Source organism: Callionymus lyra, chromosome 10, assembly GCF_982586985.1.
Source record: "Callionymus lyra chromosome 10, fCalLyr1.hap1.1, whole genome shotgun sequence".
In the NCBI taxonomy this organism is placed as follows: domain Eukaryota; kingdom Metazoa; phylum Chordata; class Actinopteri; order Syngnathiformes; family Callionymidae; genus Callionymus; species Callionymus lyra.
The window spans coordinates 22,407,175-22,650,967 of record NC_141827.1 but is presented as its reverse complement, the minus strand read 5'-3'; the positions used below and the strand labels follow the sequence as shown (position 1 = coordinate 22,650,967).

Genomic DNA, 243,793 nt, shown 5'->3' with positions numbered 1-243,793 from the left:
AATTGTGGGTGAACTAACCCTTTAACACAGAGTAAACAAAATGATTAATAATTGCAACATTTTCACCAAATGAAAGGTAACGAGTTGCTTATTACCCCTAACTAAATTGCTAATTAATCAAGTTGGCTTCAGAGAGTCCCAGCATGCATTGCAGGAATAATTAAAAATGAATAATAAACCCAATACATCACCGTGCCGAACGCCCCAAATGTCCTTTCTTTTTTCATATATTTTTCAGTTACACTGACGTCTTTTCGTGTTTTATTTTTCATTAAACCAAAGTAGTTATTATAATAATTAATTAATAATAACCAATAACTTTTATTATAAAAAGATACAAGGACTTTTCAAGTAGTGATTCCAATGATACCCGCACTCCCCTTCCTCTCTCCCTCACTATAATCTCTCCCTTACTCATCCCTCTCTCCCTCTCCCTCTCCCTCTCTCTCTCTCTCTCTCTTCATCTGCAGGTCCCCTCCATCACCACGAGGGGCTTTAACCACCGCTCAGTGCTCTGCTGGTCTCAGGCTGCTCTCTCCGCGCGCGCTCGCTCCAAGAGGCTCCAGACGCGCAGCGCGGATACAGACGGAGCGCGCAGAGGATCCGCGCCGCACTCCGCTCACCGCTACACGGGATCATACTCGTCTAAACCCTGGAGGGGAAAAAAAGCTGGTACCAGAACCGCGTGTGTTTGTCTCCATCCGACGGTTCAGAAAGGTAAGACTTTGCGTTTTTTTCCCATTTCGGAAAGTTCGGTGTGTGTGTGTGTATGGACTCTTTTTGGATTTGAAGCGCACCAGTAGAAAAGACATCCAGAGACCACACTGATCCTCACTTCTTGATGCTTCTTTTTTGTCCTGCTACAACTGACATGATGTCACAATTTCTAAAGCGTCAACTTGTATTTATTGGTACTGACGCGCGCAACGAAAAAAACGTTATTTCAAGTAGATCCACGAGTGGTCCGGTCGATCCATCCATAAAAAAGGACAACATGTGTAGTAGGAGTTTGTGTTCTCGTCATGTGCTGGAGCAAACATGCTGCAGACTTTTGAGGGACGATTGGAGGAGCGTAAAAAAAATGTACCGTAAATGCACACTGTGATTTGGAGATGCTGCAGCCACTTGATGCACCGGAATATAACCTGCTCTGTGTTCTGAACTTCGTGTGATAGAAAATGAATTGCACTGATACAGATATCCTGAACTATGCATATTTGAGAAGTTTATCTTTTGTAAAAAAAACAACTAATATAATCAAAAATGTAAACATAAACAAATCTGTATGTTTAATTCAAAAATCAAGGATTAATCTGAACATATGTTCACTGACGTCATTCCAGTAAACCGACCAAAAAAAAAAAAATGAAAGCATGTCCCTGTTCGGTAGAGAGTGTGCAACATATCAAAGAATATGATATGTGACCGCAGGGTTACAGAGCACTTAACACTCGGATATTACTGGCTGACCTTGGCAGTGGTTAGAAACACTCGGGGGTGTCTGCAATCTTGACCATGTCGCTCTTAACATGCACTCTTGACTGTATATACGTGTTCGTGTGTTGTTGGATCCGACTCAGTTTGCCAATTATCCAAGTTAATTGGCGTGTGGAAAAAAAACAAGTCAACGGTCTCTGAGGTCCGATCAGCCAATCAATGACTTTAATTTTCCAATTAGACCCTGTTTTTTCTGTAGGAATCTGTCAACTCTCCCACCTCAGAGCGAGAGTGAAGACCTTACGTTGACCCTGTGTTTCTGAAATTGATTTTCACACGCAATACGGGAGGTAGAAAAAAAATCGCAATATTAGAGTTCAGCTATATGGACGTGTTGCTGAGCAGATTTGTCACACGTATTACACAATACATTTTTTTTTTTTTTTTTGGATCTGCCTACTGCTCCTGATCAAGATTTCTACTGGAAGAAGTCCCAGTTCTCTCAGAGGCAAACAAAAAATCCTTTTGAACAGTTGCCATTATATCAAAGGATGAAAAAAAAAAAGACAAGCAGTCGTTACTTCATTGTGCAATGTGGGTCTCTAATTAATATTTGTGTTTGTCAATATTGTGATACAGTGGATGACTTTTTTTTCTTAACATGTGCCAACTTTTTGCTTGGATAACGGGACAAAGAATAATAAATTGTGGTGGGAATTGTTGCACGTCAAGTGTGAGTGATGCAAATTATTAAGTTTTCTCGTTTTGTGGAGATTTTGTGTTGCATATAATAATAATAATTTCAAAGAGAGAGAGAGAGTGAATGTGTTGTTTGCAGCAGTGTCATGCATTGAGAAACTGCTTCATCACGTGTGATTCTTTCTATCACTTATAAAGTTTGGTTCGTCTGAATTGACTTCCAAAGAGATGGGGATGAAAGCGTATTTAGTTGGGAGGAACCCAAGAGTAGAAAGAGAGAAGCTAGTTGGGAGGAGGCCACGAGGCGTACCAAGAACACACTGAATGCTGCTGTATTCTCCCAGAAGAGCTGGATGAATTTATTGGTGAAAACAAAAGTCTTTGCCTCTTTTCACCAGCTGCTGCTCCTGTGTCTTAGCATTACAAAAGCGAGAATAAAATGAAAAAAAATAAATGGGTGTAAAAGAGAATTTACTGCTGGTTAGTTTCATGGTATTTGGCATTAATGACTGGAATGAAAGCAACAGATCACAATATTTTTTTTAGCATAACTAAGTATCTCGTTTAGGTATGAAGTCGATTTGGTTAATCTTTCCTAGAAAAAAGGCACTTCTTGTTAAAAAAACAGGGACATTTTGACTTTGCCTGGACAGTAGGTGGCACTGTGATACATTATATAATTAATATAATATGATAATATAATATATATTATAATATAATATAATTAATTAATTATTATTTTATTATTTTAAACTGTATTTCTGGCTATTATGTTTCTGTCAGCGACTATTATCACATTGAAATAATTCCCAGTGTTATTGTTATTTGTTTGTTTTTTCACTCAAAAAGCAGTAAAATACGTTTGCACTTCGAGGTGAAATGTTTTGTTAATTTTAAACATTAATTAATAATAGAAAAAAAAGGATACCTTCCAGCACTTCTCTCCAAAACAAGGGGTCTTAAATCCGTCAAAAGTACTCAAACTGGTGATAGATATATAGAAAGGCGTCTCTTAAGAAATGAAAGTGAGCCTGACAGCCAACTGCCCATTACAGACATGTATCCGCCTCATGTGCTGCGGTCCTCATCTATCCAGCTGGTGGTCCAACTAGCGTGTACATTACGAGGGCCATGTAGCAGTAACTCAGATGGCAGACTGGGCTGATTGTGATTTATGTACCAAAAGTGAATGCATTACTGCTTGCAGAGTCTGTGCCAGAGTCCAGGCAGGCGTTTTCACACGTTTGTTATACACACACACGCTACCGCTAGCAGACATAAATCAAATCGTATTACATCGGCTAAGGCTCATTTTTTTGGGGGGGGGGGGGAAGTGGGGACTAAGGGGGTGGTATCCAACCGCCAACCTTTACCCGGCTTAACATTGAACACTGACATGAGGTGATTTACATTATATGGACTGAACCGGCTCAAATACACAGAAATGATCCGATATTGGAGCCTCACACATTCGCGGCAGCTACTGAAGAATCGTTTGTATGGAGCAGTCTTGCATTGTTATTACCAAGCCAGACCATAATGCATGGTAGAAGGAAAGATGGTTTAAATAAACAAGGAGAGAGAGATGAGGGGATGGGTGGCGAGATAGACCGCAGACAATCTCAGTCAAGATGACTGATATGGAGGGAAGACTGGGGATCTTCCTGCTTCTTCGAGAAGGGACAGGATCAGCCTGTTAATTGATCTGGACATGTGGCGGCTTAGTTCATACTTGGGCGGCTTAGTAGACTCTTCAACGGCGGCAAATTATTCCAGTCACACTCCTGGCTGCTCACACACCTGCTGTCGTGATGCTGGTCAGGGACGCCGGAGCCTTTAGTCCCTTCATTAGCCCCTTCAGGCGTCGACTGCATCAACCGAATGAACTCCAAAGCCGTGTGATGGAATCGTGCGGTAGTCGGACCATTCAGGCCCGTGGACACACTCCCGTGTATGATTTGCACCTGGTTTCAAGTTGTGGTTCCGAGGCAGCACTTTGATCCTACAATTCGTGAGGACCGGGGCTTTTTCAGGGGGAAACTCAAAAAAGTATTTGATGCCTCTCCTTGTGATGAAATGGACTTTTTTATTACACGGACATGTGCTATTGTAGTAAGTGTTGCAGTTGCTATGAAACTGTATTACTCCTGTTACACCATTCATCTGGTTCCTATGTACGCACTCCCCTTTACAAATGCTGCGGAACTTGTATATGGATCCCAAACCATGGTATATTACTCATGTCCAAGGCAATTCAGATGCTGTTTTATCTGAAGAAAACCGCTTGAAAAAAGTACTACAAAGGAGCCTGTATTCAGACGGAGGTATTGGTGCATATGATGATCCCATACATGAGGGTATGGCAGATGAACCTTTATACCTTAAGGAAGAGGACCAGTTTATTATCTTCATTATATTAATGGACAGACCTTCAGATGAAAATCAATTAAAAATTAATTGTATATATTTTGTGTTTCACTTATTTTCACTAGATTACTTAAACAAGTCCATAGACGGTACTAACATCAACAAATACTAAAATATTTGATACTCCATACGATTTTCAATACCAAAAGGATACTCTAAATAAATACAGTAGTATTGACAAGAAAAAGATGGAACCACCAAGTGTCAGGTATGTGGTAGTTGAAAAAAATCATTCCACAATAAAAAAAAAAAATCACATCAAAGTACTAGTTTGATTAATAAAAACAAATGAACTTATGTGTAATCCATACATATGTACTCTTAAATTAAATATAATATCTAGATGCAACTCGAACTTGCAATACTTTTTTTGAGTTTTGATATTTTTGACAACCCATACCAACACAAAACAGATGTCAGACAGTAATTATCAATAGAAAATAAATAGTATGAATTATATTTTCTTTCTGTGCGACCCTGTTACAAATGTCTCACGGAACAGTACTTGTCCCAGAACTGGGGTTTGAGGACCCCTGCCCTCAAGCACATGCCTGACCTGCCTCAGGCTTGTCCTGGTTAAAGTGCAAATATGTTCCAGACCTGGACAAGGGCAGAAATATATGTATAATTTTAAGTTGGTGTACAATTAGTGGATTGTATCACAGAAGTAGTTGCAGTAGAGCAGTTTAGATGAAAAAAAAAAAGAAAAAAACTTTTCAAACATTTCATTACAGCTACCTTAGCATAAATTATTTCGTATTTAACCAAAGCTAAACTACTGGTAAAACACATTTACAACATGTTCAAAAATACGTTTTTTCTGTTAGTAAGCTTGGTTCATCTTCTTGCTCATTTTCCATTGAATTATGTGAATCATTTCTATATAGCTACTGCAACCTGCTGACCCTTTAAGCCAAGTTGTCCACTATGATGTCAACATATTTTTTTTTTTAAAGGTTATGAATTGTTGGAACAAACCATTTTTAATTAACAAAATATTCCTGATGTTTTCTATAACTGTAGTAGGTACTGGTATTTTAATTCCTACTTATATAATCTCCACATATATTACGTTTTTTTTGTTAGAGAAAAAACTATAGTTTTATACAACCAAAAAATTAAAAAGATTAATTTTGATTGGTGTACTTTAAACAACAAGAAGAAAACTCATTTAAACTGTTTTAAACTGTCAGTAAATGGATCATTTAATTGATTTTATTTTTATTTTTTTGCTGGGAGAATTTATTCAATGTCGACCGGAACCTGCAATCCTCAGATGATCTGAGCTTTCAGTCTATGACACAGTAGAGGATAGAAGCGAGCATAAAGAGACAGCGCGTCCCCTGGATTGTCATGGTTCACAAATCCTGCTGTAACCTCGACGACTTGGGCCGTTAAATTCTGGTGGCTTGTCGCACCACTCCAGATTTTGGGAGGGATTATCGATGTAGAATGAATCTTCTTTTTTTCCATGTAGAAAAGATTTAAATGAACATGGCTGGATTTAAAGAAAGGAAGCTATTATCTTTTCTTTTTTTTTCATTGTTTATCTCATCTTGAAATAATGCATTCGACTCAATAAGATGGAAAAGCTTTGGGGTCATTTTAACAAGTAAACAATCTTCACTCAATAAAAAGTTAATTATATTCTCTCCTCAGCTTTGCCAGAAAATATGAGTTTCTACTCCAGACGACGGAAGGAGACATTTTTTTTCAGTCCGTGTCTCGTCCCCGATTATCTACAGGCGGAGTGAGGTGACATTTCCCAGAGTGATGATGCTCATTGACAAAGAGCGTCCCTGAAATGAGAGTTATGATGGGCTGTCAGTTTCAAAGACACACAGACACAATCAGGGAAACATTCTGGATCAAGGAAAAAGCGGGTGAAATCAAAGACAACACAATAATGTATCAATAAGAGGCATGTTGATGAGTCGAGTGATCACAAAACCACAGTTTAACCCATTGCGCCTGATCTCTTTTTCAGCCACAGGCGTATCCGTTTTACCCTAATAATTCGGCGAAATGTGACTTTAAAAATTAGCAAATGAATGCCTGGACATTAAAGGATAAAATCTCCTGTGATTTCCATTTCAGATTCCTCACTCCAGTCGACATAACCACCAAAGCTCCATGACCGACTCGATTATTGCGGTTTTCAGCATTTTAACGAAAAAACTATCATGAACGGCCTTAATTCTCTTTTGATCATGCATAAAAGTATGTGAATTCATACAACAGTTAATAGAAGTCATAAATTGTAGTAATGGATAATAGATGACTTTTTACTGAGTTTATGAATCAATCGAAACGTAAAAAAAAAAAAAAAATCAAATCATAATTACCATAGCATTGACTTTTTCACCCTTTTAGCAAAACTATTCAGCCAAATTTGAAGTGAAAAAAAAAAGAGTCAACTAGCAATATGAGCGAGGTCTGAAGAGAGAGAGGCGGAGGAAGAGAAAAGTATGCAAGAGAAGCCTGCAATAGCTGTACTTGGAAGCCAACTGTCTGTTGCTAGGCTGCATTAGCTGGCACTCAATGGGAAAGCTTTGAGGGTAATTTTGAAAAACACACACATTTTGTTTATTTGTTTATCCATCCATTATCTTATCCGCTTATCCCTGCTCCGCGAACCAGGTCGCTGGAGTCTGCCCCAACATAGACTGTATACACAGCAGACTCTTGACTAGATGCCCGAGCTACAGATCCACTTGCTGAGATAGAGATTCGCTTGCATGCAGATTCAAATCGTGAGTTAAGGATTTCTTTAGAGCTACAACAACTACTGAAGTGACTATTTTCTCAACATATTTTCTTGATGGCCATTGTGTACTATGGATTTATTCAGAATATTACATTTGATTATCAGGTTTGATGTTGATCCAGAGAATTAAGGCTGCAGCTATTGAATAATGTATGAGTTGAGTATCAATGAATTATCTCAACCCAATAGTTTTAGATAGGTTAAAAACAACTACAAATACACCAAGGAAATGATGACATTTTAATTTATAACGAATGGCCAATCAATTTCCTTTTGGGGAAATCGGTTTTAATTCACGATACAAAATATAAAACACAGAATTAAAAATAACTAGATGTTTTCAAGTATTTATTGCCTTCAAATGAATTAAGTTTTATTATTGTCTTATCACTTTTACACACTTGTTGCAAAGGGATTTTTAAGCAATATAAATAAAAGTGTTCCAGGAAAAAAAAAAACAACCTTTGATAAGTTAAAGTTGGCAAGAGTGATTTAGGATTAATTAAATGATTACTTGAGGAAGAAATCAGGCAAGTTTGAATTTTTTTTCATTCTTTATTTGAACTTATAGAGCATTTGATTCATCTTGAACAGTATTATGAAAATATTGTTCAACTAACTTCATTAGAGTGTTTTATACACTTTGTTTAAACATGATTTCTCAAATAAAGTCCCACCCCCTGGGCAAACACTTTACAGATTTTATTCATAAATTCTTCTCTTTGGTAAATGACCTGTTGGTCAAGGCGGTCGGTTTGGGTGACATTGATCAAAAACGGCTCCATTTATTTTGATGTAAATGGTGGATAATATATAAGAATAATCCCTTAAAAAATGAATGTAACACGATAAACGACTACTTCAATCAGCGACTAAATAATATTTTAATAAATGAAATAGTTTGTGTTTATTTTTAAATAAAAGGACTGTGTGAACGTCACAACGTTCGCATGCAAGCTCATTTGCCTGAATAAAGTACAAGACACAAAGGCAATACAATTACTGACGGAGTGTGTGCTCATGATTAATAATGTACAGTGGATTCCTCACGTGCTCTGTGGTTTTATTACCACAGTGCAGAGAGAAAAAAATCCCAAATAGACGGGTGTTTGTAAAGATAGCTGGCAGAAAACATAAAAGCAAGGAATAGTAGGTTTAATGCATTCATTGAGTAGTTTGCATTAACGGTTCTGCTGCGTTGCCGTTTTTGTTTGGCATCATTCAGCCTCACTAATTACGAAAGCTTTTTAAAAATATAGAACACTATAGCTTGGCAACATTTTTAGGAAATGAAGAGAAAAGGGATGGGAGTTGTATCCATTGATTACATGCCAACTAGCAGAGGTCGTGGCACAATGGGGCTAATTCTAATTTATATTATATGGCTGTTGTCAGGTCATTACGGATGCAGATGGCCATCTATGCTTGCTCAAGGAGTTCTCAAGGAGCTGTTAAAACCAACTTGCAGGCGTGAACCAAGGACCTTCCCGCTTAAGCGTCTATAACTATTATTATCACTATGTATCTGTGCCTGGACGACCTTCTCGGAGAGTTTGTGAGTAACATATGACTCCCAAATTAATGTTTACGTGTGGTTTAGAGAAAGTGTTTTCCAACGAAGTACTGAGAATTAATTTTATGTAACTAGGAAGATGAAAAGGGAAACTGACCTTTTGTGAACAAATGCACATACGTTTCTTTGACATTGCAGTTACACCTTGAACTCTCTTTTGGCACCAGTAAATACGGCCTGTGTTCAAACTTAATAGGCAAGGGTGTTTATCTCAAAGGGGTGTTGAACCAAAAACATTCAAACAAATTATATCAGGCAATGATTTATCCTTGGTTTAACATTTGTAACTGATGAAAAACAATTGATGGTCAATTCCCCCATGCTGTTTTATAGTGATTCAAAGCCTCCACTTCAAGCAAAAGGGTCTAATAGTATCCCTAAGGTAGATCTTGACTGCTATAGACTCAAATGGTTGGTGATCCTAATCCTGGCCCTTCCAAATAAATTGGTTGCTCAGTTTTATTTATAAACTTTCGAGGAATCTTTCATAATTTCTGCGTGAAGTTAGTTTGCGTTCCCTTAGCCTCTGTATGAGTAACGTTTAACTTTCACAGTCATATCATGCCAATTCCCCTGGGTGTTTGTGTGAGAGATCTTCTGCTTACATAGTAAACTGTGATGGAAATCTGAGGACTGTTGGACTGCTCTTTTTGGCTGGTATTGGGCTCCTGCCCCTATTCGAGGAGCTAGCTAGACAATGATTTAATAAAACTAATCCTGATACTGAATACTGATAATTATACTGATGATACTGATACTAATGATACTGATGATACTGATACTGATAATACTGAGACTGATGATACTGAAACTGATGATACTGATGATAATGATACTGAAACTGATGATACTGATGATACTGATACTGATTATACTGAAACTGAGGACACTGATGATAATGATACTTATGATACTGACACTGATGATAATAATGATACTTATGATACTGACACTGATGATACTGATAATACTGAACCTGATTATACTGATGGCACTGATGATTCTGATGATACTGATGATTATGATACTTATGATACTAATGATACTGACGATACTGATACTGATGATGATGATACTGATGATATTAATACTGATAATATTGATACTGATGATTCCATTACTGATTATTCCGATTCCTAATTGTTGCGAAACCATTACAAAGGATTCCCATATTAAGGATTTCCCTTCACAAAACAAAGTACAAGACTACAAGAAGTAAACATTACAGTAAATATATTGTAAATTAGATTAAATGAATTCTTGTAAATTCCAATGAAGTGGCTAAACAATATGACATAAATATCTTTATTTATTATTGTTTTCAAATTACAGTATATGCAATGGCAGAGACCTATAATTGAGTCATTTGTGTAGAAAAAAAACGTTTCTGTAGACATATGAGGGAAATGGATGGGTAAAATTGTTTTAAATGAATTAATTTGTGTTAAATGATAAGATTCTCACCGAGGATACATCAACCCTATGTTTCTCTTTCACGCCTTCACATGACTTCCAGTGCTTCAGTCAACAGATGGCACCTCCGAGAAGCAGCGGAAAACACGAACGAAAACACGTCCTGTGGCTCCACTTTTGTGTCTGATAAGCTGCAGGTGAGAGGAGGCAGACAGCTACTTTGTCTCCCGTCTGAAAAAGGAGAACAGCAGGTGCGAGGTAAATGACAGCTTAAGAAAAACATCAGAATGGATATCATCACCCCTTCGGCAAAATTAAACCGTTTAATAACCGCGTAAGAGGGAACACAGTCAGTTCAACTCTTGTTTTTGTGTTAAGCTGAAGGTAATTGCTGCAGCACCAGCCATGTTTATTATTAAACTATGTATATGTAGTTGTCATGGCGAGATGGGAGTTTGAATGAGGTAAATGACACTTTTTTTTTGGCATATGCATACATTATATAAGTACTTTTAAGCTTTGCAGTCCACCATCTCACAAACATTGACACTACAAAGGGATCAAAATTTTAAAGTTGTTATGCCTTTGCTGAATTATGTATTGGGTACACACTCTTGGGGATGGATACATTTTTACTAATGGTGTTAGCGTTTGCTGGTAAAAATGTGTTTACAGAGCCACATGGACGGAAAAAACAGGCGCAACACATGAAGAAGATCGCAAGGAGACACGCTGCACATTTAATGTAGCCCCCTGCTGGAGGCTTCATAAGACTCAAAGCCCTCAAGAAAACTTTTATGGATTGCGTAAAGTTAAGAAATGCTGCAAGTAGTGGCCATGCTGGGCTTTTTTTTGCAGATTTTTTGAAAAACGTTTGACGATTGTTTTTCACCAGCGCACACCAGTCTCTGCAACAAGTTCGTTTGTTTGGCAAGTGCCCTCCAAAAAAATGGACCAGGTGTTGGTTTGCTTTTTTGTTTCTTTTATACTTTTGATTCGTCAACAATTTTGAATAGCATCTATTCATCAAAACTTGCATATTGTTTCCCCATTGCAATTGCACAAGCAATACAGATGTTTTCTGACTGTTAAAGATCATGCTTTTGCTCAAAACACGATACTATTAGAACACAAATCTATGAAATGTTTAAGAAAAACTTGCCCACATAGCATGGCTACATAAAGTTAGTCCAAGATCTACATACGTCATGCCAGAAATGAAGAAAAAAAAAAAGAGGACTCCTCAAAGTTGCCCAACAAAAGATACAAAAACAAACATGTTTCTAGCTCCCTCTAAATAAGGAACAGAAGGTTTGAACAGAACAAAAACTTTTCTCACTGTCAGAAAGCAGTTTAGTGGTCATGTGGCCCTGGTCACACATTATGTTAGCGTGTTACCTCAATAGCTATTACTGCACGAAATTGAACCAACCATCACAGAAAAATGTAGTCAAAGTGGTATATAGTACTGCTTTAATAAAGGTAAATACTCATTATGGAACACAAAAGCCTTTAATAACAGGGATCAAGCAAATTGCAATTTTATATTATGCTTGGAGCCCAAACAAATAAAGTAGAATTAAATAATCTGTATAAAAATTGTAACAAATCATTTAAGCAAGATGTCTCTTGTTGATAAAAACACATAATGTCATTCAAATTTAGTTGGGATAAAGTGGTTTCATGTATTCATGCTTTCAATTTAGAAAATTCCAGGATCGCATCGTCCCTCACATCACAGCAGCCTTTAGTCGAGCTAAAAATCTATCATTGGTTTAATACTATTAGGTCCGACCAATAGCAAGCTAAGATTGAACCTGATTCAATTAAATTAAAATAAATGGGGTTTTGAGGAAGGATTTCATGAAATCTGGCGCCACAACAATACACTGGTTCGTCACAGTTATGTAGAGGAAAATAAAAAATCTCAGCAAAATCAACTCCATGACAAGCAGTTCTATTGCAAATCCAAACAGCTTTTCTTGAGGACAGCCATTCCGTCTGATTCGTATAATGAGTCGGCATTTCCTGGAAATCAGTTTCCTTATCAGCATTCTGGATGGTTCGTCTCTAATATTGTGTGTTCCGTTTAGATCAATGCTTGGGAACGTGCGTGGGTGGCTGTCTGTTGTTGATAATTTATTTCTCTCATCTCGCTGCAGAGCTTTGATTGCATGTTTCTACTCTGACATGATGTGGACAAACTGACAGTTGATTCTGAGCCTAATCTTTTTTTGACCCACACTTTGGAGAGTGTTTTCTTCTTCTGAAATTTAAGGGGTAGGAAAAGGAAAAAAATGATTAAATAAATCTATACAATGTTCATTTTTCTTTCTTTCCAGCCACATTTATTCGCAAATTATGACACTTCTATTATCCAATATTCAAGAACAAGTGTGGCTTCAGCCTTCTGGTAAAATCTATTTCCTTAGATGAACATCTTATTTAAATTCCTTCTGTCTCACCATGTTATTTAAATGTGGACTGTATTCCCCATCCTTTTGCCATCGCTGTCCTTTTCCTCTCACCAATCATCTCTTTTTTAATTTCATATTTTCTGACTGCGTTAAGCTATACTTCGGAAGAGCTCATTCAAGTGATCCTCGTCATCATGTTTTCTGCGTTGGGTTCACATACTTAACATGAGTGCTTACTGGTTTAAGAGAGATTGGATGGAAAAAAATGTTCACTGCAGTTTTTTCCCTGCACATCTGGCTGCTCAAATGAATTTACCAGGCAACACTGCATGACTCCCTGCATGTAACACCTGTATTCATGATGATCCTTTTTTTTTTTCCCTCCTCAAAGCCAGTCATTTCCAGTCATTCATCAGCACTCTGCTCTGCATTGACCATCATTTATCTGCTTAATGGCCGCTGAGGTGCAATGTTGAATCATTAGCTCTGAATTTACTGACGACATATTAAACGTAATCTGATTGTCCATTTTGAGCGCCGGAGGGAAATGACTTCTAGATTTCAGCAGTGTCTTTGTCAAAATTCATCTTTCTTGCTGGAGTTTAGTTAAAGCATAAACTATAAATGCAGAAATCCAAACAGAGCTTTTATAGGCCTACTATTGGGACGTGTTAAGAAGGATTGAGCCCAGGGATTTTGTGGACATTAGATTAAATTGTTTAGTTATTATTGCAGTAGAGGTTTTGATATGAATTATTGATAATTCCATTTTTTTTTTCTATAAATACCCCAGCACATCCAGAAATATTCAACATAGTGAACAGATAATTTATGTTTTTACTCCACACTAGGGCTCAATGATATTGGGAAAAACCTCTATCAGATACTGAAACATTAATTTCATGGAGTAACATTAACAAAAACAATTAAATAATTGATCAAACATTAGGTTTAAGGGTTAATATAAAATTCATGTATCTGACACATCCAACTTATTTTATTTACCGAACGATCTGAAGCTTTTCTGAGTTCATAATGTTCATAATATAGCAGTAGCATCTTCCAGACTGAGCAGATAAAACCTATTCAAGCAAGGTTTAAATCAAGATAAGAAATGACTATATCCTAAGTGACATCTACATCTACTGTAGTCGACTTTCCCGACACATTCCTGTGTCACCCCTTTTGCCGTGCAGCTTTTAAAGATCATGATCTTGAATCTTGTGGAGCTTTAGCCAGTAAGCAAATTATCTAGATCAGGTCAACTGTCTGCAAGCATGGTTTCCGGAAGGTCCCCATCCAGTGCGCTTGAATGACTCTGCTAACTTTGCTGTTGACAGAGCTTTAAAACTCAGATGACTTGCGCTTTTTTTCATGAAGATTTATAGCAGTTTGATGTGAGATAACTTTGAGCAGCTGCTCAGTGTGTGTGTTGCACCGAATGTAATCGATCTCTGGTGCTCGTGTCTGTCAGGTTGGTGTTGGGAACGAAGACCACAAGCAGGATTGTAGATATTAGGAAGTAAGGCTATGACATTTAAACGATATAGATATAGATTATGTTACCTCTGTCAAGAAGGTTTTTGTTATGATCCGTCTCTTTGCCAAAAGGTTCCTTGTCTCATAGGGATCTACGCACTTTTTGAAGGTTTCTCAGTATTTGTGCTGCAGATCCTTAGCAATTTATATGGATAAATCAAATATAACTCGATAAATTTGACCGTGGAAAAAAACAACATAAAAATTGGTGTAAAAAAAAAAAGTTTGGTGTTTTTTGTTGCCTTTCTGGTGCTTCCTTAATTGAATTTTTGACTTTGAATTGATCAAAACGTAGTATTACATCTCATAGTATGTGATGCCTTTTGATTCTTTGATTAAAAATGAAATGTATAGTCAATCATCTAAATTTAAATGCAAGGCATACAATAATAATATAGACACAATTTATTTCAGACTTTTTCATAGTAAGATAGACAAGTTATCCAACACCACAAAGCTCACAGAATATCAACTAAAAACTCCATTAAAAACTGACAACGTCCTTTAAAAAAAGAAACTTTCGGATTCGACTACGGTAACATTCTGTTTTTATTTTTATTTTTTTTCATGCTGCCTCATGTGAGCAGAACTGACTCTTCAACACTGATTGTGTGTTGCTGAAGAGAATCTAATCAAACTATGTTATATAAGTTATGAAATCTGTTCGATGAGGCCGTACAATTCTTTGTGGCTATGAACTCTATTCCAAGCGGTTAAATCCAAAATCCGTGCTCATCCTTGGGGTTAAGCAACACAAAGGAGTCGGATTGCTGCTCCATTGTTCCCGTATTAAATCATTGTTTGTTTCAGAAATATTTCTAGATTTTGCCATGCAGATGAAATCACTATATTTCAGACACTGTTCATTCATGTTTCTGTCAAAGTCTCACACGTTCGGAAGTTTCAGATGTTGCTGCTTCTCTGTAGGAAGTGTAATTAATTCTCTGACTGAAGTCTCATCGCGGAGTCACCACATCTGTTTTTAATGGTGCACAGCTGCATACATATGTATCAGTAATCCGGGACACGCTGGGATTTGTTCCGATAATACATATCTTTCCAAAGATTAAACTGCTGTGCCACATGCACGGATGTGTGTGCACGGCCAAGTTTGCTGCTGTTCTGGGCCCGTTCTGATTCTCTCCCCCTCTCTTTGTTTCTGCAGCATAATGAGCTTTGTAAGATAATACCCAGGAGACCTAACAATACTACTGAGCTCGGGGATTGAGACGCTGTCCCAGTTCACATCATGGCTTTGAAATTGAGTCTTAGTTTTGATCGGGGGACCAGTGGAAAAAAAAAAACCTGAATGACATGAATGGCCGTCATGCTTGTCTTCACTTTATCATAAATTCTCCTGATTAACTTTTCTCTGAGCTGCTTTCTCTGAATATCAGGACTTTATATTGGCGGCAGTCAATGTCAGAGATCATTCCTTTGTATTCTCAGCACATATTCGTGACCGAATTCAGGTCATTGAACTATTTGGATTCATATCTTTGAGTCTGAATTTTAAAAATCGACCAGCAGTATTTATTCATTAAAGTTCAACTAATGTGAAAACCAAACTCTCCTGGATCACGCACATGTTTCAAATGTTTAAGTCTTCCTCTACAAGATGCAGTAAGTTCCACATCATGACCATGTTTTGAATTTAGTACTTTTTAAAGTAAGTAAGTAATGGTTATTTCTGCGCCTTTCTAGACCTGGGTCACAAAGTTAAACAATCAAATACAATACTCAGTGAAAACGATATACTATGAAAGGACAGACACATAAGACAAACACGTAAAGTTCTCTTTCGTCTGAAATCTCAGCGAACAAGAGGTTACGAGATTGGAGTCTATTATGACGTAATAATGGTCTTCACTCCTCCTCCAGCCAGGTGTAATCACGCCCCACTTTGTTTATACAAGTCCCTTGGAGTTGGAGACTTCTGGGATTGATGACATGCAGTGACAAACCTTAATGCCTAATCAATTACAGCAGGGTGGGTGAGGTTTGGGTAAACAAGATTTGATCTCCAGAAAAAAAGGGTTTTCAGCGGGCAGGGCTTATTCAAATTTTCCAATGTAAATATCTCGATTAAATATTTTCTTTGTACAAACAAACACATACTGAGGAGTACAGTAGAGTTTCAAGGCCTGAAAACCAAATGTGTTCGAGGTATCGCTTGTGTTATCTCGGGGTCAAGGTGAACCGAAGCCCAAAACTAAATGTTTTTGAGGAATCCCTTGTGTTGTCTCTGGGTCAAGGTGACCCGAACGCCTGAAACCAAATGTATTTTGCAGTATCCCTTGTGTTGTCTCTGGGTCAAGGTGACCCGAATGCCCAATAACAAATGTGTTTTGCAGTATCCCTTGTGTTGTCTCTGGGTCAACGTGACCCATTGGCCGAAAAGAAACCAATCTGTTTGAAGTTCAACTAGAGTCAGTGACAACACAATTTAAATCAACACGTTAGTTTCTCTTAAAAATTGTTGAAGCCATTTGCTCAAAAGTAGTTTTTACATATACAATTCATGTAGAAGGCCGACTTGAAATAGAAAGAATAATAACTGAATCCCTCAAACGGCTTTCAAGAAAATTAAGCCGTTTTACAGAAGAGGGAAACCTAAAAATATACAAGACGTTTTTGTAGTTGTATAAGTTACAACACAAATAACTAAGACAGAACTTTAGTGCGTTATAAAGAGGTATGGAGTTAAATATCTTGTTGTTCCAAAGTTACATGTATCCAGAAGGTCACCTGCCAAATTTGTCAAATAACTTCAATTGAATGTCAATAATGGAACAAAAGAGGGAATTTTGTTGGTTTCAGAATAAAGTCTTTGTAAGGTGTTTTGTAGAAGGAAACACATACATGATCTTGTGGTCCTTCTAACAGAGGCGTTCAGAAGCAAAACCAAAATTCTAAGATAACCATGTTTACAGAGACCAAAAACCAGAGAATAAATCATTCTTTAATTAAATCAAGTTCAAAACAAAAAAATAAGATTACAAAAATCAATCTGTATTCAGGATAAACTGCAGAATTAAGTCTGAAAGTAAATAACAATGGAAGGTTATGATCTGCTCTGCTCTGCTGACCTTCAGCCTAGTGTTGAATAGGAAATCAGGTCCTGGTGTGTCACATCAAAGCTTCACGCCGTCATTTACTTTTGCTTGGAAACACAAAGTGAGGCAAAAAAAGGAAATATTGATGTGAAAATAAAATGGTATTGAAAGTCCATGTAACTAACATAAAAATGTTAAACTTTAATTATTGACAATAATATATATATATATTTTTTTAATTTAAAAACAAATAACTGTGGTGCCTTCAAGGACGCCTCGCAAATTCAGCATTTCTTTTTGCAAGTCATTAGCATTTTAAAGACACTTTAATTTATTATAAATGAATTGATAGTGATATATTAAATTACACTCTTAATCGTAAGTCAAGTATATGTAAATTTCTCCAGACAGTCGAGCCAAAAAAGAATAATACTCTGGTACATTATCATCTGCAAACTGAACTACATTCATCCTAAAAATTGCTTCACAAAAAGGCAGTTGAGGAAAATGACTTTTGGTGTATAATTTAGCGAATTAATTGTCTGATGTCGGTACATGCTGCTTCCTTCTTTAGTGCTCAGTGAAAGCACAGCTTTCATTTCATCTCTGCTTTTTTTATTATCAGAGTTCTCTAAACTAATTTGCCTGGTGAATGTAGTCACATTACAAGAATTCATGCCGCTTAATGCTTCTCTGCTGAAGCCGACAAGCAAGTAATGTTATTATTTATTTTTCTTCTCACAAGAAGAACGTAGGAAAGTATTTTCAATTAGTAGTGTAATTTCGTGAAACTCTGAAAACAAATGTCCTTCACAAAGGTGTACATCACACGCAGTCATGAAGGTGTTATTGAAGCAACAACTCTAGTTAATCTGGTTCAATATTAATTTGGATTACTATGACTATATAATTGAATTTATATTCAAGAAAAACGGCGAAACGGAGAAAACTGGAAATTGGTCAAAGGTTATTTAAAGTACTTCATAGAAAATAAATTAAAGTATATGATGGAATAAATAAGTATCACTCTTATCTTTTTTTAAGGTAATGTATAAGTCCCGTCACAAATGGGAGTGAGATCTTTTGGCGAATTGGAGCAGCAAGACTGATGGGTTTTCTGTGATGTGATAAATGAGAAGGGAGCCTAAAGGCAAAACTCCTTTTGCAGATCAATTTCCATTTCTACTCTCATCACTGGCCTTGATGTTGGTTGCATAACCAAATCATTTTAAATCATGATGCCTCGTATAAAGAAGCCAGACATTTACTGGACGCTACATTAAGTGGTTCGCACGCCTTTTAATGAAAACCTGATTTTTTATTCTGTGAGATTACTAAGAAATGTCGATCTGGAAGTAGCCCTAGTACTAGAAACAGTACCAAGACTAGAAAACATAAGTAAGTGAGTAAGTAATGGTTATTTCTAAAGCGACTTTCTAGACCAGAGTCACAAAGTGCTTTAACAATCAAAAACAATGCACATAAAAATCTGACCAGAATTTTAAAATCTATCCTGAAAAAAACTGGCAGCAAGTGAAGAGTTTTAAGGATCGGATAAATGTGAGTTCTTCTACTAGAGCAGGTCAGAATTCTCGCTACAGGCGTATTAACTGCAGGCAAGACAACTCTTTCTTGTATAGACAAACACAGGAGTCCCAGAAATCAGGGAAAGCCTGCACAAATAAGAATGTCTTAAGATGTTTCTTGAAGGAGTCAGTAGATCCATCAAACACAGAGGGAGAGGATGATCGTTCCAAAGCTTAGGAGCAACAGCCTGGAAGGATTTCTCTCCTCTGGTCCTGAAGCGTGTTCAGGAACCATCAGCAGATTCTGATCCACAGACATCAGAGCCCGAGCTGGGGTGTAAGGCTGGATCCGATCACTGATGTAAGGAGGAGTCTGACCATGAATAGATCTGAAAGAAAGAACCAGAATTTTAAAATTGATCCTGAAAGAAACTGGCAGTTCTTCTACTAGAGCAGGTCAAAATTTTTGCAGAGTTTTGTATTAACTGCAAGCAAGGCAGACTCTCATTGTTTCGACCCAAAAATAAACTGTTAAAATAGTACAAACGAGAAGACACAAATGCATGGATTATAAACTCCAGATCATGTTGTGACATCATTTTCATAAATTTAGAGAATTTTCTCAGTTGAAAGAAAACAGTTTCTGGTCAGTTAAGAGACCTCCCTGGCTTCAAGAAATACATACAGAGGAGGTCGTTCACCTTGGAACAGAGACAACACAAGGGATACCGGGTCACCTTGAAGTATTACACCTTTGAGAGATGAGAATAATTATTGGGATGGACAGTGTTGCACACACATACATAACAATGTGACATTTAAGTAAACAATTTCTTGCACTTCCAATATTAAATCTGTTTAATGAAGATCTCGTGCTATATTAATCACAGTGTGATAATAATGCTTTCATGTGGTATGCAATTAAAAGCAGTCCTAATCTTGACTGATAGTTAATGACAAAGTATGCAGCCATTGATTCTGAAGTGGATCGCAGAAGTAAACTATAGGTAGAAATAAAAATGGTCTGAAATCCTGAACTTGTAAAAAGGTTTGATTATATACAGTATATTTATTTCTATAGTAACAATATAGTTATAGTCATGCCGATCCGGACAAGGCCTTCCAAACAAATAAATATTTACCAAGAGTTAGTTTGTCCACTCCACCATACAATTACATAAACACAATATTTGCTCACACATTCCAAACATTCTAAATAAGAATGCATTTTGCACATGGTGTGGTTTATATTTTCATTTACATTTCCACTTCTCCAGACATTGCATACAAAAGCCCTACATTCTTCTTTCAATCCAGCAAAAGTACAGACTTAGAAACCATTGTGTGCAGCCTTGATTACTGGCTTCTTACATTGCTTCAGTCTGAGCAACAGAACATCTTTCCATTTTCTTTCTTGTTTGTTAATTGTTTCCCAATGGACAAAATCTGGTTTGAAAAAGCGAGTACAAAATGCATGAGTACAAAACACCGCAGTTCAGCCAGTGACCACTTGAGGCTGGTTAATGAAATAAACATACTGAACCGTAATCATTTTAAAGATGGCTCTTAAAGATAAAGTTCAACCAAAATTCTAATTTAAAGTATAGTTTTATACTCCTCACCTTTATGTCGACTAAGAGTTATTTTGATGTTTGAAATCGTCTTTTTCGAACAAAGATGAGTAAGCGCGGCGGTCTCATACATTAAAAAGTAACAGATGACTTGGTCGACATAAGGGTGAGTATAAAATGAGAGAAATTTGAATTTTACTGTAAAAGTAATTGACTTTAAAAAAGTGGATCAGTAACAGATGGGTGACACCATACCTGCGTCCCTATATGATATTCTCTATGGTTGTCTCACTACAGTTGAAGACATCTATTTGTTTTTGGTTAATTAGGACATTATCAGAGTTTGTTGAGCCATTTTTTATCTTGCACTCTATCTTACAGATTTTTTAACTAGTCTAATGATTAATAAAATATATTTGCTTCATGCTTGTATTTTTTATATTAGTGTACTGCGAAACAAACAAATGAACTCAAATATTTTCAAAAAAATTGGCAGCTATTAAGTAAATAAATAACAAAAGCATTCAAATGAAAATTTTAAATGGATGGACAGCCAGGAATGTCTATATAAAACTACCGGTGCTGGGAATTGGACTCCAGACAGCAGCGTGAATTCGCTTCACCCGTAATTGCCTTGCTATGGGAGACATTGCATTCAGCTTGACGCTGGAATAGATGGCATCATTCTTTTCAGTGAGGGATGTTGCTGTTTTACGGATCTATCAAGCAAGCAAGACGGGCTGTTTGAGTGTAACTCCACAGTACCTGTGTTTATTTATTGCCCGAGCTTGATGTGTCTGGAAGGTCTGTAATATAACTGATAAACAGGACAATTATGCCGCGAGCTGCTTGGCTTGTATTGATAAGAACATTCTGCAAGAAAAAAAATAGAGTCGCCTCGCCGTCATTTCTTGTAACTGATTGCGTTTTAGTATTCATGACTATATTACCGTGGATAATTTCACGGTGCCAAATAACGCATCCATTTGTTTGAAACCGTCCAGTGAGAAATACATCACATTTATACGTCAAGCCACTTATCTGATGCTACAGCTATTGCCCGCCAGTGATTAAGGATCTATTCCAGAGACAAGCGGCTTCATTTGTAGCTAATAAAGCAAATATATTAGTCATAAATGTTGTTGTTTTTCACCTTTGATCTTTACTGTTATGGAGCAACAATTGTTTTTATATAAAAATCTGTTGTGTCAATTTTCATTTTCTTCGTAAATGTGTTATTTTTCTGTTGATTTAGCTTAAAACTGCATAAAATGAATGCCTACAGAAACTAAAGAAACATTTTAAGTGTGTCTTAAATTAATCTTGGACCTCTTTTGTATCATCAGTATGTGTCTGTTTGTACAAGACTCTCTTTTCATTTTAATATTTACATTCTAAAATGATACTAAGCCCTGCCAACTGAATTCACTTGGTTTATCTTGTTTAAAATAACCACGCCCACTCTGCTGTGATTGATCAAGCGTCTAGGTTTGTCACCACGTGTCATCAGTCCCGGAAGTCTCCACCTCCAAGGGACTCGTTGTATAAACAAAGTGATGAGTGATTACAGCTGGCGGTAGGAGGAACAAAGCCATTATAACATCATAATGGACTCCGCTCTCGTACGCCGAGATGTTATAGTAAGTAATAACTTAAAAATATCATCATGAAGAGGGACTTACTGCTTCTTCAAGAGGAAGACTTGGATGGACATCTAGCTTGTAAAATAGTTTCTGTTCTCCAGCTGTAAGAATCATTATTCAGCTAACCAGTGTTTGCTTTATACTTAAACTAAGGCAGGACTTAAAATCACACGCAACCTTTAGCAACTCTAGAACAACTTAGTGAACAGCAAAGATATAGATTTTGGCACCAATTGTTTTATGATGCCTTTTTTTTTTACATATTTATCAGATCCTTCAAGATTTACTTGGCTTTAACTACACCACGTACATCTAATCTTCCATTCTGTTTCCCATTATTAACATTTCCTGAAAAATGTTTCCATGAATAGCTTTTAAACAATTTATGTTAATAGACGGATCATTGATCCAAAATAAAAATGACTTTGAAGCTGTTTGACATATAAAGGAAACATTAAAGGCTTGTAGACAAATCATAAAGTTAAATCAGCATTAAAACTTTTTCAAAAAATCTGAAAATATTCAATATCTAATGATAAGTACTGTGGTTAAAACTCAGAATCAGTAATCCTGTCCTTTAAATAGAGGCTTACCTTTCAGATCAGTGTAGTGACGCCATCCTACCCATCTAATGGAGTTCAATGCTTCATGCATGCAGCGACACACAAACTATTGAGATACATAAAAGTAATTGAAAGAGCTCTAATCAACACTTTTTAATCCCAATCTGCAATCGCTTTACAGCCTGATGGCGTTACCTCTCAAGATAAACGTATGTCACAGCTGCTCAAATGAATCAACAGGGAGAATAAACGATAGTTGGCAGAAAAATAGTTCCGCAATTGTCTATCACATCTTCACTGTTTACATGAAGTACTGGCAGCAAATCAGATTTGTGTCCCACAGGAAAAGCTGCCATGAGCAGTTCTTACATGTTTGCAAGAGTGAAAACGACATATAGTAAGAATATATTCTTTGTATCGCCGAAGGCTCACATTTTAAAACGGTCATGAAATAACTGATCCACTTATCCATTAATAAACATCACTTTCATATATTTTTGACACTTTAATTTTCATTTGGAGGACTCGTTCATGATGAGATTGTGATCTTATCTAAAAAAGAAAATACACTGTTAATTTCAACACTGTGTAATGATTTCTGATGGCTGCTGGGTTCCGAATGGCATCAGCTGCCTTTCCTCGCTGACACCGGTTACACATTTGTCTGAGTGGCTCCCTGAGTTCAATACACTCCAGTTAGAAACATGATTATTTTTGGTCTATTACCCAGCATGTGATTACCCCACACTGTTGTGATGTTGTCTCCAGTTGAATTATTTCCAACATTGTAGGTCCTAAAATGCTGCTTTGAAGATGTTCTTTGACGGAAAAGTCTGGAGCTACAAGTGTGTTTGAATACATCAAAGACTGAGTGGATATCTACTGATGTTTTCACGATTATATTTTGAGTTTAAATAATAAAAACGAAAAGGAGGCATAGAGGGTAAGAACTTTTCTTTTCTCTGCCCCACTTCAATCTCTTAGAACACAATGTTAGATCAGCTGATAACTTGAGCAAAGTTGTAAGATAGAAATACCAAAATTCTTGGTCGCAATCTCATGTAGTCAAAGCTTTAACATTTTTCCAACATGTTTTAAGTGTCATTTAAAGTCTAGATCAATATCACCATGTTCATTGAGCACTTGTTTATCACAGGCCATCCTGTATTACATAAATGTTCTGCAATATTAATTTTTACTTTCAAAGTTTTCGCAAAAAAAAAGAAAAAATTACACCTAACATATCTCTGCCTACTCAATGCAGTATTTGCGAGTCTATCTGATTTGTGTTAAGTTGACTTTTTCTGAATGTCTTCAATATTTTAAAGAGGTGAAGAATGTGTGTTGCTGTTTAAAATGATTAAGTCTCACAATCTTAAACGTGGGTATTGAGAACTCATGTCATAAATGAATATAGTCGTCTAATGGTTCACATTTTGGGATGGATTCGAGTCCCACTTAGTAAATACATTGCTGTGCATGAACACAATAATGAGCATTACTTTGAGGTGATGTGTTAATAAATACAATTCATCTTAATTTTCCTCTGGTTTAGCAAAAAACAATGACCTTGAGAGAAGTTTGGGCATGGGTGCCAAGTAAATGGAATTGCGAGCTGATATATTGTGTTTTTATTCCACTTTGAGTATGTGGTACTTTCCTGTTATCCTTCACCTTTGTCCTCTCAAAATCTTTGTAGTTGTAAAGAGTTTTGGTGTTTCAAAGCGTTGGCCTCCAGTCTGTTGATACTCTGGTGAAAAGAGACATTTGCACTTGGAAACCATGTTTCTCAAGAGTATGTTCATGAATTATAAATGCTATTATAAACCCAGTGGTGGGTTGGACTCGTTGAACAAAGACCTGAAGAATTTAATTGCTTCTCTAGTCAAATTCCATGTATTTGTATCGGCGTTTAAATACTTATGTGGCATTGTTTAATTTCTTTAATTATTTTTTGGACATCTTTAGTCTTATTTAGAAATTAGTTCTGTTGTGTAACGTTTACATCATCCTCACATGTTCCTTTCTCCCATGTTAGTATGGAGATGTCTCCAGGAACCAGACCAATAGAGGCCTGAAATTGGATCAATAAAGTCACTCCATCAATTTAGAATGGACAGGAAGTCAATGGAAAACTGTAGCCAGTTAGGATTTGTGTTGAGACCAGTTTGTAGATGTTCTGCTTTTTTAATTGAATATAGTAATACTAGCTTGAAGTACATCACTGTAGATTATTATAACTTTAAATGTGAGTTGAGTGCTGAAGCATTTATGCAACTGTACATTCTTAAAGCCCCCCTCCAACATGCCTAATCCCTAAAGCCAGATTATAGAGATTTATGCCTTTGACACTATGAAGACTGATGTAATTTATCTTGTTTTTATATTTATTTCCAAACTGCTATTTAATTACATATATTCAATAAAGCAATATTTGTTTGATACCAACCTTAATATCAAAGCATATTATTTTGTGTTGGATCTCAATTCATTGAACACATAAAGATTTTACGTAACAAAAATACAAAAGTGTAAAAAAAAAAAAAAAACTCTCAAAAATATATATATAAAGTAAGAATAATGTGTAAAATGGTGGCCAAAAGGCAGCACATAAGGCAGATGCAAAACAAAGTGACTAAATCCTAAAATAAAATGAATAGAAAGAATGAATAAATAAATCCTTAATTTATTGAAACATTTGACAAGTGCTAAAAAAGCATACATCTGTAGTACCACTTGTACATGGAACAAGCAATGTTTTTTGTTCAATATATTTTTCATAGCATATGCACAGTAGGCACCAGTAGTGTAGGTAAATAAAAGGGGTGAGAGAAAATATAAAAAAAACAATTCAGTTGAAATTACAAATATTGATATGGTTTAATGCACATCATATGATTATATATTTGTTTAAAATCTATTCAGCCAACTGCTGTCTGACAGAAGTTTCTGCCAAGATCGATTGTACCACATGATTGACAAGTAAGTACATTGTCAACCTTAGTGTTTCTAGCACTGGAGACAAAGACAGAAGCACTCAGCGTCCTTATGGCATTCATGTTTGTCTGGAGATCGAATAATGTCGTGACGAGACTCCAGGTTTGGCTCTGTGACCTTTCTTTTATAATGCATCAAAATTGGGTTCGACTGATGGGCTGTTTTACTAAGAAACATATAAACTGCCAAATCTTTTTTTTTTAATCCCCACAACAACAGCTGGCAAAGCCATCTCATCTAATTGGAAGTTGGTGTTCTGCACACTGAACACTGCACTAAGGGGAAAAGGAAAAAAAAGGGGTTTTGTTGCTTTGTTTGTTGGGGCCATTTTTTCTCATAAAAAGAGCTTGAGGTGGCATATTGTGAAACGAGGACGACTGATGACAGAGGAGATGACAAAAGGCTGTCCAGCAAATGCCATGAGTGATTTAGCCATGGCGGGTTAGCGGGGAAAGTTTGGAAAGCACACGGGTGAACATCCTGAACCATGATGGAATTGAAGGTTCATCTTTTTTTTACGAATGTTGGGTCACTCTCGCAGAGCTGGTAATGTCAACTTCCTGTTAGGTTTGGACTTAACCGGGGACCCAACTTAATTTTCAGTTAAAGGTGTTGAACCTATTACACCGCGTCTATTTCCATTCACTTTATCTTCCAGTAAAGCTTTGCAGCAAAGCAAACTCCACAAATCATTTAGTTATTTTCTCTTTCCTATTTAAACAATTGTGTTATCTTATAACCTAAAACATCATACTTGCTGAGCTTAGTATCAACATTTCTTACTGGAGTTTGAAAAAAAAAAAGACAAAAAGACAAAAGGGCAAAAGTATAAAAACACTTGTATTTCATAGAGGTGAGATCTGATGAGACGCTAGGGACACTTAAATCATCGAACGGACACAAACAGAAAATCATGATGGGAATAAAAAAGAACAAACCACTATCTATGGTTCAAGGGAAAAAGCCTCTTTAATAAAAACTCAAAGATATAAAATAGGATGGAGCACTTACACCTTAAACTATTCATCACTGAATATGTTTCATAGTACAGTTTAGTGTTGACGGGAAGTTTTTCAATGCAAAGTGTGGACACTTAGAGGAAAAAGGTTGCGCAAGAAATGCCTAAGAAGGAATCACTGGGTGAAGTCCACCAGGTTAATGGTTTTGGGGGAAAAAGGACATGAGAAGAATATACGTGATGGTAAGATGATAAGGCAGGTCGTGGTGAAGGCTGATGGGAAATACCAAAAAATGTAATCTACTTCAATTTATTTTAACATAGACACTCAAAGTCTTATAGAATTTAACCTCAAATCCCCGAATATACAGTAGATTGTCCAAGAAACACAATTAATTGCAAGTACATTCATAAGGGCTGGGAAATGATTCCAATTTTTAATCACGATTGGTTACATTATTTCCCTTATTAATCACAAATCACATTGTATATGCCAAATACTATAATGAAATCAATAGGAGTGTACATTAGGATTGTTTAAAAATAACAGTATGGCAATATATTAAAAAAAAAAAAAAAATCATGATACTGTATCGATGTCCAACAGCACTGTGTTGTAAAAAGAAAAGTTTTAAAAAATATCTATAATATAAATAATTTTTTTTCATACCATAGATCTTTTAAATAAAATTATTCGATTTAATTTTTTTGTTGTGATTTGTATTTAAACTTAACATAAAAATATTCAATGTGTTTGTTCATTTTTGTGTTGCAATTCAAACTCAGCCGCTAGATGGCGGCGGTAATTACGTTTTCAAAACGACAATGGAATCCTGCAAGATCCCGACGGTGACTGAGGACGAGAGGGTAGTTGACGGAGTCAACTAAAATGTGGTCTGTAAATACTACACTAGAGCACTCGGACAATACTTCAAATATACTGTTGTTCCTACAGTATCACAATATATCGTATCGTATTGTTGTCCCTGTATGGTTATATATATATATATATATATACAGTATATTAACATGTTGCTTTTATGAATGACAGTTTTTTGTTGTATACATTGTTTAGTTCACTTGGATATATTTTTATTTTCATCTTTTGTCCACCTTGGCCTGGTCTACTGAGTCAGTAGTCTAGGTTCAAATTCTCAGGCATTTTCGTCAAGTGGTTTGGAAGTCCTTAAGACATTAAGATCAGGTGGATAGACTGGGTCAAGTCCAGAGAGTACTCTTGACCTTCAGTGCAAAACCAGGAAATCTCTTGAGACCAACAGGTGGGAGGGAAAGCTACATGAGATCTTGTGTCTATATAATTATGACCTGTCTAGCAAGGGGACAAGTATCCAGCAAATGCGTCATGAATGGAGATATTTTTCTTTCACTTTGAATAGATGCTTTGTACAAGAAGAACATTTTAATAGTGACGACGAACAGTGACTCTCAACAGAAATACAAATATCCCCTTTGTCTCTTTCTTATGAGCAATAACCTCACATTTCATCATGAATCATTCTCCTGAAATATAAACTGCAGAGCCATTGCATATTTGTTCTCTGTAAATGTAGGGAAGAGGATAAAGAAATGATTCCACACAGAAGTTAACAAGGTTTGAACTCCCGAATTCTCAGGTGCCTTGTAAGGTAAGGTAAGGTAAAACTTTATTGATCTACATGTGTGCATGTAGACAACATTTTGACAAAAATGTGGTCAATATAACCAACATAAGACCCGTGGGCTTTTAGGACGAATCCTCAGGACCGTCCAGAGGACCGAAAACAAATGTGTTTGTAGGGTCAAGGTGACCCGGAGGACTGAAAACAAATGTGTTTGTAGGGTCAAGGTGACCCGGAGGATCAAAAATAAATGTGTTTGTAGGGTCAAGGTGACCCGGAGGATCAAAAACAAATGTGTTTGTAGGGTCAAGGTGACCCGGAGGAATGAAAACAAATGTGTTTGTAGGGTCAAGGTGACCCGCAGGACTAAAAACAAATGTGTTTGTAGGATCAAGGCGACCCGGAGGACTGAAAACAAATGTGTTTGTAGGGTCAAGGTGACCCGCAGGACTAAAAACAAATGTGTTTGTAGGGTCAAGGTGACCCGGAGGATCAAAAACAAATGTGTTTGTAGGGTCAAGGTGACCCGCAGGACTGAAAACAAATGTGTTTGTAGGGTCAATGTGACCCGCAGGACTGAAAACAAATGTGTTTGTAGGGTCAAGGTGACCCGGAGGACTGAAAACAAATGTGTTTAAAACTGAATGTACATTTCTGCCTAGAACTCCAAAAAAGACACTACAAACTACACTGAAAACAATTCCAACCCTTAGTCCACATAAGAGTAGAACATTTCCAGTTGAAAAAGGGCCAGTTATTCTGTATTAAAATTGATATTCCGCCTCTAAGCCAATTAATAATCAAGGTTTTGTAACTCTTAAACAATGAGACGCCACCTTTGCGTGTTTAGTAAGATTGTCTAGTTTTTCACTTTCATAATAAAAACTCAGTGAAAAATCATCTGTGAATATCTATAGGATAATAAGCTTCTATTTTCTAATGTCCCTGTGAGGCGTGTGCTGGCAGTGCAAACCCTCATGAATCGGCGCTTGTTAATGGGACATTGACTATTCCTGTCACAGCAGGAGGTAGAGATGGAGGGGGCAGCTGGGAGTCCCAGGGGGGGAGCAGACCCAAGGCGGATCCATTATTCATGATTCACCATGGGCTTGTAGTGAACACTGACACTCGACCTGCCTAAATCAAACAAGCCGGTGAGTTTAATGCCCCTTGGGAAATACAAGGTCCAGGTTAAGGTGGGAGGAGAGGGTGGGGTTGATGGTGAGGGTCAGATCAGAGAGCTAAAGAGGGAGCAGGGACAACAAAATTAGTAAATGGCCTTTAATGTCAACTACACAGCTGTCTTTGACTCTTTTCTTTGCTTTTTATTCTACCTTATCAAGCAGGTGATTGTTTCTTGGTTTAATTTTGACCAATTAAAAAATAACAGATGAACCTAAACACCTATGTAAAATTGTGATAATTCTATTTTAGTATTTTGTTTTACCTTTTTTACATGTAGTTCTTTATTTGTTTTGAGTGAAGCGCAAATCAGATTTTAGTCTTGAAATAATATTGGATATATTTCTAAATTCACAATTTTTTGTTTTGGAGAGTTTGTCTGCAGTCCCTTGTCATCTCATGCACGGCAGTGTGATACACTCTGGCTCTAAGCCAGAAGGTGACTAATCGTATTGAACCACTGTGCTAAATACCCCACACTGAATTTCTCTTTTTGTGTAGTGCTGCTTCGATAAATTAAGAAACACAAACGAAAAAGAAAATGCTTCTCAATTTCAATCTTCATGACTAGAAAATTAACATAACAATAAAAAAAGGCATTATTTTTGTTGTTTTGCTCATGTATAATTGTTTAGTCACAGTAAATGCAACATGGCTTTGTTGGATCGTTCTAGTTTGACAAGTGATTTGTGGGATATCAATATGATCTTAAATCTTCAACTCTCTAAATGGTCTACCTGCACTGGTAGATGTATTTAGTCTTGATATGTGCCATTTAAAACCAAGTTATCAACAAGTCAATCCCAATTGTATGCATATGTGGGTCTTTGCAAGTGTATCTCAAAGATTTCCCGGTCAAAATCACACTAAAAAGGAAACCAGCTATGATGAAAACTTTAAAAGAACAGGTGGTGGAACACGAGAGATATAGATGAAAATAATACATTTAAAAAAGTAGATTTTAAGAGGTATACAGAATCCTGAAATGAAATCAATTCAGGAAATACAATTCATTCATATGTTCTACCCATCATACAGGTACATATCACCTGACCAGGAAAATAGTTCAAGATATTCCAGCCTAAAACAATAAAGTTTAGAAGTAAAATGAGGAACTAGAAAAGCACTCAGAGAGCAAATACCTCTACCTTGGCCAACGTAATATTAAGAGTTAAGTCTTAAATATAATATTATTGTCCAACATTTACTTTATCTGTAAAATATGGTGCATTTATTAACTTTTGATAAACCATATGTATAGAAATGAGATCAGTCAGGCAGCAGTTGACAGTAGTGAGTAAAAAAAAAAAAAAAAAAAAAGAATTTTGTTCATCCACCAAAGAAAGTCCATGGTTGATATAATACTTTTTTTTAATTATTTTGCTGTCAAACTAAATGCTTAAAATAAAAAAATAAAACATTTCTGCTGATTTACACAGTTTAACATCAGGATGTAAAAACAAATGTGAACTAATTCCTCTCGACTACTAAATTCTTGTCTTATCAGTTTTAGTGGTATCATGATGAAGTTGTTTCGCTTAAGCTTCTCATTATCAAACATTTCTGGAAAGCATGTCACAAATGATAAATGCCTAATTTTAGAGGCAGTGAGTGATGCAACGGTTTAATTTGTTCCATCGTTTCAAATGTGGAAATGTTACGCTGTGCACTTTGTCAAGGATTCTTTTTTGGGAGGATTGCCAGGGACACTCAACGTTTCATCACATCTGCAATGTCACTTCATTGAGCCTGTCACTACATTAGCTTTGTTGCATCTAATAAATATGCTTTATTGAACAAGCAGCTGTTTGCTGAATTTCAACAAGGCATGGCTGGAAAATCGCTTCCACTTGAGGTGATAATAGACCCTCATTGTCTTTGCTGATAGGCAAGTTGAAAACAGAATAATAGATTGTTATTGATACTGCGGTTTCTGAAATTGCTGTATCAAAATATCGGTAATTATAGGAAGTGAGGTTTGTTGGATATGCAGAAAAATTGCGACACAACTCATCTTTGCTTTAGCCAAGAACCAGACTAGCATAGAGCTTTCCAATTTGTTTCCTGTTGGCAAAGATGGCATCAGAAGTCCGTAGCGAATCACTGTAGAAAATCTCAAGTGACAGCCAACTATCCCAGACGGATGCAGGTTGTGGGGGCAAATAAAGAACAAAAAGTGGTGATGCAATCCAAATTGCTAAACTTTTTTTTTCCAGGAAGACTGGCCTCAACCGATTGGTCCTCCATGAACAAAAAAAAACTAAAACATTTACGTTTATATCAAATTCCCAAACACCTGCATCAGTAGATGTTGTGTAATGGTGCTTGATACTTAAGAAACCACTCAACATTTGTTCCAACTCTACATTGATTATAAATCAAATAGACATCGAAAACTCAGTGACCAACCATCTCCAGAAAGACCATGTTAATATCACAGATGAGGGAACCAATTAATGGCCGTAATTCTGACTTAGAAAATGTCCTTAAACACTTAAGTTTAATTTGGAATATATACATTTAAGTAGTCATACATATCGCCCAGTTAATCGCTTAACTAGGCCTGTATGTTACGGATTTATTTTAGTTTTTTTATTACACCAAAAGCATGTTTAATGACTGACAATTAGTTAATAACAAAACAAATTAACGTTACAGGAAATTGAAGGTAAAACTTTCTACGTTGCAAATTAGTATTGAGACTACATTACTCCAGACCACATCCCTATTGTGTAAATATTTTTCAATAAACCTTTAGCAGTACTGAGCATCTTACAGTCTAGAACAGCCAAAATGATACTAACATGCTTGGGGTAATTTCCCAATACAAAAGAAAATTAAAGTGTTCTTGACTCTGAGTCTCATTTATTCATGTTTCTCCCTAAACTACTAAATGAATAATTCATTCTAAAGACTGTATTCGGCTCATTCAAATCAACTGAAATATCTTTGCACGTATTCATCAGGAACATTTGAAATTCTAGGTGATAACGAAAGAAAAGAAGAAGGCTTCAGCAGTGAGGTAATGGTGCGTTTGATGATCTTGCAAAATTTTTTTGGCGAGCTACATTTGAAAAGTCCAACTTCCTTTCTACAGACCCTTAAAACCTCATCTCCAAATCGATTATTATATTATTAGTATAAAAGTTGTCTTTGTTCTGACCAAATGTCCTCCAGCAGTTATCATAGAGCCTGCATTGACTCTTACAATTATTAATTATTATTCTAAAATAATATGTAAAGTACCCAGTACAACAATTATGAAATATACAACAGAATATCAAACATGTTTTTCATGGTTAATACAGGTTAGAGAACAGTTTAAAGTTTAGATTCTAATTCATGGGTTATAAAAAGACTTTTCCGGTCTGGCCTTGAATAATTCCTTAATGTTGCGCTAAAGGGGTTAAATAATATTGCTTTATATTTTGTACTTGTCAATGAAATGCATCTTGGAATGATGTTATTGATCCCTGTCTTGAAGACCATTTAATGTATGCATAAGTATGTCTTAAATAGATGTTGGAACTCTATTGTATCATTGTATCTCTATTGTGTCTGATTGTACAAAACTCTCTTTTCATTTTTAAATATATACATTAGAAAATGATCTTAGGCCCACCCATTGGGATTTGTCGTGAACATCAAGGTTTTTCACCGCGCGTCATCAATCCTGGAAGTCGCCACCTCCAAGAGATTTGTTGTATAAACATAGCGGGGCGTGATTACAGCTGGCTGAAGGAATGGTGCCCATTATTAGGTCATAATGGACTTCACTCCCGACAAACTATTCTGTTCACAAAAAAATGGTCACTTATAGAATTCATTCTCAAAGTAAGATGATTCATTCCAGATTACAGATGTAGGTTAATAATGTAATCCAAACTAGCACCAATAATTGTCATGAACCGAGTTTTATTCGGAGAAAGACTCAAATCTGAAAAGGAACTAATTTACTGATAAGAACAACAGCATAGCTCGGTGCCTCCCTGTAGTCGCTCATGTTCTCTTCCCTGCTTCTTCCCATTCCTGTACAAGTGGAAGATTAAAGCATTTGACAAGCCACTGAGCAAGAAAGGACATTAATAGCTACTCAAAGCAGAGAGCTATCATGGGAACCCTTGTTGTGAGCAAATTGCGCATCCCTGGGCCCGCAAGGCAGACATATCAGCGCACATCTACAGACTGTCTACTGAACACTCCCTTGGCCAAGTCTGTGAAAAGAGACAAATGTAAGCAGGGAATATATAGAGAAGGAAGACGAGGGGCATCGTCTCCCTGCACAGTTCAGAAACAGCTGGACCAGAAAGACTTCATCACCATGATGATCTTGTTCACGGTAATACATCTATAATGATGGAGATATCGTTCCGTTTCTGTGCAACAACAGTTGTCACTTGTGTTTATGATGTTGCTCTGTGTGTTTGGCTTGAGTCAAACTCGAACTCCCGAGTGGTTAATTTGCAAAAAAACAGGAGATACCTCTTCATGTTTGATGTTATCTCACTTCTGACAAATGAAGAGAGGAAACCGGTGCAGTGTTTACACTTGTCTTGATGCATGTTGTTTTTTATGAATTTTTATTTTTCACCCTCATCACTTTGTCCGCTGGCATTTACAAGGCATGGCGACGAAAATAACAGAAGGTTAGAAAAAAAATTGGATTTAGTTCCAGGCAGTGGAAAAAAATAATGATAATAACATTACATGCAAAAAACGAAACCAAAGACGAATCTGTGTAAAAAAAAAAAAACATCCTTTGCATTCAAATCATTAATGTGCAATTGATTCGACATGGAAAAAAGTCTCTTGACCTTCTTTTTAATTAATTAAAAAACAAAAGTTACATGGAGGGAAGTTTTAACTTGAGAGTAAATACCGAAAAGAGAGAAGACTTATTGTGGTAGCAGCAGTTCAAGTGTAAAGGAACCTCCTGAGACAACAGGCACTTTTAAGTACCAATGGGTAAAAGAAGCCTCATTAAGCGCCCGATATTTTTGGGAATTCAGTAGGTTGCGCCCTTATTTTGAAAAATAATTTCAATACAAATCAAAGCAATCTGAAACAGAGTGGCTTCGATTTAACTATGACATAAGGATACAACTTCATGAAGCTTCATAGACCCATAGCTAGAATTAAGGTATTCCACATAAATATTCAGATGTATGAATCTGTGCATACAGATTAATCCAAGTGCTTTTCCTCTGTACATCCAAATAAACGTGGAATTTCCTCCATTTCCTAATATGAAAATCATATCATAGAAAACAAATTGAAATGAACCAATAACTATGATTCCTTTCTGTGCTTTCAGAAAAACAACAACAACAAAAACGAACTTGGGTGAAGAAGGAGTTATTTAAGAAAAAAAATGTTTGATTCTCTCTGTAATTCAACTTGAGATGAAGTTTAACAATAATTACTGCAGTAACTTAAAGCGCTGTGTAGTTATAATTATGACTTGATCTGAAGGAACATATTGGGCGCCAACTGAAAGTGGAAAAAAAAAACTGTATCAGATTCTTTTTTGTTTATGAGTACTTGTCATCTATCGAATTAAACTTTTCATCAAATCAGTGACGCATTCTGAGTTGAAAAACTCCTAACATAAATTAACATAAGAACCACCGTTGTCAAAATGGAACATCAAATCTCTATTCATTATGCAAAAAAATTAGTCATATTTCCATGACTGAATGAACACATTGGATGATAAAAAAGGAAGCCGGTTGTGACACGGTGTGACTGGGAACACAGCAGAAGCCTGAAGGCACTTTCAGATTAGTTCTGTTTCTCATGAAAAAGAAGTTGTTGTGTCACTCATCTGCATTTCAAGGCAATTATCTTCCTTTAGCGTCTCACGGGGTCATGACCTCTTGAAACTTAACTTTTGTTTTGCTATGTGGTCCCTTCAAGGCTGTTTCGTTAAAAAAAAAAAAAAAATGTAAATGGCATATTGTCGCAAACTTGGCTTTTATCTTGACGACATACTGGCATTTTCTTAATTATAAGAATTGTAATAAAAATGTTTTCTCTGAACCATAACTGAACTCTTGATTGATTTGTCTTCAATTACAACTATAGGTTGTGTTGAATTGTTTATAATAAAATTGTAATATATATTGATTTAAGCCAACAGCAAATTACATTTATGTATGACTCCAATATTAGGGTTCAATTAAACTTGTGTTTTTCTAATTCTATTTTTGTTTTTTCACAATGATTATACACTCACGTGCCAATTAAATACACCATTATACTATCTTAAAGTAATTATTTTATACTTCTGACTTACCACATGATAGTGAAAAAAAAGAGGAAATATTACGAAAAGGGAAACTCTTTTAAACTTTTAAAAATAAAAGTAAAAAAAACAAAAAACTTATATATAGACGTTACAAAGTCTAAAAAACGTGTTGAGGTGTTGATGTCATATGCGCTTGTTGTTTAGAACCAAATTAAGATTGTTGAATCAGATTATGCTTTAGGTTTAGTAATGAAACCATAAGAAAGTTAAGATCTTTACACACTTAACTTTGAGTTCAAACAAACGTGATAAGAAGTGACAGGTGTTTATTCAGCATGATTTAATAAATCCGAGGATGTTGTGCAAAATATTCCCAATTGACTGAAACTGCTTCATTTTTCACATGTTCCCCTCAGTAATACACGAAAAATAATTTTCTGTGTATTGATCAGTCAGTGAGGCGTTAGGCAGTAAGATAATTGTCTCCTGGTGCATCAATACCGAGTGACGCTGTAATATCTTATAAATTTAATGTGGTGCATTGGATTTTGGAGTCGTTAGCAGCCGGCTCGGGCACATGTGGTGGACAAAACCGCAGCTGCAATAATTCACATTTTGACACCCTGAGTTAGTTTATTGTTCTGCAGCTGCTAAAGTGATTGTACCTTCCATTGATTCATAATGTCTGCCATAGTTTCAAAACAATAAAACAAATAAATACATCATGAAGTTTCTACTCTGCTGACCCTGAGCTAATGACTAGATACGAGTATCAAGTGGCATAAACTTGTGATGGTTGCTCTGTTTCATTCATTAAAATAAGTTATTGAAGGTAGACACTTTTTTTAATTACAAAGTTCATTTGTCAATTCGATTATTTCTTTGTATATGTTATTTGTCGTGGAGAGCTCATGAATACAGAAGATAATTCCATAGATTATATTTTCCCCACTGTCTCTATAAGTCTTCATAACTTTATAATACATTTTCTTGTATTATGTTGTTTTATATTTGTTTATTTTTCCAACCATATGGTATATTGTTTATATGGGTTTGCGAAATGCTAATTATATGTCTACAATGCCATTGTAAAAATAATATATAGAGACTATTACATTTTAAATCTTAGGAATAAATAAATAATAATAATAATAATAATGATAATAATGAAGAAGTGCCTCTGTCCAAGGTGCTGATCATGAAGTTGCCGTTTCAATTGCATTTTTTCCCCTCCTTTCTGTCCATTCCAACATTCATCCACCTGATTTTTCTGTGATATAAATCCTGCTGAATTAATGAACACTTCCTTGTACTGTTTATTCATGCAGAGGATTTTTTCCCAAGTATAAGCTTTTACTTAATAATGAGATCCCACTTCTGGTAAATAATAGGTCTCTGGAAATAATATGTTGAGCCTCATTGCAATCTTAAAAATAAATGGTGCACTTTTAAAAATCTCCTCTTACCGACGTCGAGGAGGGAAGAAGTCTCTTCAACGGAGTTAAAGTTTGGTCATTTTTCTTTGGAAGATAATTATGTTCATAATTACTAAAGATACTGAGAATTCTATTTTTAAACTTTAACTTTATAATTAAACAACTAATTAATCATTTTCCATAGTCCTACTCTTAATCCTTGTTTGCTGCATCCTACAATAATAGTTTTCATTTTTCTTTTCACCTTTATCTCTATTATTCCACCAGTGTATGTCAGTAAAGAGAAAAGTAGCGAGCCATTTATTCAAAACAGCCACAAAACACTATTAGAATGAATCAAAAACATGTCTTTCTTTTTTATTTTTTTGTGCTACATTCTATCAGCACTGCAGTACATAAATACTGACATTTACCATTAATAACAAATTACAGATGGGCTCATCTATAAACCAACAAAATAAACAACAACAACAATGTATTCATTTAGAAAGTAGCTAAATATAATATGCCATCAGTCCTGTAAGGAATTAAGGAAAAAACTAAATTAAATTAATTAACAAAAAATAAATAAATAATTAAAAAAAAAAAAAAAATCTCTTTTTTATCCTATTTCATATTAGTATCTTCACAGCTTTAACTTATGTGGTTGAGCTAATGGTTTATTATGAGGAAGCATTCAGGTTACACTTATATTATTTTTAAATGGTTTATTATGTTATAAGAATCATCCTGCATATTCTACATATTTACTTTAATAATAGTATTCATAAGAAAATGTATCGATTGATTGATTTTATTTTTAAAGCAAAAGTAAGTATCTTTAAAAATACTGTATTTGGCACCATCTAGAGAAAAGCATTTGCATCCATCTGAAAATGGACCCTGTAAAAAAGATATATTGCTACATGAAGCTTTTGAGTCCCATCAATTCTGTAAAACATAAATCATTTTTACATGTCGAGTCGTATATATTTTTCCTCCTGTGGGTTTTTCCTTGAGTGACATGCATGTCATCGTAAATGTTGAAATAATTGAACACAACAAGACTGTGGTTTATAAATACAACAATGTCTTATCATTTAAGAATGAAATAGTTAAGGGAACATTGGGTACGTTTAAGAAAAAAGAACACAAGGAAAGATGAATGATGATACTTGACGCACAGTGGTTCACACACCTATGTGTTCTTGCACCAGAGTGCTGACAGGTGAGAACGGCTGACAGCGATGTTTAAGGGGGCGCACACTACATAAGCAGGTCACCTCTCCAGGGACGTGACAATCCTTTATTGTTGAAGTATGGAAATGGAAAAAAAAAACAATGAATGTTAATAACCTTTTGATATTTGACATGGATGTTTTTTCAAATTGCCCTAGATGCTGATGCTTGATCCTAGATGGAAGTGGCTTCCAATCATCCACTTTCAAAGTTTCAAACCCGTGTATCATTTAGTTTAACAGTGTGATTGTTTTGCCATCTTTATTTTTTTTTTATTTCAGTTGACATCTATGATAAAAAATAGAAATTATATCTTGACCTGGTCACTATTCTGTTCACCTTTCCAACACACAGCCAAAATGAAAATGACATGATTATATAAAACATTATTATATATTAGTGGAATGAGGCGGACCCAAATGAGGAGTGGACTCACCAATCAACAGGGAATAACGGATAACGGTTTTAGTACAGGTTAATTTAGATACATTTATTTTATTATTTTGTATTCATTTACAACAAGAGTCCCATGAATAATGGTTCAGAATTGTCAGGGTTCATATCACAGTCCAACTTAAAGCGCACCACGAACCGGGCGGAGAACAAACTAAAGAAGAGTGACACATGCTAATAAAACACAGCAAAAAGCAGGCACTGGCACTAGGTGAACGAATAACAACAAAAATAAGAAATCCAGAAAGTTGAACGAGAGGGGAATACAAGCATGACATGTATGGTCGATTATAATCTGGCGCCTGCTGCTGGGAAGGGCGTGGCTTTATACTCTTCAGCTGATGGAGTAATTACTGAAGAGCTGCAGCTGTTGCTGCAACAGGAAGTGTGTCACAGTTAAATCACAAGACATGACAAGATCCTGTGCATGTAAAACTCTTCCAAAACCCCTTCAGTGAGTCTTGTCTGTACCCCTGATATTTCAGAGGTTTCCATATATGTCTATATATATATTTATACATCCTCAACTGAATCGGTTCAAGAGGAAAGGCAGCACAATGAAGGGAGAAGATTATCGTAAAAAAGTCGATATAGAAATTAATCTGAAAATGGTTAAAGTACAATTGTTTAGTATCTTGAACCTTTATCCACTGTTTTCATTCATTTGCTATCCTTCTTCCTAGCCAGTGATTTAAAAAAAAAAAAATTTCAAAGAGGCACATTCAAATATTAATTTGAAAATACCTAGTTGACTGTTGAGAATTGTCAGAGTCAATAATGACCTGAATCAAAGAAATGCATTTTTTAAAAGTCATGTTTTGACCGGTTTGTAATTACCACAAAACCATGGAATGTCAACAAGCACTTTTTCCCTCAGTGCAAGGTCATAGCTATTGATATCATCTCTTAAATTAAACTCGAATTTGCCTCTTCTGTGTTGCCTGTCATTATATTGGATGTTATAGTTGTATCGGCCATTATAATTAACAAGAAACTAAAAAGAAAAATGGTTTCTTCGTGCAATTATGTATTATTCGTATTATTCTGCATCATCTATCCATAGACATAACATATTGCACACAAGACAATATGTTTCTTTACTAAGTTGAGGAGCCACCTATCAAGCAAAGTTGCCTTTGTTACGCATTTGTTGTTTTGTCTTTGAACTGTAAAAATCGATGAGATGTTGTCTGTTGATTCCGTCAATACTTAACCCTGAACCCAGGCGACACCACTTCCATTGAATAGGAGTTGTGGTCAGGAACTAATGGTGCTGGTGGACAAGTGACACTCTCATTAAGTGGGAAAATTGAGCCGAGTGGCCAGTTAGTTAGAGGACAGTACACAAGGTCAGAGCCTCTGGGTGTCAAGAACAAAGTGGTTGTGGGGGAAAAAAGGGAAGCAGTCTGACAGAAGAAAAAAATACTTGCCTCTCTGAAGAAGAAGTTGGATTTAAATCACTTCTTCTTTTGGACACTAGATATTTATATTCAAGTGTTTGTGTTCCTACTATGCCGGTGCTGAGACAGCTTCTCTTTCTTCCCAAAACCATGACGCGTTCCGGCTGGATGGGAAATCAATAATGTCAATAGGATGAGCATTAGTACGGCCAAGTGGCTTTAACTGCCCTATTGTCATTCAGCCATTTCCACAAAGTAGTTTGTGGCCAATTCTCTGTACAGTCTTGAGTTTTCTGAGGCGTAGAAGGCGGCCGTAGACAAAAGGAGAAAGAGAGAAAGAGAGGGAGAAAAAGCAGGGGCAGGATATTCTCTCTGACAATAAAACCGCCATCACATTTCTGACATGGACTGAGGTAGACTTGGTGTTTGACGTTGTCGTTCAAAGAGGCTTTTAAGATGTGATTTATTTTCCAGACCATCAGCCCCAAAATTGAACCACAATTGTTGTCTCATCAACAGTGAACCACCCCAGTAGTCACATCCTTCACCGCAGAGTTCCGTCTCTCTGCTTTTAGAAGAGTCTGATTTAATCACTTGTTATAGTATAGTAGGTGAGGATAAATGGCAATGACGATAAAGACGAAAATGGTGTAATAAAAAGTACAACAAGAAAAAGAATATCACAACTATTTACATTACATCAAAATTATATTTAGTCTAGTTTATATAATCTCACCTCATCACTTTTAATACCAGAAACCTTTTTTTTTTCTTATTTCTTCATATTTTAATTACTTTTTGATCAACAAAAAAATGGTAAAATACCTATTTTGTTAATTAAATGGGTAATCCTTTTATTTTCGGTGTGAAAATTGTTTAATTCATGTGATCTTTCAAACCCTTTTCTTATTCTTTGTTCTTCAGACAAAAACCTCAATTATTTCTTTTATTGTTAATCACTGGGGTTTATTTTCTGGTATGACGCTCAGGGTTAATCTCTTTTGAAACCTCTGGCAAAGTCCTGTCAGCCGTTTGCAGGAATTGTCTTCTTATTTATTTTTTTCTTTGAGTTCAAAATAAATTATATCCATCTGGGAGAAAACACTTAATGCCATTGAGCCGTTATGCTGTCAAATTTGACTGTAATTTACAGTGATGGTTGTGTCCCCAAATGCCACTCTCATCGTAAAAGCATCACATAACGGTGTCATTTAGTCTCATATTTGACTAAAAGCATCACGTAGATCATGTTGGTTTGCAATGGCAGCTCTACGGACAGAAGCCCGCCCTGCCTGAGAGGTTAAAGTAAATGTTAATATGCATTTTAATGTGACTGTATTTACAGCTACAGCAACATTTAATTTATTTTCACTCTATAAGTTGCAATGAAAGTGTAAATCAATTTTGTTTTTCCAAAGCTAACAATGACGATTTATGAGAAAAAATGGTTCCATATTTTAATGTTTGGAGTTGAGCTGTCAATTCATTGGCAGGAAAAATCCAAACCAGGATGCATCTGATTTTTCACCCTACCAAGAGCAGCACACCCGACTCTGCTTGCATAACAACAGACCAGACAAAACGTAAGCCCCTAAACTATCCCTGTGGGGTTCCGAGACGAGCCTCATCTGGTGTTTTTGTCAGGATTAATATAAGGCGGATAACTTGGTGTGTCAAGAGAGACTGCAGGAAGAAACACTTGAAAGTGGTTAGGGGGTCATTTGTAAGGAGAATTAAATCCCTGTGGAGCCAGGAAAATAGAAGAGGATGATCCGAATTCCCTTGGACTTACTAGCATCTATAACGTATTTTCAAAATGGGACCAGAGAAAAAGACACTTGGCCTGAATGTGGCAGACTCACAGTTCGCTGTCTTTGAGATCACTTGGTTGCATGAATAGCTATAGAGTTTCAATGCCACTCCAAATTCGCATAATTTATTTGGGGGATATTGATAAAAAATTGATAAAATATGCTTTATAATAACTGCTTTCTAGTAAAATTTAAGAAACTACAACTTTTGTGAACTAAATAAAATGAATTGACTAGAGTTTGACACTTGGGGTTTACGATGAAGCATATTGGAGACTGAGGGAACATTTACGTTCATTAACTATGGCTGCTGTTGTATGACTATTTGCATGATTCATTTTGGACTGAGTGTATTTAAACATTTTAAGTATTTGTCAGTGATTTAAGAAAATATCCATACATTTTGTCCAAAAACTTTGCGATATCACTTCTAATTTTAAAGGTAGTGTCGCTTTAGGGGTCTATCATTTGGATACACCACCAGATAGCACTCTCAGTTTGAAAGTGATACATTAATTCAGTCATTTAGTAGATCTGAGTTGAAGATTTTAAAGCAGAGAGTGCCATCTAGTGGCCTTTCAAAATGAAGACATTGTATAATGATACAATGCTGTTTCATGAAGCCTCATTTACATCACTAGTTACAAGATAAAAAAACAAGCTTTAAATCTAAATTAAATCCAATTTTTTGCTTTCTAATGTCTGTAAGTAACCTGAGCTTTGTGTGAGAATGTTCTTTACGTCGTGTTGCGGTTGTTCAGTGATCCAGGATTAAACGTTCTCTTGCATTGTTTTGCTGTGGAGTCAGGTATATTAGTCTCATAATGGAAATGTTTTAAACATGGCTGAGGGAGTATATTAACTTTTAATTATCCTTTCCAATGTTCCGGTGAGATAAATACTCTTTCATATTTTTTAAAGCTTGAGATGTGAGACTCGCCGATACATTATTATTTAAGTGAAAGTCATTTTAGTGGAGCTGCTGATGCACAAATCTCCTGAGGTAGTTGGGGAAAATGGTTCAAGGTCTACAGACGTTAGAGAACAAGCAGACAAAAGCAAGGATTAATTGAGGATAAGCGAGACATTTGCTTGTGTCTTGTTCTTTTATTATTCCCTCGTTGATCCACGAGTCATTTTCTTAATTGAAGTGGTGATTTTCAGAATTCCTACTTTGTACTCCTGCCATGCTCTATAATCACATCACTTGCCTCACAATCCCACGAGAAATCCGTTTCTGTAGCTTTTAGACCCAGTGCCCAAACTTTATTTTAGAGGGATAGAAGCGCGAAGGACACAGACAAAGAGAGATAAATATAGTCAAACACTCAATTACAACTGAAAAATTATTTTGACATCATACAAAAAGAAGGAACAGGGAGAAGGTTATGGACATGGCCGACACACACAGGTGGCCGGTGTTTTCGAGGACAGAGAGACAAATATTTTTTACCCAGTTCATTTTATTAGCTTTTAAACTATTTAAAATGTAAGATGAAAACAACTGAGAAACTTTTGACAAAACTAAACGCCAAACTTTTTGACTTCTGACTTTACCTGATCTATTTCCAATTTGACACATTTTTTTCAACTTGTCTCAACCGCACAGCAAGAGTGACTTCCCTGGCGTTTCTATCAGCTAGAAGCATATTTAGCTCGACGCTTTATCGCCGGCTCCTGCTCCGACATTCGACTTCAGGTTTAAATAAGCAGTTTTGCTTCCAGTCGGTGGCGTTAACTGTATTACAGACCAATTTAACAGGTCTTCACTTCACTGTGACTCCACAAACAGATACGAATAACCCGCAGCCGCCAACAGAAACCTTCCCCTTCTCTTGATTGTGTTATCTTAAAGACAGATTCTATCTCTACCTCTGGATTCTGCGGGTTGACTCATGGTTTATTCCTCTGCTCTGCACCGGCGCGCCATGTGCCGACCCGGGAACGGCTAAGGAAATTGTTCTTTCTCTTACCATCTCTCAGACTGTGCTGTTCTTTGCTTGTAAATAATGCTTTTTCATTGCTCCATAGTGTGCTGGGAGACTTTTATGAAAATCATTGGCATGTTTGAAGTTAAACTTGAATCTCTCGCCTCTTTGCTAGTGGCCCCTCCTCTTTCTTCATTCTGTTTGATATGCAGGGAATGAGTTACTCTCTCGCTTTCTCTTTTGGTGTGTTTCAAATGCTTAGCTCTCTTGGTTCTTGATAGTAATCCTCTGCAGTTAATAACCTTTGATGTCTCTTTGAGACGATTGCTTGATGAGAGAGACGGAGGAAAAGGTTGCTAATTGGTGACTCCGCTGTTTGTTTTGCTTTCCAGTGACTGTTTGAAGAGATACGTTTATGAGAGCGACAATGTTTAAAAGACCCTAAGGAGTCTTAAGAAGCAGTTTTGTTGGCTTAATTTCACCAGAATCTTGTTTGCTCCGACTCCAAACCTATGTTTTTTGGGTTTAAAGCATAGTTTCACACGGACAAGAAATATTTTTGTTTATAACACATGCTTATGCAATAATACAAATATGCTTTACTGCAAACTTGAGATGAAACGCCAACACACACAGTTTCTTCCTCTGCTTAGCCGGATTTAGGAAGCAAAAGTTTTCTTTCTTCCTGGCTACTTCTTCCATGTTTTACCAGGGGACTAGGTGGTGTTCCCAGGCCAGCTAAGACACATATACTGTCCAGTGTTTTCTGGCTCTTTCTTGTGATCTCCAAGCGATGGGTCATGATGAAGTTTAAGAGGCAGTGTCCTATTTCATACAGCTCAGTTTGTGGAGCCTTCCGTGTAAAAGTGATGTGAGGTTCTATAGAAAAATAATTCAGAGATTATACAGAAGAGATTAACATCTCCAAGGATACTGTGTCATGAAGCGTCAACAACCCATCACTAGTGACAGGACATGCCTTGAACTCCTCTACTCCACGACCCTTCCAGATGGACCTTTCTCTAAGGGAGAGCCCAGAGACCCTGTGGCTACAACTCTTTAAAAAAATGAATGTAAAAGTTTGTGAGAGATTATTGTGAGTATATTTGTTTATAAGGTTCTGTATTGTGAACTGAATCAGAGGCTCCATTTTGTTAGATTAACATATATATACTGAATGCTTGAATGAAAACGACAAAGTCTTACTCTTAGGTCAACTATGAATAAAGAAATGTGTCTTGAAATGCAACTTTGTTGATTTGAGTGTCTTTCAAATAGGTTTTGGACCTCTATTGTACTCAAGATATATATATATATATATATACTGTATATATATTTATTACCCTGAATTACTCCTGTTGCTACACGGATAATCACTGACATCAATGAGTGGACTTTTAATGTTTTGTATCCATTTTTGTTTAAATAAATACCTAATGTTTCCGTATAGTTTTACTCTGGACCATCTGCACTTAGCAGCTGTTCGATCCAACCGGCTGAAGGACGCTTCTGCTTTCAAATGAGAGCGCAAGTAAGTGAGGCAACAAAAAAATACATACTGCTGCTTAATAGCTTTCTAGACACATGAGTCTGCAAGCCTTTTTTTAAAAAAACGGATTCAAACAATCTACATTTGGAAGTAGACGGTCGCACACGCAGAACTGACAGACACACAGTCACTGAGTCATATCTCACTTTGTTTTTAGCCATAGGGAAGTCCTTTATCCACATAACTAGATTAACTCACACTGAGCTCCGATCAGCTTAATTTGGATTCAGCCCACTTTCCCCTCCCTGTTCTGCCTCTCAGTACATCTGCATGTTTGTCTGGCTGCCGAGCTAAACAGCTGAAATGCTTCCCTTCATGTTTCCTTCACTTTATTTAGCTCTTTTTTTTTCCACACAGGCGCAGGAATCACCACGGGCGAAAAAGTTATGCTTCCACTCATTTATAGCTCCCCTCTGCTTCACTCCCTCAATCTTTTCAGAGCTCATTTCAGCTCATGGTTGCTTTGTTTAAGCTTGAGCAAGCCAAAAATCGCTATTCTTTTTCTGAACTTGTTTTCAAGCGGGGAACAGTGCGAGTCATTCTTCTGATTTTGCATTCTCGCGGGCTTCTAAATATAATTGTTTTCCTGAACTCAAACCATCGTGAATAGATATCATACTTGATTCAATAGTTTAAAATCTAAATTGAAATGAAAATCCTTCATCAATGCTCTTTAAAAAATGAGGCGTCTAATCATTTCTGCCCCTGACTAATTGAGTTTAGATTGATCTCTAAACCGTGCGAACTGAAGAATTGGATTTTAATTATATTGATGCAACACTTGCTTAATGTGTGATGTGATTTAGCTCTTTAGTCTTACAGCTAAAGTTGTCTGACTCTAAGTTGGGAAGTTATAATTAACGCATGTGTTGACATCTTTATTAAAGTTGAGTGCTAGAAAAACATTGGCCTTGCATTCCACTGCGAAAGAGCTTTTTTCACACAATTAAATTAATTAAAACAAACTTCTATGGTTTAGGAATAAATAAAAACCTAATCAAACAGCATATTCTGTCAGGTATACCGGGATCTTCAAGTTACTGGGGCTGCTCGTGTTAGCAGCGAAGCATACAAGTGAATAACATCACCACTACTTCAACCTTGTTCCATTTCTGGACAATCCTGATCATTACATTGTAATAAGTAAATCGGTAAAAGTAAATTTTTTAAAACCCCTTGCAAAGCTAACAAAGCAAACAAAGAAGGCAAAAAATGACCCCTGAAATACAAAAATGCATACAGAAAAAGAACATTAATCGGCCCCAATGCAGAAATACATCAAGAAAAATAATGGAATAATAGAAAAACATAAATAGAATATTTCTATTTCTATTCTAAAAGAATAGAAAAAAATCAGGGATAATTGGAGGATTTTCTCCCTGCTCCTACGAAAAGGCCTTCAGAGATCATTAACAAAGGCAGCATGTCCTGGTCTTATAGGCCAGGGGTCCCCAGCCTTTTTTGACCCATAGACCGGTTACATTTAAGGATTATATAGCTGCAAAAAACATACAAAAGATTTAAAAAAAATGTCACCATAATGCTGAATCAGCAACAGCTCTGGACCGGTTACAACAAAATGTTTGTAAGTTTGATTCTATGCCGATGATGGTATTTTGTATGTTTGTGTTTTCCAACTTTTTAGAGACTTTGTGCCAATATGTGAGTTTGTTATTAAAACTATCGAAGTTATCTGAAATGGAACGTTTTGTTTCTAAATATTTTGCTATGGATGGTGGTTGCATGTACAATAATGGTAGCATGACAAGTAACAACCATCCCTTCATGGAATTGTCCATCCATAAGGACAAACTTCTTAAATGAAGAACTGGATTTGTGTGTCATCTTCGTATTGAAATAAATAACGTATCCATGTAATAACAAGTAGTTGTCATGCACAGACTGTTGTGGGACTTCAGTAGAAAGGGGATACATGTTCTGCTTTGAAGGTCTGAAGCTATACAGCAGTAGCATGAATTGTATCTATTGAGATGACAGTTGACAAATGGCTCTCACCTGTGTTCTGGACATTGAAAAACAAAAATAAATAAATCAAAAGGCTTGTATTTTGAGCAGTCTGATGGATTAAAGTTGATTTTTATCTTATTCTCTGCATATTTCATTGCCACGACTTAATATCCCCTACTTATTACCTCAAACCTGTTGCCTTGGTGATACACAAGCCAGGTAGTCATACATTTGGAGACCATGGAGACAAGGATGAGCCTCTTTTTTTTTTCCAGAGATCCTCGAGTTACCTTACATGACCATCATTTCCTCCTCTAGTGTGGGGAAAAGGGAGTGAGAATGAAGTCTGAACAAATGCAGTGAAATGATGGAGGAGGAGAAAGAAGTAGACTGGGATAAGGAGACATGAAAAAAGGGGAATTATGTGAAGGACCAGAGGGAATGAGGTGACAACGCAGACAGTCACTCTGAGATGGAGTGAGGCACGGACAAAAAAAGAGGGAGTGGAAATAATAAGAGGTGGATGTGAAAGGAGGGATAAGTGAGCATTGGCGCACAGGAAGGGGTGGGGGCAGAAAAACGAAAGCTTGAGTGGAGCCGAGGAGGCGCCGGGCCGGGGGGATTGCTCCACGTTTATCCTTCTCTGCAGCAGGCTTCTGAAACACTACCTCAGGAAAAGACTTTCAAGCAGGCGGGCTGCTGTTGAGCGCTGATCTGTTAATACCCACAGATACACGAGGCTTCTCCACTATTCCCGCTGAAGCTGTTTATGTCTGTGTGTGTTTTTGTGTCTCGGGATCATATCGTATCTCTGCAGATGATTTCTCATCCCCACCGGGAGCCCGTTGCAAGTCACCTGAAGACATGAAGTTACCCGATTGATTTAGAGATAAGATGGGACTGTTACAGGACTGTAAGAGAGGAGGCACCTCCAGCCACGGCTCAGAGGAAGGACAGTAACTGGCCCGAGTTGTATATAAATAGGCTTCTGTCTGATGGGATAGGGCGCAAAGCTCCCTCTGAGGAACGTTTTTAAAAATAATACACAGATTGGGAGGTGGAGAGGCTTCATGGGATTTGTGCTGGGTGCTTCACGGAGGGTCTCCTGGGGTCCCGACTGTGTTGTTCACCAAGTACAGCTGTGCTTAACAAGCATTTTTTGTTTTGTTTTAGAGTCTTTCCTGCTGCAGCAATAGAACTCATAAATCATTGTTTCAAAATATATCTGGAAGAGTTTCAAGCTATAGTTGCAGTAGTTTTGTACGAATAACTAACAATCATGAAGTTGATTTAATTGATGAAGTTTCACTCATTTCTATCCCTATTGTGATTCCTAGCCACATTTTTTTTAATTTTCTATTTTTAGTATTTATTTTAATGCCAATATCTCTTATAATTTAAATCAGATCTTAAAACACATTTATTTAAATTTGTTTATGGCACCTAATGTATATTTATGTTTTAAATGTGTTTTTATGCTTGCTGTTTGGGTTTTATGTTAGGTGACGTTTATTTCCAAGAGAGGCGCCTAGAAATAAAATGTATTATTGTTATTATTATTATTATTCTTATCATTTTTATTATTATTATTATTATCATTGTTATTATTATAACATTATTATATTATTATTATTACTGCCGGTGGCAGTAAAGTTCCAGAACTCCCCTACACAACACAATTGAAAAAGCAAGGATGTTGTGCATCGGATCTCTATCTTGACAAGTGACAAATATAAATAATAATTTCCACAATCTCAGATTCTCTTTTTTCTACAAAGAGTTTGGCTGCACTTCACTTTTTTATGTTTTCCTGTGTGTGCTCTTGCTTCGCCCCCTCTCCTGTCTGCAAACCCACAATCAATTCCAACCATAGTCTTGAATGATTTATCCTCCAAACACGAAGAGGTGTGAAGAGTCAATACTTATCCGTTTGGTTGAATTCACGGTTGTTTCTGTGCGGTCTGACATTTTATCTCTCCAAATATATTTTCCAGACTGTGATCATATTTTGTCATAAACTTCTCGTCCTAAAGATGATTTGGTGTTTTGCTCATTATGTCGCGGTGGAAACGAGCGTTAAAGTTTATATGCAGATCGACTTGGAAATATTCATCTGACAAAGCTCATATAAGAATGCAGGCTGTTGATTTAACAGTAGCTGTAACACATCATATTTATTGGACGTTGGTTTGAATCTGTGACTCAGGAGGAGTAATGTGTGTCTCTTCTGTTAAGTATGTTGCATCAATTTGGTCTCCCATGTGTTTTCTTGCTGCTTCCTTTCACACATCAGGTTGTGGGAATCCAAGTGTTTCAAGGGCAAGTTAGACAACAATGGTTTGATCTCTTAAATAACAAAGTGCTGTAGCTTTTCTTCATCTAACTAAACATCGTTGACAACTTTAGTTCCACCTTTTACAGACTCCTAGGCAGTAGTCAGCCCTTGCACGAGGAGGTATCATGATACAGTGTCTTCATTTTGAAAGGCCACTAGGTGGCACTCTCTCCTTATAATTTTTGGCTCTGATCTAATGTTTCAATGAAACCTGGCATTATCTTTGAACTAAGATTGACATCTAGTGGCCTTTCAAAATGACGACACTCGTATCATGATACCTCATTAACTGTTTCATGAAGCTTCATCAACCCACCACTAGTAACAAAAGTTCTATGCGTCATCAAATTGCTTAAATATTCCACACAAAAAAACATGAAAAGTTAATATTGTTAAGATCGTATCTCATATTGCTACTAAACCAGTACTTTTGAGTGGGTGCTGGGGCATAAATCCTACTTAAAGAATGAACCCAAAATTGGTTAAAAAAATGTTTTGATAAAAGTGATTATTAAAAAGGTTGACACAGACCTTCCTGACAGAGCAACAATATATTCCAATGCTACGTTAATACGAAACGGAAAAATGAAATGGAATTCGGGTCAAGCAAATCCCCCTCGCTTCATCCCTGCTTCCACAAAGAAGATCAATGAACGACCTCTCCCATAGCTTGTAATTAAATCTTGTTAAATTGACAAACAATTAAAGCCTGGAAGTTTTCACGCTCATTAGACACATTTCCATTCGTTTTATTAATGATCCTGCTCTAGCCCGAGTGTGTCACTTTCAGAACATGCACGGTCCAGTAGGTGTCCGACGACTGTTGGTCGTGTTTTATCGACCTAGGCTGCTCCAACACTTCATCAAAATCACTGGCATTCTGAGGCAGGCTATTTGAAAGATGAGTTAAATCAGGCACGTGATATCATCTACAGTAGCCTTTAATGATACCAGGAGGAAGAGGCGCTAACGGGTCACTGCTCTCGTGTACATGCTGTTTGTGTGCTCCTCGGAAACTACAGACTCATTAGCCGGAACAACAAGAAACACTGATATGAAAGTTGAACAAATACAAACGCATCATTAAACCCTGCACAAAGAAGGCATGTGTTTGTTTAGAGACGCACTCGAGTACACACTGTACATGTTGTTTGTTGTTTTTACAAGTGAATACATATGTTTAGAAGTTATCCCTTTATAAAGTCCTCCCCTCTCTGAAATCTCTGCGAACTAGATGTTATGAGAGCGGCGTCCATTATATTGTAATAATGGCTTCACTCGTCCTCCAGCCAGCGGCAATCACGCTCCGCTTTGTTTATACAACAAGGTGGAGACTTCCCTGGATTAATGATGAAGAATTGATTTCCGGAAAAACTGTATTTTCAATGGGCGGGGCTTAAGCATGTTTTATAAACTAAATGAGAGTTTTGTACAAACAAACACGTACGTATGAATAAAACAGAGGTCCAAGATCAATTTAATACACACCTTAATCAACACATTAGTGTTTGATTTGTCACGGGTGGAACTCGGCAGGAGACCCAGAAGCGGAAGTGGACAAATATTCCCGGAGCAAATGTTCAAGCAAAAAGTCTTTTAATCTTCCAGGCGGTCGGAAGGGACCGAAACAAAAAACAAATCAGGAACTCGGGACGAAGGCAGGACGCGGCTGGAGATCGGGATCTCAGATCCGGAACTAAAACAAAAGAGGAAAAAGACTCACGTGAGCAAAACAAGGCGCTGACAACGTCAGGGGTCTTCAGGAAAATGTACATAGGTAACACGAGCAAGGAGAATCTACGAATGCCAACCTAGTCTGGAAACTCAATTCTCTGGCGAGTTCTTCAGGTCCGCGACGCTCCTTTTCTGTGGGAAGAACCCGCCATTCAATCACCCCCAGCCGCGCACCTGCCAGCGTCTGTCAAGACACAAAATAAACACGAACCAAAACAGGAAACAGACTACAAAATAAAACAGGAAAGCACCAAAACATGACAGTACCCCCCCCCTCTAGGTAGCGCCTCCAGGCGTTCTACCCGGTCTTTCCGGGTGCTCCCGGTAAAAGTCTCGGAGGAGGGAGAGGTCCAGGATGAGTGAGCGGGAGATCCAGGAGCGCTCCTCTGGACCGTAGCCCTCCCAGTCCACTAGGTACTGGAAGCCCCGACCTCTGCGGCGAACCTCCAGGATCTTGTGGACCTTGTACGCAGGGTGATTGTCAATGATGAGCGGAGGAGGTGGAGGCTCGGCTGGCGCACTGAGAGGACTGGTTGAGACGGGCTTCAGGAGAGAGACGTGGAAGGTGGGATGGACCTTAAGCGACGGAGGGAGCTTGAGGCGCATGGCCGTGGGATTTATGATCCTCTCGATCTCGAACGGACCTACGAACCTGGGGGCCAGCTTACGGGATTCCACTGGAAGGGGGAGGTCCCGGGTGGAGAGCCAGACCTTCTGGCCAGGTGAGTAAACGGGGGCTGGCACACGGTGCTTGTCAGCGAGGCGTTGATTTCTAGTAGCGGTGCGTGATAAGGCCGCCCTGGTCTGGTGCCAGACAGATCGACAACGTCGTAGGTGGGCTCGAACTGAGGGAACCGCTGCCTCCCTCTCCTGAGAGGGGAAGAGAGGTGGTTGATACCCATACGCTGCCATGAATGGTGACCTCCCAGTGGCAGATGAAGTTAGGGAGTTGTGCGAATACTCCACCCAGGGGATGTGCTGACAACAGGAGGCCGGGTGACGAGCCGACACGCAGCGTAGAGCTGATTCCAGGTCCTGGTTGGCCCGTTCCGTCTGGCCGTTGCTCTGCGGATGGTACCCCGACAAAAGGCTAGCCTTAGCCCCCAGGGATCTACAGAACGCTCTCCATACCTGCGAGGAGAACTGGGGTCCCCGATCCGATACAATGTCTACCGGGATACCATGGAGTCGAAAAATATGTAGGACCAGCAGGTCCGCGGTCTCCAAGGCTGACGGTAACTTTATCAGGGGGATAAAGTGAACCATCTTGGAAAAGCGGTCCACTACTGTCAGGATAACTGTCCTACCCATGGAAGGAGGGAGACCGGTGACGAAATCCACAGATATGTGCGACCAGGGACGACTCGGCACAGGTAAGGGTCGAAGAAGTCCAGCGGGGGGGCGACGAGAGGACTTTCCGCGAGCACACGTGGTACATGCGGCCACGAACTCCAGGACGTCGCGTGCCATCTCCGGCCACCAGAACCTCTGCCTGAGAAAAGAGAGTGTCCTAGAAACGCCCGGGTGACAAGCTACCTTGTGGGTGTGCCCCCACTGAAGAACCTGGGCACGAGCTGGCTGCGGAACAAACAGTCTATCAGGCGGTCCAGAGCTAGGTCCTGGGTCACTCTCCTGAGCCTCCTGAACAACCCTCTCTATATCCCAGCTGGCCGCCCTGATAAAACACCGCTTTGGAAGGATGGTCTCCTCTGCCAGACCCTCCTGGGAAGGAGCAAACTGACGGGATAAGGCATCAGGCTTAATGTTCTTACCTCCCGGGCGGTACGTCAGGGAAAAGTCGAAACGACCCAAAAACAGGGCCCAACGGGCCTGGCGGGAGTTCAGGCGCCTGGCCTCCTGTAGATAGAGCAGGTTCCGATGATCCGTTAACACTAGAAAGGGTACCTCTGAGCCCTCCAGCCAATGCCTCCACTCCTGAAGAGCCGCCACCACCGCCAGGAGCTCCCGGTTGCCAATGTCATAATTCTGCTCCGCTGGGGACAGCTTCCTGGAATAGAAGGCACAGGGATGCACCCTATTGTCCCTGGCGCACCTCTGGGAAAGCACTGCCCCTATGCCGGTGTCCGAAGCGTCCACCTCCACGATGAACTGACGGGCTGGGTCGGGGTGTCGTAGGATAGGCGCGGAGGAGAACAGCGAGCGCAGCCGGTTGAAGGAGTCGTCCGCCTTGGAGGACCAGGTGAAAGCACTCTTGGTGGAGGTAAGCTGGGTTAATGGAGCGGCAACCTGGCTATAACCCCGGATGAACCTGCGATAAAAATTAGCGAAACCCAAGAATCGCTGCAATTCCTTTCGGCTAACAGGCACCGGCCATTGAGCAACTGCCTCCACCTTCATGGGATCAGGCCGCAACTGACCCTGTCCTAGAATAAAACCCAAAAAACTCACTGTGGGGACTCCGAACTCGCACTTCTCTGCCTTGACAAACAGTCTGTTCTCTAGTAATCGTTGGAGTACGCGGCGGACGTGGGTGACATGTTCCTCAGGAGAACTGGAAAAGATCAGAATGTCGTCGAGATAAACGTACACAAAATCACTCAAAAGGTCCCCTAAGACCTCATTGATAAGTCTCTGGAAAACCGCTGGCGCATTGGTCAGGCCAAACGGCATGACCAGGTACTCGAAGTGGCCTAAGGGGGTCTTAAAAGCCGTCTTCCACTCATCTCCCTCTCTAACACGAACCAAGTGATAAGCACTTCTAAGGTCCAGTTTGGTGAATATCATGGCCTTGTTCAGAGGGTCAAACGACGGGTCTATGAGTGGGAGGGGATACCGATTCTTAACGGTTATGCTGTTTAGTCCCCGGTAGTCCATACAAGGTCTCAGGGACTTGTCCTTCTTGCTCACAAAAAAGAACCCTGCACCAAGAGGCGAAGAAGAGGGGCGAATTAAACCGGCGGTCAGTGACTCCCCGATATAAGTGTCGAGGGCCTGGCGCTCCGGGCGAGAAACCTTATACAGTCTACTACAGGGAAGAGGAGAACCAGGAAGTAGGTCAATGGCGCAGTCATAGGGACGGTGCGGTGGTAGGGATAGCGCCCTCTCCTTGCTAAAGACCTCACCCAAACTGTGATACTCCGGAGGAACGGAGGAAAGGTCAGGAGGGGAAGAGATGGGAAGTGGAGGACGAGAGGAAATAGGTGCAGAACGGAGACACTGTGAATGACAATGCGGGCTCCAACCAAGTACCGTGGAGTTCACCCAATCAAAGTGAGGGTTATGGATACGAAGCCAGGGGAGCCTGAGAACAATAGGAGAAGAGGGAGAAGAAATCAGAAGAAAACAAATTAACTCAGAGTGGTTACCCGAAATCGTGAGGGAAAGGGGAGTAGTCTGGTGAGTCACGTCGAGTAGTGGTCGGCCATCTATGGCACAAACCGGGCGGGGAACGTCTAGCTTAACCAGGGGAAGGTTGAGGGAAAGGGCGAAGTCTCGGTCAATGAAATTGTCGTCAGCGCCAGAGTCGATTAGTACAGTCTCGGCTGTCGAAGTCAAGTCAACCGTCAAAAGACCAGGTAGGGTGATCCGGTGAGTCGGGTCATGCGATGAGCGAGTGTGTCCCACCCGAGCACTAACCTTAGGTCGACTAGGGCAGACAAGTAGTCGATGGCCAGGCTCGCCGCAGTATAGACAAAGTCCCTTCGTGAGCCTGTGGGAGCGCTGTTCTGGAGACAAACGTGTCCGACCCAGCTGCATCGGCTCCTCGGGTGGCGGCGTCGGAGTCTCAGGAGTCAACAGAAGAGTAGGCTGGTCGAAAGGAGGAAAAGAGGAAGAGAAAACGTCCCTGCCACGTTCCCTGCGGTGCTCCCTCAACCTATTATCAATTCTGATGGCTAGGCTGATAAGAGCCTCCAACCCCTCTGGTTCTTCCCGTGTGGAGAGTTGATCCCTGACTGCGCTTCCTAACCCCTGGGTAAACGCGGTGATCAGTGCGGGTTCATTCCAACCACTCTCAGCAGCTAAGATACGGAAATCTACCGAGTAATGCCCCACAGACTCCTCGCCCTGTCGTAACCTGAGTAGTCTTCGAGAGGACACCGCGGGAGAGCGATGTGGTAGGTCAAAAACCCGGCGCATCTCGTCAGAGAAACAATCAAAATTTGCTAAAGCCGGAGAGTTAGACTCCCACAGGGAAGTGGCCCAGTCCGCTGCTCTACCCCGGAGGAGGTTTATTAGATAAGCGATCTGAGCGCGACCCGCAGAAAACGAGGAGGGCTGCTGGCTAAAAACTAACTGAACTTGTAGCAAAAAACGTGAACAACCACCCACTTCTCCACTATAATATCCCGGCGTGGGTATAGTGGGTTCGCGTAGAACCGGCAGTCCTTCAGTGGGAGCAGGTGAAACAGTCGGAGCGCGCACAGAGGCTGCGGTGGCTGCAACAGGTGCGGGAGGGGCCAAGCGAAGAGTGAGCTCACCCACAGCAGCTGACAGCTGGACGAGCGCTGCGTGACTGTCCCGCGTCACCTCCTCCAGAGAACATAGTCTGGTTCCTTGGGAACCGAGGGCTCGGCGGAGCTCCTTCACTTCCGCTGGGTCCATTTGGTGGCCAGAGAATTCTGTCACGGGTGGAACTCGGCAGGAGACCCAGAAGCGGAAGTGGACAAATATTCCCGGAGCAAATGTTCAAGCAAAAAGTCTTTTAATCTTCCAGGCGGTCGGAAGGGACCGAAACAAAAAACAAATCAGGAACTCGGGACGAAGGCAGGACGCGGCTGGAGATCGGGATCTCAGATCCGGAACTAAAACAAAAGAGGAAAAAGACTCACGTGAGCAAAACAAGGCGCTGACAACGTCAGGGGTCTTCAGGAAAATGTACATAGGTAACACGAGCAAGGAGAATCTACGAATGCCAACCTAGTCTGGAAACTCAATTCTCTGGCGAGTTCTTCAGGTCCGCGACGCTCCTTTTCTGTGGGAAGAACCCGCCATTCAATCACCCCCAGCCGCGCACCTGCCAGCGTCTGTCAAGACACAAAATAAACACGAACCAAAACAGGAAACAGACTACAAAATAAAACAGGAAAGCACCAAAACATGACATGATTTAAATATAAAAAAAATCACCCTCCAGAAGGTCTGGGTATCGATCAAAAATCGTCAATACCTGTACTGATACCTTTACTTCGATACAATACTTTTTCCAATACCAATACCATATAATCAATTTTAACAAAAAGGAAAAAAATGACGTTAGACATATTAAAAATCTAGAGTTAAAATGTTCTGCTTTGCTGTTCAGTTTTTCTATAGAAAACTCATCGAGACAAAATATGTTTCAGTAGTTGGTAACACTTCCATCTTTACCGCAAAAGAACCAAAGTTTGATACCCAGCCCTTCCCTTCACTGTGACAACAGAAGAACATGAGTCGTCTCTTTGTCGACAGATTATTTTGAATTTGAGGTTTGGTAGCATCGTGCATATAGGTTATTTGCATGCATTGTCTGTCAATCACATGTGAGCTCAGCCATTAAGTGTGAATATGAATTTAGGGAAAAAAAGATTAGTTGCAGTTACCAGGCTTCAATCAAGCCTTCTTCATGAAACCAGCAGGAGGATTTAACGCTTTTCAGATTAAGCATCAAGGTCATCGTGGCAACCTATAACATGTATACATGTAGCTTCTGAAACATTTCCCATCCACATATATGTTCACTTTTTAATCCATCTTGATTATTTTTCTAAATTGAACCTAGGGTTGTGGACCTTCAACTTTGAACCAGTACAGATACCTGATTACAGGGAATTGGTATTAGTAAGTAAGTAAGTAAAGGTTACTTGTAAAGCGCCTTTCTAGACCAGGGTCACAAAGCGTTTTAAAATTAAAAAACAATACACAGTTAAAATATATACTTCAAAAGGCCAAGACATACCAGGCAAGACAAATACAGGAGTTCCAGAAAATCAGAGAAAAGCCTGCACAATTAAAAATGTCTTAAGATGTTTCTTGAAGGAGTCAGTAGATCCATCAAACAGCCACTTCATCATGCCTTTAAGCATTTAATGATATAGTTGTGTCATAACATCATTGTGTTTAAATCAAGTACTGAAAACAGGAACCGTTTAAAATGTACGTTATTCGGTACACAGCAGAGTGGGACTCTGTCGGTACAATACATGTATGGAAATTCTGAACCCTTTCCTAGTTGCACCTGTTTTTCTTGTAGCTATGGACTGGTGTAGCTTCCGATAGATGGTGCTCTCCATTCTAGCATCTATATATTGGCACATCCTCTTCATAAGAATACGTTTGCTGGATCACTTCCAACTTCCTGTGTGTGTGTAGTTTGTGTAATTTACCCACGCTTGCGTGGGTTTGACCTGGGTACTCCCACGGTCCAAAAACAAACAGAGGTTGATTGAAAAAGTCTACTATTGAGTGTTATGTTTGACCGGGATTAACCGGCCAAATCTCTGCTCTAATCCGCCTCTGTAATCTGGATACATACTGTAGTTACAGAGTTTCCAGATGACTTTATGGAGAATCATCGCCAGGGAACAATCTACTTGATGAGACTCAGGTTTGACAGTAATTAACGGCGCTAAAGAGTCTGCAGCGATGGCAGAGGCCCCCTGTAACTTAAAGTGGAGGTGAGAGAGGAGAGCTGGTGGGAGAAGAGGCTGTTAAGAGACGCCGGGCAGGTAATTAAATGAAGATTTGAGGCTATTGAATTATCTCTTGGGTAAACACCTCCCTCTCTTTTTATACACACTTGCTTGCACCTTAGATGACATTTAATGATGTTTTTTTTTTTTTTTATATCCGCCATGTTTCTCTTCAGACAATCTTTTTGTTTTTCTTCTATCATCCCTCCGTCGATTCCTCTACATTTGATTTTTAAATACAAGGCTGGTCAAGACAGAGTAATGTTGAAAATGCATTTTTTGTTTTATTTTTTTTATTTTAGGAGTCTGCACAGTCACCCAGCCGGAAAGGGAGAGAGGGGAGAGAGTGATGTGTGTGGTCAGGTGAAGACAACCTGAAGGCCCGGAGAGCCATCATTTGAACAGAGAGGCAGCCAGGTCACACGGCGAGGAGACGAGGAGACGAGGAGACGGTGAGTCTTTTTTTTTTTTATTTGCATAAATCGTGAGCTGCAAGGTCCAGACAGCTCCTTGTTTAATCTTGTTTTAAAACGTGTGAAGACCTCACTTAGCTGACTGACACGTCGACTATAATGTCTTTCTGTTATCCGTTTTAAAGCACCGGCCTTTAAAAAACCCATCTTAAGACAAGTTCAACTGTGTCATGTCATGGTTAAGATTATTTCATAAAATGTGATCAGTTACATATTTAGCAGTTGTTAAGGTTTTACCATATCAATTATTTGATACAGTTATTTTAAGATAACTATGCAGGTGAAGTGGTAAATACGACATCTAATAAAAAATATTTTAGCTATTAATTATTATCAATAGTGTATTATTGTCTACAAAACATTGATTTCCTCTTGGTCAAAACCTCTTTTACTTTGGGCAAATGAGTGGGATAACATAAATGATGGAAGTTATGATGAGCTATGCAAACAGAGTTTTCACTTTGGGTCTTTCCATATATTATTTTGGAGAATTTTCAACAAAATGCCTCTGTGTTTGGCTGTTATTTGTTAATAGAGACCATTCAAACCCTCAAAAGAGGAAATGGCAGAAGGAGTAATGTATGGATCATACTGTAACCTGCCAAGAACCTAACACATTTCTGATCTCTATCATAGAGTGTTCGGATTATTTATCCTTTTACTGGATTACACTAGGATGAAAACATCAGGGTATACTTAAATAAGTATGAAGTATTAAAGATGTTAAGAATCCTTCTCATTTCCCTGATATAATTCATATCATTCTATATGAAATGCTGCCTAATCTCAATAGCTGTGTTGTCATTTGCGTTGATTTGTGCTGGAGACACTTTCAGTTACCTCCGCTATACTCTCCGCTTTGATAATCACCCAGAGGTTTCGGTAAAACCTTCAGTGTTCACTTGAGCTACACCCCTCCACTGTTGCCAAAAATATTTTTGAACTGGCCTTGATTATCCTACCTACAAAAACTGCCTGGTCATCTGATATGTACCCGCTACCTTTTCCTTTATTTCTTAATCTGTGTAATCCAGTTTCAGATCTTTGCCTTCAGGATAAGAACAACTATTTTATTGTGATCTTGAGAGTAATGCTTTGATCAGAAAAAAAGAGGAATGAAAAAATCTGTTTAACCTTATGCTTTATGTTCTGCTGTTTGGGATAAAACGCTCATCAATAATAGCCCTTACATCACAGTGTTAAAAGTACAGTAGGTCTTCAAAGATCAGAGTATCCAGAGAGGAACAAAAGGAAGATTTTACATACTGATTGTATCTTGTGCCTCCACCCCACAAGACGTTTGGCAGTTCAAAGTCTCAGACTTCAGAGCGAAGTGTGTGACTGGTAGCAAGCCAGAATAACTCACTACAGGATCCTCGGCACTCATTGACATCAGAAGTACACAAACACACTCTGACGGAGACACGCCCAGATAACAATAACTTTGAACAGTGAAAGCCACACTGACCTTTGCGACTCAGTGTGTTGTGAGGCAGATGGAAGTCGGTGGAAGATTGCACCATGTGGTTGGGAATTATGTTTTTCTGTGGAGTTTTACCCTTTTTTATCCATCATTCGACCGTTCTATTTAATATACTGAATTTCTAGCCCAAAAATAAACATATAAAAGAGATATTGCCTTGAACATTTTGGGAGATGGATATTTTCACTTTTTTATATACCGTCTTTCACATAATGTATACGAAAGAGCCTAAACTGTGAAAACCTGTCAGCATACTCCAGGATCCTGGTGTGTTCTCAGGATATTCACTGCTCCTTGTTCTTCTAATGTTTAACGTCTGACAGCCAAAGGCAGAGTGAGTTTGTACCCACTGAAGTCGAACACAATCTAAAGGAGGGCTAGATAGATGTTTATCTTTTCATCTGCCCATCCGTCCATCTGTCTATGCGTCGATTACTCCAGTGAACCCACTAATCCACATATTTGTCTGTTCGTCTCTGCATATATCTGTAGATCAACCTATCCGACAGTCTGTCATGTCTCATATATATATATATATATATATATATATATATATATATATATATAAATCTAGCCACCCATATACCAGTAAATCTATCCATCCGTCAGTATATCAGATAGACGATAATTTGAGTGAATGTGTCCATCTATCCTTCCATATCTGTCAGTATATCAATAAACACATCCATCCTTATGTCCATCTATACATCCAATCATATATCAGTATTCTGTCCATGTATGGGTAAATCTATTCATCCGTTCAACATCTGCCAGTCCAATTGACAATGTATCTCATACCTCACCAAGACAGTACAAACATTTTTATCTAACTAAATGACATATATATTTTTGAGAAGTGAAACTTCATTGAACTTGTAAAGAAAAAAATTGTAACTGTGGAACAGCGATAGTCAGCTGTTTACCTTGATACATTTCGGGAGTGATCGCTGTTGACAAAATCCAACTGTCATCGTTCAGTCCCATTTCCATTCAGCGACTTTCATGAGACTTCAAGTCTTGTACTCCAGATGTTTTGCGACGGGAGATTTGGATTAACATCAAATAAAAATATGTTTTTGAAGTCTGAGTTGAAGGATTTACCAAATCTCAAATTCCCGAAGTTCAATTTGGTGACATGTGTCGGAGCTTTAAACCCTGATTTACACCACACTGTACGCTGAGCTCCTGTTAGTGGGTTGAATTATCTGTAATCATGTGTGAGTGTTTGAGTTCATTTGCTCGGGCACACCATATGTCTGTATGTCTGCTAATCTTAGAGATTGGAAGACATCATCGCAAGGAAAGGGTGGTGGGGGGATCAAACAATCTAGAATCTGGTAATTGTACGCTTGCTGAATGAGGAATTGGGTTTATAGGGGATTCAAAAGGAGCATTTTCCATCACCTTATGGGATGGAAAAGGAAGAGGATTGGATCTGGAGGCGGCCAGCTGTTTCATGAGGAAATCCATCTGCAGCAAAACTTACCAAGTGGGCAGTCAGCCTGACTTGCTAGTCAAAGAATTGGTTCTTTAACTGGATTTAATTTAAAATAAAAATAAAAACTTTTACAAAAGAAATCTAAAAGTTGAAATTAACTTTTAATCATTATATCATTAAAGTGACAAAGTTGATTCATGAGTACGTTATATGCAAAATGTTGAACCTATAATGGACAGAATTTCATTTCAGTTTAATAACTTACTTTTCAGACTGTATTATTAAATCGCCATAACTCTTCGATTCTTGATATTAAAAACTGCTATAGTTTGTCATGACTTTCCAGAAAAAACTTTGTAAAAGCCTCTTAAAAAATGAGTGGTTTAAAGGCCTCAATGCCCTGCTGATGTTTGATATTTTACACACCACAGCTACAGAAATTAGAAACATCTACCACTTGCAACCTTTATTCTAATTTCAAGGCTATATATTAACAAATCATACATTATGCATTTCCAGAACATAGATGACTTTCACTCACAGTATTGTGCAGACCCTGGGCAGAGTTACAGTACTTTTGGACGCTTTACAAAGTATTTTAAATTAAGTATGTGATTACACGGCACTTTTGAGTCCATGTAAGCGTCTTGATGTGAGATATCAGAGTCGCAGTAAATTCCGTCCGACAGCAGGTTGTTACAGAGCATTAACAAACCTCATCAGGAACTGACATTTATGTTTGATGTCTGCCAGAGGTTAATTAGAACAATGTGTAACAGCTTGAAAATCATTCAGCTCCTGCAGTTTTGGTTTATTAGAGATGCTTTAGCACCATGGCGTGTTTAGTCTGGCTGAAGTGATTCAATGCCGAGCAGCACTGTGGTTGTAGGTTTGATTACAGCCGTCTTTGGATGAGCCTGAGTCATTGGGCGTGCATGGGTGCTCTGGGAACTTTCTCCCCAAATCCAAGAGCATACAGAGATAATTAAGTCTATTTCTCATTTTAATATGTTTAATGTCTTCCCGTCCTACACATTTCCTTGTTTGTTTTTATCATGTAACATTCAACTGCATCTAATGTTTTTTTTTTTTAGATTAAAGTGTATGAAATAGTAAATTTCACCTAATTATGGCTTCATATTGCATGCCTTTGTGTCGTCTCGTCTGGACTATTGCAACAGTTTGTTTTTATGTCTTAACAAGAAAGAGTTGTCTCGCCTGCAGTTGATACAGAGCTCTGCAGCCAGAATTCTGAGCTGCTCTAGTAGAAGAACTCACATTTCTCCGATCCTTAAAACTCTTCACTGGCTGCCAGTTTCTTTCAGGATCAACTTCAAAATTCTGGTTCTTACTTTCTATCTATTCATGGTGAGGCTCCTCATGACATCAGTGATCTGATCCAGACTTACACCCCAGCTCAAGCTCTGAGATCTGTGGATCAGAATCTACTGATGGTTCCTCGCACACGGTTCAGGACTAGAGGAGAGAAGTCCTTCCAGGCTGTTGCTCCTAAGCTTTGGAACAATCTTCCTCTCCCTCTGTGTTTGATGGATCTACTGACTCCTTCAAGAAACATCTTAAGACATTTGTATTTGTTTGTTTTCCTTGATTTTCTCCTGTGTGGTTCTCTGTGTTGTCTTGATCTTTTAAGTATACATTTTGAGTTTTGATTTGATTGTTTAAGTGCTGTGTGACCCTTGTCTTGAAAAGCTTTCTACAAATATAATTTACTTACTTACTTACTAACTTCTGCTGCTATAGAGTAGCTAAACTACAAAGTATGCATTCACAGTTTCGGTCAAACATCCTTCACTTTACATTATGAAAACCTAATTTTAACAGCTTCTTTATCCATAATATGTTATGGGATGTAAGGTTTAGCCTATCTCAATATTAGATAAGATAAAATGAATGATTTAAGTGACGTTATCATCTGTCTGTGATTAAACAAATGGAATAGGTGTCTTTTTAAGGGCCAGTTTAAGAAGATGTGAAGAGGTGGTTTGTAAAACTGTGATAAGTGCATCAATCATGGTATTAACATTTCACTAAATACTGGTTGCATTTCTTAACAGATAGGTAGCTACACATTTTTCGTGGGACTTTGCAGACATGTTATAAATGACTTAAATATGATTTCAATGTATTTCTTTGATTCTTTTTTTCAACCAGACAGTCTGGCTGTCATTGCGAAATGTAGTCTTATTGTGTTTTGATGCAGTGTGGTTAAATTAAAAAAAGAAAATACAAGCCGCTAATCCTATCTTAAAAAAAAAAGACAATAAAAAAAACATTGACTGGCGCGGGAATTCTCTCAGAAATCTTGTTATCTACCTCTAGAGGCTGTGCGATTCTCTGGCAGATGGAACAGGTGATGGGCACCAGTGGAATTCATTCTGTTCATTACTTTTGGCAACTGTATCTGTGTTTCACAGAGATTGAGGCAAACTGCAGTTTAATCATCGAGCTCCGTGCTCGCTACAGCAGGTGGCTTGCAGTCAGGCGCGAAGCGTGTCATAACGATTCTTCTCGTGGTTATTGATCTTTTATCCTTGTCGAGTGTTTTGTTTAGCACTTGACAGTGGTACTCGGGGCAACGCTGGAATCACACTTGAATGATGGAGATGTCGGTCTGATTATCTTAGGCCAGTTTAATGGTTGAGCACAACTACAAAGAAATAACATTTATTTCATGAGCTTTGTAAGCAACACAAACAAGTATTTAATGCCTCCAGCAAGAAGGTTATGTGACTGCCTGTGTTCAATCTGCATAAAAATACTTTAATGATAAGAACAAATTCCATAATACAGATTTTAAAGAAACATTCATAATGAGAAAACATTGCAAAAAATACAAAAGATAGGCCCAAGTATCAACGATTCTTAAAGAAATTTGAACCTTGCTAAACTTTTACAATAATAAATAGAAAAGAAAAGAATAATGGAATTATTAAAAAAAACAATGTGTATCTTCTTTGTAGCCTTTTCAAAATATTTCAGAAATGTTTGAACTATTAAAGCAAAACAAATATTTTAGAAAAGACACAAGATGGGTTTGCTTATTTATAAGACAGGTTTTCTTTAAAAAACAAGAATTATTAGAATCTACGTCAAATTGATTATAATTTTTATTTTTATCCTGACACCTAGCCAATATTGATGAGATCAAAATAAGTATAATAGATGATCTGTTTCTATCAATTAAACTTGGGATTTCCTAGTTGATTGATGGAACTGTATCAAATCTTATTTTAAGACTAGTGCTCACTTATCTCAGGGGAAACAGTCTTGACTACACGTCTAACTAATATGATCATCATCCTCGGTCACACCTATCATTATATGGCATTGTCAACCATATTCATGAATCTCAAGTTATTTTTTTTAAATTAGTATTTTCATTCTTACATTCCAATTCTTTTCTCTCCATTTGTCCAAACTATTTAATTCTTTGCTCAACTCTAACTACTTTGATGATTGACCCAGATTCACATTCTCAGTCTATTGACCATTTATTTTAATCAATAATTCAGTTTGTATTCTTACATAAAAGAGTCAGCTGAAGTTCATTCAGTGGACCAGATGTTACTTCTGTAGACGCCTACACAAGGGTAAAGCTAAGACTTCAGTACTGAATTGACAAATTCTTGAACCCAACAGTTTGCGCTTCTACTGTATTCTATATTATTGAATATTTCTAATAAACTCCCTCAACTCAAGCTCCCTGTGTACAGTCCCTTTTTTTGTAACTTCCTATTTCGCCTTCGGATCATTGAAACAAAAGGAAAACCAATAACCAAGACACCGGAACCCACCATCAATATCCCTTCCTCAGATGTGTACTGAGCTGTGGGAATTTTCAGGAAGCAAAGGGATTTTTAATGAACAGAATGTTTATTGATCTGTGGAATAAACACTTAAGTATGTGTTGACAGACATCTGATTGAGGAAGTGAGTCTTAGGGTCTTAGGTCTTACACCGGGAAGACAGAGATCTGATTGAGTCTGGTGCCAGAGAGCTAAAGGAAGAGGCATCGACAATTACTCACCATCTGGAGAGTTTTTTTTGTACTTTCTTTCTTCTCCCCTGTCACCCTCACTTACTATTTTTCTTCCTTTTGGTAACCGCCACTTAAGTCGATCTGTCCATCTAAATTAGCAGTGCATAGCCTCATTTCTTCGTCTGTGATCTTCTGTCAGCACGGTCTGACAAATCTCTGCTCCCTCGAAGTAAAGCAGTGAGGAAGTGGAGTTTTTTTTCAACTCTGACACATATCGACTGTGGTGCATTATGTATTGTAGCAGCCATGTTGTTGTGTTTGGTGCAACCAAGCGTGTCTTTGATTTGTGGTTGTCAGTCATCATAAGCCATCCGACAACTTCATGGCTTGGCTCAGTCGATTTTAGTACTCGCTCGCACTCTCACTTTCACCACTGCAGACGCTGATTGTGAACCCATGAAATCAATGGCTAATGCTGAATAGTGTTTCCTAAATATTGACCTGTAAAGTAAATCTATTGATCAACTTTTAGTTATGAATGTGCTTTTTTTCTTGCCGTCCTTTTTTTTCTGACGGAGAATTAAACATTAAACACAAAATAGGTGAGTCCATGTGCAGAGAATTGCTATTGAAATGATAATCTAACACTCAAATGACTCCCCTCAGAAGTTGTTTATTCAAAACCCCAGGGAATCTACAAACTCATGTGACCTCACTCTGAGTTATGCTCTCATCCAATCACGGAACTCAACAGGGAACTAGACATACTGGTCCACTCATTCCACATTGCATTTTACTAGTCAAAACCTTTTTTGACTAAATAATTTTTTTGGAAATAAAAAATAAAAATGATCTAAAATGAGCCTCCCATCTGTATTCATAAGTACGTTACTAGTAGAAATAACCAGGGGTCTCCTGTACGGGTTTTACGCACAAAAAACGTGCTTAGCCACCTTTTACGTCAAAGTATAATGTATAAATACTGAAAAGAGCGGTAAAAAGTACATAATTCCTCGCAAGGTCTGCATGTTGGGTACCCTCGAATCAGCTGCTCAGATGCATGTCAGCCTCACTATTCACGTTGAGATGTTCACAACAGAGTTAACGATTAATACTGATCACAAATTAGCACATAGTAGTTGTAGTTACACTAGTGGATATTAAAATATTCACAAACTTATTAATATGTTCTTATTCACCAACAATTGATGATCTATATTTATTAAGACAACAGCGATCATTTTATAATGAATGTTTTAATCTGCTATTTTACGCTTTTCAAAAAAAAATAGAAAGGAATTAGGAGCTTGATTTTATTATATGGCAAAGAAATTGATTCGGGTCTGATGCTTCAAGTCAGTAAAAGATTTTTGTGAAACATTTGTTTGGTCCATGTCAGAAATGTTTAAATGAACGAATATAAACCGGTTTAAATTCATGTTTTCATTTGCTAGTTCTGAACTCAGGGAGAAAAATAACGGACTCTGGCTTATTTAAATATGATTTGCATATGTAAAAGAAGGGTCTGAAAGGGACGAACAAGTCTGCGACTAATTCTACGTTGATTGGGATGTACGAAGGAAAAGTGCCTAAATGTCTGTCGCGCACAGATTCATACAGCTTTTAAAATAAACTGAACTGAACTGAATATTTTTGTGCTGCGCCATCATCTGGATTTCAGTTTCCGTACATATTAAGTAGAAGATCTAAGAACTTCTTAGTACACGAGGTCCCTGGTTTTTCACTGCTGGACATTGTACATTATACTTTATAAATGTATCAAATGCCCACAAATTGACGCCTTCTCTCTATATAGCACTACTATGTTGACTTTACATGTGAATCTTTCCACCAAATTTGGTGTGAAGGGACCAGCAGTAAACGTATCTAAATGTAATTTATAACTTTCTTATTTTTGATTGTGAACATTTTAATATAACTGTATTTGAAACCTCTTATATCCCCAAACAAAAATTATTTCAGGAACGTATTTGCCAGTAAAAAAAACTATTAAATTTTCCTCATCCAAGACTGGCTGTCAAAACTCGTTCTGGGAAATCTACGTGATTCGTGAACGCATGCGCAATGACATACTTCAAATATCCATGTATTTACGGCAACCATTTGCCCATGTTTGTTGCATCCAAAATAGACAACTTTATTTATATAGCTGATGACATCGCGTCTATTCAATCTTGAAGCCTCGATTTTTTTATTTTTTTTTATTTAAGAGGAAAGAGATTCATCGTTTATACATCATCAAGTGGTTAAAATCAAGATGACTATTAAGACGTTCCAGGAAACAATCTTTTGTTGGCTAGCATGTTGGCTTAAGTTTGGAGGAAAACATGTTTGTATCGATGATTATAATAAATACATTTGGCCTCCAAACGGTGGTTCTTCTTGGAAGCTCCCAGTTTATCAGAAGGTAAATAATTGTGTCATGCTTTAACTAACTGTACAACATAGAAGACAAATTGCCCTGATGTTTAGAGTTATATATAAAGATGTTTTGATACTCAAAGAGACACAACATTCTCAAATAGTTTTAGAAGGCAAAACACATGTATACAAATGGATTGATGGTCATTTTCTAGATTGTGCACTGACACTTTTATGCAGTACTTCTTTTTTTTTTCCGAATCGGTTTGCCATAAAAACATGGTGAATCAAAATAGGCCATTGCACACTGGCATTGACAAAAGCTAAATCAGCAATAAGCATCAACGATAGTATCACAACTTTGAGGAGTGTACTTTGAGTATTTTCATTTATGCTGTATGTCTACATGCATATTTGACAATAAGGGATCTTGACTTGACTTGACTTGATTTGACTGGTGAGATCTTGTTGAATAGTCCAAATGTTAATTTGAATTTTGATTAGGTGAGTGGGAAGGATACAATGGGATCAAAAGTCCGAGAACCGGACTCTGGACACCTAACTTATCCAATCTGAATCTGAGAACAATGCATCGCAATGACGATCTTTGAGAGCTGCAGGCATCAGAAATACGTGTAAAGAATATAAAATAACTTCAGTAATGTTATAATGTCAAATTTTCAAGACCAATGTTGAGAAACCTATTCAAGTGTCAGGAATTGTAGTTGTTAAATCAGCCAATTTCTCTCAAAAAGACACAAAAATACTCTCTTTAACTTATTAATATGCTTTGTTACCTCGTATCTATACTCTCACCATTGGAGCATACATATTTCTCAGTGAAACACAGGTAAGAAATGCACTCCTAAATATGTATCGGAGGAGTAATTTAGATCAGCAGTGCATATAATGAGTCAGAAGTTACAAGCCCCACTGTGTTATGAACCTTAATCAACAGGCACAACACGCTTCTGAAAATAAACCGTGGCGTTTAACCTCTTAGGCACACAACACAGACACCCCTCGGGGGGTTGTTCTGATGCCTCACCATGAAAATATAAGCTCAGCGTGACATAGACTCCCATTAGAAGAGGCTTATTTATCTCCACACCTTCTAAGGAATCAAGGCTGGAGTCCCTCAAGTCATCAACCTGGCAACAATTACCATAGCCAGTGAGTAGCGTTTATATCTCCTGCACTGTCATCAGAAGCTATTACTCAACCTGATGTGAGGTGTAGGTGGGGAACGTGTACTTGAAATGGATTTCTCTGAAAGGATGAGTTTCATCTGGAAACTCAACATTTCAGATGTTAAAGGCTGTCGTATCTGAGGAGGGAGGATAATATCTGTGAATTGCAGTGTGGTTGATTAACCGCAACCGTATTTTTGCTCAATATCTTTATGTCTCCTATAGATTACATTCTGTAAATCCAGAGGTTATCATGAAAACCGAAGATTGTGCATTCATTAAAAAAATACAAACACTTAATTCTGCTCCTCCGTCACAATCCAACAGTAAGATTTACAAAATACAGATTAATTTGTCCCTACAGAAAACCTCTACCTCTTCCCTCTTGTCAACACAACAGAACACGCACGGCCCGCTGCTCTAATTCTTCCCCTGAGCCATATGTTTCGGAACAATAACGGCTCTATTAATGACTGCACTACAACTAGCTTACTTTTGTACAGCAATTCTTTCTGTACTTCCCCCTGAGCATGTTCCAAATACTAACATAATTCATCTCTATTGGTTATTGTTTTAAATATATGGTCAAGGATCCTCTTAATCATTCCCACTGACGTAGTCGTTGGTTCATGACAGTAAAAGATCAATGATATAAGTATATGATATAGTTTTTGGGAGGTGGCCAGTTGGCTGCTCTATTAAAGAGGAGAGGAGAATGCTGGACACTTAAACAAAAGGTCAAGGAACCCATTGGATAACGTTTTGTTTTACACTAATTAAGATACAGTATACATTTGCAGATGAGGTTATGTTTTGGTACATTTCTTTCTCTGTCTCCCTTTCAATATTTTTATAGGATATATTTTCATAAAATGTTTTTTCGACAAGGCTGATGTTTGGATTTACCATCTGGGTCCACAAATAATTTGAAGAATGCAACTCTTAAACCCACTGCAACTCTAATTCTTATTCCATAAAACAACTTCAATTTGGCTTTTTTAAAGTTATAGTTTTGATATAGTTTATTTGACATTTTTGAAGGAATGGGCGAGGGTTTCCGACATGCTGCATCTAACTATCTCATTGGTGACCAACAGACTATCAAAAATGACTTTAAAATGTAGGAAAATTATATTGGGTGAAAAGGAGCAATGGATTTATGTTTTTGCTGAATGATTTTTCTAATTTAGCTGTTCCACTCATTTTCTACTCACCCTCTTGTTCGATTAAAGATAGAGATTATTTTCAGAATCTGTTCCATTTTAGAGTTATTGACAAAAAAATGTATGTCCATTATAATGTAGCAACTGGAGCTCAGTTGTCTTCATCCTCATCTTTGTCCAAAAAGACACATTTAAAAACATCCAAATACCTCCTTAATGCTCGTAACGTCCCTCTTGTATAGAAACCTTGATATTAGAAATTGCTCAGAAGAAAAATTAGTTTTAAGCTTTTTTTTGTAGTGGAAGATCAGTGTTAATCTTGCGCATGCACACTGACACTTGCATTGTGTTTCAACAAGGATAAACTTGGAGCGACGAACAAACTTAAAATTTTGACTTTTGTTTAATTATTCTCGATATAAATCCTAATATTGAGGCTTCAATACAAGTTGGACATTGCCGACAAGCAGTATGAAGGTATTAGGATGTATTTTTGAGTGAAAATGAAGACTAAGACACCTGATCTCCAGTCGCTACAATAAAATTGACTTAAATTATTTTGTCTATACTCGAAAAAGGAGTGGATTACTCTGAACATTGTATGAGAAATATATTCTTGCAAATGCCATGATGTTGACCAAGCTTTTCTTCCCAAATGCAAAGGTCTCTCCTGAGGTTTACAGTCTGTGCTGCAGGTTTTCGGGCAGTACAACATCCCTCCGCTCTGTTGTTTGACTAGCCATAATGCCCCACTGCTGCTTGGAGAGCTATTACTGCCATAGGAACCCAACAGGGTGTCATTATACGGCGAGCAGCTGCAGATATTTGTTTCCCCCCTGTTAGCGCAACCTCACAGCTGCACGCTAGATGTTGTGTATGTGCATGTGATGTATAAGTGCGACAGTTGCTTCACAAATGTGTGTATGTTTGTTTTTTTCATTTACATTTGCGACATGGATCAAACCTGTGTGTGTTTTCTTTAGCCCTCCCGGGTTCATGCCCTCCTCCGTGCTCTGTGATGAATGGTTGCTTCTGAGGTGCATGTGTGGCCTCAAAATGGAACGGCTGGCTGGCCGCTGCAGGAGTCGTACATCTCGTGTTAAGACGCAGTCAGCTGTAGATGTATTGGTATTATTTTTTTCCTGTTCCTCCCTGCTGTTCTGGTGCTTATGTGGACGCAACATTTTCTTTTGTAATTTCCCCCAAATCCTGCTGCAAACTACTCACCGAGATCTGGTGTTTATTATTGATGATTCCTTTGTTCAAAGACTTCCTGATGTGATCCATTAAGTAGTTTTTCTTTTTGTTTTTTTTTGACGTGTCTCAGTTTAAAATCGATGTTGAGACAGTGAAAGGAAACAGACGGAGCAGTATTTCATCAAGGACATTTCACACAATACTCAAGATGGATGTCTCTTAAATAGATCTTGGACCTCTATTTTACTCATCAGTATGTGTTTGTTTGTACTAAACTTTATTTTCAAAGAAATACTTACATTAGAAAATGTGCTTAAGCCCCGCCCACTGAAGCCACACTGGAAACAGACGTTATAGGCGTGCAAAGTGGAGATATTTGGATGTTTTTTTTAGTTTCTTTTTAGATGAAGACGAAGACAACTGAGCTCCAGTCGCTAGAGTAAAATGAACTTACATTTTTTTCTATAACTCTAAAAAGAACAGATTACTCTTAACTGTTAGTTGACATGAGGGGGAGTAGAAAATGAGTGTGGTTTTAATTGTTAAACTGTTTCAATACCACTTTTAGAATATCTATAATCGAGAGGCGCCGAAGCTCAAATAAACCTAAAACAAATTGACAAATAACGTCAATTAAGGGGGGATTAATGAACGAGGAAAAGAAGAGAAAAAAAGAACCACTTCATAATGACAGTGTTTTTTTTTAGAGAGCTTCCACCGACAGGTTGTTTGTGTTTATACCCGCTAGTTAATTCTCTATTGGAGCTGATTGCCGTGTAGAACGCATCAGTGAGTAAACTGTTGGTGGCGTAGTGTCTTGCCTCCATAACAGCCTGCCATTAATTCAACTTCCAGCGTGTTTTATCTCCTGTCTTCCCCCCTCCCTTCCTCTTCCTTTTGCATTTCCATCAATGTACTCCGCCGCCACACCACGCTCCGAGAATTAATTTGAACTCGCTGAAATGTTCAGTCATGCTTATTACCAGACCGCCGCTGTAGTAATGTGTGTGACCTTGACCTGTTCAGTATTATTCCCGGCTGAGCCGTCACCCCGGCTGATTCCGATGCAGAGCACAGACAGCGCCAGTGTTTACCAATCCGAGATGGAAGAGGGAGCGCAAACAACAAGAAGCGGCTCTTCATGCAGGGAGAGTGGTTCAGACTGTACTCACAGTGTCGTATCACAGGGCAGGAGGGGAGGAATGAGATGATCAATGTACGTGGAGGGTGGCAGGAGGAGATTGTCAGCCTCCAGAAACATATCAAACACATCATCTCCTCCCTCAGACATAAATCTGGTCCTTTGTAAAAGTGTAGAACTGAATCTGTGATGAGAGCATCTTTAAATCTGATCGCTTGAAGCATCTTAACCATTGTGTTATCTGTGGGTCAAGGTGATCCAGTGGTCTGCAAACAAATGTCATTTTGGTATCCCTTGTGTTGTCTCTGGGTCAAGGTAATTGACCTCCCTGGCTTCCATAAATACGTATGCAGTGGTGAAAGTTGTTCACCTTGACCCAAAGACAACACAACGGATACCCCAAACGCATTTGTTTTCAGGCCATTGGGTCACCATGACACAGAGATAACACAAGGTTTAAAGTTAACATTGATAATAATAATGATATAATAATTATTATTATTAGTAGTAGTAGAATTACTCTTAGTATTATTGTTTTTATTTGTTTTGTTTTATTTTGTATATTTATTTTATAGTTTATTTTAAATATTTATAGTTTTTTTTTACTCTTAAATGTACATGTTTCATTATACAAGCTACCTTCTAGCATAGGCTAATTCTGTGAGATAAAAAAACAAGTTAAGGAAATAATAATTAAACTTGGTGGTTATTTTATAGGGCCTTTCTAGACCAGGGTCACAAAGCTCTTTAACAGTCACACATTCCCCCATTCTCACACAAACACACACTGATGACCATAGCCAGCAAAATATACCATTTTGATTTGACGCTTGTTTCATATAGAAACAAGTTAACCCTTTAACACCCCAGACTTTGTCCTATCAATTTTAAAATTCGGGTTCTTACTTTCAGAGCTATTCATGGTCAGACCTTCCATCAGTGATCTGATCCAGCCTTACACCCCAGCTCGGGCTCTGAGGTCTGTGGATCAGAATCTACTGATGGTTCCTTGCAAACGGTTCTGGACCAGAGGAGAGAAATCCTTCCAGGCTGTTGCTCCTAAGCTTTGGAACGATCTTCCTCTCCCTCTGTGTTTAATAGAGTGTACTGAAAAAATTAATTACCTACTTACTTAATTGAAAATAAGGTAAAAAACGAGTAGAGAAAAATCATGTATTTATAGTGGTATATTAAAGTATATTTTTGTAATTATTTTCAAATGGCAGTTAATTTGTTAGGGAGATAATATTTTAACTGTGGAAGAGACATAGTAAATTAGCGTTGAATCACCTTTGACCGTTTTCATTTGTAATTCAATTTTTAAATTGAAAGAAATGAACAATGACACCATCCAAATTTGGTGTCTCCATGGTAGCGAGCCAGCTTCCAGTGCCCCTTAATTTAGACTAGACTTGACTTTCTACTTCCCATTAGCTCTTCAAGATGTGCTCTCTTTGTATCCTATCCTATCTTTCTGTTTGACCTCTCTTCCTCCTCTCACTGCTTCCCATTCTTTGCATTCTCTCAATGGTATTTTTCTACAGCATTTTTTTGTCATAATCCCTGTATTTCCTGCAGCATCCCTTTTTTTTCTCCTTTGTACTTTCACCCACCTTTTGTGATTGGCAGCCGAGGCATGAAGACAGCAATAGAGTTAATGGAGAGAAGAAAGGAATACCTGGAGGATTTACAGCTGAGTGGAGATGCACAAATAAGATAATGACTTGGGAATAACAATTCCACCGAAAAAAAAGTGACTGGAAAGATACTGAGGGGAAAAGAGAAGGCAGAGAGAGAGAGAGAAGACAACGACCTAAAGACAATGATGAAAAGGGTAAAAAAGGAGAGTTGACATAAATGAACACATTCCAGGCGTGTCTGACTTAACAAGCTTGTTTCACATTTGGAAATAGCAGCTCCCTCTCTGTCAGGTTCGGTATTTATTTTCAGAGCAGAGCAACTCAAATTGTTATTTTTCTTCCCAAAACATCCTGCTGACCATTATTGTTTTTTTCATTCATCTCTCCGCTACTCCGAAGTGATTAATGCTACTTCATGAGAAGACATAAAAAAAGTCACCATTTGGTTTTAACAAACAAACAACAATGATGGATGTTTAAAAGGCCTACTTCTATTCTGTGCATCATAGTGGGAAGGAACATATAAAATTGATCTCAAAATGTGTCCTCAAAATTGTTTCCTTATCATACACTTGTCTGTCAGACAGAGAGTGCTGCTTAAAAAAGCCTCCGTCATAGTGTGTTATTATGGTTTTATTATTATTGTTTATTTTGTGGTTATATTATGATATATATATATATATTAAGTTTTATGTCATATGTATTTCTGTTCAGAAATGTTTGTATTGCTCTTATTTCAATATAAAAATAAAACATTTCAGACATTCAGACAAAATGGAAATCGTACGTTACCCTGAGGTTATTATTACCGTAGCCCTTTTAAATAAACTTTTTTTTGCCAATAACTCACAGTGAATTCTTATTGTCTGAGGAAAGAGCATTGTTTGTTTTCTTCATCATCAAAATCGTCATCAATTGAATAAATGTGTGTGTGACGCCAGGAGTCAGAATAAAGTAATCATTGAGTTTGTTGTCTTAAAAATGTTTTGAAAGCCGCTAACATAAACAAAAGTTCAACAGCATTTGATGGAAGGCGAATAACCATAAGACTGAGAGGGGGAATGGCCCGAAATCCTGAGTTTGCCCAGTCCAAGACCGAGTAAAAAATGCATTCAAGACTGAGACCCTAAAAAAGTTAAACATAGTTAAAACAGGGAGAATTAAAGTCTCAATTGATAACTATATCAAACTATACAGGGATTCACTTGGCATTTTGTTAGCACATCCACCTAAAATGGACAGGTCTTGAATAGTGCAACACTATTTGAAAGTTTTGTAAACTGAGGTTGGTGCATAGACTGCACAAGATATGGACGTAGTACCTCTGAAGTCGCACATCCCGCACTGAACCACAATTTTAGTTATTCTGAAATGTTATGTAATAATTTAGCCAGACTGGAGTCCAGAGGTGGATTTGGACGTACCGATTTAGAGCATGATTGGGCGATGGTACAGTGGAAATTTAGTTGAGGAAATTACAGCTAGCGCAGTCACATGTACTTGTCCCTTATTTTGCAAATTTAGAAAAACAGGAATTAAAAATCCCCATACAATGTGTGCAGGTGGTGAGAATAGTGTTTTAGATTTAACACTTTAATGCCTCAAGTGGATCCTTGATGAACCCCTTTTTTTGCAGTTACACATCGGCCTCACTTTAAGGGGCAACATCCTGTTGAAGAATGTAAACTATAGGAAAGATCTCAGGGTTGTAGGAAGTTATTCATAGAAAGAGCAACTTTGTGGAGAACTTCAAGCCATGAGGTTTTCTTTTATTTGGTGCTGGGCAGAAAACCAGTGGAAATAAAGATTAGTAATTAACCGAGTAACAGAATTCCCTCAAATGATCGCACTACTAGGAGAAAATATTTGATTTCCAACCTCATCTTTTATCTTCTGATATAATAGGGTTGATGTTCATCCAATGCTATGACTTAAAATACAATGTTTGTGGTTTCTGTAAGTATGTGCAATCTGTGGGGAGTTGTTCCATTTGTCTTACATTTCCGCTCTAGCTGTTCGCATTTGTCATCCAAAACAATAGCCAAGTACAAATATATTTTCTGCACACAATGAAAAAGCGGCTGGCGAGTCAAGATAACCCGACTGTATTTATAACGTCCAATATTCCCTACAACTTTGCCACACAAGAATGGGTCACACATCAGAAGTGGAATCTATCATTTGGTTGTCAGGGTTGATGGTCGGTGTAATTGCGGGTGGCGGCGCTTAGAGGACCTTCTTAAGGGACCCTAATCTAGCAGTAAAAGACAAGAGCTCTTGGTAATATCATCTTCTTCCTCTCGCTTCACTGCCAACCGTCCCTTCATCATCTCTTTGACAGGGCTCAACGCTCAACAAAGTGTCTAATGAAGTAGAAGAGGAGAGAATATTTGGCTGGAAATTAAGAAATATCAAAAGAGTTTTTTTAACGCTGACATGAATGAACTCTTTAATTGTCATTTCTTTGACGTGGGTACATGGCGTGGGCTAGAGTTCTTTTATTATTATTATTTTTTGTATTCCACACACTCCTCTTGCTTTAAGTCTCATTAGCTTTTATTCGTTTTTCAAACCATTTGTCTCTCCTGCACTTATTCTCGCTCACTCTACATCTCTCGTCTTAGTTCCTCGATCAAGTTAGTGGTTGTCAAGTGCAAGGTTGAAAAGCGCATTTAAAGCTGTCAGCCTTTTTCTTCTCATAACAGCAATCCCGTATTTTCTTTTATTGGAACAAGTTGTGAGTCACAGAGGTCATGTGAAGCATTTTCAAGTCTCTCAGAAATGATGTTCGGATGAATGCAGGGTGTTCAAAACAAGTAATTAAAAGCAAGTCAACTTCAAACGGTAGAAGTTTGACCTCTGATTTTGAATTACGCTTGATGGCACATGAACAGAAAACTGCTTTTGCAGCAATTTAAAAAGCCGTAAATTAAACTGCTTTGAAATAATCTCAAACATTTCGGATAGCTGATTATAAAGAGTCTTTTTCACTCAGCATACTTACTTTAATTTAGTCGTTATTGTTGTGGATTTTGATTAGGATCTTAAGTTAAAAGTTAAAAGGATGAGTTGAAACAAAGCAAATCAAGCTGAAATCCAAGTCGTGATCAGGAGAAAAATATAAATATAGTAGAGACCTTGCACATAAAACAGAAGGTCTAAAAGAAGGCCACTCAGCTGTGTAACTTCAAACTACTTTCATTCTTTTTCTATTACATAATAGTTGTGTTTTATTTTGTCAATTTGATTTGGAATAACAATAGAAAGTGTAAGAGAAATTCCTGCTTGAAATTTGAAGCATGAACATTTTCAAGATATCTAAGTCCATGAAGCACAAAACTCGACCATGAACAGAATTATGAAATAAGCCTTCAGCCTTGACATGGTTACATTTCAATGAATGTTATAGTTTAATTTGACAATGTGTGTTATTATAGAAAGTTATGACGGTTCTGCTCTCAGCAGCAATCCATTGTACCTTAATCTGTACAATCTTTGACTCAACCTAGTTTCATGTCAAAGTAAGAATAAACAATTGTTGACTAGAAGATGGATAATAACAATAATCATAATTTGAAATTAGAACCATGCACTCTTTCGCTGACATGCAAAAAAACAAACAATATTAAAGTCTGTATGTCTTTTCTCCTCAATTACTGCACCCAAAAATTTGTACAATTTTTTTTTTAATGCACAGAAAGTTAATTACCATGGACCATGAGAGAAAACAGATCGGCATTCAATAAGTCTAGCATGACTCATACTTATGTTAGCGTTTCAGGGTCCGTACAGTCCAAGACAGAGACAAGACGTAAACAAATTCTTATGAGACGCAGACCAAGAAAATAACAATAAAAAAATTAGGAGAAATGGCCTTTTTCTACAATCACTACTCCCCAGAGTTTAGTTTAAATGCACCTTTAAAACATGTTGGACAAGTTGTCTCGACCTTAGTCAGATTGTAAGGTGGTAAATATATGAATAGAATAAATTCCCCAAAATATATGCAATTTTGGGGTATTGATTCTATTTATATATTTCAAAACAACTTGTTATTTTTCCACTTTTATAGCCAGAAAATCTTTTTTTCTTTAAAAAAAACCAATATTTTTTGCATTTGCACTTTTGCCCATCTTTAAAGGGCAACTAATGTATTGATTTAAGTGTCTCTTAATATATCTTGGACCTCTTTTGTATCATCAGTATGTATCTGTTTGTACAAAACTTTCATTAAAATATTTGCATTAGAAAATGTGCTTAAACCCCTCCCACTGAAAACACCACATCTATTTGGAGATTACATATTGTTTACCATAACCACATCCAGTCTGCTGTGATTGGTCAAACCTCAAAGTTTTTCAGCGCATTCAATGAATACTGGAAGTCTCCACCTCCAAGGAACTGGTTGTATAAACAAAGCGGGGCATGATAACTGCTCTCTGGAGGAGGAGGGAATCCATTATTAAATGATTAGTTTGACAAGATTTCAGACGGTGGAGCACTTTATAAAGTAATAACATGGTCATGATGATGTACTTACTGCATCTTGAAGAGGAAGACTTTAACATTTGAAACATGTGAGTAAGTCAGGAGAGTTCGATTTGCACATAAATTGACCTTTAAATACCAGCACGCCACGCACATCGGCCCCTAAAGTCACATATGACTTGCATGACAAGAAGTGAGCATTGAGCTTTTCTCTATTGTTTTTTGGAGTAATTAGGAGAACAATGACGGCCAGGAGTTAACATGGGATGTTTGTTTTGTTTGTTTTTTTATACCGTTTGGTACATGGCTTAACTTTGAATTGAATGCTAAACTTGGCATAGCAAAAAGCTTTCTGGTCCTTTTCTGTGCTTCTTAGAGTTTATTCATATTCCCCATGCAAGTTTGGATTTACTCAAGGAACTCTGGTTTCCTCCCACGGTCATAAAACACACATACCTAGGATTACCGGGATCACCTTCCCACGACCCACAACAATGTTACAAGCAGTATACAATTATTTAACATAACAGACATGTTTATGTCTACCCTGCAATAATTAACCTTTTAAATAATGTAAAACAAACGCCCATCTATGAATTCAAATGGTTCTTTCAGCGATAATGAGCGTTCTGTTTTGTTCTCATGCACCATCAGGAAAGTGTCGACATCTCAACATTTAATTAGTTGTCTCCACTGGCAATAAAGCCCTGTTATGCAAACAAACCCTGACAGGTCATTACTTAAACCTGAAACACGGCATCAACGCGTCAGTCTGAACCGTGCAGTCAAAACAAGTGTCAGCTAAGCGAAATGACTCAACTTCAACCATGTTTTACAACATTTGTCCGTTTCTTTCTGCGTAATTTCCTCCATTTTAAGGCGATCAGGACTCGGCAGATTGATTATAATTGGTGGATCTTAAATGGAATACATTTTTTTTTATGAATTATGTTGTGAGTTATGAATAATTGAAAGGGTTTCAAAGAGGAAATGTTTTTGTTGGTCTATTATTGAAGTGCAACAGTGTCAAGTAAAGGGGAAACTCATCTACATGCTGAATGCAAAAACTAATCTCTTCATCTTCCATTCTACAGACCTTTTTAATATTCAATCGATACACAGTACATGACATCAATTCAGAATAGTGTAACAACTCGAATGTTAAATCTGGATCTTATGTATGATTCATTATCAGAAAACGATTATTTTCGAATTAAAAGCCTTTCAATATAAACATCCACTGTTTTGTTGCGGTGCAAGTTGGACAAGTTTTGATTTCAGACTTACACTGCTTGAATGAAGCTTAAGTTATTATCTCTGTTAGGTCTGTTATATCAGGGTCATGTTGACCCGAGGCCTGAAAACAAATTATAGTCATTTTTATATTAAAGTAAAAATCAGAAAATCAAAATATTTAATTCATTCGGTTCCAATTGCGGCCTCTACTGTCTCGAGGCCCTTTAAAGTGATAGCAAAGCTTCATGATGCTTCATCAGTCAAAAGCATTTTCGAGCTACATAAAAATAGTCATGAAATTACACTATAATAATCGTAAAAATCAAAATCAAAACTGTGTATCAATATGAAAATGATATTAAGTAAAATAGTAAAAGACATTTATTGATCCACAAAACTGTTTTCACAAACTTGGTTTCAAATAGGATGTTTTGATTATGATTAGTTAATTGATTTTCTTGCAACAAACCCCTAAAAAGGTTTCTAAAAGATGAACATTTCACCTTGAATTGGCATATGCAACACAATTCTTAAGGTTTTTTCATCATATCAGCATATTGTAGATCAATAAAAATATTGCAAACATAAAGCTATATTTTTGTATCAACATAGTTGTGACCCTAAATGAAGCGATTTATTGTACTACTGAATATAAAAAACATCGACTTGTGGCCTCTGGACCACTTCCTGGCCACTTGCTGTGATTCCGATTGACTTCTGATGGACAATATTCTTTTTATTATTGTCACAACTTCTATTTTATCTAATGATGGTGATCGTAATTGGAGAAAACTCGCTGTCACAGAGTCCGCTGATGGTTCTCAGCATCCCCTCCACAGGGAGCCGATGCTTCCACTCTGAAGGTGTGATTTACCTCACAGTGGAGCCAGCCAGACAGGACATGTTGAAAAAAAACACTCTTTTTTTTCAATATTTTTTTCAGTTACATGATCTTTGTCTCACGTGTAGCCATTTGTTTTAAGTCAGGAAGCTCATTTTGTGCCATATTATTGTGAAAAGTAATTAATTTCTTCTTTTTTTTAGTTATGCTTTATTGCTATGGCTTTGCTATAGCATAATTTGCTTTTTAATTAATAATTAGTTTGTGACTTCAATATTGTTTCACGATTTATTTAAATAAAATAATAAAAATAACAGATTGTATTTTGTGTTTCAACAACTCAACCCTATTCAAGCTAATGATTTAAGCAGTGAACTTTCTCAGAGTAATACAAACAGAAGATTTCAGAGAATCCACTCAGAATGGTATTATAGAAAAAAGGGACAATCACTCACTTAAATAAGCAGCAAACCTCAAATAATTATTTTTTTTGATAAACTAATCTTGAAAATCATAAAAATAGACAAGATGTACATTTTTCAATAGAAAGACACTCAAGTTGCAACTTAATCTCTGTTCCTGTCCATAATCTTTTTGGAAAATCTAAATATATTTAGATTAATGTACGAGTGGAATCACAAAACTACATTTGCGACCATTAATTTCCCCCAAAAAAGGTTTACTCAGAGGACAAAGAGGCGTGTCCCCTGAAGCCACTATTATGTGGACTCGGTCGCTGTTGGCTGATTCTACGCGCTCTGTGTTCACTGCCCACAGTTCCTTTAAAATTGGCTTATGCAGCATCTCTTTGGATGCAGTCATTTTCATTTAAATCCCAGAATTTAACTCCACAAATGTATAATTGCAGCACTAAACACAAATGGCTTCCTTTTGTTTGATTTATTTTTATAGCTTGTCAATTCGGCAATCACTGCTGGACATTAGACGCACCAGGGCTGAACCACCAAGAGTTTGCAAATACACAAAAAATAAGTAAAATAAGACAAGCAGCCAAAGGACCAAACTAGTGTCTGTTCATCAGTTATTTCAATTGCAACAAACTTAATGCAAATTAATTAATTACTTAATGCAAGACACTCTGTCATAATTAAAAAAATGTATACATTATTAAAGATTAAATAAACATTTCATTATTCAATTGGGTTTTAACCACATTCTCACTGCATTGTCAGATTCATGAGTATCTCTGGTCAGATGGTATTTTAATGATTCATTACTTTCCTTTGACAAACATAAATATGGAAGTTTATCATTGTCATCAAAATATTAAATGGTTTCAAACGTCAAAATTTGAATAGTTGTATTTTATTGTATTCATTCTTATTTTTCGTGAATAATAGAATTAAACAATATATTCCTTGAAAGGTTGAATTTGTTTTTATTGAGTATGTATTTATTTTTGGAAGGAAAGACTGAATTCATCTTAATTGGATAATTTAATAAACCCTTGTGTTATTGTCAGGGTCATGGTGACCCAGAAGCCTGAACATAAAGGTGTTTGAGGTATCCCTTGTGTTGTCCCTTGTTTTTTTTAATTGAATTAAAAAATATTTTCATAAATGATAAAAAAAATATTTACACATAGAGTTTACATTATTTTAATTCCAATGATTCAAAAATAAGATTAAAAAACAAACAAAAAAGCTTGAAATAATTAAAAATGTGTCGCTGAAGGGTCTTGGAAGCTACTTGGGTTCATATCCATACGATTTGAAATAGCATCACTATATAACTTTCGTTGAGTATTTGATGTCCTACAAGCGTATTTCAAACAAAAGACTTAAAGGCTCCAGTTGTGTCAGTTCCTTGTTTTATCTTCCTGGTTGCTTTCATTGAGTCACTCGGTATTCAAAAATACAAAAACATGACTGTTCAAAAATAAACAAATGACAGAAAATATCTATATTCTAGAATAAATCAGGATGGATGGTTATTCTCACTGTTTCTTTAGCTTATATTTCAAAATATACTTTTTTTCACACTGCTTTGTATCTCATGTAGTTTTCATGTTGCTTGTTGGACTCAGGGAATCTTTTGGATTTACTGAATCAGATACCTGACTCAAAAATGGTTTCCTAGAGAGTAAAAATGGATTCAAACTATTTGTATTTTTACAATTCCATTTACAATGGGTTGCACAAACTGACACTTTGTATCTCAGTTGAATCTCGTCTTGGGAATTTAGGGATTATTTTCTCAGCGAGTTCAAACCTACACACAAATGTGGAGCCTGCCAATCATCTTGTCTGTGAGAATGTTGGCCTCAATTCTACCTGATTTAACAAAAAAAAAAGCAGACGTTTGCCACATTTTATAATTACCTTTTCACCATAAAGATTCAACCTTTGCGAAGTATCGTTTAAAAAAAATGGGAAGAATTTGGTGGTTTAATTCAAAGAGAGTAATGAGATGGGAGAAATTAATCACTGTTGTAGAAGAACGTTCCCAGCACTGACATTTGCGAAAAGGAATAGAATTGCCCGCCCTTGCTGTTGACATTTGACATGCCGTTACGTGTAAATTCCGAATAGCTACATAATAATTACTGCAGTTACTGCATACAACAAACCTCCGGGCTTAGCAGCTTGACCTTTCTTTAACTACCAGCCTCGTTTCCCACAATATGAAAGAAGGGGAAGTAATTCTTACATTAAACAAAACCTCTCAAGAAGCACATATTACTGTTTTTTTTTTTTAGTTAGAAAGCAGAGATTTCTATAGTTAACAAGCAGAAGCAAAGTGAATTTAAAATATATGTTTATTGCATTTTGAAGATTGTTATGTTGAAGGTCATCTAAAGGTCATAATCGGTGTCAACTAAAATAGGAAACTGTCATACATTGTATACAATTCATTTCCCCTACACATGGAAAATCCTTCCTTTTAGACTAATTATCTACCAAGGACAGATACTTTTTTCTAAGTTCACTTTTTCTTCTTAAACAAACATTGGGTCTGAGCTGAAAAAAAAAAGAAGTCACATTTATGCTCGCTCAGACCTCTCTGGCCACCATCTTGACTAATGGGAATCTCATGGCTGAATGCACCAAACAACACACAGTAAGGATGTATGGCCACACACTGCACGCATTCCTGCACAAAAATAATGTACCGTATTGTTTGCAGGAAAAAGGAAAACAAACAATGTTGCGTGTGTATATATGTAACACTATAGATATGCATATTTATAGATAGAGATATACTGTATGTATATGTAGAGATAGATATGTCTTTAAATATAGATATGTATAGATCTATAGATATGGTCAGGAACAATACTATCTACTACCATTACTGGCAGAATGATCTATGTGTAATCTTTTTTATGTATTTATTAATTTTTTGGCCAAAAAAAATGTTTTGCCGTTCTTGGAAACCCAGGGATTTACAGCATAGTATCTGAATCATTAAGACACTTTCTTCAGGCCTCATGTACTGTATTCTCGTACTTATGTGTTTGGTACAAAGGGTGTATTTTCTCTCTAATATTAGATAATATTTTTGTTATTAAGTTTAGCAATCATTTGATGAACAGAAATGTATCCATTTAGTCTTTTACAACAGTTTCTTCGCAGATGCAAAAATATAATTAAATATAAATAATTGTATTTTTTGTCACAGAAATACCTTTTATTAATGTGTCCTTGTAATGGTTATTTACTTAAATAAGTCTTTATCTTAGAACATGGATATTAATGTCAAGAGTAAACAAACATTCAGGCTGATGGTTTAATAAAGTAAAATTATGGTTTCAAACTGTCTCTTTTTTAAATGCTACACCAACAAATCATCCAGCACTTCTTTGTCTGTTACCCAGCTCTTATCTTCCCTTCCGATTATGAAGTACAGAAAGTATGATTTCACCACCTGTGGTCTCCTAAAATTGTCGACTCATTAAAATTGAATCTAAATCAGTAAAATTTTTATGCTTCCAATTCATGAACAATTTTTTATCTTGAAATATTCATTCAAACATCTTCCAATACCTCATGTGGAAGCTCAGCGTGATTTTGTCGGAACCTTTCCAAGGCTGAACAGCTTATTTTCATTTTTCTTCAACCATCTTTAAACCAATTCTCTAGTTTTAGAAGTTGAATTGTGTCTCATGCTTTAATACTTCCATTTTGACGTTTTTATGTCTCTAAATAAACGAAGTTTGTCTCCTAATGAGCTGTCATTTCAATAAACTTTTTGACAATGAATTTTCAACTCTGACTCCTCTAATGCTGCATCTGTGTGTCACGACTTAGTGTCTTTTAAAACCTGAAACTTTCACTCTGGCTTTATTTGCCAATGATCACCCCTGACAATCACTTTAAGTAGAGACAATAGGATCTTGTTTCACTAAAAAGCAACTTATAATGTTTCGTATCCAATCAGTATTCCTCTTTCAATGACACTTACACCAACACAGACATACACAAGAACATAGGTACAAAGGATGGTTATGCCATAATTATCAATTTAAACAATACAAAATGTTATTTGATCATCAATTGATCTAAAATAGCTACACAGTGAAATCAAGAATAAAATATAAAAATATATCATAAAACATATGATTCAACATAAACACTAGCTCTTGTAGGACAACAAATACAATTGTGGTGCCATTGGGTTGGAAATATTTCACTTCCCAGGAATCACCTGTAAAAGACACATAGAACTAAATCAAAAACATTATGACTTTGTTTAAAACGCCCATAATATTAATCTTCATTTTCCAATACTGCTTGAATTAAATCAGTCTGTTTTTTTCTCGAAAAGCAAAATATTCTCACATTTGTTTTGACGAGGAAACTTACCTTAACTTACCTTAGCATTTTGGATGATCATGTTTGGACTCTGTTGCTCATTCAAGGCAAATCAATCAATGAAAAAAAAGTTTTTAATTAATCTGGCTTCAAATGTGTTGATATTTGATGAGGCTCTAGCTCATAGTAGAGTTAGAGTTAGTCCAGACATTACGAACAGATAATAAAAAGAGGGCAAGGTAAAAGTGATTTCTTGTTTCAGGACAGAGACAGAGACTTTTTATTGGTACTAGTCTGTTTGAAAACAGCAACTATTCTATTGCTGAAGCCAGCAATGTAGCTAGAAGTAACGTGTAAGATATGCACCCTAGAGGCGAGTCACAGTACTGCCTCACTGGCTGATGTGCTATCAGTGCTTTATTGAGTGATCGACAGCAAGAATTTTCTCACAAATACATTAATGACATTATACATACTGTATAGAGTCCTGCTGTATATCAAATATATCTGTAAACTTCATATTGGTCATATGCAGTTTGGTCAGTTTGTACTGGCTAAAGCAGTATCAAGTGAGGCACAGTTCTGTTGTGCCTCAAATAGAAATGTCTACCTTAATATGATCGCCAAATACTCAAATAGATTAGATTTTTAATATGTAGAACTCACTTTTACATTGATCAGTGTAAAATATTTAAAATTATGATTTATTGCTTTTTATCATGATGCAGGCCTGTCAGTACCTTTTTTCCTTTCTTTTGACCCTGTCTCCAATAGCTACACTTGCTTTTTTTCACTGTTTATATATTTCTAAAGTTAATAAAAAGAAGTGTCACGTTGTTTTCTTGTCCGTTTGTGTTCAAAGGATTAACACATTGGGGGATCCTGCAAAGGTCAGCGCTGATTGTGAGTCTGCGAAGCGTGTTTGGGAAATAACATCAACGTACGACAGGGGTCACCTCAGGTCATTTTGCTTGTAAATAGCTTGTCAGAATTTTACTGTTTGGCTGAGACAAAACACAGGTTCAAATCACATTTTTAAATTTCTTCGTTTACACGTGTGCTCTCCTCCATTGAAAGGGGTGACAGTCCAAAAGTGAAGGGAAGAAGTCAAAGAGTGTTGACAAGACACTAGCTCCTCTCTCCAACACTGGCCCCTTGCTCACTGACAGCTGTCAGCCTCGCCGACCCTCACCTGTCTTTCACAGGGAGAGACAGTCACAAGGCAACAGCTTCACAACAGGATTTGCTGCCTTTTTTTATTTCCTCCCAAAGCTCATGTTCATGCACACAACTGAGCCACAGGCTATTTTTCTGTACGCAGTCTCTGCCCACGCCATGACCACAAATCCCGCCGCCCATTTCAATTTGTTTATTTCATTCATATGAGGTCCATCCGTCAGTCTGTCAACCAAGACATATGATTAAGAGAGTGGAGAATAGGAGGAAAGAAATGAAAGCTACTTATTTTACAGAAAAGAAAGTGAATGAAAAGCTATTCAAAAACCTTAAACCTTGATGTTGTTGTATTGTGACTGCTCAATAAAGAATCAACTATTAATAGGCTATTTATTCATATACTGTATACAGTATATATTAACAGTAAAGGTAAAGGTAACTTAATAAAAATTATGACATACTCACATCTTGTTCATTGTGACTATATTCAATCGTTTAATATTCTAATTAAATTATTATTTAAAGATTTAACTTTGATGAAACCTAACATCTCTTTATTCATCCCTTATAATTCGTAAGTACAATGAGTTAAGTAATAATTAATATTACTATTTTAAAGGAGCAAAGAACATCTATAAAAAGTATAAATAGCATCTTAAATACTTCAAAATAAGTATTTGTAATTGTAAATATATTTTTCTATTCTCTAAAGTGGCAGCATATTCATACTTAATGGTAATAACGCCAGAATGTTTTACATCTAAGTCTTTATCTACTCGGGGGAAATCCCTTTATTGTGTTATAATAATCCTAATTACCGTACATATTCACATAATTATTTTTTAAGTAATTAGAATATAATATAGTTTTGCTTTTTTCCTTTAAGAGAGAAAGTATTATGTGTGGATTATTCTTCTAACGGTACTTACACATATTAAAGAGTGAAGCTAATTTTCACCAAATTTTATTTTTAATAATTTTTGTTTTGCAGCTTGAATTCTTTATTGTCATGCTGTTGAGGGTAAAATATAGAGGGCAACAAACAACATATATGTGAGTATTTTGTATTAATTAATAGGTAGCTTATCCTTTAACAGAGATATCAATAGATATAGTTTATTAATAGTTAATATGGGTTCTCCAAGTGTTAGCGAAAAAGATTTTATTGAATGACAAGGTTAATGTTTTCCCCTCACATCAATCTTTATATATATATATATATATATATGAGCTAATTGTACTGCTATGACTTAGTTGTAAATCATTAAATAATCTTTGTGAGATTCTCTTGACTCAATTATATCATTGTATATATATAAAGCCAAAAGAGAATGATTTCTCTCTGTCTGGTCCTATCCTTTTCAATCACCCTTTTTAACCATCTATGTTAGATGAGGCATAGAGAAGCAGAAGCTCAAGCTAATATGAATCCATATTCTAGCTATATCTTATCTAAGGCAACGTGTCATAATCTTCAGTCTTTAATTTCATGTTCTGTATGAGTCCAGCAATGTGTTTGTGTGTTTTGTCTATCAGTATTTATTCACGAATGTATATCAACAATCAGGGGATTTGATATAGTTTTTTGTTTCATTTTATTTTATTTTTACTTCAATGATATTAAGTTATCCCTCCTTTGACTTCTATCTCTGTTTTTTTTTTGTTTTTCTTTTAATTTATTGTACTCATTTTCTTTTCAATGTATCTAAATGTGTATGCCACACAAATGGTTTATAATCATTTCCTTTGCGTAAAACAATAAAGATATTTAAAACAAAAACAACATTTTAGTCCCCAGTTTGCATGTATATATGTACAATAAATCAACATAAACACATACTAGACTGGAAGAAACAAGCCTCATTTTTTGCTGCACGGAGAATCCGTCAGAAAAAAAAATCTGTATGTTAGTGTTCCTTCGACCCAATCTGGATCCTGGCCAATGTCATTTCTTGGACATTAATAGGCTGATTCATGGATAACATTTGCAAACCGGCTTGCTCCTCCAAATAAAAGATTCTTTTGTTTTATATGATACAAAAGAGCGAGTTGCCTAGTACAGGTACATTTGCTTTGATAAATGTGCGTTCAACAAAGTAGTGCAAATAAATATTCATAGCACTCTGTCTGTGACATCAAATTTAAGCATATTCTGAAGGCTAAATGCAATTTAATTCCAATTGCTGTGGAGAGCTTTTTAATGTTTGTATTATTTTTTTTTATAGAAGATGATAAAAAATTATAAATAAATACTTCTTTTTTTTCAGCTTCAGTTTCTGTTATTTTCATGACTCATCCAAAATAAGTAATATCACCTCAGCACTCTCTGTTAGGCAGGTGGGTCGGATTTTTATCCTGGCTTTTGCCTGTGTATCTCCTGCTGCAAACCAGCAAACTTGCCGTCTATGATTTATATTTGAGAGTCTGAAACACATAGCACCTGTTTTTTTTTTTAATTGCTCATGCTGTCTTAGGAAAACAAATGTTTATTTGTGAGTAAATCAGACACTGAGTTTTTCTTCAGTCTGGTGCCACTTATAATGAAGATCATTATGGTTACCATGTTTTTTACCTGGTTTTTTTTTGGATCTTATTGCCACATAGTATATGCTGTTAGCTTATTTCAATTAGGTAAATGTAATTATATCTATATACATATATATATATATATATATATATATATATATATATATATATATATATATATATAAACTTTATTATGTCTAATAAGAGTCTATTTTTTTTATGTTCCACTTAATGGTTTTCATTTTGCTAATCTTGTAAAATTTTAGTTTTTAAATGCATTTTGTACTTTCAAAATAAGAATGTATGTGTTTTAATTTGTATATATCTATTTTAACAGATATAAGGGTAAACAAATGCATGAGAATCTCACATATGACAAGAACGTTGTGTAACATCCAGTTTAAAGAAAAAAAAATCGACGCAAAAAAATGCAAAATCCACCATAAGTAGTTTCTGCAGGCTCATCTCATGCTATGTGGGCAGAAGAATTTAAGTTCTTTGGAAAAGCAGCAGTGCTGGCAAAAGAGGGAAGAAAAAAAGGGACGAGATCGTGGTGGGGGTGGCGGAAGAAGGTGGAAGAGAATGGACGGGGTTGGAAAAGCGGCAATTAGTGTAATTGGGAGAGCAGCTTCAGCAAGCCACTGACAGTATGTCACCTCTCATTATAACCAATAAGTAAACACAAAACCCTAATGCATGGCAACACCGATTCTGCACTCTGTTCACCATGTCAATTCAGATTTTGTTCCCAGTCATGCTCAGCTGCGGATCACTGGCTTGCCAATACGACACAGCGTTTTTTTTTATTTGGCATGTAGAGTTTGCCCAGACACAGGATGACACAAACGATTGTCAGCTACAAACATGGATGGTAGAACAGACTATTGTCCAACAGAGAACTTATCTTAGAATAGTTTCATTTGAAAGATGTTGCAAAACACAGTAATGGTATGATTTCTAAGAATTGTGTTGGCTAATGGTCAACAATAGCTTCTGTTTTAAAATGTTTTATTTTTTTTATTGTTCTGAAGAGAGCAGGAGTAGTGTGAAGCCATACAAGTGACTGGCTAACCTTCTTCCAAACCATGGATGGAAAAAACAGACCACCAAATTAAATCATTAGTGAAGGGTTGATGAAGCTTCATGAAACTGCAGTGTAGTAAACACACACATGATACAGTCGGGATGATAGTTCAATGTTGGAAACTATTCCAGGTTTAATTTCATTCCTAGATCAGAGTTTAAGATTAAATAGCAGAAAGTGCCACTGAGTGTTCTTCAAAAAATAAACACCAGTCATGAGTTGATGAGGCTTCATGATACAGCATTAAGGTTGTAGATCAAAGCCAAATATGTTAAAGAATACAGTGCCATCTAGTGGCCTTTTAAAATTAAGACACTGTATCATGATACAGCATCACACAACTGCATCATAAGGCCTCATCAACCCACCACCACTGACCACATCTAATATAGTCCATTATTATAATCCAAGATTAACTGAAATTGAATTGTTAATTTATTTAAAGGTTGTGTTAATGAACAAACAAAAACAACAGTGGTAAAAACATTAAACATACCCTTCAGAAGTGTTACAATAAATTGATATTGGTTCATATCCACAGCATTAATTCAATTATCTCCAGTACATTATAACATACAATTTAAACAATTGCAGAAAGAAGCTTCAATGATGAAAAATAATCTTGTATAAATGTGTATTAATATGGCATTTGGAAAGGCATGGGGGTCTCCTGCCCCCATATATATTCCCTCTAATAACTAAACAAGGTGTATATGTGGTATATGTGGGTTTTTTGGATATTTTTAATTGGGCTCTTCTGCTCCCCTTATACGACTTTTCCCTTGACCCAATTGAGTTTTCTTAAGTTATTAACAAACTAAAACAAAGTAAACTGAAATATCTTGAACTTTTATTTATGCTACATCATTAAGTATGTCTAGAGTTTAGGGTTAATCCGTCACTTATTTAAGAGGGTCCAACATAAACCTGGGCCAAATTCTTACAATACTTTAATCAAATAATGTGCTAATACTGTGTACTTGTTGATGTTACATGATGGTTGAACTTCAAATACTGAGTTCGAGAGTATCAGTGAACGAGAGTTTTCTTTTTTTTATTCTGTGCACACTCCTTTCTTGAAATCAACTTATGGGTCATGATCAAAAACCGGGATGACAGATAGGAACTGCCAAAATGGAACTTCCTTAGATAAGTCTTGCGAATCTCCTCAGAGGAAGGATGAGAAGTTCTGTCACCCGCTAAATAGTGTTTAGTTGAGCTGCCCTCTTTTCTGATAAGAAAAGGGCCCCTTGTATTGGTTCACACCTGATACGTGATGGTAATTCATATTTAAAGTTGCCTGCATAGAGCAAAAAATTGAGCATGTTACAGAATATCAGGTACAAAAATGATAAATATTTATAATCATAGCTTCATATCTATTTACATAGACTGTATACGTGTTTATTTATATGTATAATATTCACTTTTTGCCACCCCTAAGTGTCTCAGAAGAGTGTTGCTTAGCCAAGTAACTGTGACAAATTAGGATTGGAAATGACATAGTAGGCTATTTAATAAGCATGGCAGAAGGGATTGGACTCTGGTTTCGGGTTCACACGCATAAGCAGAGTGTGTGAACTCCTCATGGGCCCAGCTTTTGATGGCAGCTTTCATCAAACTGATGGCCTGATTCTGGCAACCGAAGATGGAGCTGTGGGTCTGTCTGGCGATCTACAGTGTTTGTGTGTGTGTGTTAAACTGTGGCTGCTCGTGTGTCTGCTTGGTCACAAATTCAGTTAAAACATAATCAGCGCTCACATCAGAGATATCGAGGCAAGCCAGTCTGCCTCGGGGGGTTAGTTATTAACGTGTCCGCATGCTAACCTCAGGCTATTACCTTCCGAAAATATCCTTCTTCATTCTGACAGCAGTCAGAGCAACTGTTGCTCGGCCAATGGAGATTATTAAAAGATGTGTTTTTATCGAATGGCGGTATTTCTTGCTCAACTCAAGACTGCACCAATAAGTGGTGATGGGAATAAATGTATTTTATGATAGAATTTGATCACATGCATTAAGTTTCAGCTTTTTTCCTCAGTGGTTGCAACAACAAGCAACAACGTCCTATATTCCTCAGTTACTACAATTGTCTTATTCTTATTATTCTCAATATATAACACTTCTCAATGTGTCAAAAGCATTGTCTATTCCAACTTTCTCTCCAAACTTTTCCACACAAGCTCATTCATTTTTGATCTGCTCCCTTATAGTCACTTCCAAAATAAAGAAATTCACCTGAAGAGATGACCCTAAACAACATGGTAAATGGTAAATGGCTCTTACTTATATAGCGCTTGTCTATGCTTATTCAGCACCCAAAGCGCTTAACACGAAGTGAACACATTCACAGACACAATCACACACTGATGGGAGTAAGCTACAATGCACGGGCCAGCTCAACCATCAGAAGAACACGGGGTAAAGTGTCTTGCTTACATTTGACATTTGAGCCATTCTCAGGGAACACTTTTTTCATGCTTTCATATTTACACATTTAACAATCTTGTTTGTTTTTTTCATGATGATTAACTTTTCGCCTTAATCTAGCCCCAAAAGAGTGTCCCTAAAAGTAATTTAGAAGTAGAAACTTTACTTGCAAATTAAGAGCAGCCCGTCAGCTCCGGTCCACATTCCTTGTAATCCTTTCTTTTTTTTTCTTTTTTTTAATACATAATGGTATTTGTCAAATTATTCTTTAAAACTTTGATTTTCACCTAATTATTAGGTTGCAGGTAATTTAAAGCAGCAAATTTAAGATGCGATAAATCAATACTTTTCATGAGATCAATGGCGGCCATATATATCCTTTAAGGGGTGTAGACTACTAACCCACAAAAACATCACAACGTTTGAATGTAGAATTTTAGAGGACTCCATATTTTTTTTAAATATTTTAGCTAAGGCGTGTATAAATTGTCAAAGATGACAGGTTTGTGATGCTATGAATCAATTATCATCCCACGTTAGTAGTGAATGGATGTGATACCGGCCTGACTACAGTACGTCTGATGTTGCTCACAGTGTGACAAGAGACTGCTCAGGGAAATGGTGTTTGTTCGGATACAAAAAAAAAAAATGCGAGGGAACATCCTTGTCAAGTAAAGTAGTGTAGAGAACAGAACCAAGTAGATTAGTTGTTGCACAGCCCAAGATGAAAATATGTTTTAAAAACCAGACCCGACAGGTGAAGCTGCTAAGGGAGAAATGTTGCGACAGTTAAGAAGATTACTGGGAAGAAGGCACAAAATAAATAAACAAAAGTGACAGTGAAGAACGAGGTAGAGATGAGTGAAAAGGATGTGGGATGGGATTAAAAGGTATGAAGGCAGGGCGAGGAAGTAGACAGTGGCAGTTCAAAGCCGAGAAAACAATGTGATGAGCAGAGGAGAGCAAAAAACCAGTCGAGCAGTGGGTTCTAGCATTTGTTTAAACAGAGAGTTCGACACAGATACAGGAGCAGTGGAGTGTGTGGAGTATTGAAAAGGAGGAAGCAGGAAGATGAGATATGGAACGTGAGAAAGAACAAATGTTTGACTGAGTGGTTGAGGTGCTGCAGGTGAATGTTGGCTTTGAATTCTAATGGAACACTTACACCGGATTTTCATAGATCCTGTTTGGTGCAGCTGAATTTCAAGATGTTTTATTCTTAAATCTATTTTGTTTCTGTTTGGGAATAAAGACTTAAAGATATTTGCAAGAGGTTGGAGATATTTAAAAAATCTTTATTACAAATACTGTCAGGTGCAAATGATATGATGTGTTACTGTATTACAAAAAATGAAAACACACAGAAAACTCAACAAAACAAAAAAATTGACAATGATTAGAAAAAAAATTATAATTAAAATACTGGTTCACAAATGCATACAAATCATATTGTGAATCTTAAAAAAAAATACAAAGACAACATTGGACAATCTGACACTGCGGACTGGAACTAGGATACTGCAATAACATAGAGTGTAAAACATAGTACATGTTTGGTATCTATATTTTAGGAGGTACGTTTGATTCTTAAATGTGATTTTCGTGAAAGGCAGACAATCCTAACCTTGGTGTGGTAACCTTGAATGAATAACAGTGGACTATGTGGCCAGTAACTTTTCCTGTTACCACAGCAACTCACAGATCTACAGCAACACGTCAAACAATTGACACTAAATTTGACTTCTTTCTTTGAAGTGAGATGAAGCAGTGACTCTTCAATATTTTACTGTCGACCCGAAACCACAGCACATCTAAAGTGTTTGAGGTCCGCCATCAACCATTCATTGGACTTGCCACAGCACATTATGTGCTTCAACGCTTGAGAATGTTTGGGCACAAGTGTCCGTATGAGAGAATGCGTGTCAAAGAGGGAGTGTTGTCTTCTGGCCATTGGCTCCATGCCTATCAGTTCACAGTGATCAGTCTTGCCTGGCTGTCGTCTGTCCGCTGCCAGCTGTCAAAGGGCCTGCTCAGGGCATGCCCACTGATGAGAGGCTGGAGCGACGCTTGAGAATCAATCCAGCGCTCTAATAGGTCACGACTGGCTGCACACTGCTTGCCAATAGCTTTGGATTGGAGAATGAGTAAAGCCGAGGGCGAGAAAAATGCATAATAACATCAGAGACCACAGAGAGACCAATATGTCGGCCTTATTTATTATCATAAACCATAGGCTTTTTGATTTCCAACGCAACGATGGAAAGTGCAGTAATTGACAAATATGTTGTTGTTTTTTTGAACGTCTCACTTCACTTTGGGGAAATTTAACACAATCTGAAAAGCACAAGTTCTCATTTCTGGCTTCTGGCTTCCTCTCTTACTCATTAGTTTCATACTTCGAGGCCTTATAATGAATAAGTGTGTACACTGTTAATGTAATTATCCAAGAACTGAGACGGAAGGAAAGAACACCCAATGGGCATAAAACGATTCAGTTTGTTTCTGAAACACCAAGCTATTTGATTGAGTTAAGTTTTTCTTTGAATTTAGTTTTTAAATTACTATTTTCGATTGGTTTAAATCATGCATTTGTTTGATTTATCATAAACAGCATTATTTCACCAGTAAATGTAAAATAAACTTTTTATTCTTTTGCAAAACACCAAGTTTTTTTTTTAAATTTTTTATCACATGAGGTGTGTCAATGCTATATATATATTCCTCTCTGCTAAAAAGTTCAATTTTTGGATGAAAATATCTGGATGAAGACATAGGATCTTGTTATTTATGTTAAACTTGTGAGATAACTCTTGAATACCTCTGATATTACAAGTTGTTGATTATTTATTTCAATTTGATTATTTATTTCAATTTTTTGGTTATTTATTTTAATTTATTTTTTTGAATGTCTTAATAAATGTCTGTTTAAGTCTTTAATTTTTAAGTCCTTAATTGTTTTAAGTGTTTAATGTCTGTTGTTAAGTTTTCATGTTATGCATCGTGGGTCAGAGAGGACCACAATTGAATTTATGCTGTATGTCTTAATACACGCATATTTGACAATAAAACAACTTGAGTTGACTTGGTGTTATATTACAATTTACACATGGCTCCAACTCATGGTAATGACATCAAATGTCCTTTTTAAAAAACTACCTAAGGACAAATTCATAAGCAATTTGTTGGAGACATTTAAGTCAGAGATTGTGTATTTTTTCGGTTACAGCATGGCAATTTTGTCAATTGCATAAAACCATCTGGTTCAACACAGCAATTTTCAGAATCAAAAAAGATGTATTGCCAGTCATGTAAGAACAAAAACAAATAACGAAACAGGAATTTAACATGGTACAGTGCAGCCCACCTCCTTTTGCATCCTGTTATCCTGGTAGCTGACTCCTCTGTATCAGTACTATCATCACCAACATGCTTTCTAAGACTGTTTGGTGGAGATGAGTTGATCAGGAGCACAACAGATGTAATCCAGTGTCCTTAACTGGTCCAGACAGCTTTGAGAAAATGTAGGCCATGTACTCTGAAATGTTTGTTTTGTTTGCATCTGTTCAGTTTGAATGGTTCGGAGCTTCACAGAGCCAAGTAAGTCAACATGTTTAATATATAATATCATGCCACAGCCCATTGACACACTAGAGGAAATATCAAGGAGGAGAATCAGGGAAGTCTGGCACTGATAATTCCACCTTGATCAAGCAAGGGGATTAAAAGATCAGACTTTAAAAAAAACAACTTAAATAAACATCAAAAATGTGTACGATACAAGTGTGATACATATAGGTGTGAAATGGCTGTAAAATCGGATGCAAGTTCGCAGACAAGTTCAATCTTTATTGGTTGCCCCTGCTCTGTTTACTCTGCAGATTAGACATCCCGACAGCAGTCCGTTTCCCCCGATACCACGGACATTTCCTTGACCAACAATCTGAGAAGGAATTATTTTCGGAAGCTTTCAGCCCGCTAGCAGTCAGGCGAGCGAGATTAGAAGTCCCCTCCTGGCCAGCAGAAATACGATTGGTTAAACCACCTTCTTAGCCCTCCAGTCTTCCCTTCCACGGTGTCGCAATCTTCTCCACATGGGGGGTCATGAGGTCCTGGATAAACCAAATGTTATTGTTTCTTTTCTTTCATTCTTTTCTTGGTTGCTCCTGTTCTATATACAATGTTTCACAAAATACCATTTATCACAGCCGGTGTCACACAAAGATCATAGTTTCATGTTTCTTCACTTTTTTTTTTCTTGTTTGATGCTGATCATTTAATGTCATTGTTTCAAATATGTCAACTCGGTCTCACCTCCATGTGAGCCTTGTACCGCTCTTGGGTGTTGTCAGGAGCATTAAGGGCTTGTTGCATTATTGGATTGCGTTAATTGATTAATACTTTTTATCCAATTAGTGCTCCCTCATGCAGTTAATCAGCCGGCCGGGGTCTGGGCTGGTTCATCAGGGCAGACATGTGCTTGTAGCTGATGTGAAGACCTCTTCTTTCCAACCTTAGTTTTCCCTTTCAACTTGTTACTCATTTAATTATTCAAAACTTTTCAAGTTTTTATCTCAAACACTAGTTACTGTAGTGATTTCAGATGAACAGAGGAGTGGTTAATTCCACATTAACTAGGATTAGTAAAGGGTTAGTTCCCCCAAAATTCATATTAGTATTCAGAGAAATGTATTCTTTATAGGCAAAACTGTAAGACGATTTAATGTAGCGACTAGAGCTCAGCTGTCCAAAAAGACACGCTTAAAAACACCCAAATACCTCCATGGTGCTCATCTGTAAAATCCATCTTGTATTGAAGCTTAAATATTAAGAATTGTTCAGAAATAAATTATATTATACTATATTTCAAGTTTTTTTTTTTTCATAAGCTGCCTAAATCTTGACACTTTTAACGTGTTTTAATGTGAAAAGACTTAAGGCTGCAGCTAAAAGACTGGGATCTTCCACTGAAAACAAACTTAAAGTAAGTTTCAACAGAACAATTCTTTAAAACGAGGCTTCAGTATAAGGTAGAGGTTACATACAAGCAGAATGGAGGTATTTTGAAGTTTGTGCTTCTTCTTAGACGAATATGACAAAGACGAGTGAGCTCCAGTCGCTACGAAAAAATGAACGTACATTTTTGCTTATAAATCTAAAAAGGAGCAAATCACTTTGAAAATAAACCAAACCTCGACATGAGGGTGAGTAGAAAATGAGTGATGGTTGAATTTTGGGTGAACTTTCACTTTTATGTGTTTACAGAGAAGACTTTATGTTGATTTTGATTAATCTACAGAAAAAGAGACTTTGTGTTTAACAATTGCAAACAAAAGTATTTCTGGGTGACGAGTCAACTGGAATCTGGCTAAGAATCCAATTGCTATGTCAGTGAGCGAAACTTCAAGTTCCCGATTGATCCTGTAGGAAACAAAAATACTAAGGACTTTGAGGAAAAATGGTTAAAGGGTGTTTCTTGTTTGAATAATGGCCACCATATGCATGTGAAGTATTGTTTTCTACAACATTCTCAATAGTTACCACTATAAGTTAGATGACCTTTTAAAGTGAGAATGATGTTTTTGTTGCCGTTGATTTGCTCTATTAACTCTACTCAATAGACCTTTGCATATAATATAATAAATAATTGTTTAATGCAAGTTTTTTCTTTTACCAAATAATTGAGGTTTTAAAAGTGAATTCCTGTCCACACACCTTCTCTTTTACAATGTTACTTCCAACCAATTAAAGTCTGTATATCATATATTTTGTTTTTCTGTTTCACAGATTTGTCTTTTCTGGATCACTGACTGGGAAGTAGGAGAAGGAAAGAGGGGAAAGTTTCCACACGAGCAAGTCGTTCTGGATGGGAGAGCCATTGAAGATGAAATGAAATCACCAACAGTAAAATTGCTTTGGCTTTTTACACTTCAAGGATTCTCTTTCAGAAAGCAATATCAATCGTGACCCTACCAAGAAGTTGTGCTTACAGAAAAGTTCAGTTCAATGAATTTTTTGGATACCGCTGGATAAGGTTGCATAAAGCCGAACACCTATCTCACCGCTGGATTTGATATGGCTGAAACCGGGATGTGCAGACTGCAGGTGGAAGAAAGCCTACCTTGAGCTGCGTCCTTAAATTCTCTCAGATGCTTGTTGTTTTTCGTTCCTTTTTAAATTGAAATTGAGATTTAAAACCATTTCTCTACAAAAGGCCATGTAGAGAGAGAGAGAGAGAGATCAGACACTCGATTAAGTGGAGCACGTACTATCAAAGAATGAGAATGACTGACCCACTTTTGATACAAAGTCATTTGCTGTTTTTTTTTGTCAAAATCCAATATGCTCCTTGACCTGCCCCGCACTCATCTGACTTTAGAATCGTCTTTGATCCAATGGATTAAGTCTCACGAACAAAGACAAAAGAAAACTCTGTAGTTTAAAACACTACAGCTTTAAAAAAAAAAAAACGCTGTCGTCTGAATGCCAACTTTTCTCTTCATGTAGACCCTGATTGGGTTTTCCTTGCATTTTGGTTCTTTTAGAAGCTAGAAAATGGCCCCTGTTTGGACAATAGGGCAGTGGTCAGTGGTAGCTGTGGGTCTCCTCAGCTGTTTAAGTATTCCCTGCTACCAAGCCCAAAGGACGAGAGAAAAAATCTCAGGAGACATGAAAGATCAAGACCAAGATCATTCTTCAATTGAACGAGTCAAAAGAGGATGGGTATGGAACCAGTTCTTTGTGGTGGAGGAGTACACCGGAACGGAGCCGCTCTATGTCGGAAAGGTAAGGATTTCATTAATGGATATCTTATTTCAACCATTGTTCTATCTCTGGGTCAAAACTGGAATATATTTTGGGCCTCCGGGTCACCTTGACCCAGAGACGACAAAATGCCTAAAGGGGCCTGATGTTTTATTAATTCATGGTTGGGTGAGATGTTTAGGATATTTCTTTGTTTTTTATGTAGTGTGTAGAAGTTTAAAGTACTTTTAAAATAAATAAAGTTTTGGCAGGTTTAAGGTGATCAACCAAATTACAGGATGGAAAAATAATGACATCCTCACCCCAGGCTCACAACGAAAGTAGTGCAGGTTTTAATGTTCACTAGTTAAAGGAATAAAAAAGAAAAGTCAAAGCAAAACTGACAAAAATACTACATTTTGCAATAATAATGTGATTTAATTAACCATTTAAGTGTAAGTCACTGCTAGCTAAGGCGCAAACCGTGACCTTTTTTGGTGTGAATCCACGGTTAATCTATACGAAGATCCTGTGCATCGATCTGAACTCTAGTTGGTCAAAGGATCGTCCAGATGCTTGCCCCACTGAAGGCCCTAGTTGAATACATTGACATAGCGACACCTAGAGGCTTCATCTAGAATCAAACCACATGATAAATACGTATCTACAAATGGAAAATTTCGGTTACTATTGGACGTTAGCTATTCTGATAATTTTCCAGTCAGGGATGGCCTTCAGAACTACATAGCTACACTTTTTTCCCACAGGAACTTTCCCAGGGATTAATAAACTATCTATTGATCCATCTAGAGTTGATAGCTGTGAAACCTTTGCTCTCAGTCCATTCCAGTGCAGAGCCAGTAATAACACAGATAATGAAGATATTGCACCTTATGTGTTGTGTACATTCCAAGGTCATGTCATGTCGTGTCATGTTCCATTCCGAAGCAAAGCTTTTATATTACTGGGTTAAACCTACTCTCTAGTGTAAAACCTTTCTAAGACCTTTTCTTTAAGCTGACTGAAATATTTTTAATTGGTGGTACAATTAAACGCATTGATCAGTCCACTCAGTATTACAGCAATTAATACAGGGGACAGATTAATAAAACCTATTATATATGATATTTTAACAAGTCTTATTTTAAAGCACTTTATCTTCAACCTTTTGGAGGCTTGAGGGGTCATTTATAGTTTGCATACCATTCATCTTATTTCGTGGAAACTACTCTGTAGTCGTTCTCCTCATTTTCCAGTAGCAACTTAAAATGAATCTCATAGAATCCCAAGAGGGATTTCCCAAGAGGATAGTAGGCACATTTGCATTACATCTTAAGATCGATCGTCTAATTATGTAAATAATTAATCTTATCAGTCTACTAACCTGTACCTGATCGTTTAGACTACTTATTATATTAGAGCGTAATGATCTGTCTCTAAGACGCATATATTACTTGATTGTTAATTTTCCATTATGTACATTCCTCTGGGGTATTTTTCTGTATCTTAAATAATGTTTCCTTTGCCAAGAAGGTAACGTTTTGTGAGTCCGTATGTCTGTCTGTAATCCGATAACTTCAGGATCCTTATCGATGAAACATTTTTATTAGTGGTGTACTGTAGTTCCATCTGAGTTTAAGAAGGTGTTGTAGTTTTTATAATTTACTTGTATGGCTTCTAACTGCTGCTGCTCTGTACAGAGATAAAAAAGAAAAGAAAACATAATTTCACAAAATAAGTCTATGGTCAAATCACATGTACATAATTAAAAAATAAAATAGAAGATTTCCTTTGATTGTAGCAACGATTAATATTTATTTAACATTGTTTTAGTCTTTCTAGATAAAATGGGTTTCCTGCAAATGTAATTATTTCCTTTTTTTCCATCATGTATATTAATACAATAACAATCTCCTTGGCAAAAGTGTGTTGTACCTCAGTGTCTAGTATTTTTTATTTTTTAAGATTAGACAGTGTTGGATAGGAGGTTCCAGATAGTAATCCCCATCATCATCTTCCCTTTCATATTCAACGTTAGGCTGACTGGCGGAAAAGAACAAAAGAATCACCTATTGAGCTCAGAAAATAATGACACCACTATATCATCTCAAAGGTTTCATTTAACTACATACACAGATTTATTTTCAAGTTATTGACAGTCCAGTTAACAGTCCAAGACAATTATGAAAGGTTTCATGTTCACAAGTCAGTAAGCAACGTGTAACTGAGAATTCCTAAGGAACTGAAAAGGGCACAAAGGTTGTGCACCTGACATGTCGAGCAAGTTGAAAAAGGGGACAAATCAAAGCTCATTTTCTTCCTGTCTCCCAATGAAAGTATACTGTAATAACATTAAAGATATTACTAATATTATGATTATTTGTAAACAGTGGTAAAGAAGTTAATTTCAAGTAGTAACTTAGTTTGGGTTACCAGTTACTGGTTGAATGCTGTGATAAAAAAAAAAATCATGAAAAGTTACAACAATAAATAAACAAGTACAAATAAATAATCGCCATTTTTTTTTTCTCAAAAGGCCAATACTGACCATTTTACCCCTTAGGAACATAAACACAAGTTTTCTGTTATAGATTGTTTAGCATTTACTTTTAAAATATAATGCATTTTTAAACGCACCATAGCAAACCAATAGCAATTGAACGCATCATTCGTGTGTGACAAAGAGGTCTAATGAAAGATTGTGTTTCCTCCAGTCTATCTCATCCATGTATCCATTGTTAAATTATTTTAAAGGGTTAATAAATTAAAGTAATAACTATCTACCATTGTATATACAATAAAAACAACATCTTAACAAAAATTAGGATTTTCATCACTCTCTAACGCTCTGCCAAGAGAGCTAATGGTAGTAAGGTAAGGTAAGGTAAGGTAAAACTTTATTGATCCCTCAGGAGGTCTCCTTTGGGAAATTGTTTAAAAGTAAAGTAATAGTAAAGTAGTTACAGCTCTGGTTACTTTCTTACTTACAGCAGTCACAAGGTGCTTTGCGACAGACTACATTAGCAAACACCATTGTTTTTAATCTGACTTTCCCTCTGATTGGAACTATTATGTGGACAGCACGAGTCATGTGGCGCACACATCAATCACGAGAACCCCGTGGTTCTCATCATTTAGACATGGCAATGGAGCAGATAATATTGCATCTGCATTTATTGATTTTTCTTTCCACAAATGAATGAAGATGTTCCCCCTGCAGCGGGAGCCTGGTGTCACAATATAATTATCCCGGAGGCTGTTATTCGTCTGCCATTTTGACTGGTCTGCATTTCTCGAGGGTGGAAGATCGGCATTGTCTGTACACAGAGAGAAAATGAGCGATGAATTGCGAAAAGGATATAAAGGGAGCCTGAAAATGATCACTGTATCTTCGTCAGCCAACAATAGCCAGGGACTCAAATAAAAGGTTTTCAGGAAACTTTAAGAAGTAACACAGCAGGAGGCCGGAGATGGAAGATTTTATTAAAGACCTCGCCTGAAGTAAAGACTTTTTTTTGTCCGATGTGAAAGTGCTTTCTTTGGAGCCACTGTTGGATCTAAGAAACTGATCTACAAATAATTAACTGTCATTCAAAATAAAGTGAGACTATTAATCTGTTCTAACCAGAAGTATTACCTTAGGCTCACGTTCCTCACAAGGATTTGGGAAGATCATGTTCCAAAGTAGAAATGTCCGTCTTCCGCCGGAGCCATCGCTGTCACTGCAGGTTTTCCCACAGCCACCCGTGTTCTCTTCATGTCTCAATAGCCTTTTCCCTTTCTCAGCCTGAAGCAGCCTTCACCTGTGCAGTGTGTGATCGTCTCTCTGTTAAGGCTTTGAAGCCCTCTAGATCAGAGAGCTTGACAGGCGGTGGTGGAAAGTTACTCCCTGCCCTTATTACAAAGACTTAAGGAAGAGGCGGCCAATTTGCCGCCACTCTGGAACCTTCAACATGACAGGCTTCTGTGGAAGATTACGCTAGTCTTTCCCAAATGGATAGGGACTGCACCTCATGGTCCACTTCGTATCATCATCCACTCCAATTGTCCACTGGTATATATATACATATATATAGATATATACATTTTTATATGTAACATTTTTTTTGTACAATCGTAATTCTCCAGCTATGAATATAGGAATATAAATTGAAAAAGTGACATACAGAAAAATGGCAACAGAGAAGCAAAGAATTCATGACATTGCAGTTACACTTTCATGACACTAGGGGAGCCAGAAACTCTATATTACAGCCTATGGATCGGGCCTTTAATACAATTACAAGTACTTAACAAAGTAATGGGAGTAATTTCAGACAGATGAGGAAAAATCATCATGAAGATTAACATTATTTACAAGGCAATTTACATCACCTTGACGTAAAAAGTGACTAAATTATGCATTTCAACTTTTAATCTTTATTTTTTTATGTACTTTCATATTTCAGCCATTTAAAAAAATGTTGGTGGTGAAGTGGCTATGAGGCCTTATCTATTAAGGAAATAATGTTCTGGTGCAGAGGCTTTTCTGCTAATGTTGTTCTACTTGAAAAATCTACCTGTAAGCTTCAAGGCTACAGTACAATTACTATTCAAACAATATAATACCTTTGACATTTGTAACAGAAAGAAAAAAACATTTTCTCACTTGTTCTCTGTTAGCTCTTAAGACTTTGAAAATGTTAAAACTCAGAAGAGCTGACAAGTATGAGGAGAAACTTCCACTGACTGACTCACACGTCATTCCCCTTCAGCAGGTTCAGTACGGTGACAGCAAGACTCCATATAACCCAGAGGTGAATGTGACAGATAATCAACAACATGACTCTCCCGAGTCACCCTACAGCTCTCCACTGTAAACCCTCTGGCACTTCTGACTACTACTTGCAAAAAGTTCAACTTAAAGCCAAAGACTGAGTCATATTAACTCTGCAGCTGTGATGACTGTGTGACATTTCCTGCTCGATTTAATGATGTCAAGGACAAAGCATTATTGGATTCATTAATCATCTTTGAAAGTTAAAACAATGGTGGGAGGAAGTGATGAATTAATCCAGTTATCAATTAAAAGAAAAAAGGTTTGCTTTTTTTTAAAGGGCAACACATTAGCATTTACTACAAACATTCTTCAGAGTTAAATACAAGTGGAATTATTTGTTCATGGATTATCATAGAATATATCTTAATTAAAGTAAAAATTAAAGGCTGCTCTAAAAAAATAAAAAAATAAAAACTTACAAAAACCTTTTTGAAATTATCTTTAAAAATATACTACTATTTTAATAGTAAAAAAACCACTAAACTAAACGCTAAAACTCGAGACACTAAAAGTAATGAGTACTGCATAATGGCTGCCTTGCTGCTATGTTCTTTTTTTCTATTGCTTATTTTTTGTGTATCTTATTATTATTAAAAAAAACTTTGTATTTACAACACTGGCAATAATAGTTTCTGTTTCTGAAAAGTTCAAAGTTTTTAATGAACATGATTTTGTTTTTTTTACAATTTAATGTGGTAGATTTAAATTGAAATATCTGTGAGAATCAACTCCTGAAAAGTATGTTGAATATGTTTAATATGCAAATAATGGATCTTGAAAATCATACATGATATAATATACATGTTTCATGCATAATTAATATGGATGTTTGATTTAACATATTGTTGTATTCAAATGAATGTACTTTCTATTACTTTTTTTTTATCTTAAGATCATGTTCCATTTATTAGATTAGATCGTGCTACAACTATTCCACTGAGAACTGCTATTAGATCCCCAACTTGTTCTTACAACAACTTGCATACCCTCCTTTTCCTTTATCGCAACCTCACATTAGAAAATGTGCTTAAGCCCCGCCCACTGAAAACTCTACTACGACTACTTAGATTGTATCATCTTGTTCTTTCTCTTTATTTCCTTTTTGTTTTTGTTCTTATTTTATTTTGATAATTTTTTATGAAAAATTGCTGTATTTGCTGTGGATAATTTGGAAAAAAACTATTTTTCGATCAAAAAAGTTCTACCTTGAGGTTTGTCACAGCAAGTCATTAATCCAGACCCGTTACATAAACACAGCGGGGCATGATTACAGCTGGCTGCAGGAGGATTGAAGCTCATTATTATGTCATAATGGACTCAGCTCTGGTAACCTCTCATTCGCCAATATATCAGGGGAGGACTTTATAAAGTAATAAGTTCAAAACATGGTCATGATGAGGGACTTACTGCATCTTGGAGAGGAAGACTTCAACATTTGAAACATGTGAGTGATTCAGGAGAGTTTGATTTTACAGTAGTTGCTCTTTTAATAAACTCAAAGCGAAGTTTCTATCTTTCTATGTGAAAATGATGTTAAAAAAAAAAAAAAGTATTATTATTATAAATTTGCAAATCTCTTACAAATGCCTTGTGGACCAATACTGGGCACAAGAGGGACCACTTATACATCTTATCTCATGCAAAGGAAAGATAATCTTCTTAATGAATAGGATCCACATTTTCCATCAAGTAAGCATTATTCGACTGTGACCTTTAGGGGGGAAAAAAAAAACTTTTGTTCAGCACAGTGTCTGCTTTTTCTGAGCTGCCAACATGAATCACTCCAGCGAGGATAGACTGACAGACGGATGGCTAGATCCAGCCTGAGGTGAGGATGCTAAAGCGGGATGAGGACAGGGGGTGGCGCGGTGGAGGGGGGCGGGGTTCGCGTCAACGCAGCTGAATGATGAACCCGGTGAGTGTATGTGTGTGTGTGTACTCCTGGGAGGCGGAAACTTTAGGAAGTTGCATGCTTAGTGCCAGTATTTGTGCAATTGAATTAACCATTGATGACATCACATCGCACACATTCGAGTCCGGGGATTTTTAATTTGGAGAAGAGAGCATTGAGGGAGTGTGCGAAGGGGGAAAACGCATCCAACGGTGCATGCCAACTTTTACCCCGATAACTCCACCAGTATGGACCATGAAATTTTTATACCAGCTGAAATATTGATACCTCCAAAATATATCTGGCAGTATATTTTCTCGGACTGTTCCCTTATTTGTCTCGGGGAAGATTTCTCAATGACGTGGAGGAGCGAGAGAGGCAATATCAAGCCACATGCTTGCATTATTTCACAGTTTTTTACGACAAATGCTTAATGAAAACCACCGCCAGGGTGATATAATCCGGTATTTAATTAAGCCTTTATAAAATATTAACAAGGGAGGCCGATGTGATTTCCCGTCGCCTCAGCCCGGGCTGTGTGGAGTGAACCAGACTTTCGCTGCACACGGCTCTGGATTGTAATCCACAAGAAAGAGGGAGTGAGTCCAGCACATATAAAAGAGCAGAAGGGAGGTTGCGGTCGGGGGCTGATGCTGTCTTTCTCGCTGCCTCGGGGATGTATTCTAATCACATTAGCCGGGAACTATAGCTTTGATTTATAGGGAGTCTTCTAAGTTCACTTTCAGCCCCGGCACCTCCACGTCTTTACTTTTAACAACCTCCGAAATTACTTTGATCTCCTAATTTGGGCGTCACATCCTGTGAAGGGCAGGACGTGAAGGAAAGCTGTAAATCATTGCTATAATAGTGCAGGTTTTTTTTTTTTTTTTTTTTTTAAAGATGGATGAATGATAGCATGCTAGGACAGGTGATTGAGCCACTTTTGGGTTTAAGAAAATGAAAGCTTAGTTGTGAGGCTTTATAAGATCTTTGTCGCCACGAAATTACACAACAAGTCTATTTAGGATTTTCTTCTTTTACCGTCATCTCTGGCGTCTGTCTGTCCATCCAGTGTTGCTTCTTACCAGTGATGGTTTGATGAGGTCTTATGAAACACAAGATAAGGTACTAGATGGCCCTCTCAGCTTAAAAACGATGTCAGATTTTTTGAATTAGTGGATCAGGGCAAAATATTGTAATTTAGTGCCATTAATGGCCTTTCACAATAAAGGCGCTGCATCATGATACTTCATCAGCTGTTTCATGAAGCCTCATCAACATTCATTCTCAGAAGACTGCTTTAGTGTTCAGGTGAAGATGAAGTTGCAATGAACTATGATTTGTTACAACCTAGTGTTTTTTTTTTATTTTGTTACCCATCATGATACTCGAGCCACAAATCAGACCCACATGCTATTTACTAGCTTTCGTAACTGGGAATTCTATTAGTTATATTATACGTAAAGATGTACATCTTTCAATATTCCAATATAAAATATTGGAATATTAAGTACTGTGCTACTAAGTTCTGTTAAATCTATCTATATCCACAGACTCAGGAGAGAAAATATATATATTTTTTTTAATTAGCATGTTATTATAGCATGTCTCCTGTTACAGCAGTAGTTTACAATTTGAACCTTTTTTGTTTTTACTTCTCAAACTAAGCCTAGGCAGCTTCAAATTTAAAACCAACTAATATATTGATTTAAGTGTCTCTTAAAATGATCTTGGACCTCTATTGTACTCAAGGGTATTGGTCTGTTTGATCAAAACTCTCTTTTTAAAGAAATATATACATTAGAAATGTTGCTTAAGCCCCGCACACTTAAACCACACCCACTCTGCTGTGATTGTTCAAACATCAAGGTTTGTCACTGATTGTCATCAATCCTGGAAGTCTCCCCCTCAATGGGACTCCTTGTACAAACAAATAGGGGCATGTTTACAGCTGGCTGGATGAGGGAGACTGGGGAGAACTTTAGAAAGTTATAACTTCAAAACGTCATCATGATGAGGAAGACTTAAACATTTTCAACATGTGAGTCATTCAGGAAAGTTTTGTTTTGGAATTAGTTAGCATTTAACATCACAAAAATCACCATCTTATGCTCATTAACTGTATGATTATGCTTTGATTTGTGGAAAAGCTGAAACAGATGAAAACTTGATCATATGAATGTCCAGACGATCATTGGGCAGTAGAATAAAGGTTTAAGATGAATGGAATATGTAGGAGATATAATAGTCCTTAGTGCTAGATACTTATTTAACTGGAATAAAGTTGTATCTATATTGTGATGAGTCAGGGTCAGATCCATACTTTTCAACCAAACATTAGAAGGTTTTGTTTTACAACCAGTTCTCTATAATTGGTGCTTGGATTTCTGAAAGTATATTTGTATAAAGTCCAAATAGAGATGCACTTACTGTAAACGACACTATCTTACGTTTCAGTCCATATTCCTTAAAATGTGAACCACTTTATGGTCAGAACCTTTTAGCTGTATTAGTTGTACCATCTTTTCTAAACCCTTGATTATTTCCATCGCCTAGATTTTGATTAAAGAAACAATCATCCGGATCTCGTTGGTGGTGTAAAACCCAAGTTGTTTGTTTTACAAGGTGCTTTAAAAGATTGCAGTCCAACAACCATGAATCCCATAAGTGCAGGCTTGTTGACCGTCGCTCGTTAAAGCAAAATATGTTTAAATTGGGATGGCTCTCCACTTTCAGCGCCAATAGCCTGTGGTCTTCTCATTTCGACTGAGAGAAACGAATGATGCACTTCAGATCTAATTAGGAAAATATATTTCTGGCTTTTGACGATGATGTTCCCTAGTGGGGTGATGAAGCTGAACATATTTAGAACTTTGGTATAGTTTAGTTTCAACATATATGTATATATGGATTTAACTTTAGTTGTTGAACATGACTTTAATTTATATTTTTCGTTCTTTCATGGTTTTGGTGTTATTTGTCAGTTTGGTAGTGACTAAGTTTCATGAAGCAATGTCGTTAATTTTCGTCGTTAAGTTTAATAGTCCACTACGTGGCACTTGTTTCTTTAGCATCTTTTGCTTTGAACACTCATACATTCTATTAAAGACTCACATTATTTCTGAACTAAGGACGCCAGATAATGAGCTCTAAAAGAGGGACACTGTTGTAGATTCGGGTAATTTTCTATCTAAAGTACTTTAAGGAATATGTCCAACACTGACATCTTTTTCCAGTTTCTACAGGGTTACACTTTTTTAATAGACTACTTCTCCCTTCTGTCCCATATGTGTTGAATGTACATTCCTTAAAACAAAGGTAACTATATATATAGACAACAGTCCTTTGGTAAATAATGTTATGTAAAAAAAATGTTGAGTATTTTAGTATTTTCAGCCGACTGCAAATAATCAAGGAGACGAAACAGGAAAGAAAATATGTTGTGTAATGTCTGTATTTAATGTTAGATTTGAATGCTTAACTTTTCTTTCAGCAGAGCCTTAAAACACAAAAAGAAATATGTAAATAAAAAATATTTATATATAGTATTTTATTAATCTTGACCAACTATTCGCATTTAACAATTTTACAGGCCACATAAATTACTTTAATTGTTTAGTTTGGCCCCTTGGTATTAGGTTGTTACCAAGCGTTTGATTTGTTCACCTATATTTTAAACTTAAGTGTGAATTATTAGCTATACGTACCTCAGAGAAATTCTAATTTTCTGTATTTTTCTTAATTTTTGTTCACTTTTGAGATTTATAGGGGTAGAGAACCTTGTTGAAAAAAGACAAAAATGTTGTTCAATGCAAGTATTTCGCTTTAAATACAACCTTTTTTTTTCTTTTTACAAAAACTTTAGATTCACACAGACTCAGATGAAGGTGAAGGCAACATCAAGTACACCATCTCCGGAGAAGGAGCAGGAACCATCTTCATCATTGACGAGCTGACGGGTGACATCCACGCCACGGAGAGACTCGACAGAGAGGAGCAGGCTTTTTACACGCTCAGGGCCCAGGCACGTGATCGGCTCTCCAATGACCCGCTTGAACCCGAGTCGGAGTTCGTCATCAAGGTCCAGGACATCAACGACAGTGAGCCCAAGTTTTTGGAGGGTCCCTATATTGGCAGCGTGGCGGAACTGTCTCCCATTGGTAAGTGCATTTTCAAAGACAGCGTCAATCATATCGGTCCATGTGAAAGAAAGTGTGCCGAGTAACAATAACACCATTTATCGTAGGCCCTGAATAAAATGTTAAATAATAAAGGTTGAATAAATGAAATTTAATCAGATAAAGGGGAGTTTTATTCTGCTAAATGACCCAGGAGTGTACAATAAAAAGATATAAAGGAGACTATAAACCTGGACGCAAGAGAGAGCGCTAAAGCTGTTTCCGGGACACACAAGTCTGCCTGTAGGTTAAGGGCAATTCCAACGCTATCTTCAAGCAGAGCTATTCAGATCAAATATAAATATATATATATTTTGAAGTAGCCATTAGCACTGAGATGCTTGTTGACCTATCCTTGTCACTTAGGTCCGTTTGACTTTGAAACATCCATCCTCTGTCCTCAATAAACCTTCATATAGTCCAAATGTTTTTATCATAAACTGTGTCAACTTTACATCGTGCGAGGAAAACCCAGATTTCTCAGCTCACAAGTTGAAATCTGGCAGACAGGGAATGCAAGATGAAAATAGATTTGAAGTCATGACTTCAGCAGATGAGATGGAAGCACAAAAGTAGGAAGGTAATGTACGGATATTTCTCATTGAATCCCCCCGCGTGCTAAGTTATGACCCGCGGGTGTGAACAAAATTGTGAAGGAAACGAAGCAGTTCCGGCTTATGTTTAAGAAACGGGGTGTAACCCAAATTGCTTTAGTCCCCGATGGGGTCTGTGGTCCGACACTCGGATATGAGGCAAATGATTAAGGGTGATGGAAGTGTGAAATTTTGCCAGGAAAAGCATTCTATTACAGAAAATATGCTGGACCTGAAATATATATTAATGAAGGATATTAAGAGTTTTAAGGCCTACAGTCTCTGATTGCTTAATGGATGATAAAAACATGTATTAAGGGGTCACATTCTTAATATTCTAATTATTTTTGAAGCTTCATGAAGCATTTTTCTCATTGTTAGAGCCCACTAGATGGCACTATTTGCTGTTTAATCTGTGACTTTGAGCAACTATATCAACAAAACCTCAAACATTTTTAAGGAAAATGATACATCATGAAGCTTCATTCACCCACTACGACTAAATGGCGTTGGCTTTGTTGTTTGTCATGTGGGAACTTAATGTGTCTTGAGATAGTCTTTATTTAAGAGCGTATATTCGGTAAATAAAATGTTGATGATGTGCAAAAGCTGAATTTGAATTTGTGTAACAATGTGCCTGCATCAGCAGCATGGAGAAGTGCTTCTTATTTGGTGGAGTGGTGCAAAATGGAAAAGGCTCTCAATGGTTTAAGCTTGATTGGAAAAGATTCTTGCTTCCTCAGCATGATTCTCAGCATTTCTGCATTGAGTGCTTTGTAAGAAAAATGAATGGCTTCTGTGTGAATGAATGATGGGAGAAGAGAAAGTGAGAGGAATGAAGAGGAGGCCAAATTGTTCAGATGAATGGAAGTAATGGAGACTGAAAGATGAAAGAAAGATGGAAGTATTGAAGATCGAAATCTATATGAAAATACAAATGACAATGATCCTTCTGCTTTTCCGCATCACTGTGAATGACTAGTCTGTCCAGCTATTCCTGCTAAGGTGTCTGGGCCTTATATTTTATTTTGCTGAACATCTGCCACGGTTGGCAGGTTCTTTCTTCGACGTATCGGGGATGAGGTCCCAAACACAATGACAACAGCTGACAGGTGGATATCTTGGAAAAAAAAAAGGAAGCTGGACAGACATGCTTGAGTGTCACATGTCATTCACGTCCTGGAATTCTGCAACACAATGTCTGACTCAACTCATGTGATAGAGAGTCAAGGTGACATGCATGAGTGACAAATGCATTCAACTGCATTGACACTTGTTAGTATAATATGTTGTTTGCACACACACTGTTTACTAAATAAATAGGGGGAATCCATTTAAAACTTCACCCAACATTAATCCAAAAGCTGGTTCAAGTTCAATCCATCCAGGCTTTTTCTCTTAAGCTTTGTAACTATCGTCCTCTCCCTATGTGTTTGATGGATCTACTGACTCCTTCAAGAAACATCTTAAGGCATTTTTTTTTTTTTTTCTGTTCAGTTGATTTACCGAATGAATACATTCAAATAACACTGACCCCATAAGCCTCTCGCTCTTGTTATGCTGCGAAAGGAAAAGAGCTCTGGTGTGTGACTCACAATGGTGCCGTTCTCACTGTTATGTTATGGCTCACTTGTGCAACAAACTACTTTGAAAAAACATGAAACCATAATAGCAGGAAGATAGCCAATTGTGTGGAGTATATTCACCGCACTTCATTGACTCTCATCGTTTCCCGCTGTGCTCGCCTTCGCAGCCGATCTCCCCTCACTGAATGTCCATTCAGTGCCTTCCTACAGAAAAAAACCCCACTTGTATACAGAGTGTATTTGTTTGGTTATTTTTCAGGTTGGTTAAACACCAGAATGCAAGGAGAGGGCAAATAGAAGGTGATGATCAAGTGTGAAGTCTCTCTTTTTTTTTCAAAAGAAAAACATGCTGCTAATGAAATTGAAGGCTTAAATCAAATTTGTCTTTCACGGATGATTGATCGCTGCTGAGAATCCTGCCCGCGTTTATGATGTGACAGACTTAGGGGGGGCTGCAGGGAGTAGATGTGTCATCTTGGCTGGTGATGTTAAAGACACATTGATGGATCTCAGACAGTGCTCACGACAGCCTGGGTGACAAATAAGAGGGATTTTTTTTCTAGAGATGAAAGTTATTTAAGAGAGTCTACTTGTAGGGGAACCAAATAATTGTTTTAAAAATATATATATAAAATGTACATATTTTGCGATGATGACTGATGTAAGTTTTTTTGTCTGTAGTTTACTTTAATTAATTGTGCAGCAAGTGGAATAAATATGGCTGTTTGCTTCATATAAGAACAAAATTAAATACGCAATAAAAGAAAAAAAAGGGTAATAAAAGTCCATTTTCAGGTGAAAGGCGCGTAACAATTAAAACGTACTTACTTTATTGGTAGGTTATTTTCCTTCTTTTTTTTACAGACAATGGGAGGAGAGTTTCCTGTTTTCAAGTGTAAATATGTTTTTACTTTCTATTCCTTATTCCCTCCAACTATTTTTATTATTAACTATTTATTTTATTACATTTTCGAGGGCTATCTCAATTTCGATCATAGAATCAGATGTTTGGTGTCTCACATAAAACATTTCATATAATTGTTTTGTTTTAAAAATTGCTAAATTGATTTACTTACATTATTTTAAAGATCGCATTTCACGTCTATTATGTAAAAATGTTATTTACTTTAATGGAATTCCCCTAGTCTATGACTTGTCCAGACAACCAAACAACAACAACAGGGTTGGAAAAGCTCAGCCCTAATTCTCGTACCCGCCTCCAGTGTCTTCGATTCACTGACCATCAGTTTATTTTGCTTTCCTGCATTGCCTCCACAAAATGGGTGGACATGTCTGTCTTCTCATCTGTAACAACACATTTGTCTCAGTGAAAAAGATTAATATACTTTCACCTACGAAACTGTGCAATGGAGCGATGAATCCTCCATCTGCCTTTTGTTTATCCCTGTCTCTCTGGTGAAGCCGTGCACCGACACTTTATTACGGAGGAATTATTGTGTTCTCACCTATAATCCTGCATCAGAATAGGCTGGAGGTGGCAGCGTGAGTTAGCAGCAAGTATTGATATTTGTCTTTTTTCGTGGTCAATCTTTAAAAAGAAAGAAAAAGAAATGATCAACTCACCAAGTGGAACCAAATCAAACAATATAGATATAGTGGTTTTGTTTACTTCTTTATTATAATTGTATGTATAGTTGCTAGTTGGCCCTAAACAAATATTATACTATTCTACATGTTGATCTTTTTTTCAGTTTAAATTTTCAGGATGTATAGGGGGCACTGGTTTCACATATGTCTATGGTGTGGCTGAAATGTCATGCAAGCATGTCACCAAACGCTATTTTCTAAAAGGGAACGTCCATATTTTAGAATTGGTGTCAATATAATTATTTTAAAGAATTTTAGATTGTGAAGCCACACTTTTTGTTCCCTAATTGAAAATGGTTTATAATTAAAGGGCAACTAAAAAATAATGTTTTCCTCTTGAAGCAGTAAGTCCCTCATCATAACAATGTTTTAAAGTTATGACTTTATGAAGTTTTCTCCTGTCTGAATTTTCGGCAAACAAGCGGTTACAAGAGCTGAGTCCATTATGACGTAATAATGACTTCACCTCTCCTCCAGCCAACTGTATTTACGTCCTGCTTTGTTTATACAACGAGTCCCTTGGAGGTGGAGACTTCTAGGATTGATGACATGATTGGTGACTAACCTTGATGCTTGACCAATCACAGCAGAGTGGGTTTGGTTATGGTAAACAAGATTTCATTAAAAAAAAAAGTGTTTTCAGTGGGCGGGGCTTAAGTTCATTTTCTGAGGTAAATATTTCAATGAAAAGAGAGTTTTGTACAAACAGACACATGAGTAAAATAGAGGTCCAACATTTATTTAAGACACACTTAGATCACTTTTTTTCCCATTATTTGGGAAACACTGCCTTGGTCAGCTTGTACAAATGAACATCTGAAATAAAAGTCTAGTTTATTTTACCAGGACAATGCAGTTTCATCCTCTAAGCAACTCCTTATTTTAGTATAGCAATATAGACTTTTCCTCAGCAGCTCTGAGTTAAGACACTGGTAAATTGTCACAGCACGATTGTCGTAGCTTATGGCACAAAAGTCTTCCCCACACCGAGCAGCATATTAAAAGGTTCACTCAAACACTTTCTTTCACTGAAGACAAGGAAGCTAGAATCATTCTCTCCTCACGATCGCTGACACTGAATGCCTAAATCACGGCCTCTCCTCATGCAGACTTCATTACTGTCAACTCTATTTTTTTTGCTTGCCAGATGTTTGAATTAAAAGTTTTAAAATGCCCCAAATTCTGTGTCAAGAATATAAACTAGACGAAGAGAAAGCGATGCAACACTGGTTTCTTGTTACCCGTCATCATCAGAGACACTAGCCAGAATTTGTTGTAGGTTTTTTTAACAGTGGAATCACTCTGGACTCGTGTTATGAAAAAATTCTGAGCCCTGCCTATTTATTGAAGTGTGAACAATAACTATTACCTTTTATTTTAGAAGCTTATCTTACTTTATTGTTTTAATCATTCAGCCGATGCAAACAATTTAGAAATTCATTTACTACCTGCTATTTGGTGAATTTTTAATGGGCAAGTTAGCGTTGTACGTAATGGTTTAGGATTGCTGCTTTTAAGTAATTAAGTAAATAAATTATATTTGTAGAGCGCTTCTCCAGACCAGGGTCAAAAAGTACTGAAACAATCAAAACAATACTCAATAAAATATAATGCTGGATAAGATCAATGATGTCAGGTGGAGCCTGACCATGAATAGCTCGAATGTAAGAACCAGAATTTTAAAGTTGATCCTGAAAGAAACTGGCAGCCAGTGAAGAGGATCGGAGAAATGTGAGTTCTCCTACTAGAGCGGGTCAGAATTCTCGCTGCAGAGTTCTGTATCAACTACAGGCAAGACAGCTCCTTCTGTTAAGACATGAAAACAAAATTGCAAGCTCCAGATCATGTTGTAACAACATTTTCCTAAGTTTAGAGATTTTTCTCCGTTGAAGGAAACAGTTTCTGGTCAGTTTTTTGCAGTGTTAAACTAAAACAAATACAACGCCCAGGTTTCTCAGGCTCAGTTTGACAGACTGACCTAAGTCACCCAAGTACTGACTCAACCCTGGAATCTTATCATCATGAGCAATAACCAAAGTTTCAGTTTTGTCCACATTTAGCTAGGATTGTGTTGTTGGCTGTAAGCAAGAGTTAAGAAGGGAAGTCTTTTGCATATTTTGCCTCTATTTTCTTATACATATATTACGTAATGGTTGGTTCTATTTTGAACATCGATGACTTAATGTAGTAGAACCTAGTATTATTTTAATAATTTTCTTCACAAAATCATTTTGTCTGGAAGACACACTCTGGAGAGTGTCATGTGACCAGTAAACTGCTATACAGCATAAAGTCTGAGAAAGAGTTTTCAAAGGAGGTAATGAGAGATTTAACCAGTCACCGGAAAGGTTACATTATTAATTGGCTGATGAAGCTTCAAGAAACAGTGTCTTTTGAAGCTCAGTAGGTGGTTTGAAAAAAGGTTTCTATAGAATAGCTGATTGATGCAATACATTAATTATTATAATAATAGCCCCTAAAAAAACCTTAAAATAATGCACATAGAAGTTTCTGGTTCGCACAAGTTGTTTTATTTATTTATTTTTCTTTAGGTTCTCAGTAAAAAAAAAAAAATTCAAAACGTTTTATCCACTATAGTCAAATATACTGTACGCGGTTGAAATGTGTTGCCTAAATAACAAACCCAAAGAATACTGAAGAAGGTTGATAGAAACCGTAGTGTGGCTAGACGTCCCATCAGAAGTAAAGCTTCACTCCACAGGTTCTGAAGCTCTCTGAAAATAGGGAAACAGCTTCATGAAGCTTCATCATCCCAGGACTAGTGTAAAGCTTAAAAAGCAATAATGACATTGCAGTTACACAGATATGCCACTAGGGTGGAGCCAGAAAGAATCTTTTCAATGTTACCTATTGCAGTTTTAATGACCTGAATGTAAAAAATACTATAGATTTACTTGGTGTACTGAGCATCATACAGTCTATCTTCTTAGCTTGACTAGCAATCCCTCCATCTACTCTTCCTTTAGTGATTGACTCATCTGATAATGACATGTCGACTTGTTTTTGCAAATATAACAATAAAATAAAATATCCACTGCACTCATCTGTCCTCTGCAAACATAACTCATCTGTATAAATCTTCAAACCAGCAACCACTCTTGAGTCAGAGCCTCATTTCAAACACATTAACCAGGCAGAGTGTAATGTGCTCATTAGGGGTTTAAATGTGTAGAATGAAGGTGGAGGGAGAATATCGCAGATCCAGGCTTCTCTTTAATTACTCTGTTCATTAGATCAGCACCTCTCAGCCTTGCACACACCAGCCAGCTCTTACGCCATTGTTTCTCTCATCAAATAACTTGGCCGAAACAAAATCACATATACAATAAGTCATCTAGTCGCAGAGCTGTTGCTCATTTAGACCTTTTAAAACATCTTTTGTTATTTTGACACGTCAGTTCTTGACACTTTAGCTTGAACAGATCAATGATTATCCAGTAGAAATGGCCGGGCAGTTATTTCAGGTGATTAAAATTAAAACTAATTATTTTTGTGAGTAACGTAGTAAATGTTCATACTACCACTAGCTGAATGTAATCGTTTGCTTGCTTTCCCGGATCCAGTGTGCTTTAGTTTTGGAATCTGTACGTCATGAACGATTTGCGTAGGTTGTAAATAAACGATTAAAGCAGAGAAAGAATGAATATTGTCACATCATCTGCTGTTTGTGATCAAATATATATGTATTTATTTATTATTGTTCATTAATTGATGACCAAGTGATCAACTGAGGGACAAGAAGATGAAGGAGATGAAGCTGTAACAATTATTGAACCATGAACAAAATGACATGAGGTACTATATACCCACAGGATCAAGATGTAAAACTCACTTCTCCATACATCCACATGTAACTGCTCGCCAATAAAGTTTCCATGTTCGAATATCGTCTATTCTCACCGCTCAATTGGGGCGGAGTTGTTACTTATAGAACACGCATGATCATTATATACTAGTACGATCACGACATACAAGTATCACGAAGTGTAACTATCATGACATGATAGTATCAAGACATGCAAGTATCTATACATGCGTGTATCAAAACATGCGACTATCATGACATGTAATTATCACGACATGCGAGTATCATTACATGGAGGTATCATGACCTGCAAGTATTACGACATGCAACTAATAAGACATGCAGCTATCCTGACATGTGAGTATCTATACATGTGGGTATCACAACACGCGAGTATCACGACATGCGAGTATTATGACGTGCAAGTATTACGACATACCACTATCATGACAAGCAACTATCACATCATTCGAGTATCATGAAATGTTGGTAATCAAGACATGCAGGTATCTATAAATGTGGGTTTCACAACATGCGAGTATCACAACCTGCAAGTATTATGACATACAACTATCAAGACATGTGAGTATCAATACATGTGGGTATCCATACATATGGGAACCACAACATGCCACTATCATGACATGCAGCTATCATGACATGCAAGTATTATGACATGCAACTATCATGACATGTGAGTAACATCAAATGCGACTATCACAATATGCCAGTATCACAACATGCCAGTATCAGGACATTCTAGTATCAGGACAAGTATTACAACATACAACTATCACGATGTACAAGTATCACAACATAAAAAATATATTCATGTCACAGCACATTATACGGTTTTCTGAAGTCTTTTTTTGAATTAATACAACATGATTATTCATTCCATAACCCGCCTTTTTGATAAAGATTTTTGCAATTTGTTTTAAAAGTTTTAAATTAGTTTATTTTAGTATAACCCGATTATTTTCCCCTCAATCCGACTTGATCCTATTCTATAGCTTAGATAACCATTTTAAATTATAAACGGACCTTTCCAAATTACTATCACGTCCCTCTTTTTGTCCTGAAGCATTTCTATGTTTATATAAACAACACACACTCAGTGGTGCTCAGTACACTGTGGCTCTCTTCAGAGGACACTTTAATGCTTAAGTTTTGGAGCCTCTTCATTAATATTTGAATAGAATCCATCTCTTCACCCCCTTGTTTTCCCCAGCTGTAGTAAAGCTTTAAATATTAATGCTGACTCTAAAGCTATACCCAGAGGCGAAGTAATGTCAAACTGGAGGTTTTCAGATTATGCCAATGGAAAAGTGCCAACCAAACTTTGAGGTTGGATCGTATTTTTCCTAGTGTATAATTCGAAATATGCATATTAACATTGCATTGATTTTTTTTATGCTTATACCCTCCAGCCTTCGGATATCAACTATGGCTGTTGTTGCATAGAACCAATGAAATCAAATACCAAGAAGTCATTTCTGCTTATTTAAAATATGATGTTATTAAAGGTAAATTTCAACTTCATATAGAGTTGCTGTAAGAATATATATTGTGCACAAGTTTTATTCAAAAAATGCTATAAACTAAGAATGCTTTGTGATGAAAGTGTTAATAGTTTATTTTCATCAATTAACAAAATGCAGTGAATGAACAGAAGACACATGTAAATCAAATCAATATTTGGTGTGACCACCCTTTGCCTTCAAAGAAGCATCAACTCTTCACTTGCATACAGTATTTATATTTATAAGGATCTCCGCTGGTAGGCTTTTACAAACATTTTGGAGAACTAACCACAGATCTTCTGTAGCTGTATGCTTTCTCAAATCCTTCTGCGTCTTCATGTAATCCCAGACAGACTTGATGATGTTGAGATCAGGGCTCTGTGGGGCCATACTGTCATATGGGACTGGACTTTTTCTTCTTCTTTACACTGAAGATATTTCTATATGACATTGGCTGTATATGCTTGGGGTCGTTGTCCTGCTGCAGGATAAACGTTGGGCCAATTATACGCCTCCCTGATGGTACTGCATGATGGATAAGTATCTGCCTGTATTTCTCAGCATTAAAACCATTAATCGTGACCAAATCTCCAACTCAATTTGCAGAAATGCAGCCCCAAACTTGCAAGCAACCTCCACCACGTTCCACTTTTGCCTGTAGACACTTATTATTGTACTGCTCTCCATCCCTTCGGTGAACAAACTGCCTTCTGCTACAGCCAAATATTTCAAATGTTGATTCATCAGTCCAGAGCACCTGCTGCCATTTTTCTGCACCAGTTCCTATGTTTAGTGCATAGTTGAGTAACTTGGCCATGTTTCCATGTCGAGGAATGGCTTTTTGGCTGCAACTCTTCCATGAAGACCACTTCTGGCCAGACTTCTCCGGACAGTAGATGGTGTACCTGGTCCCACTGGTTTCTGCCATTTCTGAGGTGATGGCACGGCAGGACATCTTCTGATTTCTAAGGGAAATATGCTTTATGTGTCTTTCATCTGTTGTCCTAAGTTTCTTTGGCCGACTACTGCGTCTACGATCTTCAACGGTTTTTCTTTGTGCTTCTTCAAAAAGCTTGAACATCTTGCAACCCCAGTCTGCTTTGAAATCTTTGTCTGGAGAAACCTTGCTGATACAGAAGAACTACCTTGTGTCTTGTTGCTGTGCTCATTCATGGTAATGACCTGTGACATGAAACTGTCTTTGACAACCTCAGCTTGTAGCAGAGTTTGTTCCTCACCCAGTTTTGAAGCTCCTACACAGCTGTATCTGTTTCACTTAATGACTGTGTTTCAACTTACTTGTGAAATTGATGATCATTAGCACTGTTTGGTATAATTCGTTGATCATACACTAGAATCCTACAAAACCCCTGACTTTGCTCAAATGTACCTTTAAGAATTGATGCTGGTTTGAAGGCAAAGGGTAATAACAATAAATATTGATTTGATTTAGATTTCTCTTTTGTTCGCTCACTTTGCATTTTGTAAATTTGTAAACAATTATTATCTATATTTTTTAAAGCATTCTTAGTTTACAGCAGTTTTTTTTCACACCTGCCTAAAACTTTTGCACAGTACTGTTTATATATTTGTTCTAACAATACCAGAGATGCATTTTATTTTATTTTCATATACAGTGAGCTACGAAAATATAGGACCCCCCTGCCCCCCATTTTTATTTATTTATACTTTTTTGTTATTGATTATTTCATAAAAAGTGTTATTTTTTTTTAAATTTTCTGTGACGAACCCAATGAGGGTAATTGGTTATTTATTTAATAAATGGTGTTATTAGGTATTTTCTGAGTTTTTCCTGGGAAAAGTGCCAGAAAGGGTAATTCAATTATGTGTGACTTTCAGGAAAAAAAAAAATCTTAAGTTTAGGCAACCCTGCGATCGTCACATATTTTCTGTCCCATCAGCGAAGGAAAACGTTTTGTGGCCCTCAGGGAAAAGTTTGGGGACCCCTGCATAAGAGTGTTGAGACAAAGACTGACTCAGCCAAAAATCATATTCCGAATCCACAGTTGGAATAACAAGCTAATAAAACGGTCCTTCCATGGAAACAAATAGAAAATTCCGACATTTTGATGACAAGCTGATGACAGCATTGTGAGGTGTTTTAGATTATTTTCCTGTAAAATATGAATCTCCTCAAAAACTGTCAAGAAATACGTCATCTTGTTTGGTGGTTTGTTCTCTACTTACTTAATCGCTTTTTTTTAAAGCTCTTACTATGTAATTCTAGTGATACGTTTTTTTATCTTAAGGTATTTAAGATCGCATTATTTTGACTTTAAAAATTAGCAAGGTCTAGGCGTCTAATCTGTCTAGCCTATGAATCCAATTTAAACCATGGGAGTGGAATACAAATACAATATAGGCATTGTAATAAAGGTATTACTATATTGCATTAAAATTCTGTTTGAAACCTGTTAAAATATAATAGAGCTGAGTGATTTCCGTTGACCTTAAGTCTGCTGCGAGTTAAGTCATTTTAAATGCCATTTAATTGGAATTGATAAGAATTATAATCGTCCTTTTTTATGAAATCCATCGCTGCCTTCACTCAGAGTCGCCGCAACAGAGTTTGTGGTAAATCTACGGGAAAGGTTTTCCTTTTTTTTCCAACACTAATCCTCTGATTGATGTGCCTCCATTAGCGAAGCCCTTCTGGACCCCGGAAGCGGATAAGACGTGGAAGGGGCATAAAGCTCGTGCCCTGACTTTCTCAAATTTCCGGTAACACTAATGGAAAGGCCACAAAACTCAGAAGTGCAACAGGCAGGCAAATGGCACTCTGATAACAGGTATTAGACTCTGAGCAGCATCGGTTGATGTGGAAGAGACGAGCAGCAAAAACAAGTGGTGAGATAAAAGTGAGACAATAGCAGCTATTCACCGACACAAACCGTGTTTTCTCCCACTGCCACATCTAAAATTGATGTGAAGGTCCCAAACTGTCAGATCTTTCCTCTCCTCCCCCTTTTTTTTTATTTTCCGACAAATCTCTCACGCTACTGAACATGAGTATGGCAGTATCCACGACTTCAACATTTCGTTGGAGATTAAAAGAAGAAAAAACAAACCTTGAGTGGGAGAAAAGCATTGAATGAAACTTCATAGATCACTTTGAGAAGAAACGTTTTCTTTTTTTTGCAATAACTTGAAAGACTGTCAAAAAAAGAGTCCTTGTAGAGCTTCAAAGATTGTTGTCTTCTTTGGTAGATGTTGGGAATGAATGTCTGGGACCAATGAATGAAACTTGAAGGTCCATGCAGCTTGACGCACGGGTTTAACTGAAGTTTGCCATGTCCATCAAAAGAAATAACCTTGGCTACATAATAATAATAAACCCAGGTTACATAACATAGCCACGGTTCAATGAATGACTGCGGAGCCCTCCATCCATCGCTAATGGTTGGCCCTGCGCCGCCACTGAGAAAAGTAAATTTACTCACCGCCTAGATTTGGCAGATCCAGAAGGTGAGCTTGCCGTCTTCTCACAACGGGTCTTGCTTCAGCCGACGGATCCATGAGGAGAACTTGTCATACTAAAGCCTTCCTTTGCTACTTCTTATCACAGGTCTAGCTTTAGCTGAGAGCTCCAAAAGGGGAACCTTCAACCTTGAGAGAGAGAGAGAGCCCTGTTGCTTCTCCTCATAACAGGTCTGGCTTCAGCCACCATCTTGATCCTCCCAGCGTCAAAGCGCATCCTCAAAACTGACTGCTGGCATGCTCTTTGGTGAGATTCACAAATAATCCAAACTGTGCAACATTATTCAAAAGATCCTGCGAGAGTATTAACCAACTGGATAAGAAGGCCAATCCTCATCACAATCACCCGAAGGAACTCCAGAGCACCCTCTACACATATGGTGAATTGTCTTGTGTGTAAGAGATATTTTCAGTTACTGAAACACTATGTTCTCCAGAACATTGCTGGGTGTGAGTGGTGATGAATCCATACACAGGGATACAATCCAGGAACTCACATCTCCCTTCTTCCTCCAACCATGAGGAACAAGGGATCTATGATGTTGTCACTGTCTCAATTACACTCTTCAAACTGACAGTAATAAGACTTGGAAAGACGTCAGATTTGTCTATTCTAAACGCAGCTGCCTCTGAATAAATCACCACAAAAAACACATGACGTTAGACAGTGAGATGGATAAAATTCAGTTGAAAACCGAAAAGTTTTGCTCTTTTATATATATGTGAAATGCCTGACCACCCTGTCTCAAATGACATCAAAAAGCTCAGGCTCGCCTCTGGAGACGGACCCAGAGCTTCAGAATCGTTTCTAAGATAACTTTGGGATTTTAGGGAAACGACAAGTTTAGAACAGACATGTTACTCAGATTTATATTTATGCGATCAGATCTGGTTGGTGTAGCCTCAATAGAATCGGAGAAAGCTGAAGACAGTTCTGAGCTTCTGTGTTAATTTATTTATTTTAATTTTTTGCTGCTTATGTTAGAGCAGCAGCTCTGAATGAAACACATATACCAGTGAAACCGGCGAGTGTAAGTTCAATACAAGAGTATTGAAATGTTAGTATCATGACAACACTAGTAGTAATAGTGATGATAATAGTAATAATATTAATGGTGGTAATAAAAGTTATAGTATTTATATTAGTATTAATAGTCAGATGGAACTACAAAGCAATGGAAGTTGCTTTATTGTCGATTTGGCAAAACAACTGGACAATATCAACAGAATGCCATTAAGTTCCATAATAAACATGTTTTTTTTGGCTTATTTTTTACCAAAATTTACTTTTTTTATACTGTGTTCAGCGGATCTGGATCCAAATTATGTTGGGCATCTGATGACAATATGGATCCCTCTTTTTTTTTTTAAACATTGATACATTTTGAATTATGACCTTTTTTTTAACATTAATAGATTTCTTCATCAATTTATTCAATGTATTTTCGACTCTTTAACTATTTATTTGTAAACTTTATCATACCATAACCTACACAAAATGAAAGATGCCACTTTATTTTGATCTCATTAAGTAATGTTACCATTGAGAGAGAGCCAGGCTGATCTTCACCGTTCATTACCCCAAAATTTTAAAGGAATAATCATCGTTCAGTTGCCAAGGACCTGAACTGTCCTTTAGAACCTTTAAAATTGCCTGTGTCACAGCACGGGCAGCAGTGGAGTGTTCCGTGAAAAGTTGATGAGACAGTCGGAGCAGCAGGATCAAGGCAAAAGGCCAACCTAACACAGCAGAAGATATTTACAATCAATACTCGCTGCTAAGCACCTTCACGCAAATGACCAGTAACATCCACAATTACCCACTCAACCTCTTCGCTTGTGACAATTGATTATGGCTGATTTGGGTGTGCAGTCATGTGTGTGACCTGGTGTGCATGTCGACTAAAGCAGATCCAAACGGCAAGTGTGATTCACAGTGTTAAGAGGCTCGTGAAAGATGTGGATGACACCGTCCTCATGATAGAGATTTGCATTCGTGAAATTGATTAAGCTCCCCTGATGTTCCCCCTTTATTGAGTCCAATATGCAAAATATGCTAAGATTAGAGGCTTTATGCAGACATAAATAATGACAAATCATTTACCATATAAATCAATGATGCATAGCTGTGAACATACATGTATTCCTATTGAAATAAAGCTTCAACACTATATGATGTTTAAGTGTGACATTCTTAAATTTGTCTATTTTTTAACGGCTGGAATTAATTCCTTCATCCTATATCTATATTTGTTTAAGATCGGGTCGGATTCACGTCATTGTAGTTAAAGAAGATCCTAACCACTTGTATATAATATATTAATATATAATACACCAGAGACTTTATTCTGAAGAATGAACTAACTTAGAATTTATATTAAAATATAGTAAAGGTTATTATAACAAAGTAAAGAACGAGGGTTTGCCCATGTTTTAAGGTTTAGTAATTCCCTATAATAAAGTATCTTTTGTGGCTAAAACCAAATTATAGAAATGGCTGCATCACAACAAGAAAAACATAGTAAGTAAAGCTATAATACAGAGTTGAGAGCTCTAGCCATGAACTATATGGTCTGATAAAATAAAGGGGCCAATTAAAAGTCAAAGGATTAAAAAATATATACATCTCTCACCACGACTTGTTTTTTCTTTACCATTTAATGTCTCGGGGTCTGCGCTATATTTCAGCACCTGGACAGCTCCAAAGAAGAAAACATCCTGTCAAAAAACACATTAGATATTTTGTAAAAATGTTTTTTGTAGGTCATATAGGAAGGTTCTTTAGGAAAGGTCAAATCAATGTTCTGCCTCAAAGCAAAACATCCCAATTAGACTACAAGGTCAACAAGTGCTGAGCTTTTCCTAATTCTACTCCAATGTTTCTGTTAATAATCAAATTTATCATTGAAACTATATTCACACAGATTCAACAATAACAAAAAGCATAAAATTAAATGCAAATGTATATGTAATGTATGCATTTTATTCACTGTATTTCCTTGTAGATGATCACTGAAGGCATCAAAACTATGAATGAATACATGTGGAATTATGTACTCAACAAGTCTAGTCTAGTTTCTTGAAAGTAGTCACTATTATTTATTTCAGTATTTTAGCTTTTTTTTTTCTTCTTTTATTTATTAAAGATTTAGTCACCTGACATGGTGGTCACTTCACAGATGTTTCTGGTTTGGTTACTTATTTAATTCCTTCACATTTTAATGGGACCATTAATCGACTCAGGATTAGTCGTTCAGACGTCATCTTGGAACACAGCCTTATTGTACAACTGTTAGAATTCATAATATGACAAGAACCAATCAGCTACCAGTGACCATTATTACTTTAAGAAACAAACATTATATAGACCAGAAAATTGCAGAAAAAACCCACATTGAATGAGCCTGTTGGGTGCGTCCAACTTTTTGCCTGTTTTTTTGAATACCCTGTTGATTTGGTTTTAATCTCTGCCTCATTTTAAGATTTAAACATTTTCAAGTTCAAGTTATTTTATTGTCAAATATGCATGTATCAAAACATACAGCATAGATGAAATTGTGGTCCTCTCAGACCGACTGTATGGGGAGATAGCGTAAATTCTAAGTAGATAGCATTCTTTGGGTTGGATCACCCAATGGCCCAAAGTGTGTTAATCAAAAAGAGACGGTGAATCATTTCCCCCTAAGCTCAACCTGAAGTGGGTGATACCATCTAAATGAGCAACTTCAACTTTGTAAGCAAAAAATCTATAGATGAATCAACAGAAAGTCAGCGTATTCACAGTTTAAGCGCCTTTGTCAGCAGAGATTAAATAATTGCGAGCAGTCCGCGCAGAGATCATGAGGAAGATCAGTGTAAGCAGGTCATTGCCGTTTTATGACATGGACCATTTTTCTTTCCTTTATACTTCAATTTCTCCCGGTTCTGTCTCTGGGGGCGCTTATGTGGATGAAGGCGAAATGAATCACGGTAGAAGTAGTGAAGAAATAACTTTTCATGTGAAAACACCCTGGCTTTTATGGCTTCACTAAATGATCCATAATGCAGACAGGGAGCACTCATTCCTCCAGATTAAGGTGGGCCGGGGCTGGAAAGACACTCCACTCTGTAACCGTTAGACCCTGCTGCTGAAGCCGGCACCGATACAGACTCGCTGAGATAGGCACAAATCTTTTTTATGAGGCCGCCTTTTAAATGGCTGTCAGTCTAGTGTCTCACATGTGCCTCGCACACTACTTCAGCTCACCTCACAATAATTGAACCATCTTCCCATGAGGGTGAAAATGGCGTGGGAAGTCGCTGCCTGTGCATATATCTAATTATGGAGTTTTTGCCATGTGCAAAAAAAATCCACAATATGAGCAGCATTTGTTTCTGTTGGATAGTTGATTGTATGACTTTATGATGAGTTGTGTGTTTGTTTTATTATGAAGCGTACTTGTACACTAAAGGTATCTGGAATTTAGATATGATTGAATTTAGCGAATAATGACCTTCCACCACTTTAAAATTCTCTAGATTACTAAATTACATTCACCATGAATGTCTATATTCATCAAAATGATCTTCTAGGTCTACTTAATTTATCCTACGGGTCCCCAGTACTTTCAACTAAAATTTTATTTGGAAAGCAAATATACAGCAAAAAGAAAAAAAAAATAGCAAGAATAGAAAATACAATGAAAAGTAAACTATTGTGTTTGAATATGTATCTACTTCTGTCCACCAGGATGTTATATTAATATTATCATCCACGTTTAGGGTAATTAAGTGGTTGTAAGTAAGTATGTTAATATTTGTAGAGTGCTTTTCTAGACCAGTATCAGATCAGTGATGTAAGGAGGAGCCTGACCATGAATAGCTCGAAAGTAAGAACCAGAATTTTAAAATTGATCCTGAAAGAAACTGGCAGCAAGTGAAGAGATTTAAGGGATCGAAAAAATGTGAGTTCTTCTGCAACAGCGAGTCAGAATTTTCGCTGCAGAGTTCTGAATCAACTGCAGATGAGACAGCTCCTTCTTGTTAAGACATGAAACAGACTGTTGCAATAGTCCATACGAGAAGACACAAACGCATGGATTACAAGCTCCAGATCATGCTGTGACAGTATTTTCCTAAATTTAGAGATTTTTCTCAGTTGAAGGAAAGTTCTCTGGTTCTATATTGAAGTTAAACTTCATGTTCCCTGCTAGAAAGCAAAAAAATAAAATCTGAAGAAGATATTTGTGTACTTAAAGGGCAACATTTGATGAGATTTAGCCTCAGTGACACACTTTAGAGTAAGGACCAATGCTTTGCCAAAGTCTTTCTATTGATGTTGTGCCATTATGGTGACCACAGATCCTGAAGGAATCCTGGATAATCAGGAGGCCGCTCTCCCAATTATCGAACTAGTCCGGAGTATATGATTGAATAATACAGCAGCTGAAAGCTTCTGATGTATTAAAGAAAACAAGGTGTTTTCATGGCACGAGCGCCAGCAAACAAATATTCTTTGGTTCATGTGCATGCCCGCTACCCTAAGGTAGGAATAAATGATAAAAGAATAACTTCAAATTGTTGCGCTTAATCATATTTATTTCAAGATCATAATCAAGCACGTCAGTATGTGAATTAAAACCTGCAGGTTCAAAAATCCCATGAATACAATAATATGTTAAATTGCTTTAACTGCCTTTCGGCGTTTCGGAGATTAAACCTTCGACTGGTTGAAGTGTTTTGCTGGGCAAACGTCTGCAGGAAATAATCTTTCTCTGTAGTTTTGTGCACAAAGTTGTTAACCTCTAATTGAGTTTTAAGAATTGCATTTTTTTTTTGATGGCAAGCGTTCCACCAATAAATTAATTAAAAGAACAATTATGTTGTGAAATAAAAAAAGAATGTTCAACAAACTATTAAGTAGGAAAGTGGGTGCAACCACATCAACGGACCCGATGAATGAGGTTCTCCTCATTAATGTTGAATATCAATGAAATTGAAGAAAGTGGTTGAGTCTTTCATGCGAATTTCGAGCCACAGATCTGTTGCCAAATACTGCCGCTCCCATGAACGCGTCTCTGCTTTTCTACAGAATGTAAACAGCCACCACATGAAGGCTCATTTCATCAATCATATTTATAATTAAACAGGCACATTAATCATTTACACTGACAAATAGTTAAAGAGTCACAGCACTGAACCAGTGGTTGAAACCATATTAACACTCCTTCCAAATCATGAAATGTCTGCATGCTGCACCTATTTTATTTTCATTAGAGCTCTTAATAGCTTGAATAAGTGAAGTGACAAAAGTGCTTGTCAAGGAACGGTAAGAACTTCTCTGCAGCTGCAGGTACAAGACCTGACAAGTTCCTCGGCTGCATTTCAAATACTTGAGTCAAAATGACAAAAGCTGCAAGGATCAAGCCAAAAAAAGGATCATCGCAATTTTTACCTTTTCAAATTTGCATATGAACTTGTTCACAGGCTCAGCACAAATCCAAATTCGGTGCAGCGACCCCGAATCGCAATGGAATAAATACATAATTCATAGTCAAATATGTCGTTACCATTTTAATGAAGGTTTGGTTTGGTTGTACCAAGACGCTTAAAATCAGAAATGTGCTTAAGCCCTGCCCACTAAAAATGCTTGGATTTTCTGTAGCAAAAATCTTGTTTACCATAACCGCACCCACTCTGCTGTGATTGGTCAAGCATCAAGGTTTTTTTTTTTTTTTAGCGTCATCAATCCTGAAAAGTGTTCACCTCCTAGGGAAGTGTGTATAAAGAAAGAAGCATAGCATTGCATGAGCGAAGTCCAATATTATATTATAATGGACGTCACTCTCATAACTTCTCGTTCGCCGGGATTTCAGACGGGGGAGAACTTTATAAAGTAATGACTCCAAAACATGGTCATCATGAGGGACTTACTGCATCTTGGAGAGAAAGACTTCAGTATTTTAAAATAAAAGTTATTCAGGAGAGTTTGTTTATTTTACATTAGTTGCCCTTTCAGATTTGTCCCTGATTCTTAAAACAGTATAATTACCAAACTCCAACATGAGTGTTGGCATCTGCAGTTGATTTCAATAAAAGACATAGGTACTTGTTGGGTTGTTGTTTTTTTTTCTTCCATTTTTCTCTTGCTTGAGAGAGTCTTCAGCTAAAATGGAAAAAAATGCAAACTATGTCTCATAGTCCATAAAGCAGTTTGGATGTCACATGGGGCACCAGGGGGGTTTCCCAGTTTTAGCAAAAACAAGTAAACTTGTAGATTTCGCCTGCACTTGTAATGTATGTTCAAAAGGAAATCAATCATCACAAAAAGATGGGAAATTAATCAATATGTTTGTTTCGAATTTGCTCTGCAGCTGTGTATACATCAAGTCTAGAACTCTTCATCATCAATAATCAGATCTATGATGTGGATAATCATGTATTGAAATCAACCATTTTAGTGTCCAAAGATGATCATTTCGCAGTTTTGGGATGCAGTTCCTCCAAACAGTCTTTTGGACTTCACCCATCTTCAATTTCTTTTGAACTGCGGTAAATCTTAACAATTTCAGATTTCAACAAGAAGGATGTCCCTACTGTGGAATTCTTCTTTAACCTGAGTAAACCAACTTTGCTTTAAAAACTGATCGCCTATAGGCTACTGGTCCAAATGGGATTCAAATGAATTTCACTTCCCTAATGCTATGGTAAATGAAATGTAACAACAACCTTGCTGCACCAATTTTACAATAAATCGCTCTGTTGACCCTTGACTTTCTCTCTTGAGGATAGAAGCACTGATGCTTACGGTCACTGTTCTTAACTCAGATGTCAATCGATCTAGCGAGGGCTGAGGGTCCTGGACCAAAATCATCTGGAAAAAAAAATAGTTCCCCCTCCAAAAGTGTGCAATGAATACCAGTTTGTGTCAATGTTCCACTTATATTTCCAAATAGTTGAATAAAATCAGGACAAGTGATCTAGGATTAGAGACTAATTTTTTTTTTACAAAAAATAGAACATTTGGATTCACCAATTAAACATCTACAGAGACTTAGTAATTCCTGCTCAAATTTAACATGACAGGTATGCTCTTTATTAGAAAAAATCCAGGTTTCCTCCCTAACTATTTGCATGAATTCTTCTTCAATACAAACACAATAAAAATAGCATTTGCATTTATATAGTTCTCTCATCTGACATTGCTGCCAGCCAGGTTTGAGAAACAGCTGAGCGTCAAACTGATTTTTTTTCACCGTGGAAAATTAAGATAAGAGACTAATCCCAAGGATGGAAAAATGGTTTTATTGGACCCACAGCAGCAGGGCAAACAGGCAAAGGGGAATCTGCATAAATCCTGTTGGCTGTCAATAATGAAAATAACCTACAGAAGCTCTAAACATGTGCAGCATCATGTTTTTTGATGAGATGAGACTATACTTTTGCAGCTAGTGTGATAAATTACAATTTCAATATTGACTGATCTTTTAACAAAAGTGCATCTTTATTTGATGAGACATTGGGTTTCGTGTGCATCTATATATATATAAGAAATAATCTTTTCCTTACTAGAGTTATAGACAAAAATGTAAGTTAATCTTATTGTAGCAACTTGAGCTCAGTTGTCTCAGCACGTCTTATTTTCTTGAAAGACATTGCAAGTGTCAGTGCGTAGGATCTCCGCTGTTAGCCTAACAGCGTCTGCTAAAAACAAGCATAAAATATAGACTTGTTTCATTTTTTCTGAAACAATTCTTCATGTCGAGGCCTCAACGAGAGATGGACATCTCAGACGACCAATATGAAGGTATTTGGAGGTTTATAAGTGCGTCGTTTTTGGACAAAGATAAAACTGGCCTAAGAATTTGAAACTGAGCTCAAGTTGCTACATTAGCACACACATCTGTTCCAACCCTTAGTCGACACGTGGGTGGGTAGAAAATGTGCAAACTAACCCTTTAAATCAAGAAAAGTAAATACCTTTTCAATAAAATACCCCCAGTGTTGAAGTTTAACAATTTAAAATAACAAACTAATGAAGTCAGTCAGGTTTGCTGGTGGAGTTTTTATATTCTCCCGATTCTTGTGTGGGTTTCCTCTGACCATGGTGGCTTCAACCCGTGCCTCTGAAAACATACTGAGGTTGATTTATGACTGTAATAGGGGTGAGTTTGTGTGTGAATGGTTGTCGGCTAGTTAGTGTATAAGTAATTATAAGTGATGGACTGCTGACCTGTCTAGGGTATCCCCCACTTATCAACCCAAGTATCTGAGATAGACAGCAAACCCCTGCAACCTCATTCAGGGACACACACACAGAGATACACAAACGCACACACACTTACAGACTTACAGAGGTTCCCAGCTTTTGAAAGATCAAAATTCCAGAAATGCTTTCATCAAACAAATGCACGGAAAGAAAGACAAAGAAAAGAAAACTAGAGTTTAAATATCAGAAGAAAGGTTGATATTTGGTTTGATTTTGGTATTGATCTGAATTGCCATCTGGATCCACAAATCATTTGAAGGTTTGTCACACTCAGTTGCACTGAACAAGCTGTTCTTGTGATTTGTGCAAGTAATCCTGAAAATGGAATGGGAACCAAGGTTGTTTGGTTAAGTTGTGTTTTGTTTTATTGTCTTGTTTCCTGGTAGGCTATTGTGTCCTTCCTTAACAACTTCCTTTAAAAATCGTCCTCATAAAAATCATGTTACAAGAAGTTTGGGTTAAACCATGATACATTATGTTTGGATAGACAGCAGGAAAGATAGGGAATTTAGTCTGGTAAAAAAAAAGGTTGGTTACACTAGCAAGGTGGTTGAAATATGCAAGAAAATTTCAGAACAGAGAGTTGATGATAAATGGGAGGGTTTCCAGGACGGTGCCCTTGTGCACTCCTGTAGTAACGATTGGATTAGTCATAAATTTTACCTATGAGGTAATGATATAACAATTTTTCCGTGGCTGATAGATACAAGTTTGATAATGAGAAAAGAAAAGAAAATAACATAAACTTTCCATTCAAAACTTTTCTCTTCAACTTTCAGTGTTGGACTAGTTTCATCGGCTTGTGATGCAACCGTATCCCATGACCCCAGGATCATACATGAATTCAAGCTTGTAAGAAATGTAATGTAATAGACTCTGGGCATTGACTATGAAGAGCTCTGAAGGTCATAGTGAGAATTTTAAAATGTATTAGAACATTTACCAAGAGCGTACAGTCATAGAAAAAAAAAATCGAGTATTGCGTAGGCCAAAGTGCATTTTGTATCACAGAGAAGTAAATTCCAGCAGACAAAACACCTCTCATGTTTTGCTAGATGAGTAGTCAGATGTTATTTATATTTAAAAGTAAAAAAAAGGAATAATAATTAATTTCATCAAAGGGACCCGTTGGATAATCTTGAACTTAATGAATATATAAATCAGACAGAACGTGCCATCGGTGACAGAAACAGAAATGTGATCTGCGTCTAATGGCCGTCTGACTTAATGATAATCTCTCTGCGCTGCAGTAACCCTCCGGTTCCCCCCCCCGGGAACTATGTCGGATAAAGGGAAACAAACACAGCTCTGACACGTTGCGCTAATTAGCATCATTAGCATATGGCCATTATGTTGCCGGACGGTGGCATGACAGGGCTTTGAAGGGCTACAGTGGTGACCTTTGGGCGACAACACCAGCTGTCAGTAATTACCCATAGCCTTGTCAGGAGAGACAAAGACGCCCTCGACCTCCTCATACCTGAGCAGGGTCTCCCTTTTTCCACATTGTCACTAAGGCGTTCATTTATAGATAATTGAGCTGAGTTATCGTTGTTTATGTTTACCTATTTCGTTTCAAATCTGTGACTACATTTGCGGATGCACTGGATCCTTGATTTTTCAATGGAAAAAGTAAATACCCACAACATATTTTAAGCTTTACCACCTTGTATACTTTACATATGTCTTTCCTGTGCTCAGTCTGCATTGATTGTTGCATTTATCCTCCACTTTAAACTTCAATTTTAGTCGAGTGCGTCTTAGAATTGTATTTCAAATTCTTCTAGTACAAAACACATTTATTGTGTTTGAATGTATTCATTTCTGTATTATGTCTGGTTTAAGATATGCCCCACTGATTTACCCAAGCCAAGTTGTGTAGCATGCACCCATCCCAAATACCAAACTCTAATCCAATTCAGAATTAATCCTTGTAATAAACCCGCAATTAAAAGTCTGTGTTGGCTAGCCTTCTCAGAGTTAACTCAAAATAAAAATAATTTCAACATTACTGTTGTTTTTTTGTTTAATGGTCCATATACATATAAAAAGGTTTTTAATTTTTCTCATCTCATGTTCATTTATGTTAACCTCCTCAGAATGTTTGGTCTTCAAATTTATTTTGAAACATTTAAAACATCTTTATTTGTGTTTGTGCATATATATAGACAATCTTAAAAAACAGCAAGATCCTACATATTAGGGCCTATTTGTGCAATTCCTGAATCGTCGTTATACACATTATTTAAAAAGATTGATGTCAGACAGACTATTATCTGCAAACTATCATCACTGCACACAATTCATGGAAAGTGTAAAAATTGTGTTATTTATCAAAATATTTCCACCGTATTTTGCTCTCCTGGCATCACCCCTTCTCATGGTTCCTCTGGTGCCCCCCGGGGAAGACAAGCATCACACTTTGTAATCCATTGATCTATAATAGTGTTCATTTGATTCCATTTACTTATCCGTCATATTGGTTTTCAGAGGACAGTTGTTTTTTTAAGGTGTCCCATCAGTAAGGAAACCCATTAGTTAAGATGCAAAAGTTGTATTCTCTAAGATGTTCTGTGAAGTCTCACCTGGGAAACATCAAGAATACAACTAACAAAGAAACCTCCTAAATTAGTACTATTTGAGAGCCTCTCAAGGATGACAAGTCTTCAACTGAAAACTTAGGGTAGTTCCTGGGTTATGAACTTTCAATATAAAAATATGTTCAACTGTTACACATCTTGTGATCATTTTGGAGCAAGTGGTCCTGACGATCATGAAACTAAGAACGTATATTGTGTCAATCCAACAGGAACATCCGTCATGATGGTGACTGCTTCGGACGCTGACGATCCCACATACGGCACCAGTGCCAAGATTATCTACAGTGTTCTTGACGGAGAAAGGTTTTTCACGGTCGACAGAGACACAGGTAAGAAATACCTCTAACACTCCTTCTGCCTAAAAGTGTGACTTCTTATCGACATGGTTTTGATAGTAGATTTCAGACAGGAACATTTTCTTCCATTCTTAGATAATGGTGTTTTATTCACAAATATTATGAATAATATTCAGTACCTTTTGTTGTTATGGTCCTGTTGAAATGATTCCTGATTATATCTAAAAAGAAAATAGTGTGTCGGGTTCTCATCTCCTCTTTAATAATTTATCCCCAGACAGGCTAACAGTGTCAACAGATACCAATAGATATACCTGCAACAATCTCTAAAGCAAATTGAAGATGCAACATCTCACGCAACCGTAAACGTTCAACAGATAATTGATTTTTATAAAATGCGAGAACCGCCTCATGCGGCTTATCTCCACATGAACACCGAGCTACGAAGTCAACCTCTTAGGGAGACACAAAACATTGTGTTACAGCAAACAGATAAACACATCCAGAGTTTGACTCTTTTCATACAGTTGCAATAAAATCTGTTTTCTTTTACACACTGTATGTTCGCGTTATCTGTCAGTGCCCTGAGGGATCCATTCTCCGGCTTTTTTTTTTCATTTCTTCTGTGGCTTGAAACCTCAAGGATGTCGACCATAATCCTCTGCAGATACAGCTATATGGAAGGCCACACTACTGTGCTTTGTATGGGCTGCACAAAAAAAAACAGTTTAAGCGCTCTCTAAATTCTGCATGAATAATATATATTTATCGAATAGCAAGGAATATTTTTCATGGCCTGGATAGACTTGTGTTTATGTTAATGTAAAGCTAACAAAAATCATTGATTCTACCAGTTCTGCATTTACCCGGTATAGAGTCACCTCCAGCTCTTTATTGGATTCCCGGTGTCGTCACCATTCAAGGCGTGTAGAAGTAATATAATCTGACCTAGTCTTTCAAGGGGTGGCTTAGTATCGGAGGTGCCTTCAAATACCCCTCCAGGGAAAAGCATTAAAGTTTTAATGATTCCTTTTTTGGTCTGCAGCATTTTGACTTGGCCAGCCTGAGTGCTGAGATGATAAATGGACCTGCCTTTCAGACTAGCCATGAGCTCCGGCACATTATTCCCGCTTCTCTTTCTAGACCAAACCTTCTCTATCTTTTGTGCTTATTCTGCACTTAATGGGCTGGACATAATAGAGAAGACCAAGAGTGGAAGCTTTCAGCACAGATCATTACTTAGCTTGACTATTTTTGTTTATAATTTAGAAAGCGTAATTTTAAATTAATTAGAAAATTATAATTTTGACAACATCATGATTATCTAATTTAATAGCTGGAATTCAAAGAAATTGGAACAAACAATGAAACCAACTAAAACAATATAAATGTTACTTTTGTTAAGCATTGAGATCTGTAATTAATTGATCAAATTGTTGTAGTTTTTATCTTAGCTAAACATAGCAAAGTAAAGTTTTAGTTTTTTTAAATTTAAATGGTAATCATGTAAGATAAAAATGTCTACATAAATATAAAAAAGTATCTTCATGAAGTAATTTATATTGTTACACAGATTTACATAATGTGTTGCCACCTTTAGTCTCTACCAGCAGTTACTCTGTTCTTTTCTCTTAATCATTAAAATAAAATAAAAATACAACATCAGGTCTACAGAAAGTTTTGTACGTTAACACGTCTAAAACAACAAGAACTGTAAGATTCACCAGACCAATCGATGGTGTGATTCATTTCGGATGTGTTATTATGATGTTTAAGATCCAGTTTATAATTTTCAGTGGATTAAAAGTTGATAATCTTAATGAATATTAATGGGAGAAAATCATTTGAATTAATTTACGTCGTCTTGGGAAGCTCAGATGAAGGTTGAATCCCAGTATACCAAGAATCTGAGTAAATACATTAGAAAGGTCAGTTGGTTTACATGTTTAGAATTAGAATGTGGACCATATACAACTGTGTGCTTTGATAAAGAGACCCATCTGAACTCTAGGGTTCTGACACATCTTGAGGTTGCGGTTCTATATATCAGACACAAAGGCTTTACTCATAATGGGCCTCATTTAAATGCATCGCTGTTGCCTTGAATGGATGAAAGGTCGACATGTCCACCACTTTCTTTTAACTACGCAGCAGCATGTAGGGTATTTGACGACTCGTCGAACAAGCCCTGGAGATGAATGTGACTGGAATCTGTGAGTTGTGAACCCAACACAATGCAAACCTGTGGGAGCTGATGTGCACAGGAGATGCATTAGTAGTATCTAATGTGGAAATCCCAAAGGCTGATGTAAAATTATACTTTTCCTGAAAAGTGAAACGGCAGCGAGTCACCAAGGTTGGTGTGCAGATGGAGATGATGGTGAGAATTACATATATTTTTATTACCAAGTATTTCCATACAAGAAAAAGAAAGTAAAAGTGTGTAGTGAATGATGAGGGATCCAGAAAATGAATAACTGGATGTTGTCTAATGCCTGTTTACTTAGACTAGTTTTATTCAATTAGACATTTCCCATTCCTGTGTCTTTAGATGAGAAATGTGCGTAACTTTTTTTGTGTGAGCGGTGAGTTCGTAACCAATATCTATTAGTTCTTTGAACTGCCCACAATTTGAATACACAAGGGGGGCTTATCAAATTCATTTTAAAACACATTTATTTATCTATTTATTTCAGATTAAACATCGGGACCTAATGTCAGGTTAAGAATTTGACTTTATGCTTTTTATTTAAACAAAGAGTAGAAATCAGATCTGGTTCAAAGTTTTCTACTTGTACAGACGAGAAAGAAAAACAACACATAACTTCTTACAGGTCTATCTGAATTATTTCTAAATCACAGAGCTGTGAGTTTGCCGTTACATCTTTGTTGCAGTTTGCACCGTTAATTTCACCAGCCGTTAATTTCTGTCCTCCAGAGGTTTCAACCAAACCCAAACTTGAAAGAGTTATTATTTCTCACGGTTGGGGTTGGAATTCACTCCTTCAGAGATCTGTACCTCGTACAAACTCAATTGTAACCCCACATTTATTTCCCATGAAAGCATTGATGAAAACACCAGCAGTGATACAATACTTGTATTGATCGGTTGAAAATTATAACAGCTTTTTCCCATCACTAAATACATCAGTGACTATTTTAATTATTGCAGACAATTTTAACATTCAATTATTGTATTTAATTTAAAATGCACCTTATAAAACAAACCATATGTCCTATCTTTTCCTAAATTTAATTTTGATCAATTTAGAATAATCATCTTGATGTTAACCTGAATCTGACATAATCAATTTTTTTAATCATTATTTCAATTCTTATATATATTTAATTCTCCTGCGACCTATATGCAATCACTAAGAGTGTCAAATTTGGTCCCGGGCCCTTAACCCTTGTGTTATCTCGACCTCAACCACTGCAGATTCTTCTAGAAAGCCAAGGAGGTCGTTCAACTTGCCCCTGAGACAACCCAAGGGATACCACAAACACATTTGTGCCCAGGCCTTTGGATCACCTTGACCCTAACATAACAATACTGACAAGGGTTAAGTTGACACTTGATACTTATATGCATTTTAATGTCCTTAATGAATCTATTATAGAAAGTCTTCATAAGTATTGTGAAAATGTGAAATATGTCACAACTGGTAAAGTTTTCTTGTCAGTGTTCTTACTTAAGTGTTGGATTTTATGGTTTATTTAGTATCTTAAAAATATAATTTTTAAGACACTAAACTTAAGAGACAAATAAGGAGATAATGCCGATCAATTTTTATTTTCTTCATCCCAATTGTTGTTTCCAGCTTAAAACTGTTTACAACTGCAAGAGAAACATTGAAACAATGCTCATCTATTTTCCCCATATTTTGAAATAGAAATAGATTATAGTGAAAAAAAAACGATTCAAAGTTGCCTTAAGAAAACATCAATCACTCCAAATGTAGTTTTGTAAATAAAATGTCTCGCAATTTCTTTTCAGTCAATGTTTCTTTAAAATGATGGTAATAGAAAAATAAATACTCCAAGACAAATACAGTCTTTATGTTTGTTGTTGCAGCATCTGCAAAGATGTCTCTCTGTCCTGTCGTTGCTCTTTTAAACCTCCATGACCGTGACTGTATTTTCTTCCAATATGAAGCCGTGGTTGAGCTGCATGGGCTCGGCTCTGGTGCGCCTTCATTCAACTCCTATATATTATTCATTTTAATACAGCTAAGCCATAAAATGGTTCGGGGCACGGAGGCACAAATATGACACCAGCTCCTTGATCCAGTTAGTCCACGGAGGTGAAAACGAAAATTCCTTGCCACCATTGATGCATCAGAAAAGAAAGAGTTGTCTGTGAGAAGTGAGAAGTGAGAAGGAAATGAAGCTGGTTTCGACTCTCGGGACCATTAACATGACCTTTAAACAAGTCTCTCACACCTACCTTCTCCTCTCTTCATTCCGACGTCCCCGCATCATTAGGGATCATCATGACAGCCGTTGCAGATCTGGACCGTGAGACGCAGGATCGTTATGAGTTGGTCGTCAAGGCGACGGACATGGCAGGCCAAATGGGAGGGCTCTCCGGTTCAACGACGGTGACCATAGTGATCACGGACGTTAACGACAATCCGCCACGTTTCCCACAGAGTGAGTAAACACGACCTGATAGCACATGGAAAAATAATGAGTGCAGATGCTTCTGTATTAAAAGTATATGATGGTGGGTTCATGAGGTATCATGAGACAGCTGATGAGGTCATTATTTGAAAAGGCCGAAGATGTCACTCTCTGCTTTATAATCTTTGGCTATGATTTACTAATTCAGACCTGGAATCATTTCCAAACTGACTAATCTAATGTTTTCTAAAATGATACAGCAACAACCACCTCATGAGGCCTCATTAACCCATCACTAATGTTTACTAAATCATGAGAAAGTCTAATGAGTCAAATTTAAAAAATGAATTTTTGTTATGATTAAAACCTTTTTTTTTTTCTTTGACCATCATCGTCAGTGTCTTGAGTGTCTTTTTAGAACCACATGACAGTTGCATGCCCTGCGACAGAATGGCATCCTGTCCAGGGTGTCCCCTTCCCTCGCCCTATGACTCTGGGATAGGCTCCAGTGGCCTCGCGACCCCAACCCCGGGATAAAGCGGTTTTCAATGAATGAATTGATGAATGAATGAATGAATTAATGAATGAATGAATGAATGAATGACAGTTGCAGAATGTTGTTGTACAGTTCTGCACTTTTTACTAAAACCGCCATGATTATTGGAGATGTAACAAAAACCTTTTTTGGTATCCGAGAAAATTCTGTATCATTATAGTCGAAACCTTTCTCTCCATGAACTGACTATACATTTTTTTAAGGGTGCTGGTTTAAGTACCTAATGTGGACCTTCTGTACTGCTTTGAGATTCTGAATCTCAATGGGAATATTCCTGTTAAAATAAAAAAAATATTCAGAATTAATATTTGTGGACTGATTCCTAAGAAACATTCATACAACCTAAATAGCTAATGGGGTGATAAATATAACTTGAACTCTTATAATGACATACTGTACATAAAATAATACTTTATTGTGTGTTTATCGCATTTAGTTCAAATTCAGGACACTGTAGATTATTTTTAATCTCCATGTGTTATACTGCATTATTGACACGACTGACACTTAATCTATCCCTTTGTTGCTGTTAAACCACAACACTTTTATTGTTAATTCCAGGGGAAGGAAGCAATCTGACAGTCTGCTCTCTTGTATTTGATATGTATCCAGACACGTCTATAAATCCCCTTTTTTAACCCAGGGAAATCATATTTACCCAGCCAGAGAAATAAATCCCGAAGGATTATGGTATCTTCTCCGAAAAGGTAGACGTGAAATGGATAGAATTTGAATGCAGCTTTATAAGTAAGATGCAAAGATAGATGACATTGTATATGTAAGGTTGTTTTTTTTTTGCTTTCACATATATTCTCTCCAAGGAATCGATAAAGTTTTATCCCTATCCTTCTTTTTTTCCATAATGAACTCTGGCAGCTCTTTTAAGATACACTCTATTCAATTCCATTGTTGATCTAAGATGACATATGGAACTTGGGAACACCTTGCTACAAATAAGACTTTAATGATTTTACTTGGCTTTAAAGAAAAACTCTTGAGATGCCATCCGACCACATTAAGTCCCTCTTACCCTTCGCTTGAGAGCCCTTTCTATGATCCGCTATATGAGGCACAATTGTATACACTTGTCAAAGCCTGTGTTGAAGTAGATACGATTAAATCTGATCTAAGAAACAACATAATGGTATCTGATTAGCAGTGTGTGTGTGTGTACAAGTGTAAGAGGAACACACATAAAACACCTCTGTCACACAAATGTATGATAGAGATATGGCATTTCCATTTTGTATGTTAGGAAATGTAATGCATAAATGTATCAAGTTATTACCCTGTAAAATGTTGTTTTCCATTCCAATGAAGGTACTACATTTCTTTAATAATCTAGCAGCACAAGCTCCCTTTTTCCTCTTGTTCATGCATCTTGTTTAAGACACTGAGTTGCACTTTAAATTTGGTACTTTTACTGACGTGAATGGAAGAAAAACTACACGTTACATATATAGTTTAGTAAATAAGTTTTAGTTGCATAAAATATGACCCATACTGAGGTCAGGTCACCTGAGGTGATAACTAGGAATCAGGGCTACTCAATAGTGACACACCTTCCCCGTATATGCCTTTCTTTGTTTTTATCATTATTTTTTTATAAAAGATCCTAAAACTATGAGTGAACACATGTATATACTTAAATTAACAAATGTATACTTACTTAACAAAAACATAGTGAAATAACTGAAAGCTTGTATTATAGTTTCCTCAAAGTAGCTACATTTTCTCTGCTGATGACTGCAATAGTGACTTAGGAATTATTGTGATGACCATCAAAATATCTGACAAGGTTTTTACTTCGCAGGTGTTACTTTTCAGGGTTACCAACAGTGGTATTTCTGCCTTAATAATGGGTTTTGGGACTATTGTTGTGCAGAAATCAGGTTGCTATTGGAAAACCTTATAATTAATTTTATGAAAAGAACCAAAACGCTTAGTGAATTAAACTAATTGGACATCCTTACTTTAATAAATTAAGATCAATCAGTACAGAAAATTGAAAGAAACTATGACTGAGCCTAGTAGGTATGTCCAAACTTTTGGCCTGTACTTTATATAGGCATTTTGAATCTGAGAGAAGGCATGATAAACCTTCATTTCATTGGTCAGTTATACAAACACTAATATTATCACAGGAAAAAACTGTTAAAATACTGAATTTTCTGTTATTATAAATGATGTTTATATTTTAGTTTTTTGTATATATATATATATATATATATATATATATATATATATATATATATATATGTAATTAAATTAACTTTATTTCAATGACCAATACTACAAGGTATCTATACATAAATTAAAAGAAGCAGTCAAAATGTGATGTCAAGTAACTGTTGTGTCCTTTACAAACATCTCATCTTAAAAACACCCTTGTTTTAAAAATGTTCAACTTACTAAATAAAAGCTTCTTACTAGATATGTGATGTCTCATAAGTCATTCAGAGTAAAAGAAAATAAAGAAAATGCTTTTATAAGGACTTATATAATCACAGAAAAAAAAAAAAAATTCTATCACCACAAAGATTATTGATAGTGATTTTGTATTATTAGTCATTTACTATCAAATCACAGATTTTTCTTCCCGTACGATGATCAGTTAAAGACTCCAGATAAATATGAGTCACAACTTTTTGGGGGTCACGTGTGATCAACGGACTCCAAATGTTAATTTTAATGAATTTCAAACGTGTACTCAAACTAGGTCATGGACCGAGGAGGACTGAACGTTAACCATTTATTCATTTCAACAAGTTCAGTGCGTCTCATTTTAAGAGGTAAGTCGAAGGACAGAATATGGCTGATAAATGGAACATGGCATTAAAAAAAATTGTCTCTTCTCGATAACAATTTTTCAATTTTTAGACATATGTTTCTAAATTTGTTTTCTCCATTAACAAATCTACTGTATATCTGTGTCATTTCAGTAAGCATAGTTTATCGTCCTTGTGCTCTTGTTTTTATCAGAGATGTACCAGTTCTCAGTGTCGGAGGGGGCGGCCGTGGGAACGCCAGTCGGACGGGTCATCGCCACAGATGCAGACATGGGTGACAATACTGATATGAGTTACCTGATCAAAGAAGGAGGAGATCTCTTCAAAGTCACCCCTGATGTCATCACACAAGAAGCCATTGTCTCCATCAAAATGGTATTTCACGATTTAACATTGGCTTATTCGTCATCGTATTGACTCACTTGTTTCTTCAAACATTTCGAGATATATATATATATAAATATATATACCATATGAGGACAAAAGGTGGCAGTAGCAAGGCAAAGTCAAGTGCACAATACTCTGCACTTGATTGCAAAATCTGCTTGTTCTGCACAACGAAGAGTGAGGGATCTTTAAATAATGATTTTTAGATCCAGATGGTGTTTTAAAACGCAAACAAAATGTAATCATCTGTTCCTTGTCACTTTTTCTAAAATAAAACCAAAAAAAACTGCTCCCCGTTGTACAATTTGAACATAGAGGGATGAGAGTTAAATGATTCATGACAATTTTGCTGAGAGACTTATTTTCCTTCAGAGTTAAATTGGATTTTTTTTGTGTGGTTTTCTACTAAATTGAAGACACGGGAATCAGTTTTTCTTCCACAGAAAAAAAGGAGAAAAAAAAAAGATTTTCTAAAGTTTTGGAATGAGCCTTAATACTAGATTGACTTTCATGACACTGGAACTGGCAGCCATGTTTCGGATTCAAATGCCTTTATAACTACTTTGTAATCGCTGCCGCTTATGAGCCTGGTGGTTTCTGCTCAGTGCAGGAATAATTGAAATAAATCAATTTTGTTATAAAGCAAAGGTGCTTTGTGAAGTAAGTTCAAAGCTACAGGCCAAAGACAGACCAAAAACTTTTTTTAAATTTCTTTTTATCTTGTTTTTCTGTCTTCAGCCTCTGGACTTCGAGACCAAACGCACCCACAACGTGGTGGTGGAGGCTGTAAACAAACACGTAGACCCTCGTTTTGTGGATCTGGGCACCTTCCGGGATCAGACGATCGTTCGGGTCAGCGTGTCGGACATTGACGAACCCCCTCTCTTCAAGCCAGCAGACGGCACCGTCTTGGAAGTGCAAGAAGACGCCAAGGTTGGAGCTGTGGTTGGTGTCGTCACAGCGAGGGACCCAGATGCAAAGAACAAACCAGTGCGGTATGGACTAATAAATATGTGGAATTAAAGCAGTGCAATACAGATTAAAACTTGCTTTTTATGAGCACAAATTGTGTGTAAAAACTGTAATTGAAGCAGGCAACATTACCTCTGAACCATTCAGTACTAGAAAATATGATTGTATTTAATCTTATCTAATTGTATACAGGGTTAAAATAACCTCACCCTAACCCTAAGCTCTAAGGTCAGAAACGTCTTTTTTCTTAGTACTTAGTATGAAGCTGAAAGTTGAATTATTGAATGAAATATGCCTGAATCCTTGTCTCTCCACATCGACAGGTTAACTCCCTGTCTAACCTTTTTTTGTAAATGCCTTCTTGGTCAACAGCTGCCATACTACTGCCAAATACTCTCATATTAATGATCACCATGGTTATGAAAGAGTTTTACCACTATAGTATGGAATGAACTACAAAAGTACATTTTAATTACATTTTAAAACAATAAAAATATGCTTTTGTAATGCATTTCTTTTGAATATACCTTTTTCTTGGATGTGTGGTGACCTCCACCAAACTACTACACTGATATTCTCCAATATCTTAAATAGCCATTACTACAGGGTTGATAAAACAAGACGCTGCACACTAGTGATGGTCTGATGAAACTTCATGGAGCAGAAGATAGTGATCTCTGCACTATTTTACTTTGTTTTTGTAGACTGAAGGCGCCCCCTACTGACCTCTAAACAACATGACACTGCTTCATGAAGCTTCATCAGACCATCACCACTGTACACTGCTCCTTCTGCATCAAAGAGAGTGATACATTTTCAAATAATGTATGGTTCGCACTTGGATGGTACCATTGTTTACCCATTACCCACAAAAGTAGCATTTGATATTTTGCTTATGTAGGAGCTGGAAGACGAAGCTGCATTTATGATTTCTTCCCTCATGCATTGTCAAGAAGTTTCGGTATTGATTGACAACATCGAATCCCAGCTTGTGACAAACTCCAGTTAGAGGCCAATCACTTCTATGTATGTAGTTATAAATTAAATCAAATCCAAATTTCCTGTCCAACGATATTCATGCGTGCACGAATAACGTTGATGCTTAACGCTAGGAAAGGGATTTCTGAAGCTCTAGGCTTTGACTGGTGCCCCAACAACTGATTCAGGATAACAAAATGCATTATTTAAGCTATAATTAATTATTTTTGATTGATATTCTGTTATTATTATATTATATTTGAATGAATGGGTTCTTTAATTTAATAATCCAACCTTTATTTGGCTGGCAATTCACATTTCCCTGTGCTTAATGTTCCTTACTCTTAGTAGCAACAGTTTATTGGAAGAAACTTACACTTCATAAAAAAAAAAATGTAATTGCAAAGTTTCATATCTCGGAAGGAATGATTAAAAACATATGCAACCGTGAAGTTAATGGGAATCTTTTTTTTTACCAGGCTTCTGTAATGAAAGTGGTAAAAAAAAATGTGAAAGTTCAGACTTCTACAACGGCTAGAGTTCCTCAATATATCTCCATTTATCACAGAACGAGGCGCGTGATAAAAACTGTATCATCTGGTAATCTTGCGTGCCAAGGTCTGCGGTTTATACGTCCTCAGAAGAGCAATTGCAGTGTGAGAGGGGAATGTAGATAAGGGCTAAAACAGTCTCACTGACAGAGTACACACTGACATACGCAGGCTCTGTGCAAATTACCTCGATTAAAAATGCATGAGGCTCTGACTTCCAGGTGTAATAAAGTACAACACAATGGCAGCGCTGTCGCTCACCTGTGTCTCGGCAGCCTGAAGCCCAAAGAGTGTGTGTGATACGTGTGTGAGCGTATTTGACGGCATTCACGAGATTGAGGTGATTAAGTAAAAGAAGGAGGGAGAGGTTGGCTAGAGGCCACCAACAGAGCAACACTACTAAGGTTTCTTGAACTAAACACAGTTTGCAGAATTAAATAAAAGGCTTCTTTCTAATTGGCATCGGTTTGAATTATTTGTCTTTAGCTGAAACAAACAAAAACTCTAGTTAAATAAACATTTGGTATACTTGTCAAGGAGATGCCTCAGGACACAAGAGAAGCCAACAATTCAGGGACCTCAACTTTCCTATTAGAAGAACATATAAACCCTTTTAAAAATATTACAAAATAACTCTTAGCCTATTAGCTTGGGATTGGTTTTGAAGCTAATTGGAAAGTCTGAGGAAAAACAAGAATTAGTTTGTGAAATATAAAGTGAGGTTGTGGCTGGTGTCACTACAACTAATATTTAAGACGTGAGTGTAGCCTTTCGGAATTGTTTTGTGGTACAAACAACAAGAAACTTTTCTTTAAAAAATGCAATAAGAGTACCAATCAAAAGAGGCCAGTCAATGGACGACCTGATCTAGTAGCTAAACTAAAGAACTTTATGTATTAAAGGGAAACTAATTTGTTGTTTTAATAGATCTTGGATCTATTGTAATCATCATTATGTGTCTGTTTGTTTACAGTAGAAAATGGGCTTAAGGCCAATGAAAACAAGTAAGTCTCCACCTCCAAGGGACTCTTTGTATAATCAAAGCAAGGGAAGAACTTTATAAAGTAATAACTTCAAAACATGGTCAAGCTGAGGGACTCACTGAATCTTGGAAAGTAAGATTTTAACATTTAAAACATGTGAGTCAAGAAGGTTTAAATATGACATCAGTTGCCCTTAAAATACATGACTTGAAAAAACGTGTCAAAGTTATTTATTTTTGGTAAAAAAAATAATTCTCTAACATAAATGCTCCACCATCACTAGTGAAGAATAACGCTGGTCCCTTTCAGCTTAACTGTAATTACCTGGTTCGTCGAAATAACCTTAGAGGTGAATGTCATGAGATACAAACAGCCCAAGATATAAGTATCATGACATGAGTATCTCAAGATTAAAAATAATGACATGTATGTCACCTCTGGGGCTCCATAGAAAAGGAAAGATGAGGTGTCAAAAGGAAAGAAGAGGAATTGCAAAGCTGTTTTCTTTTGCTGGTTTATCCAAGCTCTGAAAAGTACTGTTGCTCTTTAACCTCAAGACAAAAAGGTGTAGGTGACTAAGGCATCTTTTCTAAGTAAGTAAGTAAGTAAGTAAGTAGAGGTTATTTCTAAAGTGCCTTTCTAGACTAGGGTAACAAAGCGCTTTAAAAATCAAAAACAATACACAGTTAAAATATATACTATAAAAGGCCAAGACACATAAGACAAACAAAGGAGTCCCAGAAAATCAGGGAATACGAATGTAGAAAGGATTTCTCTCCTCTGCTCTGTAAGCGTGTTCAGGAACCATCAGTAGATTCTGATCCACAGACCTAAGAGCCCGAGCTGGGGTGTAAGGCTGGATCAGATCAGTGATGTAAGGAGGAGTCTGACCATGAATAGATCTGAAAGTAAGAACCAGAATTTTAAAGTTGATCCTGAAAGAAACTGGCAGCCAGTGAAGAGATTTAAGGATCGGGGAAATGTGAGAATTCTTGCTACAGTTGCTAGAGTTTTGTATAAACTGCAGGCGAGACAGTTCCTGCTTGTTTAGAAACAAAAATAAAATATTACAATAGTCTGAACCAGAAGATACAAACGCATGGATTATAAGCTCCAGATCATGTTGTGCTAACATTTTCCTAAGTTTAGAGATTTTTCAGTCAGTTTTCTGCAGTGACATGTCTTTGCCAAATACAACACCCAGGTTTCTCAGGCTAAGTCACCCAAGTACTGACTCAACCCTGGAACTTTATCATCAGGAGCAATAACCAGAGTTTCAGTTTTGTCCACATTTAGCTGCAAAGTGTTTTTACTCAGCCATTGTTTGATTTCTAGCAAACAATTGACTAAGCTGTTCAGCCTCTGGGGCTCAGTTGGATCAAATGAGCAGTAGAGCTGGATGTCATCAGAAAAAATGTGGTAAGAAACATCAGGAAATCTCTGAATTATTATTATTTTTTTAATAATATTTATTATTGTGGATTTGGTCTGTTGGCCATGCTGATGTACATTGGGCATTTGCACTTGGGCAGGCCCCAGGACAGGTTGACAAAAGAAAGTGTTCTGATTTGTCTGAGAAATGCCTCTGAAAAACATTAATTAATCAAGAAAGTCAAAGGCCTCAAAGTCCAACACCCGAATAAGTGGTGGAAAATATTGCTCGATTTATAATTCATTTGGTGGCAATATAAACCTTGAAAAAAGTAAAATTTAGCAAAAAATACTGTGTCAAAATAACTTGTGTGCTCTTCAGAGTACCTTTGCTGCAATGCATTTGCATATTGTTTGTTTTCAGGGAGGAGAAATTGGAATTTAATCATTTTACACCAAGTTATCAAACATTTACTTCTAGAATTTTTTTGCAAGTTTCAAAGATACATGTGTTTTTTGAGCTGAACAAGTCAAGATTGTGCACGCAGCAAGGAGTTATGACTTCCTATCTAATCTCATTTTCATGTTTAATTTATGTTGATTTTGTGATTCAAGAATTGTTAAAAATCCCCCAGACACAAAAGGCTAAATCTGCTTTTTTTAACTTTATTATGCAGGTTAGAACATATTCACCCACCTCGACCAATTAAAACTTCCAGACATCCTAAAATGAACACTTATGTTTCATCCTTGGAAATTCAAGATTGGTCCAAGAGGGATATCCAGCTCTCTTGTGTTTGTGTGTTGTGGGACCAAAGAAACTCAGAGTAAAGTGTTTTTTTCTTGACTAAACAGTCCTTTGAGGAAAAGTGCCAGATAGATGGATGCATTTGTCTTTTTCTATTTTTCAGGAGAGCAGAATATAACATTTATGAGACTTTCGCTCTTTCTCTTATCGACAAGAAAGACGACATTGGGTTAGAAGGAGCAAGAGAAAACAAGGCTGCAGTATCCCAATGTCTAGCAAAAAAAGAAAAAATGTGATTTAAAAAATATATATATATATATAAATATAAAGAATATTACCAATTTAAAAAAGGGACGTTATACTGTTTGGAGTATGTTTTATTTCCACAGTACTTTTCACAGAAATTATAATCAATTCAATACAATCAGGATTTGTAATTAAATTTGATATCTTTTACTGTTTTTCAGGTTTTCCATTGATCGAAGCACAGACACTGAAGTCATCTTCCACATAGATCCAGACTCAGGTGCCATCACACTTGGCAAGTTTGTAGATCGGGAGACGACAGGCTGGCACAACATCACAGTGAAGGCGGTGGAAGCAGGTAAGTGTTCAACACTGAAACGACAATTTTATTTTAAATTAGATTCCTTTTATTTCCCAGATTTAAATCCTCATAATAACCTCAACCTTAGACCGAGACTTTTTAGCCTCTTTGTTTAACGGGTACCTTGGAGTTGGAGACCTCCGCAATTGATGATACGCAGTGACAAACGTCAATGCTTGACCAATCACAGCAGAGTGGGTGTAGTTATGGTAAACTAGATATCATCTCCAAATAAAAAGCGTTTTGAGTGGGCGGGGCTTAAAAACCTTTTATTATGTAAATATTTAAATGAAAAAAGAGTTTTGATAAAACAAAAATAAACTGATGAGTACAATAGAGGTCCAAATCCATTTTAGATATCCTTATCAATAACATTAAACAACACATTAGTTATTATCAAAGAGCGGCTGACATTTTTTTTTTTAAATGAATGTGCGCTCTCAGTGAAAATCACCACAGTGGTTCTCCTAAAAAACAAAACAAAACAGTATTATATATAATTTCTGTCATGCACTACCTTCCACTTCACTTACATTGATTCTGTATAAATATTTCAAACATTGAATGCGAACAAATGTCATGAGAGTTGCTTGCTCAACAAATAAAAACAAGCTGATTTGCTGCTTCCGCTCGCTCTATAAAATGACTAATGTTAGAGAATTGGGGCGAGGATAAGGATTCCAGATCCAATTGACCAATTAAAGATACCCAGAACCTTTAATTAACTACCTTTGGTAACAATCGCATTCATTCAATTGCATTTTGCAGACTGGATTCATGGCTGATCCCAACAACCATTGTCTCCTTAGTAGAATTTAGATTCCTCTATTACCCTCTGTTTGTGTATTGGACAGGAGTGCCCGGAGTAAACCTACGAAACCATGGGGAGAACATTAAAATTCAACACAGAATGTCCTTGTTGTGAGGCGGTAGCATTAACTACTACGCCATCATTCACTTGAAATTAGAAATTTACAAATAAAACATTGACTAATAAGGCTAAAAATGTCCAAATAAGTATGATTTATACAAAATGTAGTTGGCTTAAAAAAAAAAATGTTGTAACTTAAACTTACTGATAACTAGCGATGGGTTGAAACAACTGATGCTGTGTCATAATGCAGTGTCTTCATTTTGAAAGACAACTAGATGGCACTCTCAACTTGAAAATGATGCCGGGTTTGATTGAGGTGTTCAGAGCCATAAATTATAATAAATGGAGTGCCACCTAGTGGCCTTTGGAAATAAATACACTGTATACATGTTAAAGCATCACACAGCTGATGCTGTATCATGAAGCCTCATCAACTCATCACTACCGATCAGTAATTCAAGTTATGTCTCCGCAGAGTCTTCTGACACAATCATTGGACAAAGATCCTGCATGTTTAGTTAGAAAGTGAACATATTTAGCCAGTGAGCTGCTATGTTGTGTGGAACCAGAATGAAACTAAAGAGATTTCTGTAATGTTAGATGATGACTCGAGAAAGTTTCTGCACATTTCCATTTAAAATACAACCAAAGCTCTTTACATTATGTACTATGCTAAATACACCATTTCCAGCAGCAATTTGGGAGCTTTTGTGTTCTCCCCCGTTCATTAGGCATTAACTCACAGTCGCTTTTTATTGTTAATTAAACATTTATAGCAGATTTAGCCAACCAAATATCAGACGAAAACACATGCCTGCTCTGCTGCTGATTAAGATTCCAAAACTGTCTTTGCATAGAAACATCTGTGCAGCCACACACTGGTCAAAAAGCCTAGAAATATATTGCTGCATTTTTTCGCTATCATCTGTTAACTGTTGTGGTCTTCAGTCTCTGTGGTCGGAAGAGACACAAAGCGAGGACATTAAGAAAAAACATGCAGTTGTGAAGTTTGTGTTTGTGAAGCACATAGCTGGTGTGTTTTGATTAAAAAGCTTCATGTTCTTGACAATGACTTTCTTCTATGTTACCAGGTCTCTGTGCTCATTGCTGCAGGAGATCCTTAGAGTCAGACTGTGTGAAGACGCCTTAGTGTCAATAACTTTAAATTGCATCTTGAAGTCCCCTCATGAATCTTAACTGTTTCCTTTTGTGTGTGTAGACAAACTAAAAACAGTCAACACTTACACTAACTATTGCTTATTTTGTGTGTCAACTTATTTCATTATTTCATTCCGTACTGCCAACACAAAAACCCTTTGTTGTGTTTAAAAAATCAGGGGAAAAAGTTAAGATAAAAGATAAAAGTTTTTGATTCAGATTCTCATAACAAGAGTAGTTTTCCCTAAAGTTAGCTTCATTGTTTGACCAGTTTGTACAAAAAACACATCAAATCTGTGTCTCACAGTCACAAAAAAAAAAAAAGTAAAACATCAATGAGGTCACAGAACACGTATGGGAGTGACACACGATCATATTAAGTTTCTATATCAGATAGCCATCAGGTATCAGGTGGATTGTATTTCTACGATTGCAGAGTTGTTTGTATCTTGTATTTCTCGGACTGGTATTGTAACAGTTGTTTCTATGTGTGGGTCAACAGTAAATAACACGGGTTTGCTCGTAAAAAGACCAGGAATGGAATGGAAAGTTATTGTTCCAAATACGAATGTGTTGGTCTACTTAAGTTTGGAAATGTATATGGTGACTAAAAGAATAACTCATCTCTACCAGGCCAGTTTTAGACCAAGGACCGATGAAATCCCTGATCAATCGCTGCCTTTGCAACTTGATAAGACTCCAACTCAAATCTTTGTCAGCACAAAATCCTCTGTGTGAGTCAAATAATTCTTCTAAGAACAGAAAGAGTAGCAACATCTAAAAGCCAGATGTCAGAGTTCTCACTGGCAAATCTTACGCACAGAAAAAAATTTACCAAAAGGAAGAGTGACATATAATTTTCCTCAACTGATGGCAAGTATGATAGCATCATGAAAAAAAAATGCTTTTGAACCCAGACAGGTTGTTGGAAAGAGGCGCATAAGCCTGAGGGTGGAATATCTTTATCTCTGCGGGGAAGAGAGATTTTTTTCTGAAACTTTTTCTTACTTGGAAAACAATCGTTCTGAGAATACTCAAAAATGTGGGAGCAGGCAATCTAACTGTACAATGACTAAGTGTATTATAATCATTAGTTTAAACTTGTGATATAAGCACATATCCAACTCATTAGGACGTGTTTTGCTCTGTTGCCTTCAGCTACTCCTTCAGTTCAGTTCAAAAATATCATTAATATTATTTTCTCTCTCACCATAATTGTACTTATTAGCTATATTTGATAGTGATACCTATCTAGATTATTATGTTATAAAAATGTAAGTATGAGTTGTTTAACCACGATGTGCTTAGAAGATAAGCTCAACATGCATTCATACATTTTATGATATTGTAGAGAAAATAAGTGTGTTCGATAGATCGAATAATCTTTGGAGTCATACTCAAAGACCAAAAAGTAATTGTTTGCTGAGATTTTAATTAATAAATAGTTTTGATAAGGTTAATTTTTGGTTCGTTGAATAGCCTGAATAAAAGCTTAAAGTGGATGTTACGGAACCATTTAGATGAGACGTGATAATATTATACTATCAAGTACACACTGGATACTATGTAATGAGCGTTTTATTTGTATGTTTTGTCCGTCGCTGAATCAGCTAGATGGAGTACAGAGCGACTACCTCCATTGAAGAGAAGAGACTTTGAAAAATCAATAAAAAGAAGTGTTTTTACAACAAAGTATTTAAAAAAAATTAGACCAAAATTTACTTTAATTTATATATTTTTTGTAAATTTTTGCTAGAGTTTCATTGGGAAATCTGTATTAAATTGAACAAACAACATATAGTTTATCCCACAGGGGAATCTGTGTTGCCTTGTCTAAAGCAATGTCTATATTGAACCCATGGTATAGGGATTTACAGATGACTTGAGTGGGGATTTGGTCAACCATGGGCGGATAACAGAGGTCACTGAGTAATGTTGACGCTGCCCTTTTTGGTTCATCAAATGCCAGATGTAACTCTGCATTATGCACCATCTGTATATGGCCGTCAGGAGCACGCCATGAGGTCAGCCATTGGAGCAGCGCGGTTCATCTTTATGAAAAATTAAGATGTCTCCTAGCATCATGCTGCACTGTCAGCTACAGTCAGAGTTATCAGTCAGTAAAAGTTTAAAAGAGTTTCAGTCACTTATAGATTTTTCAATCGATAACACTGTAGTATAAAAGATCAGTGTCCTCTGCATCGATCCAGCTTGTATCTGGTCTTGTCTACGCCCCATAATTCCTATATTTATATAACCATCTGTTACGTCGCAGAAAAGTCTAGAGGGCCTGGGACTATAAAATGTGTCTGCTCTCTACCCAGCTTCAAGCGTTTACAGAGCTTTTTAAGATAATTTAAAACAAGGCAGATTTCTTATTTATACTGTAAATCATAAACATTAATTATAATGTAAATCATAAACATTTACCCTACATTCATTAATTAATTTGTTTCCCTTATCCTACGGTCGAGAGGAGAGGGACACCCTGGACCGGACGCCAGACTAATGCAGGACACACAAAGATTGATAACAATTTCCCCAAATTCCTATCAACGTCTGTATGTTTTTGACACCGAAAATGTTGAGACCCATCATGGATTGTGATCTAAGTTGTATGCTGCCACAACTTGCTTTCGCATGTCCAGGGTTTTCAGGTAATGGGTTATTTTCTCGTACTCAGGTCAGCATTAGGCAGTTTGCAATTACTATCTGTGTTTTTTTTTTTACTGGTGACAAACGTCCCTATACATCAGGGGTCATCAACCTTTTTTCTCAACTTCAAGCTTCTTCAGGGGCACTCTGTGACCCGAAGGAATAGCCTTTTGATACATACTTTGGAAATAATTTACCATATATTATTAAGGATAAAAAAAAATTACATTAGTCTTACACACTCATATCATTACCAATGGGGAAACAAGAAGGGATTACACAACATATTAAGATGGTTATTGTTGGAAAAAAAAAACTTTAAACAGGCCCTCGGATACCAAGTTGATGAACCCATACTATTTGTCATACAATGTTTTGGTCATTTTTTGGGGGGGTTTTAAAAGTGTAAAAAGCGTGTGTTTGTTTGTTTCCTGCCCCAAGTAGAAGAGTTTATGTACCTTGGGGTCTTGTTCACGAGTGAGGGAAGTTATGCGGACGCTGCACCGATTTGAGGTCGTAAAGAGAGAGCTAAGCCAAAAGGATCTCTGTGGACAACCAGTCTATGTTCCTACCCCCACCTGTAGTCATGATCAGTAGTGAACGCAAGAACAAAACCACGGGTACAAGCAGCTGAAATGTGTTTCTTCTGTAGGGTGGCCCTTAGAGGTAGAGTGAAAAGCAAGGTCATCTGGGAGAGGCTTGGAATAGAACCGCTGCTTCTCCGCGTTGAGAGGAGTCAGTTGAGGTGGCTTGGGCATCAGATTAGTAACCCCCCCCCCCCCCCCCCCCCTCGCTGGTGAGATGTTCAGGAAATGACTACTTCTCCCAGCTGGTCTGGGAACGCCTTGGGGTCAAACCTGATGCTGTATCATGAGGCCTCATCAACCTGTCGCTACTTTATATACAGTCCACTTATAGAATGGAGAACATAACTGGTGAAGTATTTGATATGACATGAGTCCGGGATGAGGAAGGTTTGTGTAGCAGTGTGCGTACTTGCGTAATCTGGCCCGTGGGTGAGGAACCAGACTCCAGAATACATCTGTAGATTTGTCTTCTGTCATGACAGAAGTGACAGTTCAGACCAAACGGTTTCCTCCAGCGTAGACGATGAACTATTTGGCCACATAAAGCATGACACTCTTGAGCCTTAACACAACTCCCCCCACCACACACACACACACACACACACACACACAAACACACTAACCCGTTGAAATTGAAGCACACATAACTCACAGCCTCCATCTCTCGTCCCCTGAAGTTATGTCAGTTTAATTCAGTGTGCCAGAGATCCACTTCCCAGTTGTTTTCTCAGAGATCTGCAACAGCTGGTGAGTGCTGCTCAGAGGCAGGGCACGCCAATAATCTGCTGAAATCATTTTATTCTTCGTCTTTATCAGAAGACAGATTGAGAACAGCGCCACTTGGTCCAAATAAATGAACTTGTCTCACAGCATAACTCTTTTTTTCCCCCCTCTCCTCCCAGTGGCGGAAAGTTGGGTAGAGCGTCCTCGACACTGTTTCAACTGTTTTTCAATTGTGGGAATTAAAATATAAAATGTGCGACATATGATGATTGCCAGTTTTCGTTCCACAACAGTGGGGACAGCAGTATAATGAGTCGCCCAAAATGAGAAGAACAGAGGAGCTATCTGCTGGAGCGCTCTCTGCATTTATGTTCCTGCTGCTCTGGCAAAAACAGTCAATTAAGAGCCGGCATTGATGTGAGGATTACGCTATTAGTTTGGACCAGCTCTCCCTTTAGCTACTGCTCCTGGATTTGGCAGGAGTGTGTGGTAAGTAATAGGCAGAGAACTTTCCTGTAACTGTCCAATTATCGGTACCATCTTGTGGAAAGGCGCAGGATGAAACCTGTGCTTCAGAAGGTTGCCTGTTCTTTTTGATGTCATCTTAGCGTTATATTAATATTTGTTATGTTCTTTTAAATAGAAAGTATTACAACAGTGTCAGATTCAAGGACTGGGGGCCAAACATTGCCTTTGATTGCCGGCTTCAAATAAACAATAACAAATAAATTATTCAGTTCTATCACCAATTAAATCAGATTGTTAAAATTTTGTAAAATATTCTGACAGATTTTCCTTCATTGCTGGGACAAGCTCAAGCTCATTTTGAACCAGTTTTACATCAGCAGGGTCAACAGGAGGGGGCTCAGCACACAGGCCTTAGTCAGTGCTGGAGATATTATGGATTCTGACAGTTTGCAGTGTTTTTGGTCAGGGACTGTAAACCACACAGTTACCAAGGGTGACATTCAGGTCCCCAGTATGTGGTTTCTGTACCAGGGTATACAGAATGATGGTTCTCATTTCCAAAGTCCATAAATAACAGGTGTACATAGACATTTTTGTTTTACTACTTTCTGGACCAGTACATTTACCCATAAAAACTACTGTTATCATGTTTCTATGTGGACCATGACAATACTATGTCTCAGACAGTCAAGCAAGCACTGCCCTTAAATACCCTCAAGTTTTAATCATCTGAAGTTGTCGCAAGTTTTGTGATACATAAACTGTTAAAGTGATAATGTACCCTTAATTTAAACTCATTTTCCCTCTCTGTCTTGTGGACTAAGTGTTGGAATTAGGTTTAGAATAATCCTTGTCTTTTTGGAGTTATATACAGAAATGTATGTCCATATGACGGTCACGACCAGAGCTTTGCCACAAAGACACCCTTAAAAACATTGAAATACCTCCATACTGCTTGTCTGTTATGTTCATTTTTGAATTAAGCCCAGACAAGAGAAATTGTTCTGGGAAAAAAATAAACACATGTTAAGCTTATTTGTAGATGAAGATAGAAGGCTAACATGCTACACAGACAGGAAACACTGGTAAAACGTCTACAATATACCCAATAAAAAAAAGTGCCGATCGCACTGTAACTTCCTGTAAATGCAAATCTTCTACAGTTTCGTCAACACCAGGGACTAGAACATTAGATAATCTTGGCTCTATCGATGCCTACAGTCAGCTGTTTCCCAGCCACACTAAGAACTGCTGTGTCATCACACCTAAATGCAGTATCTCCAGCTTTTGGTATATAATTGACTTTTGCATTTAACCAAGGTGTCCAAAAAGTGAAGATTGTCACTGTTTCGAGGATGTAGACAATCCTGTGGTGGATTATTCTTCAAGAAAAAGTGACTGTTCACGGCTGCGAATTTATCCTGTAACCCAGAATTAACCAACACATCCATTTTTCTCTTTAAGCGAAAACAAGACTAATATATTAAAAACCTAATGTTCTCTCAGAATCTCTGAAACACTCCAGGGCCTCCAGATCCCCCTTTGTACATAATGTTTCACCAATAAAATGAGCACTTCACTTGTCATTACCAAATAATTAAGAGTGGGAATTAAGAGTTTGGGAAGCAGCCTCTGATAATGTCTTCTCAGCTTCCTCGCTACAATCTGTCCAATTCCTGGGACTGTGTTGTCCGTGGGTTTGGTTGTGAGGGAAGAACATGATGCGAGGGAAGGAATTACAACACTTTTAATCCATTTGCCAGCATCACCGTGTCAGACTGTTGTTCTGTCACGAACTATTAAATAGCCATCTAGTGCCATGCCATTATCAGATAGTGAGGATCTGGAGACATAAATGGGTTCTTTGCTGCTGTGCTTGTCTCACACATGGTGACAGGAAAGTGTTGTTATGGTAATGGTTGTAATTTGAGGAGGCTTTTGATATAAAATAAAAAACTACTAGTCCTCTTACAGTGTATCCAATTGTTTTTTTTTCTGTAAATATTATTGAAATTATTGAATATATTCTTAAATATTGATTTGTATTTATTCCTTTTACGATTTTATTTATAAGTGTAATAGTCTGGAAATTCACAATAAAGTCACAATAACCGAGTTCATACATTTCAGGTTTTCTTTTTCTTCATTTAATTTTTCCCTTTATAATATGTGTTTTCTGTGTTCACAATGTCATCACAGTGTATTTTTTGGATTTATCGTAGCTCCCAACATTTATGCCATGTTCCATTCCCATAGGTATTGTATCCAAATATCCAAATGTGTGTCCAAATATTTTTGAAAAAAAATCTATTTTTTCCCATAATCGTTTTTTTTTTAAATATTGTTCAAATGTAAAGACAATATTTTAGATCATTTTATTTATTTGTTTTTACTACAAATAATTTTAAGCCCGATTTGAACAATGTTGTATTTGTTTCATGTATATATATATATATATGAGATGAGGATGAAATCCAAACACTTGCTCAGCCTATGTGGACATCTTTATTGACTCAACTAAAAGCATGTTTGTTCAATTAGATGTTTGTGAGATGGGAAACTTAAAATGAACTATTGCTGCTGCGAGTAAAACGACCAATTCATTAAGGAATGATTTAATTTGCATTAGACTTTAAAACACTTTGTTACCACTTAGTAAGTGCCAGGATTTAAAAGTCTAGTCAATCCACATAAAAGCAGATTGGGGCAAACATTCTAAAGCATTTACACACATTAACTCAACCGCTCCTGCAACTGATTGAAAGTCCTCAATTAACTTTGTGGACTCCACAAAAAAAGGACCCACGTTTGCCCCAAACCACCTACTGGAATGAAAGATGTCCCAGATTCTAAACTTTTTTCCACGAGTTGTCCTGATTTACTCTGATCGTGTCACTCAATATCTTTGACACTTTAAGGACAACTAATGCTCACATGTTTCAAATGTTGAAGTCCTTCTCTCCTAGATGATAATGTTTTGAAGTCATTACTTTTTAAAGTTCGATCGACGTATTGGGCACCCCTGGTCTAAATAAAAGACACTTTAATTATTTGTCTTCCACGAATGAAAAACAACTTCATCTGTGTGTGGTGTGACTCAAATCAATACTCAATTTTCATGCTCAAAGTTTCGTAATCCTTTTAAAATAATTAGCTGAGTAGTCAAAAGCAAACTTGAAGATGGCACCTAAAGCAGGGAGGAACGTGGATGCATAAAGGGGATTAAATTGATGTAATTTGATTATTTGAATGATTATCGTTTCTGTAAAGGTTTTAAGAATTATCCAATATGATTTATGATGTAAGGCTTAAATCTTTCCATACAAAGTACAAAAAAATCAGAAATATGTAACAAAAACTGTTAATATATACTTTTAAAAATATTTTCTATATAAAAAAGTTGTTTTTTTCAGTCCTGCAATTGTGTTGTCAATTAAACTGATTGTTACAGCGGGGTTTCACTAGAAACAGTCACAAAAAAGTTCTGTTGTCAAAAACAAATACCTCAAAAAGGCCAAAACTCTAGAATGCAGAAGGCAAAACAAAGTATTGCTATATCAAAGAACTGGAGCAGGGTCAGTGCAGGAGACTGGACTCACACCGGCGAAAACTGAAAATAAGGGGGAAAAACTCAGTAGCGAAATAAAAGACAGATGACAACATGAGAGAACAGTCCAAGGCAAAAATCCATGGAAGCAGCGGAAAAAGATCACGATCAGAAACTTGGCATGTACCTTGTCAGGAGACTCAATAATCTCGGGGTTTGTTCGAGGTCGCGAAGCTCTTTTTGTGGGGAAAGAAATCACTCTAGCTGAGTCCACCTGCCTGCTTCTCTTGAGAAAGTAAGCACAAAACAGAACAAAAAGAAGAAAATAGCTAATAGGGAACAATACAGTAATATGACTAGTAATAGTGTGAGTATTGTCTGAATGGTTTATGGGTAAAAAAAATAAATTGTTTGTATTATATTTAGTTTGTTTTAAAATGTATCTTTTTTAGAACTTGCATTTGTATTTTGACCAAATTTCCCTGTTTCTGAAACAAATGATAAAATGTGTAATCAATATTAATCAACGGGCATTTTTTTCTGTTTTTTTTCTCCCCACAGACAATCAAACTATGGTTTCGTACTCTGACGTGAGTATTCGAATACTGGATGTAAACGACAATCCTCCTGAACTGGCCACACCGTATGAAGCCTTCATATGTGAGGATGCCAAGCCAGGCCAGGTGGGTCACCCAAGTTTTTTCTTTATATAACATCAAGTGATTGCAAACATCGAAATATTAATTTCGCCTGCTGTTTTTGCTGCACACAACATGGAACATGACATTTAAAACCACTTTTTCTGATTGTGATTGCAAAGGCCATCAGCGAGGCTTAATGAGAAACACAAAGTTGTTGTTTATTGAGCTGAGAAAAAGTAAGGTAGCCACGCCTGCGCTGCAAAACTATTATTGAGCCAAATTATGATTAGAAATTCACTTACACAATTTATGTAATTGCAAATATGCTTTCTCCAATAGTTACCAATAATAAGTAATACCAAAATGCATGTCATTATAAGTCACTGTCATAAAGTTATGAGAGACAAAAACACTATGTTCTTTCCTCAGTGTGCACAAGTAGGTGCTTTAAAGGCTTTGTCTCTTTGTTCACAGTAACATAGACATTTTACCGCAGAGACAAAGAGGCCAACAGATGCAACTCTCTCCTCGAAGATTCATTTCTTTAAATAGCTATGCTATTAAACCCTAACATAATTTGAGGACTCCAACTACAGAGCTTTACGGACACTGCTTCATGAAGCTTCTTTGGATCATCACTACATTTCAATACCTGGCAGATGACTGTGGTTTTATGAAATTGCTAATGCACTAAATTTTAGACATTTTTTTTCAATTATGAGACACAAATTTTTAGCTGCCTTTAAATTGCCATGGTATGTATCACAGTGTAACAATACTCTACCTTTTCTATTTTATTTAGGTTAGAACAGTGTTGGAAATGTAATTAAATATAATTATTAAAGTATCTTAACACTACAATTGCTAGCAGTACCAGAGTCTGCCAAGGACTGCCAGAGTACAAAACACAGTGAAAGTGTACGCTCTGTAAACTAACATAATGTCACTAAAATAAGTAAGAAGAAACCTGAATTTTACTGTTTACTTTTATTTTGACCTGGCAAAAGTGACAAAAAACGAATCATAATCTCACCCACATTATCGGTGGGTAAGTCTGGGGAGGCGTATCGGTACTTGATAGAGGAATCATGATACAGTGTCTTCATTTTGAAAGGCCACTTGATGAAGACGCTGTATCGTGATACCTCATCACCTGCCTCATGACCCATCACTGGTATTTGTTTAAAATTACTGAATGCAATCTGTGAGTATTGTTTCAGATGTACCTGAGCTCCGCTAAGAACACTTAACATAATGTTAAATAGACTGTTCCACTTAAGTTGGGGATAGATACGCTTACAAACAAAAGAAAACGAGAAAAAACGTGTGCATGTGTCTCCACCAGGCTGCCTACATTTGACTTTCAGAAACATTGTCTGGTCCGATCTCTTCCACTCCCACCTCACACCCTTCCTCATCAGCGAAGCCACATTAACCTTCAGCTCCTAATAACAGGAGATGATTAGTCTCTGCTGAAAAGATCACTGCTGGCCTGGAGCATTGTAAAAGAAAAGCTTTTAGTACTTTTATTCGCCAGAAATACAAGGAAATATTTCACCCCTTAAATACAAAACGAATATGTTGATTTTTGAAAGAATCTCTGATGAAGTCGTAACACTCGAACAGCTGACTTTATGACAGCACATTCAAGCAAGTTCGTCTCTTTGTTTATTCGATGGGTTGTCACTGGAGGAATCATACAGAGAGCATTAGTTTTTGAATGTTGATTTTCTGTCTCTAGAAGTTTTCACTGGGTAGTACCTATGGCCAAGGCTGTTTGGTATTACTCCCTCAGGTGCTCATATTACTCTGTGAGGGGGCATGGTATTACTCTTCGAGGCACTGCAGTATTACTTTGCGAGGGGCCGTGGTATTTATCCGCCTGGCGCTGATGCTTTACTCCGTTAGGCACTGTTTTATTGCTGCACCGGATACTGATGTATTGCTCTGCCAGACGATGATGCATTACTCTGTGTGGTCCCAGTAGTATTTCAACTTATTTAGGTGAGTATATGTGTTTGAAAAGTCGTTTTTTGGGATCCATCCGTTGGACATGCAAGGCATGGAAGCAGCATGTGGACACTCACTGAGATCACTTTAATGTTACCACTACTTGACAAGACCTGAAGCAAAAAAAACAAGCAGGAGGTTTGACAGAGCGGATGTGAGAAGCTCCATTGAAAGTGGCGAAGCAAACATCCTGTTTTCTTTTAATGCTGAAGAAAGACAGCAATTCAAGCAGAGGTAGAGGAAGGAAGCAGTGTGATATTGATTATCACTAGCAATAGCCGATGTAATAGCACAATACCTAAGATGCATGAATTGTTATTTTAGTGGAGAAGTGATGGAAGTCTTTTGTTTCAAATCTATCATCAATCTTTACATCTTGCATGAAAAAAAAATCATTATTGACATAGGTTAAGGTGAGGATGTCTTACTGTGAATAGTATTACAGAATAGTAGCAACAAAAAGAGAAAAAAAGACGAGATCAATATTTGCGGTTGTGTTACCAAAAAAAGATGAACAGTTCCTACTGTTTTTCCTCCGGTACAAACATTTCTCAAGGAAATGCCATACTTCAGGTTTACAGGAAATGTTCCATGGATAAAAATATTCATAAATATACAAACATGTGTTTTTGCTATAACTTTAAATATTGTATGTCTTTCCAAGAGCGGCGTTTAGCTTACGAAGATCGTTCTCCAACAAAGAAATGTAAGATCGAGATGACCCACAGCGTTCTTAGCGACTAAATGCTCAGTGATCAATTTACGTCGGGGAAATGGAAAACCTCAAGATTTCAAGATAATAAAACAATGTTGTAATATTCTCATTGCCAGGACAAAGACAAGAAACAAAGGCTAATAGTAGAAAAAGATAAAACAACTTTTTTATTGAGAAACATTTAAGTTTTGTGTGATGGGGCCACAAAGCGCTGATAAAGAGGCGGGTGATCGATTCATTCAGTTTCAGCACCACTGTGATGGACAGCTCCCAATAAGCGCTACTAGAAGTGTCTTTGGTTTAATCATAAGGTTCTCTTAAGTGAGCAGTTAAGATCGTTTCTGAGAAACACTGTGTCTTAGCCGAACCCTTCTTTAGAGTCTTAAATGCTGATTTGAACTGCTTCACAAGTATCTCTCTTAACTATTAGCACATCACACATTTCTTCTCTGAGCCTATTAAGTTCCCATGAATCTAGTTCTTGGTCACTTGTCCGCTATTCCACACCTCCTTGTCGCCTAACACAATAGGTTGCCAATATATGAGCAGTTCAGAACAGGCCCCTAAAAAAAATCACATGGTATATTGTATCTTAAAATATTTTAAGGACATTATTTTGCAGTAAAAAGTTTACAATTAAAATATTTTATCGAGGTTAATTTATTATTTCCACATATTAGAAAAAAAAACTCATTTGTTTTGAAGGAGATTTTTATTTATTTAAACTATTCTTTATATATCATTAAACTTATTTATGAATTATCTTGGAGGATACATGTTTCTTTACCTATTATGAAAACTAAATTAAACTTCTAATGGAGGATGGAGTTTCAATGGACGAGATATGTTATTTAAAAAGTGAAAAGGACATTATACTTTATTTGTTATGTAAACATGAATCAAAAGTCTTCTGACATAAATGAGTAGATTGTCTTTAATCACTATCTATTAAGAAGCAAATAAATATAATGCAAACTGTTTCTCTTTGGTCTTAAAGTTGCATTGAATTAGACAATAACAGAAGCAACAGCTTGATTACAAACACGCAAATACACTCTTGTTGTTGAGGTTAGTTTTCAATCCCCTCTTCTCACTGGCTTTTAGTGAGCTTTACTGCTCAGGTCTCCGTTGTCTCTTGAAACAGAGAGCTTTTGTCTGTTATGTTAATGCACTTTGATGTTTTCTTCCCAGGATGTTGTTATTTATTCCGGTAAAATAATCAGACAGAAGGAGAGACCCTGAGGTGTATTCATCAGCCAACAGATGTCCATGGATAAAACAACCCCGCATTTTGTCTCAGCCCCTCAAGAATGTTGTTTATCAGTTTGGAAATGTGGTCAGGGAGCCAGCTCTCAGAAATTAGAATCATTAAGTAGATTCCTTTTGCTCCACGCAGAGTCATCAACAAACGCGGCCAAGATGCCTTTTTCCATAAGTCCATGTACAATGAAAACGTGCTTGCCCAATTTGTCCTTTGTGGAAAGGAGAAACCAGCGATTGAAATGGATCATTGTTGCCGTGTTTGCTATGCAGCTGGTTCCACCTTCCTAACTGGGCAGCTCCACGAACAGAATTTATTAGAGCCCACACAAAACCTGCTATTTTCCAATTGAGTCAACTGTCAGATTAGTTTAGGACAAGATTCAGGCGTTTTTAGTCGACTGAATCTCTTATCCTCATTTAAATGTCCATCTTCTCTATCTGCAGAATTCATCAGAAATGGACGTAACTGCCTGTTTCCCTGCCAATGTCAGATACACACCCACACACATGCTGTTTGCACACAAGCTTCACTGTCACACTGTTTATACATTTCATAAATCTCTGGTTAACTACAGTACTGAAGAGTCTCCCTTTGTCTCTTGGTTTGTGTCACGGACGTCTCACTTGCAAGTGTCAGTCCTGGCTGGGTTTTTTTGGGTGGAACGACTGAGAAAATCTGATTAACCTAAGCCTTTTACCCGCAGCTGGGTTTGATCCCATTTGAGAGTTGGCAACACATTGTGTTATGCTTGTGTTTAGAGGCAGAATGTGTGTGATTTGTGCGGCTGCGAAGGGGAAAAGAAAAGAGGTGACTGGTGCTAAGTTGCTTTAGCTCAGGGGCCAGGCAGGGGCCATGACAAAATGATTCCCACCTTGTCTTCATCCGATCTCTTGACAGTGTAATGCCAGCTGACAAGGGGGGTTAAGATGAAAAGATTAATCTTTGCAATTTTCAAAGGAAGGATGCAAAAGTGAAATAATGGTGTTAGCACTTCTAGCCTGGAATGTTATCTGATAACTTTCTGTGTATTTTAGACATTGGTTGTCTCTAAAGCAACACTGAAGATTGAAGGTATTTATTTTCTGGCTCTCACCCTAGTGTTAGAACAGTGTAATTGCAATGTCGTGAAAACTCCTGTGTTGATGCAGTACTCTTGTTTCAGAGGCTACTAGATGGCACTCTATGCTATACAATCCTAGCCCTAAAATTTGGACACTGCTACATTAAGATTCATCAGCCCATGACAACTGGGACCTCTGGTAGTTATGACGTAAATGAATACAAACGCCATCTCTGAACCCATTGCAATAATAATAAGTATTTTGGTAACATTGTTATGGGTTAGAGATCCAGTCAAAGTTGCAAAGTCGAGGAGAAGTGGGGAGCTCTCTTGTGCAAAGTTCAGTTTCTTTAACGGCAGCTCTGCTCTGTTTTAAGGAGAGGTAATCTGTTCTTCAATATTTGTTTTAGCATCAAGCATCTCTGGCTTATGTCGTAGAAATTAAATTATAATCTCTACATGTTATGACATCAACATATCATTTTGAGTTATTTGGCTAGCCTACTAAATACCTCCATGGTGCTCGTCTGTAATGTCTATCTTGAATGGAAGTGTAGTCTATATTGTAAATGTGTTTGTTGCATAAGTTGGACAAGGTGACCCACAAGCGGAAGACAATAAGCGGCAGAGAGGAGAAAAGTTACAAAAATCACAATTTAATAAACACAAGACCACCATAATGTCCACGGGATGGCAACAAGGTCCAAAACAGTGATTTCCCCCCAAAAAATAACAATCAAGCCCAGAGTCCTTTCTCTCAAATAACAGGCCGAGGAAAACAAGGGGGTTGATTCCGACAGGGCAGCAAGATGCACAATCCACTGAGAGGGAAAGAATACAAGTCAAATCAAACACCAAAAACAGAGTAACAAAAAATGCTGACTAGAAAAAAGTCAGGAACAACAGCAGGTAGAATGTAGCAGAGTCAAAAATGAACCAGGTGGGACTGGATAGGAGCCGACAACTGCTGGCTGGAGATCAGCCCCTTAAATCAGGGCTGATTGAAGATCACCAGCAGCTGTGCGACTTTGCCAACCACTGTCAGAAACCCGTCAACAGGAAAAGAAAAAGAAAATGGCAAAGCAGGAAGTACATTGACAAAATAAAACAAAACAGAAGTGGATCGTACATTTTTATCTATAACTCGACAAAAGAACATATTAGTGAGTAGACAATGAGTGACATTTGATTTTGGATCATGTTTGATCACTTTAAGAATGAAAATTATATATTCATGATAAATATATATATAATAATAATAATAATACTATAAATACATCGTATTTAAAGGTGCATTTTGAGACACCCAAGGTCACTGTACAGATACATTAAAAACAACAAAACAAATTGTATGAAGAATTTACGTAAATAATTGTATAGAACAATAGTTTGAATATAATTTGTGTATGTACCAGATAGAGTATCAGCTAGAACACACCTTTGTTTTTTATTCAACAACTTAAATTATTTTCAAAAAAGTTGTTTGTTTGTATTTTCTGACAGGAAAGTAATGAATTTATATATTTCAGGTTAACAGCAGTTGACAGTGACACTCTCTTTACCTCACAGACCTGCACTCTTGGTATTTCCATGATTGAATACAGAAAGACAGATATCTCATAGTGATATGTGTGCAAAAAAAAAAAGGAAAAAAAAGGGGGCCGGGTGGGAGGCCAAATACTAAGTATGGCTCCAGGGGATAGTGGGCTGTCAGTTCAGCTGTACCCTCTCACAGCTGGTTGAGTGGGTCAGTGCGACAGATCACCTCAGCTTGGCCTTGGCACTCGGCAGCTTTAGAAAAGACTGAATGTTAAAAACTGTCCAATAGAAAACCGTAGCACACACATACGGTCGTCAATATACTCCGGCTCAGACACTCACAAATCAGACGGGGAGTTATTAAACGTATAGCAGCCGGGCGGGAACGACAGAAAAGCAAATGATTAAAAACAACCCAGACAGGGTTTTGTGAAGTGTGTAGGAGACAATGAGTCATCTTTTTACTCACTGGTGCTTTTACTTGTGGTTTCAGACGAACCACGAGACTTGTCATACTGGGATATTTGCAGATCCAAGTCATAATGCTTCTACCTTTGTTGCACTCATGTTTACAAGGAGAAACTTCATATTGGGTTTTGGCAACGGAGAGAAAGAAAAAAAAGGAAATTATTGCTGCTCTGGGCTGTGAGAGAGTTTTAAGATGTAATTACTGAGACTGTGAAAACTTGTTTGGGGAATGTCACTTGTGTAATTGATGTAATGTCAAGAGAAGATGTATCACCAAAGTAGAAAAGTAGTTTCATTAAATCAATCTTGGATTTTTCACTGACAGAAAGTCACAAGTACGATCAACTTTTGTATCATTTTCAGGGATAGCTTACAGTAAGATGATCAATCTACTCTTGTCAACTGTCGGTTGATGATTGTATTACAGAAGCAGATCCTCAAGCTAAATCAATAACGTATAAAGTTCTATTTTTCTGATTGTATTTAAGCCTTGGGATAGTACATTCAATTTTAAAGGGGAACTAATGTGAAAGCCCAACTTTCCTGACTCACTCGCATGTTTCAAATGTTGAAGTCTTCCTCTCCAAGATGTAGTAAGTCCCTCATCATGACCAAATTCTCCCCCGTCTGAAATTTCGAATGAGAGGTTAGTGAGCAGAGTCTGTTATGATCTAATAATGGCTTCACTCATCCTCCAGCCAGCTGAAGTTTTGTACAAACAGACACATAGTGAGTAGTACAACAGGGGTCCAAGATCAATTTAAGCCCCCCTAAATCAACACATTAGTTGTTACGCTGTGTTAATAATTTACAATAGTTATTTTCCTTTTGTGTTACGAAAGTGTTGCTTATTTGTTTTAGTAAATAATAGAAAAAAAGAGGAAGAAAAAATAGGGAAAATATATAAATAAACGACTATTTGTGTCATAATTGTTTTATTAAAAAATGCTCATTGCCTTTTTCAAAATCATAAAAGCAGTATAGATAAAAACTACAATTATAGACGGAAGTAAAAGTGCAAAAAATAGCCAGTCAATCGTCTCTCTTTTTCTTGGATTTTTGCTTGTGGCAGCAAAATTTCTCCCCAAAACTTTCTAAAGCATATTAGCTTTCATAAAATGTATACACAGCACACACAGAATGTGCACAGTTGGACATAATGGTGCGAGAAATCCAAATAATAAAGTTGTTTTGTAGCACTGCATTTTTTTCATCATGTACATATAGATCATTGGATTTCACTGTCCTGTCTTTAGAATTAGCATTTCCATGGCTACATTCATCCAAATGATTTATTTCAAATAAAGCCATATCTTCACACAATACCTTTACCTTTTGAGCACCTTCCTAGAGGTGATAGGGACTTTTGGGGAATGTTTTGTTTGCCATCTTCCCAAAGATAAGTGAAGGGTCAGGGATAGAAATCTAATTAGGAGATTTCATTAAAGAGAGCATCACAAGTTGCTCGATAACTCTTACATCTTTTCGCGCCTCTTCCTCTGTCCCTCCAGTTTTCCTCAGTCACAGCAGTCATTCTTCCTGGGAGATACCATTTGAGTGCCCCCCCAACACACCCCCTGCTGAGGACACAGTCAAAGACCATAGATCAAGGCTTCCTGACTAGATACTCTCTCCTGTTCATATTTTAAATTCAAATGACTTGATTCATCCCTTAGTGGTAATAAAGATGCTGCATGCTGTGTCTCTTCTTTGCTCATTATTCTTTTACCTTCACGCTACCTTAAACTAGGCTTCGAAGAATGATGAAAAGAACAGATCACTCCCGGTTTGGCGTGTAATTGCATTTTTCATAGATCTCTGTGGAACCACTTGATATGCTCTGGTCTTCGTCTCTCATCTTTTTGTTGTCCTCTTTTTCGCCAAAAAAAAAAAAAAAAAAAACCCTCACATAGAACAACAAATGCCTGGAGAAAAGGAAAAAAAATGCCTCGGATGAATAAACAAGTATGATGTATGATGATGTGAGGGATCGGTTCTGAAAAAGCATGGCGCTTTCCCAAGGATCTTTGGTTTATTTGAATATGATTGTTTGTTGTTTTTTTTCTTATAAATATTGAGCAGATCATTCTTTCATCTGTCTGAAGAGATTATTTCAGCCAATTTTCGACCTTTTGACCGGAATGTCTGATAAAAAAAAACATAGAAAAAAAACAAAGCCAAGTCAACTAAACTTAAAAAAAAAACTTTTGTAACCCAATGAAACTAACATCACATGTATGTTAACCATCCAGACATACATTTGTATTTCTAACCTTCCGAGCATGCACTGCTCTTCTGATGTATTAATACATGTTAAATATAGGACTGTTGATCTTAAATAAAATAAACAAAATGCCAGTGAACAAATGGTCCCACTTGTCAGTGTTACATGTACACTGAGTTCAATTCAACTCCCCCACTGTTAATATTTATACAATACACAACACTCTAAAGTGTTTCTCGAGGTTAACACTATTAAACGGATAAACACTTACTTATAATTGAAATCAACTGTCTTTAAATGACTCTTGATAAGTGTTATTTATATTTAAGTGTGTTCATTCATAAACATTGTGGGGGTGGTGATGTGTAACCACGGCAACAGGTAGATTAGAAGTGTGAGACTTCAAATGCACTTGTTATGATTTCTCATGACTACAAGTAAGTTGCATGACTTTGGTCAAGCCGGGTAAACTAGGTCAGACGTCTGAATTGTAAAAACCAATATTGAGGTGTCATCCCTCTTAACAACCCTCTCAGTTAAATTAACCTGCGCAGCAAAGGTACTGATAATAACATAAACACAATAACATTTCAAGGAGCAACATGTAGGTGAATTTTCGAATGTGAGAAACTTCCCACATAAATTAAACATCAGAAGATGGTGCCTTTGACCTCCATGAGGTCCTTGGTCTGATCTGGATTATTCTTGTTCGGTGGATCACATTAAGATATTTACACTTTTTATGGTTGAATTGACTCTTGATAGTGTTCTATCATTTTAAACACTACAGTATATTCTGTATCAGAAATTTCCCTGAGAGTGTCATCTCAAAGGGATCAATAAAGTGCAGTCTATTCAACACCTGGATTTAACTCTGCATTTTGACACTGATATTTTGGGAGGAGAGGTTTTTATTTAAAACTTTTTGTTGTATTACTTCTGAAAGTGTCAAGTTACTACCATGAGAAACATCTGACACATATTTAACTCTTCTGTCGACACATGGTTAAGATGTGACATCACAAGTCTGTTTTTGAACCACAGGTTTGAAGCCAATCCACGCTTGCGGCCATATTTGAAATGCAGTCTTTCTGTTGTATGAACTAGATCAGTGCCATCAACAATGTTTAATGGTTGAATTGAACATTTCCAATGTTGTGCTTTGACATTTTTTCATTGTAATGTAAAGCTTGTTCTAAGAAAAGGTGGGATTTAAATGAAGACAAGAAAGAAATGGCCTTTTTCAAAGAACACACTTTCTAAAAGGACTCTATCACAAGATACAAGCTCCTTCTGACACCACTTTAAAAAGTCAAGAGAGGGTTTGAAACTCGCGCCTCGAAAAGAAGAGGACGGCATCTCATTTACTTACTGAGCTACAGAGGAGTTGAGGGCGTAACACGGTCTTTACGAGCTGTTCTGACCAGTCTGGGTTCGTCATCGTTGATGACGTACCCAGACGTTGCAATAAAATTGACACATTGTCATGAAAATACTGAAATTGACGCAACAGAAGTTTTATGTTGTCACCTGATTGGCTGAAAAGTTCAAGAAACTCAGGACACTTTTGGAATTGTCTACTGGCACTATTGTATACCAACATTTATATTTAACTTAAACGCTTATAATTTAAAAATAATGGATTTAAAAGGCTACCATGTAAAAATGTTGAATGTAGAAATGAGTGGAATTAGAATATTAAACTACATGTGTAAAAAAAAAACAGAAAAAAAACATTTTTCAAAATATTTAAATAAATTGTTCAATCATCAATAATCAAATTTAACTTGTATTTTTTAATTTATTCAATTAAATTATTTGATAAAAATGTATTTACATTTAAACTTTTATATAGTATTCACTTCTTAAATAAACAATATAACATTCCAAAGAAATGTGAACCATCCATACGGTTATGCGAGGCCACGCACCTTGTTATGCACAGAAAACATATTTAATTGTGACAAAAAATGCATGCAAAATACATAGATACATGTATGTTATTCAAGCAGAAAATTGATGGGTCAAATTAAATTGATTAAATTCATCACAATGTTAATACTATTTCATGCAAACCTTTGTTATGATATCATTATTATTTATATCTAATCTTGTTTTCTTGAGTGCAGATTTATTAAATAGAATATTACGATTAGTGATGATTCACACTCTGATTACAATAAACTCCAGATTCTCCCTGAATTAAAGCTCCGATTTGCCACGATGACTAAGCCTGTTCTGCGGCTCTGATGCGGCATCAATATGGAGGAGCTGTTTATTGTGCAGATACGACGCTGGCGCGGAAGACGACTTGGCAACAACTGCGTCACGTTAATACATTTTCACTGTTCACATTCTGAAATAGAGAGATGGCTGATGTACTGTGAATGAATGAGCCCAGGGATAAACCCAAATGACTCTGGTATATCACAATAATGCCATTGTTGTGGGGAAATGGAGTCTGAAGTATCATAACAGAAATAACAAATTGGTTTTAAAAGATCTGCTTGTATAACCTACGTAAGTTTTGTGGAGGTGAATGAATCACGACTAAAGGCAATGTGGCTAAGATCTTACATCAGCCTCCGCTACAGAGCAATTGGTGTCAACAGCAAACTACCAGAAGAGGTTTTTGCCTGGAGGACAAGATTTCAATCAAATCCCCTAAGTGGCTAAAAAAAAAACAACAACAACCCTCTCTCTCTGTTTCTGTTTTGTTGTTTCCCTTGTGTTATCTTAGGGTCAAGGTGACCCAAAGTAGGCTCACTATGACCCTGAGGCAACACAATGGATACCTAAAACACATTTGTTAGGGTCTCCTTCTCCCTGACATAACACAAACGGTACAAGTTTTCTTTATTTTTAATTTAAAACAGTAGATTTACACTTCTCTATTGCTTCTTTTTTTTAAACTTGTTTCATTTTAAATAATATTTAATAAAGTTTATAAATGTCCTATTTATTGCATGACTCTATTGTCAGTTTATTTAAACTAGTGGGTGAAAAGCAAAGCAGGATTATTTGCTGGATTTTCTAAATATTTCAACATGACGATACAATTTTAGACTTTAATATCTAAAATAAATGTAACTAAGGTACATAGAATCTGCTTTGATTAAGGGTCGGATGAAAAGGAGCATAAAAAAGTCTTTACCCTTGTGTTATCTCAGGGTCAAGGTGACCTGAAGTCTCGAAAACAAATGTAATTGTTTTATCCTTTGTTTTGTCACAAGCATTTACTACAAATGACAGACATACAATGGATAATGTACAAATTTAATTTAATCTGAACAAAATAACCACAGTACATTAACTTTAACCCAGAGTTCAGGCTGACTATGGGTCTGACAATTGGAAAAAGAAACTGGAATTATAGAAATCATCGTTGTTTAATGTTACATTTTTTAACATGTTTTTTTCTATTCAGTCAAGATCAAGAGACATTTATTTTAATCCCTAAAAAAGCTAAAGAAATATTGTCAAAACGTCATTAAGCAGAGAATCAACAGCGTTTACTGTTTGAAAAGTACAATAAAAGTAATGAATGTCTTGATATCTTCTCTGAAACCCAGTGGTGTTGGTTCACTAAATCCACTGATGGTTCTTGTTACTTCATTAATAAAATTAATTAAAAAATGAATCCACAGAATAACTAGCTAGTTCGTCAATTTAATAATGTATTCATTTTCAAATATGATTATGTTATTTCACTTTTACATTATAGTACATAAATACAGTATATAACAGGTAAATAATAGAGGCTTTAAAACAAAGTATAAACATGATTTGTAAATATCCTGATTGAAACAGTGTTGATTTCTCACTCAACCCAGAACCAACAACTCCTCTAATTCCGAAAAACTGTGCTACAACAACAGCCTAAAAGGCTTCTGTCACTTTAAGAACAAACGCTCCTGTAACAGCTGAGTAATGGTTTGATATATTTCCCAGTGATCTTATCTGAGGCCGAGTATTTGTGAGAGCAGACAGAGGAATCACACCCAGCGAGCTTCCTCCTTAATCATTCAGAGAAATGCCTCACGTAATAGCTGTTCTGGGGCTGTTTGTCATGTGTGTCTCTTCCGTGTGTGTTGTCAGGGAAGCTCACAACCTGGAGCGAGATAAAACACAGCTGCGTTCAAGGTCGACACTTGTGTTTATGCGTGAAGCTTTTATAGCAGGATTGATTTAGGGTGTCCGTGTGATGATGATGATCACTTTTCAGTTGTTGTATTGCTAATTCATGGAGATTAAACCAATTAATTTCAAGTTTAAAAAGCATTTTAAGTAAGAAAATGGTTCTGATTATGAACAACTTTCTTGAATGGTTTGGGGAAACTTCAGCTTAAAGTCACTTATTCTATCATTCCATATTTCAAAAGTTGTTTAATTTGATGTTATTTTGTATTCTTGGCAAACCTGAGGATTGTCTTTTTTCACTTTAATTTCCTTCCTTCTCGCTCCTCAGCTGATACACAACATCAGTGTGGTGGACAGAGACGAGCCTCAAGCCGGTCACCGCTTCTACTTCACGTTGGCCCCGGACTCGGCCAGCAGCCGACACTTCACCTTGTGGGATGTCAAAGGTGAGAGGTCGCCATTTCATTGAAGTTCATCAGCAGTATCTGATTTTATTTTTTCATTGGCTACATTTGTGCTCCTGGGAGTTGATCAAGCAGTGATTTATGAGTGATTTTAAAGAAACAGAAAATGGCTGATTTGTTAGAAGCACAAGTATTGATGGGACAGAGGTGAAATAAGAAATGTCCTCTTTGCTGCTGGAGGATTTCTTCGAAAATGTGTCTCGGAGTCTGACCTACTTCCTCGGGATACGAAATCTCAGATTGGTAATCAACTTTGAATTTTGGGAGCTGTCATGGAGTTTTGCTCTGCTCTTCCACCATGTCCATATCCCCGTATCATTTATGAAGATACTTATTACAAATCCTGGGGGTTGATTTATTAAAGTGGTAGTTCACCCAAAATTCACACTTATTTTCTACTCACCAAGAGAAAAAAGACACTTAAAAACATCCAAATACCTTAATGTTGTTCATCTGTAACTTGTACAACCATTGTTGTATTGAAGCCACGACAAGAGAGAGATGGAAAATCTAAAAAAAAGAACATAGATCACAGAAAAAAAACACAAAGAATATGATACAAAGATGAAGGAATGAATGAGTCCCTGAGTCTATTAGTGTTGCATCATTGGAGGAGCATTTGTACACCACCTTCTTCTCTGCTCACTGATGACAGTGTTCAGAGGATGACTGTCATCATCCATGATGGACAGTAGTTTGTCCGTAGATCTCTGCAACTAACACCAGTGAGTCCATCTTCAACCACAGAGCAAACCCCCCTGATCAACCTGTCCAACCTGTTGATGCTCCTCCTGGACACATTCCTACCCCAACACACCACAGCATAGAACAGAACACTGGCCACCACAGACTGGTTGAACATCCAGAGGAAAAAATAATTAAAAACACAAAAATGGTTTGTGTTCGTATTTATAATGTTATGATTGTGTGGCTGCTGCTGTGACATTATCAAGACATGATGATGTTTAAAGACAGAAATATTTTAGATTTCCCAACAGCCTTCCAGTAGATAACATCATCCCCCCTTTGGGTCATCATAAAAAAACAAACACTTTTTATTCAGTGACAAACTAAGAATTAATCATTTTAAAGTTAAAGTTTAATCCCTTGTGCTCTGTCGGGAAGATGAGTTTTTGCATCCTTGTTTGCGTTGCTGTTGCGAATGTTTCCTGCAGATGCCTGGTTTATAGATGTGTACCTAAGCGGATGTGACATCTGCCTAAATCAAGATTGATCTGACACCGGGGAAATGTCAAGGGAGCAGCCCGAGCTAGGGAAATGTCACCGTGCGGAGGCAGCTGGGTCTGCGGCAATCGCACGTGGTCATTGGGTAACAAACACACATGCTGGTTATAGACGGGCCGGGAACGATACGGGGAAATAATGTTTCCTGCACACATACAGACATGTGAAGAATATGATTACGACAATACACAGCATGTTCTCTGACATGGTTGCACAACATATAGAATATAATCCAGTGTGGTTTGAATGCTGCATACACTGAAACAATACAAACTTGATGTTATTATGGTACGTTTTTGGAAATAAATGTATAACTAAACAAATTAAGACGTTATTCTAATTAGTAATTTAACTCTCAAGTAACTTAATATAATTATTTGCAAAAGCTTACCATAATAAATTAAATCAAACCCAACTTTTTCATTTTTTCAGCTTCACCTTAACACCCGCCTTCAACAGTTGAAGAGCACACCTCTGCAGACTTTTGTTAAAGGCAGGCAGATCCCCATGTCTTTTCATCCTCGTCCCACCACGGACACATTTGTCAACTTGTCACTTTCAATCTGTCATCCTTGATTTCTGTCATCACGGCTTCATGTTGTGCTCTGTCTCTGAGCCGTTGTCACTCGATGATGACAAGGCTCTCCCTTCATAGCTTCACATGTTGGTGGAGTGGTTTTCAATCCAACACTTTGAGCATCATTTCTGCAACACCTTGAACCATAAAATCTCAACTACCTCTCAGTCCGTCTGTCTGTCTGTCTGTCTGTCTGTCTGTCTGTCTGTCTGTCTGTCTGCCTGTCTGTCTGTCTGTCTGTCTGTCTGTCTGTCTGTCTGTCTGTCTGCCTGTCTGTCTGTCTGTCTGTCTCCATATATCTTTCCATCGGTTTGTCTGTACGTCCAACCATTATCCGTCCAACCATCCATCCACCCTTCCCTCAATCCATCGACCCATCATGTCTGTTTGTCCATCCAAAAATCCATCCATCCACCCATCCATCCATCCATCCATCCATCCATCCATCCATCCATCCATCCATCCATCCATCCATCCATCCATCCATCCATCCATCCATCCATCCATCCATCCATCCATCCATCCATCCATCCATCCATCCATCCATCCATCCATCCATCCATCCATCCATCCATCCATCCATCCATCCATCCATCCATCCATCCATCCATCCATCCATCCATCCATCAATCATCCCTCTGTCCATCTATCCATACATCCATATTTATATTCCTCCATCCATCCATCCATCCATCCATCCATCCATCCATCCATCCATCCATCCATCCATCCATCCATCCAATTCAATTTTACTTAAAACGATTCATACATCCATGCACCATATTTACTTTCATCTATCTATTTACCTAGCTATCTGCCTGCCTGTCTCTCCATCTCTCCATCCAACTATTAGCCATCTGAACATTTATACATCTGTCCGTCCATCTATCAATCGTACCTGTCTATTTATCTATGCGTCTCCTTGTGGGACTAATAAAGGAAAATCTTATCTTATCATCCATTCAGTTGAATAACATGGAAACATTGTATATTATACTTATAATAACATATTGTGTTGACCACATTAACCATTTACAGTGACAAACAACCACAAAAGGTGTACAAGCTGGAAGGACGAACTTCGAGCGTAATGTTCCCGTGCACGATCGGTAATACAGAGATTGTACTACATGTGCCAGAGAAGCACTCGGGCAGCAACGAGAGCAGTGATATATGCTCTGGGAGATGGATTGCTCCCACCGTTCATGCAAGTCTGCCCACAAAGTTGATCAGTCTCTATTTGTCAGAGCCTCCTCTTGTATTTCCTTGTCACATTCAACTACATATTTTTCTGAAACAGCCTTACTCAATGTAGCGCTCTCAGTGGTATATGTGGTTTTAACTACTACGCCAAACATTTTACTTTCTCTTGAGCAATGGTTTGGTACTTCATCATCATCATATGAAAAAATGTCAAGAATCAATACTTTTTTCTTTTGCTAACCACAGAGTGATAAAAAAAAGCTGTAAGATTATGTATTGTATTTTAAAGCCCTGTTGAATAAAGTAGGGTTTATTATTCAGTATTTTGTCAAATAGTTGAAATTCATTAAAGCCTTTTTCAACAACTGTTTCCTGGTACAGAAAATTGATTTCAAGTCCATGTGACCCGCTGCTTCCCTGACATCATTCCTCAACAATACTCTCTTCTATAAACCCTAAATGTTTATGCATATCAAGCAAATTATTTTGTCTTTGACTCTGTTTTTTCCTTAATCCTGACAGACACCACAGCTGCCATTAGGACACAGCGAACAGGCTTCAATCGCCATGAGCAGAACGTCTACTTCCTGCCCATATTGGTGGTCGACGGTGGCCCACCTTCGTTGAGTTCAACAGGGACTCTTACTATACACGTCTGTGGCTGCGACTCGGGTGAGTGTTACAGTCAAATAACGCAGCATCAGCACGGTCATTGTATGAGTCAGCAGTTTGCAGGAAAGTCTTGCGGAACTCAGCGTTATATAGTGTTCATCCATTCATTTTGCTGCTGCTGATTACCATACAGGGGGAAGGGACATAATGTGTGTGGGACATTCTAGCTGACCATTTTAGGTGTCTTCACTGCGAGAGGAAACTGGAGTTGCCAATCCAAACCCTGTTGACTGAAATGGAATAACACCCTGAAATCCATCCCAGTGAAATGCTCTTGTAAAATGATGGTATTTTTTAAAGTTTTTGTTTAAGCAAAATGCTTACTTGAAGTTTTGTTTGTACAGAATACAAAAACAAATATATACCAATAGCATTACATTAAAGGGCTACTAATGTGTTGATTTAAGTGTCTCTTAAATTTACCTTGACGAAACAAGAGGTCATTGTGCTTATCAATATATGTCTGTTTGTACAAAACTCAATTTAATTGAAATATTTACATTAGTTGTGATTAAACCCCAACCCCTGAAACCCTTTGTTTTCTGGAGACTAAATCTTGTTCAACATAACCACACCCACTCTTCTGTGATTGGTCGGATGTGGATGTTTGTCAGTGCATGTAATCAATCCCGGAAGTCTCCATCTCAAAGGGACACATTGTATAAAGAAAGGGGGCGTGATTACAGCTGGCTGGAGGAGTTAAGCCTTAAGTCCGTCACTCATGTGTCAAGATTTCAGACGGTGGAGAACTTTATAAAGTAATAACCTCAAAACATGGTCATGATGAGAGACTTACTGCATCTTGGAGAGGAAGACACAAACATGAGTGAGTCAGAAATTACAAAAATTACAAATGGATTGTCAGAGAAGAGTATCTTAATAACTCTAAATATTTGTAAAAGAGGGATGGATCTAACCTAAATAGATAACCAATCAATAAGGAAAACAGGATCATATTGAGAACAGCTGCAACTGACAAGATGCTTCACCAACTGTTTGCTGTTGCAACTGCACAAAACAGGAGCTCTGGGATTTGGTTCATGTTTTGCATATGCGAAGAAGGCTCGTGAACAGGTTCCTTAGAGAAGTTTTATGTGCGTGGAGGGAGATATGAAGGACACACTGTTACCGACAATCCAGTCCTTACACATTTCGTGTAGGAGTCTTGTTGCTGCCTCCGCTTAACTGATCAGGATCCAGTGTTCATGGAAAGAATCTCCCGATGGACGCTTGGAAAAAGTTTGTTCAGGCTTCTGCTTTAGTTTAGGTCTTAGTACTTAGTTTTTCTTGGCCCGTTTGCACTAAGCGAACATTGTAAAACCATAAAGGATTGCCAGTTTAATTAGTCGAAGTCAGAAAAATGCAAAAATAAAAATGTAATTAAGTGAAAATAACACAAAAGAATGTGCATGGTTCGAAGATGACCAGGTGACTCATCAAAAACGATGATGAATAAGACCTTGCCGAACAACCTTCAATGCACCGCAGATATGTTTTGCTCTGAGCTGCTTGTCAGAGGTCAAAGATAACAATGAAACCTACAAAACAGGCAACTGCTTTAAAAGAGTTGTGACTGTGATGGAGAACATTTTAGATCTGCTTGATTTAAAGATATCGTGGGATGTTAGAATCTAAACTTAGAGATGCCACTTAATGCTTCAGCTGGAGCTGATTAATCATTCCTGATTAAACGTCTAGGAAGTCTACCAGCCACCATTCAGCTGAACTCACGTCTGGAATGACTAATACATTTACTCTGGTCTATGTACATCGATTAATGTTGCATCTGTATAATGAATGACAGTCTTCTTCTTTCTTTTGCGACACAGAAGGAGCCATCCAGTCCTGCAACGCCACGGCCTATGTAATGAGTGCTGCACTTAGCCCGGGGGCACTTATAGCTCTTCTCGTCTGCATGCTCATCCTCATAGGTAAGAAGATGGATTCACTCGTAGATGACTGCATGGATGGATGGGTGGATGATGGATAGATGGCTGCATGGATGGATTGCCAAGCACAATTCATTATAATGGCTTTTTTGCACACGTCATCACTAAGTTGAGACTACAAGTACTGCATTCAGTTGCAGTGGAAACGGAATAGCCTTCGACACTTTGCCTTTATGAATTAATATCACTATTTTTATTTTTATTTTTTTTAACAATTTCTATTTTTTTTAACATATTTTAGACCTTTATACATGTAAAACTGTTGGATGTGTATACACTTATTATAGTAATAATCATTTGGGTAAAACAAAAATATTTGTTCTTGTAGAAAAAAAACATAGTAAGATTGCAAATAAGAGTCAAACTCCAGTCCTTTTTGTTTGGACAATGCAACATTACCTTTTATTTTCAGGATTTTTGGTTGTTAAGAAAAACTGTAAAAGTAGTTTCTCCAGAAAAGTCAAAAACATTTTCACAATGGACGTTTATGTGTCGTAAATGCTACTTTGCCCGAGGAGAAAATGTATTCTCGAAGATAATACGGAATCCCTTGTTGAATTACAATATGAGAAAAAATGATGGATTACTTGAATAATGTCAAAAATAACTAGAAAATAAGTTAAATAAGAAATAAATAACCAAACACAATATCAATTATTATTGCTAATGTTGAAAGTGCTAGCTGTCCATCAACCTGCTAACAAGGCCATACTTGTTGCATGCTGTTATTAAATGTATTCTTAATTTAATTCTGTAATCTGGTCATTATTTATTGTTATTCAAAAGTTCTTAATTATTCACTATTTTGCTATTAACGTTCTTTATCCCAGATATAGTTGGTTTTCTGTCTGCACTATTTGTCAGCCTGGTAAAAAACATTATTTTCTCTAAATCCAGAAATAATTTGGAGGATTTGTTTGTCTCTTTTTCTTCCTTGCATCTTCTGTGTGTATTGTGTAAGCAAGTTGCGGAAAACGCCCTCCACCTGCTGCCTCATTTTTATTAATGTTATTTAAAAAATATATATATAATAAAAACAACTGTTATGAAATATTGTTAAGGAAGTCATATGCCTGTGCCGTTTTATCTTGTTTTATATTGAAAGACCTGGAAAAACTTTATCAAAAAAAAAGAGAAAACTTATTTCACGACTGCAATAAGTCACTTAGACTCGAAGCACTGGCATATGTGGAAGGAAAGCAACTGAAGTCGGTACAGAGCAGCTGTCTCAGCACTTCATCAAGAGTCGCAGGCTTTAAATAGACTTTTTTATGACATGCTCTGATTTCATGAAGACACAGATGCACGCTGACCCTTTACAGACTGAAAGGCTTTGTTATTGCTATATCTGAAAGTTTCATGAGGTTCCCCTCGCTTCATCTACTGTACATTTTCATCCTTAAATACAAGAAAATCCCCTTCGTAGTTTTAAGATGGACGTATTTAACATCACTCTGGCGTTAAATGATTGAAATTCTGACACTGAGCTGCTGTTACTATGACTGGTAACGTTCTTATAGTGAGACGTAAAACCACTTTCTACATCCAGCAACTCCTCAAGCATTATTTATTTATGTCTGGATATAAAAGCTTCAACATAGTTCAGTAAAAAAAAAAAAAAGAGTGATCTTTCTCCTGCAATGACCTTTAAAAAAGTATTATTTTTAGATTCAGGCAGGGCTAAAACATGTTTTAATGTGTCCAATTTAAAATATTTGAGTCAATTTTTTAAGTTAAGTTAAGTTTTGTCATTCTATTTATTATTTGATTGGTTTCATTTGATCATCATTAGTATACAAATCTAATCAGACAGCAGTTGTCCAGAGATCCGCATCCCCGGACTTTCTCCAGTACATCAATTGTCGGTTAATGGGAAAAATGAAAACAAATTTACATGTAATTACTCTACAAAAAGTCCAATCATTAGAGCATTTTAAAAGGCCCGTGTGATGAATCCATTTCTTGCCGGTACAGCATCTGCATGCATCAGTTCTAATTAACTCCCATCTGTTTATGCTGAAGTTCAGGTTCTAGGCGACCGGTGTCGCCCGAGGGTAAATTAACGTTCCTGTCAGGAACGCTTATCACAACATCTGTACACATGGGGCGGGGGAAACGGCTTTGTATGTATAGAAGGCAGCTACACTCCAGGTACATATTGTTCTTACAAAGGTGAACGATGTTGTGTTAACGTCGCCCCCCCGGGCGTGCAAGTTAAATGGCTTCACAGCTTAGCTGCTAATGTAGATTGTCTGGTGAACTTGCTTAACTTGATCACAACATAGCACTATATCCTTTTTTTTTTTAAACGGATCTTTCGAGACTGTTTTTTAAATTAGCAGAAGCGATTGGTGTTTAGCATGCATAGCCAAGCTTGCTAAAACATGACTGCTAACTAAACTCCTGTGGCAATTAATTCACCTCATTCACGGGGAGAAGAAGAATAAACACAATGGGTAGAGACGCTGCTCTCCCAGTGGAGCCCGGCAAACACGTTGAGCAGAACGAAGGGAACGTTATCAGTCTGCGATGCTGCATAAAATCCTCATTTCAAGATGAGCCAGACTCTTTAGTCTGCCCCAGCTCTTTAGGCAGAAAGCACACAGAGTATTTTCTTCACACGGGTTTATTTCTAAGGGAATATTTTCTTTTGCGGAAAAAAAATGACATTATTAGTTCTCAGGCTGAGTCACTGTCAAGTTATTTAACAATCAACTGGATTTTTTAGCTAGATCAATTAATCCAGAAAAGTTTGGGCAAATTTCGGTAGAAAAACAAAGTTATTTACAAAGCCGTCATAATGAATGTCATATTTCATTATCCACAATCTGATTCATTACCTCATCAGTTCAATCTTTTATTCAGAAAATGGAAGTGAAACAGAAAATTTGTCCCAACTTCTGCAAACCGGGACATGGCAATTTTTGTGACGTTTAGCGAGTGCTCATGGGAAATGTGGTCTCCCTTCGGGCTAAACACTACCACTTTAGTCAGGTGGCGTCTCTCGACTTCAAATCGCATTGAATCGCTTTAAGAAAACTAGGCTGAAATTACATTTTTTATTGATGTAAATTATTTGTTTTTGACCAGCCACAAGTGGACACTTGATGAACTGTAACGTTTGTCACTTTCAAATTGCCTTCACTTTTCAAAACTAGATGTTTCCCTGTGGGAACTTGTGTGAATGGTTGTATGTCTTTGTGTGTCCTGTGATGGACTTGCGTCCGGTCCAGGGTGTCCCCCGCCTCTCGCCTTAAGGAAGCTGGGATGAGGCTCCATGTGATGTGATCCCCATAATGGAATAAGCGGCAGAAAATAAATGAATGAATAAATGAATGTTTTCCACATGATGTTTTCTCTTATTCAAACCAGATCTTATAAAGGTTAAGGGAGGTATTACAGGGGACGGGTGGACTGTGGTCCCCTAAGGAACTCCTTAGTTATGTAGTGTAAAACATTTGACGCATTGTCACTTTTTCTCTGCTTGTAATCTATTTATTAAAAGTGTTTCAGTCCATATGTATCAAAATCAGAAGAACATTGACACCTTTGTAGGGTAAAGGTTTATAAGAAATGATAGGCAAGCTATGAGTAACTTCTTTTTGGTGGCCAAGTTATCGGATTTTACCAGAGAGAGCCAGTAAAATGTGTGTTTTTCGAATATCTGTTAATATTTGAAGGCTTTCTGTTGTCAAGTAATCAATGGTATCAACTATTCAGGATCCAAGACAGCAAAGTTGAGCAAAAATCTGATGCTCAGATCCAGATCCAGACCATCATGTTAACCAGCTGGAGCGATCTTGTTTTGACGCTGTAAGGGAGAGAGAGGATCTGGAGAACACAGTTGTTGGAAAGCAGAGATCAGAATCTGGGGCTTCACTGTGTCCCAATAATACCCAGGAAAAGAAAGATAAAACAGTATGCCGGCAACATCTCACAATTCAGAAACCAGCCCAAGTGTCAAAAGTCTATCAGTTGGGATTCCTTGATAACGATTATACCTGGAACATGGTGTTAGAATCTGGAAAAAAAGGTTGTAGGTTGTCCGTATTATTGTACTGTGAAGCAAGTTCAACACTGGAAAATGGAGATCTGGAAACACTGGAAACTCTGGTCTGTGTTTGGTTGATCGTACTTCAGGAATGCTGAGGCTCCCACAAAGACAGCTTTATGTAATGTTATCTTAATGTTCTTTTTAAAGGGGCAGTTAACCAATAATTCAAAATCAAATTTTCTACCCACCCTCATGTCGACTAAGGGTTGGGAGAATTTTCAGAGTAATCCATTCCTCCTTCCAATAACTTAAAAATGTAAGTTAATTTTGCTGTCTTTTCTTCATTAACCAAAAACACACACTTAACACAAAACATACAAAAACATAAAAATACCTCCATACTGCTCGTCTGCAATGTCTCTCTTGTTCTAAACCCCTTAGATGATAAATTATTCCAAAAATGTCATTTAAAAAGTCTTTACACCGACACCGGCTTAGTCATGTAGACACTGTTAGCTTGCGCTAGATTTACCCTGAGGCACTGGGAACTTACTCTAAATACAAGCTTCAAATATAAATAGACTTTTATTTTCACGGAACAATTACTCAGGTCGGGGCATCAATACAAGATGGACAGTAATGGAGGTATTTGGATGTTTTTATGTGCGTCTTTCTGGATGAAGATGTGGAAGAAGACAATTGAGCTCCAGTCGCAAATGGCCTATTTTGCCTATTACTCTAGATTAGTCTTAAAATAATCCAAACCCTTAATGAGTAATCTGTTAATTTAATACCAAGATAAATTTGGAGGAGTAATTTCTGTTGTTTCTCTTTCTTATCTTTCCAGTCCTGGTTTTGTTGATCCTGACCCTCAAACGCCACAGGAAGGGCCAGAGGATGACCGAAGAGGAGGAGGACATGAGGGACAACGTCATCAAGTACAACGACGAGGGCGGCGGGGAGCAGGACACTCAGGCGTACGACATGAGCGCTCTGAGAAACCTTTATGACTTCCCTGAGGCCAAGAGCTGTGACTCTGGCTCAGACATCCGCTCGCTGCCCCAGTGGATGCAAGTAAACCGTGTCGGCAACGGCGCAGTGGACGGAACAGCAGCAGCTGCCGCGGCGGCAGTAGTGGCCGCAGACTTCTCCCTGTTCAAAGGCTACATCCATAAAAAAGTCGAGCAGGCAGACGCTGATCTATCAGTGCCGCCATATGACTCATTCCAGACATATGCCTTCGAGGGGAACAGTTCACCAGCGCTATCTCTCAGCTCCATCCACACCCTTTCCACCACCTCTGAACAGGATTTCTCATACCTCAGCGACTGGGGACCACGATTCAGGCAACTGGCGGGCTACTATGCTGCAGCGAACACTGAGGAGGAAGGGTCCTAGCACAGCGTTAAGAATTAAACTGACCTCCACCCTCATTTTCCCCTCCATCTCTTGCCAACCTCCCAAAAAGCCACAAACAGTTTATTTATTCTGTTCAATCAAGTAAAACAATCGTATGTTTAGTTTTTGAAGAAAAAAAAACTTTATCCTGGAACATTTTAAATAAGTGAAGGAGTTTTGTTGTTTTTTTTAAGTGAAAAAGAGATGCCTGAAAGAACAATTTTGAAATCCCAAGTCTGAATCTCTGGGCCCACAGTACAATGCCAAGTCTCACAATAGTATTTATTTAAGGTGAAGATATTGATGATTATTTATATCTTTTTGGAATATTTATTAATGTATGCATTTCACAACATTCAAGGCAGAGCATTCTGTGTTCTTGTAATTGTTGTTGAATCAAGAACTATTCAACTTGGACTTTTCAACAAAATAAAATCCCAATTTATGGATTTCTTTGACAATAAATTTGTCTAATTTCCAGTAACATAAACATGGAATATAGATCCAGATGTTCTAAATATTAATTAATTGTTTTTTGGGTGGGGATGAGAGGATTTTTTAGAAATGATGTTGCCAATTAAAAAATAATAATTTCTTCAAGACATTACGATGAGATTAAAATTAAGTAGTCAATATGTTGGCTTTTTTCCATTAGGAAATGTTAAGTGTAATTTTATCCTATGGAAAAAAAGTATTTGGTGAAATATATGTTCAAAAAATAAGATAAAATTTGATGACTATAAGTAAAAATCATATCAAATCATTTAGATGTTATTATAGCTACATGCATTAATAGATTTTAACATATATTTTATTATTTTTTATTTTTTATTTTTGCTAAATCAAAGGACATCTATTTTACTTTTCCAAAGACAATACTGTTACCGAGTCATCTCCTTTTCTCATTAAAAGTAATCTTTAAATCTCATAAAAACACAAACCTTTTTTTCGTTTCCCAAAGACAATTAAATGTGGTTTGTCTCAAATAAAAATAAATACTTAAATGTACGAGAAACAACACTTTCCAACAGAATATTTGCAGCTAAAACACAGGTCACCTTCATAAAGTATATTTGTATTTATTTTCTGTAACCTCTTTTTGTAAAACAAAAGACTCTGGATGGCGTGATGAAATGGGAATGAAGAGGAACAGATGGAGGACAGCAGAGACAAAGAAAAGCGCCTGCCAGATTTGAGACTGACATACTTTTCATTGTATTCCAGCAAATAAGGATTTTTCGAGGTCACAATCTGAGGACAACTGTGTTGAGTCAATAAGGCACAAACTATGACAGTGAAAACAGAAAAAAAAAAGTGTCTGTTTGAATTGAATTGGCTTCTGACCAACTTTGTACCACCGGGAGCTCAATCCCATTTTAGACTTCTGTGTGGATTTTGTGCAGTGTTCTATTCATTTTATATCCTGAATGTTTGTTTTTTTGTGTTGATTTTCTTTTTTTTTTCTTTGGGAACTTGTACTTAAAGAGCGGTGATGGTTAAGGACTGATCGCAGCAACCTGACACCCACAACCTACTCAATGTTGACCTGAACATTCAAATGTATGGAGACAAAATATATGGAAAAAAAGATCAATAAATAAATATTTAATTTGTTTTTTTATAAAATGCACATTTTGTTGTTTGGATTGATAAGTAAATGGAGCATTCCTGTTTGCAGATTTGAGCTGATTTATTAAAACTCAAATGTGTGTTTACTTAAGGGAGAGGCTTAAAGTATGGCAGATAATGGCAACAAACCACTTGACAACATTCATCATCATCCCTTAAATAAATTAAAATGGATTATTAGCTAAATAAATTAATAAGTAAACATTCAATTAAAGCCTTTATAACTAATTGATTTAGACAAAACTAAGCTAGTATTAACCTGTAACTTTAAAACTCGTTTGGCTAGTCTAATAATGGATTGATATAATATTAAAGTTTTAACGGTACTAGCGCTAATGTAAACTTATTACATTAGCATGTGGTTTTGCTAGACAACCTTCCACATACCTGTGTTTGATTCACAATTATTACATTGGAGTGCGTTCTTAACTTAATTACTTTTTGATAACATTGATTCAATAATTATGAAAGTTAAAAACTAGTGATGGGTTGATGGCGCTTCATAAAGTTATTTTTCCTATTTACAGAGTCCACTCTTTGCTCTATAATCTATTAAGAACATCTTTTATATTGAAGCTGCACAACATTTATAAACTGGAGGCACCACCAGCCCTAGGAAACTAGGACACTGCTTCATGAAGTTTCATTAACCAATCATGCAAGAACAAGAAAGCTATATCCTACGGAGTCCCTTAGGGGACATGGAAGAAACAAATATATAGCGTGATTTCACAATACTTTTGCAAGATCACGCAATACATTTGCGAGATCTTGCAATGACGCAGGAAGTACGTCCTGGCCCTACAAACAAAACGATGGAGACTGTGAGACAACATCCGTGGGGAAGATAAATCGAATTTTATTTCGAAGTTAGCCTTAAATAAAAAGACATTTCATCTGTGCTTATTCACAAGCATGTTTTCAACATTTGTGAAAGGCATCTGAAGAAGACTTTAAGTGAAAGGGAACTCTCGGCGTAAAACTTACTGCGCTCTAGGAGATCTCGTTGGATTCATCAGCAACAATCCTCTGGACAGAGCAGCCAAGTCTCACGTTTGGTGAGTGTGACGGTCATGCAATTTCACCCATTCTCACACCATACTTTACATTTCTCACGCTTAAATTTACCCATTCAACACTAAATATCTATTTTTAAATGATAATAAACGATAAACGGTCATGTTTGCGTAAATCTAGCCAATCACTGAAGCCATCACGCAATACAAACCAATCAGAGGCGACATAAAGCGGGTCTATCTGTTGGTTCAGCATCTCTACTCAGACAGACCGAAACAACAGCGATTGGTGGAGTCATCGTGACTTAACGACAACATCATACTGCTGTCAATCTATCAGTTGTTCAGGTTTCTCCTCTCATGACCCGCATTTTAATTTAGAGTTCTTGCTAAACTGTGCAATAAATTCCCCCGAATGCCGTTAAGAAGGAGGTAATAAACTCCCAGCTTTCAAATTAAGAGCATCAGCGCGACTGTCTTCATTGTCACAGTGATTCTCTGAAATTAAATGTTTCTAGTGCACGTTGTTAACCTTTTTATCATTCATTAGTTCATTCATTTTTGCCATTTATTAATTCATTATAACGATCACCCAATAAATAAGATTTTAATTTTGCGAGATCACGCAATATATATTTTTTTCTTCCATGTCCCTTTAGGGGCTCCGTAATATCCATGTTGTTGACACCTCCCACTATTATACACAACTTTGCAAGTGACTTTTAAGGAAAAGAGCTCTCTGTTTGTACTTTGTGAAACTTTGCCAGGCCAGCTTGCAGCGAAAAAAAGAGCTTTCACTCTTCATGGCTAAGTTAGACTTAAAGGAAATATAGCAACACCTAACCAGTGATTTCGTTTGGCTATACCTTTTTTATTGTAACTGTAAAAAAAATCTAAATTTATTTTCAAACTTTAACTCTATTGACTTAAATGTTTCAAACTTTGAAGTCTTCCTCTCCAATATGCAGTAAGTCCCTCATCATGACCATGTTTTGAAGTTACTTTATAAAGTTCTTCCCCATCTGAAATGTCAGCGAAAGAGAGGTTACGGGAGTGAAGTCTATTATTAACTCATTCGTTTAGGTATGAAGCATAAAATGTCATTTATAAAAAAGACATTGCTTGGAGCAGGAGGTAACATTGTACCTCAAAAAAATATATATAAATAAATAAGAAAAAATATATATTTGACTTAAAGCGACAAAGACATTGTCTTGTTTAGTGATGTGTTTATTTTCTTATTTTCATTTTTTTTGTTAGACACAGACAAGAAGACAAAAACAAAAATTCATGGCCGCAGAAATAACTTCGACCATCTGATTGCCACAGGGAGCAGTTAGTTACATTTCGCTAACTCCTGTTTCACGCATGATAACAAAGCTGCATTCGGTCTCAAAAATTATGTTTGTGTAAAGCGTCCCAGGCTCGTAGTAACTGTGGCCACCAACAAGACAATAACTGTTTGCAAACAAATCGTTGAACAACTTGTATATGTGGTGCACGGCAGAATTTAAATAATGTTTTTTTTTTCTGTTAGGTAACCTGCAGATTTAAATAATTCTGCACATTCTTTAAAGCAGATGTCGGACACCATCAGTCATGATGTCTCAATGGCTTGTCTGGCGAACGTTGGTAATGGTCACATTTCTTTTTCCTCATTTGTCAGGATAACAACGACTGATTGAACGTTGTTTGGTGGAATATGAATATGCGAAACACAAGATATTAATCAAACGTTCCCTATTAGCCGAACTTCATTTGTTATTTTTCCGGCGTGAAGAAAGAAAAGCTTTCACCTACGGCAAGAAAACAAATTAATTTCAGTGAAATATTTTCCATAAGAAAAAGAGAGCTTAATGTAAATGGAACAACCTGATAGGACAAATAATACGTTTTAGACGACAGCTAGGGCAACATACTCAGTATGTTTTACAAAAACTTTTCAATCCTCAATTCTTATGAAATGTGTTACTTGTAAATTATTGTATTAACTCGCTAAGGGTGCTTTTCTGGTTGTAAGCAATTAAACAAAAAATACAGAATTTCTATACATTTTTCAGGAATTGGCGTCCTGTCCAGGGTGACCCTGCCTCTCGCCCTATGAAACTGGGATAGGCTTTAGCTCCCCACAAACCTCAATTAGGGATTAAACAGTACAGAAAATGAATGAATAAAACCATCATCTGGATCTATAAGGTTTTGAAGTATTTGTCATTCATAAGTATATCTGTTATGCATCATCCAGATGTTTTAGGGTTGCCATAGACTTCACAACCATGAGTTAAGCTAACATTATTGCCGGTGCAGTGGTTAGCATTTGGCTCTTCCACGGGTGTATTATGAGATCTTTAATGAGGAGCTCTTTGGAGGAAGTATGTACTCTCCAAATTCTCTACTAGTTGAGTCAGTTCATATATCATTACAGATAATGTTGAGCCATCGAAAATAAGGATCAATACTTTTTCTTCAACAACATTATCAAGTCAAGGCGACTGGATGGGCTAATCAATATTGCATGAACCAATACTTACAAATAAGTGAAAAAAGGAATAAAAAACCAAACAACTACTTTCATCAAAAGTCAGAACTTTAAACTACTAAAACAATTTAATTATTTAAGAAAAAAGTACACATAGCGATTCAATGGTTTCACTGAAGAACAAGAAACTCACTGCTTAAGAAATAGAAAGGAATAAATCAAGGAGCAGAACAGCGAGGGAAAAAAAGAAGAATCAGACCTTGTGTAACTTGTTTTTTATTCTAAGGCTGTTTTCATGTAGGAGGTTACAAAAGGGCAGCATCATTTCCTCTACAAACGTCAGGAGAGACGCCTCATGATCTTCACAGGTCACCATTCAATTCAAGCCAAACATAGTCAAAATATTCACACCTACAGGCAACTTAGATTTAACATTCCTCCTAACCAGCGTGTAATTCAGAAGCAAACAAGAACACCAGAGGCTCTGTGCAGCTTGAAACTGAGACCCTGTCAACCCAAGGCGAGAGTGCACGTGTCAAGCAGTGAGATATCTGCTAATAAAAGACTTGGGACACAAAGAAAATATCGATTCAGATTCTGTCTGATCTACCCAGGGAGCATCCAATCCACCAAGGGCAGCGGTGGTTTACCTTCACTTCAATTCTAAATGTTGCTTTCCCACTGAGACGGAAGGGGTTCAGAGACTGATATGAACAGTAGAGCTCGAGGGCTGAAACATTGACACTCACAGTCAAGAGGGAAAAGAACAACTTAAAGGGATAGTCCACTTATTTTCTACTCGCTTCTCTTCATCTTCGTTCAAATCTCAGTGAACATTGTATCATTCATTCTAACTGAGATTGAAGTGAAGGCTGTAAAACCTAAGCTACACACCGGTGGCATGCTTAGGCTGTATATCAAATAAAGCGTACAGTTGACAAATTAATCACATACTTACAACATGTTTTATGAGTTATTTTGTCCCTTTATGGCAGCTACAATTCAAATAAAGGTGGCATTTAAGTGCTTAAAACGAAGAACCTTAGAGTAACCCTGTCTTGCAACTCACACCAAAACCTAATGTATTTTGAGACTCACACCAAAAGTGATTGAGTTTTGTGACTTACACCAAAAGATTTAGTTTTTTGGGACTAACACCGAAAGTCATTGTGTTTTGTGACTCACACCAAAACCGATTGCGTTTTGCGACTCACACCAAACTCACACGAAAACCAGATGTGTTTTGCGACTCACACCAAAAGCTTTTGTCTTTTGTGAATCACAAAGAGCATTTTTTTTTGTGACTCACACCAAAAGCGATTGTCTTTTGAAACTCACACCAAAAGCGATTGACTTTTAAAACTCACACCAACAGTTATAGTCTCTTGTCACTCACACCAAAAGCGACTGTCTTTTGAAACTCACACCAAAAGTGATTGACTTTTGAAACTCACACCAATAGTGATTGACTTTTAAAACTCACATCAAAAGTTATAGTCTCTTTTCACTCACAACAAAAGCGATTGTGTTTTGTGACTTACACCAAAAGCTTTTGTTTTTTGTGACTCACACCGAAAGTGATCCTGTTTTGCGACTCACACCAAACTCACACCAAAAGCGATTGTGTTTTGCGACTCATACTAAAAGCTTTTGTCTTTTGCGAATCACATAAAGAGCAATTGTCTTTTGCGACTCACACCGTAAGTGATTGTCTTTTGAATCACACCAAAAGAGTTTTTGTGTTTGGGACTCACGGCAAAAGCGATTGTCTTTTATGACTCACACTAGCCTCTTGCCTCAAAAGGTATTGCTTTGAACAGCTTTGAAACCACTGAGTTTGCCACCTACTGGCCTTTAACAAATAAGAGAGCTCTTCATAGAGCCTCAAACACATTATTTTTTTAATTACAGTTAATCTACAGAAAAAACGTTTTCATTACCAAAATATGCTTAATGCCATAAAAAAGATTATATATATTGTTTTTAATTAATCATTAGAATTTGTTAATTATTTTGTCCTCAATTTGCCATTTTAAAACTATAAAAACACTTTAAACTGTTTTTTCAATCATAGACTGATTTGCATTCATCCGTGTTTCAGTGCAGCAGACAATTCATTTGCCATCGTTTTTATTAAACTTCAAGCCAAGGCAGCATTCCTGTCACCTCAAATAAAAGCATAAATGTCCTCAAAGCCTCTGAATATAGAATGAAGAAGAGAAATATATTTTTCCTCCAGGGAGTTCTGTGGAGTAGACTGTATTGAAACTTCAGGGAAGTTTATAGGTTCATTATGTAGTCTAGCAGTAGCTTCCAGGTTCACTGAAATATTCTGGCATAATGAAACCCCTAAATCTACGTGCTTTACATTCATTCCATTCTTTTTCACAGATTATTTCATTTCAGTAAATGGTTAAAAAATGTATCCGGAAAACTCGGATCCATCTGTCTGTTGAGCTTAGGTAGAGATGTTTGAGGAATCAAAGCTGAATCAGTTCGTCAAATTCAATAAGCTTTAAAGTGATTACAAACATCTGAGCTGATGAGTGAAGCCCTAAAGAAATAAATCAAAAGTTGATTATCTTCTTTTTCTTTAAATGTGAAGACATCAAATTTGAATTATAACTTAAATTCACACAATTTCGCAAAACTCAAATCAATTTTAATAGAATCTTTTTCAAACAAATGACAGTGCAGTGTATTCATGCATACGTTGCTATTGTAAGTAAGTAATTTGTATTTGTATAGCGCTGATGAGGATAATTCAATGTGACGATGAAGAAAGAGCGAACTTGTGTAGAACATTAAGGTGTGAATAAAGAAACAGCTATCAGATCCCTTATCCTAATTCAAATTTGAAGATTAATAAAAAACAAAATGGAATCATTGTCACAAACGTTTTTAAATCAAAAAAGACAGACAAAAAGTTGTGTTCACAAACAAAAAAGTTAATTATGTACTTTAGTTTGGGTCCAGAATACAAAATAAATGTTTATAAGTTTGCCTGTATTCACTTCTTTCACACCTTTTTTATCCAATGTAGCAATGTGTTTGGCAATTGTCTGCTACTATAAATTGATTCAACTAACAATGATATTTAATGATTTTTTTTTTTTAAAAGATAATCTTGTTTTGCACATTTTGTTCGTATTGAATTGCCACCCAAGGGATGTGATCACACAAACAACAAAGTTCCTCCAGAATTTTATCCCAATAAAGATTGTAAATTTATCTTAAATTATGTGGAAACGAAAATTGTAGAAAGCGAATGGACAAGGTTTAACCTTTGTCCTTCAGAAGTTGGGCACTTTGTCATACCTTGTGCTGAATTATGATCTCCATTTAAAGGACAATTGATCCAGCCAGGCTAAGAAATTGCCAAGGATAGTGGGAGAACACCCCGGCTGGCTGTGATATATGATCTACGTACGTCTTCCCGCTATTACGTCGGGGTTCGATGCTGCATTGCCGGAGACATGAGAGACTCTCTGCACCTCCCTGCGGGACAGGAAGCGCCTGCCTGAAACACCTCCCTGATGAGAGATCAAATGCATGGACAACTATTAAATTAACCATAAATCTTCAATGTGATCAGCACTAATGAAGTGCTGCCTGCTCGATAAGACAGGTCTTGGCAGGTAGGAACGAGTCTATATGTCTCCTTGGGAACCGCAAGTGTCTGATTTGAATATTATTACAGAGAATTTGCAAACCTTGCATGTCTGTGGTTCGAGCTTGAAGGGCAAAAAGCTTTAGAGTTTGTTTACAGATTTGTCGCCATGTACACCTTTTTTTTTTACTTTTAAAAATAGCGTGGTATCTAAGCAAGTATCTTTGTATTTTAAATTTAGCTAAGTATGCCAGCAAAACTTTCCCCTCAAAATGCAGGAAATAGAGTTTCAGAGCGTCTAGATTTCAAAACTTGGCGCGAAATCCCGCGTCTTCCACGCTCGTCTAGATTACGTCACAAATATCTCGTCCACCCCATGCGTAATTTCATGCAGCCGCCTCTGTAGTCACACAGACATTGACATTTGGAACAGCTAGTCAGAGAGGTGACATGAAAGTCATTTTTTTGTTTTTATTCTTGTGATATTCATAAACAAGTCGTATCATAAAAGTCGTATCTCATGGTATTTGTATCTCATCATTAAGTACCACCTGTGAGAGGAAGGTCAATATAACAAACTGGGCCAGTCTTATCAGCATTCATTTCTATTTATGATTGACTGGTGTAGAGATTATTTCCACCTTCGTCATGACTGGTAAATATTTATTTTCAGGATCTTTTTAAACTGTCGTCGATTGCAACATATCTAGAGATAGGGACATCAAAGGATACGAGTATCTCAATATTAAAATAAATGACAGGAAGAGGAAGACTTCAACATTTCAAACATGTGAGTGAGTCAGGAGAGTTTCATTAGTTGCCCTTTAAAATAATGTGACTTATAATAATGCAGTGTCAAAAATATGAAAACAAAAAATGTATTTGTTTAGCCCTTATAAAGAATAGATGAGATGTGAAAATAATTCAGGAACCATTTCAAACTTATGGAAATATCTATTATAACATAATGACATTATTTCAACCTATGATGTCATATTTTATATTTCTATTATTTTATTGGACTGATGTCCTCACCTCCATGAAAGTTATAGCATAAATCTGTCATCTTTGACAATATGAATAAGAAATCAAAAATGTATGATTTAATTAAAACAAAAAGTCTTTATTGAATTGTTGTGATATTTTGTGGGATGTTAGTCTACATCTTCTAGATCTTTGGCAGAATTCTATTGTGGATAAATATTGATTTATAGCATCATAAACCTGTCATTGACATAAGAGTCATAGCTGAAATATTAATGTTTTAATTATCAATTTATTTAAAGTTATGTATTCAAAATATTTGAACTGCCATATTAAATGATCTGATACCTTTTAATTGGCTGAAAATCTAAAGGTGTTTTAAACAATCAATAGATATAGAAAAGAATGAATGAAATAATGGATAATTTAAAAAAGGGTAAGCAAACTTGGATTTTAAACAGTATAGAGTATGATGTGATAAAATGTTGGTAAGTTACAATGACTCGATCACACATTGTTTTATGTTATGCTGTAATGAAAGATAGACCCGCCTTATGTTGCGTCTGATTGGTTAATATGCGTGGTGACTTCTGTGATTGGCTAGAATTACATAGAAAGGACCAATGTCTATTATCTTGAAAAGATTAATATAGAGTATTAAATGGGTCAATATAAGCGTGAGAAAAACAAATCATATTTTATTTAAGGCCAAAATTATTTTTTTTACATACTTTACATTCCTCTGAGGATTGACTGCTCTGTATCAAATCATTTTCATGCTTGACAGTTGTGGCCTAATTGACATAGTAGCAGATGACACTTCAAACCACTTCCCAGGTGCCTTAAAAAGCCCAGTGTCGCTGGATTTCCCCCATCCATAGATGTCAGATTCATCAACTCTTAACAAGGAGCCGATAGCATGGGGACCGCTCTCTGAAGAGGCTACTCAAACACTGGCCCCTGGAGAATGACAGGCTGCGGGAGCACGATTGCGAGATTAGCAGCCACATGTGTCTGCATTAATGAGTGATAACCCGGGCCAGAGAGGATGGGAGATTTTCTAGGAAAGGACAGACTTTGACTGATAAATGAATAATGTGTGATGTAAGGCCACACAACACATAAGAGGAATTTAAGGACACAAACTAAATGACCCAGGAGTCCAATGTATTGTATATTGTATAATGTATTAGCAGTCAAAACACATATTCATACTAAACTTGGGTGGACAATTAACTGTTTTAAGGAGCATCAGTAGGGAACCAAAAAACATTATTCGTAATTGTATTAAAAAAAAAATTTATTTAAATTTAGGGAAGAAAATGTTCAAAACATACAAATGTAAGAAATAAAAATAAATAAGAACTTTGACAAGTTGTATTTTTAGAACTAACTAACTAGATAAAAAGTTAAACAAGAAAAACAAGCCAATTTTTGTCTGGCCAGATTTTTACAATTAATGGCCTAAAATATACATATTTTTTATTGAATTCAATTTAACTGGAGAAATCAGTCACGAAGATAACCAATGAAAGTAGAAGAAAATACAAAATAACTTTGACAAGTGGTCTTTTTTATAATGAAAGTAGTAATTGGGAAGTGAAATAATAAACACGAGTTATTAATAATGGAATCATTTTTCTAGGCTCTCTCTCTGACCTTTTTAATAAAGTTAATGTGCTGCATGTGGCTCCCAGACCATACCCAGATCTTGTATCGATTTTATTTTCAAAGATAGAAAAAAAAAAAATCCCTTTGAGGAGGAAAAAAAATCTCAAAGTCATTTATACATCTTTAATCAAAGAACAGTTTTAGCAGACTGCATGTTACATAACATGTTACATTGTGAAAACAGGAAAAAATATCTCCTACCACATTGTATGTTCCATTAAAATCCTCTTTAAACCACAAAACATATGTATGAACAAATTGTAACTATACTATGATAAAGCTGCAGTTATATTCAATCACAATGAGGAAGTAAAGTAGATGTATGTATTTCATTTTTGTATTAATTTTTACAGTTACAGTACAGTTAACAGTTGTTTGAAAAAGTGTAACTTGAAAAAATCATGTGTTGCCTCAACACGCCGTGTTACCAGTTTGCACCTACTCTCTGCTCACCTCTGACACTTTAGCAACGAAAAGAGGGAAAAGACATGCAGAGTTAGGCTTCATGCATTATTAACTACACAGCAGAAGTGAGGAAAAGTCCCTGATAGAGTCAGACTGCAGCAGGTCTCTGGGTGTCATTCGGGTCCGTCAGTCCACGAAGAATGTTTTTTTTGGGCTTTTTTTTTAGCACAGTTGAGTTCAGGTTAATGTTTAACATACAATAGAGAAACAAGTATCTAGATACAGCATCTACATATTTGTTAAGATGATTTGAATTAGATTCATTAACCCTCTTAACCCTTGGTTATACATATAGATGACACACAAGTGCTTAATACATCATTCAAATTGAGATTAATGGGGCAGTAACAAATTGTATTTTGTTTGATCTATCATCAATATTACCATGTGAATCACTGAAAGAATCCCTTATATGTTTTTTTGTAAAGCATGTTTTGCCAATTAATTATTGAAGATGCTATAAAGCATGTTTCTCTTTCGGTGTACAAAAAGAAAGAAAAATAACAGTCGATCTTAAAATATAAGATTGACATGAAACTTTCAATACAAAACTGGAAAATACTTTCAAGGTATTCAAGGAGACTCAAGTGGGAACGATTGTTTGTAAATACTCGTCACTGTCAAATGAGACACTGCTCATGGTGTCAGGGAACTTTTTAAAGGTGTCAATGGTAATAGTTCACCCAAATTTCAAACTTCACATATTTTCTACCCGCCCTCATGTGGACTAAGGGTTTGGATTATTTTCAGAGTAATCTGTTCCTTTTTAGAGTTATAGGCAAACATTTCTTGTCTCTTTGAAACTTGTTTTGCATATCCTTTTCTGTTTCCTGAGCGCCAAGACGCCTGTTGCTCAGCTCATCACCTACTCACCACCTTGGCAGCAGAGTTTAAGGCCACCTCTCCTGCAGCAACAGGCGTCAGATTATAATCATCACTCCCTGGTATGTATGTTCTCTATTCTCTATCTTTGTGGATTACATTTGTTCTTGTTCTTAATATGTGTGTCCTCCTTGTGACTGAGCCTATTTTTTTCATTTTATCCAGTGTGTGTTTTTTCTAATCACCGCTTTCTTGTTTTTTCAGTCTCCTTGTGTTTTTCATCTCCACATGACTTGTGGTGCACTTTGAGTTCTTTTAACTGTGATATGAACACATTAACTATTGTTATTAAACCCTTTTTGATTATTTCCATGTTTGTCTGTTTGGTTGCTTGCATCAGCACTTGGGTCCAGCTCTAGTCCAAACCTCACAAAAAGTGTACATCCGTTTTCATTAGCAACGGGCGCCCAGTGGACAAACGTCCTACAAAAACCTCCATACTGTTTGTCTGTAACGTCCATCTTGTATTGAAGCCTGGACATGAGGAATTTTTCCATTTTCCATTACCATGGAGGTATTTGAAAACACATTACATTAAAATGAACATGCATGTTTGTCTATAACTCTAAGGAACAGATTACTCTGAAAATAATCCCAACCCTTAGTCAACATAAGGGTGAGTAACAGCACATACCATTTTCATAACATGCCACCTGCCTTTGAAATAATGCAAGCCTGTCTGGGTATTTTTATTCGCTCTGGAATTATAGATTCATTAAGGCTTTATAATTGCATTTATTTCTTTGACTCCTTTGTTCCTCGTTCACAGGAAAACGCTTCCCACCCATGGGTGCAAAGTCATTTTTATTTTAAATGCACTTCTGTAGAGTAAATCTGATCTCCATCCACTATGCGAACAGGTTAAAACCTAGAGAAGGTGAATCAGGGTAGCCTGGGTGTGAGTGAGGTATATTACAGTGAAAAGGAAACACAACAAAATGCATTTCTATGAAAATTTGACTCCCTGGATTTAATTATCCCGGCTTTTATCCGTAAAGCGGTTTATGCTGATATAAGTCGACCGTTTTTTTTCCCGTCCTGAGATGAATTACGCTGCTTAAATATATATTTTTGGGAGGAGAAATTGCAGTGGGTGTAGAAGGCTGGGGTTTTGGATAAAGTGTCTCCTGATCAACCTCGTTGTCTTGTACAGTATGTCAACAGTATAAATCTCTGCAGAGACAGTGGAGGGGTCTCAGCCAATTCTAAAAAGCCAATTACTTTGGAAATGACCAGCCTCATGTAATATTTACAGTTCAGCCCGATAGTAGAATGCACTCACTTTCAGTCTATAAAAGTCTAATGTGAAAATAATAAAATTATATCCATACATTTCTTATCATGCTATTTATCTTCAACGCTGACTCTCCAGTTTTCTGGATTTTCAAAGAAGATAAAAGTTCATTTTTTTAATTTGCTTAGTGAGTTTGTTTACAGCATGAATTGCCTCAGAATTGCTTTTCATTTCCCCCCGTGCGCTTGACAAATTAAATTAAACCACAAGAATAAAGATCGCAATCATGCGTGAGGCTAAGTGAGGAGAAGAGTACGAACTGGACCACATAGAGAGAAGTTTGTTTTACATATTCCTGTGAAAGCATTTCTGTTATCAATGCTACTCTATAAACCCCAATAACCTATTAGTCTCCAGTGGTGTCAATCACACATCGAAGACCATTTTTCCGATCAATACATAATGTGACCTCACCCTTTGACTATGATGTTCAAAATGATTCCCTACAGGTGTGTGACAACCAGTGTTGGGAGTAACACATTACAGTAACACTGTTAGTTTTTTATTTAGCTAGTTCCTTAGTGTAATAGTTAACGTTAATCGTTAATGTGACTTTATCAGGCTTTATCAGACAACTGGATTGCTGTGGTGCATTTGAGAATGTACGATATTTTAAAACTAATGCTGCATTACTTTAATTAAAACAATGAAAACACTGACAACACAAACAAAAAAAAAAATTTTTAAAACAATGTAAAAAATGCTAAATGTTAAAATACATCAACTTAAAGGGGATGATAACAAACAATAATGGACCACAAAAAGTGTTAAATTAAATATATAACTTGTCAAATAATAATAATAATAATGTTCAGAAATAAGTTAACGAATCAAACCCACAATGTAAACTTCACAAAAATATATTGTCTTATCAGCTAACGGATCGAAAGCATGTTTGCATGAACAATAGTAAAATTGTATAGTGACTATTGTGTATTATTTATAGGGGAAATAATATAGGCAAAAATAGGTATATGAAATATGTATCGGCAAAAAAATGTACGATTCGGGCAACCCTAATTTGTTCTTTTTTATTTGTTTTTGTTTATTTTATTAATTGTTACTTTTTGTCTCATTTAATTAATCACTCTTTTTTTATTAAACACTTGGTGAATTTGCCTCTCTTCCTCTATCTTACAAAAAGTTACTTTCCCTAATAGTTACCTTGACTTGATTTAATTTGATTTGAATGCATGTGTAGGTCCATAAGAAGAAAAAATTAATTCAGACATAAAACAAAACCAACGAGATAAGAGAAACCAGACAGTCGGAACAATTATAGTCAAACAGTGAAAGTGACAAGTAAAGCAAAGTAACTAATTTACTTTTCAAAGAAGTAACTAGTAATGTAACTATGTAAGTATTTTAAAGTAAAGCACCAACACAGATGATTTGAAAACTAATCAGAGCTTTTTTTTTGTTTAAATACTGCCGATAACAACACAAGTCAATGACTTAATAAAGTGAAGTTCACTAACAATTCAAACTTAAATCATTTTCTACTCACCCTCTTGTCAACTAAGGGTTAGGATTATTCCTTTTTATTTAAACAATCGAATATAACCTAAAATAAAACCTGGATGCCATATGTACAAAAATAGTTTACAATGTCTCTTCTCTCAATTGTCGCAACTTTGACTGACGTAGAAAACATTTGTTAGATGCACTGCATTTTTTTTTTTTTTACTAGCCAGAATCCAACCTTTATGCTCTTGCAATAATATCTTAAATCATAAAGGACATCAGGTATATATTCTGCTTTTCGAAAAAACATGCTATTGTAATGTAATTTTTCAGCAATGTGATCTTGTTTGGCTGAAGGAGCACTTCAATATCAAAGAGGCAGAACACAATACTCTCATGGAGGTTGTAAAATGAAAAGTTACTTAAGCGATTAAAAAGTTTTATCTTCTGATTTACTTGTGAATTATGTTGATTGGTTTGCATGTAAACTAGTTTGCTCATGCTACAAAATACATACAAATCAATTCATTTGAGCTACAATCCATAACATTTTTTTGTTTTTGTGTTATGATTTGTTTTCATTTTGAAAAGTCATGACTCATGTAGCACATCTCTCCTGCGGTTATTATTACCTGACGACCGGCCCGGTGGGTCTGTGAGTTTCCACGTGACTAACAAACTGCTTTCCAGCAGTTTCATCGGAGACAATTTTTAAAATTGGCCGAAAATAAGTTTGAGTTCTTTTGCGACTAGACAGACAGATAATTGGTGAAAACATTACCAACTTCCAAAAGAGTGGAAAAGTACTCGGCAAATGGGTTGATGTTGTTCCTATGGTTGCAACTATGTATTGTCAGTGTATTTCAAAAGGCCACAAGATTTCACTAAAAGTTTGAAATTCATTCCAGGTTTTATTAAATTAGTAGATTAAAGCCAAATATTACAAAGCTGAGAGTGCCGCCTACTGGCCTTTAAAAAAGAAGATACTGTATCATTATACATACATACCACAAATTACCTTAGATATTTTGGTTCATCAATTGCATTTTACCCTGTTCACTTCATTAGCTAGTAAAGCTCATGAATACATATTACAGCATTTCACCTTAAGATTCTGGTTAGAAACCTGTCTAGTCATTGTCATTTTTACATGATCGTTTTTAAAATCTTATTGTGATGTAGATAATTACATTTTTAAGTATTTGTTTCAATAAGAGGCATTGTTTTGAGGAATAACTCAACCTTGGATAATAGGCTAACAGAGGAGACTGTCATCATCCATGATTGACAGTAGTTTTTTCCAGCTTCATGTCAACCACAGAGCCAGCCCTCCTGACCAACCTGTTCAACCTGTTGACACTCCTCCTGGACACATTTCCACCCCAACACACCACAGCATAGAACAGGACACTGGCCACCACAGACTGGTAGAACATGCAGAGGAGCTTCCGGCAGATGTTAAATGATCGAAGCCTCCTCAGAAAGTACAGTCTACTCCGAACTTTCTTATAAGTAAGTAAAGTAAGTAATATTTGTAGAGCACTTTTCTAGACCAGGGTCACAAAGCGCTTAAACAATTATATATACAACATAAATATAGACAAAGGTCTGCAGTTGGCCCCCGGGATTCACTTTGTCCAGGTCTGGAACTGATAAAATAGTTAAAATGTAAAACGGTATCCTAGCAGTTTGTTTGGTCCTTTTTCAATGACACCATAATTCTATTGGACCATATGAACCCATTTGTGCATGAGGCCCGGATGGAAGTAAATCCTCAGAAAATATAACAACTTTAGCCGTTTGGTTGATTCATCTTGCGTAGCACAGCAGATTGGGTCATATATTGTCTGCATATAAAACTGTAAAAGTGAGATCTGTTCATACAAATCTCACAAGCTAACTTAAGTTCCTGTTCATGCGATCAGCAATTATTTGCACTTAGGTATTTATAACAACTTTACTTTATTCACTAAAAATTATTTACGAACTTGACTTAATGTCTTTGCCGCCACAGGAGTGGATGAAAATCACAAACTCTTAGGTGAACAGCATGTTAGACATTTGCACCGATGTTGACCAAGACATTCTCGCAGGAAAGCTACACAATTAATTACCACAATTTGTACATCATAAATTTTTATTAAAGCCGCCTGCATGTGTGAGTTTTATTTTCTCCCCATGCACCGATGAAACAGATAAACAGATCATTAGAGGATGTTTGTGTTTATTTTTCAAAGACCTTCACAATAAACCAGGAAAACACATGGACAAACAAACATCCAGTTATTAAAAGCCTTTTGTGGCTGAGAGCTCCCAAACGACTTTTTTTTATTTTTTTCAATTAACGCCGACACAGGGGAAGTGACAATGACTGATTCAAGACAGCGATCAATGATACGCTCGTCTAAGTGGAGGGGTTTGGTGAGGTTGTGGAAAAGTGGTGATAATTAAGCATGAAGTCAGAAGGTCGTTAGCCATTAGCCTCTGTACGATGAGCCACTAGATTTCTGTCTTTCCAGTGATGTCCTCATTTAATCCTAGAGCCTGTTAAAGCGCTTTGTGACCCTGGTCTTGAAATGCGCTTTACTTACTAAATAACTATTACTGTGCTTACCTTACATTAATCACAACATTGCATTTGCCTTAAACCCATCAAAGAATAATTCAAGCAAATAATAAAACATTTCAACGATGGAAAAAAAAAAGATAAATATCAAAACAAATGTGTCATACTTGACATTATTGATCCCACAGCAGGGAAAGTTCACATGTGCAGCAGAACAAAAACATTTAACAGGGACAACAAGACAGAACACCAAAGATAACTGACGTCAACGAACCAAGAACAACATCAGCCACACACATCACTGAAACACCGACCAGTAAGTAAAAGGAAAAATAAAAGGAGCAACAACTGTACCCTGCGGAGTCCCCGTGCTGCAGACACACAGTCACAAAGCCTCACGTACTGCGCTCTTTTGGTGAGGCAGTCAATGGACCATGTAGCAAGGTGACGTCAACCCCCGCACCTTCCAGCTTCCCCCTGTGCAGCGCTGGCTGGATTGTATTAGAAGCACTGGAGAAGTCAAAAAACATAACTCTCACAGTGTTGCCAGCGCACTCTAGGTGTGTGAGGCAGCAGGTAGATGACCGCATCCTCCACACCGATTCCAGGCTTGTACGCGAACTGCAGAGGGTCCATTGCGTTGTCCACGAGGTTACGTAGGTGGGTGAGTACGATGCTCTCCATGTGCTGTGTCTCAAATCGCATACTTATTTTAGTATACTAGAAGTTAGTATGCATCAGGATAGTGTACGTACCAACTAGTACGCAAATTCTCAACAGATAGTATGTCTCAAATCAAACACTGTTGCTACGCACTAACCAGAAATTAGGACAGCTTCTTCTTCTACTACTAACGATGGTTGCAACCAGATGTTGGAACTTTGCCGACACCTGCTGGCAGCACGCTTTGCAAGTTTGGAAGAAGAAATAAAGAGAAAATATGAGAAACAAAATATTTGCGAGATATTTACCCCGGTATCAGCACCGAAGCGTTTTAGTATGCCGACTCTAAATTTTGCATACTAAGAATTGAGACACACTTACGCGCGAAAAAAACTAACTTTGAGTATGCTAGTATGCGATTTGAGACACAGCTCTGGTCTTCATTAGTTGTGATGTAAGGGCCACTGGCCTCAAATGGTGATGTGCAGTCTTTGGAACTGGAACCACACACAATGTTTTCCACAGGAGTGTAACTCTCTCCAGGCTAAGGCTCAGGTTAAAGATGTGTTGTAGCACACCGCAGAGCTCATCTGCGGAGTCCTAGAGTAGCTTGGAGTTGATACCACCAGGGCCAGTAGCCTTCCTCACCTGGTACTCCCTTCTCACCTGGTCTGATGTTATGATGAGGGTGGAGGAGGGACCAGGGGTTGGCTCCTGATGGATGTTTAGTAAGTGTTTTGGCCAAAAATCTGAAAATATACTTTTGGGACATTACTGCCAGAAAATTCAGTTTATCCCTATTATTTATTAAGGTCTACACCAATTTTAAGTGTAATCATTTAACATGCTATATATGCTTTTTAATCATGTAAAACTCTCGTATCTCAAGATGCTGTTAGCACAAGTCATGTATGTGATTTGAGGATGTATTTGAGGTCACCTAGACATCTACCTAGGACATCATGTCCTTCTAGATTTCTATGAAAAGGAAAAGTTTTGCCAAATTTAGTAAGACTTCAGTTAGTAAGTAAAAAAATTTTACTGGACTGGAAGGAAGGCACAAACTTCATCATCCAGGTTAAAGGAGTTTACTGATAGCCCAGCGTGTCAGGTTTTTCTCATCAAGATGCACTCCACTTGGTTTTGAATCGAAGCAGCATTGAGTAGGGTTGTCGGACTTAACGAATCGAAGCTGTGTAAATCTTTCTTCTAATCATTTCCTATGTAGGGAACTGACCACTTACACAATAGCAATACATCACCGTTTTTACTAGTGTTCTCATAAAGTGTGAGCCAAGCTTTATAATGTAAATTGATTTCTTTATGGTGAGCTGATGGATCCGCTGCTTTGCGGATGGAATTCAAAGTGGAATGTATCCAAAGCCAAGATTAATTACAGGCTTTGAACAAATGGGTGGCAAACGTCTGCCAAATTTATCTTTAAATTAAACAGCGTGCCAAAAGATTTAACTCAAGCGTTGAGAATCGTCATTGTTTCCTTGTACGCAATGAGGTCTGTAATAGCCACGATAACAGCAAATAAGGGCAATTAGCGGAACATGTTAATGACTCTTAGTGACTGCCGTCTTTGTCTACTCTTGCCTCATGTTTTTCCGAAAGTAATGTTTATTTTGGGATGCAGACCTAGAGACCTTGGAAAGAGTTGAAACAAAAACAACAACTGCACATTTCTTTCACAATCCTTGCCTACATTACGCATCTATGAGTCCCCGTTCTTTTTTCCGGTTGAGATTTATAGATGGGTAAAAATAGGATCCTGAGTCTGATTTATCGCAACAAGGTTCTCTGGCTGGACGTCTCCACCACCATGCTTATCTCGGGAGAGCTTCACCTGGCGCGCTGCCACCCACCACTTCCCCGACGCACCGACCCCCTTCCCTTCGTTTTTATGGTTCTGTGCCGCAGAGCTAATTTCAGGCAATTTCTGAAAAGCACTTTGTTGTACTGTGAAATGGGTCTCCAAAGAGGTCATGAGGGAGGACATATTTACTTCATCTGATGTTATTCTATGTTATAGTATTTTTGAGATTTAGTGTGTTTGGCAGCAACTGCCGCTGTCCAATTTTCCAAATGTAGCAGGGAAAAAAAGCAGGAGTGCTGCCTTGAACAGTTTTACAAGAGTTCATCAATTATCATTTTAGCTGAAAACGGATGTTTTGTGAGCTATATCTTATTGCCTAAGTGTGTCCTTGTCAAAAATGTCTTATATTAACGTTTGTGTTTTCCTCTTCTTTTGCTCGGATAGTCTGGTTTTTTTCAGTCTCGACTGCCTACTCTTCATCAGATTGTGGAATCCTGAAGTATTACCTAAAATATAAGAGCCATTCTGGGTGTCTGTGAGGCAAAACCTTGATATGTTTCCAAACCAGAGTGTAGGCTAATGCATACGCAGCTTATATGGTTGAAGTAGTGCTCGTATACCAGTGTACATTTATTGTACCGTCAAAATATAGACGTTAATAGCTAAATCCCTGTCAACAAAAGTAAGTACACCCCTTAGTCAAAGTCCCTAAAGTGTCAATATTTCAAGTGGCCACCATTATTTTCCAGAACTGCCTTCACTCCCCTGTGCATGGAGTTTTCCCAGAGATTCACAGGTTGGCACTGGAAAGCTCTTCCAATCCTCCATGATGACATCACAGAGCTGGCGGATATTCAAACGTTGCGCTCCCCCACCTTCTGCTTGAGGATGCCCCAAAAATGTTCTTTTGGGTTTAGGTCTCGAAATGGATGCTTGAACATCACCATCACCTTTACCCTCAGCCTCTTTAGTAATGCAATGGTTGTCTTGGAGGTGTGTGTGGGGTCATTTTCATGCTGGAATACTGCCCTGTGACACAGTTTCCGGAGGGAGGGGATCATGCTCTTCTTCAGTATTTCACAGTACATGTTGGGTTTCATATTTCCCTCAGTAACTTCCCAAACACCTGCTGCACTCATGTATCCCCAAACCATGACATTCCCACCATCATGCTTGGCTGTAGGCATAACACACTTGTCCTTGTACTCCTCACCTGGTTTCCGCCACACATGCTTGAGACCATCTGAACAAAACAAATTAATCTTGGTCTCATCAAACCATAGGACCTGGTTCCAGGAATCCATGTACTTTGTTGACATGTCTTCAGCAAACTGTTTGCAGGCTTTCTTGTTTACAGACTTCAGGAGAGGCTTCCTTCTCGGGTGACAGCCATGCAGACCAATTTGATGTAGTATGCATGCGTAAGGTTCTAGCACTGACAGGCTGACCCCCCACCTTTTCAATCTTTAAAAAAAAATGCTGACAGCACTCCTGCGCCTATGTTTCAAAGACAGCATTTGGATGTGACGCTGAGCACATGCACTCAGCTTCTTTGGAAGACCAACGCAAGGCCCGTTCTGAGTGGACCCTGCTCTTTAAAAACGCTGGATGATCATGGCCACTGTGCCGCAGATTAGTTTCAGGGCGTTGGCAATCTTATTATAACCTTGGACTTCTTCATGTAGCGCAACAATTCGTCTTTTAAGATCCTCAGTAGTCATTTTTGCGATTCACTGGACATTTGGGTTAAAAAATTCTAATTGTCTAAGTGTAACATGGACTAATGTAACCAGTCAAAGTCGCTACGCAGCAATGTTGCCTCAATTACTTTGAAAAAGTAATCTGATTACTGATTATCAACCTAAAAAGCAACTAAGCTACTTTATCGATTACTTAAAAACTCATTTAGATTAAGTTACTTTTTACAGCGGCTGCCTGCAAGACTACCGGTTTTCTTAACAATCACTATATTGATGCAACATGAACAATTTAATGAAGACAGCCTTTCTTTACCTCACTAAACTTAAAAAAAAAAAAAAAAAAGTTTCAAAAATAGATTCAATATTGCATTAAATTATTTCTGTAAAACATTAGGGAAGTACAAGGGGGAATAAAAAAAACAACAACATCATAGGGAAATTCTTTATATATGAAATCAATTTAGCCTCATATTCATCTCATTACCGACCCTTAGACCCTTCATCCTTTGACAAGTGCGCCTCATCATCACTTCTTGATAAAGTTATCATCTAAAATGTCTTCATCATGACATGTTAACGCTGGGCATAGAACTTTGGCTCTGTTGTAAGTAAGTAAGTCATTTTTATTTGTATAGCGCTTTTCCAGACCAGGGTCACAAAGCGCTTAAACAATCAAAACAATATTCAATAAAGTATATATTTTAAAGGTCAAGATAAAACTGATAACAAAACAGGAGTTCCAGAAATTCAAGGAAAAGCCTGAACAAATAGAAACATCTTAAGATGTTTCTTAAAGGAGTCAGTAGATCCATCAAGTGCAAAGAGAGAGGAAGATCGTTCCAAAGCTTAGGAGCAACAACCTGAAAAGATTTCTCTCCTCTGGTCCTGAACCGTTTGCGAGGAACCATAAGTAGATTCTGATCCAAAGACCTCAGAGCCCAACCTGGGGTGTAAGGCTGGATCAGTGATCTAAGGAGGAGCCTGACCATGAATAGAACCAGAATAGTAAGAAACAGAATTTTAAAGTTGATCCTGAAAGAAACTGGAAGCCAGTGAAGAGTTTTAAGGATCGGAGAAATGTGAGTTCTTCTACTTGAGCGGGTTAGAATTCTCGCTGCAGAGTTCTGAATCAACTGCAGGCGAGACAACTCCTTCTTGTTAAGACATGAAAACAAATTGTTACAATAGTCCAGACGAGAAGAAACAAACGCATGGATTACAAGCTCCAGATCATGTTCCGACAACATTTTCCTAAGTTTAGAGATTTTTCTCAGTTGAAGGAAACAGTTTCTGGTCAGATTTCTGCAGTGTTGAACTAGAGACATGTCTTTATCAAATACAACACCCAGGTTTCTCAGGCTCAGTTTGACAGACTGACCTAAGTCACCCAAGTACTGACTCAACCCTGGAACCTTATCATCAGGAGCAATCACCAGAGTTTCAGTTTTGTCCACATTTAGCTGTAGAGTGTTTTCACTCAGCCATTGTTTGATCGATTCGTTGTGGCAACCAAAATGCTGTGGAAATAGTATCAGAACATGCTACGTCTTTTGGTGCCAAGTGTTAGATACCAACGTGTGATTAAAACTTTTTAATGTGATGATTTTTCTGAAGGAATATTGATAAGTGACTTGGGAAAACGCTTGTAGTCGACATTTTCATAGCTGAAGAATTCAACTCTAGATTTGTACCATGTGCAATGTCATTTTGCTTTTGTTAAAACTCATCTTAAAAAAGGGTGTAAAAAGAATTACCGTTTAGGAACCAGTATCAAAGAGAAGATATTAGTATTGGTATCAAACAATTTCAATCGATACCCATCTCTACTCCATGTTACTTCATTCTCAAAAAGTAAACACAAGTATAACAGTATATTTTCTTCTCTAATGATGCTCTTGGTTGAAGATAATGGCATATACCTATTAACAACTGTCATCTTGATCAACTTCGACAAAAACATCAACTTTAAATATTGAGCGAAACATCTTTTGCACAAAAGACTCCATCATTAGGTTAGTAAACGCTTTGATTCAAAGTGCATTAACCATAAAGAAGCTCCCAACCGCACACACGTTTCACACAAGTTTACTCTTGTGTATTAATCGCATTAGAATGCGTTGTGTGACTTAATTGTTTGGCTACATTAGGACTTTCAGTGCATCGTGAAAACCACAACAAGTCTCATCACTTGTACAACGACCCATGAGAGCAGCGAGGAAGAATGACTGTGATAATACATTTGGTCTCCCGGCAACAGGGAAGCAGCTCCTTTTTAACTCAACACAGGCCATAGGATGGAAATATATTAGCTAAACTAATTGAAACGACACCCCCTAGAACAGGGGATTTGAAAAAATATTTCCTCCCGTGGCAAGACGTATCGTAGAAAAACTAATTTTCTCTCAATTATACATCAGTGTTCTGTTCCAAAGGCGCCGTCGTATAACACGGAGATCTGGGATTGGCTTTAACGTGGCATCTAGTTAAACCAATTCTTCTTTGTTTTCCATTTCTAAAATTGTGCTCATTTATTCTATTCACACAGGGTTCCACTAATATATTGAAAAGCCATAAATCCATATCATGTGTGTCTCTCAAAACAAAGACAAATTGAAATCTAGTGATATAAACTGGCGATACGATGTGTGCTGGAATAGCTTTTTGTTTATTGGTAAATGCAGGAAATAGTTTAAGAAAGGTAACATATCAGGGCCTCTGCTCACTCTAATGGCCGCCAGAATAAACAATAATTACATTTTATTTAAAGCATCAAATCCTAACAAAGTTATCTCACAACACTTTAAAGTTTAAGTAAGATAATATTGGAGGATAAAAAAACTGATCCTAGTGATTCAACAATGACTGAATCACAGCGAGGAAAAACTTTAGAAGGCAGAAACCTCAAGCAGAACCAGACTCAGTGTTGGCTGATGGGGGGGTGGGGATGATGTAGTGGAGAGAGATCTGTATCCCCTCTTTAATATAACATATATGTATTGATATTTAGTTAAGTAACCAATTAAGCACAACAATATTATTCAAAATACTATATAAATGTGATTTAATTTTAAATTAATTTGTTCCATATAGCTAATCAAAGTATTAAACATAAATTTGAATTTATATTTGCAGATTAAAATGTTAAAGTATGAATAAATGATCAGTCTAGGATGGCTTTTGTTGAGTTTTTTTTTTTTACTTTATGCAAATATTTATTTGAGAGTGCTGAAAAAAATTAGGCGAATTAAGTTTAAGCTTAAGTCACTGTTTGTGGTGATTTCGTGAACTTCCTGTTCAAACAGAACGCATCCTGGGATCATCTCTGTCCAGCTCAATGCTAAGAAAAGTGTTCATTAAAAAGAGTATGAAAAAAAAAGATTTTCATGTCATCAGGGTTGGAACATACTGAAATATTATTTATATATTTACATTTCCCTTTTCCATTTCATAAAAAGCGCATCCCATCGTGGCAGAAAGAGATTTATTTGTCAAATTGATTTGGGGCTGGATGTGTCCTCTCAGTCTTCTGTTTCCCCTCCAGACTTGACTTAGGTCCATGAAGAGGATCGGTGGCTCCTCATTAGCACATTCAGGATTACGGCTCCAGGCCGAGGCTATTTCCAACAACATGCTAGTGCATTGTAATGAGCCTCTTTGTGTGCAGCGCAAACACACTCAATCTCCCACTTTAATCACAGAGGAGATGAGGCTAGTGCTCGAACCACACACCGGAAGGAAAAGGGGGGATTTGCAAGTTCTTCCATCCTCTGATGACATGTAATCTTCTCAGGAGACGAGTGCTCTGTCTTAGGATTCTGATTGACATGTCTAACATTATGATGGAGTAAGTTAGGAGCCAAGGGTCTGAGAAATGACACGGTCAAGAAGGATGATGCTGGTTCACAAGGTGAGCGGTGATCACTCAGCTGTCCGGTCAGATTGTAGGACATGGAGCAGCAGATCATCACGTCATACAGCAGTGAGCACTGTTCAGCTCCATCTATCGAAGACTCCAACCTGGGCTGACTTCTGAAAGTAGTTATCCCCAGAGGGCAACTAATATGTTAACCCTACTCTGCTCACTCACTAACATGTTTCAAAAGTCTTCCTCTCCAAGATGCAGTAAGTCCCTCATCATGAAAATGTTTTGAAGTTATTACTTTGTAAAGTTCTCCTCCGTCTGAAATCTTGGCAAATAAGGAGTTACGAGAGAGACCATAATGACGTAATAATGGCTTCACACCTACTCCAGCCAGCTGTAATCACACCCTGCTTTGTATATCAAATGAGTCCCTTGAAAGGCGTAGTCCTCCAGGATTGATGACATGTGGTGACAAACCTTAATGCTTGACCAATCAGAGTCTGTGTTAAGTAGGTAGGACTTAAGCGCATTTCTTATGTAAATATTTGTATTTAAAAAGAGTTTTGTACAAACAGACACATACTCATCATCATCATTTCTGTAAAGATTGAAGAGATGGATGGGGGGAGGGGGGGAAGGTCAGTGCTCAGACCATACGCTGCACACTACATCAAATTGGTCTGCATGGCTGTTACCCCAAAAGGAAGCCTCTTCAAAGATATATTTAAATCTACATATTAGTTCCCCTTTAACTGAAGTAATATAATCTTTTGATCTTTTCTATCCCGTAAAATGCAAGCCAAAGCTTTCACTAAACAGTTTCACTTTGAAAATCATCCCAGATTGGTATCACTTCCTGTCCAAGCAACCAATGACAAAAAAATAAGAATGCATTATTTCTATCGGCGACGCAAAGATTCTCACCTCAGCTTGTCATGACTAGTGTAAAGTGTGCCTTGCGATGCTTAAGCAACGCGGCACGTCCACTTTCATTGAAAACCAGTGGTCAACCTCTGACCTGTAAGCCAAACAGTTGTAAACAGAAGCTTTTAAAGTGATAGTTTACCAAAGATTCAAATTTGACTAATTTTATACTGAACCTTGTGACATTATGCATTTAAGTAGGAACCTTTGTTCATGTTGCGTATACTACTCAGACATGTTGAAGTGCCACAAGAACAGATCGGGCTGTGTCTATTTTCACTCACATGAAGAGAAATAAAGATCACAGCCCAGCAGGGCTAAGAGGCAAGATTAGAGTGTGTTTCTTGGTACTTTAACATGGTGGCAGTGATGGAGTCTGGGTCTGAGGGCAAGTTTCCCCGTTTGAAAGAGTTACCTGCTGTTGGCCACAAGTTTGAGACTGTCTTGTGACCCGATGAAGGGACTGGGACCGCCGCAAACACTGTGGATTGATTTTAGCAACCTTTCGAAAACGTGGAAGAGTTGGAAAGATGAGTTTGCTCTCTATGTGGATCTAGCGATGGACGATGCAGAAGGTAAAACTGTTCAGTTATCTTGTCGGCGAGAGCGGCAGAGAACTTTTGGATACGCTGATACGCAACATATAGAAGGAGGCATGGGAGACAGTTGATGCAGTTGAGTCAAACACAAGCAAAGATTTGAAATCAGGGCATAATATCAAGAAAGGAAAGTGACAACATTAAAGAGGATACTCAGCTTCTATATACTGGCATGTGATGGGCATTCGGGCACTTCTTAGTGAGTCTCTTTTCGGCTCGGCCCACTCAAAAGAGCTGTCTGTTTCCTCTTTTTTTATAAAACTAATTGCCTCAACTTTGAGGAGCTGATTTGGTTTCTTCTGTCAGTTTTTGAGAAGATTCTCTCAGAGGGGACTGATGCACAATTTCCGTGTCATCACCTGAGTCGTGTAACTGCTGCTGAGAGTCTAACTGCCGCCCGGCACCCCCACTGCTCAGCGTAAACACAAGACACAAACTTCTATTGACCAAGGAAAAGAGAGCGTTTCGTTCGCAACCAACCATTCACTATGCATCTAGACAAAGACTTGGTCAGATTCCAAATAGACTGTGCTGCTAGTTGTAGTATTATACCGTTTAACCTCTTGAATCAGACTGTGAGCTAGAAAACACTAACAGTGTAGTAGTTATGTACGATAAAGGCAAGATGATGTCACTGGGAAAGTAAAAAATAAGAAATCCAAGAAATCACAAACTATATTGCTTGGAGTTTCAAGTTGTAAATGAGGACAGTGCAGTGCCTCTGCTGAGCAGAAGAGCCAACGAGGCAATTAAACTGATTAAAGTGCACCATGAAAATCGACAGTATAGTCACAGTAGGAGGAAGTCGAACTGCAACGGAACGGTGGACAATGGAGAAAATCAAAAATGTGTTCACTGGGGATGGCTGTCTTGAAGGGGAATACAAAATGGAGATAGAGAGCACAGTGCAGCCGGTGCAGTTACCAAAAATAAGAGTCTCAGAAGTGGTTCTGGTCAGTTAAAACGTAAGGAAAATCTACTGTGTCAGAGGACATACAGGACTACAACAGATCATAGAGACCTGGACATGCTTAACACAGGTGAATGTGTGAGGATGCACCCACTCCCACCTTACAGTGTCTGGAACTCTGGAGTGACTTTCAGGGACCCTATGGGTATGGAGTTATTGAATATGAAGATCAGCAGCCCCAGTCAACCACAGACCGTGGGAAATAAATGTACATACACCTAGAGGCACCGGAAGCACAGACACCCCTGTCACAACCAGATCTGGTTCAGCCACAGCGATATAAGGAATGTATAGTTTGAAAAGTGAAATAAGTGTAATAACTTTTGCACATTATAAGTTCTTAGTCACGGGTGATGTCAAATTTTGATAGTTAATGTGTATTTTCATTAGTAATTTATAATTTTGTTTAGTATTAGTTTGTTTTGTTGGTTAAAATAAAAAAGAAAAGAAAAAGGTTTTTGTTCTAAATTAGATTAGACTAGATAAGGGCTCTAACTTTTAAAAGACAAAAGAAGTGTTAGTATGAATTTAAGTAGGAACCTTTGTTTAAGTTGCGTATACTACACGGACATGTCGAAGTGTAACACGAACAGATCGGGCTGTGTCCGCATGAAGAGGAATAAAGATCGCAGCCAAGCAGTGCTAAAAGGCAAGATCAGAGTGCGTTCCTTGGTACTTTAATAATCCTCATGCCAGCTAAGGGATAGAGAGTTGTAATACTTGTTTATAGCAGGAGCTAATATGCTATAAACACCCTGGCTAAATCTCGCGCCATCAAGTGTAGACAGTAGATGAAGTAGGCTCCAGTAGTGAGTACAAGATTCAGTACAAGAGAAAGTTGATGCATCACAGGATTGCAGGAACATCGGTTGGATTTTACAGATCACCCAAAATTGCAAGAAAGCCTTGTCCTTTCTATCATTATATTATATGAAGGATATGTTGTACCGTACATAATGGTGGATCTTTGAACTAACAAGAAAAACATTTCTTATCAACTTTGTCAAGACAGCTTGAGTCTACTCTAGACCAAGACTTTGTCGAGCTTGCAGAGAACTAGGAAGACTAAGAAATTGACCAGATCAATACCGAAAAGAAAAAATAAAGCTCACACATAATGCCATAATGCCCGGATAAAGAACAATAGCAACATGTTGGAGTAGACTTGACAACAATTTACCAATTTATATAATAAATAATAAATATAATATAATATAAATAAATATATATTATATATATATTATATATATAGATTACAGAGAGGCATGGTTATGTATTGTGTAACATGAAAGGAGTAAAAAAACAATCAAGATTTGTTTTAAAATAATTAATATGGCCTGAGACCAAAACCATTGGACGCCAAGACCAGACAGACACTTTGAATCAGTGTTCAAAAGACCAAGATTGGACTCAAGAATTAAAACACAAATATCAAGTATTTATTTTTTATTTATAAATAATAGTTTGTAAAATGCTTTAACAACTTAAGGACACAATTTGGCCCAAAGCTAAGACGATTATTCAATATTGAAATTATAATAATAAAGTTATTTTATTGATTTGACAACATGTAGTCCAACCTCAGCCCTTTTATTACTCTCCTCCCACCAGCTCAGTGTTCTACAGATGAACCCCTGCACCGATGGTGGCTTAAGGAGAGAAGCAATATTGTTTTTCTTCAACCAGTGCTCCAGATATGTGTCAGTGGAGGCCAAACAAGCAGAGACAGTTGAAATACACCGATGTCCGTGAACGCTGTGCGCTGTAACAGTATTTGGGTTCATTTGCTGCTTGTTATGATACAGCTGACTGGTTTGTGGCTGTGTGTTGAAAGGGGGCCAATATAATCTGTCTTTGGAACAGAGAGTGACACAAGGAGGGAGGGTGCCGGGATCGCGGGAGCCCGACCGGTGGCTGTATTAGATTCAATGCAGGCGGCGGTTGTGATGGATTGACGCCAGCTGGAGAGAGGCAGTCCCGAATCAATTAAGGTGAGTTCATGAAATTGAACACAGTGAGAACCAGCGGGTGGGCTCTTTTGAATGGGTTATTTGATCAAGCCCATGTTGACCCTCAAACCTAATGGGCGATAATGGATCGCAATCATGTTACTTTGTGGTCGGACCAAATTGAGCGTTCCAGAAGTCAGAGGCGCAAACCATTAAGGCTTTTCTAGTCCATTATGAAAGTCGCTGAACCCTGGAAAGACTAGCCTGACTGATGACCTGAGCAATGCAATGCCGGGGAAATGTTTAGAGATTAAATATAACAGAAAACTTCTCATGACCTTTTAATTATTCTCCTCACTTTGGTTGCCCTTGCTTTACTCTTTCGATCACTCGATAGCATTTTGATTGACACTTTTAAAGGTCATCGGTTTATAATCAGTTACTCTCCAGAGTTAATTACACTTCATGGTTACGTACGTCCCTATTTGCTCAGGGCGCTGATCGGTTCGACAACATTTCTTATGCAAATCGAGCAATAATTATCTCTCCCATCAATGATGAAGGAGGCAAAACTTGTTTGTTCCTAACAACGTTGTTTGTGATATCGAGCGTGTCATTAGGTCCTTCCCCGTCAAGGATGCGAGCGGGGTGAGCGCCCTTTCACTTGCTCCGTATACTCCGACTGATACGGCGTTCTGAGCACAGAAAGTAAACTTGACCTTCGACACTATGGCAACAAACAAAAAAATAAAGAGCGCGTCCTTGCTACATGGATTTGCACAAGAGCACTCAAGTGCTCTAGCGCACCTGATAATTAGAATGCTCTGATATGCACCGCAGAAGTCGAACCAAATAAACAATGCATTTATTAACATTGAAAACGTCATTGATTTTCTTTAAAAAGAGACAATCAAGGAAATGATAAAAATGTGATTATTATTTATAGAAAAAACAGAGAATTAAGTATTTTCTTTAAAAGCAATGTGTGCCTGATTTTTACGCATCGTCAACCATTTATTTTGTTTCCCTTCTTTTTTTTTGTTATATTGTGTTTTATTATAAAAAAAAATAAAAAAAGAGTTGATTATCATTAAAGTTGTTTTATTTGAAAAAAAACCCCCACAGATTTCATCTGGACAAGCTTGTTGCAATGAAACCAGCTTAGTGCTCCTGCTGACTCAGCGTTATTTTGAGATGTATTTTTCCTGCACTTAGCTATTTTTTTCCTGTCATGCTATTTTATTTTTGCTGCTTTTACCTGAAGGCCAGTTCGTGAAAATAATGTCAACATTAAACTTGGTCCGTGGTGCTAAAAAAAGATGAGGCCCCTCTGACACCATTATTTCCTAAAATAGTGCATCTTGTCCATTATGGAGTGGTAAAAAAAATGACACTGGGGTCACAATAAAAATGATAATATGAAAAGGGATTTTTGACACGGGTGGAAAATATCTTTTGCACATATTTTATGTGTCTATAAAAAGGGCGTGTGTGCCTTTATGTAGTTGCTTTCAGCTAATGCAGCAGAAACTGGGGAAACGTTTTCTTTAATGTATTGAATTCATCTTTCAGAGTAAAGGATGTTTGGCAAAGACGGAGGAAGAAAGAGAGATTCCACAACAATTACAACATGACAGCCAAATGAATGGTCTTGCTCCCAGGAGACTGAATAAGGATGGAGATGGCTAATTATAAATGTCAGCGTGAGGGCCTGCAGAGCTTGCCAAGTTTATGAGAGTTCATCAAGCCGTCGGCAAACCCGGCTCAACTTCTATTCCACTCAGAGTTTGAAATGTTAATTTGTGCTTGAGGGAATCCAGGATTGTTTAAGAGAGCAGCAGTATCAACATCATATCTCTCATCTACGCCTCCCCTCTTACGTCTCCACGCTAGCTTGCTAATGACAACATGTTGTGTTCACCCCCTTATGCACTTCCTGTTTACTGGCACTGACCCAATCAAGTCCCTGACTCTCTGACCCCGGGACAGCTGGGTGAACCAAAAGATGTGACAGCCAACGGAGCAGACAAACCCATGTATACCAGGAAAAATTGGAGAAGCACAAACGGGGGGTTGTTGGGAGTCATTGAGATGCAGGGAACAACATATTCTAATTGGATGTACATTTAAAAAAAAATGAATCTCGATGTGTAATCACCAGAGTGAAGTGTGTCTCCTGCCGTCAGCCGGGCCAAGAGCCAATCCTCATTAGCAGAGTCACTGTTTCTATTAAGTGAAGTAGTGCTCAGACATACCGGCAGTGTGAACATGTTTTAAAACTTATAACCACCAATAACATAACCAATAATTATCATTTTTTTGCAGACTTGTGATGAGCTTTTGACTACTGCACTATTGAGAAACCATAAGGATGACAATGCTAAAACCAAGATTAATCTTTGTTCTGTTTTATAACTTCCTAAATAAAAAGAAAAAGGTAGTGACTAAAATGAAAAGGGTAAAATATTATGGGCAAAGCCTAATATAAACAGACTGACTCCTTTAAGAAACATCTTAAGACGTTTCTATTTGTTCAGGCTTTTCCTTGAATTTCTCGAACTCCTGTGTTGTTCTCAGTATTATCTTGATCTTTAAAGTATGTACTTTTTTGAGTATTGTTTTGATTGTTTAAGCGCTTTGTGACCCTGGTCTCGAAAAGCGCTATATAAATAAATATTACTTACTTACTTACTAAATATTTTGTATCCTGCACGACACTGTATTGGTATATACAAAATAAATTAAATTATAATATTCACAAGTCAGTAGTGAAATTCGGGAGTTGAACATCGTCTGTTTGTTTTTGTTCGTTTGATTTTTAAATAATGAACTATACATGTTTCTTCATGTACTTATCTGTGAGGGTTTGCATCAGCTAGGTTGGTACTTTATTTTTATCTTACCGATGTGACCTTAAATAGACAATCACATCCACCATCAGGTTTATTTGGTCTTTGGCATCAAGGTATTTTTTGTTTGGTCTGTTACATAAAAGCCCACAAATTACAAAAAACAAGACCTTTGACTTTAACTATTTTCGTCTAGACAATTGTAAAACTCTAGATGTCAGTGAAAGTGAATTTCATGGTGGACTGTCTGGTCTTCATGCTTCCCAGAATGATTGATAAGACTCTTGTCATCCATTCCACTGTCGTATATCTTTTTGCGTGAGCCATTTATCTCTGTTGCTGCTGGTGAACACGGGGCAAGGTCGAGTTAAATTAATAGGAAAAAGTGTGAATGCATCACTCAACCAAGGTCTTGTCGCAAAGAATAATAAAAATGACCTAAGAAAATGTTATATTTTAACATTTTAGTTGGGAAACACGAAAGTGTCTCAAAGAATAAGCAACCCCCCTTAATTAAGGGGATTGTATAGAACTCTTTCTGGGGTAAAAATGGCCGCCATGAACTACTCTGTGTCTGGACTAACCCGGACTTTCAGGTTTTGGCCTTATTCTGCAAAGGCCAAAAACAGTTGTGCAATAATCTCCCCAATTATTAGTAAGTAAGTTATAGTTATTTGTAAAGCGCCTTTCTAGACCAGGGTCACAAAGCACTTTAACAATCAAAAGCAATACAAAGTTTAAAATACATATAAACTAAAAAAACTCTAAAAGGTCAAGACATACATAGGATTCCTAGAAAGTAAGGGAAACGCCTGCAAAAATATAATTGTCTTAAGATGTTTCTTGAAGGAGTCAGTAGATCATCAAACAGAGAGAGAGGAAGATCGTTCTAAAGCTTAATAGCAACAGCCTGGAAGGATTTCTCTCCTCTGGTCCTGCACCGTGTTCAGGAACCTTCAGCAGATTCTGATCCACAGACCTGAGAGCCCAAACTGGGGTGTAAGGCTGGATCAGATCACTGATGTAAAGCCTGACCATGAATAGATCTGATCGTAAGAACCAGAATTTTAACGTTGATCCTGAAAGAAACTGGCAGCCAATGAAGAGTTTTCAGGATCGGGGAAATGTGAGTTCTTCTACTAGAGCGGGTCAGATTTCTCGCTGCAGAATGTTGTATTAACTGTAGGTGAGACAGCTCCTTCTTGTTTAGACACGAAAATAAACAATTATAATAGTCTAAACGAGAAGACACAAACGCATGAAAACAGTTTTCAGTCAGTTTTCTGTAGTACTTCATTAGAGACTTCTCAGGCTCAATATAAGTGTGAATTGGCTAATTTTCTTCCTCTCATTCCAAGAAAGCTCTTAAACTAAATTAGAAGAAACTGTAACTCAAAAATTAGCTTCAGCCATTTAAAAGCCTCAAGTTGTTTGCCCTACTTTTAGCCCTTTTGTAGCTACGGAGCAAAACCCAAATGCAAGTGAATATAATGATGAAAGAAAGAATATAAATAGATGGATATTGATTTAATATTAACTAGTCCAACACAAAACAATGAAAGTCCACAATCCAATAAATAATAAACAAGTTCAATATCACTTGAAAGGTCCAAATTTCTGAAAGCCAAAACTTCTAAAATGGAATAAAACAACAAAGAAAAAAAAGGGAACCTGGAAACAGCAGTAGAGAAAACTTGGAGGTCAGAAAACTCGCCAGGAACCAGGGCCGGGTCTAGGCAGGGGCAAGAGGGGGCCTGGCCCCCTCAAATAAATGTTGTGCCCCCTCAAACTTACATGTAAGTAAGTAAGTAACAGCACAATGCCCCCTCAAGATTTGTGGCTGCCCCCTCATACATGCCTGTCTAGACCCGGCCCTGCGGCAGGAACAATATCAAAAATACTTGGAAGGCCAATAGGAAGGCCAACGACTATTCTTAAGAAGAACACAAAGACAACCAGGAAGAAACACAGCCATGTACCATACACATTACACTCTTTGATCTGTCACACAGGTCTGGAAGTCGAGGGTTCTTATGCTGCAGGTGATCATGATCAGCTCGAGCCATGTTATTTGTCAGGTTAATGTGTCAGTAAGGGAGAAAACAGGAGGTAACTTTACAAGATAAAAAACACAATAAAAGAAGCATGAAAAGCACCCTTTGTTAAAGGGACAATAACATATTTGAAACTGAATTAAATGGCCTTTGTATTTTTTATTTTTAATACCTGCATCGTTTCCAAATCCCAGAGCAACGTTTGGTGCTTCATTTAGTTACCTCATATAAAATAATCAAAGCAAACACCTGTAACACACTATGGGGATTATATTAAATGTATCAAAATATTATTTGGGACTCTGTGAAAGTTATACCACAGAAATAAAAGTTTCCTCTTAAACATCCCCTGAGATGTTTTGGATTGACTTGGTTTTGTGATAAATAGATGGACAATCTTCCTTTTGTTGGGATGGGATCCGCTCTTTGTGTTTATTTTTATATGAGGTAATTCAGCATGGCCACTATCCATAATGCCCGACATAGCAGCACTAACTGTGGACGTGACAAAGTGTTGAGTCTGCAGTCCTTTGACAATGGTAATCAGCTTTGTGCTGCTGCGCATGGCCTGTAAACAGCATTGTGTGTGTGTGTGTGGGGGGGGGGTGTCTGTGTGTGTGTGCATCAGGAGTTCTACTATACGCAAAATAACTTTTGTCTGATAATTCAATATCCACGTGAGATGGAACAAATGAATTGCTTTCTTTGTGTTGTCCTGAGCCTTACCTTGCATTTCTTTAAGAAAATATAATTTCTGTTGTGTGAGTCGTAACAAGAGAGGAAAAGCTTTTGTGAAAAATCACATGAATCAAAAATCTTGCTTAGCTTCGGAAATGTTTAAATAAAAAGGTCTCATTTTTGACATCAGCAATACCAAATAGAAAGAGATTTGCTTATGTAAACTTGAAGGACAGAGAAAGAGGTTCCAACTTAAAATGCAAAATAGCCATTATATACTACTCCCAAATTTCAGGTTGACACAGTTTTTAGATATTGATTTTACTATTTCTGAATCTTATTACACACAGGGACATTTTTACCCTTCAAAATTTTAGATGTCAATCACACAGGAACCCAAATCCAATATGCTATCAAGGACAAACTTAAAAAAAATACAAATAATAATATTAAAAAAGACTGCGTTAAAAGTGTCTAAATTGTGGGTAAGAAACTTTTTTTTCTCCTACATTTGTCAAACCTTCCATTTGGTATCCAGCTTCTGATGTCCTTCGCTTACTGATAGTGCCTTTGCTGCCTTCTTATATTTTGCCAACATAACTTTGCCCAATTATGTGGTTCTTGTTGACAGGATTTCACCTCACTTTTTCTCACTTATTTTGGGATATTTTAGAGGAGCAAGTCGAAAACTTGGAAATGGATTTGAAAAGTAGCATCGTCTAAACCATCTAACATATTTGTCCAAACATATACTAGTGTACAGTTTAATGTATCAAAGCTTTTTTTAATAACATTTATAAAACATGCAAAAAGTCTAAACCAAATGTTACTTCTTCAATCAGTGAACGTTTTCTGTTTAAAAACACTTTCTATGAAGGTCTTGTGTATAAAGCACAAGCTGAAGTACCTGATGTTGCGCGGGGATTTTTAGAGAGCACCAAAGTGTTTATACATAGAACAAAAATATGAGGCTTGTGGAATGTTTTAGCTACGTACTTTTAATTAAAAAATATCCTTGGAATGAGACAACATCTATAGCACTAAGATAAAGCATGACTTTTTTCTGCATTTTTGGCTTTTGTGGCCCAAAACTAAAAAATTGGATATTATAATGTATTTATGAGGCGTTTTATGACAGGTTAAAGACAAGTTTGTCTACTTATAACAATGTTTATAAATAATGTTTATAATAATAATTAAATTTGGTTATAAAAGTTAGTAAGTAAGTAAGTAATATTTATTTATATAACGCTTTTCCAGACCAGGGTCACAAAGCGCTTAAACAAATAAACAATACTCAAAAAAGTACATACTTTAAAGATCAAGATAATACTGAGAACAACACAGGAGTTCCAGAAAATCAAGGAAAAGCCTGAACAAATAGAAACGTCTTAAGATGTTTCTTAAAGGAGTCAGTAGACTCCATCAAGCACAAAGAGAGAGGAAGATTGTTCCAAAGCTTAGGAGCAACAGCCTGAAAAGATTTCTCTCGTCTAGTCCTGAGCTGTGTGCGAGGAACCATAAGTAGATTCTGATCCACAGACCTCAGAGCCCGAGCTGGGGTGTAAGGCTGGATCAGATCAGTGATGTAAGGAGGAGCCTGACAATGAATAGATCTGAAAGTAAGAACCAGAATTTTAAAGTTGATCCTGAAAGAAACTGGCAGCCAGTGAAGAGATTTAAGGATCGGAGAAATGTGAGTTCTTCTACTAGAGCGGGTCAGAATTCTCGCTGCAGAGTTCTGAATCAACTGCAGTAGAGACAGCTCCTTCTTGTTAAGACATGAAAACAAACTGTTACAATAGTCCAGACGAGAAGAAACAAACGCATGGATTACAAGCTCCAGATCATAGTAAGTAAAATGTACTGGTATAACTATGTATAAACAACTTTAAGGAGAGATGGGAATGTGAGAGGGGAGTTTTAAATGTAAATCAAGTTTATTGATTGAAATTGATTATTTCTGCTTGAAAGTCTATAAAAAGGAAACACATAATGCATGTCATTGGAGAAACTGGAGGAGATCCAATTTATGGTATGTTAAGTGTTGAGATTGAGCCAACAACTGTGGTTCTTGCGGGCTGCATGAAACTGTTAATTTATATTTTCAAAAGTGTCAGTAGGAATAAAAACAACTCTAACATGAAAAAACAAACAAACTGTTTTGAGGTGCTTTGATTGACTTCACTCCTCCTCAGCTATGATGTGCAATGTTCTGGCCTCAGGAAGGACTTTAAGAAAAAAGGTGTGGATCCAGTAAAAGTGATAAATGGCACAAGCAGAGAAAACGGCAGATTCACTCCAGCAATTGCTTTTTTTTTTTCATTTCCGCAAAGATGTGGTCCTTCATGGTTCTATGTTCTGCAGGATTAGAATGCCACTTCTGTGCCACTGTACACAAACTACTGAACCATGATAGACAATTTCTTATCTCCCTTGCTTCGACAACGTATAAACTCACACAAGGTTAGTCTAGTATTGTGGCCAGTCGCCGGGCAAAGAGCAGTAAGAATTTATGGCCCAATGAATGAATAATGTCAAGCCCAAGGCCTGGGATGACCGGTGTGCCACTAAAATTGCATTAATCTCTTGTGAATAATACATACACAACGGCTCAGTGTTGGTCAGGTGGAAGTCGACCGTGCAAATTCCATCTGTTTCGTGTCTTTTGGGTCTGCTGGTTATTTCCCAGACTTGCAGGGTCCCAGCAGACACAAAAACCTGTAATTGTTCACCTTTTTGTTAACCTGATGTTGCTCTAATGGCAATTTCCACTGACACAGTAGTTGTTGAATATGCTAAGTTAGTTGTTGAGAGTAAAATAAAAGACATAAGGAATGAGGAGTTGAGAGCCGGAACTTTGATGGTCCTCCTGAGTAAGTAAGTAAGTAAGTAAGTAATATTTATTTATATAGCGCTTTTCCAGACCAGGGTCACAAAGCGCTTTAACAATCAAAACAATACTAAAAAAAGTATATACTTTAAAGATCAAGATAATACTGAGAACAACACAGGAGTTCCAGAAAATCAAGGAAAAGCCTGAACAAATAGAAACGTCTTAAGATGTTTCTTAAAGGAGTCAGTAGACTCCATCAAGCGCAAAGAGAGAGGAAGATTGTTCCAAAGCTTAGGAGCAACAGCCTGAAAAGATTTCTCTCCTCTGGTCCTGAGCCGTGTGCGAGGAACCATAAGTACCTAAGTAAGTATATAAGAACATAAGAACCTGAGTCACTGTAACCCTTCTCATTTCTTCATTTGCAAATCCATTAACCTCATTCGTCGCCTTACTCATCTTCCTTCACTAATATCTAGATATCTTACATTCTTCTACCAACACGATTTGCCCTTTCAATGTGTCCAAACCATATGGCTTTTTTGTTCATTAGAGCCATAGCAGAAAAAATGGTGAAAAGGCCTTTTTCCTACTCAATTGGCCTTAAATATTATTTATCTACTGTATATAAAGACTTTACCATTTTATGTTTAGTAAAAAGGCTCAGGGATTACTTTTAAATTCATATTTATTTTCGTGATTTGTTCTAGGCATCATCAAGGAAGAAGACCTGAAGAACAGATGCTCAGTTACCCTCAAACGCGGCAGTTACTCAGCTAGATACATTAAGTATATTTAAAATATTTAATACAAAGACTCAAAAGACTGTTTTGTCTTCAGGCTGCTGTCTCAAACATCTCACCCCTTGACTAACTGCAGCTTAAGTGCTGTATTTCTATTTACTTATGCACTTCTTTGGGAGTTTTCCGTCATGAAGTTATGTGTATCATTTGCAAATTCAAAAATCTGACCATCATCTAACTCTTGTGCTACCTGCTAGATCGCCTCCTGGAGGCCTGACACCGCCCCATTCGGCCTGTCGATCTCACGCTCCATTCTTCCCTCATTCGTGAAACAGAACCCAAGATACTTAAACTCATCCACTCGGTGAAGGACCTCATCCCCAACCCGGAGAAGTCTCCCTACCTTGAACCATGGACTTACTGTAGATTTGGAGATGCTGATTTTCCTGTCTCTTGGATTATCCCTCATGTTTATATTCAAAGCATTTTTTCTCCTCCTCCTACTCATCTGATTATAGATACAGTAAGTATAACTGATGCCTCTCACTAGTATTTTTTTTAATCGACTCCTTCCCGCTATGTCTTCCTAATCCACCTCTCGCTATGCTTCCTTGCTCTGCTCCCTTAATTCCTTCCTTTTCAGCTGCTACTAACTCCCTTTGTCCTCTGTCCTCAACCTTCCCCTGAGAAAGAGTTGTCACTTCTCTTTAGTCTAGCTACTCACCGAGGTTACGCAGCTGTAATAGTTTGAGATTCCGGCCAGACCGTTGGCCAAACACGATGAAGGGAGGGCGGGGGGGCGGAGAGGTGTATACGTTTGAAGGCTGAAGCAATCCACACAGGCAATTAATGACTTTGATGACAAACCTCTGTCTCCTTTGTCTCCAAGCCTGGATTATTCTTCCACGTCCGACCCTTTTCAACTCATTTTCCTTCAATGGTTTTCCTCCTAAAGCGTATCCCGAAGAAACATGAATGTCCCTGTGTTTTTTATTTGCCTTATCAAAGAGCAACATTAAGGGCACCATTACGATGTAGGCTTCTCTTTTAATCTTTCTCTCTCCTCTTTTTTTTCACACTATATTTCCTTTGACAGAGTGGGCCCCCCTTACCATGTTGCTTTTGGACATGGTGACTGATAAAACAGCCACGTCTGACTCACTGGCTCCCGGCTGCGTGGGTGGTGAGCAGCAGAAGGTTACCATGTCAGACGCATTACAATACAAAAATGTTTCATCGTAATGACATTTGGACTGCTTCCAAAGCCCCTGAAAATCCATCAGTGACCCTGAGTAATGAGAATTTAACTGAGGACAATAGAGAAACAATCAGTGTCATCTTAATTGAAGAGAGTTTATATTGAATTGTCAACATTATTGGTGCATTTTAAGCATCAATTTTTGGTTTTATGAATACATTAATCTCATTTAAAAATGCATCCAGACTTTGGAATCAAAATTGAAAACGGCTGTACAGTCCAACAATATACAAATGTTGATCATAAACACATTAAAAATCCTCAATTTTCTTGTTTATCCACACCGTTTGTTTTGCTCTTTTGTTAGCAAGTCATTTATCTCTGACCTCCAGCCGCAACATTCAAACACATGACTGAAGTTTTCACATTTAATTCACCCTACAGTGTGCCTCATCATTAGTTGTTTTTATCTTTTGTTGAAAAAGCTCAGACTCATTTGCATTTGTTTCTCTCATTTTTCTTTCGTCTTCATCTGCCCTTCACGTGCATTCTCCTGGGAAAGGTTGCAACCTCGCTAAGTCTTTAATATCAGTTTCCCACAAGTCAATGTGAAGGACAAATTATTGGTAGAAATACTAGAAATGATCCGGTGAGACACTCATTTAATTACAGGGAAAATGGATTAAGTACATAAAAAGATTAAAAAATGAGAATGATGGGTTGATGAGTCATATCAAAAAGGATAAGGTTATATACAGATGTAAAGGTAACAGTGGGGTATTTTAAAACTATGTACTGTGCGAGGATCCAGGGATAGGGGGAACTAAAAGTCTTCTTTAAATGTTCGAGTTCTTTAATGAGTCTCTAGAAATACAAAAAAATCCAAAAGTCGCTGAGGCGAACCTCCAGAGCACAAAAAATCCAACAGGAAAAAAACAAAAGCGAATGGGGAACAAAGGAGGAGTCCAGACTGCAGGCGATCTAAAATACAAAACCAAATTGAGAGTCCAAGTAAATTCCATAAATATCGAGGTAGCGACGGAACGAACACCATTGGCCTGTTCTAAATAATATTTTTCTATCTTGATAAGATAATGTGTTTTCTTTCTTGTTGCCCGATTGGTAACATTTGAACCGTCTTTCATGTCATGTGTATTATAGGAAAAGCATTTATCGTCCATATAAGATACTTCAGAAGCAGTTTCAACAGCACTTTCCTTCTTATCGTTTTTCCTTTACAAGTTTTATTTAACAAACGCACTGTGGATTCGGATCAGTAGAAATGTTGTGAGTCAGTATTATTTCAAAATAACAGTAAAGCATTATAAATCGCCTCATGGTCACATTTTGGCCTTGTGTAAATATGTTATTATTTACCCAAGACACCAATATATTACCCAAATAGTGCTGAGTCTGTACCTTAAAGTCAGGATTGGATTCATTTTAGGAGCGTTGGGGACAAACCTGACCTCACACTGCTGACACATAATAATATAATCATCATTAGTAATTTGAATTACTATACTAGAATATTTGCTGATTTAGTTTTGTTTTCTTGGTTTGCATTTAGAATAAAACTTGAAGTCGAGCACTACCAAAAGCACCTGTGAATAATCATCAGTGCCACTGTATCTACTATCTTTGATTTATCAACAGTAACTGAATTTTTCATCTGCATACAGCAATAGCAGCCAACATTTTCATGTAGCCTATGTGTTCTTGCTTCATTATTACATTCAATTAAATCTGTAGTTTAGTCTATCTTTTTCATCCTGGTGCAGTTTGCATCATCTCCACAGACGGCCAACTCCTGACGGTTTAATTAACTTAACGTTAGCCTCACACACCGACCGGGAGTCGTCGTAAAACGCTCACCATTATACAATTTATACATCACTTATCATGACGTGTGATTCACTCTCAGGCTATCAAGTTGTTCTCCACAAGATTTGTGTGCAGAGGAGCGGATCAGCGGAAAGGAGTGGGCAAGGGTGGCCTCAGAGGTAAAATCAAATCGATACCTACAGGCAAGGCGAGCTAACAAGGTGTAAAGTGGTGGGCGCCGCTACTTAGTAATGTCAGGAGGACAAAAATGAGTGTTCACAAGGTTTGATTATCAACCGTTTCTGTCCCTCTCTGTACAGACTTAAGCCCGATTCCAATTCTCAGTTTGACCACTACCACTACGCCCTACCACTACGTTTGCACGTGCCCGTGAAGTGTAGTGGATTCCCAATTCTACTTTCGGCGTAGTGATAGTGTTCAAGGTAGTGCCAGGTCTCCCTACTAGAGGTAGTGATGTCGGAGGCACACTTCGCAACCGAGTGCTGACGGAGACGGAACAATGGCGAGCAACACAGTACATAAATGTGAGTATTCTTGCTTTAAAACTAGTGTTTCTTCATAAAATTCATGTGAAAGCATTGTTTTTGCTGATAGTCCATGTTGATAAAATATAAACACACGGTGAAGATGCTAACGTTAGCAATTGTTTGTTCATAAACTCTTGAGTATGCATTGTTTCGACAATATTTCATGCTAATACACTTTTAAGTTGTTAACTTTTAACAGTGAAGACTTAATTGTTTGTGTATTTCATGTGAAAAGTATTATTTATTGCATATAAAAAACGATGTTTAATTCGACGCTAATTAAGCATTGTTTTCAACGACATTTCATGTTAAAAAACGTTTAAGAGTAACAGTAAAGATGCTATTGTTTGTGTATTTAATGTAAAAAGTATTATTTCTTGAACATAAAAACGATGTTTAATTCGACGCTAATTAAGCATTGTTTTCAACGATATTTCATATCATATATTTCATAATGCACTTTTAAGAGAAACAGTGAAGATTTCCATTGTTTGTGTATTTCATTAAAGCAAAGTATTTTATGTAAATCATGTGTATTTGTGAAGACAACACTTGTCTTAACAGTTTACCACACATCACTCATAAAAGCAACACAATTGATAATTTCCAGATTATTTGAATGTCTGGATTATAATGTTATTGTTGCCATGTTCTCCAGGATGATGCAGAATTCCCCGAACCGGGTTCAGCACGTCGGGAGCTCCAACACCAACCACTCGCCCCAGGTCCAGCACGTCTGGATTCTGTCACCGGTCTCAAGCCCTGCAACACCCTTATGGTACTTGGAGGAGGCAGCAAAGGAGGCATGAAGAGCAACAAAAAGATCGGTTGTTGCACTTTATTTTGGTTCTGCATTTTAAATGTGTCAGATTGTTTGGTCAAATACAAGATTTGTTTTTACAAGTTCTAGTGTTGTCATTCCTAAATACAAATTTACATTCATACTGGTACAATAAATACAAATACAAATGTTAAATTATAAACATTTTAATAAAACAAACACTTGGCGAAAATCCTGCTGTAGCTCAGTCTCCACGTTGAACATTAACCATAGGATGGGCAAGTTGAAGTTGTTTCTGCAGTTCACTGAGAGAGAACCAGTCTGAGGAGGAAAATTCACACACTATTAGAAACGAGCATCAAAAAGAATAGTTTGAGTAAAAGCTACTTAAAATATGTTCAAATAACTTCAGGTTTATGTAAGCGGAATGGTAAACATATTAACGATTGATAAACACAGCTACAATACGCTCTAAACATAGTTTACTACTGTTTTCATTCTTTTAGAAAAACAAACAGGTAAATGGAGGCTTATATTGACCATTGTTATCTTGTAAATGCGGTCTTAAAAATTGCATACACGTTAATTTACATCACAATAAGCTCCAAACTTTCTCTACCGTTTGAATCGTTGTAGAAAACAACAACGAAGAAACATGTAAATAGATCGCTTGTATTGACCATTGCTAGCACGTTTAGCATTCCGCTTACAATTGTGGTCGTAAAAAGTGCATAAACCTCAAAATACATCGATTAACACAATCACAATAATCTCCAAACTTTAGTTCACTAAAGTTTGCATTTTTTAGGAAACAACAACAACAAAGAAACAGGTTAAAATAGATCGCTTGTATTGACCATTGCTAGCACGTTTAGCATTCCGCTTACAATTGTGGTCGTAAAAAGTTCATAAACCTCAAAATACATCGATCAACACAACCACAATAAGCTCCAAATTTACTTCAATACTGTTTGCATACTTTAAAAACAAAACAAAGAAACACATAAATCGCTGGTAGCGTTAGCGCGTATAAAACTTATTTTCAAGCAAAAACTTACCGTGAAATTGTCTAACAGCACTTGGATGTTTCGATGAAATCTTCTTCTCCGGATAGGTCGGCGACTTGTTGTAGAAAGACGATATATAACGATATAACATCAGGAGCAAAGCCAGTGTTGTTGTTGCAGCAGGTTCTGAGTCGCTTCTGCTGACGTCAGAGGCAACGATTGATGACGTAATGTAGGGTAGGTCTTGCCCAAATCTGAAGGGTGACGCGAAGGGCCTACCGGGTGGCGAAGTGGTAGTGCTAGGGGTAGTGGTAGTGGTAGTGGTAGGGCTCAAACTGAGAATTGGAATCGGGCCTTAATCTACTACAAATTGTCTTTAAATCCCAGCTAACGTCATGAAATACTCTTTCTAACTAAATGAAATGAGAGTTTTTATTTAAAACATGATTCAAATGTGTTAAACAAAAAGGTCAAGGTAGAAAGAAAACAGATGAAAGAAGCTCACTCACTCAAGCTACCGTTTAGGTAGGCATGTGGCTTCAAACTACCATTTAAAGAGACAAAGAGTAAAAATGATTAAGTGAAAACAATTCAATGACTTTCCCAGGATGATAAAATGGAGTATACGTAAAAAAGGACAAAATATTTTTCTTAGTCACATCCATCTGTCTGCTGGTCTATCCATCTACTGTATCAATCCTTCTATCTACTTTATCCCTACGTTGTCTTACCAATTTTGATGGGTAAAAGATATCGTGGAAAGAGCGCCATCACCAGGCAGATACATTAAGTCAAACTCATACACACTCAGTATCCACACTCGGTATGTTGCCTGACGATGAGAGGAAACAGGAGAAAATGTGTATTTCTTCTTCAGATGTTGCACTGCCAAATCTCATGTCTTTCTTAATTGTAGCCATGAACTCAATGGTTATTTTTCTACTGTAGTGTAGTCTCCATTCCTAATGTTGTAATGATGCACTGTTTTCTAATCTCGTCCTTACTAGCATTTAAAAGTCAACCATCTTAAAGTATGGCAGTTTGTTTAAGTTAGAGCTTGGTTGTAAATCAGAATCATTCTCCTTTTAGCCTCCCAAGGTATGAAGACCCCCATTTTTTAGTTTAGACCAGATTAATGTCTGCATTGTTTTTTTCCTGTTAAACTCAAGGTGTCTCAGATAATTCAAAAAGAAAATAATCCTTAGTAGAATAAAAATACACCAAAACACTGAATCAGCTGGGCTGGTTTTCCTGCCCGAAGATTGATCCAATGGAGATTTTGTGTTTAGCATGTGTAAAGCAGTTTAAAGGCTCATTTTCTTTAGTGGATGTGACAATTGTCTTAAGGGGGTGAGAGTCAGAAGCTAATGTTACTTTGGAGAAGATCCAGTCCTATAAAAAAACATAAACTTTCATAAAGTAAATAATCAATACACGAGAATTATATTAACCATTACTTATTTATTTTAAAACCAATCAAATACTAACATTACATCCTTATTAAAATATTGAATTCATCATTCATCTATCTTTCGGATTTTGGAAAAATCAATTTAATGTAATTGTTTGGCAAAATTTGGTGTCCATTTTTTCTAGCACCTTGTTAAGCACCGGTATCTGAAAAAAAAAGAGACAAACAATCGCCTTTTTCAAACATATGTTCACTCCAGTTAAAAGTATTGATCATTTTCTCTTTGCCATCACACAATGTGTCCATGACGGTTTTACTTTACAAAGTTGGATTTTTAAAACCGTAACAAAAACTTTTTCTCATTCGCAGCAGGGAAAGTAATCAACAAAAAAGGAATGAGAATAGCAGGGAAGAGATTGAAAGAGAGCGAAGGTCAGTTCTCTTCTGACCTGGTTAACTGGAAACTTCATCAGTGTTGTTTCAGTGTTTCTATTAAAGCAGCAGTTTAGTGGCAAAATCCAGTTTGCTTGTGAGCGTCTCTGGATTGAAGGCTATTGCAATTGTTCGTGCTCTTTAATTGGCTCAACTTGTGTTCAGGTCACTGATAGAAATTCAAGGTACTGTGTGTTCATTCGGCAGCGTCACCTCATGATTCTCTGGTGGCATGAGTTAGTCTTCACTTCAATGACTGTCAATGATACGTCTGGCACATGATCCAAGCGCTAAAAATTACTTAATTTCTAAGCAAGATATATTTTTAACAACAAACAAAAAAAAAACCCCGCCCCAAAGAAACCTTTATACCCTCTGGGTCTTATATACGATTTGAGTGTCTTCTCGTCTCAAAGTCTTTCACACAAGCTTCTCTCTGACTTAATTGCTTTGTTTAATAAAGTGGCAATCCATCATATCACTCACTAGTTCCCTGTCACCAGATCCAGGCATGAAATGGATTACAGTGACAATTTCACCTTCTTCCTTGAGAAAAATATTGTCTTCAGAGGCTTTTTATGACATTTGGAATGATGAGAGTACGTGTAGCTAAATTAAACTTTTAGTCTTTAACAACAGCTTTTCTTTGAGTTCTTGATTGTTTGAACTATTATGATGCATCTATGCATTTATTTTACCGCACTGATCTGTGTTGAACAGAGATGATTCTTTACTTGTAGAGGGGATTTGGAAACTATTCATTTTAAATATGTGTCATTTTACTTTCATGACTTGAGATAAAACTGAAGATTGTTCAGTTCTGATGCACTTAAAATGCGTTAGATTACAATTGTTATATACGTATATGCCATACTTAAATTAATGCTAAAAGATTATCAAATTTAAAGTAAAATTTACTGGTTTGATCAAAGAGCAGGAAACCTTTGTCCACACACACTCAATCAACATTTTTTTCATACTGATTACTGGTTTGAGACCAGCTCGAATCAGAATTATTGCCAAAAACACCGGTAGGATCACCATTTGTCAGCCTGAATTCACACCTTGTAAACAAAAGACATAGCCGGCGAGACCCCAGAGGGCGGGAGCGAAAGACAGACGACGACACCCCAGTGGGGGAGCAGAAAACAGGAAAACAACGCCCACAATATGTGACCTCAGCCCGAGAACATTTTAATTATTAGATTTACAGGAGACAAAATAGGAACACTCTCTGAACTTGGAAGAACAATTTGCCCGTAAAAGATGTCCTCCTGAGCGGGAAATTTGACTTAATACAGCGAGTTTCCTACAGCTCGGGACCATTCTGTCCAGGACTGTCAATCTGTGAGTTGCTGGAAGAAGGTGTCCGGTCGATCGAAGCTTGATTTTTCTTTGACTTAAAGAGGTGAATAAAGCGACCCAAACGTACTCTGGATTGTTCATCTTTCTCCACAAATCGAAGACCCGGGAAGACCCATGGAAGTGACATTCTTTTTTATCCTATTAAATCTAGTTAAGTTTTGCAGTCTAAACCTCAGTACCAATCTCCACAACAATACAGTGACCCCGCCCATCCATGTAGATACTAATCGATTCAGGTCAAGGTAATTTTTGAGGTTCCAAAAAAATGAAACTGGACTGTTATTGTTTGAGAAGACGTAGAACAACTAGCAACTAGATCTTGTAGACTGAGGTTTTGCAGATTTATTGAATTGACTTTGACTGCAATGTCGCCTCACTCCCTCTCAGTGAACTCATGCCTATCGATTTCATAATGCATCCACATACCAACCTTTTTTAGGAAAAAAAAAAAAGCCAAGGGAAACCATAAAGAAGATAATGTACACACCCTCCTTTAGCTTGGAACATAGAGTAATGGTTATTAGCAGAGTGCATGTCAGCAGTGATTGTAGTTAAAGGGTTAAGCTTCACATCCTTGACCACCACCATTCCCAGCAATAGTTGCCATGGATCATCTTACTAAAACAATGGCTTTATCTTATCCCTAAAGTAGGATGGTGAGTCACTTTCCACCACCAGGGCAAGATTTGCATGTGAGACTGATTAATCAATTTGTATCACACCCTCCAATGTTGTTCTGCTACTTGTTGTCCAATACATCTTTGTAACAGTTATTGCTAACAACAATGAGGTGAATGAGGACATGAGGATAGGTGAGATGAGAGAGGATGATAGGTTAAGGTGGATGAGTCTGACTACCTGTTGCAGACATTGACAGGAAATGCTGAAAGACAAAGATAAAAAATGTGACAAAATACGACCAAAAAGTGAACGTTTATATTAAGGGATTAAGTGTGGAAATGATATCTTCACTCAGCGGTAATTAATTCCAAGAACACTTAAAAGAGGCAGAATGCGTCATGAAGATAGTTTGGGGTTAACTTTTACATTTGATTAATGAAGCCATGATATTCACAGCTTGAAAAAACAAATTACTTTCTTATCTTGATATCCTGATGTGAATGGGATAGGAGATTTAGTCAACAGCTCCTGTCATTAGATCTTTAGTCACTATCAGTCGGGAGATTCGTCTTCCTCCCGATGTGTTGCAGGGGCGTAATCTCACAAAGAACTTTCTCCTCCTTGCACTTTTTTAATGGCAGCATATAATGAGGCTACGGATCCAGTCAGGCTTTAACCCAGCAGCTCAATTTGAATTAGTGTGAATTAATGAATTAAATGAGCCTTAATGAAAAGTTATAACAAAGAGATTTTGGATAATTCATGTGGCATTCATAATGTAGATATTATTTTATTATCTTTATCTATAAGAGCTTTAAGAGGGATGAACAGGCTAAGGGATAAAGTAGGAGGATGGATGGATGGGTTGATGGATGGATGGGTCGATGGATGGATATTGAAAAGGGCAGTGCATGAATTCTTATAAGTATTTTAATGTATATACATATATAATTTATAGATTATAAAAATATACACAAAACAATTTAATTATCATAGGTGTTGGAAATCCCATGATTTTCATTTAGCAATAAAGTATTTTGCGTTTCATTACAATATAGCCTACGCTCTTGACAGGCTCACAGATAAAGTAGACAGACAGACAGACACACAAATAGAGAGATCAAGTTAAAGGATGGATATATATACAGTAGACCGACAGACATACAGACAGACAGACGGATACAGTAGATAGACAGTTAGATGAATAACTAGATGCATAACAGAGGGATCAGATGCAGTAGACAGACAGACAGACAGACAGATAGATGGATAGCTAGATACTGTACAATGGCTACACAGACAGACAGATACAGTAGATGAATGGACGGACGGTATATACAGACAGGCTAACAAAATGTTAGATATAGTTGGTAGTGGCAGACGGTTAGATACAACCATACAAAAAAAAAAAAATCAACCTGGCGAACTCACAAATGTACTTGTTGGAAAACTCAGGACTGAGTTGTTGTGATTGCACAGAAAGACAAAAGAAAAGTAAACAAGAGTGAGAACAGCAGTGTTGATGTGCCGTTTTAAAATGAAGAGTGATGCTTCCAGCGGTGATAGTGCAAGTCGAGTGAAACAAGAGAACTAATTCATTGTTGTTGATTGCGTGTTGTCTCAACTGTAATAACACCATCAATCCTTAAGGAAGGAACCTGCATGTCCGGCAGATTGCATTGTTGTACTTCATTAATTTCAATCCACTTTGTCCAATTACATTACAAATGACACAGAGGAAAACAATAGCAGATGTATGTGGAGCTATTGGACGAAACCATCTTCACTGAGCCGTGGAGCATGTATTATATTTGAACCCGGACTTCTACCACTGGCCTCCATACTAACTCACCCCAGATGAGGTTGTAACACCGAGCGTAAAGTCGAAGACCAGGTCTGATCTAATGTTGTGTGCAGCCCCCCCCCCCCTCCCACATACACACTTACTCAACCTCAACCCAGTAGATTTGGCTCTTGCTCAGACAGCGGCAGATGTTATCTGCTATATACGTGGCTCTGGATTGCACCATTGCAGATGGCAACTGTTGGAAAACAGGGAACAGGCATTTATGGGACTCTGAAAAAGTGAAGGCTCGTTTTTACTTTAACGAGGACCAAAACAGCCCCGGCTTTATGAGTTATACTAACATTGTCACGCTGTTCCTGCAGACTTTATTTTCCCATGACAACTGACTACGCCAGACCATACACTTTGTTTTATATCCCAGCATGTGCATGAGGCTTTGAAGATTGATGGTGAGGTACGTGAATATAAATTAATTTGCGATTTATTTTTACCAAAGGCAACAGGGTTTAAAAAATGTGAACCACAAATTGTGGATTGTCCGGTTTCAAATCATTTTTACCTCAAAGGTTCATGAAGCAGAGCTCTGATTTTTGGAGCCCACTATATGGCACTCTCTTCTGTATAATCTATTACTTTGAGTAACTGAAGGCGAGATGTTTTAGAGTATATAGATGCAATCGTTAGAGGGTTTGCTGGTCTAGCTAGAGTTGAAATCCTGATCAGGAAATATTTCTTGGGCTGGCACAATTATCTCATTAAAGAAGATGTTATCCTCTTTTTATAAAATTGAGAGATATTGAGTCCTTGACGAAGGTATGCCTTGATTCAGACTTTTTTTGTTTGTGTGTTTGGTTGTTTCTTGAGTGTTCTGTTCAGCAAAACTTATTTTAATTATATATTTTTTATATGTATTTAAAATAATTGAAATTAAGAACGAACAGAATATAAAACTTAATTAAAAAAAAATCTATATTATTTTCTGGATCCAAGTCTGTTTAAGGATTTGTCACGCCTTCTAAGAAAAAAAACACATTATTAAATACATTTTTCATCATAAGAACATACAAAAAGTACATTTTAACTCCAGAAAATGGTTATTTAGTGTACAGTAGTCAGTTAAAAGCTGTTGTGAGCAATTACATTTCTTAAAGTAATATGTAGAGTTGTTTAAATCTTTCAAGTTACATTATTCTCATGGAGTCTTCAGTACAATATGTTTATTAGAGATCAGCAGTATGGTGATGTTTTTAAAGGGTCTTTTTTGCGGACATTCGTCCAATGAGCGCCTTTCGCTTATTAATATGAACGTACATTTTTGTCCTTAACTCTAAAAAGTAACTAATTACTCTGAAAATAATGCCAAACCTTCGAATCTGTTGAGTCGATTATAATAGATTTCAGGGAAATTCAGGGAAAAGGACAATGTTCAATCTTCATTTTTGAAGAACTGCTCAGCAAAGTGGTTCATAATCACCAACGCTATATCCGACAGCAAATTATGTTGAATTAGAGGGATGAATCATTATTTGAATTTTTTTCCTGATCAAAATAGTTTTTTCCTAAACAGTAGCATTGAAATGAACATGTATTACGTGGAGCAACCATCATTATTTCACGGCACACTGAGCACAGAACCCAGAGGAGATAACTTTTTAATGCATCTTTTAAACTGTGACTTTTGTTGTCTCTATCCAAATTTCTGTTTTTTACCATGAATATTACACTCTTGCTTTTCCAGACAGTAAGTTTTAATATGCAAAAACATCTGTGATTGTGTTTCTTGCTCGAAAACAGATGCAGCAGGTATTTATATGTACCACTGATAATTGTTTAGACCTTAAACAGTAATGTTATGCTCAGTTCATATCTATGTGAAAAGTACGTACGACAGCCACTCCATGTTCAAAACTTACATATATCATGTTGTTTGTGTGGTTTTGTCTTTTGTTTTAAAGTGGATGTTGACAGGATTTGTATGGTATGTTGCTGCTTCTTTTCTGAAGTTTGATTACAGATTTAATTTTGGTTGATATTCTATTTAATTAGGTAGTGTGTACCTGTTTCGATTCGTATAATGTTGCGTGTTGCAACATCTTGCTATAGGTGCTGCAGACTAGGTTGGATACAAATATATCCTCACCATAGCAATGAACAGAAATTCAAGTGATATTATTTCAGAGGTTATTCAAACATGATTTCCAAGGAATAAAGAGAGGTGACGAGGTAGTATGTCCAATACAGTGTGTCCTGTTCAGGGCTGCAGCTATCGAATATTTTTTGCAAAAGTCAGTACAAATGACTCCAAAAACTGTTCAGGTAGTTATTAGCATACAAAATTACATAAGGTGTCAGGTTAGGAATCTGACTTAAGGCTGCGAACTAAGACAGAGATCCGAATTGGTTTAAATTCAAAAGAATTTGACTTGCATGAAGAGTTTAATACACAACCTTTCCACCAAATATCCCGGTTTCACTTTGGATTTTGAGCTTTTTTGGTCAATACTTATGGTCTATATAATTATACAAGAGGAGAGAACAAAGTTCACCATCAGAAAAACTGTCTGAAATAAATTACAGCTGGTCTTAAAATGAAGAACACAAAAGTTAGTTTTCTTAATGAATTATATGAATAAACAAGGTTTGTGTCCCTCTGAGAGATTCTCACAAATTTCCTTTTCAATTGAGACCAGGCATCGTTTTGGAACACAAGCAACGATTAACATGTAAATACCCGTGGTTAAGCAAATAAAATAACACAATCATCACACTATCTCATTATTTCTATAATATGGGAAAAAGGCAAACATAATAAGTAATAATTGCTTTCATGGTGCAGTTTTAATTTAGACGCACAATTTGAAAATCTATTGCAATAGTGGGGTATAAAACTATTTTGCAATTAACGTGTAATTATCGTCCCTAGAGGGGCTGTGAACCAAAGTGCAGTGTTGTGTTGTGAGAAGCAGGCAGTCAAATTCATTTGTCGTAACTTAGTATTAACAGAACTCAAATCCAACTCAGTAACACCCACTTTTTCACTACACTGGGCAAAAAATCAGCAGATAAAAAGAGAAGAAAATCCCAAAATAATAAAAGACAAAACACTAAGCCTGTTATAATGGAACCATGGTCAAAGCTCAAAACTTACGAATGTTAGAGCAATAAAATATAATAATCCTCTTATTGTCAAGCAACTTAAGTATGTGAATAAAATTATAACTAATACAAAGAAAACGTTGCAAATACAAATGTAACTGAACAAGCTCTGGTGCTCTAGACAACTCCCTGCTGGCTTGTCTCCCTTCTTGTACTATCGGACCTCAGCTTTTCTGATCCTAAATCCCCTCACAAAGGATTACTCCATCCCTTCAGCGGGTTCTAGCAGGTAGCAGAAATTTTAAAAGCAAGTCAGGAGGCTGTCTTGGTCTTCTAACCCCTTAACCATTATCACTAACCCCATGTAAAGTTTTCACTTCAACCGCAACCAGCCCTGGTACATGTGTTGACAACATGTTTATCCAATATGTTCTCCTCCCCATATGTCTAAACCTGGTATCTCTAAATAGATCTCCAGACATCTGCACATGGGCTTCTGATAAACTCAGCATATTATTTTCTACAGGGAATACCTTGGTACTACATTCACGTTGCTCCTCCTGAGCTGGTAACTGAGTATATTTTATTGTATTCTGCAAACACTCCTCCAATTCCCATACCAATAATTCGTGGAGACTCTGAGAAGTTGACGACAGCATGAGGACCAAGTCTAGTTATCTCTTCTTATCTCAATCCTATATATATATATACTATATAAACTACCTATATTTAAAGGAAGAATCTAAAAACAATATGCATATCAGGAGAGAGAGAAGGCTTTTACTTCTGACTTGTGAGCGTACGGAATATCAAACGAAAAGCATCTTGTTTTACTAACGAAACTGTTCTAATTATCTAATTGTTATTTTCAACTTCCAGACATCAAGCCTACTAATGGATGAAAATGTAATCTGATAATAGGCCGACACCGTCCGGGTGAGAACATTAGATATAAATTCAATAATGCTAAATTTCCCGCTCAGCGAATTGGATTCTGATTGACATAATTGACGGTCGTGATTCTCGGCCATGTTTCACAGCAGATGTTTATTGTATCACCTTCTTTCTGGTCAGAACAAACAAGGCGGGGTGTTAACCAAACACCAAAGGACATATTTTCCTTTTATTGTAAAAGTATTGTGCTGAATAATTCTTTCATCATTAGAAGCTAAAGGCTTAAGAGTTCCCGACCTCTTCCTTTCAGTCACTTTCTACGAAACTTTCTTTTCCGTCACTTTGTATTGACATTTTCCTGAATTATATTTTCATCTTTATATGCTTTATTAGAAACATTTAAACATAAATCACATCAGATCAAAGCGGGAAATTGTGTAAACTTTGTTGTCGCTATAAATATTTCTTAATGTAAAGGAAAAACATAAAATGCCCTGGTTGAATGACGATATTCACGAAAAGTCACGAAAAAAATAAACTAATTTCTTTACTAGTTTACAGTCAAACTATTACCGAGTTTGGTTCCACTGTCCTTCTCTTCACTGGAAGAGAGAAAACAGAAAAAAAAACAGAATCAACTAAAATGTTAATGAGCAGCAATTTTTAAATATGTTGAAAAATGTATATTTTTCTTTTAAAATAAAAATGATGATGATAATATCACTTAAGTCATTTAGTTAACATAATCAATTTGATACATTTCAATAATCCATGGACAAAGAAGATACATCAAAGATTTCAAAGTCACAACATTTTTACTTGCAAGAAGAGTTTAATACAAAACTTGCTGATCCAATGGCCCATTTTCACTCTGATTCGGTCACATCTTTATACACATCTAAGGGCGTAAATTACATTTATCAAAGAGACAGACAACAGGTGCCAGAATATACTTGTCACTCCCTGGTATGTAAATTCCAGATGTCTCTCTTTGTGGATTACATTTCTGTGTTTTGCAGTGTTTAGTCCTCGTAGTGGCTAAAGCCTAATTTTGCTTTTAAATTCAATGTGTGTGTGTGTGTTTTCTAATCATCAAGTATCTTTCAGTCTTCTAAAGTTTTATTTCCTCCGTCCGACATGTAGCATACAACGTGTTTTTTTTTGGACACTTGAGAACTTCTTCGCTTTTATTGCATTCAGTTTTGTAACTTTTGTGGTATGATGCTTTTCAAATTTTGAAACTGAACTTAGCTCTGGCTCTATTCAAAACCTCAAAAATGAGGCTACAATAGAAAAGGGTCTTCGGTAGAAAATGTTGTATTCATACAGCACTTTTAGAGAAATTCAGCTCAAAGAAGGATACAGAAAAGAGGCAATGAAAGATAAAAAAAAAAATCATATTATGAATAGAATATAAAGGTCTGTGTAGACATATTAACTGAAATAGGTTCAACTGTATGTTTTTTCCTAGATAAATATGATATATTTAAACTAAATTAGATATATAAACTAGGACAAGGACCATTAAGGGTATTACAAAAAAAAGTTTTAAACTCAGTTGAAGAATAAGATAACCATAGTTTTAAATCCAGAATAATTGTTGCTGACTCTATTAGCAGGAGATTGATAAGGTATCTGGCCAATAAACACCCAAAACGTTTAATATTGTTCTCAAGATGTTAAGGTAAAGTTAATTAACACTGCTTGTCTTTGTGAGACAATGAAAGTTGTTGTGTTGTTTTGTTGCACCTGCTGGCTCTTCTTTTTGTAACGAACATGTGGTGCTGGAGGAAAATAGATTCCTCCGGGGGTTCAAAGTGAAAAGAGTAAAGTCAGGGAAAGTTTGTTGATTGTAGGATTTGGTTTTAAAACTTAAAAAACTTAAGCTGCAAATAAGTTCTCCAACCTTACCGATCCTGCTGCAGTCGAATGATTTATCCATCCTTTCTTGTGTTGAGGCCTCATTAGTCTTGATTTAATTTTCTCTTGCCTTGCGTACTCACAAAAGGAATCCAATTAGGATGGGAACCATTGTGCCTCCCACTTCTGACACTCTGCACTGAGGTAGACTGAGTAATAAGAAGGTAGTCGAATAAAAACAGGATAATTGATAGAGACCACCATCTTAGAGCTAACTGAGCTCAGTTCTGATAAATTCTAAAAGGATTTTCTTTTCTTTTCTTCCGGTTTTATTATTATACTTCTTCACCCTTGTTAAAAGAGATGTCAGTCAACGGCGATCTAAAGTCATTTTCCATATGCTGCCTTCAGCAATTGGCTTTTACTTTATCATTTAGCCTGACAGCTTATATAACAATGGTAGTTGGAAAAAGGTAATTTACTAAAATTAATAATATATACAATAAAATCATAGAGCTCTGTTTCTAAAGTGCTTAACGGGCAGGATAGAAACATAACTACATGAAATCTCAGCCATATTTTACAAACTACACCATTGTTCAGTGCAAAAACTCAATTTGTCACAGCTATTTTCAAATTTTTAGATCTGGATTTTTTAATGATGAATTAATGAGGCTTCATGAAACAGCTAATAAGGTATGGGGTAGAGAGTGTCTCAATTTTGAAAGGCCACTAGATGGCACTCTATGCTTTATAATCATTGGCTCTGATCTACTTGTTTAATGAAACCATGGGATCGTTTTCAAACTGAGAGTGCCATCTAGTGGCCTTTCAAAAGGAAGACACAGTATCATGATACATCATAAAATGTTCCAATCAACCCATAACTAACCCATACATTGTGGGTTTTTCTTGTTACTCTATAGATAATCTACTGCACAGATTTTCTTTTTTTTTTAATGAATTCTCTCTGGATTGATTACATTGGAGGGGCTCAAAATGGCCCATCCAAGGAAGGAAAAGTCCTAGTACACACTTACAAAAAAAGTGTGTTTAAAATAAATAAAAAAATCGATTTTTTTTTAACGTATTTTTAATGTTCAAAAATAAGCATTTGTTCATTTTGTGTTGCACTTAAACTTCCGACCACTAGATGGCAGCAGTCTAAATGAACAATGATACAGTTAAATCCGGGTGATAACTGAGGACGAGAGGAGAGTATACTTCTGCTTTAAAGGGTTATGTTGGGACATATTTTTTCTTCCATTAATTGAACCAAAAGTGTGGAACTATGGCAAGTACCTGTCAGTGCTACTTAAGTGTGCCCCTAAAGTATGTACTTTTTTGAGTATTGTTTTGATTGTTTAAGCGCTTTGTGACCCTGGACTCGAAAAGCGCTATATAAATAAATATTACTTACTTACTTACTTACTAAAATAATAAGAAAAATACAAGTGTATCAAAATATATGGTATTGAATCGTATTGTGAAATTAATGTATCGCTACAGCTCTGCTCAGAATGCAGCAAGTGTCTGCTGCTGTGAACTTCAGACGTTGACCTTGTGTGTGTGAGACGAAAACACAGAGCTGTCAACAAAAGTAGAGTCAGGTTAGTTTATATAAATATAAATTGTTTCAAGAAAAAGTTTTCCGTACAGTCAGCTACATTGTTATTTTATTTCCTGGTAAACTTTGTTAGAGAACACAAAAATAAAGTTCTCTCTCACAGCTGTATTCATATTCTACTCTGCAGCAACAAATAGTCATTTTGTTTTCCGTTATCCACATTTGAACCCGCGACGTCAAAAAAAAAACTATCCAGGTTTATAAATAGTAATTGCCACAATAATACCATTGTCAGGATGAGCAGCTATGCAACATAATAAGTAATCTTTTCCACAAAAACCCACCTGATAATGTATGCAGCTCACTCCGACA

General features: G+C 37.1%; 2 protein-coding genes across 4 annotated transcripts; one reads left to right on the top strand and one right to left on the bottom strand.

Annotated features, from left to right (window-relative positions):
* Window positions 1-429: 429 nt before the first annotated feature.
* Window positions 430-186,988, top strand: cdh22 (cadherin 22). Of its 3 annotated transcripts, XM_087801455.1 has the most exons (14): window positions 430-717; window positions 58,398-58,547; window positions 98,543-99,541; window positions 110,075-110,369; window positions 135,078-135,197; window positions 139,650-139,817; window positions 143,326-143,507; window positions 144,258-144,514; window positions 149,590-149,726; window positions 160,303-160,424; window positions 174,131-174,248; window positions 177,814-177,963; window positions 179,793-179,894; window positions 184,754-186,988. In XM_087801455.1, exons 3-14 carry the CDS (start codon window positions 99,311-99,313, stop codon window positions 185,302-185,304), a joined length of 2,433 nt encoding a protein of 810 aa, XP_087657581.1. In that variant the 5' UTR covers window positions 430-717; window positions 58,398-58,547; window positions 98,543-99,310; the 3' UTR covers window positions 185,305-186,988. The 3 variants fall into 3 exon arrangements, with proteins under 3 accessions (XP_087657581.1, XP_087657580.1, XP_087657582.1); XM_087801454.1 differs by lacking the exon at window positions 430-717 and having other exon boundaries at window positions 58,019-58,547; XM_087801456.1 differs by lacking the exons at window positions 430-717; window positions 58,398-58,547 and having other exon boundaries at window positions 98,528-99,541.
* On the bottom strand, window positions 51,742-52,402 carry LOC148070981 (uncharacterized). Its single transcript, XM_087800801.1, has one exon. It carries the CDS (start codon window positions 52,376-52,378, stop codon window positions 51,743-51,745), a length of 636 nt encoding a protein of 211 aa, XP_087656927.1. The 5' UTR covers window positions 52,379-52,402; the 3' UTR covers window position 51,742.
* Window positions 186,989-243,793: the final 56,805 nt, after the last annotated feature.

What these genes read in the sequence shown, in the direction of transcription:
- LOC148070981 (XM_087800801.1), bottom strand. Translation starts at nt 52,378, where the DNA reads ATGGCAGCGTATGGGTATCAACCACCTCTCTTCCCCTCTCAGGAGAGG.
- cdh22 (XM_087801455.1), top strand. Translation starts at nt 99,311, where the DNA reads ATGGCCCCTGTTTGGACAATAGGGCAGTGGTCAGTGGTAGCTGTGGGT. An exon ending in CCATTGTCTCCATCAAAATG is followed by an intron (nt 143,508 to 144,257) that starts GTATTTCACGAT and finishes TTCTGTCTTCAG; the next exon opens with CCTCTGGACTTCGAGACCAA. An exon ending in AGTGAAGGCGGTGGAAGCAG is followed by an intron (nt 149,727 to 160,302) that starts GTAAGTGTTCAA and finishes TTCTCCCCACAG; the next exon opens with ACAATCAAACTATGGTTTCG.